The 266,754-nt window shown below is 49.2% G+C and overlaps 1 protein-coding gene across 2 annotated transcripts; it reads right to left on the reverse strand.

Annotated features, from left to right (window-relative positions):
- Positions 1-34,213: 34,213 nt before the first annotated feature.
- Positions 34,214-160,052, reverse strand: GRIK3 (glutamate ionotropic receptor kainate type subunit 3). Of its 2 annotated transcripts, none has more exons than XM_085559977.1 (16): positions 159,611-160,052; positions 88,783-88,959; positions 87,714-87,971; positions 86,255-86,436; positions 82,009-82,062; positions 77,863-78,036; positions 75,979-76,122; positions 73,932-74,039; positions 70,015-70,128; positions 65,378-65,581; positions 55,771-55,994; positions 49,952-50,070; positions 47,515-47,732; positions 39,978-40,200; positions 39,522-39,772; positions 34,214-37,697 (listed from the first exon to the last, which is right to left on the reverse strand). In XM_085559977.1, exons 1-16 carry the CDS (start codon positions 159,723-159,725, stop codon positions 37,344-37,346), a joined length of 2,919 nt encoding a protein of 972 aa, XP_085416103.1. In that variant the 5' UTR covers positions 159,726-160,052; the 3' UTR covers positions 34,214-37,343. The 2 variants fall into 2 exon arrangements, with proteins under 2 accessions (XP_085416103.1, XP_021410526.1); XM_021554851.4 differs by having other exon boundaries at positions 37,622-38,175; positions 159,611-160,046.
- Positions 160,053-266,754: the final 106,702 nt, after the last annotated feature.

The raw sequence follows: 266,754 nt of genomic DNA on the forward strand, positions 1-266,754 counted from the left end.
TTATTTTTTGGTCCCAACTGAGCCGAGTTAAGCCCACATCATCCCATTTTAAAGAGAGTATAAAACATCCATGTGAAGCTGTGCCCCGATTTAATGGGAACAGCTCTTCTGAGCTGCAGAATTCTAAATTGCAGCTGGTGACTAAAGGTGGAATTTTTGCCATTGTGCCTGGGCTTCTGCATTATCCAGAGCAACTCATCCTCACGAGGTATTTAAAAGCATCCTTGAGAAAGGAGCACGAATTCTAGACACTGGCCAGCATTCAACTGGCAGTAAAATGTTTTATGTCTGGAAAATATTTGAAAAGAGAGATTTGAAACTTCCCCAAGCTTCATTAGGTAATGAGCTACCTGAAGAAAGCTTCAGTCGAAGGAATGGAACAGGAATTGGGACAATGATGAAAACAAAAGCAGAGTAATTGTCCTTTTCTCACCTGAGAATCATTTTCCCCCAGAGCCTGTCTCTCTCCTTGGAGCACTGATGCTCCTTTGGACCATGGCAAAAACTAAGACAGGGCCTGAAGGAATTAGGGGGGAGTCGCTGTTTCTTCATTTCTGGTGAGTGTTTTTACAACTGTCTGCTCCTAGGCATTGGTCTAACATAAAGAAATACATATGTATTTTTAGAGGTGATGTACATTTTGGATTAATTAAGAATGTAAGTCCCAGACTCCTTCTTTAGATGCTAGCTCTTATTAATATTTATAAAAAACCAATTCCATATTAATACATTCATAATACATCAGATATGTGGCACTACCCGGTTTAATAGATTTTTTTTAGAACATCATTGTAACTGTGAGGATGTTCTCCTCTGTCCTTCTCCAAGCTGAAAGAGTATTCATATGGATTTTTTCTCCCAATGTTTAGACAGGATTTTTCTGAAAAGCCTCCTTTTTAATTACCTCACCAGTCCATCAATAGAGGGCCGTAGGCAACGTAATTTCAGCAGCAGCAGAGGTACAAACTGCAATGGGAGCAGTCAAGGAGCAGAATTGCTGCAGGTGTGGATTGGATCACATCCAATACCTGGCACTGGTGCTGGGGAATGTGGCTGGATGTGGGGCTGGGGGTGAGCTGGAATTTGGGGTCCCAGCCCTGCCCTGTGGTGTTGAGCTGGGATTTGGGGTCCCAGCCCTGCTCTGTGGTGCTGAGCTGGGATTTGGGGTCCCAGCCCTGCTCTGTGGTGTTCAGCTGGGATTTGGGGTCCCAGCCCTGCTCTATGGTGCTGAGCTGGGATTTGGGGTCCCAGCCCTCCTCTGTGGTGTTGAGCTGGGATTTGGGGTCGCAGCCCTGCTCTGTGGTGCTGAGCTGGGATCTGGGGTCCCAGCCCTGCTCTGTGGTGTTTGTTAAGATGGGATTTGGGGCCCCAGCCCTGCTCTGAGGTGTATCTCAGCTGTGTTCCCCTCCTGGTGCCCACTGAGGGGCTGTCCTGGGTCACCCGGGGCCAGGGGATGCCATGGGGGCACTGCTGGGGTTGGCACATCACAGGGACCCCACAGGGCACACTTAAAACTGAAAACTGTGCTCCAGGAATTGCTTTAGACCAGGGCTGGGAGTGAGGCACATGGAGGAAGGAGTTGCTGCTTTTGAGTCCTTCACAGAACTGAGTTGAAAGGCACCTTAAAAATCATCCAGTGCCACCCCTGCCATGGCAGGGACACTTCCACTGTCCCAGGTGATCCAAGCCCTGTCCAACCTGGCCTTGGGCACTGCCAGGGATCCAGGGGCAGCCACAGCTGCTCTGGGCACCCTGTGCCAGGGCCTCCCCACCCTCCCAGGGAATAATTTCACCCCAATATCCCATCTAAGCCTTCCAGGGAATAATTTCACCCCAATATCCCATCTCAGCCTCCCAGGGAATTTTTTCACCCCAAGATCCCATCTCAGCTTCCCAGGGAATAATTTCACCCCAGGATCCCATCTAAATCTCCCAGGGAATAATTCCACCCCAAGATCCCATCTCAACCTCCCAGGGAATAATTTCACCCCAATATCCCATCTAAGCCTCCCAGGGAATAATTTCACCCCAATATCCCATTTAAGCCTTCCAGGGAATAATTTCAGCCCAGGATCCCATCTCAGCTGCCCTCTGGCAGTGTGTGTGTGCCCCTTGTCCTGGCACTCCAGACCTTGCAAACATTCTCTCCATCTTTGCTGGGGCTCCCTTCAGCCATGAAGCCACCATCAGGTCACTCCAAAGCTTCTCCTCTCCAGGATGAACAATCCCTCAGCTTTTCCTCCCTGATCACCTCGTATTTAACCACACAGCAGTGCAGGTGTGGCCCTTGTGGCACCATTTCCTTGCCCTTTCCTGCTGCTCTGGGGCTCAACTTCCCCCAGCTCCTTCCCCTGCAGTAATTAGGATTCCATATTTTTTAAAAAATCTTTTTAACATTCCTCATTTCAAAGTTAATTTGCTTTGAGAACAACCCAATTAGAGGTGAATCACTCTCTATATGTGCAATTCTGCACTAATTGCTTTATTTGATCATTTTATATTTATAAGCTAAATGCCTTATTTTCTTTAGGTGGGAGCTCTCGCTGCCTCCCACCTCTCACAGCTCAAGGTCTTTTCCATTTGTGGGTGGCTGTTGGCAATAAAGAACAATGTTATTATACCATTGTTCAGTGAATTATGCCATTTGCAAAAGAATCACAGCTCAGACCGTGTGAGGGGAGCTGTGTGGGGGCTCGGGGGAGCAGCAGATCCTCCTTGACATCACGGGTGTGGAGGCTTGGGTTGAATCCCTTGCCCAGGACTGCGGAAAATGCAGAATTTGAGACAGCTGTCAGTGGCACTGAAAGAGATCTGATAGCTCAGCATGCCCACAGTTCCTGAGGGTTCACGCTGAAATTTAACCACACATGATCCCGTGTCCTGGCGATGCCTCAGGATTTCAGATTTTCTATTTTTCATAAACTTGTAATCCTGCAATTATTTAGTGTAGAACTCCAAACTCCACGTGCAGTGTGAGCTGCTGCTTTCCCATTTGGGGCAGACACAACAATTCCTCTCCAGGCCTGGCAATCAAGGACACCTCACTGCCTCAGGCCAGAGAGATGGGAACAAAAATGAGTTGGGGGAGCAAACTTGGGGTAAATGACTTCATTAGCTGAAGCTGTAATTGGAAGATGAACCCACAATATGCAAATACTGAAAAGTAATGTAAAGGTGAAACAGAGACTGAGTAAAGTTCCAGATTCAGAAGTGGGAGCAGCTCATGCACCAGGCCTGGCAAGAGCCAGATAGTGCCAATCCCTATTTATGTGGCATTAAATATATTTATCTCCTTAAAAAAGAATTATAAAAGTGTGAAAACCCCTGACCCATCATCCATTTTGGGTGCAGCCCCTAGGGGGGCTTTGTCTGCCCAAAATGTACCTGGAGGCCCTTCAATAAATAGAACTGCTTTTTATTCTTTTAATTTTGTCTGCCCTCTGTTTTAGGTAAGCCCAAAAAAGGCATCACTGGGATTTAATTTTTTGAGGTGAAAATGGGTGTCCCCAAGTTTGCAGTAATGAAAATCAATAATTATCAATTGTTCAGTTGCATGGGTTTAGGATTGATTCTGAATTAGTCCTCAGTGTCTTTAATGAAACGAGCTGTAGGATATTTTGCTGCTGGTAAATGTGAAGCCAGGCCTGGGTGAGCCAGCTCAGGGTGGCAGCTCCAGCTGCTCACAGCACTTCTTCAGCCTGGGTTAATTCCATCAGTCCTCACTGCCAAATTAGCACCCAAGATTTGCAGCTGGGATCTTTGTTACCTAGGTTCCAGCAATCTTGTTGGAGATGGGAATTTTCCCAATCCTGGTGTTCCCGTGGAGGGGATTGTCCTGACTTTGTGCCCATCACTGTCACCCTAATCCATCATCTCCAAAAAAGAGCAGGGGTGCTGCATGTACATATCTAGCATTAGAGAAAATCTGAATCTAAAATATTAAAAAGTAGTGTAAAGGTGAAACAAAGACTGGGTAAAATTCCAGATTCAGAAGTGGGAGCAGCTCATGAACCAGTCCTGGCAAGAGCCAGATAGTTGTGCCAATCCCTATTTATGTGGCATTAAATATATTTATCTCCTTAAAAAAAACCAACACAATAAGAGATGATGCCATGTTTTGAAGCTCAGAGCAAATTTACAGAGGAGAAAAAGAAAGTTCTGGTTTTTAGGGTTTTTTTTTATGTAATGAATAAATCAATATATAGGTGAGTTTCCTGGTGGTATTTACAACACTGACATTTGAACTCTTGGTTTATTTATATTTCCAAGGATCCTGTATCCAACTTAGATATAAATATAAATATTGCCACCTTGTCCCCTTTCAGAGCTGCAGGCAGCACTCTGCATCCCTAGCAGAATCCCATCTACCAGCCCAACAGCAGGAAAAGAAATTGGCACCAATTCAATTTATTCAGGCTGGAAATAAGATTGGGAAATACCATCACCTTAATTCATTACTATTTTCACTATGTGAGTTGTAATCTTGTCATTATCCTTTATGCCAGCCTTAAGATCATTCTGTTCTCCAGGGAGTTTCAAATGTTTTTGCCAGGTAACAGTGCTGGAACTCCGTGTTCCCAGCTGGCACTGAGCCCTGGGGAAATCAGGGGTGCCTGGTTGGAAATTCAGAGCCCTTGGAGCTCCTGTGGGGCTGGGAAGCTGCTGTGCCCCTTGTGCCACCCTGTGCTATTCACAGCTGTGTGTTAGGTCAGGCTGGTTGTTAATTCCATTCCTGACAATCACAGCTCTGGGCACAGAAAGCCCCGTGGGCTTCCTTCTGGCTGCCCTGGCAGGGCTCAGGAACCCCCATGGACAGAGCCCCCAGAGACACTGGCTGTGATCTCTGGCCATGGAAAAGAGTTTTCAATCTTACAGGATGAATTACAAGCTCTGAGTGTTTGATAGAAGTCATAATTAAGTGTGGCAGGGGTGCAAAAGTAAAATTTTAGGATTCTAGATGAGGGGTCCAAAGGGGACAAGATGGAGGAAATTGGGTGTGCCTTGTCCTTTTTCTCCTTCTTCATGCCCTCCATGTCTCACTGTGGTGTTGGCATTTTTCTGTTGGTTCAGGCTGGGGACACACTGTCCAAAGTAGGTGACAGATATTGGCACGTTCTTGTAAATGCAGCCCAGGGAGTTTCTGGTATTTAATGTTTGTCACATCCCACTGAGGGCAGAGCCCCACACGCTGCCCTGCAGGACAGAGCTGGGCAGGGCAGCAGAACATGTGAGAGATCAACAGAATAAACAACCTGGAAACCAGCACAGACCAATTCTGGCTTCTGCTTTGGCAGTGGGGCTGAGAGACAGAGACTTTCTACAATCTTAGGATCATCAATACCTCAGATTCCAACAACCTCAGGGATATGGTCAGGCCATAAATGTGCTTCCTTACCTCTGGCTGTGTTTGAAATGAGGAGCTTTTGTGAGTAATTTCCAAACCCACTGGACCAAGCAGGCACAGGGTGAGACCCTGCAGGCTGCAGAGCCAGGGCAGCTGAGGAACACGTTGGGAACACATTTGGAACGTGTTGGGAACACGTTGGGAATGCTGGTTCTTCTGGCCTTGATCCAGTGAAGTCGTGTGTGTTAAATGGGGTCTGGGACAGAGTTTGTGCCCCTGGCTGGGACAGGAGGCAGGGAGCTCTGTGTGGAACCTGCCTGCGCTGCCCTCAGCAATCCCTGCCACTTCTGCCCTACTTTTGCCATCCCTGGGAGTTCTGTCTTGCCCTCAGCATCCTGACAGTTCTATCCCTGATCAGGTTGACTGGGCAGCAGGATGGAGAACACGTGCTGATCTGTAGGACAAAATCACTGTAATGCAGATGGGAAATAAAGCAAGTCTGAGAGGTGCAGGGGACCCTGTGGGTGCTGCTTCTGTGGCTGCCCTGAGTCCCCAGCAGCTGCCACAGCCTCAGCAACACAGAACTCCTGCATCCTGCAGGCTATAAAAACCCATGATGGGCAATATCTGTAGGAGCATCAATCTTGGTGAATGAGGAGAGGATGGAGCAGGGGAGTCACGAGTGAGTTATCCTGTCACTCCTGACAAATGGAGATAAATCGTGTGACACCAGCTATTTATTTATCCACTTTGCTGGGTTTGCATATGGGTGTGAGCAGGAGGAACAGCATCGTGTCTCGTGTGCCACTGTTGCTGCAAAGGGCTTTGGTTAGGGTGAGTTTTGGGAGGTTGTCACTGTGTATGGTCACAGCAGGCTAGGACTGGGCTCCACAAAGAGAGAGCAGAGAAAAGCTTTTCCAGCTGATGCTGTCTGGGCTGGATCCTGTTGGAATCTGAGGTATTGATGATCCCAAGATTATAGAAAGTCTCTGTCTGTCAGCCCCACTGCCAAAGCAGAAGCCATAATTGGTCTGTGCTGGTTCCAAGGTTGTTTATTCTGTTTATCTCTCACATGTTCTGCTGCCCTGCCCAGCTCTGTCCTGCAGGGCAGCGTGTGGGGCTCTGCCCTCAGTGGGATGTTACAAACATTAAATACCAGAAACTCCCTGGGCTGCATTTACAAGAACGTGCCAATATCTGTCACCTACGTTGGACAGTGTGTCCCCAGCCTGAACCAACAGAAAAATGCCAACACCACAGTGAGACATGGAGGGCATGAAGAAGGAGAAAAAGGACAAGGCACACCCAATTTCCTCCATCTTGTCCCCTTTGGACCCCTCATCTAGAATCCTAAAATTTTACTTTTGCATCTGTGCCACACTTAATTATGACTTATATCAAACACTCAGAGCTGGTAATTCATCCTGTAAGATTGAAAACTCTTTTGCATGGACAGAGATCACAGACAGTGTCTCTGGGGGCTCTGTCCAGGGGGTTCCTGACCCCTGCCAGGGTCCCAGAGCTGCCAGGGCAGCCAGAGGGAAGCCCTGGATTCCCACAGATCCCTTTGTTTCCTGAAGCCCACAGTGCTGTGAAGATTGAAATCTGTACTTTTGGGAGCTCTATATTGTTGGAACAAGGCCCTGATGGAGGTAATCCCTGATGTTCTGCAGTGCTTGAAGCACAGATCTGATGGAAGGAGCTGGGAAACTGCAGGGTGTGCATCATGCACTTTGCATTATGCATCTTAGAAATGCAAATTTATTTTCATCTTAACCCTCAGCTCAGTGCAATCCTCCTAATCCTTTCACAAAGGCATGAACTACTAATCCAAGTGCTGCACAGGTTCTTGCAGATCTCTGAGCAGTTTCCCAGATTCCTCTCCATGTTGAAGAGGAAATTTGTATTATTTGGATCAAGAATGCAGCTGAAATTGGGGGTGACTTTTGCTTCTCTGAAGAGGTTTCCTGGAGTGAGCTGGTGTGAAACCTTCCTTCCCAGCTGTCTGAAATAGGAACTGCTGCAGCTGAGTCCTGCTTCTCCTGGAGCTCCTTCTGATGGCATTGGACTAACACAAAATGACAAAGAACCAGACAAACTGACACTGGATTTAGGGGGCTGTAGAAGCCTTTATTGCCTGTACTTGGCCTTGTTAAGGGACGGGAAGTCTGAGTGGGTTTAAATGTTTGTTTGTTCAGTGACTGATTCATGAGCTGGTTTCTGTGCTAAAAACACCCATCATTTTTGTTTTGGAATAAATTCAGTACACAAATGTAATCACCCAGAAAAATATTTACTGTGACCAGCACAATCAATTCCCTGACCCCTTTGTCTTTATAAAATCACCCAGCAAGGCTGCTTTATAATTTACTATTGTTTTATTAATTTTATCTCACTGTTCTTTCAGCAATCATTCCTGTCACAGTCAGGGATTTGTGATCCAAGCCAGCCAGCCAAAAACCCAAACCAGTTTGCAAACACCCAGACAGGAACATTAAGAGGCCAGAGCTCAGTCTGTACGTGCATTGTTGGTGTCTCAGCTCTGCTGCCAGGCCCATGCTGGGGGGACATCCTTGGATGCTGAGGGTCCTGCAGGGCTGGACACGCTTCAGTCACCCCTCAGAGCCTCTGATTTACTGTGAGTGAGACATAAAAGGTCCCATGAGGTTAGGAAATGCTGCCTTTGGGGAGGCAGGGAAGGATAACTGCCAGCATAACGAAATTGCTGCCCCTCCTGCCAATCTTCCCCTCTGTGCATCGAGGGTTTCTCTAACATTTCTGGCTGGAGGGTGTGTGTGTTCAGATTTCTTTATTTATTTAATATTCCACAGACACATGAGATGAGACCAAGCTGTATAATTTTCTTCCCACTCCCTGTGTGCAGCCACTGAATTCATCTTAATTTCCTGCACCAGTGCCCATGGACTGGGAGCTGCTTTCTGCCCCCTCTGGAGTGAATGATGCTGCTCAGGAGCTCAGGTGATTAAAACAGGCAGACTCCAGCTGGGCACAGAAAAGGACATTTTCTCATGTGTGTTCTGGGTGTAATGCAGCAAAAAGCTGAGGAGTTGTGGGGTGGTGCAGAGGGATGGAGGGTACCTTCAGATGCCACCATTCTTTTGGTCTGTCACCACATGGAGCCGTGGCAAAGCTGAGCCCCTACAAAGCACAATCCTCCCCCCACCTTGACTGTACTTGAGTTTTTGATTTTGCAACCCCTTTTTCGTGCTCTGGCTGTGTATTTGTGGGGACTCCAGGGGTGTCTTGTGTAGGAAGTCAGAACAAGGCTCCTGCAACCCTTGCACACTGTGGAAATAGGTGTTGGCACATCGTGGCTCACAGCAGGGGAGGGATGGAGGGAGGTAGAACATTTCCCATGAAAGGAAATTTTGCTTCCCTCTTCATCCACGGGCTCGTCCTGCCCAAACAGAGCCTCTTGGAATGCCTGGGCCCTTGGACACGGAGCTGCTGTCTCCTGTGTAGAGTTAGAATTTCACAGAACCACAGAACTGTGGAACAGCTTGGGTTGGAAGGACATTAGAGCTCATTTTGCTCATGGCAGGGACACCTTCCACTAGCCCAGGTTGCTCCAAGCTCTGTGAACCTGGCCTGGAACATTTCCAGGAATGAGGCAGCCACAGCTTCTCTGGGTAACCTGTGCCAGAGCCTCCCCACCCTCACAGGGAAGAATTTCTTCCTAATATCCCATCTAACCCTGCCCCCTGCCAGTGTAAAGCCATGCCCCCTTGTCCTGTCATGGCATTCTCTTGTAAAAAAAAAAAAAAGAATAGAAATAAATAAAGTAAACAAAGAGTGTTTCATGGGAAGCTGAAAGGTAGGCAGAGGTTGTTGGAATCTGAGGTATTGGTAATCCCGAGATTGTAGAAAGTCTCTGTCTTTCTGCCCCACTGCCAAAGTAGAAGCCAGAATTGGTCTGTGCTGGTTTCCAGGTTGTTTATTCTGTTGATCTCTCACATGTTCTGCTGCCCTGCCCAGCTCTGTCCTGCAGGGCAGCGTGTGGGGCTCTGCCCTCAGTGGGATGTGACAAACATTAAATACCAGAAACTCCCTGGGCTGGATTTACAAGAACGTGCCAATATCTGTCACCTACGTTGGACAGTGTGTCCCCAGCCTGAACCAACAGAAAAATGCCAACACCACAGTGAAACATGGAGGGCATGGAGAAGGAGAAAAAGGACAAGGCACACCCAATTTCCTCCATCTTGTCCCCTTTGGACCCCTCATCTAGAATCCTAAAATTTTACTTTTGCACCCCTGCCACACTGAATTATTCCTTATATCAAACACTCAGAGCTTGTAATTCATCCTGTAAGATTGAAAACTCTTTTCCATGGCCAGAGATCACAGCCAGTGTCTCTGGGGGCTCTGTCCAGGGGGGTTCCTGACCCCTGCCAGGGTCCCAGACCTGCCAGGGCAGCCAGAGGGAAGCCCTGGGTTCCCACAGAGGTTGCAATGCATCATTGCTGATTCTCAAACTTCCTTTTCTGGCTTCTTGATAATGGCCAGACAGGGAAGCCACAAGTGCAGGAGTTGTGTCTGTGCTGCCCCATTGAGCCCTGGGGCCAGGGCCTGTCCCTGCTGTAACCAGCCAACGCTCCTGCCTGCTGCAGGGGATAATTTTTTGTTTATAGAAAAATCCATAAGGTTTGAGTTATCAAAAGCTGTGTGCACTAGTGAGAAGGACACAAAATCAATGCTGAAATATTGTCTTATTTAATGGCCGCTGTAAATAGCTCTGTTATGATTCTTTAGTAGCAGTGAGTTATGGCAGGGTGTGGGGGGCAGTGGGGTGGGCTGGTCTGCAGCCCAGAGCTCCACGAACCACACCTGGCCCTGTGGGAGCTGACAGAGGCTGTGGCAGAACAGGAGGAATGGCTTCTCACTGCCAGAGAGCAGGGTTAGATGGGACATTGGGAAGGAATTGTTCCCTGGGAGGGTGGGCAGGCCCTGGCACAGGGTGCCCAGAGAAGCTGTGGCAGCCCCTGGATCCCTGGCAGTGCCCAAGGCCAGGCTGGATGAGACTTGGAGCAGCCTGGGACAGTGGGAGGTGTCCCTGCCATGGCAAGGGTGGGACAAGATGGAACAAGACAGGCTCCAGGGTGTCTTCCTACCCAAGCCACTCTGTGATTCTGTGACCTCTTAGTTCATGGGTTCATGGCTGTCAGAACCCAGAGCTTCCCTCTGGCTGCCCTGGCAGGTCTGGGACCCTGGCAGGGGTCAGGAACCCCCCTGGACAGAGCCCCCAGAGACACTGGCTGTGATCTCTGTCCATGGAAAAGAGTTTTCAATCTTACAGGATGAATTACAAGCTCTGAGTGTTTGATATCAGTAATAATTAAGTGTGACACGGGTGCAAAAGTAAAATTTTAGGATTCTAGATGAGGGGTCCAAAGGGGACAAGATGGAGGAAATTGGGTGTGCCTTGTCCTTTTTCTCCTTCTTCATGCCCTCCATGTCTCACTGTGGTGTTGGCATTTTTCTGTTGGTTCAGGCTGGGGACACACTGTCCAACGTAGGTGACAGATATTGGCACGTTCTTGTAAATGCAGCCCAGGGAGTTTCTGGTATTGAATGTTTGTCACATCCCACTGAGGGCAGAGCCCCACACGCTGCCCTGCAGGACAGAGCTGGGCAGGGCAGCAGAACATGTGAGAGATCAACAGAATAAACAACCTGGAAACCAGCACAGACCAATTCTGGCTTCTGCTTTGGCAGCGGGCCTGAGAGACAGAGACTTTTACAATCTTGGGATCATCAATACCTCAGATTCTGACACATGGGAGTGAATTTAGAAGAATCACAGGTGTCACATGCAGGACACTTTCCACTAGACTGGGCTGTTCCAAGCCCATCCAACCTGGCCTGGAACAGGGATGGGGAGCAGGGATGCCCAAGGGGTGTGACATCCATAACTTTTCTGGAAAACCTATGGCAGTGTTTCACATGTGTCCTCTCCCCTTCTCTTTTTGTAAGAGCTGTTTTTGGAAGCGTAACTGAGGCTTATAAATGAGACTTTTTAAACTGTTTAAATACCTGTCCTATTTATGGTTTGTTTCCATGTCATTGAATGCAATTATCTGCAGGTGAAGTTCTTTCTAGAAAGTATTCAGGTAATTTGGAAAACACTGCTATTTCCCCCCACCCCCCCCCCCACCCCCTTTTCTGGAAAGGCCTGGGGTTACTGGAGTAACCCAGCTGTGTTTCCAGCAGCAACAGTAATCACTATCAGTGAGAAGAAAATAATATTGCAGGGTTCTTTGCTTGAAAGTCAGAAGGAATTAGGAAATCCAGCTCTGCATCGCTCCTTGAAGGTCAGGCAGGCATTGCTCAGTCCAATCACATGTGCAAACTCCAGCATCTGAGGGCTCACAGAAGCTGATAAAGAGTTTTCCCTGAAGTCCTGCCGCAGCCAGTGGGATCGTGCAGGCATCACCTCTGTCAATATTTAACTCTGGGTCAATACAGCTTGATGTTTGGCTTAACAGAACTTAATATCTGCCGAATGTCAGCCAAGTTCTTGCAAGTGCAGGAGCTGCCTGCTTCTGTGGGGAGGGGGTTCCTGCCTGATGAGTTGTCCTGGTTCGAAAAGCAAAACAGGTGAGAGGCTCTAAGTCAGAAATACAATTTATTAGGAAAAGGGAATAAAGAACCAAATATATATAATAGAACAGAAGAAGAACCACTGACAGAGTTAGAGATACAGCCTGACACTCGCTGGTGGTGGCAGATATGGTTCTGTCCCAGCAGTGCTCCTGCAGACTGATGTAGTTTCCCTCTGGAGGTCCAGTGCAGAGAAGGTCTCAGCTGTTCCTCTTGGAAAATGGTATTTACTCGCTGTTTGTACAACCCCGTTATATCCTTGGTGGCATCGTTTGGCTCCTCCCTCTGGGCGGAGCATCTCACAAGAGAACTGTGATCTTATCAGCCATGTGGCTGAAAGAACAGCTCCTCCTGGAGGGACTTATCTCTGAGTTATGAGATAAGGGCTAAAAAAAGGGATTGCAGCTTGAGGTGGTAATGGAATACACCCCAATATTATAACCTAGGACAGGAGTGATGGGGAAACAGCCCAGCTCTGCTCGCAGGTGAGGGCTGGGAGTGGCTCCTGCTCCTCTGCACCCCACAGACAAGGCTGCTAACCCAGAACGGGTCACTGGGGCTGTGCAGGGAGCAGGGGGCTGAATTTCACCTGTCACTGGTGTACGGGGCAGTCACCAGGCAGGGCTGCAGCTCAAGGAGCAGCAGCTTCTCAAAGCATCTGTCCCTTTCTGGGTGAGCTGCTGGGGCTCATGGAGCTCCCTCTGGCACAGAAGATGCACGGTAAAAAATCATAGAATGGTTTGGGTTGGAAGGGACCTTAAAGTCCATCTTGGTCTAACCCCCTTCCACGAGACCAGTTGCTCCAGTAGAGACCTTCTGGTTCTGTCAACATCCCCAGTGTGTTGTGAGTGCTGCTGTTTCTCCCTAGATTTTTGTTCTCATGAGCTTTTCCTTTCACCTGCCCTGCAGTGGTGCCCTGAGGCTGCCCCTCTGCCCTCCCTTCAGCCTGGCACTGTCCCCTCCCTCCCCACAGCCCATGTCTTGGGGCAGCAGTTAGCCAGTGACAGGGGTTTCTTTTTATCATGGTTTTAATATTCATGATACATGCAAATGAGGGAAAAAGGTAATTGTCCCAATTAACACTAAATAGGTTTTTCTCACACATCTTGAATAATTCGATGCTTCTGCTTATCTCATAAAAAGTTTCCTGGTGGAACTGCCTCAGCCTCCGTGTTCCTACAGGAGCCTGCTGAGCCTTGGTAATTAAGCTGTGATTAGCCAGCTATAAATACATGGGGTGGAATTCTACATGGCACTCGTAGGGCACCTGGAGATGCTAATAAAGTGATCAGATCAGTGAGCACCTCAGGCACAGCAGCAGTGGTGGGAGAAAGTTTGTCTGTTAATGGCAGGTCAGCTCCCCTGGGCTCCGAGCTGGGGTCGAGAGCTGGACCAAGGCTGGATGTGGTGGGGCACTTCCACTGGGAGCACCAGCATTTCCTCACAGAAAGGGAGGTCAGGCATTGGAAGGAGCTGCCCAGGGAGCTTTGGAGTCCCCAAATCTGGAGTGCGGGGACGCTGGGCTCCAGGAGGGTTTGGTTGGATGGAGACCAGAGATCTCTGGAGGCTGCTCTTAGAATATCTGGTTTGTTAGAGAGGGTGAAAGGCCCTGCTTGGAGTCACCAGAGGTGACCCATGGCAGGCCCCAGGGCATGGGGGCAGGGAGAGGCAAGGGGCAGAGGGAGATAAGAGAGGATCCCAAGAGGATGTTCCAGGAGAGGGGCAGTTCCAAGAGGGTGGAGGTTCCAAGAGAGCATCTGGCTCCTCAGGGACTCCTTGTCAGGGGCTTCAAGGTGGGCTGGAACAAGACTTGGGCCAATGGGGTCACAGACTCCTGATGCTTCAGGGGAGGGTTACAGGTGTGGGATGACCCAAACATTTTGGGGAGTGAGATAGAACATTCAATTTAACCTTTGGATCTATCTGTAGGTAAGGGCATTGTCCAACCAGAAGGGGGGATTGTCTTCATCCTGGCTGTACTCTTGTTTTCTACTTGTGCAGTAGCTAAGCTTTGGTATGTCACAACTTGTTACCATCTCAATCTCTGTATTTCCTAAATCTTTTGCCAGGCAATCATATTTATAAGGCTTTCTTGTTTCATCTTCCCCAACACTGGAGGTGTCCAAGGAATGACTGGACATGGCACTCAGTGCTGTGGTGTGAGTGACAAGGTGGGCATGGGACACAGGTTCGATGATCCTGGAGGTGTTTTCTGACCTCTGGGATTCTGGGATTCCCATGAATGGGACAGTGGTGGTGAATTGGCTTTTTGAGGAGGTGGCTCATTGGGTTCCTCTGCTCCCCCTGCCCCTGGGGTTTGGGCTCCAGAGTTGTGATGAGGGACTCACTGAGATCCTACTCCCACCCAGAGCAGAGGACGACTCCTGGGCTTGAAACCAAGGGCCAGGAGGTTGTGTTCACCCAGCCAGAGACATGATGGATCTCATGGCCTCTGGACCCAACTGCAGCCATTTGTGATGTCAGGGGACAGCTCTCCAGTGAATTACAGCTGATACTTCATCACACACGTTATTCTGGTAAGGAATAAACTGGAGGAAGCCAGGACAATTTGGAGAAGAAAGCGAACTGACAGTTCCCGAGTAAATGATTCATTATTCACTCAGCTCTGGCTGCTTATTGCACTTGCCCTGACTCCTGAACAGAAGCTGGCTCCTTTCAAACCCTGCTGCATTCCTATTTCTCTGCTGTGACATGACCTGGCAGCTGAAATGTTCATGAACACACTTACGAATTAGAAGTTCTGTCAAACCTGATTCTGTGAACTGCTCACAGGAAATTCATATCAGCTGCTAATTTCCATCCCTTTACGTCTCAAATACCATTTGTGAGCTTTCTAACTCAATGCTATTTCAGTTTTAAAAGCACTTGAGGAAAACAACGTGGGATTATTTGGCAGGAGGCAGTTGTCTAAAGCACTGTCAGAACAAGCACTTTCTCTTTAGCAGCCTCTTTCCTCACCATTACAGCTCCTGCAGGGGCTGGTACAGGCCCAGCCCCTTTGGGCCCGGCACTAGAGGAACAACGTGCACAAAATCCTGATGATTTTGTAGAGTTTGACATACTGTCGTGGAAGTGTTCCAGTCATGTAAATGAGGAAGAAAACAGGGAAATCTGAAACTTCAGAACGCCGTGCAAGAGCAAAGGGTTGGATGCAAAGGAGTGCAGCACCAGAAAGGGAATGGCAGAGCCCCCATGGCCAGGTGAGGGGAGAAAGAGAGGTGGAACCTCCAGAGAACGCTGTGATTCCCTGACAGTCACTTAAATAAGCTTATGTTGGTTCTGGAGGCGCACCCTGAGCGCTGTGCCATGGACAAGGGTGAGGTGCACAAGGTCCCTAGCCAGCTTTGGAGACCCCAAACCTGGAGGTGGCTGGACATGGCACTCAGTGCTGTGGTGTGAGTGACAAGGTGGGCATGGGACACAGGTTTGATGATCCTGGAGGTGTTTTCTGACCTCTGGGATTCTGGGATTCCCATGAATGGGACAGTGGTGGTGAATTGGCTTTTTGAGGAGGTGCCTCACTGGGTTCCTCTGCTCCCCCTGCCCCTGGGGGTTTGGGCTCCAGAGTTGTGATGAGGGGCTCAATGAGTGAGATCCTACTCCCACCCAGAGCAGAGGATGACTCCTGGGCTTGAAACCAAGGGCCAGGAGGTTGTGTTCACCCAGCCAGAGACATGATGGATCTCATGGCACCCAGCACAGAGCTGAGGGTGAGCAGCAGAGCTGGGCACAGGCACAGCTGGAAAATGCACGGGGAAACAAGGCTCAGGCATGAGACAGTGCTGGAACAATGAACCAGGCAAATCAGAACTGAACAAAACATTCACGAAGAAGATCCCAAGCAAAATTTAGAGAAAGAAAAACAAAGATTCAGCCAGCGGCCTGCACTCTGGACCGTGACGTGTGGGTGGATGTGGTGTTTTCCAGCCAGCAGATACCTGTGAGCAGTGAGATCCAAGCTGCCAGCAGGAGCCTTCCCGCAGAGGGCTGTGAATGCATCCCACGTCATGCAACAACTCTGCTGGCTGTTCTAGCCCGAGGCAGTGTTAGAATAACCACAGAGAGCACTAGCAGGCATTAGCTGCGGGTTGGGCTGCTTGGCACAAAGAACCGTGTCCCTGTACGTGCTTATTCCGGCTGGGAGGGGAGATGGAAACGTTCCCTTTCATTGCTGATTTCTCCATCTGTTTTCTGTCTCTGCTTTGTTCGCCTGCAGCGCTGCGTGGGTGCTTGTTGGGGAAGGGCGTTCCGGAGCCCTCGCACAGTTTTCCTGGTAAACACGATTTGATAGTCACTTCAAGTGTGGCTTTTGCAGTGTTCTCACATTTCATTCCTTTATGCTCTGCCAATCCGAGTCCTGCTGCTCCTTTTGTCCCTCTGCTGTTCCAGCCCAAGCCCTGCCCCCACCCATAAATGCATCAAGGAGTATTTTTTCCAATTTAATGCTGGCCAATTTTTATGTGTAGCTGTAAGTGGGTCCATTAGCGCTGGTCGGAGGAAAGCTGAAGAACATTTGGCAGATAATTGGGCCTGGATCCATCAGAAGGTCCTGATGTGGAGCCTGCAGCTCTCTGTGCTGGTGAAACATCTGTGTAAAGAGCTCTGCAGCTGAGGCTTCGTTAGAACTGCCCATCACCACAGTCCTCTTAAAGCTCTCAATACACCAGGGACTCCTCTGGGTCTACCCAAAATAGCAACTCTCCACTTAGGCTGACACGGGACGTGTCTCATTTAAATGTTCCTGGCTGTAGGCACGACCTGAGCCTCTTTGTGGGCTGTGCTGAGCTATCAAAGCCTCACTCTGCACAGCTCTCCTTAGTCCTGGAGGATGTGAGGCTGGAGATGGCACCCAGCTGTGTCCCTGAGCTGTGTGTATAATTTTCCAGCCACATCTGGAAAGGGGCAGATGTTAATTGCATGCAAATGGTCATTTGTCACTAGAAACTGTATTTTCTAGTGGGGTTACCCTTGAAAAGAAGGCTGTACCTTAGGATGAGGAGATAATTGTAGTGTTTATGGAACCGAGTGACAGTCAGATAAAATCGTGGTGGGGAGCTTTCCCCAGCTCATTCTCATTCTTCTCATTCTCAGCCTGGCACACCTGAGCTGCTGCTGTGGGCCCCTTGGCACTGTCTCATGCCTGAGCCTTGTTTCCCCATGCATTTTCCAGCTGTGCCTGTGCCCAGCTCTGCTGCTCACCCTTGGCTCTGTGCCGGGACCTTCTGCACCTCGCCCTTGTCCACGGCACAGCACTCAGGGTGTGCCTCCAGAACCAACATAAACTTATTTAAGTGACTTCAGGGAATCACAGCGTTCTCTGGACCACCAAAATGAACCTTCCATAAGTGTCTTAAAAACACCGAGAGAAGATGCAGAACGGACATGACACATCTCAGGGCATGATGAGTTCCTCCTGAGTCTCCAGTCTCTTACAGCCTGACCATGTCAGCTGTCCTAGTGTTATAAATGAAAATTAGTCTGGCTATATTAAAAAAATGAAATAATAAAAAAATGATTTAGGATCGAATTCTCTCTGAGACAGCCACAAGGAAAAGGACAGCGCTGAGCCTGGGTTCAGTGCTGGGTGCACGACAGGAAGGAGCCTCTGGCAGAGGTTCCCCTGGACACACACACCACCCTCCTGGACCCTGCAGTTCTTATAGGAAATTTTCTGCCTGAGGCCAGGATTTCAGTTATCTGCCTTTTTTTTTCTATTCAGAGTCCCACATATTCATTAAGTTCTTTTCACTGAGCTGGGGTTGAACAATGCAGGTTCAGGTGTGGATGATTTTTCCTGATGGTTACAGGAACCACAGCATTCAGAGGTATCAGCCTGGAGGACTCCAGCGATCCCAATCTTGGGTCGTTACCAGGATGATCAGCTCCCAGGTCCTTTGGGATTGATCAGCTCCCTGATCCTTTGGGACTGATGAGCTCCCAGGTCCTTTGGGACTGATCAGCTCCCTGATCCTTTGGGACTGATCAGCTCCCAGGTCCTTTGGTATTGATCAGCTCCCAGGTCCTTTGGGACTGATCATCTCCCAGGTGTTCCAGTATCACCTTTTGGGACAGCCCATTTCCAGGCTAGCCATATGTATTAGATTGTAAATGAGGCATTGTCCAAGAAAACCCGGCTCTGGGGTAACCGAATATGTGGGGTGGTAGTTCACAATGCTGGTGTGTGTATTTTGTAATAACAAAATATTATACACACCAAATTATATTTCCCTTGATTTAATAGAACAATATTTTATTGTCGCAAATTATAATTATACATAACACTAGGATCCTCCAGAAGCCCTCCAGAGTCACCCACCAGCTGTGCTGTTCTGCTGCTGCCTGCACCCCTGCCCTCTCCATCAACACAGGGCAGTGCGTCCCACCTCCTTGTCCACCACCAAACCCTGCACATGTTCGTGGTGTCAGCCTGGGTGCTGCAGAGGAGGTGTGGGCTCCCAGCCCTGATGATTAATCCGGAAGAGACATTATTTAAGATTATTGTAGCACCACTGAGAAGAAGTCAGAGGATGCTGTTGGCTCGCTGGGATGTGGGATGGCGCCGTCGCACCGAGGGTGATTCTGTGCGGGATGAATGCCAGCGAGCAGGGAGTTTTCAGACATGCAGATTTGTTTTGTGGATCATCATCTGTTCCTTCTGTGTGCTACTTAAACTGGCTGTTGTTATGCAAATCCCGTAATGTGTTTAGGAGTGCTCTCCAGAGATTTCAAATGGCATCTAATCTGGTTAGCAGATCCATTCTGCGAGAGACCTGGCTAATGAGTTCAGCTAAAGATGAGATGCTGGTATTTTATGCATGTGACTAGCGACAGAGGCTGTTTTATTCCATTCACCAAACACTTACAGCACTCAGACTGACCCAAACCCCGTGTAACTGCCAGGAAGAAGAATAAACACACCGATAATGTGAACAAGCAAGTACAAGGTACTTACAGCTCCCGACAGTGCCTCCGAGCCGCTGCAAACTGGGAACTCGCCTGTTCTCCCGGGTTAAACAAGGCTGGGCTGAGTCTGTACCTGGGGGAGAAATCCAGGAGCTCCCAGAGCTTGCCCTGCCTGTGTCACTGCCAGGCCCCAGTGCACTTCCCTCTGCTCCCTGGGTTTAGTTTGATTTGCACCTTCCCTCTGCTCCCTGGGTTTAGTTTGATTTGCACCTTCCCTCTGCTCCCTGTTGCCACCAGTTTGATTTGCAAATGACCAAGGAATCTTTTTGTGCCTCCAGACTGATGAGGGTTCCATGCTCAGGCTTCTTCCTTCCTGTCCTGTCTGTCCCACTATTCCTTCTTGGGCTGTGGGATGTCCAACAAGAAACAGATTCCTGTTAAATCTGTTTTTAATACAATTATTTTCATGCAAATAAGTGTTTCTATTTTATTGGTTGAACCAAAAAACTGTGTGTATCTGTGGGTCTCAGATTCAGTCAAAGAAAGAAACTGAGAGTTTCTAGCCAGGCAAAAGCCTGGGAAAGAGCTGGGAAAGAATGTAAATAATTCTTTTTCTCTCTTGTTATTCACATTGTTTATAGTTAAGTTCTATCACTGTGCATCAAGCACTTTGCACCAATGCTTTGGGTTGTTTTCACTTTGGAACCAATGGAGTTGGTCCTCACGAAGCTCTGTATAAAAGAGCAGTGTAATTTGAATAAATCAGAGTTTTACTCTCAGCAGCCTTCTGGTCAGAGTCTTCTCATTCCCGTCCTGACTCGACAATGACATGTATCCACTTGGAATGTTCCACCCAAACCACTTACTTCTAGCCCAAATGACAACCCACACTTTTTGGCCAAATGGCACTTTACCTTCTGATAGTTAAAACAAATGTTTCTGATTTTTCTTTTAATGCCACATTAGAATTGGATTGGGATAAATAAGCTCAAAAGTAGCTCATTGAAATAAAAAATGCTAATTGAAAAAGTTTTTACTGTAAATTTAAATTTAAAAGGCAAATGTCTTCAACAAAGCAATGTGAGCGATTAAATAATTTTGATGTACATGAAACACTTTATCAAATTAATCTTTCATTTGAAGACTATGAATACGTTAACATTCACATTTGTGTGTTCTGAAAATGCAGGGTTTGGTGGAATTCTTGTTCCTGGTTCCGTGTAGCTCTGGGCTGGCTCCTTGTTCCCTTTTCCACCATCTGCTCTGTGTCTCCTACCCCAGAACTGTCCCACGTGCCACTGTAATGTTCCTTGTCAGATGACAGATTTCGGGGAGCTTTAGTAATTAGGAACTCCACTCTCATCAAGGAAAATAATTAGTGTGAATGCTTGTGGTTTACTAAAGCAGCTCAATTAAAGAGAGTAACAAGCTTTTTACAGCAACAAAGGAGGGACTAAGCAGGCCTTGGTGAGTAAATAAAGCTGTAATCAGTGTGATTAATTTAAAGTCTCAGGAAGGCAGGAATTGGATTGATATTCCAAAAGTTTCACATGCCTCACGAGATCCCAGAAGAAATCATTCCACATTTTAGGGCTAACATGAGGCTTTGCTAATTGTGAACAAGAAGAAATAAAACCTGACAAATGTAATTTGCTATTAATTTCCTCTGAAACACAGATTTTCATGAGTGTTTTCGTGGGGCTCCTGAAAAAAAAATCTATGTATGTTTCCTGGCTAAAATAAATTCAAGAAAGGTTTAGGAATGGACTGACTTTTAATCAGGATCTACAAAACCCTCCCTCATCTGCATTTTTTTACCCTGGTACTATCATGGAGACTCCCTTGTGCTATTTCTGTTGCTCAGTTGGTGCTACTGGTATTCCTTCTCTTCCACCTAAAATTTGGCTTTCCTCCACACTTTATTTTGGGATACAACAAACCCTAAACAGCTGGACAGGAACTTGGACTGTAAATCATAACCAGCTTTAATTTAGTTCATTTCCCGCTGGTGACTGATGGTTTTATGGTGCTTTACTGCACTTCATAATAATTTAAAGCAGATATTTAGTATGTCTATAAAATCTCTTTCACGAGGTTCTGGGGAAGGGAAATACTCACCAGTTTTTTGTTTGAGTTACAAACTGTTGACAAGTCAATCAACAAAATGAGTCATTCCTGGGGGTGGAGGAGTTACTGAACCCTTTGCTTATAGGAACCAGTTTATGGGGGGTTCTCAGTTTTCTCTGATTAAATCCAGATAGGCTTAATGCTGAAATCAGTCTTTGAGCCTGGGAAACATCCTGATAATGTTTTGGTCCACAAATGTTATATCAGACAATTCTTGGGTCTCCTTTTGCTGCAGAACACCAGACTTGAATAATTTCCTTTGATAAGTACTTTTCTATTCTTTCTCATTTTTCTAGTGTTTCCAGCATTCTCCAATTTTCTCCTCAGCGTTTTTTAGTGGAAAAAGAAAAATCATTTGAGTGTCTTATAACTGATGATCTCAATGACAATTATCTGAGAATAAGCACCTCTGATTGATTGCTGGGTCTTTCCCCTTTGCACAAGGCAGAGCTCAGGGAGGTTCTGAGTGATTTAGCACAAATCCAGCAGCCCCTGACAGTGAAACCCTGGGTGCACCCGGCTGGGTAGTGAGGTGAAATCTCCTTCTTGAGTTACAGCTCAGGTTCTGCTCATTCCTTTTGTTTTGCTGTTTCCTCCTGCTGGATGTGGTGAAATTGTGTCTGGGCTGATGAAAATAAACACTCCAGGGCCGTGTCAGTCTGCTGTGGCACCCTGGAGAGAGACATGGCATTTCCAGCAGACATCTGAGCAGGGAGAAGCAAAACAGACCCTAACTGAGAATACAGCTGGGTAAGGACAGTCCTGATGTGGTCCTGGCAGCCACTGGAGACGTGGAAATGAGGAGGGTCAGCCCTGTGGGCAGAGGCAGGAGTGATGGTACATGGCAGGGCTTGGGTGTCCTCTGGAGAGACTCTGGTCAGACCAAGGCCAGTGGGAAACTAGATAAAAACCTGCAGAAGAAGTATAGTTCTCTATTCTAATTCTAAAATTTTTTATGATGCCTCAGGTTTTAGCTTTTATGTTTTTCACATTCTGTGCTGCTTTAGTGTGGAGTTCTGAGCTTCATATTAGGGTATGATGAGCTCTCTGCACAGAGCAGGGAGACAAAAAATTCCTTCTCCAGCTGGGGACCAGGGTCAAATGATCCAAATCTCAGCCCCAAGAGCACAAACAACGTGGGCTACAGAGACCAAGACAAGCAGGATGGAACTGCATGGGCTGGAGCTGTAATGTGACAATTATGTGACAATTATGTGACAATTAACTCCAAAAGAGCAGAACTGGTAAAAGTGAGAGACCCTGTGACCAGGTGTCCATTTTTTGTGACCATTTTGGTTCATCTTGGGTGCAGCCCTGGCTGGGCTCTTGTGCTGCCCAAGGTGGATCCATTGAGGCCTTTTAATAAATCCCTGCTTTATTCTTTAGCTCTGGCTGGTCTCTGTTCTAGGTGAGCCTTCTCAAGTCACTTTGCAGGGTTTCCTGGACTGGCTCTTGAGAGCATCCTGCCCATGCAGTGCCAGCTCATCCTCCATGGATGTGGGCCCAGGGCATCCCCACGCTGCCACTTGCCCTCCCAGCCATGCTCCTGAAATCGCATCCTCCTTGAGAGGGAATTTCATTTGCAAGGTTTCAGATTATCCTTCCCAATCTCCTGCAGTATTATGAATTATTTTCAAATTTAGCTCGAGTGTTTCTGTGAACCCTGCCTGTGAACTCTGCAGTAATCTGTATTGTAATTGGAAGGGCAGCACGGCATGGAAAGAACCTTTCCATAAATAAATGCTGAGTGCTGGGGAGCACCTGCAGCAGGAATGAAAAATCAGAGGCGATGGGGCTATTTCAGCAAGTTCAAATTCCAACCAACCTCCTTTCAGCAGAGGAAAATACCATTCCAATACCTGCCGTGGTGTTCATTTGCACTGGAGAAGGATCAGCGTTTGCATTAGGTTCTCCAAATTTTGATAACCTCATTTCCCCTGAGGGAGTTTTTGGGCAGGATAATGTATAGCCCCATGTTGTGTGTTCCGAATTCCATTTGCGAGAGATCAGGATTTTATTGCCAGAGCAGCATTTAAAAATTGCTCTCTCTTTTCTTGGCTTTGTGGGAATTTACAGGCCCAAAGCGGAAAGAAAAGGATTTTTTGATAAGATGTAGGCTTGATTTTTATTTATTACTTTTGATGGGAATCTTTACCCCATGGATGAATCTTGCTAGTTATAAAAAGTAGTTGCTGAAAATGCCTGGCTCCTTCCTGCAGTGGTGCTGGAGCTGCCAGTGCAGGGTTCCCAGGACAGGAAGGGCTGTTCTGTGTCACTGTCGAGGCAGGACAGGAATGAATAGACTTGACTCAGAAGGCTGCTGAGAGTAAAACTCCAATTTATTCAAAATGCACTGCTCTTTTATACAGAGCTTCGTGAGGACCAACTCCATTTGTTCTGAAGTGAAAACAATGCACAGCATTGGTGCAAAGTGCTTGATGCACAGTGATAGAAATTAACTGTAAACAATGTGAAAAACAAGAGAGATAAAGAATTATTTACATTCTTGTCCAGCTCTTTCCCAGGCTTTTGCCTGGCTAGAAACTCTCAGTTTCTTTCTTTGACTGAATCTGAGACCCACAGTTCTGGAGCTGAAACACGCGGTGCTCTGAGTGCCCAGCCACCAGCATCGCCAGGCAGGCAGCACCAAGGGTGAGTGCTCAGCTTTTCCTGAAAATAGGACTTCTTTGAGGTGTTTTAAGTTAAGTTTTTTTTTTTTTTCCTTTTTTCCTGCCTTTATGCCATCATTGAGCAGCTGCTGGGGCAGCTGAGTTGTGTGCTCAGGTGGCTCCCTGCAGCTGCTTGGATCCCTGCAGCCCCTCCTGCTTCTCTGCTCCTGCAGAGGGATGAAGTGCCTCAGTGGCTGGAACAATCTCCTCTACACTCTCCTCCTTTTTACCCTCCTCCTCCTCCTCCTTGCCCCAAGTGCTCTCTTGCCTCCCTGCTCCCTATTCCCTGGGATGCAGTTTTCAGGGAGCAAGTGGCCTCTAGGAATTGCCACCCATGCCTCAGCGAGGCTGGGGAGGCTGGAGGTGTGACAGACACTGTCCAGCAATGCTGGGCTCCTGCTCCAGGCCAGATTCATTTTGGGGTGTCTGGGTACTCCCCACTGTTGGATCAGCTCCGTGCTGGGCTCTGTCTCCAACCTTGGAATGTGTATCAACTTTTCCCACTGGGTTTTCCACTTGTTTTTTATTTAATGGAGCATCTCTCAGCGTGTCTCCTGCTTCACTGCTCTGCTGAAGGATTGAGGCACTGATGCAGATCATGGGAATTATTCCTGGGACAGTGGTTTGGGCTGTTCCACTCCGTCCCAGCTATGGGCTGAGATCCTTTAAATGCACGTGTTCCTTTCCTGAAGCATTAGCAGAGGAACTCATTAATTCCTAATTGCTGCTAATTAATCCTCTGTATGGTTTCTCATGTTTATGAGCAGATGAAGTAGAACTTTCCCTCATTGACGCCTTGAGAGCATTTAAGACTTTTGTGTGGCTTGTTAAATCACCACATTTCAAACTTCCCAGTTACCAAAGCAGTCAGTAATTAATTGATATCCCCGTGGTACGAGGTAACTGTATGTTGGTTTTCTAGTCCTGCTTTACTTCGTGTATTTTTATGTCATATGCCAAATTAACTCCAGGTTCCAAATTTCTCCCGGAACACTTTCAGATCCATGGTCCCTGTGGGGCTGCTCTCTGGGCTCCCTTTGCTCACACAGGTGACCTTTTAAGAAGTCTTTACTCCAGCCCTTCTCCTCTCAAAGCTCCATTCTCCTAACCCAGCCAAAGAATAGCAGCACTGGCCCCACAAATCTCATCAAACTTGTTGCTTCTTGGTAGCAACTGGAGGTAAATGGATGTTCCCTTCCCTGTGGGGATAATGATGGTTTTAAACTCCCTGTCCTGCTCCACTTCCTTCATTTGGCATGTCTTTGGGAGCTTATACAATCTGGCAGTGATCCTCTGTCTAAACCCTGTCCAGCATTTCATGCAATAAACTTAATGAACTTTTCTATCTTGGAACAGCTGAATTCTTTCAGAGCAGCTGCTCTGGTTTATTGATGGGATCATTAGAGCACTGCCACTGGCCCAGGAGGGACTTTGTGCATATCCTGATGTGGAACATAAACTGGGCATTTCCAGATGATCCAGCTTAGAGGCTGGGAGGGCTGGGATTGATAGCTGGGACTGCAGGAGCTCACACAGGGAGCCTGGGGAGATGGAACTGGCGAGTGCAGGGAAAGCCAGAGGGCAGAGGCAGTGTGCTGAGCCCTGGCTGGCTGGCAGGAATGCTGCTCCACGGTTTCCTGTGGGATCTGTGTCTTTTTGGGGTAGGAGATTGCATTGAGAGACTGAGCTGTGGGACCCCACAGCCCTGCCAGGGAAAGTGGCACTTCTCTCACTACTACATTTGGAGAAAATCTAAACAATTGGAGATTGTTTTTAAATTTTCTTTGGAGTGTTTGTAATGAAAGTGATTCCTCCCCAAGCAGGAACATTGCCCTTTCCACACAGCTCTGTTGTTTACTTCATCCATCATCCTTGCTCGGGAGCTCAATTCATAGGAGTGCCCTGACTGCTTGCTTGGGTGTGAAAATTGAAAATTCAGTTCTTGTCCTTGTCTACAGAAGTCACCTGGCCTGTGTCCATCGGTGAGCTGCTCCAGACTGTCTCATCAGACCTCGACTTTCAGGGGAATAAAAATTCCAGCTTTATATTTTGAGGCTGTTCTGCAGCATTCACCTCAATCACGCTGTGGTGTAAAACATTCAGGATTGCATTTGTTTACAGGGCCTTTCTGGTGATCAGCATCTCCTGGGAGAAAAAGCCTCAAAGGAGTGAGAATAAACCCAAAAGGTTTCCAAATCTTGTATTTAACATTCATGATCATTTTAATAGTTCTTTAGGTCCCAGCTGGTGCACTTGGACCTGTAGAGCAGCCCAGTCTCCACAGCTGAACTGGAGGAGATGAGAGTGAGAGGAAAAGCCTCATGTAGCCAGTCTGGAAGGGACAGGTCCTCCGAGGAGCATTTGGAGCACAGGCTTTAGGATAATTAGGGCTTATGTTTGGGTGAGCAGGTGCCAAAGTCAGCTTTGTCCAAACTGCCCCTTACCCAGACCACCATGTGCAGTAAATCCTGCTGGAAATAAATAACTGAGCCCACAAACTAGTGATTCAGCCCTCAGAACCTCAGACGGTTTTGTTTGTCTTATTTCCATTTGCCTGGGTAATCGAATTTGTTGGAATTAGGGGTTTGTCTAGATAATAATGTTTTCTCCCCCTCTGGCAGGGGAGCAGTGAATTCCGATGTGCCAGAGCTGTGTGGATTGGGATAATCTGGCCCTTGATAGCATCAATTACCCACTCCTGATGGATGGCTGAGTGCAGGCTGCCAGCCTTGCACTGTACGGGACCAGCCACACTGATGGAAATGCTCAGGAGAAAATGCAGTTGCAGCATTGCTGGAGACCTGTGCAGGTGGGGGGACCCCCCAACCATGCTGGGGACAAGAACAGCCTGGCACCCCCTCAGTGCCTGAGCTCACCCTAGGTCAGGGTGTGGTGGAAAAGTCTCCTCCAACCCGAGCTTCCAAAGAAAGGCTCAGCAGATTTTCTTCTGGGGCTGCTGTGGTTTGCTCACAGCTCAGGCAGAGGCACACACACACCCTGACATCCTCTCTGACCCCGACTGCTTCTTCTCTCCCCGCCAGGGCTGCTGCTGTCTTTTATATGGTACATTACGTGTTACATGGTTACAGTTTTCCCCAATGCCTATTACCTATATTAAATGGTGCTTTTCTATCTTTTATATGGTACATTACGTGTTACATGGTTACAGTTTTTCCCCAATGCCTATTACCTGTATTAAATGGTGCTTTTCTACTCTAAACCAACCTGTGAGTGCCAACATCACCAAGAACATGGAGGTAAGGAAGGAGAAAGAGGGAGGACAGGACAGGCCCAAATCTCTCAATCTTAAAACCTCTGACCCCCATGTACAAAACAGAAACCCCCCTGTACAGCACTCAAAAATTCTTCCCTCTACTTTGTGACTACTTCTACTCTAATATCTAAACTTTTGTGACTTCTTGTTCTTCCTGCAAGGTTGGTAAATCATTCTATGGCTCAAACCCAAAATCACAGCTGTTTCCAGCTGCCTGCCAGGGTCTCAAATCCTTCTGACCTGGACCTGGAACATCCAAAAATATCTGAGGGACATTTTGAGTTCTGACACCTGAGGACCCTGGTTGGTGGCAGCCTGGCCAAACCCACACTGGTGGCACTGGTGACAGGGTTCTGCTGCACATCTGTGCCAGGCCACTCAGTAATTGTCTCTTTGCTGGTGTTCCAGGGGGATTGCTGCAGTCAGGCCCTGCCAGAGCTGTGGTGACAGCAGCAGGAACACCTTTAATGGCTTGTGAAACACCTCAGAGGCTCTTCCTCACCTGGTTCTCCTGGACGAGGCTGGAGAGTGACACACAGCGTTTGTAGGTGTGAGTGTAGGTGGTGGCTAAGTGCGCTGAACCTGGTTGTCCTGGCGTTGTCCTGGCTTGTAAGATCAGCATGTATTCCATTTGCCATCTGTTGGAGGTTGGGCAGTTTTCTTATCTCCCCCAAGAACAATGTCTCCCTCCAGGGAGAGATCTTCTGTTAATGGGCCATTAATGACTCCCTGCATGGCTGGGAAAGTTCCATCAGCCCATGGTGAGATGCTCCACCCAGAGGGAGGAGCCAAGCATTCTTGCCTGCATAAAATCAGCATTTTTGGGACACTGGCAGTCCCTTTGCTGGATTCCCAGAGGAGCAGCTTCTTCTCTGCTGGATCCCCAGAGGAAGACCAGGCCCAGCTACTCCATCCCCAGACCTTCAGGGAAAACTCCACCCTTCTCCAGATCCCCGCTCCAGCAGCATTCCATCTGCCCCTCCAGGAGGAGCAGCCACCATTTCACTGGACTGTCACCAACACCCTGACTCCCCAGGGTGTCAGGGTTCTGACTCTATCAGTTGTTTTGTTTGTACTAGTTACATTTTTTTAATTTAGTTTTTTTTCCTAGTAAAGAACTGTTATTCCCATTCCCATATCTTTGCCTGAGAGCCTTTTAATTTTGAAATTGTGGTAATTCAGAGGGAGGGGGTTTACCTTTTGCATTTCACAGGAGGCTCCTGCCTTCCTTCACAGACTCCTGTCTTTTCAAACCAAGACACTGGTGAAGGATCCATGCAGTGGGTGATGGTGCTCTTGTGTGGGGCAAAGCCTGCAGCAGCCAAACCTCTTTGTTCCAGCTTCCCCAGGGCTGCTGAGCCCAGCAGCTGGCTGGGTGATGATCCCTGGAGCTCGGGGATCTGAGGAGTCCTGGCCAGAGCTGCTGGACTCTGCCAGCCCCACACACACAGGGACCCAGCCAGGAGGGGAGCAGGGCCTTTTCTGCCCCAGGAGCTCCCCACAGGCTGGCTTCATGGGCTTGGGAGTCTCTCCCCATCCAGGGACAGCTTCAGGGAGGTTTGGGAGTAGAGTTCTGTGCCATGGAAGCTCTGGTTCAGCAAGGGAAACTGGAAATTAGACATGTGTATGGACAGCCATAGCCTGAAGTGTGAGCAGAGTTGGAGGGGTGGTTATGTTGCTGATGATCAGGGGACCAGAATTCCTGCTAAAAGACAAACTATCCCACTTGTATTACCTATGGTAGCTGCACGATCTGCAGGATGGATTTGGATTAGTGTTGTAGGAACAGCCAGCTGAGCAGCCTCCGGCTCCTCCATCCCCTCTAACGCTGCTGTGAGCCAAAGGAGTGTGTGTCATGTGTGTCATGTGTGTCATGTGTGTCATGTGTGTCATGTGTGTCATGTGTGTCATGTGTGTCATGTGTGTCATGTGTGTCATGTGTGTCATGTGTGTCCCCGTGCTCTGCTCCTGTCTGAGGAGACAAGAGTGGCAAAGCCATTAGTTTGGAGCACATTCCTTAATGTGGCATAAGCAGCTAAAGAAGATGTATTTATGCTCCTTCATTTGCAATTGATAATCTCAAGAGTGAGAACTGGCAATAAATTCCCTCACTGGGGCTCCTCTCCCTCCAGCCCCGCCACAGAGGGGAAGAGCAGCTCATTTGCATGAGATAATGAAACTGCAGTGAAATAGTAAAATTGCAAAGCAACTTTGTTTTAATAATGACAGATGCTTCTTAAACACTTCAATTATGTCTCTTCTGAGTTGCTTTAGCAAGACCACAGAAAGGGAGAGCAATATTCCTGAAATACTTGGAATAAATCTCATTCCCTTTCCACAACATCTCCAAGTGAAAAATTTTCCCCTTTGTGCAAATGAAAGCATTTGGCTTTTTCCTGGCTCAGGGCTTGCCTGTTTCAGCTCCTGAGAGGGGACAGGTGAGTGCTACCCTCCCCAGGGTGGGATGGTTTGAGCTGTAGGTCCTGGAGTGCAGGGAACGACATTTCCTCGTGCTGTCCTATGGGAACTGTAAAAATGATGCCAATTTCCATGGTTCATGACCCTTCAGTGGCACGGTGTCAGTACCAGCCTCAACTTCCCCCAGCAAAACTGGCTCCCGAGGTGCTGCAGACACTTTGCTATAAAGAAGTAGCAAATGGTGCATCCAACAAAGTACAGGGAGCAAGATAAACACATTAATGGAAAAAAAAGCCATTATGTGAGCACACAGCATGCATGGAGAACAGGGAGCGAGATTCTGGGCAGCAGGGGAGGATGAAAATAAGACAACTAGTGCTGAAGGGTAAAAAGCCTAAGAGACTGGAATGGTCTGTGCTTGAAATCTTTCTGCAGCACGTTTTTGTGTTTTCTGCAGTGATTCTCCAACCCTGTGCTCTGCTGCGTGCCCCTTTCCCTCCTCTAATGGTGCCCTTTTCTCTTCTCCCGGGGATTGCGCTCTGGTTCCTCCTGCCTCCCTTTCAAGCCCATGAAAAGAAATCTTTACAGACCTGCTCCTTCCCTCAGCCCGTGCAGGCTCCGAGGTGTTACCTGTGTCACCGTCGCTTTGCTAATTTACGACAACCATTTCAAGGCACATTATATCCAGAGCCCATATGTCACCTCAGCGCTGCCAAAAGAGCTCTTGTTTACTAAGCTGATGCTTTCAGAGTGTGCTAAGTAGCACCATCGATACTACTTAAAATAAAAGGTGTCAGCACCTTGTCTGCCCCTCAGATTGCTCAGAGCTCTCAGCTCTGAGATGTCCCTGAGGCTGAGCTGCTCCTGCTCTGCTCCCGACCCATCCCTGCAGCTCTGCCCTGCCCCACCTCCCCACGAGCACTGTAAGGCAGTTCTTGGTTTGGGGCAGGATGACACACTTTTGGTGTTTTTAATGCTTTTGGTGTCTGGGGTTCCCAAGGAAAGCCAGGGAGCTGTGTGGAGCTGCTGGTGCTCTCCAGCTCTGGCAGAGGAGCCCCTGGGGTGTGCAGAGCCCACAGGGAGCCTGTGAGCAAAACGGCCTGGCTGGGACACTTGGTTCGAACTAAGTACTGACATTGAAATGTTCATTAGCTGATTGCTCCTGGGAATCACCTACACCCACACCCTCACTACCATTCTAGGACTGGGATGCAAAATAGGGAGACCAGTGGAATCATGGGAGGGGGTTTTGGGGATGAAAACACCCCAAAATGAAAAAGAGGGGCACAGTGGAGGGGGCTGGATGGGTGCGCTGGTTGGGGAAAAGGGAACCACATCCCTGGTCTGTGTTTGACCTGCCACCATAGCCTACAGGGGACCAGACTGGACGGGGCTGTGGGAAGCAGGAGCAAAGAAAAACATTCCTGGTGTTACCAGGAGGGAAGGAGAGGGATAGCTGCTGCTGGACCTCAGCAGCAGGCTCTGCACATCTCTGCACATCCCCTCATCCTTTGGCTACCAGTGTGCCAGGAGGGAAGGAGAGAGGACGGTCTGCTGATTGGGACTGCAGATACAGACTGGACACCTCTGCACCTCTGGCTGCTTCAGATACAGACTGGACACCTCTTCACCTCCAGCTACCAGCGTGCCACGGAGACTGCAGGGACAGACTCTGCAGCCTTCTCCCCCTTTGGCTACCGGGGAAAAGCTACAACAGCAGGGGTGAGCTCCGTGTTGAGCCCCCTGCCCAGCTGATCTTTTTAATAAAGAGCTGGACATTAATAAAGGCACAGACCCTGCTCATTACAAGGACCATGTGTATGGAGCTGCTGGTGCTGTCCAGCTCTGGTGGAGAAGCAGCCCCTGGGGCGTGCAGAGCCCACAGGGAGCCTGTCCCTGTCACCCAGTGCAGCTGCATCCCTGGGGTGCTCCCAGCACAGTCCTGAGCTGATGGGGATCTCTCCTGATGGACCAGGTCCTGCTCTCCTTCCTTTCCTTGCCCCACTGTGTGGGATAAAGTCTTTCAGTCTTATGGTGTTTTCTGCTTTGTCTAAACCAGAGGCTCTGTTTTTTTCTAGCTAAAAACCTAAAACCAGTGCACAGCTCCAGCCCCATGGTTCAGTTTCTGGTGGAAAATATCAGATGCTGAAGTTGCACAGAAATTCTTGACGGGAAATGTCACCAAGTTCTTCCAAATGTCACGATCCAGTTTGGATCCAGGCTGTGTGCCTGGAGGCTCAGGGCAGGTTTCTTTTTCTGCTGGCTCCACTTCTCATTGGCATCACCCCAGTTCTGCAGGGCCCAGCTGACCCTGCTCCCACTCTGGAATGGGGGAATGAAGGAGGGGTCTCTGGAGGAGGCTCCTCAACTCCTGGCTGTGCTACAGGCACTCTAATTTCTCATCTGTGGAGACAGATATGGAGGTGGCACGAGCTGGGATCAACCTGTCATGCTCAGTAAGCTGGGCAGGAATGAGATAATGCCACGTGTGAAAATCTCAGGAAGATCCTGATGCTGGACAGACAAGAGTGTTATTATAGAAAGTTATTACACGTAGGTGCTGCTCCCCGTTTCTATGGTTGTTTGGGCTTTGCAATAGTGATACAAACACAGCTTTTATACCATGCAGGGGCTGTCCTGCCCAACCCACTCTGGCAGGCACTAGAGGAGACAATGGATTTCCTTCTGCCATCATTCCCTCTGTTCCATCCCCAGATTTCCATTAAGGAAATAAAAGTGTATTTTACTTGTGAAAACATTCAGGTCCAAACTTGCCTGAGTCCTCCCCGAGTGGCAGAGATTTTGTCAGTGGCTTGATTTGGGGAGAAGGAAGGACTTGGTGCTCACAGAGAGCAAGAGTGCACAGAGGGGTCGTGGTGGCCATGTCAGCTGCTTGTGAGAGGGCACGGGGATGTATCAGAGCACTGACATCCAGGGTCAGCAAAACACCTGCTCGCAGATGTACAATTACTGCTTTGAAATGGGATTTTGCTGGAAGAAATCCAGGTTAAAAATTATTCTCTGCAGATCTGAAAATCTAAAATGTCTGAAGGCGCATGGCTGGGACTGGAGATGGGAGGGTGGGCAGACACCTCTCACCATTTCCTGATTTTCTCCATATTTTGCCCAGAGGGATTAATTGGTGCTTAAAGGGAAGGGAACTGCTGTTTTATGAGTGAAATCTGTTGTCTCATTCATTATTCATTCTGAGGTGATTGGCAGCTTCCAGGCGGTGGGTCACAGTCGGTAAAGGGTGAGCTGCTGACTGACAAGGTTAATTGCTGCCTGGCGTTAATGCTGATAACGATTTATGTTGACAATTCCTGGTATTCCTGGCGCAGCCGGGGGTTTGTCATGGGGGTCAGCCGATGCTGCCCCGTCCTGCCCTGCTGTCCTCGCAGCTGGGAGCGCCCACGTGGGGAGGGATTTTGTTCCCTGAGAAGGTCTCTCATGCTAAGTGATGCAGAAGCAGCTTTGCAAAGGCATCCGTTGCTTTTACCTTTTTTTCTCCCTCTTTTTATTTTATTTTTTTTTTTTTTTTGCTATGTTCTTTGCATATTGATCAGGGTTCAGAGCATAAAAGCGAGGCTGGGCTTGGCTCTGCTGATCCCCCTCAGCACCAGCATCAAAGCTTTGCTTTTCTAGGGGCTCAAGTGAATACAGATGTGAAAGATTTTTGAGGGTGACCCTTAAAAATACTTAAAATGGGAAAGGATTTTCTTTATTTCTCATTGTACAGGGTGGGCTGTGCCATTGAAGCCCAGAGCTGCTCCCAGGGCTGTGCCTCCCCTTTTGGGGTTTTTTATCTCTGCAGGAAGGGCACAGCCCCAACTGCTCTGGCTGCTCCCATCCCAGAAACCGCAGAGGTTTCCTCCCTGCCTCCACATAACAAAGCAGAGCCATAAAGATTTAGGCTAATAAAAGAAACGCTGGCCTTTAGGGTGCTCCCAGCTTTCATCGGGCTAATAAGATTTTTGACTTACATGGAAGGGAAGAGGCAAACAGAGCCTTTATGAACCTCGTGGCCTTGTCGGGGCTCCGGCACCTCTCTGTGATGAAAAGCTGAGGCAGCCTCCAGGTAAACTGTGGCAAGCACATTTCTCTCCCTCTCAGGATTTTCATAGAGGTGCACAGAGAGAAATGAAAGAGAAAACAATTTCTATTTCTGCTCCTTGTTTTTCCAACGTGGAATGTGTTTGGAAAATTGTTTACCTGGGGTGAGTGCTGGGTTGGATTCTGGTGAGGATTGTTTGAGCCTGGTGGCCAATCCAATCCAATCCAATCCAGTCCAATCCAACCCACCTGGGGCTGGACTCTCAGAGAGGGTCATAAGTTGCATTAGAGTCAGAGAAAGTAGTATGTAGTTTTAGTATCCTCCTTTTATTTAGTCTATTGATGTATTTTAGCATAGTTATAATAAAGAAATAATTCAGCCTTCTGAGTTGAGTCAGACATCGTCATTTCTTCCCATGGGGTTTGCCTGCATTTGATGGCTCTTCATGGAATATCCAGGCTTAATTACCTGTCTGATATTAAGCTGTGAGGACAGGGAGAACTGCCCTGGCTGAGCCTCATTGTCTCTTCCCTCCCTTTGGCCAAAATTGGGATCTTTCCTTCCTCTCCTGAAATCATCACCACTACCCCAAATGTGCCACAGCCCCCTTGGTGAGCAGCACCAGCAGCATTTCCCACGTGTTTGGGTTCAGCTGGGAACTGGTTTTACCATCACTGGCTTTATGGGTAATAAAGTTGGGATGTTGTTAAACAGTAGGAGTTTGGGGCAGAATCTGAGCAAGAAGGAAGGGAGATGTTGGGTATAAACAGGCATAAACATAATTATTTTCTAGAAATTATTTATTTAAAATTTAAAACCATATTACTTCATACAGCAAACTGTGCACTTTGATATATCACAGTGTCTTAAAAAGGAAAATAATCAGAATTTTTTCTTTTTTTTTTTTATTTTTTGGAAATTGTATTTACATCAGCCTAGAATGATCAGCAAGTAACACAGTTACTATGAAACCAAAATTGTTACAAAATGTTTACAAAAAACTATATTCATAGAAATTCTGCATGTCCACAAAGGAAAATCCCCTGAATGTCACGGAGACTATTTTTTCCTTTTTCCCACTCTTTTCTGGTTTTTTTTTTTCTTTTTTTCTTTTATTTATTTTTTCTTTTTTTATTTTTTTTTTTGAGAAACATGTCAAAGTAAGGTACAGAGCAGAGGGCTCATGATGCCAGTGCCTGGGAATAACCCGTGCCCTGCCAGCCCCGAGCACTCTGGGGACTGTGGTACCCCACGGTCACTGGGTGCTGGGTGAACACTGGGTGAAGCCACCAGCACCCACCATGTCCCTTTGCTGTGACCTCCCTGGAGAGCCTCAGGGCTGGCACCCAGCCGAGTCCTGCTGCCAGCGCCGGGGTGGAGCAGTGGGTGCCCAGAGCTGGAGCTGGCTCCCCTTTGCATATTCCATCTCTCTGTGGGTCTGTCCCCTCCACATCACACCTGACACGTGCTGTTGGTTGACTCCAAATGGAAAATCCACCCCAGGGAAGCAGCTGGCTGTCCCTGCTCTGTCTCACGGGAGAGTTGGAGGGAAAAAGCAAGTGATAAGGGGATGGTGAGCCGAGGTGACAACAGTTTTAATACAGTTTAATAACCCAAACCTGCTTTTTCTGTATTTCCTCCTCAGTTTCCAGTCCCTCTGCCCAAGTGAAGAAAGGAACAGCGTTGGAAGTCGGATGATTTCAGACGTGAGTTGTCACTATCCCAGCCAGGTCATGGATGTACTCACAGAAGGCTTTGAGGCTTTGTCATCAACTCTGTCCCTTCTCAAGCCTCCCAAACGTGGCTGTGAGGCCCTGGGCTGGCTGCTCCTCCTCTGGCATGAGCACACATGGCTTTGGGCACCAGGAGCACACAGGAGAGGCTCGGAGCTCTCCTGGCTGAGCTGCCCCTGATCCCGCAGGAAGGCTGGGGCTGAACTCCTGCACGTCCCCTCAGGTCACAGTGAACAGGGCCAGGGGGAAGGGTCTGCACCAGGCTGGGGTCCCAGCACCTCCTCTGCATTTTTTGGGCGCTGCAGAACATTCCCTTGTTGGATATCAAGCCTTCCAGTGATCAAAACTTCAACACCAAGCCATCATGTCGATGCAGGAATTTGGCTGCAGTTCGTGGCTGGTTTAGGGGTGTAGGGATGGAAGGAAAAGGTTCATCTGCAGGGTTTGATCTGGCTGGCAGTACACCAGTAATTCCAGATGCTCGCCTGTCACATTTGTGAGTAAAATCAAATCAGGCTGGTGTCAATAAATAAATGGGGTTTGTGGTATTAGCAATATTTATTTATTTTTTAAAAAATCTGCCAAGAAGCAAAATGAATGCTGATTTCTGGGGTATTTTACTCTCTGGACATTTAAAGCCAGTTTCAGGCTTTGTTTGCATCTCTGCTTTTTTTTTTTAGAGCTTAGAAATCCGCAAGGAAAACATAAAATCCACTACTCTGACAAGCCTAAGGATTTGCAAAGGAATACAGAAAGCATGTCATTAGCTTTGGGAAGCTGCCCCACACTTCAGTTTGTCCTCTGCTCAAGGTATTTGTGCAGCAAATTATTAAGAATATGACGCCCATTGCATTGGCAACTTTCATCCCTAATTTTTCACAGTTTTTGTGAAAAGGTGAAAATGAATGTAAATTCTTTGCATATCTTTACTTGAATCAAAATATGACAAATCACCTGGTTTTGCTTGGGGTCACTCTGTCGTTTCTTTACATCACGGAAAAAGCGAAATAAGTACAAACTGTGTTCCATGATGGGGTGGGGGAGCAGCTCTTCCCCCTTGAGCTAATCTGCTAATTCTGCTCAGCTCGAGGCAACCCTCCTGACTGAGCACGGGGTAAAAATCCCAAATCAGCTGCAGTCAGGTTTGCTCCTTTGGGCCAGGATGAACTTTCCGGAGTGGCTGTGTAGCTCGGGAGGGCTGTGGTGGCCTCAGCACCCGCAGCACCCATGGCCCAGAGCTGGGTGCAGCAGTGGCTGCTCCATCCTTGCCCCACCTGCCCTCCACACAGGTGAGGTCCTGCAGGGTCACTGTCCCTCTTACCCCTGCAGGGGAAGGGTGTTGCTGTTTCCTGCACCACCAGTGGTTAAAACCAGAGCTTCTGAGCACCTTTGCATCACATGTGTGACATTCTGGGTTACGGTGGGCAGAGAAATTTCCATTTGTTTAATTTTGTGAATGAAGACTGTGGGTCCCCTGGCAGGGATGGAGCTGAGGGAAGTAACTTGAGTGTTACCTTAGGCCAGCAGAGGGGTCTTTGGTAATTCTGCCTAAATTCATCTGCAGGACCAACCTTCTGGGTTAAGCAACCTGAAAATAAGAAGACAATTCATGGAAGATTTCCTAGAAACATTTTAGTGTGTGTTTGCTTAAATCCCATGGAGAGGCTGCCTGAGGGGTGGCAGTTCGTGGTCAGAGCAGGAGGGATCCCAGGCTCGGCTCTGCTTCTCCCAGGTCAGCCCTGGCTGAGATTCATCTTTCAGGTCCTTGATGCCATGGAGAGCACTTAGTCCTAAACCAGGCCCACAGTCCCCTCCCAGTGGGGAGCTGCAGTTCAGCACTGCTGAATTTCATGGAAATTGGTACTTTTGGCTCCTGAAAGCAGCTCTGCTCCTCCCGCTGCTGGAGCCTGTGGACGTGGTTGCTTCCATGCTTCTCTGCAGGAGAGAGTGAGCTGTGCAGGAAGAGCAGAGAGAGCTGAGGACCTGGAGATCACGGTGTCAGGAGATCATGGTGTCACCCTGGGCTGGGCTGGCACGGGGACTGTGGGTGCTGTCACTCGGAGGTGCAGAAGGTCCTGTGAGTGCCACGCTGTGCCCTCCCTGGCCCGGAGCTTGGGCACATTTCAGGCTCACCTTCCCCTTGCCAGCTGGCTGCCCTGGATCTGCTGAGGAACGAGTGTCACCTTCTGCCACCACGCTCCCATGTGGCTGTCCCACTCCGGGTGGCTGCGGCCAGCACAGCCGCGAGCTGAGGGCCACCGCCAGCTGCGCCAGGGCAGGCACAGCCTCGACCACCCTGGTGCTCCCCAGGTGCCTCTCCCTTTCCTGGACAGTGAATCCAAAATGTGCTGCGTGTGTCGGTGTGGAGCAGGTGCTCACACCTGACCGAGTGTTCCTGTTTATTGCCGTGCTGATGGAGCCACGCTCGGGGCTCCTCCTCACCCGCTCGGGGTTGGCTCGGTTCTGCTTCACCTCTGTGTGTTTGCAGTGTGTAAACATCAGACTCCTGGGTGGTGGTTGGACTCCACGAGGCCTGGAGGATTGAAGCATTAAAAAAAAAAAGGAATGAAAAGTAACAAAACAAACGCAAAAAGCCCCAAGACCCGCGTTACTGTCCGTGCTTGGAAGTTCTGGCTCCTCTGCGGTGATGGATGCAGCTGGGTTGCAAAGGCCTTGTTCTTGAAATGAACAAACCAGGCGGGTTTTTTCTTTTCTTTTTTTTTTTTCTCATTTTTTAATCCATCCTTCCCTAGTTAAAGGTGCATCCAGCCGTGTCTGCCGCAATTCCTTCCCTCCCACCCCCCCACTGCCATTCCCTAGGGAAACACAGGTGCCAATCCGGTGTTGCAGGTCATGTTGTCCTTGCCGGGCAGCCGTCGGTCGTTGAAGGTGTGCATGTTGATCACGGCGTCCGTCTTCACCATCACGGGGGGCTGGGGCTTGTGCTTGACCCGGCGCTGGCAGGTGAGCGACAGCCGGATCTCGTCGGCCATGGCGCTGCAGAAGGAGCGCTGGGGACAGCGGGGATGAGGCCTTAGCATTTCAGCTCTTATATTTCTCATTTATTTGTAATCCTGCAGTTTGTTAGTGTGTTAAGCTCCATAGCCTGTCAGCCACTGTTCTCCTGTTTTATTCAGTTAAAACAATTCCTCTCTAGACTTGGGAATCAAGGGCACCTCACTGTCTGAGGTCCCAAAAAATATAAACAAAAGTGAGTTGGGAGGGAGCAAACTTGAGTAAATGACTTCATTACCTGAAGCTGTAATTGGGGGATTAACCCCTGATATGTAAATGGACCAAGCTTATATTTGCCTGAAAAACTCATGGCCACTGTCCATCTTGTGTGTGTAGCCCCTTGGAGGCTTCTGAGTGCCCAAGGTGTATCTGTTGAAGGCCTTCTATAAATCCCCACTTTTATTCTCCTGATCTTGCCTAGCCTGTGTTCTAGGGAGCCACTCCAAGGCATCAGGGGACAAAACGCTCCGTTACTGCTGCAGTGTTCTGCTACCCTGGGTGGAGCAGGGGCTGGCAGGGCTCAGTGGAGGGTGAGGACAAGGTTTAGGGCTGTTCAGGCATTTGCTGTGCTCTCTGGGGCTGTGTGGGCACCTGGCTGACCCCTCTCCCTTGGCAAGGACTGTGCCTGTGACACACTCACTCCTGCACAAAGGCAGAGCTGGAGGCAGCTGCCGGAGGTCTGGTGCTGTGTGATCCCTGCCAGGGGCTCAGACAAGTCTGACCCTCCCGCTGCTGGGCAGCTTTCCTTTCTCTGTCTAGTCCTTCATGAGGGCAGCTCGCTTTGATTTCTGGTCATGCACAAAAGTGCACGTTCCACTTACTGCACCAGGACACCCACGGCAGAGGAAGGACATAAAAGCAGTTCTGTTGTTTCCTGAACACTGATCAGCCACTGATGGGCTGCGTCTGTGAGTGTGGCAGAGTTGATAAGACAGTGTGAGGCTTCCTGGTGAGCCCTGACTTGTTCCTCTTTGAATGGGACTGGGGAGAAGGCATGGATGGTCACACCTGGAACATGCAAGGTGATTTCAAGAGGATGTAACAGCTGAGAAAGGCCCCTCCTAGGGAGTTTTGTCTATACGTTAATGATTTATTTGTCAGCTTGTTCTAAACTACCCTACCAATGTACCCTGGTGTGGCTGCTGCAGACAACTCTGATCAGACGTGACTTTCCCCCGAGTGGAGGCTGTCAGAGGGACACCAGTGAGCCCCTGGGGATGGCACTTTAGGGGTGCCAGCTGGATCCCTCTGCCCCCTCCCTGCTTGTCTCTGGGGTCAGCGTGCAAAGCCCTCCAGGGCTGGGCTAAGGGCAGGCAGAGAATCAGAGGGAGTCAGTCAGTACCTGCTCGCGCTCCGCCGTTTTGCGCAGCTTGTAGATGAACTCCACCATGGCCACGAAGACGGACAGCACCAGGCCTGCTGCCAGGACAATGAAGATCCCCCCGATGTTCTGGATGCCCAGAGCACTGGCCTCCTTGTTCTCGTCCTCAGGGCAGCCATTCCCCCGCCACCACTTCTCCTTCATGACGTGGAGCTTGTCCTCCTCCTGGAGCTGCAGGATGGCGATGGTGATCTTGTCCCTGTACGGTGACCCTGGGGGTGGGGACACTGTTACACACAGAGGGAAAGTGGGGCAAAAATCCCACCAAGCAGGGAAGGTGTCTGTGGTAAGCAGCACAGTTCAGACCTCTCTTCAACAGGCAGACAGTTTGGTATTTGGAAATTCGCTGCTGGGAGTGGATTATCTTAATCACCTCTTTGTTTTTGTGGTGAGCAGCCCCCCAGGACTGTCACTTACCCATGGGTGTCCCGATGCCGTAGCCTTTGGTGTCGATGAGCCCCCCGATCTGGGTGAGGTTGCAGTTCCTCTGGGTGATGTACTCGATGGTGGTGGACTCCATCAGCAGCGCGTAATCGGCCGTCAGCGTTCGCTGGATCCCCTCCTCGTTGTTCTTAACCAGCGCTGTGGGTTTGCTGCTCATGAAAGCCCACATTTTTTCAAACGTGGAGATTTTGGATTTCTGGAAGAATGATACCCACCCCAGCCCCAAAAGAAGATGAATTCTCTATTTGCTGAAAGCTGCTATCTTTTCAGTAAATGACAATAATAATAATAGTTGAGAACAGATCACACAATGAAGCAACCATGAATTAGACTTTGTCTTAAATGCCTTCACTGCTCAAGATTGTTTGGATTTATGTTGCCAGCATTCACTGGATCCCCTCCTCGTTGTTCTTAACCAGTGCTGTGGGTTTGCTGCTCATGAAAGCCCACATTTTTTCAAACGTGGAGATTTTGGATTTCTGGAAAAATGACACCCCTTCAGCCCCAAAATAAAATTAATTCTCTATTTGCTGAAAGCTGCTATCTTTTCAGTAAATAACAATAATAATAGTTGAGAACAGATCACACAATGAAGCAACCATGAATTAGACTTTGTCTTAAATGCCTTCACTGCTCAAGATTGTTTGTATTTATGTTGCCTTAAAGAGAGACAAGGGTTGCAGCAAACACCCCTCTGTCCATGTGCTTCAGGTCCTGAGGTAGAATGAACCTGCCCAAAGCCCTGCAGGCCCCCTCGACTCCCAGACCATTTTAAGATCTGCTCAAATGTGTTCACTTCCCAACCAGGATTTGTTTACCTTGTAATGTTTCTGCATGCTGAAAGAACAGAGAGTTTTGGAGGACATGGTTTTCTCTACACACACTCTATGATATTTTTGTCTTTCCTCAAGCATGGCAAGGAAACGAGTCTCCTCTGAGATATGTGCAACTGCCAAACAGATTTAACGTACCCACGTAAACAGAAGCACAGAGATATTCAAGAAGATTGTCTTACGGCTAAAAATAAACATGGATATTCTCTCACTATCAGCAGACATTCTGTTGCAAAGGAAGGAATATGTTTTCTAGCTTGCTATTCATGTGAATGTTTTTTTTTTTTCTTCTAGAAAATGTGTTGAGTGAGAAGAAATATGGTTATTTTACGTCTTGCCATAACATTTGAAAAGTACCATTTATCTACGAGCACCTTCTGAGTCGTCTCTGTCAGTCATAACGAAAGTCACAGAATCTCAAAATCCCAGAATGGTTTGGGTTGGGAAAGACCTTGAAGCTCATGCTGTTCCCCCTGCCCCACCATGGGCAGGGACCCTTCCACTAGACCAGACTGCTGGTCAGAACTGGCTTTAATTTAGGAAGATTTCCCAGACAGGCAGAGCAGTGTCTTCTTGCCCCTTTGCTGGTCCCAGTGCTCCCGTGGGTCAGTGCTTCTCCCTCAGACCCACCCTGGCACAACACCTGGATATTGAGGCTGGTGTTCCCACTGCTGCCAGCTCCTTTATGCACCGATCTTCTTTCCTGCCCCATTTCTTGTTTTTCCTACATCTGTTTTTTGCCTTCTTATTTCATAAGAGGCAGCTTAGCCAGCCAAACCTCTTCCTCCAGTGTGCTCCTCAGCGAGCCTGGAGCTGGCTGATAAGTCAGAGAGCAGATAAGTCCCTGTGCTGTGTCAGGAACAAGGGTGGCCTCTCAGCAGCTGCTGCACGAGGAGCCACTGCCGCAGAGCTGTGATTTCAGCCCTCGTTTATCTCTCCACAGGTCTCTGTCCTTCCATGAGAAAGCAGGAGATGGAGCCCAAGCCCAGCCCAACTGCTGCTGCCACAGCTCCCCATCATTTTTTCAGTATCACCCACAACGTGCCAGCTTAGGTTCTTCTGATAAAACCATAATAAATAATGGTGAGCTAGCTGAAAGTCCCTTGTAATGCTTCGTATTCCAAATGCTTTGCCCATCCACCTCCTTTATTCCAGCGTGTTTAGCAAAAGTTAAACAAAAGCTCATCCCCCCAAAGCTGGGTAGTGCAGTGCTGTTCAAACAAAGGCTGTTCCTCTGCCTTTAACCCTGTGGGCCCTTTCTCCCTTCTGAAATACCCGGGGATTCATTTCTTCTCCATTAATGCTCGTGCTCGTTATAATCCACTTGATGAATGCTCAGCAGTGGATGTGCTGGAGCAAACTTCATTCAAGAGGCAGGATAATCTCCCTCACTTGAAAATCTGGACCAGTGCCTGTAAGGTAGATTTGTGGCATCTATCAAACCTCAAAGAGCAGCAAGAAATGTAGCCTCCAAAAGGATTATTAAATATCTGTACATTACAATGGGTAATTGAAATGAATCGTGTGCTCAGCTGGCTGATAAGGACTTGTTTAACATTTATATAGTTCACATCAGAGGCCTCTGGGTTCCTTGGCTCTCCCTCTCTCCTCTTTCTGCATTTAATGCTCCTTGAGTGTTGACACAGAGCTTTTAACATCAGTGTTCTCCCAGTTTAGAGCACAGAGCAAAATAAACTGGCAAAAAATCAATAGGCTGCATTTAGTGAAGCAAATGGGACTTGCATGAGGCACTGGACCTCTTCAGGCAACTGAAATTACACGAGACGGGGTTCCTTGGAAAAGAAAAACCACTTTTCTCTTCTTCTCTTAAATCACTCCTCCTGCCCAGCTTGAAAGGACTTAATTGTGTTTGGGATGCCAGGAAGAGCCCAGATTTGTCAGTTCTGGATGTGCTGCTTTGACACTGCTCCTGCCCTGCCAGGGGTCGAGCACTCCTCCAGCTGGGGCACAGCTGGGAAAGGGCTGGCCAGGAGGATGGGGCTGCTGTCACTGTCCACCTGTGCCTAAAGAGAGCTGGGACAGAGATCCAGCTCAGGGCTGAGACCTCAGAGATCCAGCTCAGGGCTGAGACCTCAGAGATCCAGATCAGGGCTCAGACATCAGAGATCCAGCTCAGGGCTGAGACCTCAGAGATCCAGCTCAGGGCTGAGACCTCAGAGATCCAGATCAGGGCTGAGACCTCAGAGATCCAGATCAGGGCTCAGACATCAGAGATCCAGCTCAGGGCTCAGACCTCAGAGATCCAGCTCAGGGCTGAGACCCAGCAGGGAAGGGGAGCTGGGGGATCCCTCCGGGAGGAAGGGCAGGGTACTGGTGCAGCCAGGGCAGCTCACACCCAGCCCTGGTCTGGTCAGCTCTAAAACCTGATGAGAAAACTATTTTCCAAAGGAAAATTCCCCAGCTGTAATTTCCAGCACAGCCCTTACAGGTTGATGGTTTAGTACAGACCCAGAAGCAGCCATGAGAGAGATGTTGGGCATCAATCCCAAATTGCAGGAGCAGCGAGGGCAGGAGTGTCCCTGCTCCAGCTCACACCCAATTGAGCCACAGAATATGTTTTGTAGTTGAAGGAAAAGTTCATTTCTCCCCTTCCTCCTCTCAAATACTGTGGCCAAACTGCAAAAGCATTGCTTATTAATGGGAATTTGGGTGTTGTCAGCCATCTTGGTAGTAATTTAGTAATAAAGAATGCCTTAAATTGCATTTATTTTGATCATGTTTTTAATGCTTTCTTTATTTGTGTGTACATATTATTTTTCTGGACCCCTGATTTTACCAGAGTTTCACTTTAAAAACTGGGCTTACTTAGTGGACTGATCTGGTAGCTGCTGTGCTGTGGCTGGGTGCTAATTTCTTCTCAAGAGATTCACCATTTACTTTTATGGGCTTCTTAAAAGAAGCACAGCTCAGTTGGCTGTGGGTAGAGGGACCCTTCTGTGCCCTCACATCCTCTGGAGTCCCCCTCAGTGACAACTTTGCTGCCAAAGGCAGATGAGGAGGAGCTGCTTGGGTGCTCTGAAGCATTAAGATAAATGATCTGACACTGGCTTCTTCCTGGCAGAGAAGTTCCTGTGTCAGGAGCCCCGAGATGTTGGGAATGATGGAGATATTGCTAATTACCAAGGGCTGGTGCTGCAGCCGTGGCTCCCACGGCGGGGTCGAGTCTCACTCCTGCTCACACGAGTGGAGCTTCTCCTTGATTTATTCAGGATAAATAACACCAGAATCTGATCTGCTGTTGCTCTGCATCTTAATCAGCCCGTGTTAGTGCTAAATGAGATGTGTGTGTGAAAGCAGAGTGCCAGCCCCTCCGAAGGCAGCGATCGCAGCGGCGCCGAGAACGCCTCCGAGTTCATTCTTCAGAGTCACAGCTCAGAAGCCACCTTTAATAAGCAGTTCTGCAGGGCCAGTCACCCAAATCAATTAATGGAATCGTTTAGAGGAGCCCCTACGAGGCATCTTGCCAAGACATATACGCTTTTTTATCAGCCAAATTGGCAAGAAAGGAACTTTCAGGCTTAAGATTTTCAATTCCAGCCTGTATGAAAAAATAAATTGATTTCCACCGACTGAAGATACTTAGTCTTGAGGATTTAACATTTCTGTGTGGGTATCTGTGTACACACATACACACACACTCACAGCCAGACTCCAAACTGCACATGAGACCTGGCCTTCCATTCAGAGAGGCAGCATCCTCTGAAGGATGGGAAGGATTTATGAGTTATAATGAACTCTAGATGCTGTTCCTCAATTAATTGATCCATGTTTATTCCTGTAACTCAATCTGCATTGCCAGGGAGTAAACAGCTTCTCAAAACTTCTTTTAATGAAGTCAAAATGTGCCAATATGGTTGGGTAAAGCTCTTTCTTCTTCCCTCTCTTGGCTTGCTTGGCTGCATGGGGCCAAATTCTGTGGGAGCAGCATCCCTCGCTGTGAGGCTGTCCCAGAGGTGTCTTGGTTCCATTGGGACCTTCTGCAGTGTCCCTGGTGAGCTCTGCACAAGCCTGAGCACAGGTCAGTGCTTTGGGAACCATCTCATGGAACAGCATGCAAGGTGTCCACCTTCCTCTTCCTCCCGTTGTGCACCAAGATCAGGGTGGTGCTCTCCCCCTGGGATCCAGCGTGGACCAGGATGGGCTCTGACAGAGGGGCTGCAGGGCCCAGGGGTGCTCAGGGTGGTGTGTGCAGCTTGCAGCTGATTTAACAGGGAGAAATGAAGGAGCGAGACCCTGCTGTGAGGGGAAGGAATTTGGGGAGCAGCCACACAAAGAGCCAGGCAGAAATCTGGGCCAAATATAGCTAAATATACTAAATATATAGGTAATCCACTGAGCAGGTGAGATCCTCATTGGTGTGCTGCCATCAGCCTTTTGTCCCAGCAGTGACAGTGTGTTCAGAGCTGCTGGAGTGCTCTGGATGTGCAGGAGTGCTTCAGGAGCCCTGGATGGTGGAGGCTGTCTCTGCTGGAGAGGGCAGAGGGAGGGAGGGAAGCCAGGTGCTGTTCTTGCAGTGCCACCCATCTGAGGGAGGGTGGATCCTCAGCTGACACCTGGAGCTCCGTGCTGTGACACGGGGCACTGACAGAGCAGCTGAACCAACACCACCACAGGAATTACCCAGCTGAGAACAAAGACCTTGTTGGAAAAGGGAGAAACCCCTTCTCTCCCATGTCCCTCTGCACAGGGAGGACAAGTGAGCAGAGCATCCCACGTGGGAGCTCCCACTGCTCCAGTAATGGAAATGCTTGTCAGGAGGGACATCCCTGAGAATTCATCTCCATACAACAGCGATAATAAAAAGGAAAAGGAAAATACGCTGCATCAATAAACCATGCCAAGGCCGTTAGAAGCCTGAAGTATGATTCTGATGGATAATGATATGAAGCAATAAATATGCTGTGTCCTGATGATTGTTAAAAGAGACAGTTTCCTTTTATTCCCATATAAAACTCGTACTGGAAAGTGCAGTTAAAGCACACAGTTCCAGTCTGCCTTTCCCTACTGCCTCTTCCAGGGTTATATGGCTTTGGAAGACAAAACTACACATCTGCCTGTGCCATGGACAGAACTGCACGGACCAGCTCCATGGCAGGAGGCAAACTGGGCATTCCTAAAATTGTTAGAGCTCAAACCACCCCCTCTGTGTCTCTTTATGAACCTCTGCTGCTGCCTGTCAGAGTCAGGACACAGATCCAGGGAGGAGAGTGGCTTCTCTCAAGAGATCTTGTTGATCTCTCCCACCAGGCAGCAACTGGCAAAACCAGAGGAAACAGTCTCAAGCTACATCAGGGAAGGTTTAGGTTGGATATTAGGAAAAAAATTTTCACTGAAAGAATAATAAAATACTGGAATTGTCTTCCTGGGGAGGTGGTGGAATCACCATCTCTGGATATGTTTAAAAAAAGACTGGACTTGGCACTTGGTGCTATAGTCTAGTTGTGGTGTTAGGGCATGGGTTGGACTTGATGATCTTGGAGGTCTCTTCCAACCTCATTATTCTGTGATTCTGTGATTCTGTGATTCTCAGCCAGATCAGAGCCAGGAGAAGTGGCATGGGAACAATGCTCCCTCTATTATTCAGATCCAGCATATTGTCTTCCTTTAATGAGTCTTGCCAATTAAACCACGGAGGCCTCATCAAGCTGCCATCACCCCGTGCCTGCTCAATTCTTGCAGCACCAGGCACAAAGTGCTTGGTAAAGCCTGAACTGTGCTAGTCACATGTATTTTCTTCTGCATTAGGGTGGTGGAGGGGGAAGGAGGCGGAGGTGTGGGGGAGCCAGCTCCCACTCCTGAGCCAAAGCCTGGGATCTTCCTTTGGGCCTCTTTCCTTGCCAGGGTGATAATTCCTTAATCACCCCTCATTTCTATCCCTTTATTCTCTCTCTTTTCAGACTGGGTTTTTACAGGCCAGCAGTGGTTTTAAAGGTCATTTTACATCTCTCAGTTTCTTTCTATTTTTGAGGCTATGGTGGAATCTGACTGACTTCTGAATTTAATTATGCTTTAAATAGATGAAATTAATGCAATTGGATTGTGATGCACTGGTAGTATTACCTTGCCCTGAATCTCAGAGGTTAATAAAACTGGATTACATTGATATGAATACCTGAAGGACAAGAAAGATATTTCAGCTGTAAAAAATACAGGTCAGGGAGGGCACTTTGCAGCATCTGTCCAGCTGTGGGCTTCATTTGGGCTCTCCTCTGTCCCTGAAGGCTGGCAGGATCAGCCTGGGGGCTCCATGGGGCTGTGCTGGCAGAGGCAAGGAAGAAGCAGGATGGGTCAGATGTGGAAATTGGGAAGGGGCTTTAGGGAAAGAAAGGTTTTTCTGCAGGGCTTTAATACGAGCTGCACTTGGGCACATGCTACATTTTTGGGTGTCTGAGCCAATATTGGGTAGAGCCTGCAAAAATGTAAAATCAGTTTAATTTTGTATCTGTGACTTCAGTTAACTACAGGGAGGGGGATTTAACCTTGGTGGGACTCAGGTGAGTGACAGTCTCAGTCTGGGCAAGATGTGAGACTGAAAGAAGCTGAAAGAAGGAGCAGCAGGGGCGGCTTGGGAGGATTTTTGTCTTTGGATCTTGTCTTTGTCCTGGCTCCCGTTGGCATCTCTGCCTGGAAGGTAGAAAGCCTCTGCCTGGTCTCACCTTGAAGAAGGTCATGGTAGCTCCATCCTTCACTGCTCCATACTCTATTTTTGTCTGCTTTGCCAAGTCATCTGCCGAGTCGATGGGGGATTCCATCCTCTCCACCGTCAGGAAGGCCGCCAGGTTGGCCGTGTAGGACGAGATGATAATGAGGGTGAAGAACCACCATATGCCACCAATGATCCGTGTCGACAGGGCTTTGGGCATCAGCTCCGAGCCTGGGTGGGACAGGGGAAGGAGGGGAGAGGCAAGAGAGGAAAGAACCCATTTTATGTATCCATATGTGTGACAGGCACATTCTCTGGACAGACAGACAGAATTCTGTCTCCCAGGAGAAGCACAGGGAGGAGAAGAGAAAACAATCTTTATCTCTGCTCCTTTGTTCTCCCCATGTGCAATGTGGTGTGGAGATTGTTCACCTGCAGGGATGGCTGGGGTGGATTCTGGTGAAGTTGTTTGGGGTCAGTGACCAATGGATCCAGCTGGGTTGGACTCTCAGCAGAGTCACGAGTTTGAGTCAATAAGATGGGTAAGTAAGAAGTAAGTATGTAGAATAGGATAGTCTCTCTTTAAATGTATATTAATAAATATATTTTAATAAAGCTATCCTTCAACCTTCTGATCTGGAGCAGACATCATCATTTCTTCCCGCATCCAGGGTTTGTCGTATTTTCACTATACATATGTACATTTTATATACATACATACATATATATATATATATATATATATGTATATGTGATCAAGTTTCACTGTCAAAACTGTTACAGCTATGCAATTAAAGCCAACTGGTTTTGAGGCAAATTATCCAGACATCTTGCGTGCGAGGACATCAGTAGGGTTTTTGTAGCATTTGCAGAAAAACCCTCTTCCTTGATTACTGACCTTGGGTACAGTGCCCAATTTACAGGAAACATCCAAACTGAAGTAATTAACTGGGCTGCTTTTATGAGATTTAAATAGCAAGCTATTTATGAACTTTTATGAGTGTTTTGTTCTGCCATTTAAAAAGGGCTTTGCTTTTATACAGATTATTTTCAAAAGACTCACTCTGGGGAGTGTGTTCAAATACACAAGGTTTTTAAAAAAATCAAACACCAAGAGAAAGGAACTATCAGGGTCCAGGGCTTTGAATGCCAGTCAGAAGTGGGGAAGCAGGAGACGTTACAGCATAAAAGGTGTAGTGGGTCTGGAATGACTTTTATTGAGCAGACACGAAGGGCTAAATGGGTTGTGCTATTTTTGTAATCACCCAAAACACCTTTTAAAGCCAGGCAAGAGCTTTGGGTTTGAAACAGCTGTGCTCAGAGGATTTATCAGCCTGGAAAGTGCAACAAAAATTGGGCTTTGCAAAGCAATTTTAGGCAGTGTGGCATCAAAGCAGAGCATGGGGTGTAGTTTTCCTCCCTTCAGAGTGCAGCAAGGAGACACCAGGAAGAGGAGGAGTCCCAGATATTGAGGGTGCTTTGGTTCTCCTCAAGATTCTGCTTCTTCCCTCTCCCATCTCCGGCCCTTTGATGCATTGGATGCTGTGACATCAGTCTGGCTTTGAAATATTTTTCTTCTCAGATGCAGAATTGAGTTAAAAAGAATATAGCTCTTTTCATTTATCAGCATCTGATAAGAGGGATGATTCATCCTGCTAAACCCTCTTGCTGGGAACTGTCACTGTCCATGAGGGCAGCTGAGATCCAGGAGGAATCTCTATTACAGGCAGCAGTGGAGCTCAGAGCAGGAGCTCCGTGCCTGCCACTGAGCCAAGGCTGTGCTTCTTTTGCTCTCTGGATATAACCACTGATACACGGTAAATTAAAGTGTGACAAATGTTTGACATTTTCCACTTATTTCTATTCCTGGATTTTCTGCAATTAGATCGCAGCTGAATTTTGTTCCTTATTCAGAGCTGCTCCCAAGCTCCCCCCCCGCTGCCTTCTGAACAGATTGATTCTATTCACTGCATCTCTCTATTCCATTCACACACAGGGATGTAATCCCATCCCTATCCCATTTCGGAGGTCCCTGTGACCGTGGTGGCTCACACCAGTGCCACTGACAGCTCTCCCGAGGGGCTGCTGGGCACAGGCTCCCAGGGCAGCTCCTCATATTGCCCAGGCTGGAGGAGCTTCAGGACATCTCACACTGCTCAGAACGGCCAGGGGAGGGTAAAAGTGGGGATGGAGCACAGGGCAAGGCACCCTGTGTGCTGGAAAAGTTGATTTAGAACAGAGAGAGAGCCAGGTCAGAGAGCTTGAAACTGAACAAATGGTTCGAATTAACAGAAATAGGAATTTGCAGAGTCTGTGGGATGTGGGGGAATGAAGCAGCTGAGGGAAATAAAGGCAGTGCTCCTCCTTGGAGCTGCAGGGGCCAGGAAGTGCTGGGAGGTTGCATCCAAAACAAATTTTCAATTTAAAAATTGCAAAATTGCTGCCCCTACCTTGCTGCATCAGCGCTCCCATCCCGAACCAGAAGCTGTTCAGGAGGGTGAAGTTGTTCTCCACGATGTCCGAGCCCGGGTTGCAGGGGTGGGCGTCGTACCACTCGTATGGGCTGAACCTGCAGCACACAGGGAAACCAGAGTGTGGAAAAGCCAGTCACTTGGTTTTTAAACATTTTTAAAAGTTTGATATTAAGAAAATGGTTATAAAAATAGTAACACAATCAGAGTAATAAAATTTAGAGTTAGGACAATTACAAGGCAATAAAAAGCAAAGGATTACGGACGTCTGGATGCTCTCGGACACTCAGTCATGACAAACATCCCTTGTGAACAAAAGAATAACCTTAAAAGCAACAGCCTGTTGCATATTCATATATCTCATACATGATGCATAAATTCCTTGCAAATTAAGAACTTTTCTGGTTTTTGTCAACTTCTTCTCCTTAATCCTAGTGAAAAGACGGAGAGAAGGTGGAAGAATGTTTGTCTTTTCTGATAAGGAGGCTGTAACATTTTATGGCCCCCTTCACTGACATCTCTGTGTGAAGACTTCCTTGATTATCTCATCTTATTGCTTGAGCTTGTAACAAATCCTACATGGCAGAGTTTCTATTTTAACATTATGTTCTAACCTAAAACTATATTTAACACACTACTTAAGAGAATTAATACAGCATAACTTTCTAACATTACACATATAATATTCATTGTAACATTTGCGAAAAGCCAATCATAAAATATGCATTTTTCACACAGAGCTTGTCAGGGTGCCTTGGAGTGCCCTAGAACAGAGGTTAGTCAAGATTAAGAGAATAAGAATATTTATTAAAGTATTTATTAAGGCCTTCAATAGATGCACCCTGGGCAGTCAAAGCCTCCCAGAGACTACACCCAAGCAGGGTCACGAATTTTTCTGACAGATCTAAGTTTGGTCCATTTACATGTCAGGAGTTAATCCTCCAATTACAGCTTCAGGTAATGAAGTCAAATATTCCATTTGATCCCCCTGTTTCACTTTTGTTTGTACTTTTCAGGACCTGAGGCTGTAGGGTGTTCTTGGATCTAAGGTCTAGAATGATTGTTTTGTTTGACCAAAATGTGAAGACAGTTAACTAACACTTTATATGGAGTTATGCACTAATGCAGCCCAGGATTTGAAAAATATAAAGGCCAAAATCTTACGGCATCAGTTAGTTAGGATGTGGCAGGACAAGACTCTAAAGGAACTGGAAAAAAGGAGTCTCAATGCCTGTGGTGCTGCTGTGCAGGGGCTGCTGAGCCTCTGGTGCAGAGCTTTATAGAGAAAAAGGCAAATTCAGCCCAAGTCACCCACACAGCTATACATCTGTGTCCTGCATTCTGGAGAGCAGACACCTGGGAAGCCAAGTCCTCCTGAGGTGTCTCAGGTGGCTTCCCCAGAGCCTTTGGTCACTTTGGATCATCTTATCACTACTGTGTCCTACAACAGCACCTGGAGCACGTGATGGTGGGATGGGATGGGATGGGATGGGATGGGATGGGATGGGATGGGATGGGATAGGGTCCAGACATGTAACCTCTTGTATGTAACAGTTCAAAAACATGAGAAGGAATGGCATTTTTGATTGACTAAGGAGAAGCCTTGGTCATTCTGCAGCAACAGCAAGGACAAACTGGTATTTCAGGAGATTCTCCCACCAATGCACATGGGAATCAGGAATTTAGGTCACTGAGAAGTAGAGCTTCCACCATCCTGACAAGCAGGAGTTTGGCCCAGTCAGGGCACTGGCTGGAATGTGGTGGCAGTTTGCTGTGGATTGTGGATGCCACTTTGCCCTGTGGTGGAAACTTATTCCCTGTGGGGATGAATTTCCATGGATAGCCCTGCAATTCCTGAGAAAGACTGAGGGAATTTCCTGGGAATATCTCTGCAGATTCTGCCCAAGATTGGCAGGCAAGCACTGCTGGGAATGAGCTCATTTAGCCAGGATCTGGGGAGGATGCTAAACAGGAGAGATGTTAATATTTTTAGAGCTGTTTATTTACATTTTCTGAGAGTCCCAAATTTTGTAGAGATTAAATTAAAAACATAATTGGTATAATTGCTTTTGAACCAGGCATTAATTATCATCTCCGCTTCCTTCTGGAATCCCTGGAGATTCACAACAGCCCCTTCTCAAAGCCCAGCCCACAGCCTCTGTCAGGAGATGTTTCCCTCTGTAATTCCCCACCAGATGCGCCACCACCCAAGGAGAGGGTTCATGGCTCCATTCCAGGGGCGGCCTCGCTCAGACAGTTGGGTTTGTTTGGAGAAGGGTCCCAGCTCTCTGCCAGGAGCCTCCTGGCACTGGGACCTGCCCTGGGCACGTGTCAGTGCAGACTGTGGTCCTGGCACACGACCGGAGCAGCGCCGAGCACGGGAGGGGTCTGGGGGAAAACCATCCCTGAGATGGACAAGGCACAGCCCACGGCTCTTGTGGGTTCAGAAAAGATTTCCCTGGGTACAGCTGTGCCAATTTGCTTCTGTTTTCCACCTTCAAAGTACAGTCCAATGATCTCTCTGCTCCTCCCTGGTTTATCTCACCTTCCCATAGCTGGGACTGTTCCCTGGGCAGGGTTTGGGGTGTGGAAACACAGGTCCTGCTCAGGCTGCACCCTGACATTGCTGCTTGTTTATCCAGGGGATGGTTGGGCTGTCCTTGCTGCTCACCCTCCTCTGCTCTCTAAATCAGAGGAAATCAGGAAGGAAACAAGCACCAGGCTGAACCTGGCTTTATGTGCTGCTTATTCCTTGGAACTTGCTATAGATTCCCACCACAGGTGGATGAAGGACGGTGTCTTGGTCCTTTCTTGCGGCTAAAGTCAGAGTTCAGGAATTAGATTAAAACTTCCTTGGGCTGACAATGGAAGACTATGAAAAGGAAAGGGAATGGGTAAGATCAATGAGCCTGGCAAGATGACATGCTAGAGAACTTCAAGGTCTGAGCAAAAACCTACTGGTGCATCTCAAATGACAGAGAAATATTCAGAAATCTGCAAAGCAGCAACAGCCTCCAGTGCTTGAGCAGAGAAACCATTGGTGGAAGCAAGAGGTAATGAAGGAAGGAGGGAGAGGAGCTCGTTGACCCCATCGAGCCAGAGCTCAAATCAATGGGGGAACTCAGGATTCTCTGTGGCTGGCTCCCCTCATCCTCCATGCACTGTGGGCTCTGAGAATATTTCATCAAAAACTAGGATCATTCTGTCTCTTTTGGCTTTTTGGGTGGGAAATCGAAGCATTCTGAAGAAGTTTAAAAGATCCAACACAAAATACTTTTGAGTCTAAATTGCATCTCCAGAGAAATTTTCAATGGATGTCCCAGACCTCGCTGCAATTAGGATGGAGATTAAACCCACCCACCCTGCCACGCAGCCAGAGGGGTTTGGTGTAATTTGGAGGCTGTGTGAGCCTGAGAAAAGGTGCCAGCCTGGCAGCAGAGCCCCCAGACACAGCATCCCACGGAGCTGTGGGGACAGCCAGTGTTGGTGGCTCTCTGGGGGCTGGCTGGGAGCAGGGACTCCATCGATAGCGAAGAAAGGCTGATTAAAATGACAGATGGACCAAATCCATCCTTTGCCTGCCTCTAAATACTTCCTGAGTCTGTTTTAAGTGGCATTGACCTATGGTTATGGGCATGAGCAGAGGGCTCTGGTGCCTAGTTCAGAAGAGTCATGTCTCTGAATTAAGGTTTTTCTATTTTGATTGTGGTTTTCTTCTGAGAATTGGATTTCAGAGGCCTTGCTGGGGTCAAAAGCAGATATTGTTTCCATTACTTCTGAATGCAATAAATACTTTCCCTGTGAAATCTTTTGCCTTCCATCTCTATGTGTTAAAAGACCAGTCCTGCAGAATTTTAATTACCCCGAGTACTTGGTGTTTGAAGGAAGAGAATGACAGAAGAAATGTCGGGAGCAAAACGTGAAAAAGAAACTGAAATTGCAATATTTTATGTGTTGAATTTAGTCCAAAAAATAGCCTGATAGGGAAAAATTGTTCTATCACATCATAATTGATGTGATGGAGTGAGATGCTGAGGGTCATTTCAGAATAAAACCCGAGACAAAGCCACAGTTCTTCAGGTTTTCATCCCTCAACATCAGCCAAAAACCAAGGCTGGGTAATCCCTGTTTGTGCAAAGCAGTGACTGAGGGACTTTCACATCAGGGCCTGTCCCAGCATTTCCTTCAGCCCTTCTGCAGCGTTTCACGTGCAGATACAATTTGCACATTTAACATGCTTTGAAAGCAGGATCTGGAGAATTTGGGTCGGATCTGATCATTATGAGCTGGGAAAAATAAGCTGCTAAATGTAAAATTGTGTTTGAGTTGTGACTGCAGGGCCCACGAGCAGGCTGGTGCCTGGTGCCATCCAAGCCAAGGGCTCTGTAGGAGCAGAGCCCACCCAGCTGTGCCCACCTGGATGGCAGGGACACACAGCCAAGGGCTTTCCATCAGCCACCACGGGATTTTCCTTCTCCTGGTTACCTTGGGGAAGCCAAGGGGAGAGTCTTGTGCTGCTGAGAGCACCTGGTTATCCCCGACACACTTGGGTGAGGAGGCACAGCAAAGACAAGGCAGGAGGGCAATTGCAGCTGAAATCTGGGTCAGGGAGGGTCCTTCACGTCCTCTGAGAGAAAAACAAATGTCCAGCTCTGCCCCTGTGCAGAGGAGGGGTCAGAGGGTGTACCTGCCTCAGCATGCATGTTTAACACACTGTGAAAGTGGGGTCTGGGCAATCTGGGCTGGATGTGGCCATTAGGAACAGGAAAAAACCAAGCTCCTATTGTGAACACTGCAGGTGCTCACAGCACTCATGCCCAGCTCACTCTGCTGTTCTGTGTAATTAGGATATGACAGAGTAAATGCAGGAAATCTGCTCTAAATGCCCCCCTGGACTGAGGGATGCTGAAAATTGCAGATTTGTTGTACCATCAGGGTTAATGGAGTCTGCTTGCTCCAGCTCTGTATCTGGTCTTTCCTTTGTCTCAGGTCAATGGATGAGGGAGGAAGGTTTCTGATGGATGCTCCCAGGAAGGTGTAGCACAGCAGACCTTGGGTTAGAATGTCTGCATGGACCCCTAAACCAAAACAGGGAGGGTTCTGAAATCCCCAGTGGTATAAATTCAACTGGAAATAATGAGAAATTAACATCAAACTGCAGAGTGGGCTGAGGAATCTTTCCTGGACATGGTGTTTATGCAAAATATTCCATCGAGGGCTGTGTGTGGTCATGGAGGGCACCTGCCTGCAGGAGAGGGAAGCTGCTTTGTTTTGATTTGAAAAGGTGGGATCATGGATTGAGAGCAACCCTGGACTGTATCTCATCAAAGGCCCTGCGGAATTAACAAGTCATGCAAATGTATGCAAATTCTGCCTTTAAACATAGAGGATTTAAACATGCTAATTAGATGCATATTAATTTTGTAAACAGACACATTGTCTGATCCGTAGCAACGGCTTCTCCACTCTTTTGATATAGGGAAGGGTTTGTGTTTGTGTGAGCTTTACTGGTGGAGGATCAGGGACAGAAGTGGGAAATGGACGGGGAGATGGGAGCTCAGGTCCCAGCAGAGGCTGGGAAGGAGCAGTAAGGATGAATGGACAATGATGCAGAGACACTTCTCTTCATACAGCAGGAGGTGCAGACAAGATGGAAAGGCTGCAAAACTTTGGAAACCTTAAAATTCTTTCATGCTGTGAGTGTGTGAAAGCGAGCAGCCGGCCCATGGTGATGGAGCAGAGGGGAGCTCAGGGGTGACAAGGGTTTGATGCTGCAGCTGCCAGCAGGGACCCCTTACCTGGCTATGACAAAGAGCACACAGCTGACCCCCAGGTAGGCGAGCAGGATGTACATCCAGATGTCGGGAGAGAGAGGGTTGAGGAAGGAGAACACGCTGGGGTTGGTCCCATTGGGCTTCCTGTAGAGGATGCTGACCCCCAGGGTCATGAAGGGCTTGGAGAAGTCGATGGCTTTCTCCCTGACGTGAGTGATGGTCAGAGGAGCCACGGCCAGGTCAGCTTTCTGCAAAGAGCACAGAGGGAGGGGACACAGGCAGGGAGAAAGGAGGAGTTACAAACCGAGGTGTTTCCATCCCCTTGGAGACACCACAGCTCTCACACAGCAGAAATAGGCCAAAAACCCCCAAAGAGCAGCCCTGGGGTTCCCCCCTGCTGCTGCACACCTGGTACACAATCGCTGTGAAATACAGAAGCTGGGGGTACAGTGTTTGCTGTGAAATACAGATGTTGGGGGTATAATGCTCACTGTAAAATACAGCACAACCAAATGGAGGTGTTACAGCCTCTGCAGCTTCTGCCTCGATGCCACGAACTCTTCTGAAATGGTCAGAAAAATCAGATTTTACAGAGTTCTAGAGTGCCAGTGACCCTTGTCTTGCTTGCTCCTCACCACAAGACTCTATTAGAGCGAGTAGGCTGTGTGCAGACCCTGCTGTTGGCAGCAGTGGTTTGTTGTTGCTGCTGTTGTTGTCCTTCCTTTCATTTGTTGTTGTCCTGCCTTTCACGCTGATGCAGGAGGAGAGGAGGGTGTGGATGGAGCTGCAGGGAGCCATGCTGTGGCAGCGTGAGGTGGAAGGTTCAATTTCTTTCCCCTCAGTCATTCCATGACACAACTTGAGAGGCTCAGTCCCGGGCAGGAGCGCTCGGTGCCTGCTCGGGAGGGAGGTGTGGAGGTGAGACCCTCTGAGGAAACACTATTTAATGATGGACTCCTCAGCCCATCCTGCTGGAGTGCTCTGAGCCCCGTGAAGAATTTCAGCTGAGCATGTTCTTTATCCTGACAGCTTCTACGAACTGTGTTTCTTTCTATTATTTCTGTTATTTACTAATTTGTGTGTTAATTCAGCGAGCAACCACGTTCACTCTCTGTTGGTTAAGTGCTGCATTCGTTCCTCTCACAGCCAGGTTCTTAAAAGCCACAAGTAAACACATCCAAGCTTTCCTCAATATCACCCTCCTTGCCTGAGCTTTGCAAATCATTCTTTGAGACTGTGAACTTCCAAAGAAACATAGACACATAAATTACAGCTCTGAAGTTGAGCAGAACCACCCCCCATGCCAGGAGCCTGGACGAGATTTATTTAACATCTGGTTCTGAAAATTAAAATTCTAAATTACCCACGAGTGATAATTACCTAGAGATACAGTAGATTTGTCATTATTCATGGACTTTAAATCAACACTGGCTGGAACATACTTTGCTTCAGCAGGAACTGGGGGTTCACTGTAGGAACCAGAGCAGATCCCTGGCCTGTGCTGGGGGTAAAGGTTGTACTAAAAATTTCATTTGACCTTGCCAATCTGTGATGAAAGTCAGTGCAATATTTATAAATAGAGGAATCTAGGTCCTTTACAACAGGAAGACTCTCTCCATGAGCTTCTGAGCATTTACGTGTGTGTGTGTGTGTGTGTGTGTGTGTGTGTGTGTGTGTGTGTTTGTAAGGGACCCCTCTCCAACGAATGCAGCCTTAAAACTCCTGAACAGAGGCCTTCAGGAATTATGTAACAAGGGTAAAAATGATGTGTTTTTGTTCTAATGTGGCTCTCCAGCTGCCAACCCTGGTTGGTTTCCTTTCCTTCTCACTTTTCAAATGGAAATACATTTTTATATCATCCTGGTTCAGGAAGAGCTCATTTCAGTCACTGGCACTTGTCAAAACCTGTGGAAAATGGGAACAATATTTTCCCAGCGAGCCCATTGTGCCAGCTGTGGTTGTGGTGACATGGACAGAAGCTGAAAGGGTTGGAAGTGGCACTGGTGGCTGCCCAGCCTGAGCTGGGGATGTTCTGCATCCTGGGGACCATCCTGGCAGGTTTGGAGCTTGGCTGCTCCCACCACCTTACAGCACACCTGGAAATTTTGGCTTAGGGCTCCGCACAGTCACAAGGCAGAAATGGCAAAAGAAATGCAGCGTTTTCCCTCCTCCATCACTTCTGTGTGGGTGTCCTGACTCACCAGGGAAAGGCAAGGAAGATGTTGAAGGATTTGGCTATGGGTTTTTCTGAAGGAGGGAGCAAATGTTCTATGGCCAGAGCTTGCTGGCAATGGCCAGGCTGAGGGATCCTCGGCCAAATTTGTCAGAATGATACAGTGAGCTAAAGAACAGCCTGGAGTTTGTGCTTTGCCACAGAAAATGAAAAGAGAGAAATCTGCATGGATGCCCAGAGATCCAACTGCTTTTAACACAGAAATAAAATTTTATTGTGTGGCTCCAGCAGCTCCTGTGATGTGCTCCCAGCCCTGTGTCCTTGCAGGGAATGTCACATTCAGGCAGGACAGAGCATGGATTCTGGAGCCTGGGCTAGGGTGTGTCCTGAGCAATTAGAGGCAGCACAGGGCTGCACTTCCATATCCTTTTTATCGATGCAGATTTTTCTGAAGGTGGCCTCTAATTAAGGGTTTGCTGACAGAGAGGATCTAAATCAAACCCACCAAGGGTGAAGCTTTGATTTGTCGTGCTCTGACATTCCAAACTGGGCAGTCAATTACCAGACTGGCTGCTTCCTTTACTCAGCCCTGGCTCTTGAGCTGCTGCAGTCAGGTGGGTTTTATTAAAGATGGGGAATTAGAGCAAGTGCCAGTGGCTTTAAGACCCTTGTCCAGAAAAACCACTTAAGCCTGCACCTCTGTTTTACTGGAGCTCACACGTCTTCCAAGTCTTGTGCCTGTTCTTAAGTGTTCTGCTGAATTTAGGCCAAAAAGATGAATTCTGCCAAAGCAGCTACACATCAAACACAGACACTTCTCCAACACACCTCCAAGGGTTTGGATCTCCTCATTCACCCAGTTCCAGCATTTCACTTGGCTGGAACAGCTGTGAGTTCACGGGGCGTTCAGCACAGGGATGATTGTGTTTGCTGCAGAGATATTCGGCTTTCATCAGAACATGCCAAGTCTTATCTCCAAGTTCTCAGTTATCAGGGAGATGTGGCCTGTGGGTCAGGACAGCTCCTGTACAGCTCTGGTCACTGTGGGAATCCTGCAGTGCCCAACCTCAGCCAGAGCCAACCTGCAGACAGTGGCTGGTCATGGAGGAGCCCACCAACAGCATAAGCACCAAGATAAATATTTATTCAGGAAAATAAGCTGCCTCTGTGCTTATTTTGCCAGTCTGCGTTAAGTATTTACATAAACTAATCATGTGTGTGTTGCCTGAGAGACAGAAATAGTGTGTGTGTTTTACTGATTTAATTGTTACCCAGCTCTGGCACTGTCATCCCTCTGTCTCTCTGTGAGAGCTGTGGGAGTGCTCTGGGAGAGCCCAGTGCCTGCCCAGGGCCAGGGAAGCATTGGCTTGGGGCAGGGATGCTCAAGGAGAGTGGGGTCAGTGCAAACTGTCTGAGCCTGAGCTGCTCCTGCAACCTCAACCCTAATTTAGACATCATTTTTGTCAATGGATTTATTAAATAGCAGGGTGAACTAAGAACAGATGTTGCCAGGAAAAGCCTAGCTGTGAGCTGAAGGGGAGGAATGAGGGCCACGAGGTCCTGTTGGGGTTTTTCTAATCTTCACTTTAAGAAAGATCTCCAGAGTTGGAACCATCATTAATTGCACCTGAGGGATGTGAAGGTTGGGGGATTCTGGTGAGAGTGGCACTGCTGGAGGATTCTGGTGAGAAACAAGCCCTACCCTATGATTCCTGGCAGCCACAGGGGACAGGGACACCTGCTGAGCACACAGAGAACCCGGGGCTCCCAATACACACATCCTTCACCTGGATCCCTGAGTATGACCCAGTCATGAATCCACCCAACAGTGACCTGAGCACAAAAGGAAAAGCTCTTCTGGTTTATTTCCACCCTGTCCCCAACACTCAGGTCCTGCACTGTCTAAAAAAAGGTGGAGAACACTTCATCCCATTAAATTGTTTTCCTCTATCCCTGGCCCCAGTTCATGATACGTGAGATAAAACATCCATCAGTGCAGGAGCATTAACGGGGAGCTGGCAGTGTGGTGCAATATGTATTTCTGCCAAAATTTACTGTCAGAAAATGCCCACTTATTGTGGAATTGTTAAATCAGCTGTCAGGAATCGTCCCTAAAGATGGATATTACGAGTCCTCTACAGTTACTATTGGCAGGGATTTCCATTAGAAACCCCAGGATTTACCACATCTCTTTTATTCCCACCTGAAGTTTCAGATGGAATGGCAATGTGATGTGCGCTGTCGCAGCAGAAGACAAGTTTTATTTGTGAACAAGTTTGTGCAAAATGTCCAGAACAACTCATTCTGCTGGTTTTATGGGATTATGCCCACAGACAATAGGGAAGATTTGCAGGCATTTCTTTGCCAGACAACTGGAATTTATAAATCAGAACGGATGGGCCACGGTGTGCAGTGGAGCTTTGCCTGTATCAGTAATAATTTCTATGAATAAACATCAATAGCAGTTCGCTGTTGCTGAAAGGAGGAGGTTTGGCAGTTGTCAGGTTCCCTGTTTGTTGTGAATAAAGGGCTCAGGAGCTTCTGTGCATCACCTGGGCTCCCCAGACCTCCCTGAATACCTGAGTTCAGCTCTCGTGGCCCTTCTGATCAAGGCTCCTCTGCGGGAATGGCCAGAGGGGTGACAATAAGCAGTAGACTGAGGTTACTTCTCCAGGGAATGAACTGAACTCCTCAAAATGGGGACTTTTTGTGCTGAGGATGAGCAGCAGATGAAAGGCAGCGGGGCAGGGCTGTTGCATTCAGCTGCATGAGGCTGTTGTCTCTGGATCTGCTGCTGGGGACCTGTCGGACACAGGGTCGTGCTGTGGCTGCTCTGATTGCTGTTGCTTTTCCTGTTTATGCTTAAGGCCAGATAGAAACACAGGGATTTTACAAAGGATCATAGCCCGAGGCATCCCTGCCTGTGGCCAGGCACGTCTGGATCAGAGAGAGCAGAGGGGGAGGATTTGTGACTGCATCAGTGCTCACTGTGTAAACACCTGTCCCAGCACGTGATTTACCTTTGGGGTGCCAGCTTTTGGGGATTTACCCCCTTGGTGGCAGCACCTTTGTGAAACGTAAATTTTAAGGAATTTAGAGATTTTAGAGGAGCTAAGATTTTAGTTAGAGATAAGCCTTACTAGAGTTAATTAAAATAAATGAGTAGGCCTTGATAAAGTTAGGAGTTAGTAGTTAACTAATAATTAATTGCTTGTCAGCACAATGTTTAGTTAGCTGGGTTTATAATGAAGAATACAGATTGACAAATAGCTTTTAGGAACATCAGACAATTGTGGCCTCCTCTGTTCTGACACCAACTGAAGACAAGGAATGGGAGTTCTACCAAGAGTTCATTTGTCAGATTGGCATTGAAAAGGTAGAAAGGTCAGAAGGAGGAAGACTTCATTGACTTCCTCATTTTGGGACCACTCCCCATGAAAGGGACACCGACCCATTTCAAGGAACAAACCACACATGCTGAATGGCTTTTGGAGTGATCAGCATACGAAGTGTGGAATGGGATGTACCAAAATGATGAATATGTATCTGTATTTTGGGTATTCAAAACTTGTATGGGTAAAAACACTCTGCAATCACCTGGAAGCTGTGGTGTGGATTTGGGAGCGATCCCACATACAATAAACACACTTTTTCTAACTTTAAACTGTTAGAGAGTTTTTGTCCGTCACAGTTGGATATCAGTACTAGATCAATATCCATATTTTTTTAATAAATCACTTGTCCCCCAGACGCTGCTGTCATGCACCTACCCCCACCCAGCTCCTCTGAGGGGCATCTCCAGCCCACTGAAGGCCACCCCAGGGGACAGGTGTCCCTTGCTCTGCCCATCTCCTCCTCTCTGAATTTCAGCTCAGCTCAGGCTGAGTTGGCTGATTCCTGGTCCGCAGAATCTGCTGCTTCCACAGCTCCCAGGCCCTCTGAGCAACAATAATCACCATTTTAGCCTCTCACCTCACCCCTGGAGCACCCCCTGCTCTGCACAGGTCATTGAGGGAGCTCACACCAGCTCAGCCCACCTGTGTCACAGCTGTCCAAGGGGCCTGAGTGTGTTTTCAGCAATGCAATGGCTTTGTGCACTGAATTAATCCTGATCTGGGTATTTGGCCCTCACAAAATCCTGCCTGCTTTATGCTCCCAGCTGAACGATTCCAATTTGTTTATGAGAAGGAGAGATGCTGGAAACACAGAGGAAAGCCAGCTCAGATATCAAACTCTGGGCAGCCCTGTTTTCATCACTACAACTTGGTTTGAATGCTGTCTCTAACAGTTCTCCTCCTGGGTGTGAAATTAGCTCGATGTGGCCTGTTGCAGTGTCCATGGGTTGTGCCTTTCCCCACGCCAGGGGAAGATGCTGCTGAGGAAGGGCCCATCTGGCTGCAATTTCACTTTGGAAGGCTTTACATAAACGCTGCTATAAAAAGCAATGGCATGCAGATAAAGGAACTAATGGCTTCATGAGGGGCCTGGGCAGTGTCCCTGCAGGCACATGCTCAGCCATGCAGGACAGAGCACAGAGCTGCATCTCAGTGTTAGGAACACTACTTGCAAGAAGAGGAGGTTTGGCCCTTCCCTGCTGCTGTGTGTTGATTTGCTTTTTAGGTAGTTACCCAAGAAGTACTACAATGCAGGTTTGACCATGAATTTTGTGTTATTTAATGAGATGGCTCCTCAAAACTCCTTCTTATCTATCTCAGTTAGCTGACCACAGCTTTGGGAATGCCTGAAACCTCCTGAGAGCCTTGTGGCATCTTGCAGGACACTGGAACTGACATGGTTTGAGCAGAATGACTGTCTGGCTTCTATTCCCTTGGGAAGAATTTGCTCCTTGTGAGCCCTGCAGTGCAGTGGAAGAGCTCCAGAGGCTGCTCCCAGCAGGGAATGAGCTCCAGAGCCCATTCCCAGCAGTGAGAGAGCTCCAGAGGCTGATCCCAGCAGTGAGAGAGCTCCAGAGGCTGATCCCAGCAGTGAGAGAGCTCCAGAGCCCATTCCCAGCAGTGGGAGGGTTCCAGAGGCTGCTCCCATCAGGGAATGAGCTCCAGAGGCTGCTCCCAGCAGGGAATGAGCTCCAAAGGCTGCTCCCAGCAGTGAGAGAGCTCCAGAGGCTGCTCCCAGCAGGGAATGAGTTCCAGAGGCTGCTCCCAGCAGGGAATGAGCTCCAGAGGCTGCTCCCAGCAGGGAATGAGTTCCAGAAGCCACTCCCTGCAGGCAATGAGCTCCAGAAGCTGCTCCCAGCAGCGAGGCTGGGCAGAGGAGCCGTGTCCCGGCGGGCACTGCCTGGGGCACAGCTGCCACTCGGTGTCAGCTCTGATCTGTGTCACACACATCACTCGGAGCAGCAGAGCTTCCACTGGGACACTGCTGCTCATCTACCTTGGCAGGGCTGTTGTGTAAGAGGCTCTAAAATCTGTGTTTGAGCTGCACGGAGTTTTCCAGAAGGAAAAGCACCAAGGCAGGTTTGCAGAGCTCCCCCATGAGATGGAGTCCTGCTCCCCAGGGCTGTCCTTGCCTGCCCTTGCTGCTCCTGCTCCCTGGGCCAGGCCAGCCGAGGGCTGCAGGACAATAAGCAGTAGACTGAGCACGAACTGATTAAGTGTCACTTTGTCCCTATACAGGAACATAATCATATCATCTGCATTTTACAGAAGGAGGAAGCAGTGCACAGAAGCAACTTGTCCAATGTCATTTAGGGCAGAGAAGGCAGATCTGGAAGCCCAGCACAGCTCCTGAGCCACTCATCAGTCCCAGCCAGTGCTTGACTCTCCACACATCCCAGTGACTCACCCAGCAAACTCATTCTTCTCCCATGAATGGTAAGAGCATCACAGCTCTACAGGGGATTATTTTTGTGTCTCTGCTGCTTAGGCTGTGGATTCAGAATGTAGCCAGGACCTGGAGGTGGTCAAGTGCTGCCCCACTTGAGCAGAACACTCAGGAGGAGAGCTCTCTGCACTGCCTGCGCTGCTGCCCGTGCTGCAGAGAGCAGGGCTTCTTTTTGTCCTTAGCTTTCCTTCCAGAGGCCTTCTCTGGGAATCAGATATTCATAAAAACACCAGCTTTTCTCACCTCCATAACTGGGCCCTTGGGATCGCAGGATGTGCTGGAGGCAAGATATCTAATTAGGAAAGTGAGCAACCCCTGGCCGCGAGTGGCGGTTCCAGACGCGGCGACGCTTTGGCGGCTGTGGGAGCAAAGCTGCTGCTGCCAGAGGTTCCCTGGGGCTTAATGGGCTTCTGGAAGTGGCCACGGAAGGAGAAACACAGCTGCTGTGTGGCACAGGGAGCTCCGTGTCCCAGGAGATTTTAGAGAATAAGTTGCTCTTATAGAAAATAAAAAATGAAACTGTCCAGTGCACACCTGCTCCTGCAGCCTGGGTATCTCCTCAGGGCTGGGCTGTATCTGGGACAGGCCTGGGGTCCCCAGGCTGCATTGGTGCTGTGCTGTGGGAATCCAGGGCTTCCCTCTGGCTGCCCTGGCAGGTCTGGGACCCTGGCAGGGGTCAGAAACCCCCATGGACAGAGCCCCCAGAGACACTGGCTGTGATCTCTGGCCATGGAAAAGAGTTTTCAATCTTACAGGATGAATTACAAGCTCTGAGTGTTTGATATGAGTCATAATTAAGTGTGGCACGGGTGCAAAAGTAAAATTTTAGGATTCTAGATGAGGGGTCCAAAGGGGACAAGATGGAGGAAATTGGGTGTGCCTTGTCCTTTTTCTCCTTCTTCATGCCCTCCATGTTTCACTGTGGTGTTGGCATTTTTCTGTTGGTTCAGGCTGGGGACACACTGTCCAACGTAGGTGACAGATATTGGCACGTTCTTGTAAATCCAGCCCGGGGAGTTTCTGGTATTTAATGTTTGTAACATCCCACTGAGGGCAGAGCCCCACACGCTGCCCTGCAGGACAGAGCTGGGCAGGGCAGCAGAACATGTGAGAGATCAACAGAATAAACAACCTGGAAACCAGCACAGACCAATTATGGCTTCTGCTTTGGCAGCGGGTCTGACAGAGACTTTCTACAATCTCAGAATTATTTAAATACCACAAATTCCATCACTGTGCCCTTGCCTGTGTTTGTCCTCGGGGCTGAGAGCAGCTGATGGTGCCAGCCCAGGACAGCCCACGTGCCCTGGGCCCAGGGGAAACCTCTGCCCTCCACACACCCACTGTGGGACAGGCTGTGCCTGGAGCCACAGAGCCCATCTCTCTGCTGGGAGAACCCTTTTCAGGAATTAAATTAATATTTGGAAGGCTGAGGAACAGGGATATTCTGGCAACCCATGTGACAAAGAGCCAGGTGGGGTCAGGAGCTCACTGTGGCTATTCTGGACCAGTGAGAAATGGCACCTGCCCCACCCCAGAGAGACAGATGTCCCACCCAGGGACATCTCCAGGGACAGCCTGGGCAGCCTGGCACAGCCAGCCCACAGGCTCACTCACGTGGTCGATGAGCTCCTTGATCATGCCATTCCACTGCCCCTTCTCATCCTGGGCCCCGTATTTGCCGTCCTCCACCAGGCGGATCTCGTAGGAGAAGCCCAGGATGATGGCCAGCTCCTTCAGGAGGTCGATGCAGTAGCCCTCGAAGCGGTCATTCCCAAACAGGGCCGTGTCGGACTTACGGAACATGACAAAGGGCTCCTCCTGCTCAGGGAAAGCAAAAAATCCCAGTTCAGGGTCAGCTGGAGGCAAGGCCACCTCTGCAGGTCAGCCCCAGCCACCAGGCACCGGCTCTCCAGGCAGGGCTGGCACTGTGACATGTTGGGAATAAATTAACTTTGCACAGCGCATCAGCTAATTAGCAACCTTGTTTACCCCACAAAATTTAATTTTGTCTCTTCTGAGCAGCCAACTGTTTTCCATTTGGTAGGATTTCAGGGAGAAAAAGAACCATTTCATGCTCTGAAAATGAAGTGTTAGAAACAGTAAAAGAGGGGGAGGACGAACTCAGCTCCGCGCCCTGCACACGGTCCCTGCCATTCACCACAGCGAGCGGGGGGCTGGTGGGTGAGATTCAGAGTGAGGGAGGTGAGGCCACCCCAAAACCTCCCCAAAACTGAGCTCCCTGGTGCTCCTCTGTGCTGGCACTACCTGATGGACACTGCCCTGCTACAGCCCAGGGAAACTTGGTGCTGTGTGCTGCCTGGGAGAGCTGGGGGTGTGTGACCCACAGCAGAGCTGAGCTCCAGCACAGGACACAGGAGCTACAGCAGTGACCTGTGGATCCCTCCCCTGCAGCAGGTGAAGTCACACAGCGAATTTCAGCATCCTTTGGTGCCTCTCAGGCTTGGGCAGCCACTGAGGATGAGGAACATTGGGGAGCCTGAGGGAAAAACGTGTGGAGGACAGATGGAAATGGAAAATGTGGTGGGCAGCAGGCAAGAGCTGGAAGGCAAGAGGAGGTGAGGTACCTCCAGCGAGTCCCTGGCTCAAATTCGGGGTGTCTGCAGGGCTCCTGTCCTTGCTGTGGGGTGTCCAGAGAGGGAAGGTGAGGGAGGCAAAATCACAGAGGCTTTGTGCTGGCCCTCTGTGATTTTGCCCAGGCACAGGGGGCTTGAAGAGGTGGGAGGGCAGGGCATTGAATCCCTGCCTGCTTTGGTGGGGTGCTCCGAGGAGGGGGCTCAGGTGGGGCTGCTGGTGCTTGTCACTGCCCACCTGCCATCCCCCAGCTCTGCCCTGGGGCTCTGTGCTCCCACAGAGGGGCAGGGGTGCTCCATGGGCCCAGCAGCGGGGTCAGGAGGGGACGTGGCAGCACACCAAGCCCCATTTGCAGAGCCCCAAAGCCCAGCTGATCACATCACGCCCATGGAGCTCAGCTTGGCACGCGCAGCTCGGCTCCATCCCGGCTCCCCCGCCGCCTCCTCGGCTTTCTGCTCTGGAATTAGTGCTTTGTTTGTGAATCAGCTGAATCTATGGATCTCGATATAAATACGCCGGCTCCAGAGCAGCCATAAAGCACTATTAATTTTGGGAAGCGCTGTAGGGATTACATACATATTTAACAGCCGAAGCACTGAACATTAGGACGCCACTCGCTTCGGTAATGTATCTCCAGGTCTCAAACATTTCCTAGGGGGTAATTCTGAACTCTGTGAACCACTTATTCACGGACTATTTCACAATTTATTACTGAAAATAGCCAGACATCCAATTCACAAGCTCTCTCAGTTTGCTAATCGATTTCTCAGTGAAGGTGCCCTCAATTTCATAACTTCACAGTTCCCATATTGCTTGGGGAGAGCGGCACTGGCTGCTGGGGTAATATTTCTCTTCCAACAAGTCCCTGCAATATGAGCAAAAGGGGAAAAAATAGCCTTTCATGCTTTTTCTTTTAAAGGCTCCTCCTATGTCTCTTCTCTCATCATTTACAGCAGTGCAGAACTACAAAGGGGTGTTGCAAATGCAAATAACATCTAGGGTTGTATTTCATGCTTCAGACTCCAGCATACGCAGTGGAATTACTGCAGAACTCAGGTCTGAGCACATTCCCTCCTCCCCTGGGCACAGGGATCCAGGACAGTTCTGGTTCCAAGGTGGGAGCCCCTTGGCACGTGTGCAGGCCCATGGAGTGGCACAATTAATGGGAACTGATATCACCCCGTGCCTTATGTAATTTGTACGTGCTCACAGAGCTGGAGATGGAAATGCTGCCTCAAAAAAGCCAGTCAAAGGCAGAAGGCTGACAGTCCCCTCCTGGCTCCATTGTTTTCATGATGCCCTGGCCTTGGAGGGATGGTGGGAACCACAGCCTGGACCCAGACAATTCTACAGCCATGGCAGTGTTTAATGGGAAAAATGCCATGTGGTGGAGGGGAAGTTTGTTAGGAGTGGCTGATTTGCAAGGAGAGCTACTGCAACATCTGTCTTTGGCTTATGTTCTTCTTCCACCTTGCTAAGCCCTTGTTGGGGCTGTCCTGGAGCTCAGCACAGTGTCACAGAGCTGTCCTGGGGCTCAGAGGGTGTCACAGAGCTGTCCTGGGGCTCAGCAGGGTGTCACAGGGCTATCCTGGGGCTCAGCACAGTGTCACAGGGCTGTCCTGGGGCTCAGAGGGTGTCACAGGGCTGTCCTGGGCCTCAGCACAGTGTCACAGAGCTGTCCTGGGGCTCAGCACAGTGTCACAGGGCTGTCCTGGGGAAAGCACAGTGTCACAGAGCTATTCTGGGGCTCAGCACATTGTCACAGAGCTGTCCTGGGGCTCAGCACAGTGTCACAGAGCTGTTCTGGGGCTCAGAGGGTGTCACAGAGCTGTCCTGGGGCTCAGCACAGTGTCACAGAGCTGTCCTGGGGCTCCGAGGGTGTCACAGAGCTGTCCTGGAGCTCAGCACAGTGTCACAGGGCTGTCCTGGGGCTCAGCACATTGTCACAGGGCTGTCCTGGGGCTCAGAGGGTGTCACAGGGCTGTCCTGGGCCTCAGCACAGTGTCACAGGGCTGTCCTGGGGCTCAGCACATTGTCACAGGGCTGTCCTGGGGCTCAGCACAGTGTCACAGGGCTGTCCTGGGGCTCAGCACATTGTCACAGGGCTGTCCTGGGGCTCAGAGGGTGTCACAGAGCTGTCCTGGGGCTCAGCACAGTGTCACAGGGCTGTCCTGGGGCTCAGCACAGTGTCACAGGGCTGTCCTGGGGCTCAGCACGGTGTCACAGGGCTGTCCTGGGGCTCAGCACAGTGTCACAGAGCTGTCCTGGGGCTCAGCACAGTGTCACAGGGCTGTCCTGGGGCTCAGAGGGTGTCACAGAGCTGTCCTGGGGCTCAGCAGGGTGTCACAGGGCTGTCCTGGGGAAAGCACAGTGCCACAGAGCTATTCTGGGGCTCAGCACAGTGTCACAGGGCTGTCCTGGGGCTCAGCACAGTGTCACAGAGCTGTCCTGGGGCTCAGAGGGTGTCACAGGGCTGTCCCAGGGCTCAGCACAGTGTCACAGAGCTGTTCTAGGGCTCAGCACAGTGTCACAGGGCTATCCTGGGGCTCAGCACAGTGTCACAGAGCTGTCCTGGGGCTCAGCAGGGTGTCACAGGGCTATCCTGGGGCTCAGCACAGTGTCACAGGGCTGTCCTGGGGCTCAGAGGGTGTCACAGAGCTGTCCTGGGGTTCAGCACAGTGTCACAGAGCTGTCCTGGGGCTCAGCACAGTGTCACAGGGCTGTCCTGGGGAAAGCACAGTGCCACAGAGCTATTCTGGGGCTCAGCACAGTGTCACAGGGCTGTCCTGGGGCTCAGCACAGTGTCACAGAGCTGTCCTGGGGCTCAGAGGGTGTCACAGGGCTGTCCCAGGGCTCAGCACAGTGTCACAGAGCTGTTCTAGGGCTCAGCACAGTGTCACAGGGCTGTCCTGGGGTTCAGCACAGTGTCACAGGGCTGTCCTGGGGCTCAGCACAGTGTCACAGGGCTGTCCTGGGGCTCAGCACGGTGTCACAGAGCTGTCCTGGGGATAAGGACAGTGTCACAGAGCTGTCCTGGAGCTCAGCACAGTGTCACAGAGCTGTCCTGGGGCTCAGCACAGTGTCACAGGGCTGTCCTGGGGCTCAGCAGGGTGTCACAGAGCTGTCCTGGAGCTCAGCACATGCCAGTCCCCTGTGCCCTTTGGCATGCAGAGAACAGGGTGAGTTCTCTGCCCATCCCTCCAGCATGCTGGCATCAGCAGGGGATGGGCCCTTGGCACAGTGGGACTCTGCAGCACAGGGACAAGGGACAGGGACCTGGCTGGGCAGAGGAAGCAGAAGAGCTCAGGCAGGATGAGCAGGAGCTTCCTGGGCAGGAGAAGCACCTGCAGGGACAGGAGCAGGGCTGGGCAGCTGAAGAGGAGGAATTTGGCCAGGACCAGCATCTGTGGTTCCCACTGGCCTGTGCCAGCCTTGCTGGCCACCACATGGGGACTGGCAGCCTGCTCAGGCGTGGTGGATTGGGGGTGTTGCAGGTCACTCTGTGCAGGGGCACGGGTGCCCCGTGAGCCCTGCCCACGATCAGGACCTCTTCCAGCAGAGCTGCACTGGGGTGCTGTGAGCTTTCAGAGACACTGGATATCCCTGGGACAGCCCTGGGGCTGGTGGGGAAGGACAGTGGCAGGCTGGCAGTCCCCTACCAGCACCGTGGTGACAATCAGAGATCTGTTGCTCAGCGAGTCCGTGACGTTGGGCCCTCGTCCTTTGGAGATTTCCGTGATGTTCAAACCATCAGAAGGGCTCCATGCTCCAACCTGAAAGGAAGCAAAGCAGCACAGTGAACCCCCATGTCCACTGCCTCAATCCCTACCTGCATTCCTTAATCCCTACCTTGCGTTCCTCACAGCATCCTACTGGCCTGGAAAAGGGAACTTCTTTTGTCTGCAGCAGACAGCAGCAAAACTAGAATTACCATGAATTAACCCTCCAGCTGCAGGTTAGTGCAGTGGCACATGTGGCACGTGTTCCACGGTCCCTGTGCTGCTGCAGTGGATGAAGACTGTGGGGACTGGAATTTAGGGGCTGAATGAATGAACAATTTGCAAAGGCACCGCATAGAGCAACAATCAAACCACACTAAAGAGTCAAATCTGGGCAAGGATAAAGCACAGCTAAAGAAAAATAACCACAAATCTGAGTCCATTTGCTTTCTTTTCCATTTCCCCACCAATTTGCTTTGGTGGGGAGGATTAAAAGTGGCTCGACCAGCTCTGCAGATCCCTGCCAGGGACCATTCCTGCTCTCTGTGCCGTGGCAAATCAGCTGGAGGTTTCTAACACATCTTTGGCAGGGCCCCGGGCCCCCTTTGGGAAATCCCTGCAATGGGGGGGGGTCTCAGTCCTGGCTGCAAACCTGGAGGAGAGGGTGGCACAGGCACACCAGCTCTACTTCAGGTGCTCTGTTTCCTCAAGCTGTCAAATTTAATAAATTATTAGGCTTCAATGAAACCTATTGATCCACAAATGGCAAAACATGTCCCTGTTTAAGGAAGTCATCTGGGCGAGGCTAAGCCTGTTAACCTGATCTCCACGGTGCAGGGGAGGCTTTGGGACAAACTTTGAAGGCAGGAGTGGCTAAAGGACTGTGACAGCGAGATAAAATGTCAGGAAAGCTGGAGGGATGTGGGAGTGCTGCCAGCAAATGGAGCAGGGTGGCCACGGAGCCAGCCTGGCAGTGAGAGAAAACAAACCCCACCTGGAAATGGGAACAGAATGATCCATCTGTAGGGTCAAACTGCAAGGTGGGACTCGGAGGGAAGCCAAAGGCAGCCAGCTCAATCCACCGGGGAGGCAGCAGCTTCCCATCTTTTATTTATTGCTGTTTTTAAGATTCTTCAGCCTCTTCAGCAGTCCAAGGGGAGAACTTGGTTTTACTGCATCCCCAAAAAGAGACTTTGTAATGAGCAGTGCTGCCTGGCAAAAAAAATTGTCATAAATTCTAGAAGAGTTTCCATGAACTTTGTGAAAGGTTTTAAATATTTCAGGTATAACTGAAGCGATCCCCCATCTCTGCCTTGGATCACACAACAGCTGCAATGTCAAAAATTATTATTATTGTGTATGGGAAGAAAGCAAGTCTGAGAGGCTCCAGTTTGCTGCACTGCAGCCCCAATCACTTCTGCCTTGCTATATTTTCTTTAAGGAAATTAAATGCACGGCACTTAAGACTGAATTAATCAGTTTAAAATATTAAAAAAGGAAGAAAAAGGGAAAAGTCCTTTAAGAGAACTGTGTGAGTCAGATAGTCAAAACTATATGTAATTAGGATTTGGTAATACTCCTGTAATCCCTGGAACATCCAGGAGGTATGAGGATCAGGGGTTCAATCCTAAAGCTCAACAAATATAAGCTGTGATACATAAAGCACAATCCGGCTGGGATTTGTTTGTAGTTTGGTGCTTTGTTAGTTCAGATTAACTATTGACAGAATTCTGGCTTCAACAGAGATTTGACATCGATACTTTAAAACCCCTCTGGAGCTGACATGAAGCTCTCAGAAAAATAATGGTGGGAACTGTGAAATCTGTGAATTACTGGAGACAAAAGTTGATGGGGTGTGCAGGGGACACGTCGAGGTTTGGCAGCTTCCAGTGGGCTTGATGTGACAGAGAACTGCAATAACTCCAGCTGGTGCCAGCTCTGCTCAGCACACCTGAGGGGTGTTGCTTTGACAGGTGATTCTGTGGCTGTGCTAAAACATTTGGATTCACGTGGCACAAAAAGCTGGCATGTTTTCTATGATCTGCCCAACACAGCTCTCCAGCAGTGCGTCGCTGCTGCTGGGCTTCAAAAAGAGGTGTTGTTATTTTTGGGTTAGGCTCTATAAACAAAATATTTTGTACAAAAATAAGGCACCAAAGGTCAGCTGCTGCTCAGTTCTTGTGAGGTGTTGGTACCTTCCCCAGCTCTGTCCTGCCTCCTTTCTCTACCAGCGAGACTGAAGGTCACTGGGTTGATTTGAAATATTTCATTTATTCCATATTTGACCCCAAAATCTCCCCAGCAGGAGAAAGCTGTGGTGACCTTGAGCTGTGTTACCTGAGGCACCGAGCTGCTGCTGTGGTGGGGAAGTGTGGCTGCCATTCACTTTAAATCCCAGGAAAACCAGCCAGTGAGAAGGGGGATGTGGCAGGGGAGCCTCCTCCATCCCCTCCAAACTGAGGATTGACCCACCTGCAGCCCTGGGGCTGCCTCCCTGTGCTGAGTCATTAATTCCCTGGACAAGTCCCCTGTGCTCTTGGCCATGCACGGGTAATTGAAATCCCTCCCTGCTGCCAGCCAGGTGTCCTGTGGGCGCAGAACCTGTCCCCCTGCCCAGAGGGACAGAGCCAGCGTGCTCAGAACCTGTCACCATGCTCAGAACCTGTCCCCCTGCCCAAAGGGACAGAGCCAGCATGCTCAGAACCTGTCACCATGCTCAGAACCTGTCCCCCTGCCCAGAGGGACAGAGCCAGCATGCTCAGAACCTGTCACCATGCTCAGAACCTGTCCCCCTGCCCAAAGGGACAGAGCCAGCGTGCTCAGAACCTGTCACCATGCTCAGAACCTGTCCCCCTGCCCAAAGGGACAGAGCCAGCACCGTGCCCAACTGCCACGGGCACCTGGTAGCTGTCGGAAAGCAGACTCTGCTCTAGAAAGGGCCTTGCTGCCCTGCCAAATTCCTCCTGTACAGGTGATAGACACCTGTAGCAGAACAGGGACACAGAGCTGCTCACGGAGTAGTCAGAATCATGGAATTTCTTGGAAATCACAGCTCCCTGTGCTCCAGCCACTCGCTGCTCTGTTTGTCATCAGCTGATCTCACCTTGAAACCTGCATTCTAAGGGCTTTAAGGCTGTGCATGTTGCCTTTTTATTTTAAGTTTGGTTTTTTTTTTTAAGTAATTGAAGAGAAGGAAATTAAGTCCCCAGGCACATCTGGGATCAGATTTGCACATCAGCATGGTTTTACTGTGCCCAGAGGAGATCTGCACTAATTTGGAAGATCCAAGGCTGCAGCCTTCATGCTCTTGACCCTCATGATGCCCCCCAGCTAGGCAGGCAAGACCACACTTCTCCTTTTACCTTTTTGCCCCTTAGATAATAAACAAAATACCCAGTGCATCGTCCTGTGAATTCCAGGCTGTAATAAGCTGGGGCTGCTCCCAGCCTTGGGCAATTTCACTGTGGGAAATGACTCCAGACGATGATCTCCAGGGCTGTGGTCTCCTCAGAGAAGAGTTGAGGGTTTGTGAGCCAGGCCAGCAAAAGAGAGTGGGACAGGTGTCATTCCTGCCTGCTTAGGGCAGAGAGGGGTTAATGGATGCTCAGAAAGTTTCTTTTGCCTCCACTATCCCAGGAAAGTGCCACAAGCACTTCTGCAATCTGTAATCCCACGCACTGGCTTCAGGGCGAGTGAGTCATGGCTGAGCATGGAAAAGGATCTGAGAAATCCCACAAAGTGAATATCCTTTTATATAAACCCCAGAAACCTGGAATCAATACAGCACCAACCATTTCTCTGTTGCTGAGCACCAGCGTTATCCTCAGCCACATGCAGATAAAACAAACCCTGCCTACCTTTTCAAGGCCGTCTTCTTTGAGACTGATGATATCCAAATCAAAATCTGTCCGTAAACCACTGGTTTTATTAAAGACAATGCGTCCCGTTAATCCTTCCCATTGGGCCTGTGAAAGGGAGAAAAAGTAGCAGGGTTGTTACTCGGTATCATAAATAATCTTTTGCCCTCCACTGTATGTTCTTTTAATTAGTCCTTATGCTGGTTCTTTCTCCCTAAAGAGCCTGATTAATTAATAATCCCTCCGTTGCTGCTCAGACTGCAGACGGAGCCGGAGATTTCCTTAACTCTTCTTGCAGTCCTTGCTACAATTTCTGTTCGCACCTTTTGTGCTCACCAGCTGTTGCAGGAGGTGATGACTCAGTAGAAAACGACGTGCATTTATCACGGCATCCTTGTGAGCTGTGTTCATCCTTGTAGGAATCAGCTGCAGGCTGGCTCTGGGACTGCTCCAGCCAGGAGAAATCCCTTTGTGTGCACCAGCTTGCTGGTGCTTCCATGGTGTGTGGAAGCTTAAATGTTGGGAATGATTCCCTCTGTCCTTCCAGAGGGAAAGTGGAGCAGAAGAGGCTAAGAACGTGCTCATGCAAGCAAGATCTGAGGTTGGAAACAGGCACAGGAGCTGGGGCCGCGTGCTGCTGGTGCCCCGCTTCAGTTTTTGGCAGCATAAGGACAGGGCAGGTGCTCACTGGGTCTGGGGATGTCCCATTCCCAGAGATTTTTCAGTGCTTGGCTGACTGAGGTCCTGAACAGCCTGGTCTGACAAGGAGCAGGAGCTTGGGGTAAAGATGCCTCAATTCAATTCCACAAAAATCTCCCGTAATTTGGTTTCTTTCCCACTGTTCACTTTGCAGCACCCCTAGAATGAATCTCTCTGATTTAGGACATGATAGAACCTCCAGTGCCAGGTGCTCTGTGCCAGCAGAGCAGGAGCTGGGGGACAGCGAGGTGTCCAGTGCTTGGGGACAGTGCTGGAGGTGCTGCAGCATTGCCCTGAGGAGGATGCTCCCACAGGAATGCCAGGCTGCTGCTCAGCAATCACATCCCAGCAATGGGGAGCTGAGCCCCAGGGTCTCTCCCCTGAGCAGCTCCATGCAGGCTGCTCACTGGGAAACGTGTTTCCTTTAGGGGTGGGGGAGCTTGAAATATTCCAGCGTGATCAAGGTGGCATAATGTGTTCTCAGGGGGAATAACTGGCATTTCTCCCGGTAAATACGCTCCTCTGGCTCTCCCTCATTAATTCCTGAGGAGCAGTGACAGCCTGCTCCCAGCCTTGCCACCCTGGAGTCCGGGGGAGGCTCATGTTTGCTCATTTGGGTGTGCAGGTGGTTTGCCTGTGGGACATGAAGCCCTGGAGCCCCCTGAGAGCCGGGGAAAACACGGAATATTTGACGTGCCCAGCTGGAGCAAACACAGCTGCGTGCTGAGCCCTGCAGCTCCTGCAGGGCTGCATTGATGATGTCTTTTTGGGCTACCTAAAAACACAGGCCAGACAAAATTAAGAGAATAAAAAGGCTTATATTTGTTTAAGGACCTTCAGGTAAATTTTGGGCAGATGAAGCCCCCCCCCGCCCCCCCCCCAAGGGGCTACACCCAAAAAATGGATAACGATGGGTTTTCACACTTTTATAAGTTTGGTTCATTTGCATATTGAGGGTTAATCTTCCAATTATAGTGTCAGGTAATGAAGTAATTTTACCCCAAGTTTGCTCCTCCCCAACTCTTGTTTCCATCTCTCTGGCCTGAGGCAGTGAGGTGTCCTTGATTGCCAGGCCTGGAGAGGAATTGTTGTGTCTGCCCCGAATGGGAAAGCAGCAGCTCACACTGCACATGGAGTTTGGAGATATATACTGAAGAACTGCAGGATTACAAATACATGAAAAATAGAAAAGCTGAAATCCTGAGACATCAGTGGGAGCACCGAGAGGCTGCACAGCTCCTGGGACAGGGAGTTTTCTATCCCCGCACCTGCCAAACCTCCACCACCTACCCCGGGGAACCTGCTCCTCCCGGGGATTGTTCATATTCCAACAAAACCACGTTTTTACCTCTTTTATGAAGTTCATGAAGCGGCCTCCGAACCGCCAGGCCTTGTGGCGGTGGCACTGCAGGGAGTTGACGGTCATCTGCGGCGCGCGCTGGTAGCACACGGACACCACGTGCACCGCGTCGTACAGCAGGGCAGCGTCTGTCTAAAGGGAACGGGGACAGCGTTGGTGGCCCTGGGGACTCACAGGAAAAGGTGGGACCCGCTCGGAGTTACCCCCGCCAGCCCCAGGGTTTTTCCTCTGTCTGCGTTCCCTGATGGTTCCTTGGTTGTTTAGACTGAAAGCTCAGGGTTTTGTCTAAAATCGGCGGTTGTGGAAGTGTCGTTTGTCTGTGAGCGACTGTTCTTGCACATTTCCTGCTGTGGTGTCAAAGAGGGAGGCAAGGACTTCTAAATGTGGAAGGTAGTAACAGAGTTTTCTTATTGAGTCTGTTTTGTCTGAGTGTAAAAAAAAAGGAACATATTCTCCACACTATTTTATACATGGGAAATTAAGAAACAGAGATGTTTTGTGGGCACACAGTTTTCTAAAAATGACATAAGCTGTCACCAAAATCAGGACCTCATGGCTTTGTAACATATTCTAGTATTTCAGTGATCTGAACTAGGGAGAAATTTTTTCCTCCCGTATAATGCGATGATTTTAGATTCAATTTGAGATGCCCCATCTTACATCCAAACACTGATCAAGAGAATTGGATTTATTTTTCACTCTGATGTGGTAAGACCTCCTGGTGAAAATACATTATTGGCTGGCTTCATGGAGCCACGAAACAGATGTGAGTGTAGCAGCAGCGTAATAAACCACAATAAAACAAAATAACACAGCAAATAACTGAGCAAACATCTCACAGGACGTAGCCATGGAGAAAATCCCCCAGCCTTGGCAGCCATCCCTGTGACCTTCCCTTCCCTCAGCAACCAAGCATGAAGAGCAGGAGCCCCACCTGCATCTGTGCGCGGGTATGGACCACAGCAGGGACAGGTTGGTGAGTTTGGGGTTGGAGGAAAGGGGGGCAAGGATATGTCCATGCAATTTCATGGTGAATTATAGACTGTAATGCCCAGCTGAGTCCAGGGCCCCAGTGGATAGACAGCTGGCAAACAGGAACCAAAGGCTGGATCCCTCTGAGAGAGCAAAGAGGGGCTGGGAGGAGAGGCAGCGCTGGGACTGAGCTCTGCTGCAGGCACAGAGGGCAGCCTGGGGAGAGGCAGGAGAGGGGGAGTCCCTCCCCTAACAACAAACACAACAGGAGGGACCTGAGGAGCCATTTCAAGGTGAAAGTCGGGGAGGTTTTGCCACTTTGGTTCTGGCAGATCTAAAGGGAGAGGGAAGGAGGGAGCCAGTCAGCAGTTTGGGGTCGGAGACAGCCTGGCAGGGAAGACAGATGGGCGAGCAGGTGCTGTACCTTCCGAGCAGTAACTCAGCAGAGCAGAGCTGCCATCAGACTCTAAAAGGAGTCATCAAACTGCAGCTAAGTCCATCTCTGGCTTTGGTGCTTTCCCCGTGCCTCAATCTCAGCAAAGAGCCTGGTCCAGCCTGGCTGTGTGCTGTGCTCCCAGCCCTGGGATCCTGTCCCTCTGCTCTTGGGGACAGCTGGAGCCCTTTGGGACAGGTCCTGGCTACCTGCCTTGTCTGGTGGCCATCTGTTGGCAGCTGGGCCTGAGCAGGAGCCTTACCACAGCAGTGGGGTGTGGGCTTCACCCCAGATTTTGAGGGACAGTTGTTAATGCAAGAAAGCACCTCAGGGCTGATACCTGGGATGGGTAGTTACTTGCACAAAAACCAATAAAAGTAACATTTAGGCCTTAATGACTGTTCCTGCCTTCCTTGCCACCCTGCCCTGCTTCCCAGACCCCTGTGCCCTCTTTGAACTGCCCGTACCATCATCACACCATCCAGAAGCCCCAGCTCTGCCTTGGGCGCCGACTGCAGCCTCTCCATGGACCACTTCTCGATGATGGAGGACACGTGTGGGTTCTCCACGTTGAGGATCCGGAAGCCGGTCAGGTTCACCCCAGAGTAGCGATATGGTTCTAGGTCTAATGCATAAAGATCCTTAAAAGAGAGAAACCGGTTTAAACATTTTGCTTAGCTTTGTTTTGTTTGAGTTTTGTGCGTCGGCTCGCGTCTGTGTTTGGAGCGAGACAGCAGAGCCCACAGAAGGTGGGAGGGAGCACAGATCCCTCAGGAATTCAGAGGATTGTGCTGCCTGCTGCCGTCAGGAGCTGCCTGCAGAGGCTGGAGGTGTTGGTGGAATCTGGGTGCCGTATGTGCAGGTTCCCCCACACGCAGCAGAAGGGAACTCCTACCAAAGAGCCAAAGAACTTGGTCTGAGCATGAAAGAGAGTGGATTGTGGGGAGAAAAACAGAAGCACTGCCTGTGACCCTGAAAAAAGAGACTTGAGATCCAGGGCGGGGGAACAAGGCAGAGTTTCTGTGTCTGGAGCTCCCATGGGCCTTTCCATGGAGGATTTGCTGGCAGTGCTGAGGCCCACAGGGTGCTGCGAGTGACTGGAGTCACTCTGAATGCAAAACACCCATTTGCAGACTATCAAAGAGGAACTAAGACGCATTTCTTGACATTCCAACCAGCCTACACTGTCTGCAGATGAATGAGGGTGCCCTTTATACGATGTGAAAGCAGGGCCAGGCAGTGCTCAGCTCTGCTGGCTGCCAGCCTGCGAGCATCGCTTGGCAGGCAGCGAGGGGCACTGGGGCTACTGGGGGGCACTGGGAGAGCACTGCTGTGGGCAGCTCTTGGCTCTCCACGTGTCTGAATGCCAGCTTCATTGCTCAGGAACGAGTTTGGGGTTAGACAGCACGTCAGGATCATGTGGCAGCTGGTCTGCTCCCCAAAGCCAAGCAGCTCACCCGCGGGGGGGTGAGGGAGTGTGGTGAGATGGCAGTCAGGGGTGAGCCATTTGTTGGACGGGATATATTTCATCAGCGTTTATCCTGAACAATTTCTGCAAGGGTTTCATGGCAGTTTAAATGTGGGGAGGCGGAAAGGCAATGCCACATGTCTGCAATGGAGCGTGGGGGTGAATATGTGATATTCACTGCTCTCACAAGGGCTTCCCAAAAAGAGCTTCAATACAGGAGGAGGTGCTGTGGCTGTGCTGGGGCTGTTCTGGGCTGTGTGCTGGGACTGTTCTGGGCTGTGCTGGGGCTATTCTGTGTGCTGGGCCTGTTCTGAGCTGTGCCTGGGCTATTCTGTGTGCTGGGGCTATTCTGTGTGCTGGGACTGTTCTGGGCTGTGCTGGGGTTATTCTGTGTGCTGGGCCTGTTCTGAGCTGTGTGATGGGGCTGTGCTGGGGCTATTCTGTGTGCTGGGGCTGTTCTGAACTGTATGATGGAGCTGTTCAGAGCTGTGTGATGGGGTTTTGCTGGGGCTGTTCTGAGCTGTGTGCTGGAGCTGTGCTGGTGGGACACAGCTACGCTGTGGGGCCACCGAGCTGCAGCACCCATCTGCCCACAGGGCAAAGTCCCACATGTGCTGCCCTAAGCAAAGCAGAGCAGCAGCAGCACTTGCCAGCAACTGAGACACCATTCTGCATGGGGGAGTGAGGGTTCTTATGGCTGTTTTGCTTTAATGAGCTTCGGGGGTTTCATCTTTTCTGTAAGCCTGGCCCTGACCTCTGCAGCCCCAGGCCTCACGGCTGATGGATGCAGTGCTCAAACCTGCAGGTGCAGCAGGGACCAAATCATTAATCACCCTACAATGGCAGTTGGGTTTTTGGGCTGTTTTTTAACCCTGAAAAATTGCAAGTGCAAACCTGCACGTTCTGTTAAAGGGCACTGTGAAGAACAGGCCACAATGTTGACTTTTAAATGACTTAAGGGAGCTAAGGGCAAATGCAGTGGTTTGACCTCAGACAGGTGCTCATGTCTGGCTGAGAGGGGGCACAGCAGTTCTGTGCCTGACCTGCTGGAATGGGTCTGTTTTTTCAAGATTCATTTTTAATCAGACACTTCAGTTTGCATTCCAGAAATTGTTGTGAGGAAATAATTTTTGGTTGCAAAAGCTAATAATTTCCCCCTCAGAACGTGACCGGGTGTGACAAATCAGATCCCTGAGCTCCAGACCCCATGGTCTCTGTTGCCCATCTGTCAAACCACCAGCCCTGGCCACCTCTCAGATCCCACTGGTATTTTGGGTGCTGTCCCTGCTCTGTTGCTCCCCACCGACCCTTCCTTTCACCGAGTTCCTATAGAAACCAACCTCCCATCAGGTCCCCCTTTGGTTCCACTTTAAATCTCAGCTGCAGCCTGATTTATCACCTCCTGGAATCAGAGGATAATTCAGAATACCAGCTGAGTGTCAGGACGTGGGGAGGTGTGGATGGGAATCATCAGATCAGTTTCTTCTGGATTTTCTGCTCCTGCACAGCCACAAATTGAAACATCTGGTTCTATTTTCCACCTCATCTACATTCCCTTTCACTCGTTATTTTCTGTGCTGCAGATTAATTCTCCCCTCCACCCTTAATTTTGCTCTCAGTGTTCCTGTGATGCTCTCCCCCTTCCCCAGTTTGGCTGCTGAGTGGTGGCAGCAGTGCTGAGGGCTGATCCTCAGTGATCCCAAATCCTCAGTGGGAAGCTGGAAAGGTGGTCCAGGAAGGACAACCCAGGTGTCCCCACAGCTCTGCCCTGGGATCTGTGGCTGCAAAGCCCCATTTTACAAACTGCTGAGACACCCCACAAGGGTGGAGACCTGGGGTGTTCCCTGCAGGGCTTTTGATGTAAAATCTGTGGATTTTACATTTGGATGTGACAGAGACCAGTGCTCATCAGAGATCCTCCTCCTGCTCCTCCTCCTGTGGTGGAAAAGGCTGATGGGGCTCTTCATGCTGAAGTCAGTGAACTGTAGTCATGCTGCCTAGCAAAATGTTGAAGCATTTCATGCCAAGTGTTGATACACTGTGCTCAGTATTGACTGGGGACCTTTTAGAAACATTCAGTATAACATAATAGACTAATTCATTAGCACCCCATGGGTCTCGTACTGGGGAAGCTGAAGCACAGGCATTGCAAGCTAGGAAAACATTGCCTTAAGGAATGACAGATTAAAATATCTTTCCCATGATATAACTGTTATTTCAGGAAAGTGGCATTAATTGTGATTGCTTATCTATTAATTTATTATAATTCCTCTTTTCCCACCTCCAGGCTGTACCTACACATGAAATGTACTCCAGGCTCAGCTGGGGCTGATTAATAGGAGGTTATCTGGGAAATGCTTAAAGCTGCCTGGAATAGATAATGGCAGCAGGGGTAATTAAAATGTCTTTTGCATTTGAAAAAATAAATTTTGTAGTTTTTAAGGGTTAGTTTAGTCTGTTTCTTTCCTAAAGGCAAAAAGATAAATTGGATTTTCAAAATCACAGTACAAAATTCAACAGTAGACTAGACAATAGCATCTTAAATGCCGACAAAAGTGACCCTGCCAGGAAAGCCAAATGCCTCCCAGAGTCAGAGAGGACTGGCCCGTGTTTAACAGAGGGGAGTTAATGTCAGGCTGAGCTCCCCTCCTGCAAAATAAACCTGCAGGGCTGAAGCTTGGACCACAGCAGGGCTGCTTCTGGCTCCAGAGGGCTCCTGGGTGCTCATCCCCAGCTCCTGCTGAACCAGGGTCCCACCAAATCCTGCAGCCTTGCACTCTCCCTGTGCTCATTGCCACTGCATGGGGAGCTACCCTGAAATCAAAATGACTGGGAGGGGAAATAAAACCAGAAGCCACATCTGTGCACTCCAAATGAGGGACTGTCCAAGGGCAGGGGAAGGAGGAGCTGACAACTCCCAGGCAGTGCTGCAGAGCAGAGGAGTTAGAGCCAGGTCACTGGGGTCTGACCTGACCTGCAGCCAAGCCCAGCCCTGCCCTCTCCTCCTGGCAGGGTCCCAGCTCTCCCCTTCCCTTGCATTTCCCACCCCACAGCAGTGCAGTGCACACCAGGACCAGACACCCATCCCTCCCACCCTCCCTCACATCCCACCCCCCATCAGTGTGTGCACAGCCAGATACTTTACCAGAGTGGTGAAGATGAAGTGGTAATATTCTGTCATCATCCCCATTGCCATAGCCTTAAGGAGAGTAGGGAAAAAGGGTTAGTAAAGGGATACAAGGACATAACACCAGCCATGCAACATAAAACTCAGAGCTTGTAGGTAAATGTGGCAGGAGAGACCCAGAAACGCCAAGTTTGGATTCAGGATGGAGCAGTTAAGCCAGGCTCATCGGCAAGAGGCTCATATGCTGAGCTGAGCAGAGCTGTGGTCCTTAAACCCTTCTGAAACCAAGGCAAACCTCAATGTCCAGCTCCCACGAGGGCTGGTGGCATTTCTGGGTGACACTGGGTGTCCCTGGGTGTGCCAGGGCACTGTGGCACTTTGCTCATGGGTGCAGGATCCTCCAGGGCCACAGGTTCCCTTGGCACAGCTGTGGGTAAGGGGGTCACCTTTCCTTCTCCAATACCAAACCATGAGCAACCTCACAGAAACCTGTGCAGATTGACCATAAATAACCTGTTCTTATAGTTCTTATAGTCACACATCTGTGCAGTGGCTAAGAAGCCAGCTCGTTGTAAATGCAGGTGAACCTGGTAGGAAGAAATGCTGATGTCTGACTCCAGTTCAGAAGGTTGAATTATTTCTTTATTATACCTATACTACAATACATTAATATACTATTTAAAGGAGATACTAAAACTACAAACCTACTTTTTTCTAGCTACCATATCTAACCAACTCACAACTCCTGACTCTCTGCTAAGAGTCCAGCCCCAGGTGGGTTGGATTGGCCACCAGGCTCAAACAATCCTCACCAGAATCCAACCAAGCAATCACCCCAGATAAACAATTCTCCAAACACATTCCACATGGGAAAAACAAGGAGCAGAAATAGAAATTGTTTTTTCTTTCTTTCCTCTGTGCTCCTCTATGAAAAATCTTGAAAGAGAGAAAAATGTGCCTGCCACACCAGCTGAAAGAGTTTTGATTTTAATTCTGGGGCTCTGCATCCCCCCTTCAATTCCATCTGTGCAGCGAGTAGATGGAGCTCCTGCCTCAGTCCCTCCTTCCTGAGCAGAACAGTCAGATCCTGGTTTAGAAGTGGGTCAGTGAAGGTGCAGGCACAAGGATGGGGAATGGGAACATCCCCTGTCCCTCAGCTTTTTGGGATCAGGGTCCTGAGGGTTCTTGGCCAGCACAGCTTGAGATTCCCTGCCAGCCCCTACATGCAGGATGGCTCCTGCAGATTGCTGGGATTTGCATAACTGAGCACTGGAGAGAACAGGCTGTCCTGGAAGCTCTTTCAGAGGACAAGTATGGGCTGCAGGGGCCTTGGCTGGATGACCATGTCCAGACCCTTCACAACATGGGGGGAGCACATTGCAGTCTATGAGAAAGGTCACCTTGAAGCTGGTGGCTGGTGGCAGGAAGATTCCTGTGGGTTTGGCTGGGATGCTGACTGTGTGAGCATGTTTTCTGGAGAAAACACATGCAAGAGCACTTTAAAATCCCCACTGATGGGAAAGTGACTTCGAGTCCCCCCAGGAAATGTTTGCTTTCCTTAGTTTTTTGCTAAAATTACTAGGGCGGAATTTACCTCTGAGGGAGGACGTGACAGTCTGAAAAGAAGTGAGATGTCAAAAAAACAAGGGAAAATGAAAGGATCTGGATTGCAAGCCTAGATATTGTGACTCTAAAGTGTGATTTCACCCCAGGTTGCCTGCTCTGGAAGTAGCTTTTAGAAAGTCTGGGGCTGTCCCTGCTGCCATTCACCATCCTGTCCCCCAGTCCCTGCAGGGTCAGTGGGTCCAGGGGCTGCAGTGTAGCTCTCTCCCTCCTGCACACCCTGGTTCAAAGAGCTGAAGGAGACAATGGCACCTCAATATGGGAAGCATCAGCTAGTGATGGGTGCCAATCTGGACAAATAATGAGATCCCAGTTTATGTTCTACAGCTGGATCATTCTGGGCATAGCTGAGGAGCCCAGACCTGCTGTCAGGAGGAAGCTCCAGCTTCCCAGCACTGGCAGCCTGGGGCAGGATACATCTGGGTTTGTGGGGAAATGAATAAATGATCATCCTGGTGGATAAGCCACAGGCAGTGGCTGGGATGAGAGCAGGAGCTCTGTCAGAGCTGACAGGCACAGCTGTGCCCTGCGGAGCACAGCGACTGCTCGGGACAGCCTGGGGACACCTGGAGTGACAACAAGGGACCAAAACTGAGGAAGGCCGGAGAATCTGGGGTAGAATGGGAAAGCCTCACAAGCAGGAATCACTCTCTGATAGGTTTCTACAATGATTTGTTTTCCAAGAGGGCAAAATAATGGATGGTTTGATGTCTGGTCACTCCAAGGGACCCAGGGGGAAGCAGTAGGTGACAGTCATCTGTACAGTTGTTCTGGCTCATGTGGTGTTACTCATGGATTACTAATCCTTGGCTTTTTTTACTACTCCAGCTTAAAAAAACTGCCCACATGATCAGTGCTGTGCTGTGGGAGCATGAGACCTTGAATCTCTGGGGAGCAAGATCCCGACTGGCACGCTGGCACTGCTCAGTCAGAGCTGCTCAGCCAGCACAGGCTCTAGGTGCTCAAACCTCCTGTGTTTTCTGAGGATGTGCAGTGAAATTCAATGTCAAGCAGTGGAAATTTTAGCGTAAGTCTTGTGAGAACCTTGTTGCCATCCATGGGGGTGACAGCAGGGCCAAGAGACTCCAAGGACTCAGTCTATCTGCATGTCTGCAGAGCTGACTGGTGTAGCGGCCAAAATGTTACAAAAGGCACATAATAGCAATAAAATATGAATATTACTGATTCTGGAATAAACAAAATGCTGGGCCTTCCTCCCTGGGGTTTTGGGGTTTTTTTTGCAGCCCATTATTTGTTCTGTGCATTGTTTTTCTGCTGCTGCAAAGGAAGCAGACTCCCCTCCTCCAGGAGATGGCTTTGCCTAGCTTGTACTTTCAGTGGAAAAGAGCTGTTTCACAAATGAAAGTGGCACCTCTAGGCATGCATTTCTTGCTACAGGTAGAAGAGTGAGGTAAATATGAGGTTTCTGGACCTCCTAGTCTTCAGCAGATGTGGGTGACCTGCAGGTTGTGGTGCACTGCTCTGAACCTGCCTGATGTTACACACCAGAGTGGCCAGGCATGCAGAGAGCAGCCAGGCTGTGGTTTGGGTTTGTGCAGCTTCCCAGACTCTGAAAATACATCAGTATTTCTCTGAGTAAAAATACCCTGTCTTTTACTGCTAAGCTGAAATCCATGGCTTCAGGTCCTGACAAAACTCTGACACACACACACAGACCCAGCCAGAAGGACTTAGAGACTTGTCTCCCCTAGTCCCCCCTCTCCTCCATCTTCCTCACTCTGCACCAGCGGTGATGAGCTGAGCAGATGGCACAATAAACTATAATAAACTGCATAATAAGTGAGCAGCACCAAACACAACCAGCACAGGAAAATAACTGGCAGGAGACAATGAGCACCTTCTATTGCTTCCCATAATAATCCCTCCCAGGCTTTCCAGGTTCTCTGAGTACTTCCCTTCATTTTGCATCAGGCAGGCTGCAGGAGAAGGCTCTTGCCTTGTGCTTGCTTCCTCATCCCTTCAGGGATTTATTTAATCTGTGTGGTGGTGTTGTACTGGGCTGATAGGAGCAACACTTCCACCAGCTGGTTTTTAGCATGTCTGTGAGAGCCTTTTCCTCTGCCTCATATTGAGCCTGAAACCCAAAGGCACTCGGGAATGAGGAGCTGGGGTGAGCAGTAAGAATTCCAGTGGAGCAAGAAAGGAGGGAGCCCAAATGAATGGAAAATCACTGACATCTGGCTTAAAGTCCAAGAATTGCAGACACTGCTGGGGAAGGGACAGAGGATACAGTCCCTCCTGGCTGGGAGAGGCAGCTTGAATGAAGGGAAAAGTGGGAAGAGGGAAGAAGGCTGGGGCTGGGCAGCTGCAGAGCCACAGAATTATCCAGCACCAGCCTGGGCCTGGCGCTGCATTCACCAGCATTCCCTTCTCCTTCTGTAACGTTTGTTTGTTCTCACCCGCAGCCACTTTTTGGTACTTCCAGCTTCTCAGTGAAAATGCCATTTTCTGTAGAAATCCAGCAGCGTCCTTGAAAGATGGACAAGCTGTACCTTTTAGTGTGGTTGTGGATTGCGACCCAAAGAAAAGCTGCACCTCAGGGCAGGGCCACTCTTCATCACAGCCACCCACCCGTGGGCTGCCTGGCAGCCACTTTGCTTTCCTGCTGGCCCCTGCTCACCTGCTTGAGGATCTGAGCTGCCATCAGGTGGCTGCAGTCGAAGATGATGCGGAATTCCCGGCCCCGCTTCATCTCCTTGAGCAGCGGCCGGGCGTCGTCGGTGTCCAGCGGGAGCTGGCGGATCTTCAGGCGGATGTTGTAGCGGGACGGGGCCATGATGAGCTCCTGCAGCCGTATCAGGCCTTCAAAGTCACACAGAGACAAACCCACAGCGTTACAGGGCTGCCCTCCCCGTGGGCACGGCGGCTCAGTGCCTCCCCTGCTCTCTGCAGAATGAAACCAGGACCTCCCTCCCTCCTTCCCTCCATCCGTCCCTCCTTCAAATGGCCACTGCCAAAGGGATCAAAGCCACACCTCAACCATTAACTGGAGGAGCTGTTCTAGGACAGAATGGCTTTTCCTGGTTGTTCCCTGCCACCACTGCAGCCAGCAGAGCTGGATGGGCTCCCTGCACTGGGAGAACAGCAGGTTGGTCCTAACCTCAGACACCTCTGGGATCACAAAAAATTTTCTTAAGCAGATGTGCCCTTGAGAAAGGACAGGATGTGATAATCAGCTGCACAACAAATTAAAATCTGCATATTTACTGTGCACAGCAGCCAAAGGAAAAAATGAATATACACTTGGATTTATGAGTCGCGTAGATCGTAACGGTCACTTAATCACAACTCGTAACTTCCTACTACCCTCAGAATCCATTTCTGTTTCCTGCACAAGGCAAAGAGCCATGGTGGATGCAGCTGAGCAGGAATTGTTGGAATCTGATGTTGCGAGGAGAATTTCAGCAGATGCCTATTGCAAGGGGGAAGAGAGAAGCGTGTCTCTCTGCACAGAAGAAACACATTAGAATATGCCACAAAGGGAACATACTGTGACCCACATTTGCAAAACAGGAATGTCAAACTGTGTTCTCATCAGCCCTCCCCTAAAGAAACCATTTGGTTTAGTGAAATTAGGTTGGACAGGCTATCCAATGTGGCTTTTGTTTTTTGGAGGGGGTCTATATCTAGAGCTGTGCAGTGCTTTGCTTTGTTTAGCCATCAACAGCTTTTCTTACATGAAGAACTTTGCCAGCTCTGTGTTACAGAAGTATCTAGAAAACAAAAAAACTTATGAGAACTGCTTTTGGTTTCAGCTGGGAACTGCTCCCTTCATGGCAGCTGTACAGGGGTTTTTCTGTTGCAGAGGGGCACCACAGTGCCAAAAGAACCAGGCTGAGATGGTCACCCCATGTCAATGAACCCCCCCATGACCCAGTGCCAGCTCATGGCCCCACTTGCTGAGAGCTTTGTGAATGAAATGCTTAGAAAGCTCCCAGGACCTCCCACAGCACGGTCTGGGAACCCATCACTGCACGGGGCATCATTTGGTTCTCTAGAGGGTTCATTGGAGAGGCTCCCAAAGACACCCAGGACAGAAAATCTCCAGGATTCCTCCTCTGAGCCCCTCCTTCACCCACCTGTGCTGTCGTCGTACACCACGGTGGCTGACCTCCATTTCAGGTACTGCACCAGGTCCAGGATGGCGTGGCTCAGGGAAGCATAGTCAGGATACAGGTTGACATAGAAAGTGTCCTTGTTATCCAAAGGGTGATGCTTCCATCGCAGCTGTATGTGGGGGACTTCCAGGGCGTTGCAGATAGACTGGACAGCGTTGGTGCAGGAGCCTTGGGAAGGTCCAAATATTGCAACGACCCCCAGAGCCAACTGGTCACAGGCTGGAGGGGGAAGGGAGAAATGTCAGCAAAGCCTGGGGGGATAAGCATGGGACAACCATGGGACAACCAGACACTTGTGGGCACTGATATTGGGTAATTTCAGCAGTGATTGGGCACAGTGAGAGAGGAGGATTTATGCCAGGTGGGTATAGACCAGTGGGTAGAGGCACAGAGGAGTGCCAAGGTCCTCTGAGGGAGCATCCTTCACAAAACCATCTGAAAAGGGACTGAGTAGAGGCACAGAGGAGTGCCAAGCTCCTCTGAGGGAGCGTCCTCTACAAAACCATCTGAAAAGGGACAGGGGGTCACTGGGCTGGCTGGAGCAGATAGCTCCCTCCTGCTGATGTCCCTCCGATAGCTGCCAGCTCAGGCAGCAGGTTTCCTTTCTCCCCAGCCAGAATCAAACAGCACGAGCCCTCAGGTCACCAGCTCGCAGCCTTTGCTGTGCAGTCCCTCCCCTTCAGCAATTCAAGTGTGCTGCTGTTATCCAGTAATCAAAAGTGACTGTTATTAAGAGAACAGAACATCCACACGATGGATGTGAACACTGCCAGGGATGCAGCGACACAAACACAGGCACGGCCTCCAGACCTTTGCTCAGGATTAGAGCAAACCCTGAAAGGAGTTTTCTGAGGTTTCAGAGGGAAAAAAGGTAGTTGTTAAAATGCCTCTAGAAGGTCAGCTCCAGCAGGAGCTCTCATCCAGATCACTGGTGAGACCAGGACGGAACAAGCTGCTGGTCTGGAAATCAGATCTTTCTTATGCTGAATAAATGGCCACAAAGCTGCTCAGAAGTTTGCTCTGCTCTTACCTTTCTTAGTTGCTTCAAAGCTGTCGTGGAAGTGTATCCTCTGGATGTCATAGGTGAGGGTTGTGTTGGGCAGCAGAGTTCTGTTCCTGTTAATGATGTTGGCGGAGAATCGGAAGGCTTGTTCCTCGGCACTCATCACCTGCGTGTTGGGGCCATCTGCGTACTCAAAGATTCCTCCTGCAAGACAAAATAAAAAAAAATCCACCTTTGAGCCACAGCTTGTTTCCCAAATTTAAGCAGCAAGGATGAGAAAACTCTTGGAATGTTTGCAGGTGGAGCTGGGTTTGCTTGAGGACCTGTCCTGCACTGAAATGAAGACGTGAAAACTTGGGTTTTTCTTATATTGTGGTCTATAAGAATGTTCAGGGTGGCAGCTTTGTGGGGCAGTAACAGGTGGTTTAAAGTCTTGGAATATTTTTATGAGTCAGATAAGTGGCTTCCCATAAAACTTTAGGACCAGACCATGGGAAGTGGACAGGCTTATTGCCCATGTGCTCTGGAGGACTTACTGGGTACAAAACTGGCACTGCCCTCCTCTCGAAATCCTCCTGCCTCATCACCCATCCTGTCTTTGCATGAGAGACAGGCAGGGCAGTGCTGCTGCTGACTATTTTCAGTGCCATTTTCAGTCCCCTTCTCCTTTTTTTTATTGTTCCTCATGTTTAGTTATCCAAGTTTTCAATTCAGACCAGCAGACACTTCTGGATTTGCCTACCCTCCAGCTCCTCTGCTCAGTAATGCACATCTCAGATGCAGCTTTCCTGTGTTCAAAAGTTGTTAATGCCATTACACCTCCCCAAGGGCAACAAGCTCATGTCACAGCATCGCTGGGTTTCTTGGCTCTGTGTGTGAGTCTTGTCCTCAGTTCCCACTGACAGCCACTCTAATTGGAGTGACTTGGTGCAGGCATGGCTTATGTAATGATGTGTCCTTGTCTTCAACATGCAGGAGCCACCCTGAGCCCCTCACAGAACCACAGAAAGACACAGACCTTGCTCCATCTTATTCAAAAGTAAACCAAAATAATTAATGGATGAGCGAAACAAGCAAATACAATTGGTAACAGATGGTCTCAGGGTTCATTAGCAGAAGGAAAAACCTTCCTCTTCAATTTAAGATACTCCTCAAACATTTTCTTGTAGACAACAGATGTCTGCTCAGCCCTGCTGGCTTTCAGGCAATGCCATGAATCTTCCTCCAGCAGCCAGAGCACATTTTCTATAGTTTTGTGGCAGTTTGGTGTCAGCCAGGAGTTCCAGTCTGGCCAGAGCCAAGCTGACAGCTTTGCTGGTGGCCATGCTCTGGGTGTCCTCTGGGGAATGTGGCCACGGACTGGGTGAAGCACAGGAGATGTTCTCAGCAAGGAAGCAGAAGGACTTCCAAAAAGCCTCTGACTTTCTACTCGCCTTTATCGTGACAAGTCCCTTTCCTCCTCCTCCTCTGCAGTTTTGTGCATCCATGTCCCCAGTTGTGAAGGAGTGTGGGAATGAATTTACATTCATAGACGTGAAAAAGGTTTGAGCTGTTTCCTGCATGTCTCTGCTCAAAAAAACCCACTGAACTGAGTGCTAATTTTGGTAATAGGCAGAAGAATAAAGAAAAAAGAGGCTGAATGCTCATTCTGGAGTGTCTTTTCAGTCTCACGTGATTTTCAGCCAGTCACTCATGGGCAGGTTTTCAATCCAGAATGCTGAGCAGCGTAGGCAGGAGTGTAGCAGAATTGTCCACGTGCCTCATTCTCACTGGATTATGCCAAAACATTTGGGTTTTGACTGGTGGAGAGAAAATTATTCATCCACATCAAAATTTGCATATGCTGGCAGCTCAATTTAAGTTTCTTAGGGCAGAAGAAAGTTCATCTGCAATATTAAATCACACACAATAAACAAAACTAAAGTGAGTGTGACATTCACCCCATCTCTCTGTTCAAAGCTTCACTGTCCAGACTGTTTAGCCAGGGATTTTTTTGCTTTCTAGCATCGTCCTGAAGTGATAACTGGTAAATGTTACATTGATTATCCACTAGCTGGCATTAGGCTTTGTCCCAGCCCAGCACTTTCAAAGTTGCGTTGGAGCATGTCTTATTATGAGAGAATACCAAAGGGCTGGGAATGTGGATTACTGGGGTTTGATCCTAAATAAATTCCTGTCCCAGACATCCAGCTGGATATAATAGGCTTTTTGTCAGGAAAGAATTTTCTGTGCAGTCACCCAGTACCTTGAGCTCAGGGCCAGGCTGTGAGAGAGCTGGCGGGCAGCAGGGATGTGTTTCTGTGTATTCCCATTGCTGGGAACACACCAGGAATACTCTGGGACACTGGGAACCTCCCTGAGGTGCAGAGGGCAGCCACAGCATGCCCCAGCGTGGTGTTTGCTCAGAAACTGGGGAGACTGGGAGTACCTGATGTCAGATCTGTGCAGGGCACACCCCGCTGGATCCACACATCCCTCTTGGCTGCACGCCGCTCCTTCAGAGACGTTCATTCCCATCATTATTTAAAGAGCCTAATAACTGGCTTGAAACAGCTGATTAATGCATAATCTTCATCATGATTACACAGCATAACTGGCATTAATTTGCAAAGCCAGCTAATTATGAAAATAATTGTTGCAGCTCTTCCATTTGAGCAAAATGGAGATGCTCAGCTCGTGTTGAGAGCACGAGGGATGTGACATCAGCCCCCCCGGGCTGGGGGTCCCCAGGGGTCCCCTGCAAGCCTCAGCAGGAGAGATGAAGGAGCAGGGCTGGGCAATCTGCTGCTGAGGGCTGGACAGCTGCACTGCCAGCGATCCCACATGGGCCTTGGGCAGAAACCTCACCCAGCTTCACTCGCAGAGATGAGAGTCAGTGGGTGTGAAAAGCTCCCAACAAAAGTCTCCACTTTTATACACCACATATCGACAAATCCCACCTGAGAGAGTAGAACTGAAGCTCCATTAGTGTTGCTGCCCCTCAATAAACCTCTGCCCTATTTTGGAAGCTAGTTCCCACGTCTTGGAGATCACTGGATGCTCTGTGGTGCTCGTGGCCTTTCCCACTCTCCTGTCTGTGCAGGTCTCAGCTTCTCATTCCTTCTTCCTTCCCCTCCCATGGCTTGGCAGAGAGGTAAAAGATGGCAGTGACAAGTTCTGTCATGCTTTGTGACATCCTCCTGAGGTTTGTGAGAGGATTTGCTGCCTGATTTATGTGTTCTGTTCCTTGACCAGTCAATAGAGCCCGAGGACTCCCCACTGCAGCACCAGGTACTCTCCAACAAGCACTGGAGTTTATCAATTCAGGTTGACTTTGCTTGCATAGGTATTTTTCCCCGGAAACCTTCTTTTTATGCCATGTTTGGGGGGCCTTTGGTGCAGTGGGATCTGGGACGGGGAGTCAGCTTTGTAGGAGATGCCTCACACAAGCTGTTGACAAAGACTTCCAACCCTTATCACTTATTTTACATATTTTTTGATTAAGTCATCCATTATTATATCTGACTTCTTGGATTTTAAAATCAATCCCAGGCAGGTTAAATAATTATTCAGTTGTCTTTTACTCTTAAAGCAGACTAATTGCTCTCTGGAGAATGTCAGCCAGCGTATGGGAAAACACACTAATTACAATCAGCTTCATGTCTGACTGTTTTATGTTATTTTATTTGATGACCTCGCCATCGCTGCTAAGGTGAGGAGTTTTCAAAATCTGAAATGAGGTCCCAGAGCAAATGCCTGACACTCCCTTTGGGTCTAGACCAGAGGAGCAGTAGTGGGGCTGGGCAGGCAGAAGGGGAAGTTTGGCTGAAAACCACAGAAGCTCTCACTTGGAGCAGCAGAACTTGAGCCTTTCTTCAGGGTAAAACCTGGATCCCACAGAACACTTAAAATCCCATTGATGGCACTCAGAGCAGGCCCAGGTCTGTCTGCGTCCAGCAGAACTGCACTGCATTCTTCAGTCCCCAGGGATGGTGCTGGAAAACCTTGGAAATGGTCAATATGCCTGGACAATGTGCTGGGAAGCCTCTTCCACTGCTCCAGTGATCTCGGGACATGGCTGCATGGGCTCAGTGCCAGCACAGTTATTTTTATCTTTGACAAGAGCTAAGTAAAGAAAGTCAAAGTATTTTAGGATTTTATTTCTCCCCTCTTTTGCTCTTTACCAAAACAAACAGCTTTCATTCTCAGAAAGAAAATTCCAGCAGCCCTCAGTGTGTGGTGCGATCACTTATCTTCTACTCCTTATAAATGACGGAGTTATTTAGCTTTGAAGAACAAACTATTTCTGATAACACTTTTCTCTCCCCCGCTGACAGTGTTGTTCACACATTTAGACAGCTCTGACAGCCTCTTTCCATGTGACATCCGGGAAGAAATACCTGGTTTGAGGCAGCTCTTAGCGAGGATGGAGCCAGAGGAGCTCCTCAGGGACACAGGAGCTCCTGTTCCCTCTCACATCCCTTCCATGCCCAGAGCTGTGTTTTTTTTGTGTTTTTTTTTTCTTCTCTGAGGTTATAAAATGATTTGCTGTTGCCTTCTGAGGCATGGGATTTGCCCTCTGCTGAGGACAAATCACTCTGGTTTGGGACCAGTATTAGCAAATGGGCCGATGAGGACAGGTACACAGAATTTAGTGCCTTTTCCTGCAGGATGCTGCTCCAGGTCCCCGAGGCAGAGAATGGAGAATCTATAGAGAGTCTTCCTCACAGAGCTGCCTCCCAGGGAAGGCTTGGAGAACCTGACACTGCTGCTTGGCTGACAAATCCAGGGGGGAGAATCTCACTGTCATGGCCCAGGTCCCCGGAGAGCTGCTGTTTATACAGAAGCATTATATAGAGAAATGAGATAACACTGCTGGGAAGTGAAAGAAAGTTCCCTGGAGCACGAGGCTGTGGCTGGGAATGGGACTTCAGCTCCCAGAGCCTGCCCATCCTGGGGGGCTGTGACAGTCTCAGGTGCAATAACAAGGATGCAAAGAGAGCAGGGAAATCCAGAAGGCAATAAATATCAGCAAAATAAAAAAAGGAAAGCAATGACAGATTTATTCACATGAAATCTCTCCTTACACCTTCTCCCAAGGAGCTGCTACAGTGAAATGCTCCATAGTGAGCTCCAAGGAGCTGGTCCTGTGCTCAGCCTGGCACGGAGCAGAGCCCCCAGGTCTGGTGTTGATTCCAGCTGGTCCCTAAACAGAAACAACCCCACCCTATAAACTGATGAGTGAGGAAAGCAGTGCCAGGAGCACTGGGGCCTTGTCGGTCTCAGATTCAGTCAAAGAGAGAAACTGAAAGTTTCTAACCAGGCAGAAGCCTGGGAATCTGTTGGAAAAAATGTAAATAAGGGTTTTTGTCTCTCTTGTTGTTCACATTGTTTATAGTTAAGTTCTACCACTGTGCATCATGCACTGTGCACCAGTGGGTTGCGTTGTTTTCACTTCAGGACTAATAGAGTTGGTCTGCACGAAGCTCTGTATAAAGAGTGATGTATTTTGAAATAAATCAGAGTTTTACTCTTGCCTTCTGAGTGGAGTAATCTCATTCCTGCCCTGCCTCAACAGCATCAGGGCTCCCACCCTTCCAGAACCCTTACGACTCCTTGCAGCCAGAGAGGTGCAGTGGATCCCTGCCCCAGCCCATGTGTCAGGGGCAGCATCCCGGGCTGTGCCCTGCAGCAGGACCACGGAGCTGCTCCACGCCAAGGCAGCGAGCACAACTTGCAAACGGATTGAAACAAACCTTCTGGGAAGGAGCTGAAAATAATTCCCGTGCTCTGTCAGTGGGTTCTGGGTTTTGACAGAGCGGCAGGATCCGAGTCCCTGTCCCCTTCAACTGCTGCTGATCATGCACTGGCCCTGTCACTTCAGCGTGGCACTGCTTAATGTGATGCAGCACAGCCACGGATCCAAAGCAATTTCAGGCTTCATCAGCACGCATCATGCCAGAGAGCCCCTGCGCAGGGCTTGGCGGCTCGGGGCTGAGCTGGCCCTGCCCACGGGAGCTCCTCGCTCTGGATGCTGATTGCTAAAAACCCAGGAGCAGGATGTGCCTGGAACACGGGGAGAGGATTGACCTCAGAGCCGGTGTGTCTGGGTCGCTTACGCTCGCGCGCTGCCTGCCTTCGCCGTGCATCTCTTTTGTGTAAATTAAAAAGGCACCAGCCTGTCCCTGAGCTGCTCCCACCCTGGCAGCTTCCCCAGCTCTCAGGTCCAAGGCATTTCCAGCTGCTTTTGCTGAGGACCCCAGTTTCATGGGGCTGATGAAGCCCGTGATGTACCTGCCCACCCAGGAGTTTTCCCTGTGTCCACGATACCCTATGGAGAAATGGAGCCAAGTAGAGGCTGAGCTTGGGTCTGGGTGTTCCTGAGCTCCCTGGCACACCTGACTGGATTTGCTGCCAGATATCCTCAGGAAGAGGCAGGACATGGAGCTTAAATCCCCCGTGAGCTCAGAGGAGAGACAGGCACAACGGGATGGCCGATCCCCACAGTGGCCAGGAGCTCGCTGTCCCCAAACACCCTTAAATGTGACCAGGAATGTTTTTATATCAGCTGCTGTGACCCTGCATCATGCAGCCAAACATGAGAGGCAGCAGTCCTGCTGTCACCTCCCTGCCACAGCCCTCCACTCTGGTCACTCTGGGTGTGTCCCTGGGAGGAGCTGATGGACAGAGATGCATTCCCAGTGCCTCTGATTCCACAGAAGGAGGCAGAGACAGGTACTTGCTGAGTAATGCCAGGAAAATGAATTCAGCCAGAAAATCAGATATGCAAAATGTGAGTGTGTCCCACAAGGAGGGATTTCCCGCCTGCCAGGACAGAAATCCCATCACAGCAGGTTGATCCATTCCCAGGAGACGGTGTCTCCTTCTTTTCTCATTTTTGTATTGAATATGCAAAATCCTATTTCATTTGCTCTGAATTAGGCACTTCATGTCACAGGGGGTGACATTCTTCTATGTATAAGCTGCTTAACAGATGAGCAGTCAAGTGGCAAAGCAATACATTATTAATGCTTCTGGTTAAATTAACTGATTAAAACCGCTGGAGCTAAAACGTATGTATCAGCACTTTACTCACACTAAATGAGGAATTAATGGAACATGGCAGGTTGTGTTTTTAATGAACAGTAGATAGGGAAGGTCTGGAAAGGTTTGTCACTGCTCCTAGGGATGACCTGTTGCATCCTCGGCTGGGCGCTGCTGGTCCCCACGGGCTGGGGCACAGCCAGGACACAACAGAAAAACCAGAACAGGCTGTGGCTCCTGGAAACAAACTTCTCCTCATTGCAAACCCTCCTCGTTTGGCCTAATTGGCAGCGTTTCCTCTGCCATGCTTTGAACAAGCTGTTCTGGTGTTGCACGTTTGACATCTGAGGAGGAGCGTTTACCGCAGCGGCGGAGCGTAACCCCGACCAAGGGAGCGGATCAAAGCGCTAATCTGAGATCAAAAGCCGTCAGTGGTGCTACAGCAGAAATAAATTAAGTTAGCAACAGATTCCTTAATGATATTTAAATTTCTAATTTGCATAACACATGATTAAAATGAAATGGGCTTTTTAAATTATTTTTTTTTAAAGCAGGCTCAATTAATTGAGGAAAAAAAAAAAAAGAAAGAAAGCAGCATCGTAATCTCAGAGGAACAGATTCCCATCAAGATAAAGGCAAGGAAAATGCCACGAAACTTTTAATTTACCCAATATTCAACTCACAGGAAATGCAAATCTCCCAAAGTGGAGTTGCAGCCTGAGACTCCCCTAGGGGCTGATCTCCCAGTGACACCCAGTCCCACCATTGCCCTCGACACTGGCTGGGAAGGGCTCCCACGGGCTTTAAGTCATTATTTCTCTGCAAAAGGAAGATCTGGCAGCTTTGAGCTACTTGTGCTTGTCTTTTTCCCACTGTGGGACACCTCACCAGGTATCTGGGATTATTTACCAGTTCAGATTGGTGTGTGAGCTGCCCAGAATTAAACCATGGTGTCAATTCCAGCCTCCGCTCTCTGCCACCCCACTGCCTGGGAGGGGCAGCTGGACTGGACTGTGCCACCAGTCCTCCCATGCCCATCCCTGCCCCCCTCCCCAAAACCTCACTGAAACAGCCTAAACTCAGCAGATGTGTCCTGGGAATCACCAATGGGCTGGATAAATCAGGCACACTGAAATGTCACTTTTATGGCAGTGCTTTGAGCTGAGAGCACGTGTTGTGCTGTAATATATGGGGGGGGGAAAGGGGGTTGAAAGCTTCAAATTGTTGTAGATGTGTAATACAGGGTTGGGGTGGCATGGCTGGAAGTGAATTTTCTGTGGGGTTTTATTGCCCTGTGGAGGGGTCTGGGGTGTCCATCGGGGTGAGGTACAGAGCAGGGAGTGAGGCCACACTGAAACATAAATCCCACGTCATGCCAGGGTTGAGCAGGCTTCCAACAAAGCCTGCAGGGTGATAAAATACTCTGGATTTCTCTTTACTGTGTGCTGGAGAGTTGAGGGTTGGCCCCGTGTCCCCCTGGACACACTCTCCCAATTTGGGGAGCAGGGCTTCCACTGGGCAGGAGAATGTTCAGTGAATTTGTGAAAATTCACTGTAAACTGAATACAGGAAACCAAACCCGCTTCCTTTAGGGGAAAAAATTGTCCTTCCAGGTAAACTGGATTTTGCAAATTTTGAGTTCTGCACTGGGAGACCCCATTGGCCACACGCAGACCTGCCAAGCTAAATTAAAATGCCAATTATTGCATGTTAATTAAACTCTTCTCCAATATTCATTGCTAACACACAGCTAATAAATGTTAATATCCACCTGGTATGTAGCATATATTAGACTTAAGAAATCTACATTAAATCCTGTTTTCCATTCACAGTGTAGCCAAACAGCAACAGTCAACTTGTTTCTCACTCTTGCATTGAGGCTTCCAAAAATTGGGGCCTTGACTGAGACAAGGCATTGAATGGCAAATGCAGTTCTGCAAATATTATGACACATTGTTTGTCATCTGCCCTAAATATTTAACAGTTCCATTTTACAAGATTTTTTTGCCACATGCTGAGTGTTTGCTCCTGATAGATGCTAAATTTGACTGATGGAATGGATTCCATTCAGGAGCTGACAGTCCCAAAACCTTGTGAGGATCTTTGCTGTTGGCATCTTCTGTTTAAAAGAAAGCAGAGAAAGGGGGAAAGAAACCATAGAGTGCCCTAGGAAAATTGTTTCTGCTTAATCCCCTCTCCTCTCCTCAGAAAATCCTTTTTGTAGGAAGAGATCAAAGGTCTGTAATAGATTTCAACAGGTCTCCAGGAAGTGTGGGATGCAGAGGGAGTGTGGAGCTCTGCAGGACTGACCTGCCCCTGCTGCTGGTGCTTGGGGCAGCCAAAGGTGTAATTGGGAGATTCAGAGACCAATGTTGCCTTTTCCTATTCCTATTTTAATGTTTTAGTGTTGTTAAGCAGAGGGAAAAACCAGGCTTTGCCAGGATGTGGCACTTGCTGGGCATGGGAGGTGGGGGCAGCTCAGGGGCCCACACTGGGACCTGTGAGAATAAAAGCTTACAATTTTTTTCAAATTCCTCCCCAATCTGTCTTGACTGAAATCTTTTATGGTGGGAAAGGTCTGCCTGGGGAGGGCATTTTTGAAACCTACAATTTTTAATATATTTTATGAATGGTTATTTTACCTCCCTTTGTTTTAACACTTCCCCCCATTTCTTAATTTTCAATTCTGAATGCCCAGGGTAATTACAGCTGAAAGACTGGCTGGCTTAAAAGCAGCACTTTATTCCAGGGAATGAAAGAAAAAAAAATAAAAAAGGGAGTGACAAAAGGCTCTGCTCTGAAAAATGCTTTCATTATTTTCCTGTCATCTGTTCTGTTGGTTTACAAACAGCCACACACAGAACAGGGGATGCGAAGGGACGTGCTGGACCTGCCCGGCAGCACGGCTCCAGAGGAATTCCACATTCCCTAAATGATCAAAACCAGCTTTTAAAGACCTGTTCTGTCTCACAGAGGAGCAGCTGCCCGTGGGGCTGTGCTGGTCTGTGGCCTGAGCACGTCGCTGTCCTGGGCTTGGGGAGGGTGCCCAGGGGTCCCTGGCACCGTGGTGGGTGCCCTGCCTGCTCCCAGCCTGCCCTGGCCGTGGGTTTATGTCACCACAGGCCCCCAGCTGGGGAATAATCAGCATTGACTCCATGATTGCAGAAGGCTGATCAATTGCTTTATTATATCAACTATAGTATAGAGGATATAATGAAGCAATATATCTATAAAAATATAATATATTTTAATTTTTATATATAAAAAAGCTATAATAAAAATAAGATGTATTATCCTATACTCATTAAGAAGCTCAGTAACCTTTCCAGCCAGTCCGATCCAGCTTTGACCTAATTGGTGAATCCATCCCAACTCCATCCAGTGTCCAATTAAGAAATCACCCTTTGGTACCCAAATCCCCACGGCACATTCCACATGTGCACAACAGCCAGTGCAATAAGTGGAGATAAGAATTTTTTCTCATTCTTTCCTCTGGTCTTCTCACAGCCTTCCCCAGGACAATGCCTGGGAAGTCTGTGCCTCTCTCTGTGCCCACAGAGCTGCTGCCACAGGTTTATCCTGCTCCTGCCTCTCTGCCCAGGGGCAGGGCTTGGCACGTGCCCTTGCAGAGCTGGGTGCTCACAGCAGAACGGGCTCCTGGTCCTGTCTGTGCTGAGCTTTTCTCCTGGGAAAAGGTCTTTGGATCGTGCCATGGGAGGGAACTGCACCCAAACACCAGCCGGGGCTCCAGCTGCTCCTGCGGAGCCCTGGGGAGGGCAGGACCTGCTGTGGGCACCCTGCCCAGACAGGAGACGGGCACCAAGTGACAGCAGCACTGTCAGTGCCATGGGCACAGTGTCAGTGCCATGGGCACAGCGTCAGTGCCACAGGCACAGGATCAGTGCCATGAGCAGTGTCAGTGCCACAAGCACCACATCAGTGCTCACAGGCACAGCGTCAGTGCCACAGGCACAGTGTCAGTGCCATGGGCACAGTGTCAATGCCACGGACACAGTGTCAGTGCCATGGGCACAGCGTCAGTGCCACGGGTACAGTGTCAGTGCCATGAGCAGTGTCAGTGCCACAAGCAGCACATCAGTGCTCACAGGCACAGTGTCAGTGCCACAGGCGCCACATCAGTGCCATGGGCACTGTGTCCCTACAGAACTGGGGGCCATTGCTCAAAGTGAGATCCTGCTGACACAGGGATCCCATGCCAATGATCCCACTGCCAAAAGTATCCACTGCCAATGGTCCCAGTGCCAGAGGAATCCACTATCCATGACCCCACTCCCAGAGGAATTTACTGCCAGTGACCCACTGCCAAAAGGATCCACTGCTGGTGATCCCACTGCCAGAGGGATCCACTGCTGGTGACCCCACTTCCAGAGGTACCCACTGCCAAAAAGATCCCCTGCCAGTGACCCCACTCCCAGAGGGATCCACTATCAGTGACCCCACTGCCAAAAAATCCCCTGCCAGTGATCTCACTCCCAGAGGGATCCGCTGCCAATGGTCCAGCTGCCACGCTGGCAGAGCTGAGTGTCTCAGTAGGAACTGAACCAAGCATCTGCTAATGAAGCTGAATATTCATTATTATGACTAAACACAATGAATCACAAATTAAAATGGGTAAATTATTAGTTGGTAGACCAGAACAGGGGGAATTGGGAAAGCATTCCGATTCTAGAGGAGGTAGAAGAGGAAGGCTTTATTAAGAGATCCAAATCTGGTTAAAACTGAGTGTTAGTCACTGTGCAGTGCTTCACAAAGCCCTTTGTCACTCGTGACAGAGGATGTCACTGTGCCACTGGCAGCTCAGCACTGACCTGACCCTGGAACTGCTCACACCAACCCCAGAGCTCTGATGTTTTGTGGAATTCTGAGATTCATCATCATCATGACTGTTTATTTAATGCTGAGGACAGTGTTTCCTCTGCTCCAGTGTTATGAATTACCAAGGATTATGTGTTCAGTGGCTTCCATTGATTCATGCAGAGCTAATTAATGGGATACATCAACCTATCATAAACATGAGCAATAACTCATGCCTCGTTAGCACCAATGAGCAAACTGCTCCAGGGAGCAGGCAGGTCTCTAGAAGGGTTAATGGATCTACTGATTGAAGTGAATCTTCTTTTTTTTTTCTGGAATAGATTTTTTTCTGCAATTTCTTACATTTTAGGTGTGTCAGTATCTCCTTTGTAATGGTGTAAACTGGGAGCTGTAAACTGGGAGTAGCATGAATTCAATGGAAAAGTGGTTTGAAGAAGCTTGAGAAAAAGGGATACTGGTGAGTGGGAGCTGCAAAAAGAGCTGAGCATGCAGTTGAGCTGAATTTGACTTTAATTAAAAAGCATATTGAAGGAAGAGATTTCTGACAGGAAAACTGAGGAGTGAAGGGTTCCTATTTCCCACCCTATTTATAAATCAGTGAACACGAGCTGGCATCTTCCTCTCACAAGGGCTGTACAGTAAGCAGATTGTCTGGGGGGAAACCACATGAAGTTGGGCAAAACAATCCTCCTCCTCTTCCTCCCGTGTGTGGGATGAGCAGCCCGGAACAGCCCTGAGGGGGTCACTGCTCTGTGCCTGGACCATGGATTGGAACTGGGGACAGCATCCCTGAATTTCCTCTCCTTTACTCCAGGTAACTGCTGCAAAACTTGAGTGATAGATTCACTTTCAGAGTTAAGTGACAAAAACCAAGATTAATAAGTAGAGCTGTCCATGTGAAAGCAAATGCAGAGAGGATGCTGCAGACACCCCCTGCTGCAGCACTTTCTTCTTGAGGCGTGTAATATATTTAAAGGCTATTTGGAAAAGATGCTTCTAGCATCTTCTGGCCCAGCAGTAAGTGGGACTGCGCTGGGCAGCAGCACGTGAATCTGATTAGATGAAGTGTCGGGTCACTGCCACTTGTCCTCTGCAATATTCAGGATTAAGCTGCTGCAAGCACGAGTCCCAGTAAAATCCCAGCAAGGGGGGTGGACAGGGGGCACTGGGCTTTCAGGTTGCATCCTCTTGCCCTGATCTGTCCTCTCCTGCAGCTGCTATTGACCCCAGCTACTCTGTTAGGGTGAATGTGTGCAGTTCCCCTGCTTTGTGGGATTCCCTTAGCTAAAATCCACTGGTAACATCTTGGGGCTGTAAGGATGCCTTAGGATTTTAGATTTTTATATTTTTCAAATCCTCTGCTGCATTAGTGTGTAACTCTAAACTCCATATAGAATGTTATCTGCTGTCTTTACATGTTTGTCAGACAAAACTATTTCTCCTGGGTCTGAGATCCTGGGATACCCTCTGCTTCAGCTCCCAAAAAGTAAATTGTGGGGGGAGCAAACTGGGGGTATCTGACCTCATTATCTGTAGCTGTAATTGGAGAATTAACCCCCGATATGCAAATGGACCAAACTTGTATCTGTCTGAAAAACTCGTGACCATTTTCCATCCTGGGTGTAGCCCTGGAGGGGGATTTGTCTGTCCTTCGTGTACCTGAAGGCCCTTCATTAAATATATCTGCTTTTATTTTTTGAACTTTGTCTGACCTCTGTTTCTAGGTAAGCCTGAAAAAGGCACCAGTAATAATGAGGATATATGGAGCAGCACTGGGAATCACTGGTGGTGCTCCAGCTCCTGTGGTGGTCCTTGCTGCTGAAATGTAGCAACACTGCAGAAAAGATCTGCAACTAACCATGAAGTGAGAGGGGGTCTGTCCTTGTACCCTTTGGGGCAGGGGAGCAGCAGCACCAGGGGTGCCCCAGGTGGAGGTGACCTTGCCTCGCCCAGAGCAGGGAGCTCTGTGCATCTCCAGGCTTTGCTCAGGTCCCTCTCAGGAAAATATGAGAAACGTGGTGTGAATTATTCCACTTCTTAAGCATATGGAAATGCTTCAAGGCCTGACCTCAGTCACGTCTCAGCAGACAATGAGTGGGGATAACCCAGCTTAGTGCTTGGCTCGGCTTTGTAGTAGAAAGAGAATCCTCCAGCTTTATTGCAAAGAGAAGAAACAGACACCAGGTAGAAGGCAAGGGGAGGAGGGATGTGACTTTTGGAGCTTGCAGGCAGTAGGATTAAGGACCAGCAAGATGATTCTCTGCTCAAGATCAGCAGTGACCCTGGCTCAGTGTGGATCCTCTCTCTCCTGGCAGGTATGAGGGAGCCAGTGCTGGCTGGACCTCCAGGTGTGATCTTTTCCCATCTTCAGTAATAAAATGCTTCTATCCCAATAAACAGGAGTTCATTTCAGTGCATTCGAGCTCTTTGTTCAGTTTTGTGGATTTAGGAGGTTCTTCCCAAAGCATTCATGCTGAACTAACAAATTTTTATTAATGCTTTTCAAATGGAGATGAAAATTATGTGTTATCTCAGAGATGTCAGGCTTGATGAAACCAAAAATCCTACAGCTTCAACTTCAGTTCCTCCTGCTTTGTTTAGCTGAGGCTTAATGCAGTAATGATCCTGCAGTCCCCTTGGAGATGCAGACAGAAACCCTGACTAGATTAGCATGTGGAAGTGTTTATTCCAACTGGGCTTCCTTTGCTCACAAGACCTGCTCTGAACTTCATTCATTAACGTGCAGCTAAAACAACTGAATGGGTTTCAGACATGAGTTTCATCTTACCCTTCTCCCCTCACCTAAGGAAACCCCCAACTCTTCATTTCCTCCAGCAGAGTAACCCAGACACAAATCCCAGGGGCAGCCAGGTTAATCTCTTTGGCAGCTGCAGCTGGTCAATAGAATCCACTGGAAGGGTGAATATTGGAGTTGGTCAGAGAGAACCCACCCTCATTCCCTTGTCCTGCAGTGAGGGATGGCTGGCAGCACTCACAGCTCACCCTGGCAGCACTCACAGCTCATCCTGGCAGTGTGGGGCTTTGGGGACAGGTGGCTTTGGCTGCCAAGGGTGCCACAATTCCTGTGTCACACACGTGGCTTTGGCTGCTGAGGATGTTGTGGCTCTCCTGTCCCACTCATGGCTCTGCTGGGGACACCAAGAGATGTCCCCATGGGCTGGTGGCTCTGCTCAGGGTGGGGGCAGTCACAGTGATGGGCCATGAGCTGAGGAAGGGCCATGGTCATCAGTGCAGCCATGTGTGTGCTGAGGTGTTGCTTCGTTCTTCACAGATTTTACTATTAATAATGTTATTTTTAGCTTTCTCTCCCAGAACTCATCCAAACAGGGATTGTTCATCTTGCTCAAGGGTATTTTGAAATATATTTTTACAGGGTATATTGCATGAATATTAGAAGCTTATTTTTTTCCTTGGGTGTACTTCAAATAATCCTTGCTTTGAAATGCTGAAACAAAGATACACAAAGGTCTGGCTCTGCAGGACCAGTGCAAGTGAAAGGTCACAGAGGAACATGGGGGTTGTCTGTGGAGCTAAAGGGATAAACACAAATGCCTTTCTGAACTTTTCTCCTCCTCCTGCTGCTCACCCCCCACCACTGGAAACACTTTTCCAGAGGAAGGGGGGAGACTTTTCTCTCTTCTGAATCTTCCTGCAAATTTTCATTTTTAAAGTGGAATCAGATAGTAATAACTGTGCCTTTTCCTGGATTAACACAAGGAATCTTCCCAATGTCAAAGCAGTATTAGAACTGATGGGGCCAATTCACTCCCTGGGTTTTCCTGTGACCTTTCAAGCCTGCACAGAGCTACACTTTGTATAAATAGACTGAAATAATAGTGAAAGATGTGGGTTGGTTTTTTAGTTTAGAAGCAAAAAAGGCTTTGCTTAGATAAACATGGCAATTGTGTGCAGAAAGGTCAGAAACTGAGCCCTGTGGGCAGCTCAGGACTTGGAATTAAAACCTGAATTGTCCCTTGGAGTCCCCTAACCACACCAGAGCAGCCCTGGGATGCATTTTGGCTGTAGCGTGGCCAACACCCAACATCCTATAGGTTTAAACCTGATGCCTTTAAACTCCTGGGGGACAGGGTGGAGGCTGGTGTTGTCACAGGCAGCTGTAAGAGGAGTCAGGAGCAGCCCTGTGGGTCTCATCCCTCTGGAAATGCTGTGCCAGAGCATTATCCTGCCTACAAACCCATTGGAACAGCCTGGCTGGGGTGCTGTGGCTCTCGGGGGCCAGGCAGGGCCGTGCCCAGGGCAGTTCAGCTCTGCAGGTGTAACTCAAGGTCTGCCCCACGCTGGGCTGGCAGTGTCCAAGCCAGGAGAGCCCTTTGCCAGGGCACAGCTGTGTCCTACTTGTGGCCCTGCTGCCCATGCCTATTAATGAGGAGGTATTTTAGGGCAGAGCATCAGGGAGTTGGTTTAATTAGCAGGCTACAGGGTACTTGTGCTTAAATTAAGTTTGGCTCCGTTTTCCTTCCATTGCACAAACTCAGTTAAGACAGCAGTTACTGCTTCAGACTCCTGACAGGGTTCTGGGCAAGAGGCTGTGGCCTCACCTACCAACAGCCAGAGGTTGGACTGGAGGTTGTGATGTGGTGTTCTCCATGGGTGTATAAAAATAAACACATGCAATGACCTTTCAGTGATTCTGTGCAGGGTTTGGGCAGGGGGACAGACCATAAACTCGGCCATAAAATCACTGTAACATCACCCTGCACAATGACAGTATCGTGTCTAATTATAGAAAGCTCAGAGACATCCTCAAGAAGATATAAAATGGAAATGTAAGTCTGTGCATGGATCCAGGATGAATCCTGAAGAGATTGAGTAAAAGAAGTGGGTATTAATGAGTAGTGCAGAAACAAGGACTTGAGGAAATTCAACTATAAAAAGATGGGGGAAAGGGATTGTCTGTATAACCAGGAAACAGCTAAAACAACAGTCCAAAAGGGAGACATAAAGCTGGAAATTGGGTAATAAATCTCTGCCCTCATCAAAGAAGAGACATTTCTATTGGAAAATAAAAATAACATTCTAGAACACAACAAAGTGGAATTTATAGTCCAATTAAAAATGCACGAGTGAAAAAACCCCAAACCTCAAATACTTTTCTTCCTACTTTAGGTAGAATGCAGTGAGAGCACAGCATATGGCGGGGGCTGATCAGAAGCTGGAAGGAAAGAATAGCTTGGATGTATAATTGATTCAGGACTTCTCTCTGCCTTGGATGTGCTTTGCACAGTCACAGGCTGCCCCAGAGCTGCTGCCTCCTCTGGTCCTGGACGTTTTTGCTCTCCACCAGCTGAAAGTCTGGCTCTGAGGTGGAGAGAAGTGGAGCCCAGGGAAGGGTTTGCAGGGGATGTGTCCCAGATTGAAAGGCAAGATGTATCCATTTCCCATCTCTATGTCGGTTGTCTTCTGTTCAGTGGGCAGTTTTTCCTTATCTCCTCCACAACCAATCCTCCCTCAGGGGAGACATCTGCTGATAACGGGCTACTGAATGTCACTGGTGACTGATAAGAGCTGTAACATCCCACTGGGAGATGCTCTGCCCAGAGGGAGGAGCCAGGCATTCCTACCTGGATATAATCTGGGTTTTGGGACACCAGACTCAGCCTCTCCACTAGTTCCCAAGAGGAACAGCCGGGGTTTTCCCCTGGACCTTCAGAGGAAGACTCCACCCTTCTACAGGATCACAGCTCTGACAGAACCACACCTGCCACTCCAGCAGGACTGCACCCATTCCCAATTTGGACTGTTACCAACACCCTGACCAACAGGGAGTCAGGTTGTATTCTGATTCTGTCAGTGGTTTTCCTTTTGTATTATTGCATGCATTTTTTTTCTTTTCCCTTGTCCTAATAAATTGTATTTCTGACTTGGATTCTCTCCCTGGTTTTGCTTTCAAACCAGATCAGGATCGCTGTCCTGTACCTGACAGGACTGTGTGGGAATCTTTAGGTTGAAACCTGATGCCTTTAAACTCCTGGGGGACAGCATGGAGACTTGTACCTGGTGTTGTCACAGGAAGCTGTAAGAGGAGTCAGGAGCAGCCCTGTGGATCTCATCCCTCTGGAAATGCTGTGCCAGAGCATTATCCTGCCTACAAACCCATTGGAACAGCCTGATGACAACAGATTGTCTCATTATAGAGCCCACAAAACCATCTTTAAGCATCATAAAAAACAGAAGTGCAGTCTGAGGACGAGTCTCTGACTCCCAAATAATATGGAAAAGGGGGAGGAACACCAATGTACTGCACAGGGACAACACATCCCTCCTGTCCAGTGCTAGTGGTGACAGTGGGGAGGACAGAGGGGCCTCTGTGGGGAGAGAATCCCCTGTCAATGCAGGGACGGAGAGAGGAAAACAACCACTATTGCCATCACAAACGCTCCCAAAAACTCAGGGCAGCTTTTGCATGAGCAACAAAAGCCACACTGGCCACACAAACCATCTGGAGCTCCCTGTGGGGATTCAATAAACTCCTGCAAATTGCTTCAGACGTTTTCCACTCTCTCCACTCATTTTATGTGCAGAGTTCAGCAAGACACTGTTTCCTATTCAAACAACACTTGTCACTTACATTTGGGTTGTTTTTCTTCTCTCTGGCAGTACTTTGCTTTTCTGGCTCTTTGGTTTCCTGTGTGCCCTCAGTGTGGAGGGGCCGTGAGCCTTGGCACGGCTCGGGGCAGGGCACAGCAGCCCCAGTGTGGGGTGCAGCAGTGTGGGTGGTTCCTTTTCCTTGGTCCTAAAATTAGGAGCCAGACACAGTTAAGGGATCAAGGGTTTTTATCCTGGTATTTAATAAGGGTCTTTATGGTGCAGCCCTTTGCCAAGGCGGAGTGTGCTGAAATGCACATACACGATAGATTGAGTATGTAATTGTATAGACATTGCAAATTAGCTTATCTAACGAAGATCCCCCAATGAGAGGCTTAAATGAATAGTGTGACACCCTCTTATTTCCAAGTATTTCTCCCTGCGTGGGCCTAATCCTGGTTTATGTGATGTATTTTAGAGGGAACCTTGGTTTTTCAAGATAGCATAGGGCTTTCTGAGATCTTTAGGATGTATGGTCTCCTGGCCTAAGAGAATATTAGGACTATCTTAAGTGATTAGGCTTAAGGAATAACAAATATGCATGTTAAGGCCATGTTACTGAGAATTCATCTAAGGTATATAAAAGAAAAGGCAAAAAAAATTGTCATGGCATCGTGGTGCACCAGTGTGGGGTCCACCACCACCCATGGAGTGCCACAGTGACACCAGCTGTGCTCCAGGGCTGTGGCTCAGTGCCTGCCCCTTCCTGTGGCAGGCACATTCTTCTCTCTCTCAGGATTTTTCCTAGAGGAGCACAGAGGAAAGAAAGAAAAAACAATTTCTATTTCTGCTCCTTGTTTTTCCCATGTGGAATGCGTTTGGAGAATTGTTTCCCTGGGGTGATTGCTTGGTTGGATTCTGGTGAGGATTGTGTGAGCCTGGTGGCCAATCCAACCCACCTGGGGCTGGGCTCTGGAGAGGGTCATGAGTTGTGAGTGAGTTAGATATGGTAGTTAGAAAAAGTAGGTTTGTAGTTTTAGTAGCTCCTTTAAATAGTATATTAATGTATTATAGTGTAGTTATAATAAAGAAATAATTCAGCCCTCTGAACTGGAGTCAGACATCATTTCTTCCCACCAAGTTCACCTGCATTTACAATACCTTCCCTCCTCTCCCACAGCATTGCTGTGGTTTCCTCTCCTGTCCCACTCCATCCTGCCAGGCTCCAGCCCTGCTGCAGTGCAGGCAGCCGTGCCAGCAGCACCAGCTGGTCACCACGTCCTGCCTGGCTGCTGCTTATCAGGAGTCCAGCCACAGACACTCACACTCCAGCAGTGAATTATGATATAAAAATAAGCGCAGGCCTGATTATTCCCTTTGTCTGCTTTTCGCAAACAGATGCTCCATTATCTGTCGAGTCTGTTCTCAAACTCCACTGACACGTTTGTGGTGCGGAGTATTTTAGATTTGCAGGCACTTTTGTGTCTTAATTTTTAAAGTGAGTTCTTTAAAATGCCCTGCAGATGTATGCTGTGTGGGGTGTGTTTGAGTGCCCTTGTGCCCCAGGACAGTGCAGTCAGCAGTGACCAAAGGCCAGAGGAGCTTTCCTTCCCAAATGTCAGAATCTGAGCTATTGATGATCCCGAGATTGTAGAAAGTCTCTGTCTCTCAGCCCCCCTGCCAAAGCAGAAGCCAGAATTGGTCTGTGCTGGTTTCCAGGTTGTTTATTCTGTTGATCTCTCACATGTTCTGCTGCCCTGCCCAGCTCTGTCCTGCAGGGCAGCATGTGGGGCTCTGCCCTCAGTGGGATGTGACAAACATTAAATACCAGAAACTCCCTGGGCTGCATTTACAAGAACGTGCCAATATCTGTCACCTACGTTGGACAGTGTGTCCCCAGCCTGAACCAACAGAAAAATGCCAACACCACAGTGAGACATGGAGGGCATGAAGGAGGAGAAAAAGGACAAGGCACACCCCATTTCCTCCATCTTGTCCCCTTTGGACCCCTCATCTAGAATCCTAAAATTTTACTTTTGCACCCGTGCCACACTTAATTATTACTGATATCAAACACTCAGAGCTGGTAATTCATCCTGTAAGATTGAAAACTCTTTTCCATGGGCAGAGATCACAGCCAGTGTCTCTGGGGGCTCTGTCCAGGGGGGTTCCTGACCCCTGCCAGGGTCCCAGACCTGCCAGGGCAGCCAGAGGGATGTTCTGGATTCCCACACCCAACCCTATCAGAGATGTGGATCCCACCACAGCCTTGACCTGGAGAAAGTGTGTGGGTATCTACCACAGGCTCATCTTAAGGAAGGAGAAACTTTGTTGTGCTGCCTCAGAGTCAGTTTTGTGCTGGACAGTGTGGAAATGTGCTGAAGGACTGGTCACCAACCCCTGATCCTGTCACCTCATGACATACAGAAGGCTGAACTCTTCAGAAGCTGCCCAGTGCATGTTCTCTGCTCTGCTGGATGACCAAATAGGTATTTCTGGGGCCTGCCTAGACTTAATTTGCTCAGCTGCACTCTCTCTGTGAGTATAGGAGCTCACATGATGAAGAATTATTACCTTGTGTTGAGCACATTATCCCTTATCTATCTGCACAGCATATTCATAGCAAGTAGATTAAATAAAAAAAAAATAGAGATTTACCTTGAGAATATTTGAAAATGTTGTGCCTGCCAGGGTTGTTAGGCACATGGTGGATAGAAAAGAGCCCCTGCCTGCTCACGGTGCTGCTTGTGACATTCTCAAACCCCAGCCCTGTCCCGTCTACCAGTGCTGCAGGAGTGTGTCCTGAATAAGGGGATTTGGTGAAGCTCTGCAGTACTCAGCAATTTCAGCTCCCAGGGATAGAGGAGCAATTTCCCTCATGCTCCTTGCCATTTCAGGTTTCATTTCCAAAGAAACTTAAAGGAAAATTCAGCCCAAATTACTCTGTATTTGCCTCCCATCAGAGCAAAAATTGTATGATAGCTTTTACTTCATTTCTGCATGAAACCCCATGTCTTTGTGGAGTTCTTTTTGGATGGATCAAGCTAAATAAAAAAGAAATGCAGGTGTTTGAAAGGGTAAAATCCAGGCTTGAATCACTCTCAGCAAGCTTGACTCACTTCAGTTCTCCAGCCAGGGAAAATGAGGGAGGAAATCTCCTTTCTAAAGTCTTTCAGCTCCAGTGAGAACTTGTCCTGAGCTGAGTGCCTCTCTGGGTACCTGGAGCCCCTCAGCATTTGGCAGTGCAGGATACTGTGGGAATGGAAAAAGCCAGGCAAGAAACACTGACCTAGGCCAGGCCTCTGCTGCTGGTGCCAAATCTGTTTGTTCTGCTTCGAAAATAATAATAAAAGAAATTTTCTGAGCATCTTGGCGCCAGACTTCTCTTCCCTGGGTGCTTCAAAGGAAAGAGCTCCTTTTTTCCAGACCTCGCTGAGGTCACTGGGGCTGCAGCACAACAGCACTCCGTAGCTTTCAAAAGCATTTTCAATTAACACAAAAATCTAATGAAAGCACGTAATCACAGGTGCTCAGCTGCCACGGGACTAATCGGAGACGCCGACTTCAAATGCCACGAGTCTTCAAAACTCGGCTAAAAAAAGGCTTTTTATGCCTGCTAGTCTGAGACTTGTACCTTCAGCCAGGGGGATGGTGTTTGCTTCGTTCTGACAGAAGGAAAAGCCACTTTGCCCTCTCTGCAGGGGCTGAGGCTGGTCCCAGCCAGCAGCAGCTCAGGGTGAGCAGTGCCAGGTCCTGCTCGGTGCTGCCCAGCCCAGAGCCACCCCTTGGGTCATTCTGCCTCCAACCAGGACATCATCCCTTGGGAGATCTGGAAGCAACCATCTGCTGGGTTCTTACCCTTGTCCTGAAAGAGTTTGACTCCTACAAACCTTCTAAATGATGTGCACGGCTGTGTTGGCTGAGAGGGGAACCCCAGCTCCTCTGAACAGCCATGATTTACTCAAGTCGAGCCTCTTTGTTGCTTTTGATAGCCAGGAAAAAAGCCAGTGTAAATTCAATAGTGACCAGAGTTTGACAGTCATGTATTAGATTTGTGCCTTGGAAAAGCAACTGAAAGGAACTTTTATTATTAAGTGTCCCTACAGCACAGAATATCTGAGCATGAATTCGCCGGGCTGATTCAATTGGAAATAACGTTTTCAAATACAAGATGCATCTGTTCTCACCTCCCCTAATGCGATTATTTAGTGCCCTACTGTTATACTGTTGCAAGAAATAAGATTCACCGCATGCTAAAAATGACACCAAAAATTGATTCAGGCAGAGGAAGTGTGTCTGGAGCACCAGTGGTGACCCGAGCAGCTGTGCCACACTAGCACACTTCATGGGAAGTGCTTTTTATAGCAGCACCAGCAAGTGCCTCACAAATGTGCTGTGTTTTGTTCACAGTCCTCCAAAGACGGCTCATTGTTTGCAGTTCTTGGTGCAGGGACACACAGGATGTGTTGCTTCCCTGTCGGAACTCAAAATGTCCCTCAGACATTTTTAGATATTCCAGGTCCAAGTCAAAAGCATTTAAGACCCTAACAAGCAGCTGAAAACAGCTGTAATTTTAAATTTAAACTATAGAACGATTTACCAATCTTACAAGAAGAACAAAAAGTCACAAAAATTTAGATATTATAGTAGAAATAGTCACAAAGTAGAAAGAAAAATTTTCGAGTGCTGTACAGAAGAGTTTTACGTCTTATACATAGGAGTCAAAAGTTTTAAGATAGAAAAATTTAAGCCTGCCCTGTTGTCCTTCTTTCTTCTTCCTTACCTCCATGTTCTTAGCAATGTTGGCACTCACAGATTAGTTTAAAGTAAAAGAGCATCATTTAATATAAGTAATAAGCATTAAAAAAAACCTGTAAATATTTAACACATAATATATCATATGAAAGATAGCACCAGTCCTAGGTGGGGAGAGAGAAGATGAGAGTCAGAGAAGATGTCGAAGTGTGTGTGTGACTCTGCCTGAGCTGCTGAGCAAACCACAGCAGCTCAAGAAGAAAATCTTTTAGATAACATGCAATAAACTGACTTAAAACCAGACAACAGAACACTACTGAGTCTTTCTTTAAAAGCACAAGTTAGAAAATAAACTTTTCCACCACACAGAGCCACCCCTAACCAAGAAGTGAGCTCCAACACTTCCCAGCAATGGGAATGGTTGGGGTGGGGGGAAGAATGATTAAATCACATAAAGTGAAGAAGAAATAGATCTTGGATGCCTTTTCTGCCAGAACACAATTTCTTGTTCTGGTGTTCAAAGCCATGGGTGGTGCTGGCACTTTCTTCCCGCTCTAAAAACCAGAGACATCACCCCTTGCTCCCAGAATTGTGTGAGCTCTCCATCTGGACTGCTCTGGGGTGATGTCATTTCTAGTACAGTGATTTTTATTTTTTCACCCCTAAAATTAGACAGGAAAACAAGAAATGCCAATGTGCCCCTTCAGACCCCTGGTTTGTCCACGCAGGCCCCTCCAGAGGCACCTCACCAGTCTCTGTGCCTTTCCCCATCCTCCCAAATGTCAGAATCTGAGGTATTGATGATCCCGAGATTGTAGAAAGTCTCTGTCTGTCAGCCCCACTGCCAAAGCAGAAGCCAGAATTGGTCTGTGCTGGTTTCCAGGTTGTTTATTCTGTTGATCTCTCACATGTTCTGCTGCCCTGCCCAGCTCTGTCCTGCAGGGCAGCGTGTGGGGCTCTGCCCTCAGTGGGATGTGACAAACATTCAATACCAGAAACTCCCTGGGCTGCATTTACAAGAACGTGCCAATATCTGTCACCTACGTTGGACAGTGTGTCCCCAGCCTGAACCAACAGAAAAATGCCAACACCACAGTGAGACATGGAGGGCATGAAGAAGGAGAAAAAGGACAAGGCACACCCAATTTCCTCCATCTTGTCCCCTTTGGACCCCTCATCTAGAATCCTAAAATTTTACTTTTGCACCCGTGCCACACTTAATTATTACTGATATCAAACACTCAGAGCTGGTAATCCATCCTGTAAGATTGAAAACTCTTTTCCATGGCCAGAGATCACAGCCAGTGTCTCTGGGGCTCTGTCCAGGGGGGTTCCTGACCCCTGCCAGGGTCCCAGACCTGCCAGGGCAGCCAGAGGGAAACCCTGGATTCCCACACCCAAACATCTCCTCACACTCATTTATGCCACTCACCTGTGCCAGGCTCATTCTAATGCTGAACTCCAGCACTGGATAAGAGAGGCTGCATCACCCGAATCCCAAACGTCATCAGAGAGTGGAGTCAGATTTATTTGACAACAGTTTTCCATGGAAATGTGTGCAGCAGCATTAGGCTACTGCTAAATGCTTTGGTAATTGGCTTTCCTGTCAGCTCTGCCAAGCCTACGTTCATGGGTTCCTCCTGCTCTCCCCTCCCTCACACCCCTCTCTCCCAACTCCTCGAGCTCCCTGGATTTCACACATTTTTTTGGAATCAGTCCTTGCACCCAGAGCTGCTCCAGGCCATCTCCCAGGCATCAGGGCAGCTGTTGGGTTTTTAGTTTCTCCTTAAAACCACAGTCTGGGCTATCTCTGCAATACCCACGGGGAGAAATGCACTTCAGCTTCCCTCAGTGGCACTAGATGCCACTTTTCTTTCCATGTAAAGATCAGGAAATCTGCCTGAATATTCTTCTGGTTGCCTCTGCACTGGTAACAACAATTACATCATATTCCCTTAATAATGTCCTGTCAGTTCAATAGATTTTTACAGGGTTTCACATATTCTCCTCTGCTTTGCTGACCATGGATATCCTATCAGGATGCCTTTAGATTTTCTTATCAATTTTTTATTTCTCATTTATCTTTATTGTTACCAATTTGCTACTTTTCCTTTTCCTCGACAATGCTTTTTGTGGTTTGTTTCTGCCTTTTAATTTCATTGCTGGCTCCCATTCAGCCATGAGCCAGGGTGGGCTCCTAGCCAAAACTCTCTTCCTCTCTGATTTGATGAATAAAATTTATCTCCATGTTCTGGTACATTCCTGAGGCTGGGAGCTGCTGGCCAAGGCTGTGGTGCCAGTGCTGTGTGAGCAGCTGTGCAGGACCTGGGAGTTACTTAGAAAGATTCCCCAGCTGGATGAGCTGCCCCTCAGCCCCTGGAGCCCCTGTGATGTTTAAATGAGAGAATCTGGGTGCTGCACTGCAAGGAAGAGGGTTTCCAATTCCCTGAGGGCAAAATCTCATCCCTCACCCCAGAGTCCAAACGCAGCTCGGGGCAGTAGAGAGATGCTCCTTGGCTGGCACAAAGAAGTGGTTGTCTCTGTGGCTCTGAAGCAGCTTATCCAGACAGTTTTGAGCGGGTTTTTCCCTTAGGCAGGCAGGGATTGAGCCCTGTCCATGCTCAGGGTGTCTGATCAGCCACCTCCGTGTTCTGCCTGTGCCTGGGTGGAGCCCACAGAACACATTTGCCCTGTGCCCATGGAGCAGGCAGCCCTTGATGCTTTTTTTGGGGCTACCTAAAAACAGACACTAGACAAAATTAAAATAATAAAAAGCAGTTATATTTATTGAAGGTCCTTCAGGTACATTTTGGGCAGACAAAGCCTCCCAGGGGCTACACTTGGACCACAGGTGACAGATTTTCACACTTTGATATGTTTGGGCCATTTGCATATTGGGGGTTCATCTGCCAATTACAGCTTCAGCTAATGAAGTCATTTACCCCAGGTTTGCTGCCCCCACCTCACTTTTGTTTCCATCTCTCAGGCCCTGGGGCAGTGAAGTGTCCTTGATTGCCAGGCCTGGAGAGGAATTGTTGTGTCTGCCCCAAATGGGAAAGCAGCAGCTCACACTGCACATGGAGTTTGGAGTTCTGCACTAAAGAACTGCAGGATTACAAATAGATGGAAAATAGAAAAGCTCAAATCTTGAAGTGTCAACCTGTGGATGGGGAGGAGGCAGCTGGCAGAGCTGCTCCAGACCCTGGCTCAGGGGAGCAGGGGCAGTGCACGGAGCAGCCATGGGCTGGCAGCCCCTGTGTGTGTCCTCCTGCCACTTGGCACAGGATGGTGTTTGCTAATGGGAATTCCATGGTTCCTTTCCTCTGCACTGCTGCAGGAACTGCTGCAGGATCCCACCACTCTGCAGGTTCCCAGTGCTCTGCAGCCTGCAGGGGACACAGACCCAGCTGTGAGACTCTTCCCTGTGCTTTCTCCAGCACAGTCCTTTCTCCTGGTCCCTCTCCAGCCCTGTCCTGGGTTAGCTCAGGGCAGTGGAACACCTCTGAGAGCCTGCAAAAGCATCTGCTGGGCTCCAATTTCTCCTCTTTTAAACCTCCTCCAGCATTTCTTGCCGTTTAGTGGGAGCTGCAGAAAGCTTTCAACAACCATGGAAAATTCAGAGTATTGGGATTTAAAACCAGTGGTCACAGGGGTCCTGATGTACCTGGCTGAGAGAAGGCTCCATTTGCTTTGCTCTCTGCAAGCCCACTCCAGCAGTGCTGTTCTGAACAACACACCAGTTCCTGGAATCTCAGACACAGGGCTGAGATTGCAGTGTTTTTAAGACATAATGAAAAAGGTAATTTTCCAGCCTCCCTGCAATCTTCATCATTGGGGAGGTATTTTGTGCAATTTTCAGTCCTGGCTATAATCATGCTGCCAGAGATGATAGTGTGCTGCTGTGACACTGGGGGTCCTTTGAACCCTGCCATGCTTTGGACCCTCAAGTAAAAGGAAGGAAAAGGGAGTGCAGCTGTTGAGGTGCCATCCCTGCTGGGGCTGCCCATGTACCAACCCCTGTGCTGAGGGCACAGCGTGCCACCAGGGCGCAGGCTGGCAGAACACCCAGATCTGAATGTCTGCTCACATGATGAGATGCTAAAACAGGGATCAAAGGTGAATGGATCCCTCAGATGTGCTGGCACACAGACCTGACATCCCATGAAGGGAGCGCTGACCTGTCCCTGGTGCCACAGTGTGGTCTGCTTGCTCCTCTGCTGTGCTGCTGCTCCAGGGGGAACACCCAGAGCTCTGCAATTGTGGCAATCGTCATCATCATCATCATGTTGGCAGGATTCGTTGCTATGCAATGAAAGGGACATGCAGTCCTTCTGATGTCCAGCACCTTTGAACACATAATGGGGCTTGGAAAAGCTTCTGGCTTACCAGGCACTCTGCAGCCTGGGCTTTGTCTGGGATGGATTTGCTGAAGCCGAGGGTGGAGGGCGAGCAGAGCAGGATTTGTGGGGGAGATGAGGTGCAGCTCTGAAGGCACCTGGGTGCTGTTTTGTCCCTGTGGGCAGATATTGGTGTGGGGAGCTGCAGGAGCAGTGCTGTGGCTGCCACCTCCAGTGGCACGAGGCACTGAGCTCCCGTCACCCCACAGCTGGGTCTGGTACATCCACAGACTCTTGTGGAACAGCATGTTCCAGAGCTGTGGGACAAACCTGGGAAGAGCTGTGAGGAGCAGCTTGCTAATGCCTGAATATGTAGATGTGTGAGGTATTAATAACAGAACAGCAGCTCTTTAGTCAGGAGCTCCCAGCAGAGAGGCTGCCTGCCATGGGCTCCATCTCCTGACAACTCCTAGGCTGCATTTCCCTCCACGACTGCTTGTACCCACGAAGGAGATGCTGAGGGGTAACACAGAGCAGCACAGGGTCTCTAATGCCCTTGCAGCAGCAGCAGCTGATGGAAGAAAAGTGCAAAGTTGTGTTCCTGGCAGAGCAGAGCCCAGGAGCCCTGGCAGCAGCCTCGGAGCGCTCATGAAATAAAAACAGGCTCTTGTGCTACCTGCCAGGAGCCATTAGGCAGAGAGCAGATGATGGAGAGAATGGTCTGTGAGGAGAGCACAGCTCGGAGAGGGGCTGCAGCAGCTCATCTGCCATCTTTCACCTCATCAGGACATCTCTGTCATAGCCCCACGCCTCGTGCTTCCAGTGTGAGGGCTTGTGAGAGATATTCACAGGCAACAGGATGCAAACAGGCTGTAGTGCTCAATCAGATGATGTTAAGGACTTCAAGGAAAACAGAAATGAAAATGTCAAACCTGTTAATCTGTGGAGTGCTTTTACCAGAACGTGGGCAGAGGGACTCCAGGAGGGTGTTTAAAAACAGGAGCCAGGGGAGATTGCTCTCACAATGGCATCATTCCGGTGCCAAAGCCCTGCTGGGGCATGATGCACTCTGCTTTTTATAGAGCTCAAAAGGAAAAAGTAAACCATGTGATGCTGAATTTATGAGCCCACTCAAAAAGCAGGGGCTCCAAACTTGGCTGTCATCTCAAGTTCAGCCTCGACAGCGTCTGTGTCATCGTTCTGAGAGCCTGAACAAAGAGGCAGATGAGGGGAGGTGAGGCACAGGCTGCCACATCCAGGGCTGCAGCCTCTCAGCATTGTTTTTAGGACACTGACACCTTGGAAAGGTGGCATCTCACACCTTTTTTGCAGCTCTTGAGTACAGATTTCCACTTCAGAACACAGAGAACTGTGGCCAGCTGCCTGTGCTGGCTCAGCTCAGGGGATGCTCAGCTCTCCGGTGCTGCCTCTCAGCTAAAGCACACACGGGTGAGAAGCTGCTGAATGGCCTGAGAGCATGGCAGCAGCACTGAATGCCAGGAGAAGTCTCAGGAACTTAACTTGTTAAGGTACAGTTTCTCCTCCATGAGGGCACTGAGCTCTGAAGAGATCAGAAGCATCACCGAGCAGGATTTTGCAATTTAAAGTAATTTCAATCCCTATGTAACTCAGGCCTTTGCCCAACGAAAATATGCAGATGTGACAGTAAAGTCTTTTCTCGTGTTTATTTACATGGCTTGTGCTATGATGAGCAGGACAGGCATTAGTACAAATCTGTTTTTAAATGAAACCAGAGCACTGGGAAAGGGAGGATTCCCCTTTTGTCTCCTGCCCCAGCAGTGCCAGTGCCTGGCAGTGACCTCCAGGATGGCCACAACACTCAGGCCAGCCCATGGTCACACCCAGCATCTCTCCGAGGTGTCACAGGAGCTTGGGAAGTTCCCTTTAGCAGCTCTTTCAGACCACCAGGATTCCCTAATGGCTACAGCTGCTCTGGTAACATAAAAGTGATTTGTTCCAAGCCTACAAATACAGAAACATTTTGCCTAACCCATTTTTATTCTTGCCTGAGAGGAGGCCAGGTCAATACATCCTCACCAGGTCTGCAAGCAGCATCAGAGCCCGAACTGATGTGTGAAAATGCTCTGAATGCTCTGCCCATGGCTCCAGCCACAGGCTGGGGTCAGGGAGTGTCCCTGTTCCTGCAGCTGTCCAAGGCTCCTGGCACGCAGGACAGAGTGCTCAGTCCCTGTGGGAGTGAGGAGGGACCTGCCCAGCTCCCCCTGTGCCGAACTGAGAGCTGCAGTGCTGTGCTTTGGGAAGGCTGAAGAAGGAGGGATTTGTGATGTGCCATATGCTGTCCCTTGGTAACCACACTCCAGCCACTCTTCCTCCATCTGCATCACAAGGCTCCCACCCTCCCTCTCCTTGCCTGTCTCTGCTTTCTCTCTCTCAGCTATTTACAGCCCCAGAAGCTCTTCACAGCCACAGCTGCCTTTTGTCTGGGTTTGTAGAGCCCCTCTAGGACAGGATCCTTTTTCTGTCAGTCTCTCACTGCTCTGTCCCTGTCCAGGTAGGTGTGGGAATCCAGAGCTTCCCTCTGGCTGCCCTGGCAGGTCTGGGACCCTGGCAGGGGTCAGGAACCCCCCTGGACAGAGCCCCCAGAGACACTGGCTGTGATCTCTGGCCATGGAAAAGAGTTTTCAATCTTACAGGATCAATTACCAGCTCTGAGTGATTGATATAAGTAATAATTAAGTGTGGCACGGGTGCAAAAGTAAAATTTTAGGATTCTAGATTAGGGGTCCAAAGGGGACAAGATGGAGGAAATTGGGTGTGCCTTGTCCTTTTTCTCCTTCTTCATGTCCTCCATGTCTCACTGTGGTGTTGGCATTTTTCTGTTGGTTCAGGCTGGGGACACACTGTCCAACGTAGGTGACAGATATTGGCACGTTATTGTAAATGCAGCCCAGGGAGTTTCTGGTATTTAATGTTTGTAACATCCCACTGAGGGCAGAGCCCCACACGCTGCCCTGCAGGACAGGGCTGGGCAGGGCAGCAGAACATGTGAGAGATAAACAGAATAAACAACCTGGAAACCAGCACAGACCAACTATGGCTTCTGCTTTGGCGGGGGGCTGACAGACAGAGACTTTCTACAATCTCAGGATCATTTAAATATCACAGATTCTGACACATTTCCCTTCACGGCTCTGAGAGGGGCTGAGATCTGCACCTTTGGGCTTTCTGCTCAAGGACGGGCTTTTCATCCAGCCCAAAGCCCGTGGCTATGGTGGGCTGGCCAGCTGGGTGCTCACTGTGGCTGTCCTGCTGGCAGCTGGCAGCACCCACGTGCACAAATATTAACACTGATTTTGCAGAAAGCACAGCCACCGTGGGTGGGTGGCACGATGGGCTCCAGGTGCCTGGGGATGGGGCAGCCCAGTCAGGAGGGGACTGGGAAGCAGGGGGGTGAAGCTGAGCCCCCCTGAGCTTTTGGACTGTGTCACCCTTGTGCCAAGAATGACACAAGAAGATGAGAGACCAAATTGCAAGAGGAGAAAAAGGAGCTTTAACACAAAGGATTCTCTGGGTTCTATAGCCTGATGTGATCCATTCTGCTGGATTGGCTAGTTAATAAAAACATTTCTCACACACCGTCCTTGAGAAGAACAGAAAAACAAGGTGGAAAAACACCACCTGCAGATTGTTTAAACAGGTATAAACAATTCCTACAACAATTCTTATAACATTCCTACAATTCCCTAAAAACTCTCACAAGCCCCTGTGAGAACTGATTGCTGTTTCTCTCTCCCTGACCAGGCTGGCATCCACAGGACCAGAATTCACTCACGGGTGCTGCTCTTGGCTCTGTCACCTCACACCTGGATGTTGGATCCTGTTACAGTGCACTCAGGCCATGTTTTCCCCCATTTCAGGGACCCCTGTGACTCTGATCAGATAAGCCTGGTCTCCTCCTTCATGCCCCAACGGGGTTGGCAGAGACCCAGAGAAGCCCTCCCTGTCCCAAGCCTGGATAAACCCCCGACATTTCCTGCTCGCTCTTTCCCCCTCTCTTTCCCACGGACCTCATGGGATAAAGAGCTGGACAACCACATTGGGGTAAGAGCCTCTTTTAGAAATCTTTGCCCATCTCCTGATGTTCCTCCCTTCAAGGCCTCAAATCTCTGGGCTAGCCTGATAATTTGGGGCTGAGAGAGAGGAGAAACATCAGATCAGACTGTTCCTGCTGTGCCTGTGGTGCTGCTCAGTGCATTCACTGTGTCCCTGTCTGTTTGCTCCCTGAGGACACAGAGCAGAGGCACAGGGAAAGGCAGAGCCACCTCAGAGATGCCCCTGCCTGTCGGAATCTGAGCTATTGATGATCCCAGATTGTAGAAAGTCTCTGTCTTTCTGCCCCACTGCCAAAGCAGAAGCCATCATTGGTCTGTGCTGGTTTCCAGGTTGTTTATTCTGTTTCTCTCTCACATGTTCTGCTGCCCTGCCCAGCTCTGTCCTGCAGGGCAGCGTGTGGGGCTCTGCCCTCAGTGGGATGTTACAATCATTAAATACCAGAAACTCCCTGGGCTGGATTTACAAGAACGTGCCAATATCTGTCACCTCCGTTGGACAGTGTGTCCCCAGCCTGAACCAACAGAAAAATGCCAACACCACAGTGAGACATGGAGGGCATGAAGAAGGAGAAAAAGGACAAGGCACACCCAATTTCCTCCATCTTGTCCCCTTTGGACCCCTCATCTAGAATCCTAAAATTTTATTTTTGCACCCGTGCCACACTAATTATTACTTATATCACACACTCAGAGCTGGTAATTCATCCTGTAAGATTGAAAACTCTTTTCCATGGACAGAGATCACAGCCAGTGTCTCTGGGGGCTCTGTCCAGGGGGGTTCCTGACCCCTGCCAGGGTCCCAGACCTGCCAGGGCAGCCAGAGGGAAGCTCTGGATTCTGACAGGAATGGAGAGGAGGCAGAGCTGTAGTGAATCCCCCAGGGCCAGGATGGGCTCCGTGCTCTGGGAGAGAGAGGTGGGGAAACAAAAACTTCGGTCCCATAAAAAGTCGTAACGTTCACCTTATAAAACACACAAACTCAGTGATTTAAAGGGGGGAAAACTACTATTTGTTTCCAAATTTACAGGCAATAACACTTGATTTAGATCCCTGTCTGCCTCCTGTATAGACTGCAGTATAATTTAAAGGACAATAAAGTCTGAGGCCGTAACACCATCACCACAATAAATCAGGCCAGCTACCACCACTCAGAACAGAAATTATTAATCTGGCTTCCAAATGATATGCCTGCATATTGCTCATTTGAGCTGTTTATGCAGCAAGCTGAGATAGCACTTTCCCTCGTTATTATTTTTTACTTTTGCAATGAAATACCATCTCCTCCTACCAAGGGGGCATTTATTACCCAGTATATATGGGGGCAGCCAAGTGTGCTGTGCAGAGCATCCAGCATCCACACAAGTTCCCAGTGCCCACATTCGAGGGTGTTCTCAGTGCTGAGGGCACTAACTCATCCCCAGCCAGCGTGGCACGTGCCAGGCTGTGCCCTGGGCAGGCCAGCCAGCGCTGCCACGAGCTGGGGAAAGGATGGTGCTGATGCCTTTTTGGGCCTTTACCTTGAGACAGAGGCCAGAAAAAGTTAAAGGGGTAAAAGAGGATATATTTCTAAATTAATTTTATTAATTTATTTATTTATCTATTTATTTATTTATTTATTTATTTAAAATTGATATATAAAATTATATATATTATATATATTATTTTTATATAATTTATACATAATTTATATATACCTAAATATATTTTTATATATAATTTTTATATATAAATTATATAAAAATGATATCTATACTATAAAATATATCATAAATAAATAGACATATAAACATAAGCATAAACATAAACATAAACATAAACATAAACATAAATCTAAAATATAAATATAAATATAAATATAAATATAAATATAAATATAAATATAAATATAAATAAATATTATCTATAATATATAAATTAATATATATTTATTTATATTTTAATATATTTTATATGTGCATATAATGATATATTGATATTCTGATATAGAAGTATATATTTAGATATTTTTATATTAGTATAGATAATTATATTTTATGTCTATATATATTTATATATTTATATATTTATATATTTATATATAAATATATTTTTATATTTATTTTTATATTTTTATATATTTATATATGGGCCTTCAGGTACATTTAGGACAGACAAAGCCTCCCCAAGGAGCTACACCCAAAATGGACAATGGTCATGAGTTTTTCATACAGATAAAATTTTGGCCCATTTACATATCAGGGTTTAATTCTCCTCTCCTCTCCTCTCCTCTCCTCTCCTCTCCTCTCCTCTCCTCTCCTCTCCTCTCCTCTCCTCTCCTCTCCTCTCCTCTCCTCTCCTCTCCTCTCCTCTCCTCTCCTCTCCTCTCCTCTCCTCTCCTCTCCTCTCCTCTCCTCTCCTCTCCTCTCCTCTCCTCTCCTCTTCCAGCTGTGGCACATCTGGGAGGGCTCAGAGGTCCTGGAATGTTTGTGCCCTCTGCAGTTACAGACCATCAGGGGGTTTGGCAAAGTATGTTTAAAACATTGACAGAATTCAAACTTCAAAAATTCAGATTTGAGGGGATTTTTAATGCTGCAGGGGAGGGAGGAAAGTCTGTTACATTTTGAGGGAGAAAGCATGTATTTGCATAAAAAAATACAGGGGGGGATTTTGCAGGAGGCTGAGCTTCCTCTTCACATCATTCCCCAGTAACTCTGAAGCAATGGACTGAAAATAGTGTGTTTTTTCTAGGTTTGGGGGCCATTCATACATCTTTACTGAGACTTAATTGTGCAAGGTCCACCCTCCCCTAATTAAAAAAAAAAATATATTGGAATCATATTTTCAGTGCAGGAATGATGAGTCCAGCCTGGAGCAAGGACCACCTCACCAGGGGTCTTCATTTGAATACAAAATATTATGAGCTTTGTGTTTAAAATTAGCAGAAGTGCCAACTCTCCTGAAATTGCAGGGATTTCCTGCGAGGAGGAAGTGCTGCTGTCATAGGCAAACCCACTCACAGCTGCACTCAGGATTTTATCTGCATTATCCAGGGATTAGCAGCATTTTCATTCATGGGAATGATCTGCTTTCATCTGGTGTAAAACATGAAGATGCTAACATGGATTTTAACACACTCCTCAGGACGACTTAAAAAATTTGTGTTTTTAATAAAGTACAATTTATTTGCTAAACAAACAGTATTAAAAAAAAAATATTGCCACCTCCCACATTTCCTGCAAACCCCCTTCTGTCTGAAGCAAAGGGCTGCGAGTTACATTTGTACATCATGAAACATTCAGCACTCAAATTGTCCCCAGGAATGTCTCCATCTGCTGCTAGCTTTCTCTTCAGCTAATTATTAAATATATCTGAACATATATAAATAATAGATTTCCTTTAAAGAGCCAGAAGTAAAATTTAATGAGTGTTTTGGTGTCAGGATGTGTTTTTGCCTCTGAAGTTGCAGCCCCTTAACACATCCTGAACTCCTACTCAGCACAGTCCCTTTGGCCACATGCTTTTATTACTTTTCCATTTGCCATCAAGCCCTTTTCTAAAGTCTGTTCTCAGATAAAAAATGCCATTTTATAGCTGTTCTCAAGCAAACTGCAAGACCTCCTGCCCTGGTTCCCCCCAGAGCCTCAGGAAACCAGAATGGGAGAGCTGCATCATTTCCCTTCCTGGTGAGCAAATTTCATGCCTTCACTGGAAGCTATATCCAGGAATAAGGGATTGTTTCTGCTACAGATCATCTCACAATATTATGCCTTTTCTTTTAAAATGTGATGTGCAGCATTAAGTATAATTATTTATATTTCATCTCTTAATGCTGCAGCCAGGGCCGGGGCTGAGGCAGGAAGGCCAAAAGCCTAAAAAACCCAAACAGCCCAAAAGCTCCTGGCCCTATTTCTACTGGTTTTTGAACTCTTGGGAAATCTTTACTGAGTACAAGGAGCCTGAAGTTCCTCTGGTGCTGCCTTGGTAGAGCACAACAGCGTTTCCTGTGAGAGATGTGATTCAGAGCAATGCTCCTCTGGGATGTTCTGGGGAAGTTGTTTTCTCTTCTTCCCTCCCATCAAGAATGTAGTGAAATTATTAAGACACAAGAAGGAATGACAGTGTTACACTACAGATACAGGAAATGTGGAAGAAAGAATGAGAAAGATTTTATTTCCCCTCAGAGTGATTATTGACATGCCTCTAGAAACAATGCTGGGGCGTGTGCCTGTGGGAGCCACTGGCACCTCCATCCCACACCAGGCCTGGATGTGTCAAACCTGTTTTGTGGGGCTCTTGCTCTGTTTGGTGATTATTGGGACTACCTAAAAACAGAGGCCAGACAAAAGTCAGGCAGTGATATTTATTGAAGGACCTTCAGGTACATTTTGGGCAGACAAAGCCCCCATGGGCTACACCCAAAATGGATGATGGGTCAGGGGTTTTCACACTTTTATAAGTTTAGTCCATTTGCATATTGGGGGTTCATCTGCCAATTACAGCTTCAGCTAATGAAGTCATTTACCCCAAGTTTGCTCCCCCAACTCACTTTTGTTTCCATCTCTCTGGCCTGAGGCAGTGAGGTGTCCTTGATTGCCAGGCCTGGAGAGGAATTGTTGTGTCTGCCCCAAATGGGAAAGCAGCAGCTCACACTGCACATGGAGTTTGGAGTTCTGCACTAAAGAACTGCAGGATTACAAATAATGGAAAATAGAAAAGCTGAAATCCTGAGGCATCAGAGGAGCCAGTGATGACGTATCTGTCTCCCATGGGAGGCCGTGGCTGGTGACACCATCCTTACACTCCACTGTGGGACATTTTCTCTCATCTTACTGGAAGCAAATGTGTCCCTAATAGTGCAAATTGCTGCAGAAGTGTTAATGAAACACATTGCAGCTGTAAAGTCAGGAGAAATCTGTTACTATAAACTACATTTCCATTTCCTCATTTCCAGTTAGACTCAGGGAGTCAAACGGGTCATGTTTGTGTACAGCTCATCAAGAAGAAGATTCACAGTTAAAATACCAGGAGGAAGAGTTGTTTAATTGTTTAATGTGCTTTTTTCAAGAAGACATGGAAGGGTCTGGTTGGGATGCAGCTGTCTGTCTGTCTGTGGACTCCTCATCAGGGGCTTTCTTTCCCCAAAATCCTAAATATTCCTTTTCTTAAATAAGGAACCTCTTCCAGCAATTATATATTCTTACCTCTAGCAAGATTTTCTTAATCCATTATTTATATCCCATGTGCTTCATGTTTTATGGTGGTTTTAAAAACCTACAGAAGGGCATCTTGTTGATGACAAATGTTGAAGTTAAGTACAAATCCTGTTTGCAGCTTCCCCCCTTATGCCACAGGAACTTCCCGGGGAGGGAAAATGAAAGCCACAAATGTTAAGATAAAAGATCCCTATAAATAAGGTTTGATTCATCCTTCCATCATTTCTGGAAGAAATTAACTGAACTCTACCACAGTTCATGAAGTACCTGTGCAACTGTACCTGCCCACGAGGCTTTGAGATGAAATCCTAAAACACTTAAAATCTGTTTGTTTCTGGTAGAAACTACAGGTCAGATGGCTATGATGAAAAAGATTTTTTGGGTTTATCACCTGGACAAAAAGCTCCTTTGAAGAAAATCCCATATCCCTGCTCTGGAGATGAACATGAACTGTGTGATAAAACAGTTTGGGGTCCCCCAGCAGGCAAGGTCTGCCTGTGTGTCTGATCTCCCACCACCTGATGCCAGTGGAGATGAGATCTTTGTCTTTTCCTATGCTGGAATAACTCGTTCCTCCTCACATCTGTTCTCCCCAATTTATTCTAGATGACAGTGGGATTAACATATATAATGGCTAGTGAAAATCTGATTTTAAATGCTTTCCATAAACTTTATGTCCAAAAAAACCTCAGCTCTGTCCCTTCCAAGTGGCTTTTTGGTTTTCTCTGAGGCAATTGCAGAGTTGTCACTGTGACAGTCTGTGGTACAACAGGGAGGAGACTGAGGCAGCAGCCAAAGGCTGTGAATTATTCAGAAACATGCATTTCTCCAGGGGACCCAGGTGATGTCTGTTCATGCCCAAGACCTCAGAAGACCCAGAGAAAACTTGGGAGTTAGTGCATGCCTTTCAAGATGTCCCAGTGCAAGATGAGTTTTGCCCATTAGCAGGTCCCTGTGCCTGTGCCCTGAGAGGAGCAGCCCAACACACACAGACACACACACACCTGGCACTTCATGGATATTTAAATGCTTCTCTGCATCTTTCCTCTTCCCCTGAGCCCAAACCCTGCTGGTGCTGCCCACTTGTCCTGCTCAGCTTGGTCCTGCAGCTGCCCTGCTCTAGGGCTCTGCAGCCCAGCCCAGGAGGACAAAGTGTTGGTGGCTCTGGGGACACGGGACAGGAGCTGTGGTCACCTGTGGGAGTCTAGAGCTTCCCTCTGGCTGCCCTGGCAGGTCTGGGACCCTGGCAGGGGTCAGGAACCCCCCTGGACAGAGCCCCCAGAGACACTGGCTGTGATCTCTGTCCATGGAAAAGAGTTTTCAATCTCACAGGATGGATTACAAGCTCTGAGTGTTTGATATAAGTAATAATTAAGCGTGGCATGGGTGCAAAAGTAAAATTTCAGGATTATAGATGAGGGGTCCAAAGGGGACAAGATGGAGGAAATTGGGTGTGCCTTGTCCTTTTTCTCCTTCTTCATGCCCTCCATGTCTCACTGTGGTGTTGGCATTTTTCTGTTGGTTCAGGCTGGGGACACACTGTCCAACGTAGGTGACAGATATTGGCACGTTCTTGTAAATGCAGCCCAGGGAGTTTCTGGTATTTAATGTTTGTCACATCCCACTGAGGGCAGAGCCCCACACGCTGCCCTGCAGGACAGAGCTGGGCAGGGCAGCAGAACATGTGAGAGATCAACAGAATAAACAACCTGGAAACCAGCACAGACCAATTATGGCTTCTGCTTTGGCAGTGGGGCTGACAGACAGAGACTTTCTACAATCCAGGGATCATCAATACCTCAGATTCCGGCAGTGACCCCCAGGGTCAGGACCATGGGTTTTCTACAAGCACAGAACACTGCCCAGCCTGCTGACACGTACCAGTGCAGAATCCCAGAATCACTGAGGTTGGAAAAGCTCTCCAAGAGCATCAAGTCCAAGCTGTGCCCAATCCCCACCTTGTCACCCAGCCGTGAGTGCCACCTCCAGGAATTCCTTGGACATCTCCAGGGATGGGGACTCCACCACCTCCCTGGGCAGTCCCTTCCAACCCCTGATCACCCTTTCCATGGAGAAATTCTTCCTGATGCCCAACCTGACTCTCCCCTGGAGCAGCTTGAGGCCATTTCCACTTGTCCTGTCCCTTGTCCCCTGGGAGAAGAAGCTGATCCCACCTGGGTCCACCCTCCTGCCAGGGACTTTTAGAGAGCCAGAAGGTTCCTCCTGAACCTCCTTTTCTCCAGGCTGAGCCTCTCCAGCTCCCTCAGCCGCTTCTCAGCAGACTTGGAGTGAACCAGAGGATCCAAACCCTGTCACCAGGGAGAGCAGGGCAGGCAGGGAGAGCTGCCTGTGCCAGGGACGGGAGGGAGAAGGGCTGGGACAGGAGGGACAAGGGCAAAAACAGGAGAGAGAAGGGAAAAACAGGAGAGAGAAGGGCTGGGACAGGAGGGACAAGGGCAAAAACAGGAGAGAGAAGGGAAAAGCAGGAGAGAGAAGGGCTGGGACAGGAGGGAAAAGGGCTGGGAGAGGATGTTCAAGGGTAGGGACAGGAGGAAGAAGAGCTGGGACAGGAGGGAGAAGGGCAGGGACAGGAGGCAGAAGGGATGGGAAGGGAGGAAGAACAGGAGGGAGAAGGGCGAGAAGAGGAGGAAGAAGGGCTGGGACCGTAGGGAGAAACGCAGAGACAGGAGGAAGAGCAGGGACCCGAGGGAGGAGGGCAGGGATGGGAGGGAAAAGGGCAGGGACAGGAGGGAGAAGGGCTGGGAAGGAGGGACAAGGGCAGGGACAAGGGACAGGGAAGGAAAGCAGAAGGGCAGGGAATGAGGGAGAAGGGCTGGGAGAAGAGGGAGGAAGGCAGGGGCAGGAGGGAAAAAGGCAGATAGGGAGGGACAAGGGAAGGGACAGGAGGAAGAAGAGCAGGGACAGGAGGAAGAAGGGCTGGGAAGGGAGGAAGAACAGGAGGAAGAAGGGCTAGAAGAGGAGGGAGAAGGGCAGGGACAGGAGGAAGAGCAGAGACCCGAGGGAGGAGGGCAGGGACAGGGGACAGGGAAGGGACAGGAGGCAGCAGGGGAGGGAAGGAGGGACAAGGGCAGGGAAGGAGGGACAAGGGCAGGGACAGGGGACAGGGAAGGGAGGCGGAGGAGCAGGGGGAGAGGAGCCGCAGCTCCAGGCACCTCTGCCCGTTCCGGTGGCCGGTTTGGGAGCACTCCGAGCCCCATCTCTCACGGGTCACCTGGAGGAGCCCGGCAGGGCAGCGTTCCCTGCTACGGCACAAACTCTGTTATGTGTCTTTGTTATGCTAATGTCCCAGCGCCGCACAATTTAAATAGCACTTCCAGAAAAATTAAGTATGTTCATTGACACAGTGAAATGTTTTCACCCTCCATGTAACCTTCAGAGTTTCTGTACAAAATCTATCAGTCAGTAAACTATTCATCTGCGAATGCTTACCAATTATTATGCTAATGCATTACAATACATTACAGTGAATTCTTTTTAAATGCCAGGAAATGCAGCTGTCTGGCATCCTACCTCGCCTGTATTATGGAGCTATCAATAAACAGCAGAGCATTTGCAACTGGATTTTGACTGCTTTGTCAGAACTCCACAAAAAAAAAAAAAAAAAAAAAAAAAAAATCTTATCATTTAATATTACGAAGAAATTCTGGAAAGAAATTTGTGTTGCAGGGGTGTGCAGGGACATGGGGTGTGTGGCCCATGGCAGCCCAGGCATGTGCAGCATGTTCGGATGGGTAACTGCTCCCCAAGTCTTGTCTCTTTTTGGAGCTGACACTAGAACTTTGACTAGAACATGCAGCCTGCGAGTGCAGATAGCAGGTTATATATGGAATATGGCATATTAGTAGTTCACACTGAGATGATTCTTTCCTCACGTCGTGGGAACTGCTTCCAGGTACCAAAAGGAACTCTCTCTTTTGCTGCCTGAGAGAGGAAATATTCAATATAAATATAAATCTGGCTGTAGTCTAAATCACCCAGGGATCATATGATAAAAATCCCAATTTATTGCTTAGAATTAAAAATGTAGGTTGGTAAAAGAAAATTGCTTAGTGTGTGCATTTTAGATTTCATTGCATTTTTAGTGCCCTGCCTGTGCTGAGTGTGAGCAGAGCACTGAGCAGCCGAGCTTGCATTCCCAGCAGCACTTTCCATTCCCTTCCCTGAGAACATGTGCCAATCCCCATCCAGCCCCTCACAGGGCTGTGTAGGCTCCCAGAAATGTACGTACTTGGTATTTTTAAACATTTGCAATTGCATAATTCTTTAATGAATTCATTTATTCCTCTGTAGCACGACACAGAATGCAGGAGAGAGACTGAGCATACATTAGTGCCCCAGAAACCTCCTGGGCTCCGAGGAGCCCTGGCCACCAGGGTTTGGATCCCTGGAGAACAGCAGCTGTCCTGTAGGACAAGCTAAGCCTGGCTGCACTCAGGGCTCTGTCAGATACAATAATCACATCCTCGAGGCAGAGAAAATCTCCATTTTCTCATAGGAGCTGCTGCCAGAGCCTGGTGTCCCACAGAGCCGAGCTGGCTGGGCTCAGACCTGGCTGCAGCCAGACCTGCCAGGCATTTCCTAGCTGGCAGGAGGTGATGGACCCAGAGAGCAGAGCAGGAGAACTGGCACTGCCACACAAGCAAATCACTCTGTAGGTAGCAGCTCCACCATTCCAGCAGCTCTGTCTCCCCTGCAGGATGCTCAGCCCTGGGGCTTTTTGGTGCAGCGGCAGTCAGGTACTCCACACTCCCCAGTCCTGCTCAGCTTTTTGCAGCTGCAGACATTGTGGGCATTCTGCAGGAGCCCCTCTTGACACCCCCCAGCTCGCCCTTTCAGATTATGGGAAGTTGTCTCAGTGTGGAAGATGTTTGGGAGTTTTAAAGCAAAAATGCAAAGTAAAAAAATGCAGCTAGAGGCAACCATCAAAACTTCTCTGGTTCCTCTATTTGTCTTTTCTCGGAAGCTAATATCCATGAATTTGGTTATTAGAGTCATAATGTTATAATTATTTCATTTAATACTCTAATTATCCCTTGTGATTAATCCTGACCATAACAGGAATGTCTGTGAGTCTGGAAGGCATATTCCAATGGCTTCTGCATTATGAATGTTAATTTGATTTAACAAGTATGAGAGCCAGAGGAAAAGAAACCAAAGAGCACGAGGACTCTTTGCTTACAAGCAAGTGCAGGGTTTCTCCTGCCTGTTTTTGGTGGTAACTGGGCCAGCAGCCCCAGTTTCTTCTGGCATGGATTCCCTGGCTGTGGTGTAGTGTTGGGAATTCTGCCCACAGTTGGGGCAGGGAGGCAGAGGTGGCACAGACCCATGCCCATGCCTGGTTTTGGCAGTGCTGCCCTGCTCATCCCTGTGCTGTAAATGTCCTTGGGCAGAGCAGGAGCCCACGAGGGGCACTGTGGGGAGTGCTGGGCTCCAGGATGGCTTTGATGGATGGATACGAGAGATCTCTGAAGCTGCTCTTAGAATATCAGGTTTATTAGGGATGGAGAAAGGCCTTGCTTGGAGCTGCCAGACACAGCACGTGGCAGGGCCTGAGGGGATGGGGAGGGGAGAGACAAGGGGTAGAGAGGATGCTCCAGGAGAGGGTGGAAGTTCTAAGAGGGGGGGGAGATCCAAGAGGGTGTCTGACCCCTCGGAGACCCCTTATCAGGGGGTTCAAGGTGGGCTGGAACAAGACTTGGGCCAATGGGGTCACAGACTCCTGATGTTTCAGGGGAGGGTTACAGGTGTGAGATGACCCAAACATTTTGGGGGTTGAGATGGAACGGTCTATTTGACTTTTGGACCTATCTGTAGGTAAGGGCATTGTCCAGCCAGTAGGGGGGATTGTTTTCATCCTGGCTGTACTATCATAAATCTTTTGCCAGGCAATTATATTTATCCATCCTTTCCAACAGGGCACAAGTGTCCTCCTGCACCTCCCTGTTCCACTGTCCAGTTGCAGATGGATGTGGTGCAGAGCTTCACTTTGGCCAGTTGATATTTCAGTTCCAGAGCTGTCAGATCCCACTGCCCTCCCAGCTCCCATTGTGTCAAATCACAGCCTCACACTCAGAGAGAACAGAAATACCTGAAAACTTTAACTTCCTTCAGTGTTATTGTCAGCAGACCTGGTGTGGGCACAGCCAGGAATGGCAGAGCAGGAGCTTTTTCCTCATACCTGTCCCCCAGCTCCAAGGACCTCGGGGAGTGAGATAAGTCTTGGCTACATACACAGAGATTTCTGCAAACACCTTCCACTGCAGCTGCACTGAGTTGAAAAACTCCCTGCGGGTCAGCAGCAGGTCTGGCACCAGGTCTGGCACTTTGGGTAGAGCCTGCTGCAGATAAAAAATTCCCTGTGGGTTCGCATCAGGTCTGGCACTTTGGGTAGAGCCTGCTGCAGCTGGACTGAGGTGAAAAACTCCCTGTGGGTCAGCAGCAGGTAAAGCCTGCTGCAGCTGAAAAGCTCCTTGTGGGTCAAGACCAGCCCTGGCACATTGGATAGCTCCTGCTGCGGCTTTACTGAGCTGAAAAACTCCCTGTGGGTCAGCACCAGCCTGGCACCAGGTCTGGCACTTTGGATAGATCCTGTTGCAGCTGAAAACCTCCTTGTGGGTCAAGACCAGGTCTGGCACTTTGGGTAGCTCCTGCTGCAGCTGAAAAGCTCCCTGTGGGTTGGCACCAGGTCTGGCATTTGGGTAGAGCCTGTTGCAGCTTTACTGAGCTGAAAAGCTCCCTGTGGGTCAGCAGCAGGTCTGGCACTTTGGGTAGCCCCTGCTGCAGTGGAAGCAGTGGTTGCAGGCTCGGGCAGTGCTCAGACAAGTGTGCATTCACACCCAGCACACACGTGCCCTCACCAACCTCGGGTGCCTGTCTCCAGGGCTTGGCCATCTGTGCTTTTATGCACAGGGGAAAGAAACTTACGGACAAAGGGAGTGGATGCTGCTGGCAGACGCCCGTGGGGCAGGGCTCTGGGGTGCTGGAGGGACGCTTTGTGTCGCTGTCAAGGCAGGACAGGAGTGAGAAGACCCTGACCAGAAGGCTGTGAGAGTAAAACTCCGGTTTATTCAAAATACCCTGCTCTTTTATACAGAGCTTCATGAGGACCAACTCCATTGGTTCTGAAGTGAAAACAACCCAGAGCATTGGTGCAGAGTGCTTGATGCACAGTGATAGAACTTAACTATAAACAATGTGAAAAACAAGAGAGATAAAGAATTATTTACATTCTTTCCCAGCTCTTTCCCAGACTTCTGCCTTGCTAGAAACTCCCGTTTCTCTCTGTGACTGAATCTGAGACCCACAGCTTTGCCTCTCAGAGCTTTCCACAGCATCGTGTCAAAGCCAGCCAGTGCTGCCTCAAGGGTGAGATGGTGGCTGGGAACAAAGCTCAGCTCAGGGTGCAAAATGAGGGTGTAGGAAAGGTTCTGACCTTGTCTCCCACGTGCAGGAGCTGGACAGAGCCTTGCTCCTTGTGCCCATGTGCTTCACTTGATGCCTGCATTGACCCTTGTCTGTCCTGCAGCACCTTCTCAGGGCCAAAGCAAACGCTGCTCAGGGGTTTTCTTTTCTTACATGCACAAACCAGGAGGCTGCAGGAAAGAGCCTTTCAGGGTGAGGGACCATGGCTGACTCCTGGTTCTGTGTCCAAAGAACTACTTGCAAAGGGAGAAGGCTTTCACCTCACATGTCCTGAACAGTGCAGAGCAAGAGAAATCCAAATTGAATGAGCATGTCACCGCATGGAGAGATTTCTGAGGCCTTTACATTCCCACCACTAAAGCAGTCAGTCTTTGAGGAACCAGGAATCCCAAAGATGATGCTCCTGCAGTCAGTACCTGAGGCTGTTTTGGAGCTCCAGTGTTTTCCTGTCCCCACTGGTGGTTTTTTGGCTCCCACTGGTGTTTTTTGGCATCCTCCCAGCCTGGTGAGAGCCCTGCAGGACCAGGTTTCTGCTCCAGCTGGGGCTGAGCTGGCCAGGGGGCTCTCACTCTCTGACACATTACTGCTTAGACACCATCACTGCTCAGAGGGAAGGGAAAGTCCCTAGTGGGGAACTGCTTTGTCCTGCCTGTGTTTCATCAGCTGCACAGTTCTGAATCAAAATTGCTTCATTTGTTTCCAAAATGTGAAAAATGCATATTTATGATTGGCTTTTTGCAAATGTTACAATTAATATTATAGGTGTAATGTTAGAAAGTTGTGCTGTATTAATTCTGTTAAGTAGTATGTTAAATGTAGTTTTAGGTTACAACATCATGTTAAAATAGAGACTATGTATGTGGGGAAAGTTTTTTTTTTTAGGGATGAGATACTCGCTTTGAGGAACACCTAAATCTTCCAAAGGAGAGAAATTTATGGCTTCTTATCAGAAGAAACTAATTTCTTCAGGCCTTGCTCAGACTCAAAGATGCCAGGAGGATTAAAGGAAACAGTTGACATACAACAGACAGAGTTTCTTGTTTTAAATAGAATGTTTGCATAACCATAAAGGATGTATGAATATGCAATAAGTGTATTGGTTTAAGGGTGATTCCTTTGTTCACAAGGGATGTTTTCATGACTGAGTGTCCGAGAGCATCCGGAAATCCATAATTCTTTGCTTTTTATTGTCTTGTAATTGTCCTAACTCTAAACTTTATTACTCTAATTGTATTACTATTTTTATAACCATTTTATTATTATTAAACTTTTAAAATTTTAAAAACCAAGTGATTGGCATTTTTCACACAAAATGAGCTGCATTGTTTTGCAAAGCGAGTTACCAGGGATAGACAAACTACCAAAATTTACTAACTAGCATAAACCACCCGCGTACACAAACTTACTTTTCCTCCAAACAAAGGAACACCTGGCAGTGTCTGGCTTCCAGGGGTCTGCAAATGTTGTTCTTTAAATATTTCTCCATGTGCTTGCAGACGTTTGCACATGGACCTCCCTAGAGCTGGGAACTCCAGGAGTGCAGGGATGGAGCACGGTGTCTAATTTTAGGTACAGAAATGTGAAAGATGGAGCTAAATGTGGCAAAGCCTCCTGCACAGCCTGAGGTGGGAAGTGAAGCTCAGGAAAACCTCCCGAGGGATTCCTGTGCCCCTGGATGGCTGAGGGCAAACAGGGAATTGCCCCAGGGCTGGATTAGAGATGGGAAAAGAAAAGTTGCCTGGTTTCTTCTCTGCTAATCCCTCACCTTCACATTTGTTCCAAATTCATTTCCCCTTGTGGTAAGCCCACAGTGAAGTGGTATGTGGAATAAATAAATTGACTTTTCAACTTGGGGTAGTTATGAAGTGGGTATGTATTTTTAGCGCTGGTCACAAGTGAGATGTTTTTCTAAGATTTGTGTTTTGAGCTTTGATTTGAGTTATATTTTTATTTATGAAGGTGTTTTGTATTTACTACATTGTATATTTTTTTTATGCACATTTAATTTTTGGCTTTGTTCTCGCTTTTTATGTTAATTAGGTTTTTGCTTTTCTGAGCATGTGTAGTTTTGTTGTAGTATTCTTGTGGGGGTCTTTGGTGGTTTTTGGGTTGAAGGTTGTGAGTTTTTTTTCAGACATGAAAAAGCTTTTTTAACTTTTTTTTTGTGTATGTGCTTTTGGCTTTTTGGTGTTTATTTGTGTATTTTTGATAGTGGGGAGACATATGAACATTCTTATTTGCATTTTTTTGCATTTTTGGGTACTGTTTATTTATGTAAGAAGCTTCAGAAATTTACATTTCTTTTCACTTTTGACTTAGCGTAATGATTTTTTTACTTAAAAGGTTAAAATTTAACACAACTTTATAAGCTAAAATATAAATGTTTCAGTGAACTCTAAAAATCTTTATTTCAACAGCATTTGGGCTGTGGCACACTGGATTTGCCACCTGTGCCCTGCTGGCTGCACCAAGCCCAGGCTGCTGCACAACTGCAAACCGTGGGCTCCTGAATGTTGTTACAGGACACGTGAAAGCACAATGTGAGTTACTGCTATTTGTAAGGTTAAGAAGAAGGTTTCTTTTTTGACTTTAACTTTTATATTTTTTTAAAGGTGATAGTGGATTGGAGAGTGAATGCGCTATTTCTCTAAAGATACTGGACAAACTATTAGTATATCAAGTTTTTCTACCCCTATGGAGGAATGCAAAACAATATGTCATCTATAGAAAATTGTGTGAGAAAGTTTTCTAACAGAATGTAAATTTAGAAGGCTTCAGAAAATCTTAAGAATCAGGGCGACACCTGACCTTCCCCTCCCACCTCCTGCAGCATTTCAGCCCCCTCAGATGGTTTCCAGAATTGTCCAAAATACAGAGACAAACCAGGGCAGAGCTCTGGCTGGAGCAGCTGCGGCCCATGGAGGGGATGTGTTGGAATCTGTGGTATTGATGATCCTGAGATTGTAGAAATTCTCTGTCAGCCCTACAGCCAAAGCAGAAGCCATAATTGGTCTGTGCTGGTTTCCAGGTTGTTTATTCTGTTTATCTCTCACATGTTCTGCTGCCCTGCCCAGCTCTGTCCTGCAGGGCAGCGTGTGGGGCTCTGCCCTCAGTGGGATGTGACAAACATTCAATACCAGAAACTCCCTGGGCTGGATTTACAAGAACGTGCCAATATCTGTCACCTACGTTGGACAGTGTGTCCCCAGCCTGAACCAACAGAAAAATGCCAACACCACAGTGAAACATGGAGGGCATGAAGAAGGAGAAAAAGGACAAGGCACACCCAATTTCCTCCATCTTGTCCCCTTTGGACCCCTCATCTAGAATCCTAAAATTTTATTTTTGCACCCGTGCCACACTTAATTATGACTTATATCAAACACTCAGAGCTTGTAATTCATCCTGTAAGATTGAAAACTCTTTTCCATGGCCAGAGATCACAGCCAGTGTCTCTGGGGGCTCTGTCCAGGGGGGTTCCTGACCCCTGCCAGGGTCCCAGACCTGCCAGGGCAGCCAGAGGGAAGCTCTGGATTCTCACAGAGGTGGAGCAGTTCTGACTGCTCAGGGTGTGCTGTCACTGCCTCCTCAGCATGGCCAGAGGCAGCCAGAGCTGCAGATGTTGAGCAGCTGCAGAGGGCAGGCACAGCTGGTGCAGAAGGCTGCCTGGTGGGAACAGGCTCTTCTGCAGGGGCACACAGGTGGCTCCTGATCCCTCCCAAGGTCTGCTCCACATCCTCCAAAGCAGCTGCCCAGGACTGCCACCACACAGCAGAGCTGCAGCACTCAGCTGTCAGAAACACAATCCCAGTTCCACTGTGTCCTAGGCTGACTGTGATAGTAAAAGGGTTTAAAATCATGGGGATTTAGGGTTAAAAGGAAAATGAAACTCAGTAGGCCCTGAAAAGAAAATAAATACCCTAAGTACAAGAAGACTTTGTACCTTGCTAGAACTGCACCTGTGTAGATAGTACATGATAAATGATATAATTGTTAGATGTGATGATTGTTTAGTAAGTAAATATAATTACTGTTTAATCGTAAGAATAATCATGAGAAACTGTGGTCAGGGGCCTAAGAAAGATCATGAGAAACTCATGTCAATGTATACAATAGAACAATCTAAGTTTAATTATTAATATGTAAGTTATATAACGATAGAATATAAAATACGTTCAGCTCAAAAGCCATGTGGGAGTCAGATTTGGGTCTGTGCCCCTGATTCCCAGAGCTCTTTAATAAAAGCACCTGCATAGAATCACATTCAGTGATTCTATGTGTTCCTGAACGCTGACAACTGTATGATGCCTTTATCCCCAGTGGTCTGCCCTGTTATGTGGAATAATAAGTTTTACACCTTTAGGGCTCTGTCCAGGGGAGTTCCTGACCCCTTGCCAGGGTTCCAGACCTGCCAGGGCATCCAGAGGGAAGCCCTAGATTCCCACACCTTAGGATTTCAGCTTTTCTATTTTCCATCTATTTGTAATCCTGCAGTTCTTTAGTGCAGAACTCCAAACTCCACGTGCAGTGTGAGCTGCTGCTTTCCCATTTGGGGCAGACACAACAATTCCTCTCCAGGCCTGGCAATCAAGGACACCTCACTGCCTCAGGGCCTGAGAGATGGAAACAAAAGCGAGTGTGTGGGCAGCAAACTTGGGGTAAATGACTTCATTAGCTGAAGCTGCAATTGGAAGATGCACCCCCAATATGCAAATAGCCCAAACTTATAAAAGTGTGAAAACCCCTGACCCATCATCCATTTTTGAGTGGACTGCCCTAAATGTACCTGAAGACCCTTCAATAAATATCACTGCTTTTTATTGCCTGAATTTTGCCTGGCCTCTGTTCTTAGGTAGTCCCAGAAAGGCCTCAACCCTCAGCCCATCAGTGGTGAGGGGTGCACCCACAGGGATGCTCTCCCCACCCTGCTGTGGGCAGGATGGGGTGCTTTCGGTGCTTTTCCCTTTTCCTCACCCTGCTGTAGGCAGGATGGGGTGCTTTTCTCTTTTCCCACCCTGCTGTGGGGCAGGATGGGGTGCTTTTCCCTTTTCCCCACCCTGCTGTGGGCAGGATGGGGTGCTTTCAGTGCTTTTCTCTTTTCCCACCCTGCTGTGGGGCAGGACGTGCAGGTGCCATGGGACACACCCAGCTGGGGCAGGAGGAGCGAGGGGAGCCGGGCAGTGCCCAGGCAGGAGCTGCCCCACAGCCTGGCCGTGCCCTCATTTGATTAATTAGCAGACGAACTTGGCTCCAGCACGAGCCCCGTGAGCAGAGCAGCCAGTCTGGGGAAGCCAAGTCCCCTTTTCTGTGGCTCTGGCAGCCAATTACTCATTTCCAGTGCGACAGTCTGTTCCTAATTTGGCTGGTCAGGGGTTGTTGAAGGAAATAATGCAGCAATGTCCTCTCAGAGGGAGTCTCAGAAACAATATTCGGAGAGACAAGAGAAAATTAATGCAATGCTGTGATGTTTACCAGCCCCTGTCGCTGCCCATGCCTGAAGGACTGACTATTAACACCTGGTCAAGAAGAAGATCTTTCTCTGCAGATTTTTTTTTAAAGGCATCAAGGATGATATTGAGGTGCATGAAAATAATCTGATTAGTATGATGTCTCCTTGAAACATTTCTGAAATGTGTGAAGTGTTACTTTTACTGCAGGGTTCTTTTCTTCACAAAGTGGAAATCGAAGTGCAGAACAACACAAAAAGCAGAGATCCTTACGGCACAGAATAATGAGGCCATAAAACCAAACAATAAACTTAAATAATTTACCATAAATATCGAAAGCTCTGAAATTATTCTCTACATTAACTGCCTATGTTTCAAATGATCTTTGCATTCACCATGTCACAGATGGCAACATCAGACAAGAGAGTCCTTGACAAAATCTCGCTGTAATTATTCTTTCCACAGCTGCAGTTATTTTAATGCCTTTTCAGTTAAGCTGAAAGAGACGCACACGTTTTATAAATAAGGGCTTTTAACCAGTTTGACAATGAAGCATTTGAAACGTAGTGTGAAAAAAAAAAAAAAGAAAAACCAACCCAAAAACTTTCACTGTGTCTTGAAACCTGGGAGAGCGACTGTGAGGACTTGGAGCAGAAAGACAACCAGTCTTTCTACAGCAATGCTTAGCAATTAAGACCAAAATTATGTTGATTGTGATGGTCTGAGATAGCTGTTACTGGCAACTTTCAGAGTTGCTCAGACACAATGCAACAATTAGGTTTATTTTGGCTGGCAGCTCAGAGGAGTCTTTTCTGCATTGAGAAACTGCCCCTCAAGGACAGACAGGGACTGACTTCAGGAGGAAAATACAGCTTGGATGAGGTCAAGGCTACACAGTGCTCAGCACTGGAGTGTCCAGCTGCAGCCCAGGTTTGGTTGGCTTTTCTTGCATGTCCTGGCTTTTTCCAACATCCTTTAAACCATTGTGGGGGGTTCTTCTCTCCAAGGAGCACCACAAACCTGTGGCCTCCTGCCCTGGGGGAATCTGGCTGCTGGCTGACCACAGGGGCTCGGCTGTGCTGGGCTGGCCAAGCTGGGACCCTGCACGACACCACTGGAGCTGCCCAGAGGAAAAGGATGGTGTTTGGAGCACCCTCTGCTCTCCTCACACCCCCTTTCTCAGCCAGGTGATGGACACGTCCTTCCCCAGCCCTGTGGCCATGCTCCTCTTGTCCAGAGTTCCTGTTCCCTGCAGTGCACAGCCCTGCCCTGCAGTGGTTCCACCCTGAAAGCCCTCAAAAACTTCAGCACCTCAATAAAAGCAGGCTCACTTTGGAGTGGTCCTGCATCAGAGAATCCCAGAATAATCCCAGAATAATCACAGAATAATCACAGAATAATCACAGAATGACAGAACGAACTAGGTTGGAAAAGACCTTTAATGTCACCTAGCCCAGCCCATGGCTGGCACCTCCTCATCAGCCAAACCCCAGCGCTGAGTGCCACCTCCAGTCCGGGCATGGTGATTCCACCACCTCCCTGGGCAGACAGTTCCATTTCCCAATCGCTCTTTCAGTGAAGAATTTTTTCCCAATGTCTAATCTAAACTTCCCTTGGTGCAGTTTAAGGCTGTGTCCTCTCCTTCTGTCATTCCCATCCACTCAGAGAAGTTAGGGGTTATGAGGATATGTGTGGGACATATCAAACAGTACAGCTGAGGACTCCAACAGTGACAAAAACTTGAAGTGAAGCACCAAAATTTCATTTCCTATGGGAGTTTGTGGAAGGGTCGCCAAGCACAGCAGCCAGTGGGGCTCTGGGGATTTTCATTCCTGCTTCCAGCTCCCTGGAGAGCCTGCAAACACCTCTCCCCTGAATCCACGTTTCAGGAGCCTGAATGAGTGCCCATATTTTTTAAAGCTCTGAGCACTCAACAGCTCTTGTAGAAAACAAAAGGAGCTGAATCCTCTGGAAGTGAAGTCCCCCTCTCCCAGCAAGTTGCAGCTGCTTCTCCTCCCCACCATAAGCTGTCGGTTAGTTTAAAGAAACGTGTGGAGATGCAGCTAAAGCAGTGGGAGCCGTACTGGGAGGCTATTTTCCTGTTTAAACCAAAAAAAAAAAAGAAGAAATGAAAGAGCGGGAGATCGGTGGGAGGTTTTTCACTCTGGAATCCTGGCAAGCTTTGGTGTACAAAGAAGACGTAGCAGTCTCCAAGGCTTGTGGACTGGGGAAGCCTGATTAATGGAGGTTATTGTCGGGGAGGCCTGGCTTTTATGCTCCACACTGAAAGGCACCAACCCTCAAAGTATTCAACATCACACAATAACAGATTGTGTGCAGTTAGCCTCAGAAAACAAACGTGTTCTCTCTCTATAGGATTATAGAGCATCCGTCAGTGGCTGGCATTAAATACCACCCAAGTGTATGTAATTACTGATACGTGAAATCTAAACATCATTTTAGAGCAGTTGGAACAACAAAAAACACCTGGAGGTTTCTGTTTCCCTTTCACTTTGAAGCATCCTTCCTTTCCTAACCAAAATGCCAGGGAACAGCCTTCTCTGGCCCATGCCTGGGAGGGAAGGGCTGCTGTCCTGATTTCTGACATGTGGCTGCATCAGCCACCACTCCCAGGACTGGGACCATTCCCTGCCAAAACCTCCGCTGATCCTCTTATTAGATTTAGACTGCAAACAAAATACAACTGCAGAGCTGAGAGGGTGTTGGAAATGGATTTGTAGAGAATGTAGAGAGGTGAAAAACACCTCTCATTTACCCCATCTCTAAATCAAAAAATAACTTAATCCAACAAGAGGGGGAAATGAGATTTTTATGAGACACTGTGCACTGTGTTCATGGGCAGCTCATAAACCTGGGCTGGCCTTGAAATCCCCTGCAAAACCCAAAGAGCTGCTGCACACGGATCCCTCTGTACTTGTTCTATCAGTTCTATCAGTAGGAGAAGGGTTTGGTTCACTCTGGGGAGCTGCACAGCCACCACAGTGAGAGCCAGGGAGCAGGAGGGTCTCATCCTGCCTTCCTTGCACTGCACTGTAGGATCAGTCACACAATTAAGAGCTACATTTAAGCACTTGAATCAACAAGCTCCACTCCTGAAAGATTCAGGCATGCCTCGTGGGGTCCCTGCATTGCTCAGTTTTGAATCTCAGGCTGATAAATTAAAAGCAAAAGAATCACTTATACAAATTAACTTCATATCCCGCCATGGAGCGAGCACAAAGCTGTTGTCAGTTCTGATTTCCAACAGGCTTGGATTATTATTTTTTATTTGAGAGAAGCAGAGCAGCCACTTGGTGGGATGGCTGCAGAAAGATGTCTGAGAGCTCTTGCACGGAGCCTGCCTGTGGCAGCCTGGCACGGGGCAGGGTAACCACACCAGCATGGCACTGTGTGCCAGATTTATGGCTCCCAGCCGTGGCAGAGGCCAGGGCAGAGTAGGGCACACCATGAGCTGCTCAGGCACCCAGCAGGGAGAGGCAGAGCAGGGTTCCCAAGCTTCTCATGAACATCACGCAGCATTCTGGCCTTGGTGCAGCTTCCAGGGCTGCCCTTCCACATCAGAACTGTTGTATTGGACACAAAATGAGTGCACAGAAGCTTGGTGAGCTCAAGAGAGAAAAAGAGCCAGTTTTATTTCTAACCTCACAATATATAGAGTTCCAAAAGTGCCAGTGGATTGGAGGGTGAAATTGCCACCTCTCCAACCACACTGGTCAAACCAACAGCCCATCAATTCTCTCCTCCCACAAAGAAGAATGTAAAACAATTATTATTTACATGAACAGTGTGTGAGAACTCCAGTAGAAATATGTAAAAAGATCAGAAGGCTGAAGAAGTTTTATGAGAACTTTAAAACTTTCAAAAGAGCTATAAAAGAAAATTTAACGCTTTTATAAATTGGGTCAACACAGAACTTGTGGCCCGAGCTGGAGGTGGCTCCTGCAGGGGAGGCCCTGCTGCTGATCCCCGTGGCAGGGATGAAGCCAGAGCTGCTGGGATGGGCAGCTGCTTCTGAAGAGCACCTTGAGCTGTGCCACCCAGCCCGGGGAGCTCTGGAACCCAGAAGCAGAACGTGTCCATGGTCCAGCCTCTGTCCCAGAGAGGAGGAGAAGATTGAAGCCATCCCATATGGAGTGGGAGCGATCCTCAGGGCCTGAGAGCCTGTGGGGTCATGGCCTGGATGATCCAGCCCCAAATGGACCAGCCACAAATGGACCAGACCCACATGGACCAGCCCGAAATGGACCCAAACCCAAATGGACCCAGCCCAAATGGACCCAGCCCAAATGGACCAGACCCAAATGGACCCAGCCCAAATGGACCCAGCCCAAATGGACCAGACCCAAATGGACCAGACCCAAATGGACCCAGCCCCAAATGGACCCAGCACCACATGGACCAGCCCCATACAGCCCCAGGCCCAAATGGACCAGTCCCAAACCAACTGCACACAGAACTGGCCCCAAATGGACCCAAACCCAAATGGACCCAGCCCCACACAGACCCAGCCCCAAATGAACCAGCCCCACATGGACCAGCCCCAAATGGACCCAGCCCCACATAGAACCAACTCCAAATTAACCAGCCGCAAATGAACCAGCCCCACACGGACCCAGCCCCACACAGCCCCAGCTCCACACAGACCCAGCCCCATACAGCTTCAGCTCCACATGGACCAGCCCCAAATGGACCCAGCCCTACAAGGACCAGCCCCACACAGCCCCAGCCCCACATGGAGCAGCTCCACGATGCCACTGTGCCATTCCAGGATATGCTTGGCTGACAGGCAGAATCCTCCATCGTGTGGGTCTGGCTGAGGAGCCAAACAATTGGGAGCTCATTACAGCCTCCCTTTTAATTAAGTGTCTCAAATAGGATGTAATTGCAATGTAATAGCACACGCTATTGTACATTAGTTAAATACAAATGGATTATTAAGAGTATGTTTTAAAGGCTTTCCAGTACCGGATTGAGTAAACAGTTGCTAAATTTCGATAAATAACTTTTAAAATCTACATTAAATAAGCAGTTAAGTGTATTTAGGATGGTCTCTTTTTTTTTTTTTTTCCAGAATTGCTCCACTCAGAGAGTCCCGGGTTATAATCTCAGTATTTCACTGGTAATAGGGTTGTGCCTGCTCATATCTGTTTGTTCTGCCTCAAAGATCCTGCTGGGTGTGGCAAACTCGGCTACTGACATCTGCAGGTTTAAATCCTTCCCACTCCCCCAGCCCAGAGGAGCCCGTAGTGTGCTCAGCCCTATTTTACAAGTACAGAATTAAGGCAGAGAAGAGCAAAGCCATTTGTTCAAAGCCATGCAGGGAGTCTGTAATAGAGGAGAACAGGAGCCAACAGCAGATCAAAACCAATTTCTCTAAAAATAAGGCTTTGAAAATCCATAAAGGAAATGTGGTTCTAACAAAACGCTCTGTTACGATCAAAAATGCAATTAGTCATTACTGATTTTGGTAATGAATGTACAAATGTCCCATGACCCCCAAAATCTAACAAACATCTCCATCCATTTGCTACTTGTGCCCAGGGGATGCCAGCTGGGCTGACAACAGCGGGTGGGCACCACTGAGTGATCACTGGAGGCAGCTTTTGCCTCTGCTGCACCAGGAAAGTCTGTCCAAGGTTTCACATCACAAAAAAAGAGGTGTCATCTGCCTGGGAGCCACGGCAAGGAGTAATTTAGTGCTCCCTTAACCTTTGAAAGGCTGATCTTGAGCTCCCTGCTGCTCCCTGCAAGCCAGGGTGTTCCTGCTGGGAGTGACTGGAGCATCCCTAGGGACGAGTGGGTAAAAGCTGCTGGCCTGTGAAGTGGCACAGAGGGGGCAGGACACAAAGAGGGACATTTGGGGGACAGGACACAATGAGGGGCACAGCTGGACTCAGCCTGGCTGCCAGGAGGGGGAGCAGGAGCAGCGATGGCTGCACTGCACAGGGACCCCTCAGTGATGCTGGAAAAGGCACCGTGTGCTGGGCTGGGACAGCTGCAGTGCCCTGGAGGGCTCCAGGGTGGCTCAGCATGGGCAACCAGCCCTGGGTGATGGGAGCTGTCGGAACTCAGAATATCCCTCAGATATTTTTGGATGTTCCAGGTCCAGGTCAGAAGCATTTGAGACCCTGGCAGGCAGCTGGAAACAGCTGTGATTTTGGGTTTGAGCCATGGAATGATTCACCAACCTTGCAGGAAGAACAAGAAGTCACAAAAGTTTAGATATTAGAGTAGAAGTAGTCACAAAGTAGAGGGAAGAATTTTTGAGTGCTGTACAGGGGGGTTTTGGTTTTGTCTATGGGGGTCAGAGGGTTTTAGATGGATTTGGGATTTGGGCCTGCCCTGTCCTCCCTCTTTCTCCTTCCTCACCTCCATGTTCTTGGTGATGTTGGCACTCACAGGTTGGTTTGGAGTAGAAAAGCACCATTTAATACAGGTAATAGGCATTGGGGAAAAACTGTGAACATGTAACACGTAATGTACCATATAAAAGATAGAAAATCACCATTTAATATAGGTAATAGGCATTGGGGAAAAACTGTGAACATGTAACATGTAATGTACCATATAAAAGACAGCAACAGCCCTGGGTGGGGAGAAGAAGCAGTCGGGGTCAGAGAGGATGTCAGGGTGTGTGTGTGCCTCTGCCTGAGCTGCTGAGCAAACCACAGCAGCCCCAGAAGAAAATCTTTTAGATAACTTGCAATAAACTGCCTTGAGACCGAACAACAGAGACTGCTGAGCCTTTCTTTGGAAGCTCGGGTTGGAGGAGACTTTTCCACCACACGGAGCCACCCCGAATTAGGGATTGCTCTGGCAGGGAGCCACCGGGCAGGCTCTGGCCACTGAGCCCCTGCAGCAGCCAGCCCTGCTGGGGAGGAGAAAACCTCGCTAAAACCTCGCCCCTGCTCCCAGCTCCTTGTCCAGAGCTCCCTGCTCCTGCTCTCCCCCTGCCAAGCAGAAATGCTCCTTTCAGAAGTGTCACCTCCACTGCTGCACGCTGTCGAACAGGTCACGCTAATGAAGGAACCAAGGAGTCGGAACTCTTCAAGCAAGTGCTCTGAAAAATTAATGAGAAGCTGCAGAAGAACATAAATAATCCGTGCTCCCCATTAGAGGTGGTTAGCACCATCACAGTGATCCAGGGAAAACCTGCCCAGGCACCACCTTTGGAATCACTGTCCTGTAGATTTTGTCAGCTGGAGTCAAAGAACAGTTAACCCTTTAGCACCCAGGCTTTATTTTGAAATAATTCTGGTTAATCTAAATCAAAAGTGACAACTTAACTGGTGGCAGAAATGGATATATATAAACCAAAACGAAGTTGCATGGCCTCAGAGGAAAAATCATTAGCTCCCTGGTGGGTTTACAAGTAATTTGCCAGCAATAAAAATGCAAAAACACATTTTGGTGTGCAATGATCATAAATAATCCTTGGACAAGATTTCTTTCTAGGACTCACAAGTCCACTCCCTTAATGGCAAGTTTTATTACCCTGGTTTCTCTGTGTTCTGTTACAAAATGTTGCTGTCAGAACAATTTACGAATTACAGCCCTGTTGGTATCAACTTCCATAATTCATATGGAAATTGGTTTCCCCACAAACACTCACAAAGCACAGAGAGTCGTGTAACCACATAGAATAACCTTAATAACACAGAATATAGAGACCAGTGCCTGGCCAGCACTAAATACCCATGGTCACCAGGCTGGGGGAAAACTTCCCTTTAACTCATGTGCGTGTGGTGGTGGGACCAGCGTGGTGCTCGGTGTCACCAGTGCTGTCACCCAGGCTGCTGGCACCTCCCAGGATCTTTAGGAAGAACATTCTGAGGGTTCTGTTCCCAAGCACTGGGGAGAAGCGAAAATCCCATCCAGCTGCTGAGGAAACTCGGAATTTTCTTAAAATTCAGCATTTTCTTAAAATACCAGGAAGTACAGCTCGTTCAGGATTTCAGCTGTGTTCATCTCTTCCCTGCACTTTTGAGGCCTGGGGATGAGGAGGGGAGTTCAGCAGCTGAGATGAAAATCACAGAGGGAGTGGCTGTGCCAGGGGCACCAAGAGTGTGTGTGAGATTTTTGGAGTAAGAGAGAGGAGGAAAGGGAGTGACAGTCAATTAGGTGAGAATTACCTCTGAAAAATGCTAAAGTAAATGCAAATACAAACTGTAAAGAGGGGGATCTGCAGCTCAGGCTGGATTTTGGGTGCTGTGTGCCATTGCTCTCCTTTCAGCTGGAGGAAATGAATCCAGCAACTGAAATTGCCAGGTTTCATAGATGAAGTTACACTGCAGAAAAGAAAACCAAATAGAAGCCACTGCATTAATGTCTAAGAAAATCAATTTAAGATGGTTATAAACTATTTTATTTACTGGTCCTTTATAAATAGATGGGCACACATCCAAAGTCAGTTCTGGCTATTGGAATATACCACAGCAGAAAAGAAAAGCAAATAGAAGCCACTGCATTAATGTCTAAGAAAATGAAGTTAAGATGGTTCTAAACTATTTTATTTACTGATCCTTCATAAATAGATGGGCACACTTCTCTGTTCTGGCTATTGGACTATACCACAGGGTAGAAGGTAACTGCTCAAAGGATTGAGCATTTCTTGTATTCAACACTTCATTTGTAACTTTAACCTAAAGGAAAATTGGTAAACTGTGCAAGGACAAGCCCTACATTTTAAAGAATATTATTGGCTTCATGTAGGATTTTGCAACACCCATTCTGGACAACCTTTTTGCTGGGATGTAGATAAATAGGAAAGAAAACTGCAGATCCTATTTCCATTCAGATATTATGAGCCAAGCTGAGATGCCACCCTGAAGCAAAACATCCAGGGTCTCGCTTTGAATTTTGTCTAAGCAAAGATGACAAAACCTGCTTTTGCAGAAATAAAAATCTGCAAGAAGAAAAGTGCATAAAATGAGGGAGAAAATGGTTTTCTTTCCCTATAAAGAAAGAGCAGGTCCTTAAGATTTTATAGACCAGAGATTTAAACCAAGAACACACTTTTTACAGGTCCCTGGTTCAGCTTAAAACGGTAATGGCATTACTGCTGAAACAAATGGCACCTGGAGCTGCAGGAGGTGCTGGGCTCTGCAGAACTGTTTGGATGGGAGGGACATGGATTCAGAGGATTCTCCTGCAGCTTCTTCTCCCCTCCTCCCATCCCAGGGACATTCTGGAGAGCTGCTGTCACCATGGGAAGCAGGACAGCAGGACAGCAGCCGCCAGCTCCTGCTCCTGGGAACTGCATGGGGCTCTGCCACACCATGAGGTTTTCAGCCTCAGTTAAGTTCTCAATTTTGGATGAGATGGTTCAAATCAAGAAAATGCCATCTCTGTGCCAGACACTTAAAACTGGAAGTAATTAAGGCAAAAATCTTTTCCTGCACAGAAAGTACCTAACATGTGGCAATAGCAAAATCATCAACGTTTCTGCCATTGTAAGCCCGAAAAACAAACTGGATTTTGAATGAAGCACATGGAAAGTGACCTTTGTATACAACTTATCTTGACCTCTGAAAGTAATGGCATTTTGTCTCCAATTCTACTGCTAATTGCAAATGCTGAATTCTGAATATTCACATTTGAGAGGAATTCGTGGCTGGATTGTTTCAGAAATCTGAATGCCCCTGAGAAGTTCCTCTCCTGTAGGAACACTGCTGAAGTTCCCAGACTTATTCTCAGAACAGTTTCCTGCCCAGCCCAAACCCCAGCAGCGAACACCCAGACTGTGGGAGGCTGAGCCCAGGCTCCACTTTCCCAGCTAAACCACCCATAAGCTCCAGACTTGGCAGCTGTGACTCCTCTTGCTTCCTCCTACGGTTCATTCCCCAGCTCAGCCCTTTCCCAACTCACAGAGGACAGACATGTTGTCCTGATTTTTAAAGGTGTTAAGTTTTCTTTTATAGTTCTTTTGAAAGTTCTAAAATTCTCATAAAATGTCATTAGCCTTCCATGTAGGGCTGGGTCCATTTGGGGCTGGTCCATTTGGGGCTGGTCCATTTGGGGCTGGTTCTGTGTGGGGCTGGGGCTTTATGGGGCTGGGTCTGTGTGGGGCTGTTCCATGTGGGTCTCATCCATTTGGGCTGGGTCCATTTGGGTCTGGTCCATTTGGGGCTGGTTCATTTGGGTTTGGGTCCATTTGGGTCTGGTCCATTTGGGGCTGGTTCATTTGGGTTTGGGTCCATTTGGGTCTGGTCCATTTGGGTTTGGGTTCATTTGGGCTGGGTCCATTTGGGTCTGGTCCATGTGGGTCTGGATCAGCAGGGCCATGACCCCACAGGCTCTCAGGCCCTGAGGATCACTCCCACTCCGTATGGGATGGCTTCAATCTTCTCCTCCTCTCTGGGACAGAGGCTGGACCATGGACACGTTCTGCTTCTGGGTTCCAGAGCTCCCCGGGCTGGGTGGCACAGCTCAAGGTGCTCTTCAGAAGCAGCTGCTCATCCCAGCAGCTCTGGCTTCATCCCTGCCATGGGGATCAGCAGCAGGGCCTCCCCTGCAGGAGCCACCTCCAGCTCGGGCCACAAGTTCTGCGTTGCCCTGATTTTTAAAGCATTACGTTTTCTTTTATAGCTCTTCTGAGAGTCTTAAAGTTCTCATAAAACTTCTTTAGCCTTCTGATAATGTTTGCATATTTCTACTGGAGTTGTCGCACTGTTCGTATAAACAATGATTGTTTTACATTCTTCTTTGTGGGAGGAGAGAATTGATGGGCTGTTGGTTTGACCAGTGTGGTTGTAGAGGTGGCAGTTACATCCTCCAATCCACTGTCACTTTTGGAATTCTCGATATTGCGAGGTCAGAAATAAAATTGGCTCTTTTTCTCTCTTGAACTCACCAAGCTTCCGTGCACTCAGAATTTCGTGTACTCAGAATTTTGTGTATTTCGTGTCCCATAGTGACACAGACACATCCAATTGCACGGACCCCACTCCTTGAGCTGCACAGCCCCAGCCACGGGGAATCACATCCCACCTGGGCTGAATCCCCTCTGCTGGGCCTGGACACAGCTCCATGCCAGGGCAGAGATCCCAAAGCAGATGAAGAGCAGTTAAAGCAGCCAATAATGCAGCGCAGAGCAGAGACCAGGGCACGAGTGACCTGAAGCATGATTTGCAGTGAATGTCTTTTCCTCTCATAAATAGGAGAGACACAGTGGGACGATTATCCACCCAGATTTATCTCCTCAGCTCTGTGTATATCCTTCTGCGCTTAAAAATGTCTCACTGCCCTTTGCGTTATTGCATTGCCCTTTACATTCATAGCACATAAACCTCTCAAGTACCGTAAAACTTACAAGGTGTAATATAACGTTGGGGGGTTTCTTTTACACACCATAAACAGAAGTCACTGGGAAAGGAGCAAAGAAAGGGAGACATTACTCGGCCTGACAACAGCACAGAAGGAAAATATATATATACAAGTATACATATATACACTTAAAATCCCGAGCTGGATTGATTATCTGGCATTGATGGATCACCCGAATGTGTTACGTAGATAAGGAAATTGATTGTTCAATAAATCACTGTCTGCACTAAGAATCCAGTGTTAAAAAAGAAAGGGGAAATATTATAAATCTGTCTTGCACAGGCAAAGAAAAACTTAAGCTTTTGAGGTTAATCATGATGTACCTTTTGCTGCACATCTGATAAAAGAATATCATCTTGGAGTTCTGCCGTGCTAAAGGACTGGTGTGTGCCCCAAGGCTCTGTAGAGAGGGAACCTCCCTGGCATGGCTGAGGGGCTGGTCTCTGTGCCAGCAGCGGGCAGGGTGATCTGACACAGCCCAGGGGTACATCAGACCCATCCCTGGAAGTGTCCAAGGCCAGGTTGGACAGGGCTTGGAGCAACCTGGGACAGTGGAAGGTGTCCTTGCCTGTGGCAGGGAGGGTGGAATGAGCTGAGCTTTGATGTCCCTTCCAACCCAAAGCATTTTGAGATTCTGTGACATCCAGCATTGTCTCCTCTGCTGAGCAGGTGCCGTTCAGAACAAAATCCACCCTGTTCCCAGCACAAAACTCCTGCTGCAGCCAGGAAAAAGCCCCCTCAGCCCATGCACCCAGGCAGGCATGGTGTCTCACAGGGGGTGGAATTTAAAATCACTGTGGTGACCTCCCCCATAGTGCTTTGAATTCACTGCAAAACTAACCAACAAATCTAACACTTCAATCCCCATAGCCAGCCACAACTCAGCTAAATTTGTGGGTTCTACCAGATTTTATTTACTGCTTTATCCTGGGAGAAATGTGTGAGCTGACAGCCATCTATTCATTAGAGTGGGGGGAAGCCGCCCACGGCGACGCTGGTTCTCTCCCCGTACAATCCAGGACTCTAATCGAGTTTGGGTTCTGCAGTACCAGCTCTGTTATTTTAGGAATGACGTCGGTTCCTACTCACCTGGGAGCTGGTGAGTTCAGAGATCTGGTCTGCTCACCCCCAAGTCCCCACTGGGAACAAAGGACATGCCGTAGCCATCAGATGTCATTGCCAACTAATGAGTGGCCTCTGCCAGGGCAGTCAGAGGCTCCATCCCAGTCCTAACTGAGGTAGGAACCACCATTTCCACCAGCTGGTGCTCCTGAAGCTGCTGCTTGCAGGTGCCAAGGATAAATTGGACTCTGTCTCCTGTGTAACACTGAGTGCTCCATTCCTGGGGGAGCTGGGTAGCCCTTAGAGGAGATCCCCAGTGCTCAGTTTCCAGAGCAATGAGCAAAGTGCAAGGCCCAAATTCAAGAATTTATCTGAACACTTATGTAATTTTAAGTCTTTGTTTTGTGCCTTTGGTTTATCTGTCTCCTTAAAAACTTCTCCAAGCCTACCCACACGGTCCCTGCCTTTGGGAGCCCAGTCCTTCCTGCTGCTTTCCAGGTCACACTGCTGTGCTGAATGTCCCAGGCACAAGGAGCTGATACAGAATGTGCCAGTTGTTCCCTTACTACTTCCCACCTCGGATTTTTATTCTCTGAATCTGACCCCACACAGGGGAGTGCGGGGGCACAGCAAAAATAAAGCTGAAGTTTAATGAGGTTCCTGGACTAAAGTATTCAATAATACAGACACTGTGTGGTGCCCAAGGCTGGTGTCTGCTTCCCTCTTTGCCTGCCAGTGCTGCAGAGCTGAGCAGCGTGGGGGAAGCTCAGAGCAGCTCTGGGGTTGCCTCTGACGCAGGGGTACCCCACGCTTTCAGCCGTTTGCAGCTGAAACACGTTTTCCTGATGATCTTCCCTGCCAGAAATAACAGAGCAGTCACATCCGTGTTTGTGTATTCGTGCTCAGGGTCTCGCTGCAGATTTAAAGCACAAGGACCCAGGTGAGAGTGTCACAGTGCAAACCTGAGCAGTGAAGCTGTGGGTTCCCCGGGGGCAGCACAGCAGAGAGTGGGGTGAGAGGAGGCAGAAGGGGTTAACAAATGCAACCACAAAGAAAAGCTGGTGCAGGAGCAATGACAAAGCAATGAGCTGAGCCCTCCACCTGCTTTAAGAGCTCTTGCTTGTGCTAAGGACCTGCATCTATTTCAGTCTTTATTACGAGCGCTAAATAGCAGCGCATCATCCCCGTTTCCACTGTCGGTAACACGAATCGATGGATCGGTGCGTGAATCCCCATCCCATTTAAATCCCGTCTGCACCGGCCCGTACTGCGACAATTCCATGACTGGCAAACCGAGATGGATTCTCTGAAGGGAACAGAACTCCTGTTCGCGGAGCAGCTCCCACCCTCTCGCTCAGCCCTCGGTTCCTCTCTATCCCCCCTCGCCCACGGCTCTGGCGCTTCCACCTCGCTCTCTGCCTTTCCCAGAGCCTCCCATCCTCCGCTGTGCCCGGGGAAAAGCCGCCCGGCAGCACGGCGGGGAAGCCGCAGCCCAGGGGAGGGGAAGGAGATGGAGAAGCAGCAGTTACACCGGGTTAGGAGGAGCAGCAGTTACACCGGGTTAGGAGGAGCAGCAGTTACACCGGGTTAGGAGAAGCAGTAGTTACACCGGGTTAGGAGGAGCAGCAGTTACACCGGGTTAGAAGAAGCAGCAGTTACACCGGGTTAGAAGCAGCAGTTACACCGGGTTAGGAGAAGCAGCAGTTACACCGGCTTAGAAGCAGCAGTTACACCGGGTTAGGAGGAGCAGCAGTTACACCGGGTTAGAAGCAGCAGTTACACCGGGTTAGGAGAAGCAGCAGTTACACCGGCTTAGAAGCAGCAGTTACACCGGGTTAGGAGGAGCAGCAGTTACACCGGGTTAGAAGCAGCAGTTACACCGGCTTAGGAGGAGCAGCAGTTACACCGGGTTAGGAGAAGCAGCAGTTACACCGGGTTAGGAGAAGCAGCAGTTACACCGGGCTAGGAGGAGCAGCAGTTACACCGTGGTAGAAGCAGCAGTTACACCGGGTTAGGAGAAGCAGCAGTTACACCGGGGTAGAAGAAGCAGTTACACCGGGTTAGGAGAAGCAGCAGTTACACCGGGTTAGAAGCAGCAGTTACACCGGGTTAGGAGAAGCAGCAGTTACACCGGGTTAGGAGGAGCAGCAGTTACACCGGGTTAGAAGCAGCAGTTACACCGGGTTAGAAGCAGCACGTTACACCGGGTTAGGAGGAGCAGCAGTTACACCGGGTTAGGAGGAGCAATTACACCGGGTTAGGAGGAGCAGGAGTTACACCGGGTTAGAAGCAGCACGTTACACCGGGTTAGGAGGAGCAGCAGTTACACCGGGTTAGGAGGAGCAGCAGTTACACCGGGCTAGGAGGAGCACCAATTTTACAGCGGGTGAGGAGGCTCAGCGCTGGCTCCAGCCCCCCGGCCGGGTTTCACACGGTGCTGCCCCGGGGCGGCCGCAGCCCCGCGGCTCCGCCGGCCCCGGGAGCGTGCGGGAGCCGCGGCGGGGCACTGCCCTCTGCCGATGCGGATATCGCGGATATCGCGACAGCCGGGGCAGCTCGGTTTGCCTCAGGAGCGCTAATTGCCTGGAAGTGCTGCTCTGTACCCAGGGAGCGCTTCGTTGCTCCGGGAAAAAGGGAGCCCGCTCTGAGTTTAGTGTCGCTCCGTGCCGGGCAGGCGACACGGGAACCTCCGCAGGGCATCAGCCTCGCTTGGTTTCGTGAATAAAAACACCCGAGATGCAGAGATTAGGGTCACAGGGGCGGATTTGTACCTGCTGCTGGTGAGGAAACCACTGCAGCACGAGAGGAGGTGCCGTGCCACGGACACGTGTGTCAGGGTGTCCCGGGGTGTGTCAGGGTGTCCCGAGGTGTGTCACTGTGTCCCCGTGTGTGTCAGTGTGTCCTGGTGAGTGTCACTGTGTCCCAGGGTGTGTCAGTGTGTCCCGAGGTTTGTTACTGTGTCCCCGTGTGTGTCAGTGTGTCCTGGTGAGTGTCACTGTGTCCCAGGGTGTGTCTGTGTCCCATTGTGTGTCAGTGTGTCCCGAGGTTTGTTACTGTGTCCCAGTGTGTGTCACTATGTCCTGGTGAGTGTCACTGTGTTCCAGGGTGTGTCAGTGTGTCCTGGTACGTGTCAGGGTGTTCCAGAGTGTGTCACTGTGTCCTGGTGAGTGTCACTGTGTCCCGGGGTGTGTCAGCCTGTCCTGGTGAATGTCAGTCTGTCCCAGTGTGTGTCAGTGTGTCCTGGTGAGTGTCACTGTGTCCCAGCGTGTCCCAGTGTTTCCCAATGTGTGTCAGGACATTCCAGTGTGTGTCACTGTGTTCTGGTGAGTGTCAGTGTGTCCCAGTGTGTGTCTGTGTGTCCTGCTGTGTCTCATGGTGTCCCAGTGTGCCACTGTGCCCTGGTGTGTGTCACGATGTCCCAGGGTGTGTCAGGGTGTCCTGGTGAGTGTCCCGGTGTCCCAGGGTCTCACGGTGTCCCACTGTGTGTCAGGGTGTCCCAGTGTGTGTCTGTGTGTCCTGGTACATCTCACGATGCCTCAGGGTGTGTCAGGGTGTCCCAGTGTGTCTGTGTGTCCCAGGGTGTGTCCCAGGATGTCTCCCGGTGTCCCGGTGTCAGGAGATGTGCAGCCACCTCTCTCCCTGCACACCCAGCCCACCAAGGCTCCTTCAAGCTGTGCCCACACCCTGCTGCCTCCAGCCCGAGGGTGTCCAAGTGCCCCGAGGCTGCAGCCCAGCAAGGAGCTGGATGCTTTGGTGTCTCTCCTGCCTCGTGATAAATGAGAGTCTATTCTTTTCTGCTATGTGGTTTGATCTTAATTTCCTGTATGAAGTCCTCGAGAGAATGCCAAGATCAAATAATTAGACTATTCTGCGATAAAGAGTTAACATTGTTATTCAAATGTATTCAGAATTCATTTACCACCAAACAATTTACACTGCCGCCCTCCTACCCTGCTGAAATTACCAGAATGTGTTATCTGACACACAAAGCGTCTCATGACCTGAAATAACTTTATCAACCATGAAATGCTTGAGCAGTGGGTGCACGGTCACAGAAATGCCCAAGGGAATGCAGGAGAAACTACAAAGGCAATAAGGGATTTAAAACCACCCTGGTGCCATCCCCTGCCAGGCTCCCCAAAGAACACTTGGCCACTCTGGTCACCAGGCTCGAGCTGAGCAGAAAAGCCCTGGAGCTGTTTTTCTGAGGGCTCCCACTCCAGCATTCATGTCCCCCATGGATGTGCAGCTCCCAGCCCTTGGGTGCTGCCTTTTCAGCCTGGAAAAGCCTGTTTCTGCTTTATTTTTAAAAATACAACTTCATTTGCAGAGTGTGGGAAGGTGGTTTCAAAATAAAATTCCTGACAGGCATAATATGCCTCAGAAAAGCCAATCACACAGAGCAGGATAATTATCCACAGAATTTGTTTTCTATGTATTTGTGTACAATAATCAATGATATTTTTCTCACACGGACTCCAATTTGATTGTATTTTCGGTGTTACTTGCAAATCATACAAACAATCAATGCTCTGACCCCTTCTCTATGCAAACACAGCTTAGAAAGACACTACAAGAAATAAAATCCGATAAATTCCTCACGCAGGGTTGTTTGTTTAAAAGCTTTGCTGGAGACTGATCCTGCTCCCAGCGACTTCAGAGATACGGGAGCGGGACTGTCAGACATGCTTGAGGTGGGATTATTGCCACAAAGATCAGCAGGAAGAGAATCTTAGTAAAAAACCTGGCACAAAGTGAGGACCCAGAGGTGGAGGTGATGCTTTTTAAAATGCAGCAAGGACAATGAATCCATTCCCTGGCCTGGCACCTTGTCCTGCAGAGGGGCACAGAGCTGGGGTTGGGGTGAGCCGGGGCAGGGCGGGCTGGGACCCACACGGGTGGCACAGGAGTGGGGTGGCCAAGGGCAGTGATGGCAGCAGGGCAGCGTGGTGTCACCTTCTGAGCAGCACCTGAGTGCAAACCCGCTCAGGAACCCCCAAATCCAGCTCCTGCTGCCTGCCCGGTGCCGGGGGTCTGTTCTTCACAATTTACTGAGCTCAACCCATTGGCATCCGATCCTCACATGCAGCTCGCTAACACATCGTCACTCGGAGGAATTCCTGATGATGCTTCGGCAAGAAAACGTGTGTGCTGGAGCCGCCAGCCCTGCTCCATGCCAGGCATCCCGCCCTGCTTTGTTAGGGACGGTGCCATCAGCTCTACAAAATGGCATCAGGCTCTGCCTGGGCGTTGAAGGGTGCCACTGCTGCTTTTTAATCCGAGCGAAAGGTCGGACAAATGGGCTCTCCACGGCACCACGACCACCGAGCTGCCGCTCCTCCGAGCTGCGAGGGGCACGCTATTGCGGATGCCCAGCAGCTCTCGGTGCCAGGCGCGATGTGCCCGCGGCGAGGGCGGGCAGCAGCGGGAGAAGCGCCGGGGTAAGCACGGGCACCCTGCTCTGCCTCCCTTCCCGAGCAGCTCGGAGCTGAACTGAGCATTCGGATACTCGGGTGGTGTTTTCTGATACGGCGTTTTCAAATATTTAACAGATTGCGTAATAAGCGAGCAGCTGTTGAATAAGCTTCGGATACAAACTCGTGCTTCAAAAAAAGCCCCATCCTGTAACAAGGCACGGATTTTCTTTGTACTGGTGCATGTATAGATTATGTTTAGATGTGGAGATTAAATATTTATATTTTGCTGGTGAAAGAAAGAGTGCTTTTGGCTTTTTCTTCCCTTTCTTAGATATCTCTCCCTGTATTTATTTTAACAGTCAGCTTCACAGGGAAAAAAAAAGAGAGCTTTGAGAAGTTATCTGCTTTCTCTCGGGTTTGATTTTCAGTGCTAAACCAATAGTTACTTAAGTGTTCTGCACTTCTTGGCATAACCTAATAATTAAAATAATTACTTGAAAGCCAGGGCAGCTTTGCACAAATTAATGGAGGGTAAGAAGCTGCAGTTTTCCAGTGGGCTGAAAAAGAGGTCATAAAATGATGCCAGTTTTAGCTGAGAGAGAAGGTAAACACACATCTCCCTGCAGCCCCGATTAAAGCCTTTTCCTGATCTTTTAAGTTTCTTACTTTACTGATCAAGGACGTGGCTCGATGAGGGGCTGGCTCTTGTGGGGTTTCTCAGCAGGTAAGGCGAGACCGTTCCTGTGGAAGGCACGGCAGTGCTGGCAGTGGCACAGCTGTGCTGCTGCAGCGGGCAGCCCTTCCTGCCTTCCTGCCCGCGGGCCTCCATCCCTCCCTGCCTCCATCTCTTCCTCCTTTGCCTCCATCCCTCCCTCCTCTGCCTCCATCCCTCCCTGCCTGCCTCCATCCCTCCCTCCTTTGCCTCCATCCCTCCCTCCTCTGCCTCCATCCCTCCCTCCCTGCCTCCATCTCTCCCTCCCTTGACTCCATCTCTTCCTCCCTGCCTCCATCCCTCCCTCCTTTGTCTCCCTGCCCATCTCCATGTCTCCCTCCTTTGCCTCCATCCCTCCCTCCCTTGCCTCCATCTCTCCCTGCCCGCCTCCATCTCTTCCTCCTTTGCTTCCCTCTCTCTCTCCTTTGCCTCCATCTCTCCCTGCCTGCCTCCATCTCTCCCTGCCTGCCTCCATCTCTCCCTGCCTGCCTCCATCCCTCCCTCCCTTGCCTCCATCTCTCCCTGCCTGCCTCCCTCTCTCTCTCCTTTGCCTCCATCCCTCCCTCCTTTGCCTCCATCCCTCCCTCCCTTGCCTCCATCCCTCCCTGCCTGCCCGCTGAAGGGGAGCAGAGCTGCAGCAGACCCAAGAGCTTTCGTGGAGAGCTGGCAGCAGCCTCTGCATTGAAATCTCCTCTGTCCTTTTTGTGCAATTGCTTTGAGCCTAGAAAATCCATTTTCTAAATGTCCATCCAGGACAACCGAGGCACTGAGAGTCGAGACTAAACATCTCCCCGGAGCCCTCGGGGATACTCCTGAGCCTGAATATCCCTGGAGTCTCAGCACCACCATCCCCAGCGGCCTCAGCCCGTTCCCCCCTGGCCGCCTCCTCGGAGCGCCAGCCTGGCAGCAGCCGGCTCTGCCCACCAAGAATCAGCCCCGCTGCTGCCAAGCCGAAAGCAGGAGGAGCTGCCAGCCGGGCAGCCCAGCTGCCACAGCCCCCCCAGCACACGGCTCACGGTCCCAAAAGCCATCTGAGCCTGCCGGGGAGGGAAACTCTGCCACGGTGCTCTCGGTGGGGACAGGCTGGTGACACACGGAGGGGGGACTCAGAGCAGGACGCCTCCTCCCCGCTCCTGCATCCCAGCGCGCCCCGGCAGCAGCGAAACGGAGCCTTCCTGGGAGCGGGTTTGTGTGGCACAAAACATTTCCAGCTGTTCCAGGCGGAGGCTGAGCATACTAAACAGCTTGGCCCCGGTAAAAGTTCAGCAGCCGCCAGGGCCCCAGGCCCGGAGGCAGAGCCATTAACCTTTTCCACCGATATTTCTGGCACTACAATGTGCACGGGGTAACATCTGCCTGGAGCGCCCCATTCACAGAAGTCTGGGGGAGACCAGATGCTCACCCTGCAGGAAGCAAGTCCTTGTCCGTGAGATGATCTGGGCCACGCAGCCACTTCAAGCCATTCTGGAGGTGACAGTGCTTCACTTCAAAAAGCACCTGTCCCTCAGGACCAGCATTTTTCTTTCTGGCTTTCACATTGCTGCTGTGCAGTTGCACTGGCATAAGTAAGACCCATTTGTTTTTCCAGTCAAAATTATTCACAAATCTATTCCGTTTTCACTGATTTATCTGGATTAAAATTTGAACCTTCAAAAGGGAGGTAAACCTGTCCTTGTAATTTTTAGTGGGCAGACAGCAAATCCGTGGGAACGTGTACCAATGGCAAAGTGCATGGGATGTAACAGAAATGAGCGCCGTTCTTTACATGACATGATTAAAACAAGTATCTCGTTTAATTAGAAAAAGAAAGATCGCAGAGTCATTCCCAGGATGTTATCTGTGCAATTACTTTATGTAACATTATTAAAAATTAATTTTCCCCAGAACCTCAGCAATTTAATGAAACACGCCTGGTCCTCAGCAGCAGCTGCAGCGGAGCCAGCCCAGCGGCATCCTCCAGGCAGCGGGACTCGGTGTCGCGGGGCCCCCGGGGCTGTCTGTCCCTTGTGCTGGGCGCATCCAGCCCTGGGTCAAAGCACCTCTGCACAGCCCCCTATTGCCGCAGGCTCAACAGCCCTCCTGCACCGGGTACCGCAGCCCTCCTCGCCACAAGCTCCGCATCCCCCCTCTCCGGGGACTCGGCATCCCCCATCTCTGTGAGCAAAAATCCTCCTTCTCCAGAAAATCAGCATCCCCCCTTTCTGGGTGCTCGGCATCCCCCGTCTTTGGGGACTCAGCATCCTCCCTCTCCAGAGGCAAAGCATTCGTCCTCTCCGGGATCAAAGCGTACCCCTTCCCCAGAGAATCAGCACCCCACTCTCCAGAGGGACAGCACTCTCCTCTGCTCTTCGCAAGGTGTCCAGCACCCCCCTCACCCGGGGCGGCTGCTCGCACCGCGAGCGCTGCCCGCTCCGTTCCGGGACACGGCTCCTGCCTCGCCGCGCCGCCCCGGCACCAGGCAGCGCGTCCCAGCCCCGGCCAGGGCATCCTTCGCCGGGGAAACCTCCGCCCGGGCATCGGACAGCGCATCCCGCAGTCCCGGGTGCCGCATCCCTCCCACGGCCCCGGCAGCGCGTTCTCCGCCCCGGCCGCGAAGTTCTCCCGCCGCCGGCGCCGGCCCTTACCGATCCGGATGACATGCGGCATCCCGTGCGAGCTCTGTCCCCAGAAGCCGCCGACCAGGAGCGCTGCCCAGTATTCCCAGAGGACGCGGCGGAGCGCCGGCCAGAGATGGGGCATCGTTGGGGAGGGCGCGGGCCGGCGCGGCCCTACGGCCCCAGGGGCAGCGGGGACGCGGGCGGCTGCTGCCCGGGGCTCAGGCGGAGCGGCCGCTCGGCGCCGGGGCCGGGCGGCTCATGGCACATCTTAGAGCGGCCGCGCCGGCCCGTCCCGCGGCGGCCACAGCTCCGGCCGCTCCCTTCCGCGCCGTGCCGAGCCGAGCCGGGCCGAGCCGTGCGGTGCCGGTGCCGGTCGGGCGGCACCTGCGGAGCCGGGGCTGCCGGTGCGCCCCAGGAGCGGCTCTGTCCCCTCCTACCGCTGATGCGCGGCTCGCGCAAAGCCCCGGAGTGGAGCGTGCACACACCGACACGCTCACACCCCCTGCCACACGCCCGGCACACACCCGGCACACCCCCGGCACACACCCCGGCACGCTGACACGCCGCCGACACCCGGCACCCGCCCGCTCCCCCGGGGCGAGGGCAGCGCCGGCGGCCGCGGGGCGGGATGCCCGGGGACCCTCGGCGGGCACCGCGGGGCGAGGGGCGATAGCGCGGGGGTCCCGGGGGTCTCGGCAGCGCTGCGTGTTCCTGCTCCCTCTGCCCCCGACAGACAGATCGCGGGGTGCCCGGTGTCCCCCAGGCTCGGGGGTCCCGAATGACCCCGGGGGTGCCGGTGTCCCCGCCGGCGGGCGCCGGGACCGGCCGGGCAGGGGGTTCGGGGATGGGGCCGGCGTCCCGGGGGCGGGCGGGGCCGGGCCGGGGCCGCTGCAGCGCCGGTACCGCGGCGGGCCGCGCTCCGCAGCCGGGAGTTTAATGACCTCGGCGACAGAGACAAAGGGCTGCCCGTGCCGCCGACCGGGAGCTGCTCTGTCAACGTGCTGGGCCAGGCTAGGGTGAATTTCTTTCTTTCTCATTTAAATAATTTGATCTATTCTATCATTTCCAATCGTTCCCATTTGCCAGCTGTCTGCTAACTCCAGCCTGGAACAGCTGAAGAGCAAATCTTTAATTTTCTTACAAACATACTATTACTCTGTATCGGTTCATCTTTTCAATTTTCCTTGCCCGCCGCTTTCCCCGGCAGCAAGCTCGGCATGCTGAAACGCTGATCGCCGTCCTGCGCTCTGCTCCAGAGCCCCATCCCGGAGCAGCCTCCGGGAGCCGGGCTCTGTGCCCTGAGGAGGAACACTGCGACTCGTTATTGATCTACAACTCAAAGAGAAGTTGCTGCGTGTCGCCTCCGCCAGCAGCAGCCAGTGCGGGACCGCTGCGGGGACGTGGACACGCGGGGGGTTCCCTGCGTGCCCACTGCAGCGCTGTCCGGGCTCTGGCTGATGCTACAGCAGCAGCACTGGGAGATTGGCCAGGCAATGTGACAGCCGGAATCGTAAGGAAAAGCTGGAAGAGTCTCTGGCTGTACGCCCAGGGCAGGACAGCCCCTCCCAGCGATGCTGCGGTGCCCCCCGGGCCGTGCTGTGAGCGGTGCCTCGCTGGGGCGATGGGGAAGGTGCGGCCGAGCGTGGCCGGGCTCTCAGTGTCGGGTGGAGGGGACATCTCACTGTACCTCAGCGGCGAGGCAGAGGGGCTGCTCAGCCTCCTCCAGGCGCTGCAAACAGCTCGGCCACAGAGGAGGGGGTTGTTGGTGTTGACTGTGGGCAGGGCCGAGGCTCCAGCTCCCAGCCAGAACCTTCCTGCCTGTGCCAAAGATGGTTACAGAAAAGAGTGGCTCGTGTTAAGGATATTTTTATCCCTCCTGACACCAACGTGGATAAGATTTAGCAAAAGGGCATGGAAGAAAAAGTCTTTAAATACTGCTTAAGCGAAGGACAGCTGTTTCTGTGAACTTGTTATAAAATTAAATGTCACAACCTGGTGACACTTTGCACCTGCAGATAAAAAAGCCCCACAAAGCTATTGGGAGGAAGCAGGTAAAAAAGGCTGTTTCGGCTGTGGCTGTTCTTTGCTCTTTGCAGACTCCAGCACATGGAGAAGAGGTTTGGTTTTTGTGGAGTGTTTAAACTAAACTGTAGCTGAGAGAAAATATTCTGTTAGTTTGGGATGTTGCTTCCTGCCTTTCTGTCAGTACCAGGCACTGATAAGGCTCCAATCTCAGCTTCAACCTCTGGATCCTACTGCAGAGCCAGCACAAACAGTTTATTTTGTATTAAATGATTTGATTAGTGGCAGATGGGCGTGTGGAGGTCACGGACAGTCCTCATGTCCTGCGTGTAGGTCAGAGAGGGCAGGAGAGGAGCAGCTCTGGGCCAGAAATTACCACAGCAGTCGAGCTTGGGCACAGGCAGAGGAGCACTCCAGGGCTGCTTCCCTGGCTTGTCCTTCCCAAAGCCACCCGAGGCATTCAGCAGAGCAGCCCACCATGGCTGGGTCTCCCTCCCTTCGTACTCCCACACTGCCCCAGCCCATCCTCTCTGTGACTTGGCAATGCTCCTCTCTCTGGGCAGCACCCTGGGGATCCCAGCATTACAAAGAGGGCATTTTGGAAAACATTTGGTGTTGCACCATTGCTGCTTGTGGGGTTTTTTTTGCCCCATACAAAGACTCAATTTCACCTGATGCCCATGGAGGGGCTGCCTGGGCCCAGAGCTGTGAAAACGACCTTCAGCTGCCAGGCCAGACTGCCACTGGAGCCGGAGCCAGGTCGTGATGGACAATCACAGCAGAGCCAGGATAGATGGACAGAAGAAGGAGGAACCTGGAAGGGTGATAGAGCTCCTCAAGGGCCCAGAGCTCTGGCTCGGTGCTGCTGCACAGGTGAGTGCTGCCCAGGGGGATGCTGGGCCTGGGGAGCAGGATTTACACCCAGCTGAGTCAGGGATTTCTTCAGGAATCTTTGGCTGCGCTTGAGGATAATCAAAGGTAGCAGAAGGGCTTTAGCTCTGGACAACTTGTTACGGTGATGCTAAAAATACAAGATATTTGCCCAGTTCATAAGTGCTGTGAAAATAGCTTTAATGTATTAATTCATCATTTAAGAGTGTATCAATTAATGCAAACTCTGGTGTATTTATAACCCGTGAACATAGTGTACCAGTGAGGAGAAGTCGATTCGTTATTTTGAGTTTGTTGAGAAGATATTTGGATGTTATTTTTTCGTGCTGCTGTTTTTACTATGACTATGTGGGGTATTTAGAACTCCAGCTATTACACAGGTCAGATTCAAAATTGTGTACATCTTATGGGGGTTTTATAGACATAAAAATTTCAGTCCTCTCACCTACAAATAAAGCTGTAGGTTTATGGGTGTTCTCAAGACACTGATTTAAGACTTCTTATTTTTAAATACGAAAGGAAATCACTTGCAAAAGTAGAAAATAGTGTTGATATTATTAATATTTAGAGGAAAATGCTGATTGACGAAAGACATTTTCAAATCAGACTAATGCTTTAGAGCAGCAGCAGAACGATGAACCTGGCAGAAAGAGACATAAGCATTTCTATAGCTACAGCATTTTTCAATACTAATGAAGAAAAAGAGGCTTCTCTTTATTTCTGTAATGGTATCTAAACTGGTTCGTTGGAATTAGCTCCATCCACATGTGTTTTGTTTAGATTTATATGCATCAAGTCTAATAGAACCACAATCAATCTGAGTTACGAGGCTCAGTGCTCGCATTACCGAGATTCATGTGCCGAAGTCGGCTCCTAAAACATCAGAGGGAATATACCTGGGAAAAATGCAGATTTCTGGGACTTGAGTGCCCTCTACTGAAACCGTCCCGGCTCCGGCCCTTCGCTGTGACACCCGCAGCTCGATTGATGGGCTGCTAAATCGAATTGAAGCCTGCGGTTCACAGATCCATTACCAAGGATCCCCCCTTTCCTTCCTCCCCGCTCTCATCCCGCACTCCGGCACGCTGGTTAATTCTAGCTCCTGCAGCTGTGCCACAGCAGATTTCCCGCTTTAAATGGCAAGCTGAGATGCTGGAAGGAGGATTCCTTTGGCTGTAACCATCCGGGAGCTGCGATGGCACTGAGGAGCGCTGGGGCTGGGCACAGCAGGGCTGCAGGAGAAGCTTTGCCCGAGGAGTTTGGGTCTGCTGGGTGTCTCTTCTTTAACTCCGTGCCAGCAGCCGGGATGAGGTGATGCTGCCACCCACGCTCCAGCAGCTCCTGCAAAAGCAAACACCAGCTATCCGCATTGGGCCCCGCAAACCTACTGCAATTTCTGCTACATTTTGGTTGTTTTGGGGCGGAGGGAAAAGGGAAAATTCCCACTTCCCACTCGGCATTCCATCTGGAAGGGAGAGGCATTGTGTTTGTGCGCTTGGGATGGAGGCAGGTGGGGCCAGGGCAGAGGGAAACGCTGCGAACTCGTGTGTTGTGGTGCTGGCCAGCCGATACCAAAGTGAGGAGGTTTCCCATTTAGGTTTTTATGAGATTTATTCTCTAATGAATTCCCGCGGTGAAGGCGTGGCTGCTCCGTCCGGAGTAGGAAATGTGGGGTTTCTGCAGCGGAAGAATTGTTGCTTCGCTACACCGCATATATTTGTGTTGGAACATAGCGCGGTGTAATAGCTGGTTTGAAATGCATCCAGTTCTGCGGAATGCATTATTGTGGAAGTCGGGAGAAGGCGAAGCTCCTGACAAACCCAGAGCAGCGGCGCCCCACAGGAGCTGGGAGGGTGGGAAGGGGCCGGGAGCAGGCTGCACTGCCAGCCTTGGCTGGGTGGCTGCGGGGAGCTCCCATCAGAGCCCCGTGTGCCCGAGCACATCAAAAGGCGCTCCCGGGGCTCTCTGAAGTGCTGGCATCACCCCCGCCCTGCAATCCCCACCCGCCGGCTCCCTGCAGGGACGAGATTGTCCCCAGTGTCCCCAGCCTGGCAGGAGATGCGAATTGGCTCTTCCTTCCCGCGGTGGTGTTTGCAGCACCCATTTCTTCCGCTGCCCCTTTGCAGCCGAGCAGAAGTGGGGGTGAGACAAGGGCCGTGCTGGGAGTGCACAATGACCCTTCAAACAATGGCCAGGGAAGTTTCCCACACTTTCCTGCCTGGGGCTGGTGTAACTGTGGCTGATGGAGCCTCTTTGAGTGAGGCAAGAACAGAGGGTGTGAATCTTGCTCTTATTTTTAATCAGTTATGCTGCAGTTTGCTCTGTCTGAGGGTGCCCTGCAGGCTGGGAGCGTCACCCACCTGGCACAGACCCAGCTCTGCACCAGCAGCAGCACCCAGCCCTGCCCCAGGGATGCCAGACCTTGGAGGCGGGTGTGGGACCCTTGGGTGGAGTTTGGGAGATGGTTCAGCCACCCTGGCTCTGGCTCTGGCGCTGGGGCAGCTCCAGCTGTGCCAGCTCTGGCACAGACCCTGTGCAGCCAAACCCTCACCGGGCACCCCTGGCAGAACCCCTCTGGTCAGCCCCTGCCTTTGAGGGCATCCTGGGCTGAGCCTGGAGATGGGCTGCTGCTCTGGGAGCCTGGACCACACACCTCCCAGTGTCCCCAGGAAGGTGGGCAGGGGAGGATGCAGAGCCTGCCTGGCATTTCGGATGTGATGTGGTGGCTGTGAGCAGGGACAGAGCTGTCCTGGCACCTGAGAGGTGACAGATCCCCCGGGGTTTGTGGAATGGAGCCACGTGCATCACGGCTGATTGTCAGCCTCATGCAGCAGCAGCTGAATTTGTACAATTGCAGCGTGTCATACGGGCTGAAAAGAGCAACAGGGAGCAAATGACTAAGTAAGACCAGTTCAAATTATTGTCTTTATCACCCCCTGTGTTCATATCTGACAGAAGAAACTGTTTTGCCCAGTTGGTTCCATCAAGGTCTCCTGTTTCCGAGCTGCGAGATGATCTCTTTGAACTAACTGAGTGAAAATACATTTGTGTCAGACAGCCTTTGCATGTGTTTTTCATCCTTTTCCTGCAGAGGTAGGAAATCATCTTTTTTTCTTTTATTTTTCCCCTTTAAAAAACAAAAAAAAAGAAAAAAAGTCCTCTATCTTTAGGATTGGTGGGAGAAGCCATTTGCAACTGATGGGTGTAAATTATGCCTGCTTAGTCAGACAAGAAAATTAGAGACTGCAGCATTAGCCTCTGCTCGCTATTATCTTTGCATGGAACCAGTTTACAAAGAAACTTGGTATGCTCCGTGGCGTTCTGCTCAAGCCTCACATGACTTATTTGTGACCTGTCAGCCCCAGTGCATGGCCCATTGTGCCCACCCAGCCAGGACAGCTCCTTTTTCTCCTGAACAAAGGTACCAACTGGCAGAGCAGAAGGTTGGGCACCAGCCAGCCTGGCAGTGCACAGGGCTCTGTGCCCCCCACATGGCTAATTACCCATGCAAAGATTGGGAATGAGTTGTTAATACCTTTTTTTTTTTTTTCCTTCCACACATGCAAAGGGCAAAAAAAAGATCACGTTATTTCAAATGCCTGTTAAATTCCACTTCAGTGGAATTACGCTGGGAATTAATTTGGCCAGCTGCAGCCAGTTGTTTTGCCCAATTCCTGCAAATTCCGGCCCGTTTCCAATTCACAGCAAATTTCTTGGTTGTTTCAGCACGTTCAGAGGAAGTTTAAATGTTGGGTGAGAAGCTGTGGGTGGATCTGGCTGTACCTACTGGGAAAAAAATCTGGGACAAGGGGATCCCTGCCTTGGGAAGGGAGGGGGGTCTGGAGAGAGCAGTTCTCCCATGGCAGGGGGTGTTGGCCGCAGGAGATGCTGTGGAATGTTAAATGAGGAGTGTGGAGGCAAAAATTATGTGCCTGCTGGAGGAAAATGAGCTGACCCTGAGCTATGGAGGGATCCCACATTTGGGCAGGGGTGGGAGAGGGCAAGGGGATGCCATGTCCTGCCCTCGAGGGGTTGGGATGATCCTTGTGTTCACCTGGCACCTGCTCGGCCAAACTCTGGCAGCCCCCAAGTATCTCCCACAATTTCAGCCTCAAACCCCAGTCTCTGTAAGATTTGCAGAGCACAATTTTCCCCCTGTGCCTGAGCTCACCCTAGGTCAGGGTGGCTCCGTGTGGTGGAAAAATCTCCTCCAACCCGAGCTTCCAAAGAAAGGCTCAGCAGTCTCTGTTGTTCGGTCTCAAGGCAGTTTATTGCAAGTTATCTCAAAGATTTTCTTCTGGGGCTGCTGTGGTTTGCTCACAGCTCAGGCAGAGGCACACACACACCCTGACATCCTCTCTGACCCCGAGTGCTTCTTCTCCCCGCCCAGGGCTGCTGCTGTCTTTTATATGGGACATTACGTGTTACATGTTCACAGTTTTTCCCAATGCCTATTACCTATATTAAATGGTGATTTTCTATCTTTTATATGGTACATTACGTGTGACATGGTTACAGTTTTTCCCAATGCCTATTACCTATATTAAATGGGGATTTTCTATCTTTTATATGGTACATTATGTGTTACATGGTTACAGTTTTTCCCAATGCCTATTACCTATATTAAATGGTGCTTTTCTACTCTAAACCAACCTGTGAGTGCCAACATCACCAAGAACATGGAGGTGAGGGAGAAGAAAGAGGGAGGACAGGACAGGCCCAAATCCCAAATCCATCTTAAAACCTCTGACCCCCATGTAAAAAACAGAAACCCCCCTGTACAGCACTCAAAAATTCTTCCCTCTACTTTGTGACTACTTCTACTCTAATATCTAAACTTTTGTGACTCCTTGTTCTTCCTGCAAGGTTGGTAAATCATTCCGTGGCTCAAACCCAAAATCACAGCTGTTTGCAGCTGCCTGCCAGGGTCTCAAATGCTTCTGACCTGGACCCGGAACATCCAAAAATGTCTGAGGGACCTTTTGTGTTCTGACACCCCTGTCCTGCCTGGATAATGAAACATCAATTCAGTGTCCCTGCCTCCTGCAGTGCCAATCCCAGCGCCCGCAGCTCTGATGGGCAGCAGGGCTGGGGGCAGTGCAGAAAACCACCCTCAAAAACCTCCCTCTTGGGTTTTTCAAGGCTTGTTTGTGCCCACAAACCATGGGGCCTGTATGGAGGGAGAACCTCTCCATCAGCTCCTCACTCCCAGCTCAGACCAGGGGATGTAGGAGCCTCTGGAGCAGGGATTTCAGACTCCACCTAAACCAGACCATTGTATCACTTAAATCCCTTTTATTCCCAGTTGCTGGTGTCTGGGCACCAGGTTAATTTTGGCACTTCTCAGCTTAGCAAGCAATGAGAAGGTTCATGTTCTTTCCCATGGGAAGGAGATTGTGCAGCACGTGGGGATTTGTAGACTGAACGGGGAGTGTGGGAGGCTTCCACTGTGTATTACTATTCACAGGAAGAAAGAAATGCTGCTTTTTAATTTTTTTTTCCAATCCGATGTTTATTTGGCATTTTAATGGTGGTAAGAAAACAGCGAAAACTAATTTCAAGAGATGGAAAACAAACTGGTTTTTTAAAATGTGCTGCACTCTGTTTTTTGCTGCTTCTCCCAAATCACGCCAGTGATGCTGGGGGTTGCTGCTGCTGATGGGAGACACTTTTCCCTCCTGCACTGCTAGTGCCACTGAGCACCTTGGGCAGCTGCTGACATCCCCAGAGGAGAGGCTGGAAGATGATGTACCTCAGGCCAAGCTGTGGGTGGCTTTTTTTGGAAACCATTTCCAGACAGTTCCTTATGGCAGTGCAGCAGATGCAGGGCTCAAAATCCCCCAGCAGAAGTTCTGGAGGTGCCTCATACAGGACATTTTCTTCTCGTGGCTGTAAATTGGAGCAAAATCCCTTAATTTAATTTTGCTGCTGGTTCTGTGTGTTGTTTCTGTTTGGTGATGAGGCAGAAGAATAATACATTTAAGAACTCTTAGCACAAGTAAAATGAAGCTGAAGTGGCTTTATTTTACACAGTGTACACAAAATCTTCACTAGATTGTATCTGTGCACAGTCCTCCATGGTGACAGCGTGACTTGCATATTGAAACTTGGTGTGAAAATCCCTTGGAAAAATAATGAGCTTCTCTTCCTAGTTTATTTCCATAATTTTTCCATGAGAGGCGTTTGCTTTTTTCAAATGTAAAGGAAAAGCCAGAACTTTGTCCAGTAAGCATCTGATATTTTAAGTATTTGTACACAGAAAGGCACTTTGTGTTGGCTTTTTACAGTATAAAAGCAAAAAAAAAAAAAAAAAAAAAAAAAGCATAATTTTGCATAACTATTTTTAGTTTATAAACATTCCCTGGGGGAAGGGAGAGTAAGGCCTTGCCAAAATTATATGTGTTCTGCACTATTTTAATTTATTTTTTTTTATCCTCAAAGCATTTAACAGACTCAGCTGGGGGTGTGATTCTCACTCTGTCCAGGATGGGGGGAGGCTGATGTTGGACTGGGCTGAGTGGCTGTTTTTTAATAAATGAAGGGAAAAATCACATTAATTGATCTGTTAGCACTTTATTTCTACATCCCACCAGGAGAGTCAGGTGCCTTTGTGCATGGACTGCAAGCAAATATATCTCTTTCCAGGAAAGCCATCACAATCCTCATATAATATTTCAGTGAGCCGGTGAAAGTGGGGGTGAGCAAAACATCCCAGCTCTGCCCTCCTGCAGCTCAGCCACTTCCAGCGGGCAGATGTGGTCTGGAGAGAGGCAATTACACCCCCTCATGTAGCAGTTTAAAGGTCAAGTACGGAGTAGTTTGACTAGAGATTAAGGATAAAGACACCCATTTATGAATTGGGAGAAGAGAAGGAAAAGCCCTCCAAGTAGATTAAAGTCTTGCAGAACGGACTAATAAATCAGCGGCTGGTGGAGCGTGGCAGCCTCGTCTGCCACTCTGAAGTGACTGAGGATGGGTTTAATAAGGCTTTACACTTCAGAGGCTAAATGAAGAGCAGGAAAAGAGAGAGCAGCACACCCGATGGCTGAGGGTGGTGGAGAGGGGCTTGGGAAGGAGCAGGAGCCTTGGCTGGGGTGTCCCCACAGCTCCCCACGGTGCCTCAGGATTTTAGTTTTTCTGTTTTTCATCTATTTGTAACCCTGCAGTTCTTTAGTGCACAACTCCAAACTCCATGTGCAGTGTGAGCTGCTGCTTTCCCATTTGGGGCAGACACAACAATTCCTCTCCAGGCCTGGCAATCAAGGACACCTCACTGCCTCAGGGCCTGAGAAATGGAAACAAAAGCGAGTTTGTGGGCAGCAAACTTGGGGCAAATGACTTCATTAGCTGAAGCTGTAATTGGAAGATGGGTTGGAGGAGGGATTTTTCCACCCCTGACCTAGGGTGAGCTCCAGCACACCATCACAGGCCAGCGCTGCCCAGGGCTCAGAGCCACTGTGAGGGAGTGAGCCAGTGAGATGTATTTTATTTGTAACACACAGGTTTGTCAGTGGAGATTGAGGACTTGTCTAAGGCCCAGACAGCCTTTTAGTGCTGGGCTTTGCAGCAGGGGTGAAGGCACATTCCTGTTCCCTGCTAAAAGCCCGGTGTGATGCCAAACGGGGAAGCACATGTTAGGAGGAACATGTTACAGGGCAGGTGCAGTGCCACAAGGTAGGGCAGGTCACCCCAACAGCAGCAGCCTCTTGCTTTTCCTGAGTGCACACTTCTAACAAGCCAGCCTCGGGGGCCAGCAGCCTGCAGGATTGATTGCTGGCTCAGGGAGTGAGCAGCTCGAGGTGAAGTCAAGGGTGATCAGCCTCAGCCAGACAGTCAGCTCCCAGGAGATGCTGTGTGCCAAGGGTACCTCTGTCTATAAATTGCTTTGGATGTTTGAATATAGACCTCTTGTAAGCTCAGGCACTGCACAGGACACTGGTGTCCTCACTCTGCCATCACGCTCTCAACCACTGTCTGTTGCTCAAGGTCATAAGAAGAGCCCGTAGTGATCTAGAATTAAATCAAATTAGCTCGACCGCTGTATTTTTTGTCTTCTATTTGCACAGAGTTTTCCCAGTTTTCTGAAGGCTTTGCAGTTGTGTCCTGTGGAGAGCTCCTGGGTCCAACTCGGTGCTGACGCATCAGGCGCCTCCTGAGCAGCGTGCAGCCACAACTGGATTATTTCTGCAGGGTGCTCTCAGAATCTGCTCCAAGAGGGAGCACGGTGCTGAGAGCCGCTGGCAAGCAAAGCACTCAGGCCCCCATTAAAAACAGCAGAACAAGTTTAATCTCTGGATGGCAGGGAAGCTTGCATCGTCAGCAGCGTTTGATCCAAGTTTTCAAGGCAAAATTGAAATCATTCTTCACCAAGCTCAACACATTGATCTTTAGAAAAGAGCACTTGTAAATAAGCTCCTTGAGACTGTGTCACCCTCTTTCTCCTCCAAAGCTACTCCTCTGTGAGAAGGGCAATCCCTGAGGATGCTCCAAAAGCAAGAAGGAGGATAAGCAGAAATGGCTTCAGGGAATTTCCTCTCTCATTCCCTTTCCAGTCCACCATTGCATGCACACATCACATGCTCCAGATCACAAGCCATTTTTAAGGAAAAACACTGATGCTCGTTTCCCTCTCCCAAGAAGGGCTGAGTTATTTTTCTGAACAGTTCATCCTCTCTGCTGGCAGAGCAGGCTCAGGGCAGGACTGACTGCTGGGGGTCTTCTCTGGGTGCCAGGGTGACAAAAAATGGATTGGTTGGGTTCTGGTGTGTTGGAATCTGAGGTATTGATGATTCTGAGATTGTAGAAAGTCTCTGTCTTTCTGCCCTGCTGCCAAAGCAGAAGCCATAATTGGTCTGTGCTGGTTTCCAGGTTGTTTATTCTGTTGATCTCTCACATGTTCTGCTGCCCTGCCCAGCTCTGTCCTGCAGGGCAGCGTGTGGGGCTCTGCCCTCAGTGGGATGTGACAAACATTAAATACCAGAAACTCCCTGGGCTGGATTTACAATAACGTGCCAATATCTGTCACCTACGTTGGACAGTGTGTCCCCAGCCTGAACCAACAGAAAAATGCCAACACCACAGTGAGACATGGAGGGCATGAAGAAGGAGAAAAAGGACAAGGCACACCCAATTTCCTCCATCTTGTCCCCTTTGGACCCCTCATCTACAATCCTGAAATTTTACTTTTGCACCCGTGCCACACTTAATTATTGCTCATATCAAACACTCAGAGCTTGTAATTGATCCTGTAAGATTGAAAACTCTTTTCCATGGGCAGAGATCACAGCCAGTGTCTGTGGGGGCTCTGTCCAGGGGGGTTCCTGACCCCTGCCAGGGTCCCAGGGCAGCCAGAGGGAAGCCCTGGGTTCCCACACTGGTGCAGGAGCTTTCTCCCCCAGCATCCCACTCTTCTTCTCCTTAGGGCCATCGTTTTCCATGTCCTGCCTCAGTGAGGAATCCTTCATGCTTCCTGTAACTTGCAGTAATCTCCTTGTTCATGTTGTTCCTCGCTGAGGTTCCTCTCAGTGCACAGGTTCCTGCAGGCAGCCTCCAGGGCTCTGCTCATCCTCCCTTATTCACATCAAGAATTTATTTTTTCCACCTGGCAAAGCACAGTGGCCAAGGCCCCGCCTCTCACTTTTTGGCAATTATTGGAAATTACAAAGCACTTAAGCAAAGTCCCATCAGCGCTTCCCTTTTATCTTGTCCAAGCCACCACCTCTTGCTCTCCAAATCCTGATCTCTTTTTGTACACCCCGAGGAAACCCAGCCCATGGAAGGCACATCCCTCGGGGTGCTGTGCTGCAAATCAGAGGGAACAGAAGGGGTGCATTCTCCTGCCTTTGGGAATGGTGCTGTGGGATCTGGATGCAGGTTCACCTTCCCTCAGTGCTGATCCCATTCCATCCCCTCTCAGGCTTGCTTCAGTGCAGCCTTTGGGGCAGAATGAATGATCCTCTTAGGATTGATCAGATGTTTTTAAGAATATTTTCAGTTGAAAGGAGAAGCAGCTAATGTTAGACTTGCTCCAAGCATGAGTTTTCCCTGGCAGGGCTGGATATATTTAGGGCATCTGAATGCCAGAGAATCATAAAGTGATTTTGGTTTTTTCCTTCCTCACAAAATGAAACACAATGACCCCTTTCAGCATCTTATAAACTGCACTTGAAAAATGGCAAAGTTACCCATTGGGAAATTTGCATTTTGATTTTTTAATTATCTCCTGGTAAACCTTGAGATGGCTCCAGGTCGAAACAGCTGGGAGAGTGTGGGGCTGCCCTGCACGGTGTAACTGTGCTGGTGTGACTGGTGTGATTGGTGTGACTGTAACTGGTGTGACTGGTGTGACTGGTGTAACTTGTGTGACTGGTGTAACTGTGCTGGTGTGACTGTAACTGGTGTGACTGCTGTAACTGCTGTGACTGGTGTGACTGGTGTGACTGCCACCAATATCTGTTGGAGGAGCAGTCTCTCATGGGATGTGATGGTGCAAAATGCTGAGCACTTCAGATCTGATCTCCAAGTATCTTTGACTTCTCTAAGCTGATTCATTAGTGTCGAGTTAAGAACATGTTTAAATGATTTGCAGAATTGAACCCAGCCAATGTGATTTGCAAATTAGATACATTTCCACGGGTCTTTTTCCTTAGGCTTATTGGATTTTAAATGGGTTTGAAGGGATTCTGTGACAGTTGCTGTGACCTACTTCAGAGCAGAGGCTGGTGAGTCTATCCCATAGCTCTGTGCTGACTGACAGTGTCTCTCGAAATTCAGACACGGCCACTTAAATGTAATTTTCCTGTTAGGAGGAAAAAAAACATCAGGGTTGTGTAAATGGGGCAAATTCACAGGAAAATCATCTTTTAAGAGTGGCAGGCATCAAACCTTCTTCAGGACATGTTCCACCCTGAAGAAGGAGGATGTTTCCTCTCCCTCCCTCCTCATGTGTCTGACCAGGGACAGACCCAGGACTGTGCTGACCAAGCATCTCAGTGGTGACACATAGCCTTTGATTGTGTGTTGTTCCAAAATTAACGTATTCCAAACTTCCTGTTGGTCCTAAGCGCTGGCTGAGGTGGACTGGGGGCTGGAGGATGTTCCTGCTGGGGAAAACAAATTTATTTTTTTCTGAGCAAAGCTGTGTCTGTGTCTGAGAGTGAGAATGGCCACGATGCATTTTTCAGAACGAGCCTCAGCGGAGGATGCAGCAATGCCAGGGTGGGAGAGGCCACGCAGCTCCCACTGGGGCTGGGATGGCTCTGGGGACTCTGGGCTCCCCAGGAAGGGGAAAAGGGGGTTTTTGAACCCCGGGTTGCCATCAGGGTGGTGGGTGCTCTGAGCCCTGTGGGTGCTGCCTCGTGCAGCCCCTCCTTGGTGGTGTCAGGGGCAGCTGGAGCACAGCCAAAGGCAGCTGGGATGGAGCCCAAGGCAGAGCCTGATCAAACCTGGCTTGCTCAGGGCTTGGCCAGCACTGGAAGCTCAGCAGCTCTGCCAGGACAAGGGGCAGCAGAACCTCTGGTGGCTCTGGGAACCTCGAGGAGAAAGGAGCTGTGGAGCCGTGTGGATCCGAGCGCGTGGAGCTGCGGAAGCGCAGGCAGGGGGGGAAGGAGAACAATGCATTATTTGGAAATGAAATGAAGTCATCTTTAATGAGGCACTTCAAAAATAGCTTTGTCACTTTTACTCACAAAGGAAGTCATTGTGGTGAAATTACCTGCTCATCTCGTGCTGGTTTCCCACCGTGCTGTGCCTCCAGTGGAAAGGGACTCAAAAAACTCTGCTTTTTTTTCTTGGAAAGCCAATGCTGTGTGGGGGTGTGTTTGTAATCAATGGGGGCTCGTAGCTAATGGATTCGAAAAGTTTAGAAGCCAGCAACAAACTGAAGGCATTAATAACTGTTGCTTTCAAGTCAATGGGATTGATTAGCAAATTCCCTTTATTTCTGAATGATCATTGTAGAAAAGTGGAGAGCAAACCAAAAAAGTGAGAGATGTACCTGCAAGCAATAACACATGATTGCAGGCTGGGCCGCAGAGCCCGGGCTGGTGACACAACAGATCATTCATAATTGTCAGCCAAATTACCCAGCTGGTATTGAGCTCTAAAAAATGAACCATAAGAAGAATTTCATATTGATTTTTGTTTCGTTAGAAACAATATCAGGCTGCCTTAAAGAACTGAGAACAGACTGCAATTGATTCTCTTTCCTTTTGAGCAAATTCTAGTAGAATTTGGTATTGGTTATTAATGTAGGATTTATGAATGCTTTTGCTCTCTCTTTCACATTTCTCTTGCTGTAGGAGATATTTGAAGGAACAGGACCTGAACTAGAACTTGGGGAAAATTGGTGCTATAGGACACAAAGTGCATTGAAACTGGATGTTTCACTGATCTTGTAGAGAAGGGTAAAAAATTAAATCAGGGTCCAACAGAAAGCTTACAGGCCAGAGACTACTGATTCCTGGCAGGTAGGCAGGATGTGCTGCTGCCAGCTCTGCAATTCATTTCTGCTTCTCTGCCAAATATTTGGATTATCACCAGTTCCTCCTCACTGCCCTTCCTCTGCTGTAAAGGCGCTGCCATTAAACCATTTATTTATGAAATATTGGGCCTGTATTTGCAAACAGAGGGTTCAGATGTCTAGTTCCTAAATGATTGTTAGGCTTTGAGGTGCAAATGCACTTTCTGTGACAGGACCTGGGTTTCCTAGGTGTTGGTTTCAGAGGCAGAGGCGTTCCCTCCCCAGTACCAAACAATTATGTCACTGCATCCACGAGTGGGATTCAGCTGCCCTGCTTTCCTCCAAACAGATCTATTCGTGCTTCCATTCCCTCACTGCAACAGCAATAAATACACAGCCCCTCACCCATGAAGGTTGCACATCCATCCTTCCTCCTCAGAGGCACAGGCAAAGCCTGTAAGGCCTAATGTTATTTAAGGTCCTCCTTACATGAAAATGAGATGTAATCACCCTTCACAGGTGAGGTATTCCGAGGGGATCTATTCCACATAATTCTGCATTCAGCTGGTTCACTGAGGGTGTTTTGTGCTGGCTCTGAGGAGGGGGAGGCTGGGTGGGGTCTGGCCAGGTACCTGTGGCTGAGCATTTTCCCTTTTTGAGCTTCCTGCAAAGGCTCAGTGAGGCTGGATTGCCATGCACAGCACTGGTGTTTGAGGTAAACTGTTGCCCTGCTTTTTAAAAGTGTTAGGTTTTCCTTTACAGTTCTTTTGAAAGTCTTAAAGTTCTCATAAAACTTCTTCAGCCTTCTGATAATGTTTACATATTTCTACTGGAGTTCTCTTACACTGGTCATGTAAATAATGATTGTTTTGAATTCTTCTTTGTGGGAGGAGAGAATTGATGGGCTGTTGGTTTAACCAGTGTGGCTGGAGATGTGGTAATTCCATCCTCCAATCCACAGTCATCTCTGGAATTCTATAAATATCAGATGCTCAAATAAAACACTCTCATTTTTGGCCTTTGAACTTACCAAGCATTTGTATACTTACTTCATGTCCAATAGTGACAGTAAACCAAACCAAAGCAACCAGTTAGCTGAGAGTCACGCTGGAAGTGTTTATGTTTTTCCTGTAAAATACTTCCCTGCTGCCAATGGCAATATGATGTGAAAACAGATATTATTTTTCCTCTCCTGGCCCTGCTTGAGGGGAGCCACTTGCATCTGCCACTGTGCTGGCTATCAGAGACTTTTTTTGGGCCAGGATGCTCATTACCTGCTGCCATGTCCACAGCCAGTCCTTGGCAGGGTCTGGCTGGGGTGTCAAATTCCAGCTCTAGAACAACATCAGTGTGTTCTGATTTTCTGCAATACCAGATGTGCTTCAGCTCAGCCCTTGGAGCATCAGCTTCTCCAGGAGCACTGCTCTGTTAGCCACACCCTCCTGTTAATGGTAAAGATTTAAAAGTGCCAAAATAATCGCAGGATCAAAATTACTCACAAGCACATCAAGGCCTGAAGCTGCTGCAAGCTGGTCAGATTTACACAGATCATGTGGCTAAATAATTGGAGTTGAGCAGATTAGTGTGTTATGCCTCTGATGAAACCATCCCTGAATGTGCCACGGCCTCGTGCCAGGGTGTTATGAGAGGTGGAAAATCCGTGTTTGCTGCCAGTGACATTCAAGGGACAATGAAAGCTGTTGCATTTACAGATGCTAAAACCCAAAAAATTAAAGATGTAAGACTCTTATCAGGAGCCCAGGAAGAAAAGACATATCAGGAAAACTGCAAATCTTGGATTTTTGTACATTTGTGCAAGGTTTTTGGCTCTAGGAAGGGCGTGTGTGAGCAGCTTGTGTGGGGGCAGGACTCAGACCATGGCAGCAGCAAGGCTCTGCTCACCATCCCATAATGCAATAATGTGGTGATTCTGGAAAGGGGAAGAAATGATGATGTTTGGTTCTAGATTAGAAGATGGAAGGATAATTTTATTAAAACTACATTATATTACATTAATATACTATTTAAAGAGATATTATACTGTTTTATATATATGTATTTCTTACTTACTTATGTGGGTAATTAATAAATTCATTACTCTCTCCTGAGAGTCCAAGACATAGTAGGATCTGATTGGTCATTGAACCTAAATAACTTTTACTAGAATTTAATTAATTAATCACTTCAGGTAAAAAATCTCCACACCACATTGCACATGGGGAAAACAAAGGAGCAGAGATAAAGATTGTTTTCTCCTCTTCTCTCTGTGCTTCCCCAAGAAATGCTGAGAGCCAGAATGATGTCTCTCTGCCCAGAGAATGTGAATGTCACAATCCCAGGCTGGTGCAGATCGTGGCTCTGGCATCTCCACAGATCCAGAGATGCACACAGCATCAGCGCAGAAATCTATCAGCATAAATTACTGACAAATTCACCTCAAAAGCCAAGCCCCAGCTCCACGATTAAAAATAGTGACAGAACTTCAAAGGGACAATAGGCATGATTTATTTTTAAGATAATGTGAATAATTTCAAGTACTGAAGGAAATGCTTATGCTGCTTTCTGCAGTGTTCTGCATAATCTGCTGTGTCCGGCTAAGATTAGATAAAAGTCAGCACAGGATCTTTTTTCCCTTCCACATTAACTGTTTGATTTATCCAGAGATGAGCTTGCAGAGCTGAACATGCAGAGTGTTCTGGGCCCTGCTTTCAGAGAAAACTTTTGGGGGTTTTGTTGTTTGTTTTTTCCCTGCCTGTGCTGCTCGTGGTTGTCCCTGTGTGAGCTCTGGGGTTTGGGAAGGTGCCTTGGGAGAGGTTTGGGTTGGAAGGGAGGAAATTTGGGATCATCCAGTCACAGTGATGATGCCCTGGAGTGGATCTCTAGAACAGAGGTTAGACAGAGTTAGAATAAAATGCGTATTTATTAAAGGCCTTCAATAGGTCACCCTGGGCAGCTGAAGCCTCCCAGAGGCTGCACCCAAAATGAATGATAGGTCATGAGTTTTTCAGACAGAAATAAATTTGGTTGCATATCAGGGGTTAATCCTCCAATTACAATTAAAATCCTCCAATTACAGCAGCAGGTAATGAAGTCAAATATCCCCAGCCCCCCTCGCCCCTCTCCCCAATTCACTTTTCTTCATATTTTTGGGGCCTGAGGTTGTGGGGTGTCCTTGGATCTCAGGCCTAGAGGATTGTTCTGTCTGGCCAAAATGTGAAGGCAATAATTAACACTTTACATGGAGTTTAGAGTTATGCACTAATGCAATACAAGATTTGAAATATATAAAAGCTAAAATCCTAAAACATCAACAGGCCCCAGACATATCTGTGGCAAGTGGGGTGTGTGGTCACATCCCTGCCGGCCAAGGTCCATCCAGCTTCATCCTCCCTGCCTGTTTTAATCCAAAACTTTGTATTTACTCTCACTGAGTGCAAATGAGCCTTCCATGCAAACACCAGCAAAGCTCCTTTGCAGTGTGCCAGGCATCTTTAAAAGTCCATTTTGTTTCGTCAGGCCTTTAATTCTTCGCAAATTACTCAGGCTCAAAAGGGAGCGAACACTTCTGGAAAACTGACGTGATCTGGAGCCTCTTTTCCTGCACTTAATCTACTTTTGGTTCTAATATCATGGCAATCTTTCTTGTTTCAGGAGCTCCTGGAGCACACTCGTGGTGCTGCTGAGTCTGTTCCTCCTCCATCAGAACCCTCCTCCAGGCCACAGGAACTGTGGAACTTTGGGAGAGCACTAATTAATTCCCAGATTTCTCCAGGATGGGCTCCAGTGATGATGAACTGGGCTTCACCTGCACTCGGATTTTATCCACCCATTTTGTTGTTATCCCATTTGTATGGCAGAATTCTTCGAAACAAGGCAAAAAGAACTTTCAGGGCCAATCAAACCCCAGCCAAGAGCACTCTCCTGCACCTCAGCCCAGCCTTTCCCAGAGTGAGCCCTCCTCATCCTTCCACTCTTTCCATCGTTAGTGGCAGCAGAGGGAGGATCGATACCTTTGGTGTCAGGGCATGACAACAGCTCTGTGTTCTGGCCATGATATTGACAGCTCTGCTGCTTTTCTTGCGTTGTCTCTGCTTCATTTGTGAAAAGTACCACAATTATCCCCTGGTAGTCATTTCAGGAATGGCAACAGCTTGAAAAGAAAGCACAATGGGTACACCTGATTGAAAGAAAACACTTTAAATATTGAACCATTTTTTCTAAATGGTTCAATATTTCCAGTTTTGTTCAATTTTCTATCTGCCTCGGTACTTAGCATGTGCACAGCTGTTTTGTATGAGCTTTAACAATGGACATTTTACATCGAGGGCATTCAGAGCAGTAAAAACGAAAAAAGGTTCATCCTCCACACCCCTTCTCACTGTTCTGCACCTCTCCTTCCATGTGCTCTCAGACAATTACTAAACCCTCAAATCTGTCTTTCCCCCCCATCCATGCAGTTCTGCCCAGCCTAATTGTCAGTCTGTCTTTCATTAAGGCAACTGCAGACTTTTGATCTACTCCTTTGGAAGAGCTTTTGTGCTCAGCATTTGAACGAACCAGTCCCCTGTTTACAAGATTTACATCAAAATAAGGCTTCTGGAAAAGAAAATGCAGCTTAGCAAAATAAAAAATTGTGCAAAGCCCCGAGAGAACTAATTCATCTGCATCTCAGCAATAATAGTAATAATAAAAAATAGCATGAGACAGGCTGGCTTGGCAGTGTGGAGCTGCAGTAGGGATGGGGTGTTCTCTGTTTTCCGATTTTTGGGTGTCTGTTGAAACAGCTGCAAGCCTGTAGGATCAAGGTGCTGCACCCCTGTGCCTCTTTTTATTTGGAAAATGTCTCATCCTGATACCAGCTCTGTGGGCTTTGTACTCAGCTAAGTGCCAGGAGCCCTGAGCTGGAGGAAGGTCCTTGGGCAGGGGGTTCCCAGCCCTGCTCTGTGATAACTCTGCTCCCTGGGGATGTGTTCTGGAATGAGGAAGAGCTCCTTGTGCCCTTGCCCTAGACAGGCACCCTGTCACTTAGGGAAAAATCAATTTAGGAGCTGACAAAAGCTGAAGAAAACTGCAGCAGTTAATTAATAGCCCCGTGTCTCGCACAGTTGGCTCCAACAGCAGACTCCAGTGTCGGAGCTAATTGGGAAGTCAGGCCAGATCCTATCCTACAGAACAAGCTCATGTTAATAAGCAATTTCTGTATTCAAGGGTAGTTTTTATTCAATTTCTAGTACTTTATTTTGACTAGCAAGTCAAATATTCTTGAAGAATCAAAACAATCTTTGTAGCTGTGCAAGAGGAGCGTGGCGATGTCATTAAAACGGAGCCCAGCTCGATCTGGATGCTGGCAAAACAACTTCAAAAGTATCCCAGTTACTTCAGGGGAAGGCAACTGTGTTCTCTGAGGATGAAAGGATCCACAGGAGGATAGTTTAAAGGGATCCTGCCTGGAACCAGCCTGAGAATCTGAGGGTGGATTTTGGAGAGCCTGTAAGGCCTGGGGTAGCCCCTGAGGTCACACAGACCCGAAAGTTGCCCCTGGGAAGGAGAGTGGGAGCAGCAATATTCTGTGCAGAGGATTTGCATTTGGTGTTTTCCCACGTGGAGCTGTAAAATGGGGGGAAATGCTTGTTTTCAGAGCAGGGAGGACTTTGGTACTGGATGCTGTGGGGGACCATCAATGGGAAGGGAAGGCATGGGGGATGTCCTTGGGTGGCAGATAAATTCCAGACACTCCACCAGAGCTGAAAGTACAGAGAGTAGGAAGTGTCATTCTGCACATACATACTTTTATTTTTCTCCATACATCCATTTCTGCTGTTGTTGCAAGCAGGAGTGACAGGACTCAGTTTACCTCAATTTTTAATTTTTTTTTGTTAAAGTTGTGAAAATGGCACTAATGATGAGAGACATGGAAATTCTGCAGGAGTCTATGTACATCATTCAAGGCTGTGTCACTCGGGGTTTCACAGAGCAGCCAACAAGTAGAATAAAAAAATTAATTTTGTATTGAGTTATGGAGACTGTGATTCTCTGCATTTCCTCATTGTTTTGGGATTTATGCTTGGTTTTCTTCCTGGAGTGTCCCTTGGGTTTAAGGAAGAGTAGGGCTGTTATTTAGTGGCTTTTCTTGCCCCAGCAGAGAAGAGGAATGTCAGACAGGTTAACTCAACAATCTTGTGGGATGAGACTCTTCACTTAAAAACTGTTAAGGAATTTGGGCTTAAATTTCCTCATCTGGCAACATTCCTGTATCCTTATAGAGCTCAGCAGGTACCTCTAGGATCCCTCTCCCACACCAGCTGCAGACAAACATGTCTTTAATTTGGGGTCCAGGCATTGAAAGGAGGTCAGGATGGAGAGTGTTACAGGTCAGCAAAGCCTTTGTTTACCAGGCAGTGGAGAAAAACCCCAGAGGTGAGAGAAGGCAATGCAGAATCTACATTTTCCCCAATATTTACCTTGCCACTGTAAAACCTTGCTCACATCAGCCACGAACAGTTGTGCAGTTCTGCCAGAAGGTCACTGTGCAGTGAATGTGCAACACAAACTATTTCTGCATATTAACAAAAAAAAAAAAAAAGAGAGAGAGAGAGAGAGAGAGATTTTTCTTTTTTGCATGCAATTTTTAAGAAGCAGAGAGCAAAGAGCCATAAAGTTTCCTTTTATAGATGGAGGAGACAGCAGCGGAATGCGCTAAAGTGAGCGAAGAAAACCCAAGGTGACACATAATTTCAGTGATAATAAGCAGTGGCAAAACTCCTCTTGTTAAAGACCTAAGGCAAAACTGTGCAGCGTGTGTGAATTCTGGAGCTGAGAACCACAGGGAGGGAAGGGAGACAGGATAAGACACCTTGAGCAGGATTCAAAGAGCCAGGCTTTAATTTTAGGGATGAAGAATTTGAATATCTCTGTGTCAGAATCTGTGGTATTGATGATCCTGAGATTGTAGAAAGTCTCTGTCTGTCAGCCCCGCTGCCAAAGCAGAAGCCATAATTGGTCTGTGCTGGTTTCCAGGTTGTTTATTCTGTTTATCTCTCACATGTTCTGCTGCCCTGCCCAGCTCTGTCCTGCAGGGCAGCGTGTGGGGCTCTGCCCTCAGTGGGATGTTACAAACATTAAATACCAGAAACTCCCTGGGCTGCATTTACAAGAACGTGCCAATATCTGTCACCTACGTTGGACAGTGTGTCCCCAGCCTGAACCAACAGAAAAATGCCAACACCACAGTGAGACATGGAGGGCATGAAGAAGGAGAAAAAGGACAAGACACACCCAATTTCCTCCAGCTTGTCCCCTTTGGACCCCTCATCTAGAATCCTAAAATTTTACTTTTGCACCCGTGCCACACTTAATTATTGCTCATATCAAACACTCAGAGCTTGTAATTCATCCTGTAGGATTGAAAACTCTTTTCCATGGGCAGAGATCACAGCCAGTGTCTCTGGGGGCTCTGTCCAGGGGGGTTCCTGACCCCTGCCGGGGCAGCCAGAGGGAAGCTCTGGATTCCCCATCTCTGCTAAGCAATGTATGAACAATGCCTGTGACAGTGGGATGAGCTGTTCTGCTCCTCAGGTTCACACAATGGGAATTCTCTGGGTAAGGTGAGGCTGCTGCTGCCCCTGGCACAAGGTTCTCCAGCTCGTGGTCCCTGAGCATCCCTGTTCTCCCAGCTGTGTGAGCCATTGGAGGCAATTCCCAGGATTGGAAAGGCTGGCAGGGAGCTGCTGGCTGTGGCTGCAGCATTAAAAAGCTGGAGTCCTGCTTAGCTGCTGCTTTTTGGGTCCAGACAGAGACAGGTCTTGAGGGGCCAGTCCAGCCAAATTATCCTCCAGGCTTCTGGAGACAGAATCTGCCACCTCTCATCCTAAAACCTTGCAGCCTGTGGATTAGGGGAGAAGCTGGGTCAGAATTGGAGCTGACAGGTAGAAGGCATTCAGAGTGAGGTGTTTTCTTTAGCAGGTGACCAGCTAGCAGGTCTGTGCCCCACCTCAGCCTCGTTTGGCAGAAATGCCCAAAGAAACCTCAGTTGTAGAGTATGAAGAGACAGAATTTCTTTGTTTTTACAGGCTTAGCATAAAAATTCCCAATTTGTGCTCAGCTCCAGCACACAGGGGCACAGTCTCTGGGGCTGGGGGCTGTTGGTGGAATGGGGGTCATGTAATCCCCCTGCTCCAAACCCATCAGGTTGCTGGGAGCACTGAGCCCTGGCTGCTTTGTGCTGCAATCCTCACCAGTTTCCCTTCCCTCACTGTAAATCCTCCCAACTGAACGCTTCCAGAGGCACCAGGGCTCCTTCCATGGGGCTCTCTGCAGATGCTGATTCCTGGTGGCAGCTCTGTCTGCAGATAATTGCCCAACACCTATCTTGGCAGCACTTTCTAGAGAAGAATTAATAAAGCCTAATAAGGCACTTAGAGAGTCTTGTAGCTCTGCTGGCTGCCTGCTCCTGCTGGTACAGCAGGAATCGAGTGTCTGCTCCTCCCAGGGCTGCTGGGTGCACTCCCTGAGCTGCTCCTCTGGCCATGGCACCTCTGGGAGCTGCTCTGGGAGCAGGGCTGGCCCACAGCAGGCTTTGCCAGAGAGCTCCAGGTGTGTTTGTTAGACCCAGTTGAATGCAAATAGACCCCAAAGCCCTGTGTGGCTGCTGCACGGGGAGGAATTGGCAGTTTTTGCATCTCTGTGCCTGTTCTCCTGTCGAGTGGTCCTGAGACAGTGCAGGATGTTGTGCTGAGGCTTTGGGTCGTGATTCCAAATCTGCTTCATCACTGCTTGGTGCCTTAGTGCACAGGATCTCGCAGCTCATCTTCCGTGGAGGCAGGAAGATGCTGCTGACACCCGTCAAAACTCACCTGCACACAAATCACCATCTCTAAGGTGTGAGACAGGTATTTGAGCACTGAACAGCTGCTCCCAGGCACTGCCTGGCGTGGTTTCCTCGCTGGGGCTCTGTGCCCAGGCTGTCAGGGTGCTCAGGGAGGGAGAGGAGCTGTGCTCAGCCCTCAGTCCCACCAGAGTGAGCCTCCTTCAGCTCCCTGGCTGCAGAGAAACTGCTGCTGGTGCCTTGGAGTGGCTCCCTAGAGCAGAGATTAGACAGAGGTAGGAAAATAAAGTGGGTATTTATTAAAGGCCTTCAATAGATACAGCTTGAGCAGTCAAAACCTCCCAGAGGCTACACCCAAAATGGACGATGGTCACAGGTTTTTCAGACAATTATAAATTTGGTCTATTTACATATCAGGAGTTAATCCTCCAATTACAGCTTCTGGTAATGAAGTAAACTGAATTCCTCAGTTTGCTCCTCTCCCCACAATTCACTTTTGTTTATACTTTTGGGGCCTGAGGCTGTAGGATGTCCTTGGATCTCAGGCCCAGGAGGTTTGTATTGTCTGACACGAGGTGAAGACAGTAACTAACACTTTATATGAAATTTGGATTTATGCACTAATGCAGTAGAGGATTTGAAAAATATAAAGGCTAAACCCCTGGGGCATCAGTGACACTCCCCATTGCTGAGAGCAGAGTCTCCAGCTCTGCAGATGTAACTCTTCTATTCACATCCCAAAAGATGTTTCCATGCCCAGGACAGGTGTAACTCTTGTGTTCACATCCCAAAAGGTGTTTCCATGCCCAGGACAGGTGTAACTCTTGTGTTCACATCCCAAAAGATGCTTCCCTGCCCAGGACAGGTGTAACTCTTGTGTTCACATCCCATAAAGTGTGTCCATGCCCAGGAGCATTTTGGACTCGCTGTCACAGCCCCTTGAGGCTGCAGGGGCAGGACCTGGCTCCTTCTGGGGGGCAGAAATGGATGGGGCAGCAGGGAATGACCTGAAACTTCCCAGAGGGAAGCATCTCCTTCCCTTCTGCATCTGGAAAGGGCAAGGAGACAGGCTGGACTGAGAGCTCCTGCCAGGGGGAACAGGACAGGGAGATGAATCACTCCCAAATCCATTCCTGCACCATCCAGCTGGATCAAAGCAAGGCTGCCTGGCCCAGACCTTGGCTCTGAATTTCTGATGTTAAGCTGCTTTATAGCAAGTCTGTGAAGGTGAGCAGAAGGCAGCAAGAAGGGGCATCCTGCTGACCAGCAGCTGCTGAGCCCTGTCCCTGCCTGCGAGGACGTGGGTATAAATAGCCGTGGAGCTGAGGGGATGAGTGGGTTATACAATGAACCTCAGCACTCTCAGAGCCAAAAATACCTGCAGGAATGATGGGCAGTTTGAATGACATTCCCAGAACGCTGCTAATGGCACAAAAATTGCTGCCACGTTGAGCAGAGTCCCTGTCACAGAGGGACTCATCCTGTCCTGCCCGTGGGAGCCTCACACCCTGAGCTCAGTGCTGGGCCAGGAGCTGCCCTGTGCATTCCCTGTCCCTGCACAGCTCTGCCCAAGCAGGGACAGGGAGCAGCACACAAAAAGGTTCCAGAGTTTCGTGGCACCCTCAGCCCCGCAGCTCAGGTTTCAGGTCAATGTTATTTTCCTTTTCCATTTTGCAGAATGACAGGAGGACTGATTGTGCTCACCTTGGCAAGGCAGCGAATCCTCCCTTTGTTGCTGGATAATAAGGGACAATAATTCTCAGAGAGTGAGCAGGAGACAGAGTTTTTGTGAAATGCTCCCATTTTGTATATAAACCTGTCTCTATTTTTCAATCTTAAATGGCCCTTGAATTGAAATCCCAATGTCAGAGCTGTCTCTATTCAGTGTGAAAGCTGCAAAGAAATGAAAACTGTCCCGAGCTGCTGAGCTCTGGAGAGAGGATGTGTTCCTCAGTGGATGTCTGTAACTATGTCTTTCTGTGAAGCTGCAGTGATTTTATGTTTATGATGTTGGGACAAAGGGTATGGAGCTCGTCCTCTGGCTCCATCACTGCCCTGTGTGGCTCTGGGCACTGTCTGTGTAACCTCTAACAGCTGTGGGATCGGTGTCTGTGGGAACCCAGGGCTTCCCTCTGGCTGCCCTGGCAGGTCTGGGACCCTGGCAGGGGTCAGGAACCCCCCTGGACAGAGCCCCCAGAGACACTGGCTGTGATCTCTGTCCATGGAAAAGAGTTTTCAATCTTACAGGATGAATTACCAGCTCTGAGTGTTTGATATAAGTCATAATTAAGTGTGGCACGGGTGCAAAAGTAAAATTTTAGGATTCTAGATGAGGGGTCCAAAGGGGACAAGATGGAGGAAATTGGGTGTGCCTTGTCCTTTTTCTCCTTCTTCATGCCCTCCATGTCTCACTGTGGTGTTGGCATTTTTCTGTTGGGTCAGGCTGGGGACACACTGTCCAACGTAGGTGACAGATATTGGCACGTTCTTGTAAATGCAGCCCAGGGAGTTTCTGGTATTTAATGTTTGTCACATCCCACTGAGGGCAGAGCCCCACACGCTGCCCTGCAGGACAGGGCTGGGCAGGGCAGCAGAACATGTGAGAGATAAACAGAATAAACAACCTGGAAACCAGCACAGACCAATTATGGCTTCTGCTTTGGCAGTGGGGCTGACAGACAGAGACTTTCTACAATCTTGGGATCATCAATACCACAGATTCCAACAGGTGCCCACTCCCCTGGCAGGGCTCTGGCTGCAGAGTGGGGCCCTGCCCATGGGTGGGTGAGTGCAGCCCCTGCAGCTGATGGCCCTGGGCAGAAAATGGGCTGCTCCTCCCCTCTCTTCACTTGGATCTTGGCTCCTCTTGGCTGTTTCTTGCCTATGGGAGCTGAGAATCCAGCAGGACCTCGGCAATGGGTTGTTAAATGAGGTGTGTGCAGCAGGTGCTCCTGACTCTGGCAGGGTTTGGGGCTGGCTGGCACCACAGGGCTGAGCTGGAAACAAACAGTGAAGTCCAGAGCTCCTTTCCAGCACAGATTCTGAGAGCATTCTCCAAAAATCCTAAACAGAAAGTAAGGATGGAAATTTCCATCTGTGTTGCAAGGAGGGAGTGCTCAGTTAGACCTCCCTTCTTGAAACTCCACCCTGTGGAATCTCAATATTCTGTTTATTTTCCTCTGTTTAGAGTAGTGAAATGCTCCTTTGCTTGTGTTTGTACCTCTGCCTGAGCTCCTTCAGAGAGCAAAACCAGCACCGTGTCCCTGCCTGCTCCCAACCTTTGGATCCTCTAGACATATATTAGTAGTTGCATGACTCAATTGTATGAGTTGTTGCATTAAATTACACGGTGCTACTCAAAAAGAATGTTAATTTAGTTTCCCTACAACGGTGTTCCACTTAATTTTTAATCAGATCTGACAGCAAAAATTTAAATCAAGCGCTGCATCTTGGCTCTGAGAGGGCCAAGTAAATCGTGAACGCACTAAAGGGATCAGGACAGTTTGCAACACTGATACTCACTAGATGCAGGCTGCCTGCTGTGTGGGAGGCAGAAATTATCCCTTTTCTCCCACCAGGCTTCAGGGAGGAGCAGCTGTGCCGAGCTCTGGGGTTGGGAAGGCAGAACAGGGATGTTCAGGGCTCCAGACCCCCATGGACACAGCAGCTGCAGCAGGGGCTGCAAACACAAAGCAAAAGCAGATTAGAAACCAGGCTTCAATCTTGGTCATTTTCCTTGTAATTTGAGCAGTGCTGCAGGCCAGGGAGGGAGGAACCCAAAGCAATTTGCAGCCCAGAGTGAGCGTGTCACTGCGGGAAGCCACAGGGAGTTCCCTGGGCTCTTCCAGCATCACTGAACTTCTCCAGGTGCACCAGCACCTCCCAAATGGAGCCAGGCAGCAGCCTGGCGCCTGCTCAGCATTCCTGCTCTGCATTCAGGAGATCAGGTGCTGGAGACAAAGAATGACTGATTCATTAGGAGTGGTTGGCTAATTAAAGAAAAAAATAAACCACTAAACCCCTAGCAAGCCAGTGGCCTGTTAATCATAGTAATGTTCTGGGGGGAATTCAGGGAGATGTGCAAGTCCTTAAAAATCCCAACAGAAACACTGCACTGCTCTTCCTTTCCTTCTTTGTTGAGATCATGGCATTTAAATTGTGTTAATCTGCTGAAAATACCCATGGCCACTCGTCCAGCTGTGTGGGTAAGGGCAAATGTGGCATCATGTTCTGTCTTTGATCCATCAGCAGGCAGGAAAGGATTTTCCCTTTCAGCCTGCATCACTGCGTTTCTTCTAATAGAAAAAGCAAGATCTGTATAAATTCATAATGGCTGCAGTAATCTTTCTTCTTCGTGAAAAGCTGGTATTAATCAGGAGTGTCACAAACTATGAATTTTATTGTGGTGATATTCATTATATGTGATGTACAGAGGGAAAACGTGATGCAGAAAGTGCAATGAATTGCATTTGTTGCAATGACTAGAGCTAAGTGGAAATAAATTAGGTGTGATGTGCTTTAGGAGGTTCTGTGCTCTCTAGCAGGTATAAAAACTGTCCAAAAATGTTGATATAGAAAAGATTTCTAAGGTGTAAACAGAGCTACAAACACAGAAAAAGAAAAATAAATTAATTTTGATGCACACAGACATATCCTTTGCTGTGCACTGAACAGAGGGCTGCAGAAAGCAAATATTCTTTCTATTCTAGAAATTTCCAGAACCAGGATAATAGCTACCTGTGGGAACCAGAACTTTCTGATTCCAGATTTTCAGAGCATGAAGACTCAGCCAAATGTGCCATGTCAGGGGGGTCTGCTGCCACGTTAAGGAAAATCGGGCAGTTTGTGGTTAGCACAGACTGGGAGAAGAGGATTTTGTCAGAGTGGAGACTTGGCTGGTGTTTTTCATCTGGAGGGAGCCTGGGTTTGGCAGCTGGATGGAGCCACAGGCTTTGTTCAAAAGCGGAGCTGTTTGACCCCAAATTGCCTTTTTTGTCCTGGGAAGAGGGAGAGGAGCCAGGGGCAGCCCACTGGAGGAGCAGATCCCTCCAGAAGAGCAGAACCATCCCACAGCCCAGCCTGTGGGATGCATGGTTCAGAAGGTCACAACCCCTTAGTTACAAGACCTTTTAAGGATTTATTGACTAATAAGATACTGCCAACAAGGATATTTATGTTTTTCACCCAATCCTTAAATATTCTGTCTTATGGACCCCATGTTACAGTGTAAGCTTTCTTAGCTAATCATGACATACAAACCTACAGTACTCCATTCTAATTTTCTTGTTTACCTCTGTAACTACTTTTATTTTTTCTATATCCCAAACTCCAAAACTCTAAACCTTCTTCTTCTTAACTTAACATGTCTCTGCTTTAAACTACAAATCCAAATTCTCATTTCTAGCACCTCAGTTTGGAAGCCTTTTCCAAGGTCTCAGATCAAGCCCTGGGTTTAATTCTTAAGATTTGGCTTACAGGCCCAAAGTTCTGAGAGTTCCCTGCATTTTGGATTCCAACAAATCACAAATACACCTCTGTTTCCAGTGTCACCGCCCTGGCAGTGTTTGATTTTTAAGGGACACTTTAAAGAGCCAGTTTGAAAACCTCACCAAGGCAGAGTGAGAGCAGGAGGATGGAAGCAGGGGAGGATGGGGGCAGCAGGGGCTGGGCAGCAGCTGGAATCCCTAATAACAAGGCCCTGGTGAGACCCTCAACACGAAATATCACCTGAATTCCGAGTGAGGGAAAGAAGGCTCCAGCTTGGATCCATCTGCAGAGAAATTGTATTGATTGTGTGAAACCCTTCAGGCAGTTCTGCTCGCACCTGCAAAGGAGGATTTGGGTTTGTTCCCCAGGATGCTGTTGTTTCCTGGCTGCCACACTGCCTGGAATAGTCCTTCTGATTTCTTTTGTGCAGTGCTACAAGCTGCTGGAATAATCACTTCGAAATTCATGTTCCTAGAAGCAGCTAGAAGGACCAGAGCTGTTCAGCTAAACCCGGTGTTCCTTGCAGCAGTGTTGCATTTCTGGCTTTAAGCTCTGCTCAGAGTTTGCTGTGTTGACACATTTAGGCTGGGTTTTAGCAACTGGCTGTTACCCTAGTTTTTAAGATTTTCTAAAGCCTTCTGAGTTTACATTCTTGTAGAGAACTTTTTCACACAGCTTTCTGTAAACAATCTATTGTTTTGCATTCCTCCATAGAAGCAGAGAAACTTAATATACTGGTAGTTTGTCCAATGTCATTGGAGAGGTGGCACATTCACCCTCCAATCTACTGTCACCTTTGGAAAAGTATAAATGCTGCAGTCAGAAAATAAATTTCCTTTTTTTCACCTTTGCAATAGCAGCGGCTGGCATCGTGCTTTCACGTGTCCTATAGCAACAACTGGCACTTCAGGAGACCTCAAATATTCCTGTGTAAAAACTTATTCTAGGAAGTACACAGTGCTTCTTCATTCTCAAAGGGTGTTGCTAAGTGCAGTAGGAATAACAATTATTGTGCACAAATATGAAAAATTAGAGGGAACCCTTGAAACTCCAACACAACATCTAAGTGACATTTAAAGTAGAAGTGAAGAGGGTCCTCTGTCAGCACTGTGAGTCCTGATGCTCAGGAATGAATTTGGAAATAAATAAGTTTGGAAAAAAAAAAATTTGGAATAAATACCATGTGTTGTTTTCTGCTCTGTGCAAGCAAGGGTTAAAAAGTGCAGCACATCTGTAAAATCTGGGGGTTATTCTTGCAGAGCACTGCTAGAGGTGGTTTGTGGGGACAGTGGCACTGAAACCCAGGGGCTGTTTGAGGTTTCCTTCTGTTCTGTGCCAGAGCCCGCACTGCAAATCAATTCAGTGCAGCCAGAGGCTTCCAGGGAGCCTGGGGCTCTGCTGGGGCACCTGGGGTGTGCACATCTGGAATGGTATGTGTGTGTGCACATCTGGCACGGGGGGGGTGTGTGCACATCTGGAATGGGGGTGTGTGTGTGCACATCTGGCATGGTAGGTGTGTGTGCACATCTGGAATGGTATGTGTGTGTGCACATCTGGAATGGGGGTGTGTGTGGGCACATCTGGCATGGTGTGCGTGTGGGTGCACATCTGGAACAGGGTGTATGTCTGTGTGTGGGCACATCTGGCACAGGGTGTGTGTGGGCACATCTGGCATGGAGTGTGTGGGCACATCTGGCATCATGTGTGTCTGTGTGTGTGCACATCTGGCACTGAGGGGCTGGTGTGTGCACATCTGGCACTGAGAGGTGTGGGCACATCTGGCCCTGAGGGGCTGGTGTGTGCACATCTGGCACTGAGAGGTGTGTGCACAGCTGGCACTGAGGAGTGTGGGCACATCTGGCCCTGAGGGGCTGGTGTGTGCACATCTGGCACTGAGAGGTGTGTGCACAGCTGGCACTGAGGAGTGTGGGCACATCTGGCCCTGAGGGGCTGGTGTGTGCACATCTGGCACTGAGAGGTGTGTGCACAGCTGGCACTGAGGAGTGTGTGCACAGCTGGCACTGAGGATTGTGAGCACATCTGGCACTGAAGATTGTGGGCACATCTGGCACTGAGAGGTGTGTGTACAGCTGGCATTGAGGGGTGTGGGCACATCTGGCACTGAGGTCTGGTGTGGGCACATCTGGCACTGAGGGCTGGTGTGGGCACAGCTGGCACTGAGGGCTGGGCTCTCTCTGGCCATTGCAGGAATTGCTTCTCTGAGCTGCAGGTTTAGTAACCAGTTAAGAATCCTGTTCCCACCTTCGGGCAATGCCTTGTGCTGGACTGACCAGGAAGATTTTAGGCTTGTAAGTTCAAAACCAGACAATGGAAATACCCAGTGCCTCAGCCATACATCAGTGTTTGCATAAAGAGCAGGAGTTACTCTCCTAAAAAAGCAATTTCTGTGCTCAGCCCCCTGCTAGGCAAAGGGGGCTTTTACTCACTCTGAATAATGCTCTCATTTAAAAAAGAAATAAATCCATGAATTTTTATTGTTATTTTGAACCATCTTATAGCACAATTAAAATACTGGGTTTTGTGTAATCTTACTGGGAAGCAAAAACTGTTTACAGAGTAAAGGAAATAAAAAGCTTGCCGTTGTTGTCATTTGAGGATTTTCCTTTCCAGGGAAGGAACAAACATTTCCCCTGCACTGGAAATGGAAAGTAAAGATTTATCCTGAGAATATTGAGCCTGGAAGTCAGACAAGTTGAATCAAAATGGCTTTTTCATTTCTAACATCTTTACTGCAGAATTTTAAGGAACTCAAACTTGATGTTTCCTTTAACACTTTCATTAAACACTTTTTTAAAAAACAAGGTTTGGGCCAAAGCAAATGGAACCAGCTTGGGAGTGGAAATCTGGTTTGGATTTTAAACCTGTGATAGTACAACAGTTTCCAAATTCCAATTAACTAGATTATTTTTCTTTGCCTTTTTTCTCCATAAGCCTCTATTCTTTATGCATTTTTAATAAGCTTTATCCAGGGAAAACATGAGGGCGCCGACTGCAAGTGAAGAGAATAAAAGCAGTTGTTGGATCACTCTGAAAATCGGAGGAATGCTGGCAAGCTTGGAGGACGAAGTAAAGCAATGAGGAAATCTGAGCTCTGGCTTTATTAGAAACTGTGAATGGAGATAAAACCTTTCACAAAACCTGTTTAGCTGAAAGAAAAAAAATGCAGAGTAACAGCAGCAGGTAAACCTGTGACAGGGCTCACACGTGTGCTGATAGAGGAATCAATGGCAGAACTCCATTGTGGGAACCCAGGGCTTCCCTCTGGCTGCCCTGGCAGGTCTGGGACCCTGGCAGGGGTCAGGAACCCCCCTGGACAGAGCCCCAGAGACACTGGCTGTGATCTCTGGCCATGGAAAAGAGTTTTCGATCCTACAGGATGAATTACAAGCTCTGAGTGTTTGATATCAGTAATAATTAAGTGTGGCATGGGTGCAAAAGTAAAATTTTAGGATTCTAGATGAGGGGTCGAGAGGGGACAAGATGGAGGAAATTGGGTGTGCCTTGTCCTTTTTCTCCTTCTTCATGCCCTCCATGTGTCACTGTGGTGTTGGCATTTTTCTGTTGGTTCAGGCTGGGGACACACTGTCCAACGTAGGTGACAGATATTGGCACGTTCTTGTAAATGCAGCCCAGGGAGTTTCTGGTATTGAATGTTTGTCACATCCCACTGGGGGCAGAGCCCCACACGCTGCCCTGCAGGACAGAGCTGGGCAGGGCAGCAGAACATGTGAGAGATAAACAGAATAAACAACCTGGAAACAGCACAGACCAATTCTGGCTTCTGCTTTGGCAGCGGGGCTGCCAGACAGAGACTTTCTACAATCTCAGAATCATCAATACCACAGATTCCAATACTCTGTGTCCTTTTTCTCTCCCAAAATCTCAGAGTTCTGAGTTTGGGACTGGCTGCTCCCTCCCTGAGGAGGAGAGGCAGATGCCCCAGGTCAGTGTGAAACACACAGAGGGGAAATCCCTCCCAACCCCAGATCTTTAAGGAGAAAGCAGTGACAGAGATGGTGCTTCCAGAATGTATCGTTTGCATTTCCATTTTCCTTTAAGGAGAATACATGGACCCGGGGTGCCCAGCAGTTGGGTTTGTCTCCAGTCTGTGTCCTGGGGGCTGCTGGGAGCGTGGCAGGGAGTCACTGGGAGCAGAGCAGAGGTGGCTGTCGGGGGGCTGAGCCCACCCCTCCCCACCGGGCTGTGCATCCATGGGGATTGCTGGGCTGGAGCCCAGGAGATGTGGTGAGGGGTGAGCCCCTGCTTGATGCCTTCTGGGGCTACCTAAAAACAGAGGCCAGACAAAATTAAGGGAATAAAAAGCAATTATATTTATTGAAGGGCCTTCAGGTACATTTTTGGCAGACAAAGCCCCCCAGGGGCTGCACCCAAAATGAACAATGGGTCACAGGTTTTCACACTTTGATATGTTTGGTCCATTTGCATACTGGGGGTTCATCTGCCAATTACAGCTTCAGCTATTGAAGTCATTTAACCCAAGTTTTCTCCCCCAACTCATTTTTGTTTCCATTTCTCAGGCCCTGAGGCAGTGAGGTGTCCTTGATTGCCAGGCCTGGAGAGGAATTGTTGTGTCTGCCCCAAATGGGAAAGCAGCAGCTCACACTGCACATGGAGTTTGGAGTTCTGCACTAAAGAACTGCAGGATTAAATGGATGGAAAATAGAAAAGCTGAAATCCTGAGGCATGATTGCCAGGATGGGAGAGGAGCAGGACTGCCCAGGAGGGCTGTGGGGACAGACAGGCTCTCTCAGGCTGCCCAGCGCTCGCTGCCATGTGTTTGTGTTCCTTCCCACCTGTTTGTGTTTTGTAAACACTAAGAAATAATATTTAGCTCTTTAAATGAAACAGACTCCTGATTTGAGACTAATCACTTGTAGTGGGTGGCTGGAGCCTCCAGAGCTGGTGCTGGGTGTTTGCTGTTCCCTGGCACTGGCAGGTGCCTTCCCTTAACTGAAATGACACAAGCCCAGAAGTTTCCCCTGGGTTCTGTCTGTTATTTATTGCTGCTGCCTCTTAGTGCCTGCTGTCCTGAGGGCACCACAACCTCTGGCTAAATGTGGGTGCTGGAGCCAGCCCCATGGTCAGCAGCTGGGCTTCCAGGTGTGATAGATGAGTGATGCCATGGTTGACTGTCACCATTAAAAGGCAAATATCATGAATATATGTTGCCCTGTTCTTTTCAAAGTTTTAAAGCTCTTTTAAAAGTTTTCCATGCCTTCTGATGTGTCTATATTTCTACTGGAGTTCTCACGCACTGTTCATGTAAATAATGATTGTTGTAGATTCTTCTTTGTGAGAAGAAAGAATTGATGGGCTGTTGGTTTGACCAGTGTGGCTGGAGAGGTGTCAATTCCATCCTCCAACCCACTGTCACTTTTGGAATTCTATATATTGCGAGGTCAGAAATAAATCTTCCTCTTTTTCCTTCTTTTGCACCTTGAGTGAGTGCGTGAGTTATTTTGTATCGTAATAAAACAGATATATGTTAGGAGAAGTTTTATAGATTTATAGTTATGTTTTACCCCTCTTGTGTTTTATCAGGGGGTGCTCTGAGTTTGGGACATTTGGGAGGGTGGGCTCCTTACTATGGCAGCATCTGACCTCGAATCAAGATTTTAAAAAGTGATCTCCACCCCTGGACAGAGAAGGAGGATTCGATGGACAGAAATTTGGGAGGGGCCAAAGGGTTAAAAGGTGAAACCTCCATTGTGTGGATGAGCACATGGTAGGAATATCCTTTATTCCTGGCACTGTAATATTTTCTCTATTCCGTATCCTGCTGTATTTTTGATAAGGTTTTAATAAACCTTTTACATTTTTCAGAGTGGGTATCATTTCTCCCACATGGATGCTGGAGGTGAGTCCTGCTCACCTCCTTGGTGGTCCCACAGCTTCCCCAGCCCCAGGCACAGGAGCAGTCTCCCTGGAAAATCTGCAGCCCGGCCCTTTCCCCGTCAGAACTAATCAGTATCACACCAGCTAATGGGGAGCACAAAACCTATTTAAAAGCTACATTTACCACTTGGCTGATTCCATTACGTCGTGTAATAACCAGGTGTCACATTTCCTCTCCAAATGCCGATTTTAATGCTTCCCTGGCCTGCTGGGCTCAGCCCTGTGACAGGGTCCTCCCCCTGTCCTTCTTCTGCCCCAGGATCCAGCAGTGCCAGGAGGAGAGGTGCCCTGGGGGTGGCAATGGGCTGCATGGGTCAAGAGCGTGCTTGGATGGGTGCTCCAGAGCTGGGGATGGCGTGGCAGTAGCTGAGCTGGATGTGATTCTGCCAGCCCTGAGTCCTGACAGCCCCAGGGAGCTGATGGAGGAGGTTCTGAAGCCTCTCAGCTTTCCAAGGCTTTCCCTGGACCTGCTCCACGTGCTGATGGCCTCAGCTCCCCATGGCAAAGGCTGCCTTGGAAAGCAGCAGCCCCTCGGTGATTTCTGTGATCTGAGGGCTGAGCACATTTGGTTTTTAGTGTCTGTGTAGCCTCCGTTATCACTGAATTATGCATGATCCCTTGGGAGTAGGGATGCACTTTAAGCTATCTGCATTTGTTGTTTCCAAGGGGACACCTATCCCCACCTTCCCACCTGTAACAGACTGTGGCTTTCTGCCTGCTCTGCAACCCAGCAGGGACAGGACAGGGACAGGGACAGGGACAGGGACAGGGACAGGGACAGGGAACAGGGACAGGGACAGGAGAGGGACAGGACAGGGACAGGGACAGGGACAGGGACAGGGACAGGGACGTGGCAGCTGAGGCCACCCAGGGGGTGCACAAGGTTGGTTTGGTGTTTCCCCATGCAGTGCTGCCCTTCCCACCAGAGCTCCAGGACTCTGGAATCACCTGGAACATCAACTCCTATTTTGCAGTAATTCTCGTTTTAGAGCAGATATTTTTGCAAGGATTCAGGTGCTTAGTGAAAAGTAAATATCATCGGGGCTGCTCACCTGCCTTCCCACTGAGGCTGTGGCAGGAGCGACTGCACACAAGCCCCAAAGAACAACACACGTGCCAAACAATTCTGCTGTGGGGTTGGAATAGGCCTTGTAATGCTAAAGTGAGATTTTAAAATCCCAGACAGAGCTTCCAGTGTGCTGGATTCCTCCCAAGGTGAGAACAATGTTTTTTCAGCAAACCTAATGAAGTAACTCCTTGAGGTTCATCTCTTCCCTGTACTTATGAAGCTGGAATTCCTTTCTTAGCTTTTGCTTTTCTTCTGTTTTCCTTTCCCTTTGGGCCCTGAAATCTCACAGATCTCTACTTGTCTTAGTAAGTGTATCCATAATTTGAAGGAAACCTTATCTTCAGGCCTTGCTGATACTTTCTGTTCTTGGTACACAAGTGCCAGAAAAAAGCCCGTGAGTTTGCAGCTTGCACTCGAGCTGTCTTAGTTCTGGGAAGTTCTGAAGCTCCTTTCTAGGAGCCTTAAGTCAAGCATCAAAGATCAGTTGTCATTTTTACTCTCTTGTTTGTGTTCGTGCTCTGGTATGTGTTACTCGTGGTGGTTTTTATCTGTAGCTACAGTTTTATAGAACAAGATTAAGGATGTAATTGCCTTCTTTGATTCTTAACGAGATCAAACAGAATGACAGGAACACCAGCAAAAGGTTTGGTAAACTGCTCAGCTTTGGGAGCAGATGTGTGCCTGTGTTCTGGTTTGAAAGCAAAACCAGTGAGAGACACCAAGTCAGAAATACAATTTATTAGGAAAAGTGAAAAAAGAAAATAAAATACATGCAATAATACAAAAGAAAAAACACTGACAGAATCAGAATACAACCTGACTCCCTTTTTTGGTCAGGGTATTGGTGGCAGTCCAAATTGGGAATGGCTGCAGTCCTGCTGGAGTGGCAGGTGTGGTTCTGTCGGAGCGGTGATCCTGTAGAAGGGTGGAGTTTTCCTCTGAAGGTCCAGGGGAAAACCCAGCTGTTCCTCTTGGGAACCAGTGGAGAGGCTGAGTCTGGTGTCCCAAAACCCAGATTATATCCAGGTAGGAATGCTTGGCTCCTCCCTCTGGGCAGAGCATCTCCCAGTGGGATGTTACAGCTCTTATCAGTCACCAGTGACATTCAGTAGCCCGTTATCAGCAGATGTCTCCCCTGAGGGAGGATTGGTTGTGGAGGAGATAAGGAAAAACTGCCCAATTAACAGAAGACAACCGACATAGAGATGGGAAATGGAATATATCTTGCTTCTCAATCTGGGACAGCCTGCCTCTTGCAGCTGAAGGGATGGGGCACCTCAGGGATGCTCTGCTGGAAAGGAGAGGCTGCAGCCCCAGGAGCTGCTGCTCAAACAGGAATTTGGGCAGAGCAGGGCTTCCTTCCCATATGCTTTGATGGGCACGAGCACAGAGAAGTTGGAACAACCGAAGGCTCAGCAGAGCCCAGGGAGATGAACTCCAGGGGTGGCCTGGGGACAGCCCCTGTATTTTGGGGCTGCTGAGGCCTGATGGACACTGGCCACAGTTGTGGTCCCACCATCCATAGTATATTAATGTAATATAGCATAGTTTTAATAAAGCTATCCTTCAGCCTTCTGATCTAGAGCAGACATCTTCATTTCTTCCCCGTCAGGATTGCCTTCTTTACTGTAGTTTAGCATTTGGGGTTCTGGAAAAAATCTCTTTGGGTCCTCTTAAGGTTGCTTTGTGGTATGTGCTGTCGTGAACTCAATGTGAAAGAGCTGACAAATAGTCAGGAGGAATGCAACCCAAGTATCTTGTTTGGCACACCCTAAACACAGATATTCAAATAAACAGAAGAGGAGGAGTATGACGAATGGAGGTAGAAGGAAGCGTTCTGGGTGCAGGTGCAGAAATAGAGAAGCGAAGTCACAGGATTTTGTTTTCCTCTTTGAATTATCCTTTGCTCCTCTGAGATATGGGAGTGATTAGTCTTGGAGAAAGAAAAACTTTCCTCTCAGTGACCTTATGGATTTAAGATCTATTTCTAAACCAAATTTTCATAAAAAACCTGCCACAGACAATCTCCAGATTAAACCTCATTTTATTTTCAGACAGACATGACCTTTCCCAGCTTTGGATATTAAATATCACAAAACCTGCTGCAATTTAAGCTGAGGATTTTCCATTCAAATAAATGTAACTTAAAAGCAAAAGTAACTTCTCTGCAGAGCATAGGGGACCACAGGGCTGGGAGGGGGGAAGCACTTCCCTCTCTCCCAAGGAGGGTCTCAAAGTGCATGCCCTGCAGTGGGTCTGCATCCCTCCCCAGCCCCTGGGACAGCCTCCTTGGGTTGAAAGAATCACAGAATCCCAGAATCACAGAATCCCAGAATCACAGAATCACAGAATCACAGAATACCAGAATCACAGAATAATGAGGTTGGAAGAGACCTCCAATATCATCAAGTCCAACCTATGCCATAACACCTCAACTAGACTATAGCACCAAGTGCCAAGTCCAGTCTTTTTTTAAACATATCCAGAGATGGTGATTCCACCACCACCCTAGGAAGACAATTCCAGTATTTTTTTATTCTTCCAGTGAAAAGTTTTTTCCTAATATCCAACCTAAACCTTCCCTGACGTAGCTGAGGCTGTGTCCTCTTGTTCTGTCAGTGCTGCCCGGTGGGAGAGATCAACCCCACCTGTGCAACCTCCCTTCAGGAGCTGTAGAGAGCAATGAGGTCACCTCTGAGCCTCCTCTTCTCCAAGAAGCAGTTTTCTCTGCTGTCAGTCCCTGTGGACACCGTTGGGAAGGGGAGAAGGCATCCAGGGGATCCTTCCCAGTGCTGCTGGGATGGCCAGTGCCATCAGCAGCAGAGCCTGGATGGACAGGCAGCCACTGGTGATGGGCTGTGCAAAGAGGGAAGAGAAAACACCACCTGGTGTGAGCACGCTGCGTTTGCTCTGCTCATCCTCACCAAAAGATGCATCATTACATGGGGAATATGCACCGACATCAGCAGATTCTCTCTTGTCTCTCCCTGCTGGAGAGCGTGTTCTCAGCTGTAAACCAAAGTTTGGCTAATTTGCAAAAACTTTAAACTTCAGCAGGGTTTTTCCCTCCTCCCCTTTCAGCTGGAAATGCTGTTCAGGTAACAAATGTTTTGTGACAACAAATCAATGCTGTTCTCTGTAACAGAATTACCTTGACTTGCTCAGCTTTGGTCTCTGTCAGTGTCTGAGCTCTCAGGGGTGAAAGGAGGGGTCTGAGCTCCACAGCACGTGCTGAGCTAGATTCATCCTCAGGAGGAAGGTAAAGCCACCAGAGAAAAGGGCAGTTTGGATGGGCATGAGTGTTAATGTGTTTCCAGCACATGGAAATAGTGCTGGCCAAAGCTGGGATGAAGTAAATATTCTTGGTTTGAGCTGGGAGGGTAATTTTAGAAGCTTAGGGTTTTTTTGGTCTTGCACCTGAAATTTCATGAGGGTTAAATGGCTCCTCTGATCCAGCATTCCTGCTGCAGTATCTGGACCCTCAGTGTCTCTCCAAAGAGGAGCTGTTGCACTTGTGCCATAGGTGCAGAGTTACAGCCCAGGAAAAGGAGGTGGAAAGCAATCCCAGCTGTGGGCAGAGCTGGGGACAGAGGGCTCATGGCAGGGAGCACACCACGTGTGCTGCTGCTGCTGTGGGGTAAAGGCACCTCAAAGCAAGGGCTGAGCAGGGCCAAGGCCAAGGGAAGGGGCTGGCTGAGGGGTGGAAAGGGTGGGGGACTGCTCCAGTTGCAGGGAGCAGCAGGAGGGAGGGAGATGAAACGTTGAAAAGGGGATGTGGAGCATCAAATGGAATATTTCCACCCAGCTGGGTCCATGCTGTGCTACGTGCAGGTGGAGAGGAGCACTCAGCCAGGCTGTGGTGGGGTGTGTTGGGGGATGAAGGTGGGAGAGAGGAGGGCCCTTAGTGCACCCACACCCCTGCAAAGCCCTGGCACTGCCGTGGAACCTGGAGGGATGGGACTCCCTGGCTCCTTCATCTTCCCATTTATCCAGCCCTGAACTGGATCTCTGTCTGGGATTTGACACGATGCTGCTCATGCATGCCCCATCCCACTCACAAAGTGTTTTCTCCCTGACACACCTCCCTGCTTCCCAGCCTGCAAACCTGATTCACTTGGGTAATTCCAGCAGAAATAGTGGCATTCAAAACCCACGGGCCCCACACTGCTCCCCTGCCCACCTTCCTTACCACCTCAGCTGTGGGGGCAAGGTCTGAGCCAATCCAACCACGCTGAAAGTCCAGGAGAACCCCGAATTTCCTGGCGCTTCTATTCAGGCCACATATGCGAGTTGCCATGGAGATGTGCTGAGCGCGGGCAGGATGCTCCAGCGATGGAGCCTCACAGCCAGAGGCATCTGTTAATCTTATTTTTATCAATTTTTAAAGAGGGTATGATGGTGGTATCTTCCCCATCTTCCTCTCATCTCTTGCGAAGTTTGGCATTTGCACTCGCTGAGAGCAGGGGCTGCAGCCACTTTGAAAATGAACCTTAACGACCACGGAGCACCAGAGTGGGGAACGTGTGCTCCGAGGGGTGGAATTTAGTAGCAGGGAGCTGCCACCTTTGACATCCAGCTCCAGCTTTAATCAGGGGCAGATTGACAGCCCAGCACAGGTAAAAGGAAGAAGCGCCTTTGCCTCTGCCTCGGGGGGTCATGGCTAAGCTGGGGCCTGTGGCCAGGTCAGGAGGAGGAAATGGAGTTTTATTTATGAAACTCTGAGTCAGTGCCCATCTGCAAGTGGGTCTTTTAATTGGATTTTCTTTCTTCTTGTCCCTGATTCCAGCCAGGGCCATGTTCCAGAGGGGATGGGCTGGTGGGTCCCGGGTCAGTGCCAGGCTCAGCTGGAGCATCCCAGGCTGTGCAGAAAGGAGGACACTGATGCCTTTTTGGGGCTGTCTGAAAACAGAGGCAAAATTAAAAGAGAAAAAAGCCAGACAAAATTAAAAGATATAAAAAAAAGGGGGGTTATGCTTATTGAAATGCCTCCAGGTACATTTAGGGCAAACAAATCCCCCCAAGGGGCTGCACCCAAAATGAACAATGGGTCAGGGGTTTTCACACTTTCATAAGTATGGGCCATTTGCATACTGGGGGTTCATCTGCCAATTACAGCTTCAGCTAATGAAGTCATTTACCCCAAGTTTGCTGCCCCCCAACTCACTTTTGTTTCCATCTCTCAGGGCCTGAGGCAGTGAGGTGTCCTTGATTGCCAGGCCTGGAGAGGAATTGTTGTGTCTGCCCAAAATGGGAAAGCAGCAGCTCACACTGCACATGGAGTTTGGAGTTGTGCACTAAAGAACTGCAGGATTAGGAATTGATGGAAAACAGAAAAGCTGAAATCTTAGGGCATCAACAGGATCACCCACAGAGCTCCTCCTGCTCTGACACTGTGGGGGCAAAGGGCCAGGCTGGAGCCTGGCCATGGTCCTGCTGCAGTGCTGAGCTCCTGGGGGACAGGCAGGGTGGGACCCCCACTGCAGGCCACCAGAATTTGTCTGGAAGCACCCAGGGATGTCCAGCCAGGGTGTGTCTGTGCTTCAGCACCGGTGGCGTGTCCTCAGCAGAGGCTCTGAACACACAGCAGCCTTTGAAGTCCTCACACAGCAGGAGGATGGAAATGCTGAGTAGCAGCCGTGTTCTGAGGGGGAAATAATTGTTTAATACAAAGAGAATATCAGTGTTTTCCTCATTTCCCACATGATTTTATTTAGCTAAGTGCCATCGAGTCTCAACAATGGGAACATTTCCACTTCAGCTCTGACAAAAGCCAGCCTGTCTCTCGCAGTAAATCACACTCCCTCCACTAAGGCTGTTAGAAGTCACTATAAAAATGACACAAAGAACCACACAGGGCGTGAGCCAAAACCAGCAGGGAGAGGAGGAAATAAAGCAGTTTTAGCCCTTATCACCACAAAGTACGCTTTCCAAAGAGATTCCCAAGAAGAATAGCCTGGACTGTCTTGCTGCAAGCCAGACAGGGATGATCTGAGGATGTTTCTGCTCACAATGTCCAGATTTTCAGCATCTTGGTGGTCCTTGAGGACTGTTACAGTGTGCTTGGGCTGTGCTTTACCCCATTCCCCAGAGCCCTGTGGCTCTGATCAGATAAGCCTGGACCCCTCCTTCCTGCCCTGACGGGGTTGGCAGAGAGGCAAGAAGCCCTCCCTGTCCAGAGCCTAGAAAAGGCCATGACCCTTCCTGTTCTCTCTTTCCCCCTCTCTGTCCCCCTGGACCTCATGGAATAAAGAGCTGGACAGCCACATCAGGGTGAGAGCCTCTTTTGAATCTTTGCCTGAATCTCCTGATGTTCCTCCCCTCAAGGCCTCATATCTCTGGGCTAGCCTGATAATTTGGGGCTGAGAGAGGGAGAAGCATCAGAGGACATGGATGAAGCTCTGACTTTGTTAAACTCTGCAATCATATGATGAAAGTCTGCTGTCCTGGGCACACACCCTGCTCTCCATACCCTGACCTGGAGCTCAGCAGGTTGGCTCTGAGCCCAGGACTTTTGTAGGCAGCTCTCACTGGATGGGTGCTGATGCCATGGGAGGTGTCATTAACAATCCAGAAAGTGATGCTCCACTAATTAGCACAAACTGAACCCTAATGAGTGTTCTCCAGAACAAAATAACCTGGGGTGAGATCACCTTCCCTCCTGGGGCTGGGGAGGTGACTCTGGGCCATGTCCATGCCTGTGCTGTGCCTGCTCTGTTCCTGCCCACCCCAGACTCCACCTGGGGGGACACAGTTATTTCTGTGTCCTTGCATGCAGCTGTGTGCAGAAGTGTCTCTGGAAGCCAACAGGATTCACTCTGGAGCACATTACACAGAATTATGAGAGTTGTTTGCCTGAGTATTATCCAGTCTTGGAGCCAAACTGCGGTCTGTGCTGATGTGGACACATTTTCCACATGAGTAATCTGCAAAGATGCTCGACATAAATGCCACCTGATTTTGCTTGGATTTAATCCCCTTTATTTATTGCAGCGTTGTACCTGTTTATTATTTTCTGTTTCTCTTCTGGCATTTTACCTCTCAGCACCTGCAGGGTTTCACCCTGCATCAGGACATCTGGGTGAGGGCAGCACAGCTCCTCCGTGTCCTCCTCTGCTTGGATGTGAAAGTAAGAGAGGGAATACAGAGAGAAAATAGGTGCCAAAATAACTGCACCTTCCAAAAATAGTGCCACAGCTCCTGACAGGGCTGGCAGTGAGGGCTCTGGGGGCAGCCACCAGCCCTGCCCTGCCCAGCAGAGCACCAACTCAGGGTGGGTGCCAGTGTGGGCTCCCTCTCGCTGCCCGTGTGTGCCCATGGTCCCAGGCCAGGGCTGTGATGCTTAAGATTTTAGCTTTTATATTTTTCAAATAATCTAATAAAAGGGAACTGGGGGAGAGGAACAAACTGGGGGTAATTGACTTTATAACATGATGCTGTAATTGAAAGGTGAACCCCTGATGTGTAAATAGACAAATTTATAATTGTCTGAAAAACTCATGACCATTGTCCATCTTGGACACAGCCTCTGGGAGGCTTTGGTTGCCCAAGGTGTACCTATGGAAGGTCTTTGATTAATACCCACTCTATTCTCTTAACTCTGTCTAACCTCTGTTCTAGGGAGCCACTCCAAGGCATCACATCTGTCCCCCAGCCCTGCCTGGACTGACCTGGCTTGCCCCAGGGTGGTCCCACCCTGCTCCAGCACCAGCAGCACAGTGCAGTGGGGCTGTAAAGAGCTGCCCAGGGTGTCCCACTGCAGCCCCAGGCTGGGCCGTGACCTAGGTTATAATATTGGGGTGTATTCCATTACCACCTCGAGCTGCAATCCATTTTTTTTTCTCTTATCTCTTGACTCAGAGATAAGTCCCTCCAGGAGGAGCTGTTCTTTCAGCCACACGGCTGATAAAATCACAGTGTTCTATTGTGAGATGCTCCGCCCAGAGGGAGGAGCCAAACGATGCCATCAAGGATATAACGGGGTTGTACAAACAACAAGTAAATCCCATTTTCCAAGAGGAACAGCTGAGACCTTCTCTGCACTGGACCTCCAGAGGGAAACCACATCAGTCTGCAGGAGCACTGCTGGGACAGAACCATATCTGCTACCACCGCCCCAGCCAGCAAGTGTCAGGCTGTATCTCTGACTCTGTCAGTGCTTCTTCTTCTGTGCTATTGTATGTATTTGGTTCTTTGTTCCCTTTTTGCTAATAAATTGTATTTCTGACTTAGAGCCTCTCACTGGTTTTGCTTTTCAAACCAGGACAGCCAGCCAGAGGCTCTGGCCTCAGAGAGACTGGAGACCCATCCAGCCTCCCGTTCTCCAGGCAGGAGAATCCTCTGGATTCTCCCCCTGGAGCACAGAGGTGGCTCCTGCTGAGCTGTCCCAGTTGATCAGACATTATTATACCAATTAGCCCCCACACCAGGCTCCAGCTTCAGGCAGGCTTTATGACCTTTTTTTTCTCAGCCCTTTCCCTCAGATTATTGCAGGATAATCAGCCCGGTGAGACACTGCTGTTAGCATGCAGCTGGGGAGAGTTTGGGTACAAACACCTGGGTTTGTGGCTGGTTAGGTGCCCTGCTTTGCAGCACTGGTACCAATCCTCATGCAAACTGAAGCCCCTTCCACACATGCTCCAGTGAGGTGGAATTTTTTGCAGAATAAGGTGTTATTAACCCAGGTTTGCCCTTCCCAGTGAGGAGCCAGCCCTGCCACTGAAAGCATTCCTCACCAGTGAACCCTGTTAAACAGGGATTAGCAGAGCTTCCAGCACAGGGAAAGGCAAACCACTGACCTTTCCAGCTCTCAGCTGCGGTGGCTTTTAAATTTTTTATTTCTCTTCACAGAATTCCAAAAAACTGGTTTTTACAGCTCTTCTCATCAGGTCATCATTTTCCCACTTCTCTGTTTCAGCTGCCTTCTCCTCCCCCTCTTGCTCACAGCTCTTCTGGCACCAGCCTGGGGACTGTGTGAGCAGGGAGAACAGACACCCTGGAGCTCAGGGACACTGTGTCCTTGGGAGAGGTCACAACCTCACCTTCCCGAGGGAGTTTGGACTCCTGGCAGTGCTGTGGCTCCCTCCAGGGGAGCAGAACAAGCAGACAGATGTGCCAAAACAAGCAGCCAAAATGGCCAAGCCTTTTGATGTGGGATGGCAATACAATTCAGAATCACCGAAGCACCCAGCATAGCCCCAGGTTGTTTAGTGGGGTTTGATTGGTTTCAGTTGACCTGAACTTGTGCTTTTTTTTCACACAGAAAATTCCCAGCAGACCTGGCAGAGGGAAGCTCTGGTGTCAGCTCAGGTACCAGAGTTTTTCCTTGGGGATAAGCTCTTACATCAGCACAAAGAGCTAACAGCTGTAATTATTAGCTTTAGAAAGTCTCAAACTTTGAAATGAAAAGAAAGTTTCAGCATAAAGCAGAAATCTCTGTTATAGGTATTGACACAGTCCTCACCCGCGTGCGTTGTCATAAACAAGGACATGATAATTAGATATTTTTAACAGACAAAATTATTTTATTTGCTTCCCTGCCAGTTTCCATGAGCCCATCAGTCATCCCCTTCATAGACAAGATTTCTTATGTTCCCTGACAGGATAAATTATATGGTTCTCATCCAGCAAATCAGCTTTACTGTGCAACATTATCTCTGGCAAAGCGATGGCTGAAAAAATCATAAATTCTGTCCAGGTTTATTAGATCTGTCTTTTATTCACATATTTATTTTATCCCAAGCTGAGGTGCATTTTTTCTGTAATTATTAATGACATTCACAGAGGAGAGGATGTAGCTTTTGTTAAGCCATATCCAGGGCGGTGATGCTCAGGTCATGATGGACTTTGATCAGAGGGTAAAATGAGGCCTGACCCTGAGCCTGAGAGATGGCTGAGACCTTCCAGAATCAGAGTTAAATGTTTTGGGAAGTCTAAATTATTGGAATAACTTATTAATCACAGGCTTTCACATTTCCCCTGGTGACAGAACTCCAAAAATGAGCAGTGAGGCAGGAGGGGATTTTCTCCCTGCCAGCCTCTTGTTATCAGAGGAGTTAGTGAATTCCAGCACTGATCACCCCAGAACACCAAATTAAATGAAGCTGGGATGGGATGGGATGGGATGGGATGGGATGGGATGGGATGGGATGGGATGGGACACTGCAGAACTGTAAATGTCACCATGAGCCAAGGACCTGCTTAATGTGAAGAGCTTGAAAACAAAACAGAGAAGGAGATCAGGAGCATGGTTGGCATTCAGAGATGATGACCCTCATCACCAGGTTGCACAGGTGGGGTCGATCTCTTCCACTGGGCAGCACTGACAGAACAAGAGGACACAGCCTCAGCTAAGTCAGGGAAGGTACAGGTTGGATATTAGGAAAAAAATTTTCACTGAAAGAATAATAAAATACTGGAAGTGTCTTCCTAGGGTGGTGGTGGAATCACCATGTCTGGATATGTTTAAAAAAAGACTGGACTTGGCACTTGGTGCTATAATCTGGTTGTGGTGTTAGGGCAGAGGTTGGACTTGATGAACTTGGAGGTCTCTTCCAACCTCATTATTCCGTGATTCTGTGATCATCAGCCAACCACGCAGGCTCTCCTGGCACCCCTGGCCATCACCCCCCAGCACACACCTGCCCTGGTGCTCTCAGGTGTGCTGTGGCCCTGGCAAGAAGCAGAAACCACTGCTGAATTTATCGACCGCGGGAGCAGCTGGGTGCCAGGGGCTGAGGCATTTTTCACATCACTTGTGTGGAATATGGTCGGTGTAATTCCACATCCTTTTATTCTCCAGGGCTCGTCAAAAGCACTGAGAAATGAGGCTGGAAATGTGGGCTGGGGTGAGTGAGGCTGAGTTATTGTGGAAGTTATTGATTGAAGAGTGGGAGCAATAGCATTAGAGCCTGGATCTCATACTATTCTGGTAGTGAGAGGAAACAACATTTTCTTAAACTATAAGTCAATAAATAATTGTTTGTGACTTTTTTTTTACCTTTTCTGATGATGGTTTTATGTAGCTCTGAGGCATTTTGGGAAGGAGCTCAGCTTTCTCAGCTTATGGAGCAGTGAAATCCATCACATTATCTGGCTGGTTCATGTGAAAAGGAGGAGCCTGGGTGCCTTAAAGAAAATCAAATCTCTAACCAGCCACAGAGGACAGGAGTGACAGGAGCCACAGGCAAAGGCTGGGCCCCACGACCTGCTGATTCTGGTGTTCTCACCTTGTTTCTGCCTGTCTTGAGGTGTGCTCTCCACCCAGAAATACCACAGGAACATCCAAACCAGTATTTAAAAGATCAGCACTATGTAAGGTGTAATTTATCCAGCAAATTAAAGTTTTCCTCCACAGAGATTTCTATGAAGGAATGGGTAATTTACTCCTTTGTTCAGTCACATTAAGCTGATGAGTAAAGAGCAGGAGCAGACTGCAGGGTTTTCATTTTATTTGGTACCTGCCATTCTGGGCTAGTTTCTGGGACTGGCAGCCCAGGAGCCACGGGGCTGCTTCTCTGCCATGGCTGCTCTCCTGACACTTTAAAGGAAGCCCTGCATCTTCCAGTACAAGAGAGTTTAATCTTGTAATTCAATTAAACTTCTATTTTGAGCCAAAAATTTGCTTTTCAAGAATGTAACTCAGAAAAGAACCAGCTCCCCCAAAGTGAACAGTGGAAGCATTTACCGAGATTAAATTAATCACCGAGCAGAAATTTGCATGTAATCGGTTGCCACCAGAGCAGTCACTAATGATTTCAAGCATTTTTCTCTCAGGGTCAGTAATTCTTCACCCTTTTGGGCTGGGATGAAGGGGCTGTCAGGCTTCCTGCAGAGAAATCTCTTGTTAAAGAGGGGGGTTGAAGGGTGTTGGGGTTGAACAGGTTGGAAGAGTTTAGCAGTGAGGAGCTGGGGATGTGCAGGACCGTGCTGCAGGGCACAGAGGGGTTGTCAGGAAAATTCATCCACAAACACCTGAGGGTTGTGTCCAAAAAGGAGACAGAGGAGTCCTGGAACTTTATTCCAATAAAGGGAGAGGCCATGGGGGATTTCCCATGGGGTCTCTCAGATTGTTAGAGGACAGCCTCTATTTTATCCCAATTTCCCAGCCACATTTCCCTCTCTCTTTCCTGACTGCCTGAGGTACTTCAGAGGTACAAACTTCCCAAAACCCCTAATACAGACCCCCTTGTAATGTATACCCCCCTTTTTCTTTTCCTTGTGCCTATCAGTGGAATTCCTATGGAATTTATGGTTCTTCCTATTGTTTCCTTCATCTCTCACTATCCAGTTTTATTTATCAGCAGACCCACAGTTTGTAAAGACAAACCTCTCTCATTCCATTCACCAACAAGTGGAATCCTTCCCGTTGTTTCTTTTATCTCTCAGCACTGGTTTTATCTACCCACGGTTTGTAAAGACAAATCCCTCATTGCTTTCAGGGTGAAGGGCACAGAGGGGTGAAGGGCACAGAGGGATGAAGGGCATGGAGGGATGAAGAGTATGGAGGGATGAAGGGCATGGTCAGGTGAAGGGCACAGAGGGATGAAGATCATGGTGGGGTGAAGGGCATGGAGGGGTGAAGGACACAGGGATGAAGGGCACAGAGGGATGAAGGGCATGGTCAGGTGAAGGGCACAGAGGGATGAAGATCATGGTGGGGTGAAGGGCACAGAGGGATGAAGGGCATGGAGAGGTGAAGGGCACAAGGATGAAGGGCATAGAGGGATGAAGAGCATGCTGGGGTGAAGGACACAGGGATGAAGGGTACAGAGGGATGAAGAGCATGGAGGAATGAAGGACACAGAGGGATGAAGAGCATGGAGGGATGAAGGGTACAGAGGGATGAAGGGCACAGACAGTGAAGGGCACAGAGGAATGATGATCATGGTGGGGTGAAGGGCACAGAGGAATGATGATCATGGTGGGGTGAAGGGCACAGAGGGTGAGGGGCACAGAGGCTGAAGGACACAGAGGGATGCCTGGCCATGCTGAGGGGTGCAAGGGAGGCAGGATAGGACATGCAGATCCGAGGCAGCAGGTGTTTAGCAGCTCCCCACAGGGTTGGGATGGATCCCCCGGGCATTTTCTCTCCCGTGCTGTTAACATGAGCCACACAGAGAGACCTGTCATCTGCTTTCAAGGAATAATGTTCTCTTGCTTCTTCTAAGTGGCATTGTGGGAGATGAAACTGTTTCTCAGAAACAGGCACACGATTTGAATTGACATTCCCTGAGAAAATGAAATCTGTGGCTAATTTCCCAGAGCGCAGGTTGAGCTGAGCACTCCGTCAGTGATCCTAACGCAGAGCCCGGGTGTTCATTAAGCTCCAGCCTCAGCTGCTTTGTTCTTGCCGTGTTCTGACTGCAGAAAACTTTGGCCTCGGAGGCCCAGCACCCAGAGGGACTGGAGTGGTTATTTGGGAACGCAGGGACCTGCAGCTGCTTTGCTTTTGTGAGAAATGCTACTCATTTCCAGAAAAATTTAAAAGGTTCATTAAAACCTTATCAAAAATACAACAGGAGACTGAATAGACAAAATATTACAGTGTCAGGAGCAGAGGATTTTCCCACCAAAGTGGGAGGTTTCACCTTTTAACCCTTTGGACCCTCCCAAAGTTCTGTCCATCGACTCCTCCTTCGCTGTCCAGTGGAGATCACTTTTTAAAATCTTGATTTGAGGTCAGGTACTGCCATAGTAATGAGCCAACCCTTCCAAATGTCCAAACCCAGGGCACCCCTGCTAACAACACAAGGAGGCTAAAACTTAACTATAAATCTATAAAACTTCTATTAGCATATACACATAATATTTGCCTTTTAATTGTGAAGAGTCAAAATTGCATTACTCAACTATCATGCTTTTGTGGGCACATTTTTGTTGTGCACAAAAAAACACAATAAATGTTGTCTGGTCATTTACCAAGACCACGGATATTTTTTAAAGAAACCACAAACTTTTTGAGGCAGAGGAGGCAGGTGTGGGTTCTGCCCATCTCGGCACAGCTGAGTTCACAGGGGGGTGATGATCTGGAGGGGTGATCATCTCACAGGCAGCCTGTGAACTACAGAAATAATTTCATTGAATCTCTCGTTATCCATTTGCGTGATTGACAATAAAAATAATTATTTTAAAGCAAGTAACCAATCATTAAATGTCTGGATACCAATAGTGAGGAATTAACTCGGCATTAATGGGAATGCAATGTGCTATTATCGCGGGTAGAGAAGAAGTAAGTCACTAAATAAAGAATGAGAGATGGGTGTAGAGGCTGTACTGAATGAAGCAGCTGATATCGATGCATTTGAAAGAGGGAAATCCTTCCGAGCCACTGAGAGAAATTCCAGCAAAGGTGTTTCCCAGAGCCCCAAAAGCCAAGGTTTGGTGATTTTAGACACATTCCTGTATAGGCTCTCTTTGTCCTGGCTCGAATCCTACCTCAAGTGAAAGGGAACTGGCTGGAGGAGAAATTGCTTCTGGACCGGGATATTTGCACCCTGGAAAGTGCCCGCAGAGCGAGAGCAGCTTGCTGCTTTGTCAGGCAAATAATCCTTTATTTCCATCCTAATGCAAGGCTCACCTCGATTCCTCCCTGGAGTCTCACATCATCATGTTCTCCCTTTGTACGGGAGCACAATCACGGTTTCAAAGGGCTGGGATGAAGCCGAGGGGAGCCGGATGGGGGATGTTTTTCTCCCCAACAATAGGCGTTGTTAAGGCTTTTGTGTGCAGCTCCTGGTAATCTTCGCCAAAGGAAAGGGAAAAATCCATAAAGGCCACTCCAGCCCTGTAGATTGCTTCATTCCCCAGCGGGTGCAGAGTAAATTCTGTGACAGACAGGGGTCCCGCAGCTCGAGGAGGATGCTCGGGGAGGGGGATGCTCAGGGAGGAGAAGGCTTGGGAGGAGGAAGAGCACTGCCACTCAGTGCTGGAGCAAGCAGGGGAGGTGTTGAAAAGATCTGCTCTCCCTCTGGGCAGTGAGATGCTCTTGGAGCACCTGATGGGGTCTCCTCCCACAAAGCATTTCTCAGACTCTGAACGTGTTGGGTGTTAATAATCCAAAATCCTTTGAAGTGATCCTTAGGTTTCAGTGGCCTCTCTTGAGGCTCAGCATTAAGTGTTAAAAAGTGAATGCTTTGATATGGTAACTGGGATGGGATGGGATGGGATGGGATGGGATGGGATGGGATGGGATGGGATGGGATGGGATGGGATGGGATGAGATGATGGGATGGGATGGGATGGGATGGGATGGGATGGGATGGGATGGGATGGGATGGGATGGGATGAGGATGTGGGCTTCTGTCTTACCTTTAGAATCAATGGAAAACCACAACCTGAATGTTCTTAGGAAGGGTGAGTTATTAAAAGGTACTGCCAAGCAATGGCATTTCACTGGGTTGTTTAGGTAAGAAGTGAATGGTCAGGAATACAGGTTTGAAACAAAATACCTCTGACAAATTAATAAAAAACAAGAAAGAAAATGAATAATGATTAATTTAGTAATTTGATAGAATTATTTAATGAAAATCAGAAAATAGTGCAAAGACCAGTTCTTATGTTTTTTTTTCTAAAGCTTTATATAAGTAGCAGAGAGTTTTCTTTCTTTCTGCTTATATTTAGATCAACCTCCTGCATCAGAAGTAAAATAATTTTGCTTAATTTTAGAAGCCCCTTAATTTTTTCATTACTTCAGAAGCATTCCTCCCCAGCCCCACGGCCTTCAAGCCCAAGACAGTTGACTAAAGACAAATTAGAGCCCGCGCTTCCTTTGTCTGCTCTAATGAGTGGCTGCCATTACCCTTGCAATGCTTCCAGGACTGGGAGCTCTTAAATGCCTGTTTTCAATAGAGGAAGATATAATTTTAGTTTTGAATGTTTAAAGTTTAATTACACACTAGCCCCTCTGCAAATCCTCCTTCCCTTCGTTTGCAGGTCCATGCTTTAAAATAGCTGAGGCGGGGGTGAGCTGGCTCGTCCCCCCCAGCCACTGCTGCTGTCCCACCTGGGTGACCTGGGGACAGCAGGGGACAGTTTCTGGCCAGGTTCTTCTTTGGGCAGCTGGCTCCCAGAACCCTGCTCTATCTTGTGGTTTTGATGCCTTAGGAGTTTAGCTTTTCTATTTTTCAAATCCTCTACTGCATTAGAGTGTGACTCTAAACTCCATGTAGAGTGTTAGCTGCTGTCTTCACATGTTGGTCAGACAAAACAATTCCTCCAGGTCTGAGATCCAAGGACACCCTACAGCCTCAGGCCCCAGAAATTATAAACAAAAATGAACTGGGGGGAGCAAACTGGGGCTATGTGACTTCATTACCTGAAGCTGTAACTGGAGGTTTAACCCCTAATATGTAAATTAATCAAATTTGTATCTGTCTGAAAAACTTGCAACTATCTTCTATTTTGGGTGTAGCCCCTTGGGGAGGCTTCATCTGCCCTTAATGTACTTGAAGGGTACATAAATACATCCTCTTTTATTCTTTTAATTCTGTCTGACCTCTGCTTTTAGGTAAGCCCCAAAAAGGCAACAGTTTTCAAAGTGTCTGGATGCCAAAAACTTCCCTCCCTGGCTCTTCCCTGATCCCAGTGCACAACAAATCCCCCAGCACTGCAAGCTCTGGGCTCAAGAGGGTTTCACAAGGCAAAAAATCCACGTTAAAACGCACCAGCATGATGTGTGTTAATAGAAGCAATTTTAATGCTGAAGTCGGTGCATTTTTTACCAGTTATTTTTAAAATACTAATGCTTTCCATTAGACAACCTGCAGATCCCTCCTGGATCTTGTGTTTCCCACTGGTTGATTGATTTCAGCAATTTCCCTATTACAGTAAGCCCAGGACATTCACGTTGTGTTCCCTGCATGTTTGTGGCATGGAAAAAGCAACTCTGATTTTCAAAACTATTCTACGCATTCCTTTATGACCGACCAGCTGCAATGGAATATTTTCAATCAAATTAATGAGATTTCGACAAGTGGGTTCTCCTCCCTGTGCTTTCAGTGAGAAACTGCAGAGATGTTCATGCTGCTCTGCCCCAGAAGCTCCCGGGTGCCATCCTTGCTGGATTCACTCCCAGAATTTCAGGGAATGCAAATGTCAAGCGAGTTACCAGCAGGTTCCCCTCGGGCATGGGCAGCTCTGGGGGCCACGGCTGGTGCAGGGACCTGAGTGGGATTTTCTGAAATTCCTCCTGCTGAGAGGAATGAGGGATTTGTCTTCCCAAACCAGATGTGGGTCTGCTGGTAGATAAAACCAGCACTGAGAGATAAAAGAAACAATGGGGAGGATTCCACTGATTGGTGAATGGAAAAGGATATTTGCTTTTACAAATAAACTGCAGGTTTGCTGATAAATTAAACTGGATATTGAAAGATGAAAGAAACAATGGGGGAAACTCTAAATTCCATAGGAATTAAAAATTGAAAGGGAGGGCTGTACATTAGAAGGAAATCTTTGGTATCAGGCGTTTCAGGAAGTCTGTACCTCAGGCAATGCAGAAAAAGAGGGGAAATGTGGCTGGGAAACTGGGATAAAAAGGAGGCTGTGTCCTCCAAAAAATTTGAGAGACCCCAGGGGAATGCCCCATGGCCTCTCCCTTTATTGGAATGAAGTTCCAGGACTCCTCTGTCTCCTTTTTGGACACAAACCTCTGGTGTTTGTGGATGAATTTTCCTGACTCTACCTACTGTAATGCATTCATAGAAAGAACAGATCCTGGAAACCCTTGTTTCTGTGACCTTCCTCCTGCAGCTGCAAGAGCAATTAAAAATCAGTCAGAAGTGGCAGGTCCATCTCACTGGTCATAATAACAGTCTTTGGGAAGGGAGGGAGGGAAGGAGAGCCCTGCCAGTGCTGCTGAGTCACACCAGATAATTGCTCTCAGGTCTGAAGCTGACTGGAAAAATCTGAATTTTTTGCCAGGTTCCAAGGGATCAGCTCCATAAGCCCAGGCAGCCCCCAGGGCTCCCAGAAGCTGCAATGGCCATCACCCAAGGCCCCTGCTGAGCACCCCAGAGCGAGTGGGTAACACAGCACGGCCAGAACAGAGCCTTGAGGAGCCCACCTGGGGTGCAGAGGAGAGGGGAGGTGCCCACGGGCCCCTCTGCATTTCCCCAGGCTGCTGTGGGTTGTTCTGTACCCACCCGGGGTGACAGGGACAGTGCCACGCTGGGGTGTGGTACCAGTTTGGTCACCCCATGCAGAGCACCAGGATGTACAAGTGCAGCAGCACCCAGGGGCAGGCACACAGGTGTCCTGGTGCTGCAGGCACAGGTGAGGGTGACAGACTCTCAGAGTCAGCCTGAGGCTGAGCCTGGATGTGGCAAAATCAATGTTCAGGTGAAAAATGCTCCTGTTCTTGCTGGGGAAAAGCAGGCAGCTGGAAGGAAGAATTGCAGGCTTCTGCAGAAAGACCAGCCAGCCTTCAGAGGTTTCAGATGTTGCTTCTGTCTTTCCTTTCCCTGCAGAAATAGCTCTTCCCACAGTGGGAATGGCACCACAGACAGACGCTGCAGCTGGTGTGAGCTGGCCCTTCACTGCCAGAGGCTTTGCTGGCCCAGCTGAAGCCCTCGTGTCCCTCAGTGTGTGCCCAGGTGTCCCTGGTGTGAGCAGGCCTGGCACAGGCAGCAGTCGGTGTTGTGACAGCTCATCCAGAAGAAAACACTCCACAGAAGGCTAAAAATAGGAAACATCTCTCCCTCTGCGCTGTTGCATTAAGAGACAGACAGCAATCAGGACATGAGCTGCTCTGTTTGTGGCTGCAGGTGATGGGGCAGCAGGAGGAGGAGGAAGAGGAAGGAGCCCAGAGGAAGGGACTGAGGCAGAGCAGGATGCTGAGGGTGCTCAGGATGCTGAGGGTGCCCAGGAGGATGCATCTGCCAGCCTGAAAATGTTCCAGGGGCATCACCACGAGGCAGCAGCCCCGAGGGCTCGTGAATGAAGGGCACAGTGGCCACTGGAGCCACTGTGCTGGCCCTGCCCTCTGGGCTTTTAAATCCAGCTCAGGAAGGGGCAGATGGGGTTGGATGTACAAATACCTGTAGCTTCAGGCAAGGCAGGTAATAGATGTGATTATTTTTATGAATGATGGGCAGGAGCCTTGATTTCCATGGGTGAAACTGTACAAGCTGCCAATTCCTGCAAACCCACCAAATAAATCTGTGTTTGGTATACAACTTAATTTCAACTTCCCAGCTCAAATGTCTGTGTTTATCCCTGGCAGTAAGCACTACTTGTAGTTTCCATACAATGCAGCTCATAATTTTTTCACACCGCTCAGCACAGGTGACAGCTTGCATCACAGCCCAATTCATTCTCACACTGAGCACTAAGTTGCAGTTTTTAATGCATCACAAACAGCACATCAAAACAACCCCACAGACAGATCGTTCCCAATCCCAAATCACCCTCTCTGTGCCCAGTGAGGCCACAACCAGCCCAGCACTGTGAGGCTTCACTCAGTGATTTCCTCTTGGACCAGGCTCCTTTTTAATGAGTCCCAGGAGGTTTTGTTGTGCTAATTGTTGTCTTGCACTGAGTTAATTTCACGGTGTTGGACTCTAATTTCCCCAGGCCATGAAACACCATGGGATGGTTCTTTGGCTCCTGTGACCCCACCCATCCCCTTGGTGCCCCTGGATGCTGTCAGTGAGCATCACCACTGATGAAGGTGCCTTCTCCCTCCATTTGGGTGCAGGCAGCCAAGGCCAGGAATTCAGGATCCTTGCTGAGAAGTCTTTGAAGCCCCTTAAGCTGTAACATTCTTTGATGTGCCATAATTGCATTTAGTCAAGTTTTAGGTGTATTTTAATGGTATTGATTGTTAATAACAAAGCTGTGGCTGCTTAATGCCAAAAGATGATTCATTTTCAGTGGGAGCAGAAAGTCCGGGGGCAAAGTATTATTTTTGACATACAGTAATTTCTTCTAGCAGGATTATTTTTCATTTTTTTCTTACCAGCTCTGTGTTCTGGAGGCCGATGTGTGAGTGGGCTCCTGGGCAGGGTGGGCTGTGTGTTCCTGTGGGACAGGGAGTGCCCGTGGGGCCCCAAGGGCATCTCTGGTGAGGGGCTTTAACCCTCCAGATCTAGAAAAGAGGTTGTAGCCAGGTGGGGGTCACTGTCCTCCCAGGGAACCAGCAAGAGGATGTGAGGAAACAGCCTCAAGCTGCTCCAGGTTGGACATTAGGAGGAATTTTTTCATGGAAATGTTGATCAGGCACTGGAAGGAGCTGCTCAGGGAGGTTTGGGGTCTGTATCCTTGGAGGTGTCCAAGGAACAGCTGGACATGGCACTCGGTGCTCTGGGCTGGGTGACAAGGTGGTGTTTGGTCAAAGCTTGGACTCGATGGTCTTGGAGATCTTTTCCAGCCTCAGACGTTCTGGGATTCTGTGAATGGGGAAACCCTGCAGAACACGGGGTGGGATGGAGCCGCCAGTCTGGGGCTGTGGGGAGGAGGAGAGAGGGACAAGCTGCTCCCACCTGGAAAGGACCTTTGCACATTTGGTGGAAAGCTCCAGGAAGTGGCAGGAGCAACCCTGGGAATGGCAGCTGGGTCAGGATGCTGGGACTTTGGGCTGTTGGAATGTTGGAATGTTGGGATGTTGGGATACTGGGATGTCAGGACATTGGAATATTGGGATTTTAGGATGTTGGAATGTTGGGATTTTGGGAAAGATGTTGAGATGTTGGAATGTTGGAATATTATGATATTGGGATGTTGGGATTTTGGGATGTTGGAATGTTGGGATATTGGGATGTTGGAATGTTGGGATATTGGGATGTTGGGATATTGGGATATTGGGATGTTGTAACGTTAGGATATTGGAATGTTGGGATTTTGGGAAAGATGTTGGGAAAGATGAGATGTTGGAATGTTGGAATGGTAGGATATTGGGATTTTGGGATGTTGGGATGTTGGAATGTTGGGATATTGGGATGTTGGGATGCTGGGATACTGGGATGTTGGGGTGTTGGAATGTTGGGAAGTTGGGATGTTGGGATGCTCGGATGTTGGGATATTGAGATATTGGGATTTTGGAATGTTAGGATATTGGGATGCTGGGATATTGGGATGTTGAGATGTTGGGATTTTGGAATGTTAGGATATTGGGATACTGGGATATTGGGATTTTGAGATGTTAGGATATTGGGATACTGGGATATTGGGATTTTGAGATGTTGGGATTTTGGGATGCTGGGATACTGGGATGTTGGGAAAGACGTTGGGCTGTGGAGCAGCTTTCAGCTCTGGGTGAACTTGGGTTGGTGCACCTGCACATCCACAGTGAGGTGTGATGAGCGAGGCCTCGTGGGACTTGTCACATAAATAACAGAGATGAGAACCCCGTAGTTTCCTCATTCTGAAACTCCCCATACACACCTCCTTTATTGGTTAATCCTCGCAGTTAACAAAATAGAAGTTTCTGATTAGCTTTTAGCTGCCAGATTACTTATGTGCAATGCAAAGTGTATTAAAATGTAGTATACTTCTTAAAATTAGATTTTTTTTGGTGATAATCCATTCAGCTGTAAATGCATTTCAGTCACAGTGAGAAGATGAAAGAGCCTGAGCCACCACATTACTGTAAGTAATCAGGCTGGAGGCTAAGGGGGGCTTTCTTTTAGCTGACAAATGGAAGGAATAAATAACCTGGACACTAAAAGTTGCATTAGGCAAATAAACATTTCCACAAGAATTATGCGTGACATTCAAGGGAAGGCAAATAAACCTTGACTTATGGAAAGCTATCAAACCTCTCAGAGAATTAAATAACAGGAAATTATTATGTAGCATTTGCAGCAGCTACTGAAGACTGTCCTTTTTTTGGGTACTACTGGGAATTTGGGGTGGTCAGCTGGTACCTGGTTCTGAGCAGGATGAATGATTTGGTTTCAACTGAAACACTTCTTATTTATGAGAAAGGTGTTTTCCTGTACCTTTGCCTCTCTGTGAGGTTGGTGCCAGGGGGCTCCTGTCCCTGTGGGACCATTTCAGGTGCGATGGAGATTTTCCTACAGGGATGATGGCAATATCAATGCCAGTCCTGCCCTGGGGTGGGAACAGCCCCAGTGGAGATTGCAGGGCACAGAGTGAAAACAGCTTCAGCTTGGAGCTAAACCCCAGGTCTGAGACCAGCACATGGAGCTCTGCCAAAAATGCAGCAGCCAACAAGGCATAAAGAGCACCAGCGCTGCAGCCAGGCAGCCACCGTGGCTCCCAAGGCAAATCCCTCTTTTCCACTATGCTCAAACATTTCTTCAAATGCCCTGTGTGTAAAACCTTGGTAAACCTGTATGTAAAACCTTGGTAGAGGTGGCAGGAATTGGGGCAGGTGCTGTGGAGGTTGGGCAGGTGCAGCAGGAGTTTTGCCACCCTGCAAGTCCACAGGGTCTTGTGAAGGCCAGTCCATCACAATTCACACTTGATCCAAGAGCCAGTGCAGTTGGTGCTTTTAGCCAGCCTGTTTTGGGACTGTTTTGCAGTGTCTGATCCCCTCAGGATCCAGCAGATCCTGCTACAACATTTTGTCAGCATCTCCTGAGCAGCAAAGACTTGTTTCAAGGCCTGGGTTTGTTGTTTTTTATCTTTTCTGTGGCTTCACTATTTAGAAAAACAACTCATTGCTTCATTCAGATTATAAGAAGTTAATCAAATAACTTGGGTATGATGGCAACACTCAGTGTTGTGAGCCCCCCTGGGGTCAGCCATGGCAGGAATATTTGGTTCCAGCAGCAAACCCTCTGTTTTTCAGTTTAGCTGATGGTCCTTGTGGTTAGTTGTGTCGTGTCTGCTGCACCACACGCACTTGGCATTTTCTCAGCAGCAGCCACAGCGTTTTGCCAGTTCTAAAAGGCCATTTTTCTCTGAGCACACTTTCTATTTACTGATCCAGTGAAGCATATTGGGATCAAAACCGTGTTCTGAGAAGTAATTGATGTAATCAGCTCCCTAGAGGTTTGTGTTTGTGACAGGGGTGCAGCAGGACAGTGTTCAGTGAATGAGATTTTATCCCAGAGCAGGGGCCTGTTGGGTGGAATTCCCTCCCCACTGCCTTGTCCCATGGATGATTTTTCCTCTGGCACCTCCAGGTGACATCAGTGCCCTCCAGCCTGTTAGAGTGATGAAGGAAATCATCCCCTCCTGTGAAGGAACAGCCCCTTGGGGTCTGCTTTGCCTCCCAGGACTCATTAAAAAGGATCCTGGTCCAAGAGGAAATCACTGAGTGAAGCCTCACAGTGCTGGGCTGGTTGTGGCCTCACTGGGCACAGAGAGGGTGATTTTGGATTGGGAACGATCTGTCTGTGGGGTTGTTTTGATGTGCTGTTTGTGACGCATTAAAAACTGCAACTTAGTGCTCAGTGTGAGAATGAATTGGGCTGTGATGCAAGCTGTCACCTGTGCTGAGAGGTGTGAAAAAATTATGAGCTGCATTGTATGGAAACTACAAATAGTGCTTACTGCCAGGGATAAACACAGACATTTGAGCTGGGAAGTTGAAATTAAGTTGTATGCCAAATCCTGGGGCACTGGCATGCAGCCTCTTCTCCCTGCTTCCCTCCCCTGCCCCCAGCCCCCGTGGTGTGGACACAAATCCCATGTGCCTTGGCACAGCAGCAGCTCTGCCAGCCCTGCACAGCCTGTGGGGGCAGAGGAGTGGTCTGCCCACAGGAAGAGGTTCCTGCCAAATGCTCAGGGACAGCGTGGGACAGCAGCTGCTGTCTGGGGTGGTCACCCTCTGCTGGCATCCGCAGTGCTGGGATGCTCTGGAGGAGCCCGTGACTGATGGGCTCCGCTCCTCACGCAGCTGGCATTGACCAAACTGAGGCAGTGCTGGGTTCCCTGGCACCAAACAGAGCAGAACGTGAGGGCAGCGAGCATGAGACAACCTCAGCGTCGTGGTTCGAGCCCCACGTTGGGCGCCAGCTGTAAAATCCAACCCCTGAACGTGGGGACGATTTTACACAGGACCAAAGTCACAGACGAAAGGCGCTCTTCTCCTCGGGTCTAAATCCTGTTTATTCAGGAGCCACCTTGGATCTAGGCAATGCCTCGGGGGAAACAGAGGCCAAGGTGTCCAGTGGTGTCCAGAAGAGAAAAGAGCCCAAAGGTGTCGTCCAGGGGGTTTGAGCCCAGGAAAAAGGGTGGGGGCAGAGCTGAGAGGCCACATCCAGGTGAGGAGAGGGGAGGGGCAGACTGGGGAGAGACCACCACACCTGAGGTTTAGTGGGAAGAGATACCAAACACCCAGTGCAAAACAACAACAACTAAATAAATAATTTAGTGCAATACAACACAGCACCTCCCTGGGCAGCCTGAATCCCTGCAGTATCCCAGCAGCATCCAGCATCCCTGCAGTGTCCCTGGCAATACCCAGCCCCAGGGAGACGGGATCCCAGGGACCTGCAGGCTGCCAGGTGTGCCAGGGCCTTCCCTGGCCTGGGAAGAACAAGATGTTCATTGGGAACATCACGGATATGAAGGAGAAAACATTGCAACAGGTGCTGCAGAGCTGACACAGGCGAGAGCTGTCACCTTTGCCTTCTCCTTGTGCCTGAAGCTGATTCCTTCCTCTCCAGAAGGTGCCTGGCAAAGGGCAGAGGTCGGCAGCGCTCTCTTGGTTTTGAAATTCTGCAGGAGAGCACCAGGGGATGGAGCAGAGCTTTGGGAGGGGCTGCTGCTCCCAGCTGTTCCTGAGCACTGCAGGCTCAGGCTCCTGAACATCTCTCCTTGATTCCACACAGCTGTGCTCCTGCTCTGCTTTGCCAGGATCTAAGGAATGTGGTGTACTATTTATTTTTCCCCGTGTGTGGAGTGAAGAGGTTCTGTGCCACAGAACGTGGCTCTAGAGATCGCTTTAAATTAATCAATTAGGGAAAAACGAGCTGTGCAATGTAAAATGTCCTTGCTCCATGCGAGTCTTTTGAACTATTAGTTCTCTCGAGGAGATTAATTATGAGCGTACAGAGCTAATGCCCTCTTAATGGAATCAGTTATTCAGTTTAAGGAGTGCTGGGTACTGAGCAGACAGGCATTAGATATTCATTGTGTAAGTTCCAGATCAAACAGGAGAGGATCAAGCTGATCAGGGCTCTTTACTCTGCCGAGCTGAGCCACACGTGCTGATCTGAGGCGAGTTACAGACTGGGAGTTGCTCTAATTGTCTCTCCTCCGTATGTAATTCCAGAAACTGGCTTTTAACCTGCAGTAAAAGGGTTATTTACAAAGTGCATACATTTGCATCTCAACTACCTCTCCTCGGCTTACTGAAACTTGGAGATGAGCTCTTGGCTTCTCCTGGCTGCTGAGCTGCAGACAAATTCCTCCCCACATCCTGCACGGCTTTCTCTGCTTCTCATTCTGACCTGAATTATCCATTTTTAGTGTTCCTGTTTTTAGGTGCCCATTTTAAAGTAGCAAAGGCCTGAGCTCACATGGCTCCCAGCAGCCTCATTAGTAATTGGAACAATTAAAGATGTGATGTGCAGACTCTCCAAATTGCAACACCAAGAGCAAATTCACTTCTTCAGCAGCAAATTGCAAACAGGGAATTGAAAGCAGCAATCTTTGAGAGAATTCTAGAGGAAAGGAGAGGATCTTTCCAGAATACCTGAAGTCCCTCTAGGACTCTTTCAGAAAGGAATCTTTGGGGCAAGAAGGGCTTGTTAGCTGGGGTGAGGATGTGAGAGGGCAAGAAGGGCTCTGAGCCTGGCAATCTGATTAGTGCCATGTTTTTTTAATAGATTTAACCCAGAAATCTTGTTTGCAGTCTGGCCCCAAACACAGCCTTCCTAGAGAGGCAATATCTAATTTTTTGTAGGTCAGTCTACTCAGACGTATCAATTATGGATCTGACTGGTGGTGCAGCTTTCCCACTATGGCAGCCAGATCCTTCTCCAGTGTTATCCTTTTGCCATGGTAGAAACAAAACATTTGCTAAACCGAAGAACATTCATTAGCACACAATGGAAACTACCCAGTATTTTGGTTTCCCACTTGTCTAATTAGTTTTTGCAGATTAGCAAGTATAACAGCTGAACAATCAATTGGACATATTAATCAGGCCTATTTTGGAAGCTTTAACTAGAGAATATGTTTCATCTCTTCTTTCATTTAAGATATAATGGCTGGTAAATGGACACACACAACATAAATTACACCCTCTAACAAGATGAGAGGAGAAAAATGGTGAAGTTGAAATACAGAAAGCTGAGGGATTTACTGTCAGCTCATTGACTCGCAGCCTCTCAAGCAAGGGGGTTGCTGAGCCCCAGCCCCACCACATGCCCCAACTCCATCCTCTCTCTTTCCTTTTTTGGCCCACTGGTGAGGGCTGTTCTGATGGACCATCCAAGAGCTCCATCTCCCTCCCAGTGACAACAGGCAGGGAAAAGACCCAGCAGGGAACAAGAGACACCTGATGGGATGGGAGGTCTGAAAAACCGTACCAGGAGCAGCTCCTGGCATAAACATCCCAGCCAGTGCCTCTAGCTGTGCACAGGGATGAATTTCCATGTGGGATCCCAGCTAGAGCTACTCCCACCTCCTTCCTTGGAGGCTGGGGAATAGGCAGCCATGGCTTACATTTCTTTGATGCATTTCTTAGAAAAAAAAAAGGAGTGTATCCAGCTGGGATTGCTGGCAGGTACAAGTGGGGAGGAGGTTTGGGAGCCTTTGTTCTTCAGGTGGTCGTGACACTGGTGGAGCCTTCTGTAAGCGACAGAATGGCTGAGCAGGGAGGCCTGGTGGTCATTGTGCAGCTCAAAGTTAAACTCAGGAGTGAGGTGCAGGGCTTAGGTGGGAGGGAGGGGAAGCAGACGCTGTCTGTGTGCCCACAACTGCTGGGAGAGCTCTGGCTATCAAAGGAACAAGGTCAGATGAGAGAGAAATCTTTTGTATCTGAAAACCTCTGCCATCAGATCCCCAACGCTGCGGCTGACTCATACCTGAGCACTGCTGCTGCCTGTAGGTGTGAGGCAGACACAGAGATATGTTTGATATGTTATTCCTATTTGCAAAGGTTCAATAAAAAATGTGTAGGCTGTTGCAAATTATTTCTCCCATCCTTCTTGCAATGAAGTTAACAGCTGAGTGCATTCAAATGCATCAGTTGTATAAATTTGTAGGGCATTTTCATGTTTCAATCTAGTTATGTATTTCTAGTTGACCAAACATGTTCAAATTACCATTAACTGCAATCCTATCACTTGGTTCACTGAGCAGAAAGGCAATATCTGTGTTTTAACCCTTGCAGAGCTGAGGCTGGAGATGGAGAGAAAGGAGGGGAAGGGGGAAGGGGGGTACACAGGCCTGATCTCCCTCCCATAATCAGGAATAAGCCCCAAAAGCCAGTTAAGGTGAGGACAAGGGCCAGAGATGGGGCAGGACAAAAGGAATGGAGGCAGAAATTCCTGGGGTGGTCTCTGCCCCAAGGGCACTGGGCAGGGCAAATCTTTAGCAGGTTTGATGCCTTTTTGGGCTACCTAAAAACAGACCAGACTGGAATTGTCTTCCTAGGGAGGTGGTAAAATCACCATCTCTGGATGTGTTTAAAAAAAGACTGGACTTGGCACTTGGTGCTATAGTCTGGTTGTGGTGTTAGGGCATAGATTGGACTTGATGGTCTTAGAGGTCTCTTCCAACCTCGTTATTCTGTGATTCTGTGAATAAAAAGCAGTTCTATTTATTGAAGGGCCTCTAGGTACATTTAGAGTAGATGAAGCCCCCCATGGTCACAGGTTTTCACACTTTTATAAGTTTGGGCCATTTGCATATTGTGGGTTCATCTTCCAATTACAGCTTCAGCTAATGAAGTCATTTACCCCAAGTTTGCTCCCCCCAACTCACTTTTGTTTCCATCTCTCTGGCCTGAGGCAGTGAGGTGTCCTTGATTGCCAGGCCTGGAGAGGAATTGTTGTGTCTGCCCCAAATGGGAAAGCAGCAGCTCACACTGCACATGGAGTTTGGAGTTCTGCACTAAAGAACTGCAGGATTACAAATAGATGGAAAATAGAAAAGCTGAAATCCTGAGGCATCAGGTTCAGTGCTGTGTCCAGCTCCAGAGATGTGGGGACACTGTCCCTGCATTCCCTTGGCTGTGCCTGGATCCCTGCCTGGCTGGTGAGGGCTGGAAGTGCTTTTATGAACGGCCTCGTTTCCTATGTCCTCCCAAGGGGTCTCACTGCACTGCTGGGTGCTCTGTGAATTATTTAATGTCCCACTTAGGTTTTTAAAGCTGCTGCATCCTGCATGAGCTAAGCTTAAATGAGGCTCTCCCAGGAAGAAATGCCTCTGCAGAGCCAGGGCTGGCTGTCAGGCTGGTTTAACCCTCCCCTTGCCCCCCTTGTCCTCCAGCTCCCCGATGGATCTGACCAACACCAGAGGTTTAACCTGTTCCCCCACATCAGCAGAGCATGTCAGGCTCCTCACTGAGAACGTCCCTCACTGGGGTGACCCTGTGGCAGTACCACACAGGCAGGGACTGAATTTGGGGGCAGATTATGGTGCAAGAGTCTGGATGCTGCAGCAGCCTGACCCATGTATACACATTTCCCAGGGCTGGAATCCAAGTGTTTGCACTGGTGGAGCAGCTGTGGTGGTGTGCAATGCAGCCTGTGACACAGAACAGACATTCCTGACCCTTTCTAAGCCCCACATGGCAAAAGAAAAGAAAGATAAATAGATGGAAATGAATGTTAAAATCTCAGTGTGTAGCACACTGGAGATCTGTCTGAATACTGCTGCAAGGAAAATGAGACATGGTCTGAAGTCAGCATGAATGACACTGGAATTACCTTAAAAATTCACCATATTTAAATCACTGTGATGCAGGAGAAGTGTTTTTCACCTGCAGTTTAACACTGCTGCCCTACTCTATGGGAGCAGCTTGACTCTGTTGCTTGTAGTCCATGGGGCATCAGTCATTCCAGAGAGCAATTTCTGAGCAAATTATTAGTCAAAATTCTCTTTTCATTGATAATGCCATTTGATGCCAAGCAGAAGGGGTCTGCTCCAGCTGGGCCAGGGCTCCCTCAATGCAAACCAAAGCCCATTCTTGCAGCATGGGCATGAGGGATGTGCAGGGTCTGGGGTCTGCCTCTGCCAGAAGAGATGGGGACAGGAGGGAGATCCCTGCGTTGCTGAGGGAGATGCTGGGAGATTTGTGGCTGTGGATGTTGGTGACACTGAGGATAACAGAGCTGAGGCAAGGCAGAGCAGACCCACTCACGTTCCTGGATCCCCCATGAAGGTTTGGGGTATGGGAATCAGCAGCAGCCAGGAGCAGGCAGCAGTAACTGATAACAGCCCTGACTACTGCATGTGTCAGCTGGGACTGGAAAAGCTGGAGCAATAAAAAATAGATAAAGGAACCATTCCAGGCTTCTGCAAACCCCCTAAATTGCACTCCTGACTTTTAACACCCATCTGCTTGGTGCTAAAAAAATCAATTTCGTGCAGGTGGTGACGGGACGTGAGTCTGGAGGAGCCGCCACGGGTGGCTCAGCCCTGCCAGGACACCAGGGTCCAGGAGGGCACGGCACTGCCAGCCCTGGGGGCACGGAGGGCAGCCAAGGGGGCAGGTCAGAGCTGCCAGGCTGCAGGAGTCAGGCCAGCCCCACAGCTTGTTCCAGCTCTCTGGAGGAGCAGGAGCTGATGAGCTCTGGAACCAGACTCGCTGTCTGATGTGAGATTTAACCTCGGGTCAGCTGGAAGCTTTCCTGCACCTGGCTGAGGCTCTGCAGCCTGAAAGATGCTCATCAGAAAGTATTTCACCTTGATGATATTCTCTTGTCTGTCTTCTGGCAACCAGCTAAGACACACCATGATGGTTATTTTGAGAAGTCAGTCTAACACAGGCTTTTCTCTCACTTGGTGTATCCCTCCCACGAGACTCTGCCTGCCTCGCAGGGACCAGGCTCAGACTCTTCATGCATTAGTCATCACCCAGGAAGAAGCTATAAATCTAATGAACATGCCAATGTTTCTTCAAGGTACCAGTAGGTACTTTCAGAAAAATTAATTCTCTGTAAAAATCAGATCAAATAAATAATGTTCGCCTGGAATGTCTGATGCAATTCATCATTTCAGAGCTTAGGACTGGGGAGGATCACTGGATCGTGGCTCTCACCTCGTTTAGAGCGTGGGCCATCACACACAGTGTGTCTGTGAGGATGTGGCCCTTGCCTGGTGGACTGAAGCCAAGTGGGGTTGGGTTGGGCTGGGTTGGGTTGGGCTCCTCTCCCAGCCATGGAGAGCACAGCCCTTCCCTGGCAAAACATTCATCTGCTGTAAGGACATCTCTCCTTTCTGTCTGATGGGAACATTTCCTCTAATCCTCCCTCCCTCTGTCCACTTGTTTTGCAGGTGCTGCCCAGGAGCCACTGGCCTCATCAGCAGGTGAGTGCTAAACCCAGAGAACAGGTGGACAAAGCCACTGAGTGCAGGTGCTCATAGTGGTCATTGCTCCAGAGTCTCACCTTTGGAGAAAGGGGGAAAAGGCCTCACAGCATTTTCCTTAATTAGTGTCTAGTCTCTGTGCAACTTGACATCTCCATTTAATTTTGTTTGTAATATACATGCAGGGGAGAATGATAATGTAATACTGTAATGATCGTTCCTGAGACAGTCACTTATTCAAAATATTACTCCTGTTTAATCAGTGCAGCCAAGTGATTTATTGACTTGCATAACCAATCTCGCCTGGCGTTTCGCTGTAATTAAAACTGCGGCGCTCCCTGAGTCCATCACACGCAGTAAATTGTAAAAAGCCATGTCAGGGCCACATTAATGCTGATGATTCTCAGGGTGACAGTCAAGTCCCTCCCAGCTGGGCTCATCTTCCTCCCTCTGCCGAGGATGGGAGGCCAGGCAGGAGCTGGAGCTCAGGGAGGGTGAGGTCCTGGCAGGTGACAGGGACAAACTGGATGTGATGTCCAGAGAAGAGCATTTAGGGCTTTTTCCAGGGGTTCTCTGGGGGAACAAGTCTGTTTTTATCAGGTGGAGATGTCTTCATAAATCTTCTTGATTTATGGCCAGCGTGAGAAGCTCAGTGATGCTTAGTCTGGACCAGAGGAGACGCCAAAGCTGGGGCAGAAACTGAGCTCTGAGTGTGATATCGTGCTCATGGGCACTCTGTGCCCCCTTCCCCGGGACCCTGTGACTGATCAGATAACCCTGGACCCTCCTTCCTGCCCCAATGGGAGAGCCAGGGAAGCCCACCCTGCCCAAAGTCTGTACAGACCCCTGACATTTCCTGTTCGTGCTCTTGTGCCCCGCTCTCCCCTTGGACACCACAGAATAAAGAGAGCTGAACCAACATATCTGGGGTAAGAGCCTCTTTTGGAAATCTTTGCCATCTCCTGATATTCCTCCCCTCACAGCCTCGGACCTCTGGGCCAGCTGATATTCAGGGGCTGTGCGAGGGGGGGAACATCAAGTGAGCTGCTCACTTCTTTCCAGGCCTTGGCAGGAGTCAGTGAATTTGCAGCCCTGGAGGCAGAAAGCAATGGTGACACAAGTGTTTGAAATGCCACGAGTAAATCTGGTGCTGCAGGCTGTGAAGAATGGGAAGGTCACACTCTGTCCCCCACTCCCCTTCCCCTGCCCGAGCTCTCCCAGCAGCTCCCAATGCATCAAATCATCCTGACCACTGATAATTTCACTTTTATTACTGGGCAGTTTGTGAAAATCAGTTTCTTTTTTTTTTTTTTCTCGAGTCAAATTCCAACCACCAAAACTCAGATATTCTTAAAAAAAAAAAAAATGTAGTGGAAGATGTCAGCTTGTCATTGAGAAAAGAACAACTGTCAAAATCCAAGGATTTTCTGCCAAAACCCACTGAAAAATGTTGGCTGAAAACTGCAGAGCATGAGAAGCCAGTCCAAAAGAGTCAGTTTGGGTGTTGTCAGCCTTTTTTTGACAAAAAAATTCTAAATATTTTGAAGAAAGGGGCAGCTTCCAGGAATTTCTGTTTTCTGCAGCTCCTTGTTCTGTAGGTTCTGACTCAGAATTCCCAATGGGAGCCACACTGGTGCCTGCTCCAGCACTGACCCACAGAAACCATGGGGAGAAGAGGATGGTTTCAATGCTGGTGGGTCCTTGCTGCCCCAGGAAGGGAGAGGTCAGGTGATTTATTAAAAAAAATACGGATATTGATCTAGTACCGATATCCAACTGTGACGGACAAAAACTCTCTAACAGTTTAAAGTCAGAAAGTGTGTGTTTATTGTGTGTGGGAATAGCTCCTAAATCCACACCACAGCTTCCAGGTGATTACAGAGCCCTTTTATCCATCCAAGTATTGAATACCCAAAATACAAATCCATATTCATAATTTTGGTACATCCCATTCCTTGCTTTGTATGCTAATCACTCCAAAAGCCATTCAGCATGGGTAGTTTGTCCTTTGGAATGGGTCGGTGTCCTTTTCATGGGGAGGGGTCCCAAAATGAGGAAATAAACAAAATCTTCCTTGTTCTGACCCTTCTACCTTTTCAATGCCAATCTGACAAATGAACTCTTGGTAGAACTCCCATTCCTTGTCTTCAGTTGGTTTCAGAACAGAGGAGCCCCACAATTGTCTTATGTTCCTAAAAGCTCTTTGTCAGTTTGTGTATTCTTCATTATAAACCCAGCTAACTAAACATTGTGCTGACAAGCAATTAATTATTAGTTAACTACTAACTCAACTTCATTGAGGCCTACTCATTTATTTTAATTAACTCTAGTAAGGTTTATCTCTAACTAAAATCTTAGCTCCTCTAAAATCCCTAAATTCCTTAAAATTTATGTTTCACAGGTGGGGAATTGGAGAGGAGAGAGAGTGCCTTCAGACCTGCTTCTTTTCCTGTTTTTTTATTGAAGGATGCTCAGAGCTGTGCCCAGCATCAGCCACGCCAGCCCCTCGCTCCCGGGCGGGAGGAGAGGTGTGGGGGAGGCAAAGGAGGCAAAATTCCTGCTCAAAATTCCTGCTGTGGGATGGAAAGCAGAGAGCAGCAGCCACAGGGAAAGCTTTAGCCCAGGCAGTCAGCTCGGAGAGGGCTGGGGGCAGGCAGGGAGAGGACACGGGGCACTGCAGGGCACAGAGAGCGTCGGGATGGCGCTGGGACCTCTGGAACCCAGCAAGGCCAGGCTGCCCCCGGCACACACAGCCCCAGGAGGGGTGTGGGTGTCACACAGCCCCAGGAGGGGTGTGGGTGTCACACTGACCCCAGGGATGGGTGAGAGTGTCACACAGCCCCAGGAGGGGTGTGGGTGTCACACTGTCCCCAAGGAGGGGTGTGGGTGTCACATTGTCCCCAGGAGGGGTGTGGGTGTCACACTGACCCCAGGGATGGGTGAGAGTGTCACACTGACCCCAGGGATGGGTGAGAGTGTCACACAGCCCCAGGAGGGGTGTGGGTGTCACACAGCCCAAAGGGTGCTGCAGCCCTGACAGGAGATGTCACGACCTGCAAGGAAATCCCTGGGATTTCAGCTCCTCAGGTGCTCTCCATGGAATGAAGAGCCCCAGGACAGGTTTTTAGTGCCCAAAGGCCTCTGCAGTTTGGGGTCGCTCTGCTCCTTCCAGCACTCCTGTCTCTTCTCTCCTGAGCACCTGAGTGCCTGCTGCTCACATTTTCCCCTGGAACATTTTCAAGCTGATATTTTCCTTTGCAGCTTCCTCATATCAGAGAGCCAGGCTTGAGTGTTTGCTTTTCGCTCAGGATTGTTGTCAGGTCTCCTTCAGGATAAGGGAAGGGGGATGAAAAATTCAGTCTTTGGCCACCCACTCCAAATAATTTTGCAGGAAATCCTTTCTCCCATTAGGCACCTGTCAGAACTCAAAATGTCCCTCAGACATTTTTGGATGTTCCAGGTCCAAGTCAGAAGCATTTGAGACCCTGGCAGGCAGCTGGAAACAGCTGTGATTTTGGGTTTGAGCCATGGAATGATTTACCAACTTTGCAGGAAGAACAAGAAGTCACAAAAGTTTAGATATTAGAGTAGAAGTAGTCACAAAGTAGAGGGAAGAATTTTTGAGTGCTGTACAAGGGGGTTTCTGTTTTTTACATGGGGGTCAGAGGTTTTAAGACGGATTTGGGATTTGGGCCTGTCCTGTCCTCCCTCTTTCTTCTCCCTCACCTCCATGTTCTTGGTGATGTTGGCACTCACAAGTTGATTTAGAGTAAAAAAGCACCATTTAATATAGGTAATAGGCATTGGGAAAAACTGTAACCATGTAACACGTAATGTACATATAAAAGACAGCAGCAGCCCTGGGCAGGGAGAAGAAGCAGTCAGGAGTCAGAGAGGATGTCAGGGTGTGTGTGTGCCTCTGCCTGAGCTGTGAGCAAACCACAGCAGCCCCAGAAGAAAATCTTTGAGATAACTTGCAATAAACTGCCTTGAGACCAAACAACAGAAACTGCTGAGCCTTTCTTTGGAAGCTCGGGTTGGAGGAGGGAATTTCCACCACTTGGAGCCACCCTGAACTCGGGATTGCTCTGGCAGGCACGGGAATGGGACCAGTGGCTGCTCACCTGAGGCTAACCCAGCCTGCCCAGGTGTGGGCTGAGCCACATGCCCCAGCTGAGGCTGGCAGCCCTTGGAGCAGCTGAGAAGCTATTTCATGCTTGGGTAGCCTGACAAACAGGAGTGATTTATAGCTCCTGGGGCTGCTTTCATCACTGCCCGGGGCACTGTGGATGACTCAGTGTAAGCCATGCTCACAAACATCTGGGGTTTTCTTCGTTAAATTAAAGATGCAGCTGATGAACTGGCCGGTGAGGGGCAGGAAGAGGAGATTGAAGGGGAGGGAAAGGTGTCAAACACTGAGGGTTCCCCACAGTGCCCATCAAGAGCAGCACACTGTGCCAGAGCAGACCAGCACGATGCCACGTGTGTGCTGGAGAGAAAGCACAGAGGTGTGAGAGTGTGGGTTCCTCTCGGGGTTCCTAGGTCAGGGTGACCCCAGGAGAGATCATAAAGAGTCTTTGCTCCCCTAGCCCGAACGCAGCCAAAGAAGGAGGCTGGAATGCTCCGATTGTGCTTTCAAGGTTGTTTATTTCTTCTTATCCAAACATTCTTTCTCTGACCTGCGGAGCTCTGCCTAGCAAGTCCACCATGGCCATCTGCCCTCGAGCCCTGGGCAGTTCCCACATTTTATACTCAATGTGGTGTATATACACATGTCTATGTTTACAATTTCTTTACCAATTCTCATCACCCATGTTAGACTGTGAATCTCTACCTTAAACCAACACCAAAGTGCCACCACCACACCAAGACATGGAGGACAAGACAAAGAAGATGTCCAGGACATGTCCCAATTCCTCCATCTTGTACCCCCTTGAATTATACTCTAAAAATCTCAAAATTCTACTTTTCCACCCTGTGTTAGTTCAAATATCACACTACTCAAACCCTTGTGACTTGCAATTCCTCATAAAAAGTTGGCAACTTTTTTCATGGGCTAAAATCGAAGTCACAACTGTTTTTGACCTCATGCCAAGGTCTCTGAGCCCCTGCCAGGGTTTGGAGGCAGCCAGGGCAGCCAGAGGGATGTGCTGGACTCTGACAGCAGAGCAGACTGAATCAGCACCAGCGGCTCTCCTGGCCCAGCCAAGCTCGTGGCTGCCGGGAGGGGAAGGGGATGGTGCTGGGGGCACAGAGCCGTGGCAGTCCTGGGGCACGCAGGCTCAGAGGAAGGTGTCACTAAAAACCTGTCACCAGCCTGCTGGCTCTCAGCACCACCAAGGCTGTCACGGTGAGGGCACCCTGGGACATCAGGGCACGGCCACAGGAGAAGCCACGGACACGAGCGAGCAGGGCAGGGGCAGAGCTGGTGGCACCAAGGCTGTGCTGGACCCCGTGTTAGGGACTGCCCCACCCAGAGGTGTCCTGGCTGTCCCCAGCAGCTGCTGGGAGGTGGCAGCGAGAGATGCTTCCAGCATCTGGTGACAGAGAGCTGCTGAGCCATCTGTCACCTCTCCAGTGTCCCCGGTGTGTGTGACTCGTGTGTGCACGGCACGCAGGGGGAATCTCCTGTCCGGGACCCGGCTGCCGCCGGAAAATGGAATCTGCAAGGGCCCAGCAGCCGGACGGAAAGGCTTTGCTGTCCAGAAATCATGCCCTGCTCAGAAACCTCGGCTGTCTGAGCGCAGCGAGCGTGTAACGATAGGAGACCCTCTCCAGCTTGCATGCCAGGGTATCAGGAGTGGGCAAGGGAACGGGGGGCTCCGGGGGCTCCCCGGCTGTGCAGCCCCTTCCCCAGCTCGCAGTCCTCGGGCAGAGCTGCGGACGGAGCTGTCGCCTCCCCCCATCGCAAGCTGCGATTGCCACCTACAGTTCTGCTGGCACGGGCACCCTGCTCAGTGCAGCGCTTCGGCTCCTCCCAATAGAACCCCCTTCCCGCGGGGGTGGGAATTGTCCTTCCCCCGGGGGTGAGAATTGTCCTTCTCCCGGGGGTGGGAATTGTCCTTCTCCCGGGGGTGGGAATTGTCCTTCTCCCGGGCACGGGAATTGTCCTTCTCCCGGGCACGGGAATTGTCCTTCTCCCGGGCATGGGAATTTTCCTTCCCTTGGGCACGGGAATTGGCCTTCTCCCGGGCATGGGAATTTTCCTTCCCTTGGGCATGGGAATTTTTCTTCTCCCGGGCATGGGAATTTTTCTTCTCCCGGGCACGGGAATTTTCCTTCCCGCGGGGGTGGGAATTGTCCTTCCCCCGGGCATAGGAATTTTTCTTCTCCCGGGGGTGGGAATTGTCCTTCCCCCAGGGGTGGGAATTGTCCTTCCCCCGGGCATGGGAATTTTTCTTCTCCCGGGCATGGGAATTGTCCTTCTCCCGGGGGTGGGAATTTTCCTTCCCTCGGGCATGGGAATTTTCCTTCCCTCGGGCATGGGAATTTTCCTTCTCCCGGGCATGGGAATTTTCCTTCCCCCGGGCATGGGAATTTTCCTCCTGGCTGCGGGCATTCTCCTCCCGGAGCAATCCCCCGCTCCTGGCTCCGTACGCGGTGCCTGTGCTCCTCCTCCAGCCTCTATGCACTGCCTGACAGCGCAGCCCCGTCCCCATCTGTGCTTACAAATTAGCAGCCTAATCCTAAATATCTTTTTTGCCTGGAGATGCTTGTCTGAATCTGATTTTTAATCTGTCTTTACCAGCTGCTCCTGCTGCCGCCCTTTGCAATTTATTTTGCATGTGACTTACGCTGGATAAAAAAAAAAAATCTGCCTAATTTTCTCCGATGTCAAACATCCTTTTAGCTGGAGATGATGCTTTATATGTTCCACAGTACACGGAGAGCTCTGCCAGCTCTGTCTCTGCTTTTCCTTGGGGTTTATTGACTACAGAGAGGTCCTGCTCTAATCTTCTCCTCTCACACCCTGTTTCTTTCCCTAAGAACCGCTAAGCTCCTTGAGTCTCCCGTATCATCTCTGTGATGGGCAGAGCTCCTCGCTGGCTCATCCCCTGCTCAATCCCATTGAAGTGCAGGGCAGCGCTCCGCATCCCAATCAGCACGGATTTTTTTATTTTTTTCCCTTGAATAGTCTGGTTTATGCACGCTCTGGGGGAGAGAACCAGCCTCCTAAAGACTAAAATCCTTCCAAAAGGGATTTTAAGCATTTCAGATAAATCTTACTAATGGTAAATGTAGCTATTCACTCCCAGCTCTTCATACGAGGGATTTGACCCTTTTTTACATGAATGCCGGCGCTCCGCGGATGCTGCTCGAGTCCCGCTGCCTCTCCCTTTTCCTGCTGTCTGCCACAGCCATGCCCAGCGATCCCTTCTCCTTTTCCCCCGGGAGCTGCGGGGGTGCTGAGTGCCAGCCCAGGGCAGGGGGTACCAGCAGCACCCACTGCAGGGGCACAGGATTTGTGCCACCCACCGGGGACCAACGCCAGCCCAGGGGACAGCAGCTCCTTTGGGAGTGGTTTTCTTACACGGCTTTTCTCTCCCCCAGCTGTGCCGAGCGCTGGCACACCGGAACACACCGGGGCACACCTGGGCACACCTGGGCACACTGGAACACACCGGGGCACACCTGGGCATACCGGGGCACACCTGGGCACACCGGGGGTACACCTGGGCACACTGGGGGCACACTGGAACACACCGGGGGCATACCGGAACACACCGGGGACATACCTGGGCACACCGGGGCACACCGGGGGCACACCGGGGTGTGTGTGCGGGCACTCCCAGGGCTCAGCGAGAGCGAATCCCTGTGTGCACACGTGTGTGCTCGGAGCTGCTGTGCGCTGAGATCCTGGGATACGAAACGAGCAACAAATTACACCGGGGTCTTGCTAAGGAAAGGAAAGAAGGAATGTAAGAAGGCTTCTGAAAGTGTTCTGGAGGGATTTCTTGGCGTTGCTCCCTCCTGCCTGTCTGGGGCTCGTCAGCATCTGACGAGCCGTAAATGGATCGGGCACCGCTGTCAGCAGCCCTGGGCTCCTTCTCCCGTGTCACTCAGCTCTGCCAGCCCCACGGAAGCTGCAGAGCGACAATTCCGGAGCTGCTGCCTGCCCTCCCCTCCCCTGGAGCCCAGGGGAGCACATGGACAGCAATTATTTCCTCTGCCCCGCTCTCTCTGCTGGCAGGGCGAGCTTTGCCCCAGAGCCGCAGCCTCGTGAGATTCGCCCCCAGCAAAGCGCAGGGACCCTGCAAGGCTCCCGGGTTCCTCGGAGGAACACGGGGCTACCGAGCGCTGAGGGTTCTGAGGAATTTCTGCCTCCCTCTGTAGGAAGCGCCTTCCCGCTCCGTGCAAACACTGCTCCGGGAGCTGGTCACAGAATCCCAGAATCACAGAATCAAAGAATCCCAGAATCCCAGAATCCCAGAATCCCAGAATTACAGAATCACAGAAACCCAGAACCACAGAACCACAGAAACCCAGAACCACAGAATCCCAGAATCACAGAACCCCAGAATCCCAGAATAATGAGGTTGGAAGAGACCTCTAAGATCATCAAGTCCAACTTATGCCCTAACACCACAACCAGACCATAGGAGCAAGTGCCAAGTCCAGTCTTTTTTAAACATATCCAGAGATGGTGATTCCACCACCTCCCTAGGAAGACAATTCCACTATTTTATTATTCTTTCAGTGAAAATTTTTTTCCTAATATCCAACCTAAACCTTCCCTGACTTAGCTGAGGCTGTGTCCTCTTGTTCTGCCAGTTGCTGCCCAGTGGAAGAGATCGACCCCACCTGTGCAACCTCCCTTCAGGAGCTGTGGAGAGCAATGAGGTCACCTCTGAGCCTCCTCTTCTCCAGGCTGAACAGCCCCAACTCCCTCAAACGTTCCTCGTAGGGCTTGTGTGCCAAGCCCCTCACCAGCCTCGTTGCCTGTTACATTGCACTCAGGACATGCCTTTTCCCCATTCCAGGGACCCCTGTGGCTCTGATCAGATAACCCTGGACCCCTCCTTCCTGCCCTGCAGGGTTGGTGGAGAGCCAAGGAGCCCTCCCTGTCCAGAGCCTGGATAAACCCCTGACATTTCCTGTTTGTCCTCTTTGCCCCGCTCTTCCCTGGGACATCACAGAATAAAGAGAGCTGCACCAACATAAATCGGGGTAAGAGCCTCTTTTGGAAATCTTTGCCATCTCCTGATATTCCTCCCCTCAAAGCCTCGGATCTCTGGGCTAGCCTGATAATTTAGGGACTGAGTGGGGAGAAACATCAGTTGCCCTCCTCTGGAGGCGTTCAAGCATCTCAATGTCCTTCCTGACTGAGGGGCCCAGAACTGGACACAGCACTCAAGATGTGGCCTCACCAGCACCGAGTATAGGGGAGGAATAACCTCCAACTCCTGCTGGTCACACAATTCCTAACGCAGGCCGGAGCCGAGTGCACAGGAGCCCGTGGGAGCAGCCGCAGAGGCTCGGCACCGCAGGTGCTCGCAGCTGAGCCCCTCGGAGCCAGGGCAGCCCTCGCAGTCCCGGCCCCAGCCATCCCCGGACTGCAGCAGCCCACGCTGCAGCAGGGTTGCCTTCCCTGATTACTAATTTAGATTTTTTTCCTGCCATCCCACACGGTGGAATCAGGGGAAATAAAATTACAGACTTATTCACTCTTTTTGTACAGCTGATGCGCTGATTACCTGTCAATCACAGAATTGCATTAACATCTGACAGTGTGTGCATAACAATTACCCCCATCAAATTAAGGAAACCTTTCACACTCAGAGACACAGAGAGGGAGGAAATTCAATCAGCGTAATTAGTTCAATCAGAAAAGATCTTCTTTTCATCAAGAAGGGGGAAAAGCCTCCAGTGGGAGCAGGGTGGGAGCCAGGTACGGCTCCGGGAGGAGAGGGTGGCTCAGCACCGCAGCGGTGCCCGGCCCGGCGTGGCGGGGCTTGGATCCCCAGCCGCGGGTGACGAGGCTTTGCCAGGCTCTATGCTTCTTCCCCACCCCAATTCCTCCTCTCCCGGCTCCCAAAATCCTCTCCTGTGATTTCTGGGTGAGCTCCTCGCCTGAGGCTCTGCCGCCGCAGCTTTCCTGCCCACCTGCAGGGAGGCGAGGCAGGATGGGGTGGGTTCCGGCCAGCTCTCATCGCTGCATCCCAAAACAGCAGCTGGAGCAGGGATGCAGGGATGCGGAGCCTGCCGGGGCTCTGTGGGACCGGGGAGGGGCTGAGCGCAGTGGAGGTGGCGTCTGCTGGCGGGAGGGTTTGTTTTGTATTCCCCCAGGAGGGGACAGAGCTAATTAGTGCTAATTCCTGACAGCAGAAACGCGAGGGAGCAAGGAAAGCTCCATTAGCAGCGTGCAGAGGCAGCTGGACGGGGGCTGCTGGGCAGTGGCACTCCCAGAGCGTGCCAGGGCTGGGCAGGGCACCAGCACCACCTTCCCCACGGAGAAAACCGCGCTGGGAAGGGCAGGGGAGGCCCAGAGCGCTGGATCCATCCCTGCTGCCATCTCCCATGTTAAGCAGTGACTGAAGGTATCAGCTCTTCGAGGCTGAGCATGGCTGAGCCTGGGGTCAGGCTTGAGGTGGTTTCACCAGTGAGCCGAGAAATGTCACACAGTGGAAGGAGAAGGAGCTCCACGACATCTCAGCACAGCCAGCAGAACCCGTGGAGTGACAAAAGGACACTGGCAGTAGTGCATGAGACAGGCACGTGTGCCAAGTAACTCCTGAGCTTTCCTTGAGTTAATTATTTTGTAATTCAATTCAAGTTGAAAGGCAAAAGTGTTCGTGCCTCAGCCAGCAGCTCTGGGAGAGCGAGCTGGAGCAGGGGCAGGAGCTGGGAGATCAGCTTTGGGTGCTGTGGAGCTGCTCTCACGTGGGCAGGTCCTTCTGACACCCACCACGAGCTGTTGGGGGTCACCACCAGGGCCAACCACCCTGAGAGCCCCTGGCTTGCTCTGGGGTGGCACAGGAGCTCCTGCAGCTGGGCTCCCTGCTCTTTCAGGAATACTCCACTATAGGAGGTGAGATTTAAAGCACTTGGGGCTGGGACAGGATGTCCTGTCACTGGGAACACTTCTGAGGCAGAGAGGAGTTGTGGAATTAGATAGAAGGGTCTGTCACGAGGGATGTGAAGCTGGCAGAGAGCAGGATCCTTACTCTGAGCATTTATCTTGAAAGATGCACAGTGAGGGAAGAACAGGCTGCTGGAGAGGGATTGCTGATCCCTCACAGGCCAAGGAACATCTCTGGGACTGGTGACACAGAGCTGCAGGCAAGGAGCCCCTCTCAGTGCGTGCTGCTGTAGTTCTGACGTGCTCATTGGAAATATTCATATCCCAGCTCTGCACTCAGATCAAGCCCAGGTTTGTAGGGCTGTGCTGGAGGTGAAGGACCTGATTTTTGTCACCTGCAGATAACCACGGGGAGCAGGGAGGGAGGAGAGGCACAGGCAGCCCTGACCTGTGCCCTGCCTCTCCTCTCTGAGTGCAGATGTACAAAGTCACGTTCATTTTCTTTCCCCAAAACATGGTCTATAAATGAATAAGCAAGTAAATAAACCCATCCTCTCTCAGCAGCCTTCCTGCCATCTGCTCACCATTACCACCTGGCATCCACCCAGGAGTTTGTATCTCCCTTTTGCTCCAGAGGATCCAAAGCATTCCGCAAACTCGGGGCAGTGCTTGGCTCTCACTTGCACTTGTGCAAGTGCAGAACCACTCTGTCCTTTGAGAAGCTGGTATTAAGATTGTCTAATGCCCACTGATATGAGCCAACCCTGGGCAGCCACACAGCAGCTGCCAACTTGGGGTGGGCATTGAGTGCTGAGGGACCTGCCACCCCATCCAAGCGCCCTGGTGTCACACAGGGCACCCGTGCTGCACGATTCACCTCCCAAAAAACCCCCCTGCAGGGCACAGGGGATGGGGTGGGTGTGCTGTCCAGCTCCTCGTGCCCCAGGTCTGCACAAGAATTTAACTCCACGTCCAGAGTCAGGCAAGGAGGAGCAGAGCGAGGAATTAGAAACAAATTGTGAGCAGATGTTGGGCAGAATAATAAGGAATGTGTGGGAGGCCCAGCAGGATACATGGATGAAGCAAAAGCAGCACCAGGCTTCCCTAGCAGCAGTTGCTGTCCTGGAGGGAGCAGTGTGGGCAGGAGGAACCAGCCTGGAGAGAGAAACTTGTGCTGTGCAGGTTCTGCTCCCCAGGGCTGCCCCTGCAGCAGCTCCTGCTCTGCTCTGGTTGCACAGCAACATCGCATTAGGATGCAGGATTTCAGCATCTCTGCTCCCATGCTTCCTCTTACCCTGGGAGCTGGGAAGATGGAAATGGCTTTCCCTCACATTCCACCTCATCTGTGGCTGCAGATGGAGGGAGGAGAGCAAAGTCTATGAGCAGGACAGCTCACAAAAGGGGTACAGAATTCCTTGCCTGGTGATAAAATTTGGTTCTCTTGCTTGGCTCGGGTCCCTGATCCTAGTTGGAGTGAAAACTTTATTGCATGAACAGCTTGGATGAGTCCTGCTTGTTTCTGTGTAAAAACTTAAAAGCTTCTTGCAGAGCAGAACATAGGGACCCCCTGGGCATGGGCTGGGAAGAGAAGAAATCCTTTTCAAATACCCAAAAGGGAAGTTTCTCTATTTACTCACAAGAGTAAAGATCAAAATGTATTTTCTGTCATTAGCACATTCTAAAATAGCCTGTAATGAGTGAGTCAGAGGAAATGCTGGGGAGAGAGCGAGGCCTGTCATTCAGCACATGAAAGGCTGGAAAAGCTCTTTGTCTGTTTTACAGATTAAAGTATAAAGATTGGAGATTGCTACAGGCTGCAGATAATGGTGGAGCAGTGGAAGGATGTGCTCTGGGCTGCTTCCCTTGTGCTGGAACAATATTGGCAGAGGGGCCAGAGCCCTGATCCTGTCTGTCTGTCCTGGCTGCCATCCAGTCTCTGAAAATACAAATTTTTTTTTCAAGGAAATACTTTTTTAAAGTGCTAATATTGATATTTAAGAGTGTTTACTTTTTATGGAGCCTTATCTGTGATTCACTCCAACTTGCCAGTCAGGCACAGAGGAGTGTGTGTACAAATCTGTGCATACCCAGCCATGGAAGGGGCTGGTAGAACTGGAAATCAGCCAGTGCTGGGATGTGGTGAGTGCCCATCACTCGTGTTTGGTCACCAGTTTGGTTAATTGCTGCACTAATGACACCCGAAAAAGGCAGGAGAAAATTAAAAAAAAACTTAACAAATTAAAATAGCAATAAATGCACATTCAGTCTGGACATAGCAGGATGGTTTTCAAAACCAGCAGGTGAATTAGAGATGGGTAGATACCAAAAGGAACCTTGTTTCCAGTTCTGTTCTCCATTTGAGCAGGTCTGAAAATTCTTTTAGTTTGTGTCATAAAGAAACTCTCCCAGCAGCAAGTCCCTGACACCCCTCAGTGGCTCAGGGTGGGAGCAGCTTCTCCCCTTTTAGCAGAAAATGAGGCTTCATTTTCCATGCTGTGGGGCATGGGTGGGAAGGGAGCAGGGAGATAACGTGCCCTGGGGCAGTGGGGCATGGGGGCTCTCCCCAAGGTGGGCACACCTCAGAAAAGGCTGAGGTCACAGCGTGGGTGACACCAAAGGCTGGGGCTGCACGTTTTGGGGGCTGGGTGTGTGGGGAGGGAACTCCTCTGCCCCCTCTCCACCCCTAAAGCTGGGGGTGCTCAGCCTGCAGAAAAGGAGACTCAGGGGTGACCTTGGCACTCTGCAGCTCCTGAAAGGTGCCTGTGGCCAGGCTGCATTGTAAATGCAGGTGAACCCAGTGGGAAGAAATGACAATGTCTGACTCAACTCAGAAGGCTGAATGATTTCTTTATTATAACGATGCTAAAATACATTAATATACTATATAAAAGGAGGATACTAAAACTACATACTACTTTCTCTGACTCTAACTCCCACACAACTCATGACCCTCTCTGAGAGCCCAGCCCCAGGTGGGTTGGATTGGCCACCAGGCTCAAACAATCTGTGGGACTCAGATTCAGTCAAAGAGAGAAACTGAGAGTTTCTATCCAGGCAGAGGCCTGGGAAAGAGCTGGGAAAGAATGTAAATAATTCTTTATCTCTCTTGCTTTTCACATTGTTTATAGTTAAGTTCTATCACTGTGCATCAAGCACTCTGCACCAATGCTGTGGGTTGTTTTCACTTCAGGACCAATGGAGTTGGTCCTCACGAAGCTCTGTATAAAAGAGCAGGGTATTTTGAATAAATCGGAGTTTTACTCCCAGCAGCCTTCTAAGCCATTCTCATTCCTGTCCTGCCTCCACAGCAACAACAATCCTCACCAGAACCCAATCAAGCACTCACCCCAGGTAAACAATTCTCCAAACACATTCCACATGGGAAAAACAAGGAGCAGAAATAGAAATTGTTTTCTCTTTCATTTCTCTCTGTGCACCTCTATGAAAAATCCTGAGAGGGAGAGAAATGTGTTGCCACAAGGTGGGGTTGGGCTCTGTCTCCAGGAGCTGACAGAGCCAGAGGTCACAGCCTCAGCTGCCCCAAGGGAAATCCAGTCTGGATGTCAGGAGAAAGTTTTTCATGGAAGGAGTGATAAAATTCTGGAATGGCTGCCCGAGGAGGTGGTGGAGTCACCTGTCGCTGTCGAGGCAGGATGGGAATGAGGAGACTCTGACCAGAAGGCTGCTGAGAGTAAAACTCAGATTTATTCAAAATACACAGCTATTTTATACAGAGCTCCACAAGGACCAAATCCATTGGTTCTGAAGTGAAAAAAACTCACAGCATTGGTGCAAAATGCTTGACGCACAGTGATAGAACTTAACTGTAAACAATGTGAATAACAAGAGAGATAAAGAATTACTTACGTTCTCGTCCAGCTCTTTCCCAGGCTTTTGCCTGGCTAGAAACTCTCAGTTTCTCTCTTTGACTGAATCTGAGACCCACAGTCACCATCCCTGGGTGTGTTTAAAAAAAGCCTGGATGTGGCACTGGGTGCCAGGGTTGAGTTGAGGGGTTGGGGCTGGGTTGGACTTGATGTCTTTGAAGGTCTCTTCCAATCTTGTGATTCTGCCACTCCTCCCTTGCTGTGGTAACACATTTCTGCATTGACAATACCTCCCTGCTCTCCATGGTTATCTGCAGGTGGGCAGGAACCAGGTCCTTCACCTCCAGCACAGCCCTGCAAAGCTGGGCTCGATCTGACTGCAGAGCTGGGATATGAAAACTGTAATTTTGTGATTAAAGGGTCAATCTCTGCATCCTCATCAAGAGGAGCAGGACCAGGAGTGGAAGCAGCACCTGGCTCACCCCACCTGCCCCAGGGGTGCAGACCTGGGACTGTGATTCCTGGTGCAAATCCTATCAGGACCCAGGTAATTTGATTAGAAGTGAATTGGCCTACATCAGAGCCTGAAAAATCCAACAGATTTGCTGCTGATAAAATTAAAATTAGAAACTGAATTGATTAGCCTGTGCCAGCAAAGGAACCAAAATGTCAGAGGCACCAGCTGCACATTTGCATTTGGTACTTAGCAAAGTTCTCACCAAAGCGAGTGAGAGATGTTTGACATTTCCATGATTTCTGCAATTCTAATGTATGTTTTATTGATATTAATTTCAAAATGCAGGGGAATAACAAAGTGAGGAATGACAGGAGGGAGTTTGGTCATTCCAGCTTGGTGTCTCACACGGAGTGTGGTGTGTGGCTCCTGCTCTGTCATTTTTGGGAGCAATTCATGTTGGACTGGGCATGTGCCATTTTTATGCTTATCATGCTGGAAAAGAGAAAACTTCGGGAGTGTAAATCCTGGTGAAGTTTTAATTGGGAACAGTTATTTTGAAACATTTTCTTCTCTGATGTATTTTTCCTTGGGGACTTATTACTCTGGGAAAATCCTACCACGTTTATGCAAAGGTTTCTGCCAGAGTCTATTGGGATATTTTAATTTCAGTTTCACAATGAGATATTCAGGAATACTGCGAATAAATTGGAATGATTTCACAGTGGGAAATTACGAACGTTTTCACCAAAGGGGGAAATTTTTGGTTGTTTTTCTTTTAAACAAAAAGCTCCAAAAGTTAGTTTTGCCCTCCTCAAATCCAGGGGCATTTCCAGCGTGCTTTGTGGAGCTGAGCCCATGATTGCTGCTGCTCACCAGCTGCCCACTGCTGCCAGGGCCTGTCACTGCCCACGGGCTTCCCCCTGCCCATCCCTCACCGTGCTTGGCTTCCTTTCTGTCCCTACAGATTGAATTTATAAATATGCCAGACAAAAAGCTTTGTTCTCTTAGAGTGAAGGTGAAGGGAAGCCTATAAATTTTGCAGCCTATGTCTGAGAATCCAAAGGACAGCTGAAAATTCCCTTTTAAAGAAGAATCCCTCCTGCTTTATAAATATTAATTGCAAGTCAGTGGTAAGGAGAGAGACGAGCAGCCTTTGGCTCTGATCTGTGATTGTTTGACTAACACAAGCAACAGTTTAAACACGCCAGTTATTATTTGATATGACACTAAATTAGAAGTTTCACACTTCATTTTAAAGCTTGGCTTACTGAGAGCAGGAGGAATGTGATTCTGCAGGTCAGGACGATGCTCAGCAGATCTGGAGATTTAATCACTGCCAGTGGGTCAGGAAGGAGCCACCTGGGGGAGGTCCCCAAGCTGTCCCCAGGGATGGCATGGGAAGAGCAAGGCTGTGCTGGTGCCTTTTTGGGACAACCTAAAAACAGAGGCCAGACAAAATTCAGGCAATAAAAAGCAGTGATATTTATTGAAGGGCCTCCAGGTACATTTTTGGCAGACAAAGCCCCCATGGGCTACACCCAAAATGGATGATGGGTCATGGATTTTTACACTTTTGTAAGTTTGGTCCATTTGCACATTGGGGGTTCATCTTCCAATTACAGCTTCAGCTAATGAAGTCATTTACCCCAAGTTTGCTGCCCCAACTCACTTTTGTTTCCATCTCTCTGGCCTGAGGCAGTGAGGTGTCCTTGATTGCCAGGCCTGGAGAGGAATTGTTGTGTCTGCCCCAAATGGGAAAGCAGCAGCTCACACTGCACATGGAGTTTGGAGTTCTGCACTAAAGAACTGCAGGATTACAAATAATGGAAAATAGAAAAGCTCAAATCCTAGGGCATCAGTGCCAGAGCACCCACCCGCTCCAGGAACAAACCTGCCTCTAAATCTCATAACTAGGCACTGGAAATGTGGGAAAATGGAATGTTTCTTCCTGCCAGCATTGCTTCCTTAGGGTCTGGGGTCTGTGCAGTGAAGCCTCAGGAGAGGGTGGATGAGGCACAGCCCAGGGAAAGAACAGGATGCTGGTCCTGTGTTTTCCCCTGAAAATCCCAGGGCTGGCAAAGATCTCATGCAGCAGCACAGCCACAAATCAGGTCAGGGGTCTGCACGGGCACCTGGGCAGCAGCTGATGGGGAGAAAAGCTGTGGCTCCAGAAGAGCAGGGAGTGGCCACAGAATCAATGGTCATTTGGGTGATCCAGGCTGAGCTGGAATTCATCCTCTGGTATATTAACTGGGCATTTCTTGTACCCACCTGCACCACAGGCTTTGGGGAGTATGGGGCATTGTTTCTTTTTTTCTGGCAATAATTAATTCAGCTGCTGTTTGTGAGGCAGGTTCAGGTGATGGGTGAGCTGACAGCTTCCTGCAGTCACAGCAACACCACAATCAGCAGCAGTCCCAAAACCTGCCTGGGGCTGAACAGAGCCCTGTGGCTCCCTTGGGAACAGGCACACAAGGAATAAGCTAAGGATAGCCAGAAAAGCCTCCCCTGGATTCCAGGCCCTGCTCACATCCACTCACAATTCAAAGCCCAAGGCAGAGCGACCCTGAGCGACTCTGGCCATTTGAAGTCTGTGCTGTAATGCTGCTAAAATTACCAAACCTCCCAGTTCTTAGGAAATAGCCATTATCAGAAGCTACTTTTATTGCCATGGAAACGGGAAGATAACAGAGCAAAGTCCGGCCACATCTCTCAGCTGAAGGTGGATGTGTGTGATGTTTATGGATGAGCTGCTGGCCTGGGTGGGACTGCCAGGGACAGGGAGGTGGAGGGGTCCACGTGCACAGGTATGTGTGGATATGTGTGAGTGCAGGTATAAAAATGTACCTGGGAACCTGAGGAAAAACACAGCTCTGTGTCAAAACACCAGAACTCTCCATTTGTGGCCAAACACTGGATTTTGTTTTTCTGGACTTGTAGAAGGTGTAAGATTGATTCAGGCAAAACCCAGAGCAGGAAAGCCAGCACAGCACAAAGGAAGGTCACCTTGTTAGCCCATCTGCATCCCAGATTCCTCCTCGTCCCTCAGATTTGGGATGAAAAACTCCAAGGCAGGGCCGTGGAGCAGAGCATGGAGGGGTGTGGGGCTGTGGCACAGGAGCAGCTGCTCCTCCAAGGTCTGGGGCTGGGACAGTCCCAGCTGACAGAGCAACCACAGCCTCTGCAGAACAGGTGATGAAATTTTAACCAGAACTTCCTCAAAGTGCACAGAGCTGTGAAGGAGGGCCTCACTGTGCTGCTCCACCTCCATCTTCCCCCTCCTCCCATCTCAGGCACCATCACCTGTGTGTGACAGTCACAGTCTCTGGACAGACAGACAGACATAATTCTGTCTCCCAGGAGAAGCACAGAGAGAAAAAGAGAAAACAATCTTTATCTCTGCTCCTTTGTTCTCCCCATGTGCAATGTGGTGTGGAGATTGTTCACCTGCAGGGATGGTTGGGTTGGATTCTGGTGAAATTGTTTGGGGTCAGTGACCAATGGATCCAACTGGGTTGGACTCTCAGCAGAGTCACGAGTTTGAGTTAGATGGGTAAGTAAGCAGTAAGTATGTAGAATAGGATAGGATCTCTTTAAATAGTATATTAATGTAATATAGTATAGTTTTAATAAAGCAAATCCTTCAGCCTTCTGATCTGGAGTAGACATCACCATTTCTTCCCTGGATCCGGGGTTCACTGCTTTTACTGTGGTCTGTGGAGCCACCTCAGAGTGTTTTGTGCCCAGACTTTCCCCAGGATTTCAAGGCACACAATTTATGTTCCTTTGAAGCATGAGACCTTCCCAATCTCTAATTTATATTTTTAATTAGGACACCAAAGTGCGAGAGAGCTCAGGGGAACCATGTCCCTTTTAAAAACAAAGTTATTGCTTTAATAAACATGGGAGGAAAGCAGTAATGGACGTGGGAGCTTCCCCTGGTTAAAAATTTAGTAATTCCGCCCTGCTCTTAATGAGTCTGAGGATTAGTCCCAGGGAACAGGAACCTTTTTCTTGGCAGTGTGATAGGGATGGATGATGTGGGGAGTGTGAATGGCATGGCAGAGTCCCTGTGGCAGGGGCTTTGGGGCTTTGGAGCTTCCTCACCTGTCAGCGTTGTTTGGTTCTCTCAAAGAGGAAATTCCTGGCCAGGCCACCCACACCTGGCACCCAGCTCTGAGGAGATGTCCTGTCTACCTGTGATCTGGGTAATGACTCTGACCTGCTGTTCAATCCCATTTTGTGCTGTGCCTTTCATTATTCCTCTCATCTTCTCGATTCCCCTGCTGGCTTTGAAGCCGGCGCCGCTCCGCACGCGGCCCTGGCTCCGCTGGGCTGTGGTGCCATTACTGCTCAGCAGCACATTTGCAGCATGACAGCAGCTCTGGCCTACAACAAAGGGCCCAAAACACCCAGGGAGTGCCAGGACAGCGGTGGGAGCTGGGGGAGCCCAGAGTGACAGTGCCAGTGCCAGCGGCAGTGCCAGCACAGGGGACACTCTCAGCCTGTGCAGCCCTGGTGACTGGGCTGTGGGAAGGCTGGTGTGGGGCAAGTGGCTTAAAAACAGCAGTAAAACAGCAGTAACACCTTTCTGGAAACAGAACCAGTGACACCAGAGATCCTCCCATCTCCCTCTGTGCTCAGGGTAGCTGATGGAGCCATCGGGGACAGCCCAGTGTCAGGCAATAGGAGTGTGGCCACCCCTTTATTCTGCTTTTCAGCTTCTCCCTCCTCTGTTTCCTAGTTAAAGGCATAATTCTCTGTTGTATCTTGCTTGGCAGCATGTCAGGAGCCTGTGCCAGGCAAGGCGAGAAGTGAGACTAAAGGATTTCCTTTACACGTTCACTCAATGTAACATTTTCTCAGTGTTCACCAGATTGTTTTGTGTTTGCCCTTGAAAATGCTTCTCGTGCACAGAACTCTCACCCACCCCTGTCCACCTGGCCTGAACCTGCTGGAGACTGGAGCAGTGTCTGGTGTTCTCTGAAAGGCTCCAGCTCCGTTCCAGTAGCAGGTGGAAACCCGAGGGCAGCACCCCATGGAGCACACACAGCCCTAAGACAAACAAAGGAGGACAGGTTTTTGCAAGACAAGGCAGTATAAAAGGCATTTATTCCTTCTTTATAGTTCATTACAGCTGAAATGAGATCTTTCTGCTAAAAATTCAGATGCTTGGGATCCTTTCTAAAAGTGCTGTGAGCTCTTTCATCTAATTTTGGGAGAGATATATTCACATTGCTCCTGATGCACTTTGTTTTATCCCGAAAGGCTGACAAACCTGCTGGCAGAAATTGCAGGAAAATGCAAGTAAAACCAGATAAATGGTGATTACACAGACCCAGGCCAGGTGAGCAGGCGCTAACTTGTCCTGTGGCTCCAAGCTGTGCAGGGATGAAGATTCCCACTGCACCCTGACCCCCTGCTTGTCCCCTGTGCCCTTCACAGTGAGTCCTGGCAAGGCTGGTGCACCTCTCCCCCTGCCATCTCTCCTCCACCATTTAGGAGATGTTTTCAAGCAGGCCATCCTTTTCCCCAGAGTGTGACCAGCCCTGCCCTGCCCTGCCCTGCCCTGCCCGGGGACAGGAGTTGCCTGATGCTGTCACTGGGGTCATTCTGGGGGGTGGCTGTGTGTCCATCTGATATCTGTGCTGTGCAGCGTCCTCCTGATGCCTGGTGCTCCTTGCTCTGGGGTTCTGATCCCTTCTCTGGGGTTCTGATCCTTGTTCTGGGGTTCTGATTCCCTGTGCTCCCATATCTGGGAGCTCCCATATCATCCCTTTTTCTGGGTTCTGTTCCTCTGTGCTCCTTGCTCTGGGGTTCACATTCCTGCTCTGGGGTTCTGATCCCTTTTTATGGGTTCTGATCCCTGCTCTGGGGTTTTGTTCCCTTGTTCTGGGGTTCTGATCGCCTGTGTTCCCTTGTTCTGGGGTTCTGATCCCTGCTCTGGGGTTCTGATCCCCTGTGCTCCCTCCTCTGGGGTTCTGATCCCTGCTCTGGGTTCTGATCCCTGCTCTGGGGTTCTGATCCCTTTTTCTGGGTTCTGATCCCTGTTCTGGGGTTCTGCTCCCCTGTGCTCCCTGCTCTGGGGTTCTCCCTTAATGCCTTTGCACAATATATATGCACTTATTAGTCCTGTGTTAAGCAGTTTAATGAATCCAGGCCTTTGGGGAGAATTAACAGTGAATTAACACTGCATCTGAAAAATTAAAGGAATAGTCAAGCAAATTTCTTTTTATTGACTTTTAGTGAGCCATTTAATCCAAACATCTCGTTAGCTGCAGTATAACGATACACTGTAATGGCTTCTGCAGTAAGAACAATTAGCTTTGCAATTAGCAGAAGAGTGAGCGCTCTGCAGCCAGCTGCACTTGGCAGGAACGCCCCGAGGAGAGTGAACATCAGCATTTCCACGGGCAGAGAAACCCATTTCACTTTGAACCCCAGTAACATTTGGCCCAGTGACCACGGTGTGGGTGCAGGTTGGCTGCTCGGGGTCAGCTCATTCCTCCCTGTCAGTGGCATGGCACGGAGCACTCGCTGTGCAGGGTGACCCGCAGAGCCCTGCAGTCACCAGCCCCTCCTCAGTGCCCATGGCCTCCCACGGGGGTACAGGGTGGATTTTTGGGCAAGCCTGGGCTGGTGAGCGTGGCTGCTTCGGTGCAGGCATGTCTCAGGGTCTGTGGATTGAGGTGACCCCAAGTGTGTAAAAGTCGTTTTCCAGCCCACGCAGCCAAAGAAGTCTGAATGCATAGGGTCAGCTTCTCAAGGTTGTTTATTTCTCCTTAGCTATACCATTCTTTCTCTGACCTGCTGAGCTCTGTCTAGCAAGGAGGCCATGGCATTCTGTCTGCCCTCAGGGCAGTGTTTACATTTTATACTAAAAACTATGTGTACTATGTTTACAATAACGTGCCAATATCTGTCATTCATGTTGGACAGTGTGTCTCTACCTTAAACTAATAGCAAAGTGCCACCACCAAACCAAGACATGGAGAAGACAAAAAAGATGGCCAGGACATGCCCAAATTCCTCCATCTTGTACCCCCTTGAATTATATTCTAAAAAGCCCCAAAATTCTACTTTTCCACCCTGTGTTAATTCAACTACCACACTACTCAAACCCTTGTGGCTTGTAATTCCTCATACAAAGTTGGCAGTTTTTTCCACTGGCTAAAATCGAACTCACAGGTGTTTTTGACTTTGTGCCAAGGTCTCTGAGCCCCTGCCAGGGTCTGGGCCAGCCAGGGCAGCCAGAGGGATGTGCTGGGTTCCCACAGGGATGGAGCACCCACTGCTGGAGCCCTGCCCGCCCCAGGGATGCTGCTGGGGAGCTCGTGGCCAGGCAGGCTGCATGTCTGAGGGCACACACAGATATTTCTGCTCTAGGAATTTTCTCTGCCAAAGGCAGCGTGTCTCTGTGGCTGCCCTCAAGCCTATTTCTGGGAGAATATCCACCTGGGATTGTGCTGAGGTGTGGGATGTAATGGCTATCCATCACTCCAGGCCCGCTCTGGCTGGCGCTTCTCTTCCTTGAAACACTGAAGACAACAAGGTTTGACATCTCAGGCTATTGAATAAATAATAACCATCAAAATGTCAGCATTTAGGTTTTATTTAAATCTCCTCACCAACAACACTAACTTAAACTTTATGATGCACCATTACAGCCTCTGAGAGCGTTCTGCCTGCTGAACAATATGTTCCATGAAAACTGATATAATCTGCTTGTTATCTGCAGCACTGCCTTGTAGTGGGGCTTTATTGATTTTCTTCACAATCACAGTAAAAAGCCTTTTTTTTTTTTCCCCCTTTGGTATCTTTTCATGATTCTGGATGATTTGTTTCCGCTCATCTGTCATTTTTCACCCACTCTTATCTTGGCTGGTTTATAATGGTGCAAACCCACGAACTCACTATTTATTTGCTGAGCCACATTAACAAACAGAAGCTGGAGTGGAGATGAGGAGAACTCCCCGGAGCTGCACGGGCAGACAGACACACAGACAGACAGCTCACAGCGGGTCCTGGAGCAGGAGGCAGGAGCTCACAGGAGCTCTGCCACCCGGGGAGATGCTGCTCATGTCCTGCCCACACAGGTGGGACCTGCTGGGGGACACCCACACAGGTGTGACCTGCTGGGGGACACCCACACGGGTGTGACCTGCTGGGGGACACCTTGGTGAGGAGGAGTGTGGTGGGGAAGCCCCCTGTCATGATTCACTGGTAGCGGGGTGTTGTGATGGTTCCTTAGCCAATCCCAAAGTGCAAAAGACAAACAGCAGGGGACTGTCAGTTTAATCACAACAAATGCATGTTTATTGGGGGCCAGAACAATAAATGTGATAATGGGGTCAGAAAAGAAATAAAAAGGAGAGAGAGAGAGAGAGAGAGAGAGAGAGACAGAGAGAGAGACAGAGAGAGAGAATGGGGGATGGGAATACCTGCCAACACAGGTGAGATCCTCACTGCTCCGGATGATGGGGGTCCATCTTGTTCTGTTGGGGAGATTCTCCAAAGTCCTGCCTAACCCAGGGGTCCAGTTATAGTCCACAGAGGGAAAAGGGGGGAACAGGCAGAACAATGAGAGTCTGTTGAAATTGCTGCGGGGGAACAAGTGAATCTACTGAAAACTATCCAGGCAGGATGAACACAATGAAGAATAAGTCCATTGAAGTTACTGGAGAAGAACAGGTCATGGCATTCTCCCCCCACTGTTTGTGGTAAGGGTCTCAGTCTCAGTCCTTGGGGAGAGGGTTCTTGATCTCCGTCTGTGACGGTGGTAGCGAGGCAGGTGAGGGGTCTGGAGTGAGAGACCACCAGAGTCACCCCAACTGTTCATTCAGCTTAAAGGGGGAGAGTAAAGCAGGAATTGCAGCAGCTGCCCTGTGCTGGGTCCGTGCTGGGTCTTCACCAAGTTCTTGCCAACTCCTTGCCAAGTCCTTGCCAACTCCTTGCCAGGTTCTTGCCAGGTTCTTGCCAGGCCTCGTTGGGCACAGCTGGCATCACAGTGCAGTGGCTGCACCTGCACTGTTGCCTCCTCCAAGCCAGAACTGCAGCGAGGGGGGTTTTTCCTTCTCGTGGCAATCGTCAGAAAAATGAGTGAAGGTCTTCAGACGGTCTCTTACACCCCCGAAGGAGGAACCTGCTGGCACAGGTCTGTCTCTGCTCTCTGCCTCCCAGGACAGGGCACAGCTGTGTCAGGGACCAGGAAGGTCACAGCTGTCTCACGGGGGATGAGGGGAGCTGGAAAGTCACACAGAGGTGCCACAGCAGTGGCTCTGACTCTGCCATTGGTGACCCCCCGTGCTGCTGCCCTGTCCTCGCTCCATCTCCAGCAATAATCTAAAGTCAATTTGCTGTAACTATCGAGACTGTTCCCTTTGATGAATTCCTGTTTGCCTTTAATTTGTTACAAGATGATGAGACTTGGAGGAAATGTTCAGCTGTCAGGAAAGTGCACTCTAAGACACTTAAATTTGTGAACTTTGATATCATCAACTGAGCCATTTTCCAGGGACTCTCTTCTAACTCTCAGCATTATCAGTGCTGGGTTTTCTCTCTTTCTCACATTTTCTATGGCACTAGGCTGGATATTTTACATTAGGAAACCTACCTGTGCCTTGGTGAGATTTAGATGCTTTGAAATGTCACTTGCCATATGTTGCCACGATTATTATGAATTATATTCAGATGAAGAGCAGCTTCTCCTGGGTCTGTAGTGCCACAACCTTTGCACTTCACAGGATGCCAAAGAGCCCCTCGTGAAATACCACTAATAAACAAACCTCATCTCTGCCCAAGCAGGCACTTGCTGCATTTTAAACTTTGAGTTGGTGGTGTTTGAACTGAGGCAAGGGCCATGGCAGGGCTCAGCATGGACATTCACCCCCAGTGGCACCACGTCCCAGATGATGCCAGCAGTGCCATTACCTCAGTCCAAGGCAGAGGTGTGGGACAACACTGTCTGCTCAGGCAAGGATGCTGGAGCTCAATGCCAGACAAAACTGGGATGGTTTTCCTGCTCTTCCCCCACAGTTTTGCTGCAGCTTCCCCTTAAAGCAGGCAGGGATACAAATCTCCCCTTAAAGCAGGCAGAGACACAAATGGGGAAAAAAAAATCTCTCTGCATTTCTGAGAGTTATGAAATAATCAGGTGGCATTTCCCTTCATCACTACTAATCACAAGAACAAGCTCTCACAAGGAATTAGTTTGCACTAAACCTTCTGTAAGTCTTCGAAGCCACAGAGGAGAGATGGCAGAACTGGAGATGATGACTTTTTCAAGTTCAATTCATTACCTCAAATTAGCATCAAACCACACAGCCCTGCAAGCAGAGCTCATGGCACAGCCCCTACCCTGAGCTGCACAAACCCAGCAGCTCCAGTGGGGTGAGGCAGAGCAGACTTGAGAGCCAGGCTGGAGAGAAGCAGTTTGTGTCACTGCATGTTCCAAACGGGGTCTTCTCTTGCTAGAAAAGATCATTGGGTTATTAGGAAAAGTAGATTTTAGCACTGATTTCTCATCCCCTTCGAGACACCTTTTGCTGTGTTTAAGCTGGGCATGGGAGCCAGAGGTGAGGCAGCAGGAATCCTGCTCTTAGAGTTCTGGTTGGATGAGCTCCCATCTCCCTGGCAGGGACAGAAAAGGGGCAGCAGGCTCTGGGGGGAGTGTTAGTTATATTTGTATCTATCACAAAAAAACCCAGTCTGAAGAGAGGAGATGAGGGAGCTGCTGCTGGGGATGGTGGATCTGCTCCCCTGCTCCTGGGGGAACATGTAGGGATAAATGATTACAGCTCTGAGAGCAGTGAAAATTTCAGAAATAATTTTTGAAGCTGGTAAGCGTGAAATTTCAATAAATCCCCAAGGGGGGCTGGAAGGACCTGGGCAGTGGGGAACCCAAAGCTGAGCCACCCTTGTCCTGCCAGGAGCAGCAAGGTCTCTCTGGCCCTTCTCAGGGGGTGAGAGAGGAGCATGCAGGGGTCAGATCTGGTCCAGCATCCTGGCAGCATGGCACAGAGTGCACCTGCCCCTGCCCGTGCCAAGAGCCATCTGTGGAGGCAGCTCACTGCTCAACACCCAATCCAGGTTCATTTATATGTGCACAATAGAGGGAAATGGCTTTGCTGCTGGGATCAATCCTTCAATCTAACGCCTCTCACTCCATTGTAACTGGATTTCATGGCCTGCTCGAGGATTTTCAGGTTTTTCACTTGACGGAACAAGAGCCGTGGAGAGAAGGACGTGAGGATAAAGAGCTCTCTGGTTTCCATTGACTGCAGAATGACCTGGGCAGGAAAGGAAAACTCATGAGCTGTGATGATACACTGCTCATGTCGTGATGCTCTGTGTTATGGCTTTGTGGGGTTTTAAAGCAGGGCTCACCACCTACTTGAGCATCTTCAGCCACTCATGAAATGCTCCTGCCAGCACGTGGCTGTGCCTCAGCCTCTGTGCAGGGAGCAGGGCTGGCCAGGCACAGCCAGAGCACCTCTGCCAGCCCAAAGAGGACTTGGCAAGGCCAGAGGGGCACCACGAGGGTGCAGGGCTGTCGGAGTCCAGAGCATCCCTCTAGCTGCCCTGAATGCCTCGAGCCCCTGGCAAAGAGCTCAGGAACTTTGGCAGCAAACAAAAAACACCTCTGGATTCGATTTCAACCCATGGGAGAGGCTGCCGACCTTATATGAGGAATTACAAGCAAAAAGGGTTTGAGTAGTGTAATAGAGGAATTGACACAGGGTGGAAAAGTAGAATTTTGGGATTTTTTTGAATGTAATTCAGGGGTACAAGATGGAGGAATCTGGGCGTGCCCTAGCTTCTTCTTCCTTCTTCTTGCCCTCCATGTCTCGGTATGATAGTGACACTTTGCTATTGGTTTAGGATAGGGACACACTGTCCAATGTAGATTTTAGGTATTAGTACGGGAACTGTAAATATGGTACACATAATTTTGGGTATATAATGTGAGAGACACCCGGGGCTCAGAGGAGACTGCCATGGATTCTATACTAGCCAGACCTCGGCAGGTCAGAGAGAAACTATTCTAGATGAGGAAAAATAAACAACCTTGAAAATTCGGCTTCACACATTCCAGACCTTTTCTTCAGCAGCCAGGCTGGGGAAAAAAGGACTTTCACACTGCTGGGGTCTTGCCAAGTGACCCCGACACGGGGGGCTGGGTGAGGGTCCCTGCAGCCCACATTCCCTGGAAGGCTTTCCAAGCAGCCTGCCTGGCAGCTCAGGCAGCCACAGCCCTGCTCGCTCCTGAGTGCTCACTCAGCCTGAACCAAAGGCTGTGGCAGTGTGGGGACAGCCCAGCCCTTCCTCTGTGCCTTCAATCAGCTGATGCTCCAGTGAGCCAGAAACTGAACTGCAAAAGCCATTAGATCCAGCAACAGCACAGCCAGGCTCATGCTCACAGCCACACAGAGCTGTCTCCCCACTCCTCCTCCCAGTCTTGTTTTCTTTCATTTTTCATCACCCTGGCCGTGCTGGGCTGCAGCTGCATCGGGGTGTCCCAGGAGCAGGGCTGGGGTGGGTTTTCCATCATGATTTTGGAGCAGGCTGGCGTGGGGAGTGCATGAGCTGGAGCCCTGAGCACAAACCAGCAGCAACAGGTTGCTGGGCTGTGTCCTGGCAGGAAACCAAGGGGTCCCCAAGTGCCACCTCGTCCCCAGACAGCAGCGGGGCAGAGCCCAGGTGTGTCTGGCAGCACCAACCCTGTGCCAGGAGGGCAGGACAGGAACGTCCCAGCCCCACACCTAGAGTAAAAACGCAGCAGACCCCAGGTCTGGGAGGAAATGATGATGTCTGGCTCCAGATCAGAAGGCTGAAGGATAGCTTTATTAAAAGGTATTTATTAATATACTATTTAAAGAGAGACTATGCTATTCTACATACTTCTTATCTAACTCAAACTCGTGACTCTGCTGAGAGTCCAACCCAGCTGGATCCATTGGGCACTGACCCCAAACAACTTCACCAGAATCCACCCCAGCCATCCCTGCAGGTGAACAATCTCCACACCACATTGCACATGGGGAGAACAAAGGAGCAGAGATAAAGATTGTTTTCTCTTCTTCTCTCTGTGCTTCTCCTGAGGGACAGAATTCTGTCTGTCTGTCCAGGGAATGTGACTGTCACATCACACCTCCCTGCACGAAGGCACACATCCCCACGGCAGCAGTACCGCAGCAGTCCGTTAATTATGCCATTTAATTAGATGACAAATATTCATATTTCAGTAATGACTCTGCTCGTGCTGCATTTAGCTCCTCGCGCCGCAGTGACGCAGCTTCCACCCGCTCCCTCACTCCTAATGAACAACCACTTAGAATTTTAAAAAGTGGAGAATATCTTTCTGAGTTAATTAGCTTGAAATTAGCTTAATCACAGCTCATTTAAACTTATCTAAACAACAGCATGAGGAACTCTAGGAAAACTTGGGCTCAGCCTTAGTCAGCTTTCCACCCAGTGAGCGGCCGGCTGGGGGTTTTACTCCTCTGTGTCAGACTGATTTGAATATTAATTGTGTGTGACCTGTTGCATTCAGCTCATGCAGATCCAGCCCACAACTGCTTTATTTACCTGCTCTGCCTCCTGCAATAGCTGTCAGGAGTAATGAATAAACCCTGAATTTGATCCTGAACAGAGAAACGTCATGCTGGAACAAGTTTATTATTTCATGCGCTTTTCAGGGTTCCTGAACACGATGTTAAGATCTGATCAATTGAACATCTGGGTTTCCTGGAGGCTGAGGCAGGATCATGCAATATTTACATCGATATTCTGAGATCAAAGAAGGCTGTGAGTCTTCAAGAAAACCTCCATGCAGAGGGATAAAATGGAGTGCAGGAAACCACAGCTGAAATCTGAGTCAAGCCGCATCCTGCCCCGCTGGAACCTGACAGAGAAGGACACGAGCAGGCCCCTCAGGGCCACACAGAGCTGGTGGGACTTGGGTGCCATCAGAAGGAAGATCCTGGGATCCACTTGGCCCACTGTGGAGTGACAGCACACCTCGGGAGTTTGCTCTTGTGTGATCCCACCCAAACATATTTTTAACCTGCTTTTAGCTTCACCTTCAAAGAAGGAGGCAGACCCTTTAATGCTGAATTTTAGTTTCCAGAGCAAGTTCCACAGCACATTCCCCCCACGAGCAGCTGGGAGCTGCATGGCAGCAGGAGATGCTGATGGCAGTGCCAGCCCTGCTGCTACTGCAGGTACAGAGGAGAGAGGAGAAGGGTGAAGGCAGAACCCTCAGAGATCTCATTAGTGGGAAGCATCCTCCAGCTGCTGCTGCATGGCTGTCAAAGCCCAGCCTGCTCAGGGTCCCACACAGCTCAGAGAACCACGTCCTGGGCACAGAAGGGAGCAGGACAGGCTGGGCTGGGCTGGGTTACCTCTGAGCAGAGGGGTTTGGGCTGCTGGCTGCTCCTGAGCTGTGCCACAGCCCACTGCCCATGTCCTCGCTGCAGAGATGGGGAACACCCATCCATCCCCACTGCAGAGCAGCTGCTGATGGAGTCAGAGGTGGAATGTGTGAGGTTCTGTTTCAGTTCCATTACACCAGGCTGAGGCTTGCTCTGCTGGGGATGAGGAGCAGCTCACCCCAACATCCTGTGAGGATGAGGAGCAGCTCACCCCAGCACATCCTGCTGGGGATGAGGAGCAGCTCACCCCAACATCCTGCTGGGGATGAGGAGCAGCTCACCCCAACATCCTGTGAGGATGAGGAGCAGCTCACCCCAGCATCCTGCTGGGGATGAGGAGCAGCTCAACCTGGCATATTCTGCTGGGGATGACAGGCAACTCACCCAGGTACCTGCCTAATTGCAGGTTTGCTGCGTGAGCAGATGATTTTCACTGTTTCTTGCATGAGCAGATGATTTTCACTGTGTCAGTGCTTCCCAGAAGGAGCTCCCTTCAGGGACACTCTTATTTCCCATATCATGGAAAATGTAAGTAGTATTTAGGGCCTGTTTCATCACTCTGGTATTTGTGCCACTCTCATTAGCTGTATGAGGTAGTGCTGCACCATGAGTGGAGCAACTCCTGTGTTTTAAATCAGACACAAGATCAAAATACTTCAGGGCTCCTTCAGCAGAGAAACAAACACCCTCTGCCCACTGCAGTGTTACCTGGTCCCTCTGGCTCTGTCATTACTCTGCAGTTAGCAACAAGGTGAATTTTAATTCCAGACCATTTTTTCAGTCCTGCTGCTCCTTGTGTGTTTTGTGTCTAATAACAATGTGAGCCATATGGTGCCTCCAGCACTGGGACTGCAGCCATGGGGTAACAGATGCAAAATGGCCCAAGATAATAGATGGAAAAGTTTGCCTTCTCACTTTTGAGGAGTTTGAAGAGCTACCAAAACCAGCAACATGAAATATTCAGCAAATTAAACATAGCTGGAGTACATAAAGCCCAGCCCAGCTGGAAATTTGTTCTTCTGGGGACCCTTTCTAGGACACTTTGGAGGCACAGCTCCAGAACTGTGTCTGCAGACTGCATTGCCTGAGAGTTGCTAAAAGATCTCCTTCACTGATCCTTTTAGGAATTACCCAAAAATTTCCTTCAGAGCTGACTGGGCAGGGCCTGGAGCAGGGATAGGGCTGAGATGGCACCCTGAGGTCCTTCCTTTGGTTGGATTTGAAACTCCCAGACTCTTTTCCTACACAGATTCTGGCCTTGCCTACAACACACAGCTGAGCTCTGCAGAGTCCTGCTTTATCCATACAGAACAGTCCAAAGAATTTCCAAACTCATTGGCACAAAATAATTGAAGCAAAATGAAAATTAGATTCTAAGGGATAAGTTTAATAGCTCTTGCAATGAGCAGAACTGGTAGAGGACAACTCAAAGCAGCTCCCAGCCCATGTCAATACTGGGCTGAGACCCCACTAGGCTTGGCTTTGCTGTCAGCTCTTCCCAGCCCCTCGGCTGCTCTGACACAGGGAAAGGAGTGGGCTGAAGGCAGGAGTGTGTTGAACACCAAGGAAAGCTCCTGAGGATGCTGTGCTTGGGTTCATTGCTCTCAGTGCACAGCCTGGGTGGTGAGGAGCTGGTATTGCTCATTAGAAAGGCATTAAAACACGACTTACAAATGTCTGTGGAGTTCCACAAATGCCACCGCCCCATCAAACAGTTATTCAGTTATTGATTTGCATTAAACAAGTAGATAAATACTTAATCTGAGTAGCAGCAGCGCTCTCGTCATAAAGTGAATTAGTGCCTAAAATGTCTCTGGCTCATTAGCAGCCTCAGAGCTGTGTCACTGTCCCAGGACTGCAGCCAGAGCTGTCCATGACCCACATCCCCCCGGCCCCATGGCTGAGCCCCCCAGGCTGCAGGAAATGAAATGAATGGAAGGAAGATTCTTTTTTATGAGTGGTAAACTGACAATCCCGGGTTCTGTCTCTTTATGTTGTCGGTGGGAAGGAAAGAAGGGCTGGGGGGGAGAAAGGTGTTCTAAACGTTTATTTAGTTCTTATTCTCTTTTCATTCTGTTAATAAAGTTTTCTTTAAACCCTTTAAAGTTTTGAGCCTGTTCTGTCCCTAAAGCATTTTGTCCTAACCCTTATCTCAACCCCATGAGCTTTAACTTCTTTTTTCCCCTCCTCTGCTTCAATTATAGCAGAGGAAGATGAGTAAATGATTTTTGTAAGTGCACAAAATACCACACAACCTGCTTTTTCCAGAGCCTCCAGAGCATCCAAGGGTAGCAGGAGCAGCTTGGGGGGACACAGCTGCTCCCACTGTTGCTGGGAACCAAGGCACTTCCCATCCTGCTTTCCCTCAGTCCCCATCCCTGTGGCAGAAATCAGCTGTAATGAAGTGTGGAGTGGCAGTGCAAGGAACAGCCAGAGTCCTGCAGCTCCTCCTGCCTGTCCAGCTCTGCTGGGGCACAGGGGCCACCCCAGTCCCCCCCAGTGGCTCTGCAGAGGGGGTTCTGAGCTGCTCCATGCTCCCTTCTCCCCGTGGGTCACATCTGTCAGAGTCCAGCATGTCCCTCTGGCTGCCCTGGCTGCCTCCAAACCCTGGCAGGGGCTCAGAGACCTTGGCATGAAGTAAAAAACAGCTGTGGCTTCGATTTTAGCTCATGGGAAAAGCTGCCAACTTTGTATGAGGAATTACAAGCCACAAGGGTTTGAGTAGTGTGATATTTGAACTAACACAGGGTGGAAAAGTAGAATTTGGGGCTTTTTAGAATGTAATTCAAGGGGGTACAAGATGGAGGAATTTGGGTGTGTCCTAGTCTTCTTCTTTGTCTTGTCCTCCATGTCTTGGTGTGGTGGTGACACTTTTGTATTGGTTTAAAGTAGGGATTCACAGTCTAACATGGGTGATGAGAATTGGTAAAGAAATTGTAAACACAGACAGGTAGTTTTGAGTATAAAATGTGGGAACTGCCCAGGGCTCGAGGGCAGATGGCCATGGTGGACTTGCTAGGCAGAGCTCTGCAGGTCAGAGGAAGAATGTTTGGATAAGAAGAAATAAATGACCTTGAAAGCACAATCAGAGCATTCCAGCCTCCTTCTTTGGCTGCGTTCGGGCTAGGGGAGCAAAGACTCTTTATGATCTCTCCTGGGGTCACCCTGACCTAGGAACCCCGAGAGAGGAACCCACAACATCCCTCTGTGGCACTGGGGGTGGCTCTGGGCTGCTGGCCCAGGCAGTGCGGTATCAGGACGGGCAGAAAGGCCACAGATGGAGGCAGGAGAATTGTAAATAGTTTTAAAAGGTAATTAAGACTTTGGACAACTTTCTTATTACATGTGGGAACTAATATTGATAACCTTCTTCCTGAGCTATTCTCCTGTGGAAAGATTTGCTGCGGGAAGGTAACTGAGCAACATATTAAAAAAAAAAAAATCCATTCTCATCATCCCTTTCCACATCCCATCTTGCTTCCCAGGGCGCCTCCTCTCCTCCTGTCACCTATCAACAAACAAAGAGTTTGGCTCTAATTGCGAGGGACACACTTTGGAGTGGGGAGCTGTGGGATGGATGGGCGGGGTGGGATGTTCTCCACACTGACACCGTGTCCTGGCACGGGGCGGGAACAGTCTGGGCTGATTTACCTCAGATTTGAGCCGGGAGTAAATTGGAAGGCATGAATCATCTTGTCGCAGACGCTGTGGAGATGGATTACCTGGTTTGGCAGCTTGCTCCTCTCTTTCCACAGCCGTGCTTTTCTCCTTTCAGTGAAGTTTCATTTCCCAGACACAGAAGCTTCCTGCTCCATGCCCATGCCCCAGGGAGCCCTGTGTCACTCCCCAGGTGCTCCCACGGCCAGACTGGGCTGGTGGCTGCCAGAACCATGGGGTGATTCCTGCTGGTTGGCAGCTGGTGTCCCCCTCCAGACCCAGGCTTAGGGCCCCTCTTTCCATCTGGCACCTCCAGACTGTCAGCCACAAACAGCATTGGGCTGAAATATTGTCACATTAGCTCTGTCTCCTACAAAAGTGGGTGCAAAGTGCACAATCTCTTCTTGCCCAGGCTGCTACAGGTGTTCAGCACATCCTTTCCCAACATTTTCCCCCATGAATTGCATCTTCTTTTAAGACAGTAGTTGAGCAGCCACATGCAAGGGCTGGATGGCTGCTGCCCCTCCTTGGCAAGTGACTTTTGCCTTCTCCATCTCCGTGAAACCAGAGCTGGAAGCACAGGGAATAATGCTGCTCCACATTTCACACGCCAGGCAGACACCCCCTGTGATCTATGGGGCTCCAGCAAAGGGCAGCACACCAAAGAGAAATCTTGACTCACTTGTACGATGAGGCAGGACTCAGCCTTGCTCTGGTCCAGCAGGCCTCAATTCCCAGTTAAATACGGTCCTGACACCTTCTCACCTTAAAGAATTCAGCACTTCAACACCACAAATTATGAGCTAAACAGGCAAATAAGCCCCAGCCCCGTTTTGCAGTGATTGCAGCAATCAGAGCCCAGCTCAGGTCGGCTCCCAGGGACTGTAAATCCTGAACTCTGCAGGCACAGCCCCGGCTGATGGCTGATAGCAAGTGATTAGCCTTAATTCCACTCTTCCTCTCTTTTAAGACGGTTCATCTGGAGCCCCCATGGTGTTCCTCTGATCACAGCCCTGTGCAGGAGCAGCACGGGGGCAGAGGCTGCTTCTGCTCCTGCCCAGACACCTCCAGCCTCCCCTTCCTGCTTTCCTTCTGTCTCCAGCTTAATTCCTCCTGGAACTGATGTTTTCCTTGGTGGGAGGGGATTTGGAAGCAGAGGGAAACCTGGGGATGGAAGCAGCCCTCAGCTGAAGGGTCCTAGAGCAGCCCTACACCCCACCCAAGCTGCTGCTCTGGGGCAGGTACATTTTGGGAGCCAACTTCTCCTGCCACTCACAGCATCCAAGCCCTGACTTGGGACATCCCCAGCTCTCCCCAGAAGATGGCTTTGCCAGACTATGCCATTCCCCAATGTTTCCACCTGGCCTGTGGGACTCTGGAGTTAACAAGCAGGTTGTCTGCAGTTATTTTTAAGAAGTGCTGGATTTTTGATCACAGCCTTGATTCCACCCGCCTCTCCATCCCCTTCTCCAGCTTTCTTTGAACAAATCATTCCATTTGCAGAGTCCTGTTGTTTAATTTTGCCAGTTGCTGAGTCTCAACCTCCCGTTAATTGCTTTTGCCCATCTTTGTGCATTCCATTAAATGAGAAAATGCCACACATAAAATTTTAATTTTGAAAGCCGCCTTGTTTGTTTTAAATTGAAATTACCCACGCCACGTCGGCCCACAGAAACAGACGCTTTCTCATTTCATTAAAAACTCTTTGTGATGATAAAAAGCAGCAGAAACGAGATAAAGAGTGGTGTTTCCTTAAAGGCACATGAAAGTGAGAGAGATAAATCCCATGTATTGTAAGGCTCAAATCCAGCGCAAGGCTGAGAAGTGGCGATACCAGGAAGGAGGCTGTGCCAGCAGCAGTGCAGCAATAGCTCCTCTCCCAGGATGCTGCAGGCTCTGCCTGGCCTGGCCTCCCACCAGTGTTTCTGTGCCTTCTGTCACCCACCAGTGTTTCTGTGCCCTCTGTCACCCACCAGTGTTTGTCCCCTCTGTCACCCACCAGTGTTTCTGTGCCCTCTGTCACCCACCAGTGTTTCTGTGCCCTCTGTTACCCACCAGTGTTTGTCCCCTCTGTCACCCACCAGTGTTTCTGCCCCCTCTGTCACCCACCAGTGTTTCTGCCCCGTCACCCACCAGTGTTTCTGCCCCCTCTGTCACCCACCAGTGTTTCTGTTCCCTCTGTCACCCACCAGTGTTTCTGTGCCCTCTGTCACCCACCAGTGTTTCTGCCCCCTCTGTCACCCACCAGTGTTTCTGCCCCGTCACCCACCAGTGCTTCTGTCCCCTCTGTCACCCCAGGTATCTGTGGTGAGGCACGCAGGATCCCCCCAGCTGCGTGCACCCCAACCCCGTGTGTCCCCAACCCCGTGTGTCCCCAGCCCCATGTGTCCCCAGCCCCGTGTGTCCCCATTCCTGCTGATGGCTTTCATGGTGAAACCATCAAAGCAAGAAGGGCAGAAGGGCCCTTTGCTGCCTGGCAGGTGGGTGTGGGGAAGAGGGACCAGCTCCTTCCTCTCCAGCCTCGTGTTTCAGACCTGCTGGGTGAGCACACACAGGGGATTTAAGCAGCTCCTCATGAGGGATCCTCAGAAGGACCAAAGCCCTTGATGGCTCAGGTTTTAGCTTTTATTTTTCAGATTCTGTGCTGCTTTAGTGTGTGGGTCTGAGCTTCACATTATGGGATGGTGAGCTCTCTGCACAGAGTAGGGAGACAAAACAATTCCTTCTCCAGCTGGGGGCCAAGGACAAATGATCCAAATCTCAGGCCCAAGAGCACAAACAACGTGGGCTGGAGAGAGAAAAACAAGAAGGGTGGGACTTCATAACTTAAAGCTGTAATGTGACAATTAACTCCAATATGCAAATGAACCAGAGCTTACAAAAAGTGAGAGACCCTGTGACCAGGTGTCCATTTTTGTGACCATTTTGGTTCATCTTTGGTGTAACCCTGGCTGGGCTCTTTTACTGCCCAAGGTGGATCCATTGAGGCCTTTTAATAAATCTCTGCTTTATTCTTTAGCTCTGGCTGGTCTCTGTTCTAGGTCAGCCTTGCCAAGGCATCACCCTCAGCAGCTTCAACCACTCTCCAGCAGCTGCTGGTTGTGGCAAAGCAAATTTGCTGTCACCACTCTGCTGTCCCTTGCTCTGGGGCAGATGTGACCACGGAGCACAAAAGGAGCTGAGGCCAGTGGAAGCTCCTGTGCACAGGGAGGTGTTTGCTGATCCCTTGGGTGCTCAGTGATCCCATACTTATTCTGCCCAATGAGATCTGTAAATCAGCACAAATGAAGAACAAACTTCCAGTTTTCAGACTTGCTTGCTTCACTTCCCTTTACATCAAAGTGAGTTTTCCTACTTGATTTTCAACCTCCTTCAGCAGTCGCTGAATTTCTATTTAGCTTTGCACAATTTTTCCACCCACTGCCATTTTAAAGGTCATTTAATGATTATTACAGAGAACTACAAAAAGACAGAGAATTGTTTAAATACCTTAAGCTACAACAGGTTATTGGCATGGATTTTTTAGAGTCATGTTAAATGGATCAGTATTTATTGCTCAGGAGACTTTCATTGCACTGTAACCTGGTGATGCTCAAAGCAGAGAAGCAGCCCAGTAGCACTGCAATGGGAGATGCTCAACTGCTCCCTTCAGAAAGAGTCAAAAACATTTTTTTGGAAATTTCAGACCCCCCATCTGCACAGCATTCCTCTCTGGGCAGCTCTGCAGAGCCTCCCACAGGACTGTGGGGATCACAGCTGTGTGGGAGCAGCCTGAAGTGTGTGAAAGCAGCAAAACCCAGAAACTGAGGCTGCTGGAGAAGCACAGCACCTCCTGAGGAGTCAGAACAGGCTGCTGGGTCACTGCTGTTCATGTTCTTAGGGAGCTATTGCATGCACAGGTTTTTCCCTTAATTTCATCAGCACATTAATGTGTCTGTTAAAGCAAACTGAAATGGGAAGCAAAAGCCAGCCTCCTGTTTTCATGAAAACGTGTTTTCTACCAAAATGGGCAACTTTCCACCCTCACAGAAACACTGCATGGAGCAGGGAGGAAGAGAAGGAGGTGCTGCTCTTCATCGTTTCCAAAGAGGCAGGATTGCAAACAGGGACAGGGGTGAGGCACACCAGATCCACTTCCTGCTCTGAGCAATCAGAATTTGCTGGTAGTTACTGTCGAGAGAATTTAAGATTATAAACCTAAGGACAAGTTTTCATTTCTGCACATCAGATTGGACAGACAAGCCCAACAAAGACCATGAGCTTATAAGCAGAATTGGGAAGTGGCATTAACCAGCCTTGGCTAATCATTAACCTGCTTTCTGCATCTCATCATCCTTCTCATCCCAGACGTTCCTTCTACAAAGCTGAGACAATAAATCAAAACATTTAGACTAGGCTGCAAAGGCTCGCTTAGGCCTCTAGGTGGAAGGCTGAGAAAGCAAATCTGATTCTTAGGAAAAGGGATAGTTGTCCCAAAGAGGAAAGCAAACGTGCAATCCCTCCTTTGCCCCTTTCCTTGATGTCAGCTGTGAATCAGGTGTGTGGGCTTGGGAGGATGTTAAGACTGGCGAGGTCTTAACTGAAACCGTCTGACAAACAGACCTCAGATCCCACACACTGAATATTGTGTCTCTCGAATCTCCGCTCCAGAAGCTCTTTTGCAATAAGCACATCACTCCTGCACACAGTTGTGTAAAAGTGGAAAGACAGGCTGGGGCCGGGCTGGGCTCTCCGGCTGTGGCACAGCAAGGGGACAGGATTTGGGCTGGGGGTGGCAGCGGCCCAAGCCTCCAGCCACAGAGCCGCAGCATCCTGAGCTGCGCGCTGTGCCAGGGGAGCTCCCGTGGCCCGGGCTCCGCAGAAAGCCGCAGCTCCCCAGCAGCAGCTCTGCTGCAGCCTCTCAGCAGCCGCACACACACGCCCTGCAGCGGGGAAATCCCCAGCCGAGGGAGCGAAAGCACGGTGTTGCCTCACTCCGCCGGGCTGTTCCGCAGCACTGCGCTCGGCTCGCGTTGCACAACCGCAGCGAGCGCTGCGCTCCCGCACCGCTCAGCCTCGCCCGCGGCCCGGCCCCGCCAGGCGCTGGGACCGACCTCTCCCCGCTTCGTGGGCAGGCCGACACCTTCTCCAGGTGGAGCCCGAGCAGGTGGGAACCGCCTCCTGGCCCTGCCTGCCACCACGCTGACGCCTCCTGAGTCAGATGGCGGCGGGCGCTGGCGCTGACATCACGGAGGCTGCTGGGCTGTCGGTGTCCCGCTGACACACATCCGTCCGCGGGACGCCCGCCGCTGCCCCGCATTGCGCAGGCTGGCGGGCAGCGGCACGGCCCCGTGACCGCATGGCCCCCGAGACCACACGGACCCCATCGGCACACGGACCCCATCAGCACAGATCGCATGATCACATATCCCCCAGGACCACACGGACCCCATCAGCACACAGATCCCATGATCACATATCCCCCAGGACACACGGACCCCATCGGCACAGATCCCATGATCACATATCCCGCAGGACCACACAGACCCCATCAACACAGATCCCATGATCACATATCCCCCAGGACCACACAGACCCCATCAACACAGATCCCATGATCACATATCCCCCAGGACCACACAGACCCCATCAGCACAGATCGCATGATCACATATCCCCCAGGACCACACGGACCCCATCGGCACACGGACCCCATCAGCACAGATCCCATGATCACATATCCCCCAGGACCACACGGACCCCATCAGCACACAGATCCCATGATCACATATCCCCCGTGACCACACCGGCACACGGACCCCATCAGCACAGATCGCATGATCACATATCCCCCAGGACCACACGGACCCCATCGGCACACGGACTCCATCAGCACAGATCCCATGATCACATATCCCCCAGGACCACATGGACCCCATCGGCACACGGACCCCATCAGCACAGATCCCATGATCACATATCCCCCAGGACCACATGGACCCCATCGGCACACGGACCCCATCAGCACAGATCCCATGATCACATATCCCCCAGGACCACACGGACCCCATCAGCACACAGATCCCATGATTACATATCCCCCGTGACCACACCGGCACACGGACCCCATCACCACAGAGATCCCATGATCACACAGCCCCCATGAACACATTGACTCCATGATCACACATCCCTCAAGACCACACGGACCCCATAGGCACACAGTCCCCATAACCACACAGATCCCATGATCACACGGACCCCATAAGCACACGGCTCCCATGACCACGTGGACCCCATAAGCACATAGTCCCCATGACCACACTGACCCCATGACCATACATACCCCATAACCACACAGCTTCCATAGGCACACTGACCCCATGACTACAAGGACCCCATAAGCACACAGCCCCCATGACCACATAGACCCCATAAGCACACGGCTCCCATGACCACGTGGACCCCATAAGCACATAGTCCCCATGACCACACTGACCCCATGACCACACAGCCCCATGGCTGGGGTCTGTGCTGACCATGCCGGCCCGCAAAAGGAGGAAATGAATTTCCCGACAGGCAATGTGTGATGAGGGTCAGGACCTCACATTTCTAAGAAAATACAGGGAAGCTCAGCCTGTCCCCCAAGAGATTCAGCAGCCAGCTTTGCAGAGAAGGTCCCCAAGCTGTCCAGGAGTTAACCAGGAGTTAAGCAGGAG

The sequence above is a fragment of the Lonchura striata genome, chromosome 23, assembly GCF_050655825.1.
Source record: "Lonchura striata isolate lonStrDom1 chromosome 23, ASM5065582v1, whole genome shotgun sequence".
Classification (NCBI taxonomy): Eukaryota; Metazoa; Chordata; class Aves; order Passeriformes; family Estrildidae; genus Lonchura; species Lonchura striata.

What these genes read in the sequence shown, in the direction of transcription:
- GRIK3 (XM_085559977.1), bottom strand. Translation starts at nt 159,725, where the DNA reads ATGCCCCATCTCTGGCCGGCGCTCCGCCGCGTCCTCTGGGAATACTGG. An exon ending in AAGAAGACGGCCTTGAAAAG is followed by an intron (nt 70,129 to 73,931) that starts GTAGGCAGGGTT and finishes GCTTCCTTTCAG; the next exon opens with GTTGGAGCATGGAGCCCTTC. An exon ending in CTACCATGACCTTCTTCAAG is followed by an intron (nt 40,201 to 47,514) that starts GTGAGACCAGGC and finishes TCATTCTTCCAG; the next exon opens with AAATCCAAAATCTCCACGTT.